The 288358-nt window shown below is 38.0% G+C and overlaps 15 protein-coding genes, 1 long non-coding RNA gene and 2 pseudogenes across 22 annotated transcripts in view; 6 read left to right on the plus strand and 12 right to left on the minus strand.

Moving 5' to 3' along the window:
* Positions 1-6157: 6157 nt before the first annotated feature.
* On the minus strand, positions 6158-7273 carry LOC121889956 (annotated as a pseudogene).
* A 14794-nt stretch (positions 7274-22067) lies between these two features.
* LOC121889957 (complement C1q tumor necrosis factor-related protein 3-like) lies at positions 22068-23077 on the minus strand. The gene is made up of 3 exons (XM_042402201.1): positions 22885-23077; positions 22610-22738; positions 22068-22348 (listed from the first exon to the last, which is right to left on the minus strand). The coding sequence occupies exons 1-3, from the start codon at positions 23075-23077 to the stop codon at positions 22068-22070; spliced, it is 603 nt and encodes a 200-aa protein (XP_042258135.1).
* Positions 23078-28652: 5575 nt separating this feature from the next.
* On the minus strand, positions 28653-29814 carry LOC121889958 (complement C1q-like protein 3). Its single transcript, XM_042402202.1, has 4 exons — positions 29745-29814; positions 29457-29492; positions 29174-29302; positions 28653-28933 (listed from the first exon to the last, which is right to left on the minus strand). The coding sequence occupies exons 1-4, from the start codon at positions 29812-29814 to the stop codon at positions 28653-28655; spliced, it is 516 nt and encodes a 171-aa protein (XP_042258136.1).
* Positions 29815-33650: 3836 nt separating this feature from the next.
* Positions 33651-34682, minus strand: LOC121889959 (complement C1q-like protein 3). The gene is made up of 4 exons (XM_042402203.1): positions 34613-34682; positions 34325-34360; positions 34044-34172; positions 33651-33931 (listed from the first exon to the last, which is right to left on the minus strand). The coding sequence occupies exons 1-4, from the start codon at positions 34680-34682 to the stop codon at positions 33651-33653; spliced, it is 516 nt and encodes a 171-aa protein (XP_042258137.1).
* A 3376-nt stretch (positions 34683-38058) lies between these two features.
* On the minus strand, positions 38059-39227 carry LOC121889960 (complement C1q-like protein 4). The gene is made up of 4 exons (XM_042402204.1): positions 39158-39227; positions 38870-38905; positions 38586-38714; positions 38059-38339 (listed from the first exon to the last, which is right to left on the minus strand). Exons 1-4 carry the CDS (start codon positions 39225-39227, stop codon positions 38059-38061), a joined length of 516 nt encoding a protein of 171 aa, XP_042258138.1.
* A 5524-nt stretch (positions 39228-44751) lies between these two features.
* On the minus strand, positions 44752-46164 carry LOC121889961 (collagen alpha-2(VIII) chain-like). The gene is made up of 3 exons (XM_042402205.1): positions 45966-46164; positions 45403-45531; positions 44752-45038 (listed from the first exon to the last, which is right to left on the minus strand). The coding sequence occupies exons 1-3, from the start codon at positions 46162-46164 to the stop codon at positions 44752-44754; spliced, it is 615 nt and encodes a 204-aa protein (XP_042258139.1).
* A 1800-nt stretch (positions 46165-47964) lies between these two features.
* On the minus strand, positions 47965-49286 carry LOC121889420 (complement C1q-like protein 3). The gene is made up of 3 exons (XM_042401367.1): positions 49037-49286; positions 48800-48928; positions 47965-48433 (listed from the first exon to the last, which is right to left on the minus strand). The coding sequence occupies exons 1-3, from the start codon at positions 49131-49133 to the stop codon at positions 48153-48155; spliced, it is 507 nt and encodes a 168-aa protein (XP_042257301.1). The 5' UTR covers positions 49134-49286; the 3' UTR covers positions 47965-48152.
* A 2694-nt stretch (positions 49287-51980) lies between these two features.
* On the minus strand, positions 51981-77762 carry casq1b (calsequestrin 1b). 2 transcript variants are annotated; one of them, XM_042401186.1, is made up of 12 exons: positions 77347-77762; positions 60744-60776; positions 57296-57389; positions 55520-55620; positions 55213-55324; positions 55023-55096; positions 54474-54604; positions 54137-54182; positions 53993-54047; positions 53802-53902; positions 53583-53657; positions 51981-52843 (listed from the first exon to the last, which is right to left on the minus strand). In XM_042401186.1, exons 1-12 carry the CDS (start codon positions 77581-77583, stop codon positions 52559-52561), a joined length of 1344 nt encoding a protein of 447 aa, XP_042257120.1. In that variant the 5' UTR covers positions 77584-77762; the 3' UTR covers positions 51981-52558. The 2 variants fall into 2 exon arrangements, with proteins under 2 accessions (XP_042257120.1, XP_042257121.1); XM_042401187.1 differs by lacking the exon at positions 60744-60776.
* An 11585-nt stretch (positions 77763-89347) lies between these two features.
* On the plus strand, positions 89348-90005 carry LOC121889468. Its single transcript, XR_006093543.1, has 2 exons — positions 89348-89534; positions 89642-90005. It is a non-coding gene; the product is annotated as an uncharacterized LOC121889468 (long non-coding RNA).
* An 11704-nt stretch (positions 90006-101709) lies between these two features.
* LOC121890080 (astrocytic phosphoprotein PEA-15) lies at positions 101710-151049 on the plus strand. The gene is made up of 4 exons (XM_042402345.1): positions 101710-102111; positions 149135-149309; positions 149462-149617; positions 150890-151049. The coding sequence occupies exons 2-4, from the start codon at positions 149138-149140 to the stop codon at positions 150952-150954; spliced, it is 393 nt and encodes a 130-aa protein (XP_042258279.1). The 5' UTR covers positions 101710-102111; positions 149135-149137; the 3' UTR covers positions 150955-151049.
* Positions 151050-174523: 23474 nt separating this feature from the next.
* On the plus strand, positions 174524-177940 carry LOC121889848 (NACHT, LRR and PYD domains-containing protein 1 homolog). The gene is made up of 7 exons (XM_042402065.1): positions 174524-174561; positions 174652-174713; positions 174907-175121; positions 175238-175491; positions 175645-175770; positions 176739-176856; positions 177034-177940. The coding sequence occupies exons 1-7, from the start codon at positions 174535-174537 to the stop codon at positions 177048-177050; spliced, it is 819 nt and encodes a 272-aa protein (XP_042257999.1). The 5' UTR covers positions 174524-174534; the 3' UTR covers positions 177051-177940.
* A 21446-nt stretch (positions 177941-199386) lies between these two features.
* Positions 199387-210954, plus strand: LOC121889844 (sterile alpha motif domain-containing protein 9-like). Its single transcript, XM_042402056.1, has 9 exons — positions 199387-199444; positions 204014-206549; positions 206934-206971; positions 207058-207119; positions 207313-207527; positions 207647-207900; positions 208026-208148; positions 209775-209892; positions 210067-210954. Exons 1-9 carry the CDS (start codon positions 199424-199426, stop codon positions 210081-210083), a joined length of 3384 nt encoding a protein of 1127 aa, XP_042257990.1. The 5' UTR covers positions 199387-199423; the 3' UTR covers positions 210084-210954.
* A 4324-nt stretch (positions 210955-215278) lies between these two features.
* On the plus strand, positions 215279-224386 carry LOC121889851 (annotated as a pseudogene).
* A 2487-nt stretch (positions 224387-226873) lies between these two features.
* Positions 226874-228401, plus strand: LOC121889850 (apoptosis-associated speck-like protein containing a CARD). Its single transcript, XM_042402067.1, has 2 exons — positions 226874-227033; positions 228062-228401. The coding sequence occupies exons 1-2, from the start codon at positions 227015-227017 to the stop codon at positions 228328-228330; spliced, it is 288 nt and encodes a 95-aa protein (XP_042258001.1). The 5' UTR covers positions 226874-227014; the 3' UTR covers positions 228331-228401.
* A 1541-nt stretch (positions 228402-229942) lies between these two features.
* Positions 229943-232412, minus strand: LOC121889849 (39S ribosomal protein L48, mitochondrial-like). Its single transcript, XM_042402066.1, has 4 exons — positions 232303-232412; positions 230983-231086; positions 230753-230841; positions 229943-230245 (listed from the first exon to the last, which is right to left on the minus strand). Exons 1-4 carry the CDS (start codon positions 232395-232397, stop codon positions 230168-230170), a joined length of 366 nt encoding a protein of 121 aa, XP_042258000.1. The 5' UTR covers positions 232398-232412; the 3' UTR covers positions 229943-230167.
* Positions 232413-253206: 20794 nt separating this feature from the next.
* On the minus strand, positions 253207-266798 carry LOC121889846 (39S ribosomal protein L48, mitochondrial-like). Of its 6 annotated transcripts, none has more exons than XM_042402059.1 (10): positions 266269-266780; positions 264173-264826; positions 263784-263889; positions 257596-257654; positions 257320-257351; positions 257053-257141; positions 256402-256580; positions 254549-254651; positions 254315-254404; positions 253207-253784 (listed from the first exon to the last, which is right to left on the minus strand). In XM_042402059.1, the coding sequence occupies exons 2-10, from the start codon at positions 264790-264792 to the stop codon at positions 253707-253709; spliced, it is 1356 nt and encodes a 451-aa protein (XP_042257993.1). In that variant the 5' UTR covers positions 264793-264826; positions 266269-266780; the 3' UTR covers positions 253207-253706. The 6 variants fall into 6 exon arrangements, with proteins under 6 accessions (XP_042257993.1, XP_042257992.1, XP_042257997.1 ...); XM_042402058.1 differs by having other exon boundaries at positions 264173-264983; XM_042402063.1 differs by lacking the exons at positions 263784-263889; positions 264173-264826; positions 266269-266780 and adding an exon at positions 258763-259294.
* A 1266-nt stretch (positions 266799-268064) lies between these two features.
* Positions 268065-280712, minus strand: zgc:92594 (uncharacterized protein LOC436996 homolog). The gene is made up of 8 exons (XM_042402057.1): positions 280331-280712; positions 276831-277725; positions 275413-275521; positions 272538-272633; positions 270954-271187; positions 270427-270449; positions 270174-270322; positions 268065-269576 (listed from the first exon to the last, which is right to left on the minus strand). The coding sequence occupies exons 2-8, from the start codon at positions 277448-277450 to the stop codon at positions 269275-269277; spliced, it is 1533 nt and encodes a 510-aa protein (XP_042257991.1). The 5' UTR covers positions 277451-277725; positions 280331-280712; the 3' UTR covers positions 268065-269274.
* Positions 280713-286540: 5828 nt separating this feature from the next.
* LOC121889413 (sterile alpha motif domain-containing protein 9-like) overlaps positions 286541-288358 on the minus strand; it is a 5285-nt gene continuing 3467 nt past the window's right edge. Inside the window, exon 5 of the mRNA XM_042401358.1 lies at positions 286541-288358. This exon is cut by the window's right edge and continues 1072 nt beyond it. Within this exon, the coding sequence (XP_042257292.1) occupies positions 287233-288358 (1126 nt within the window). The 3' untranslated portion in view covers positions 286541-287232.

A 288358-nucleotide genomic window follows, 5' to 3' on the forward strand; every position in this document is an offset into this window, starting at 1 on the left:
CCAACCTGTGTAACACTCCTTACAAGTAGCTCAAAACCAGAGCCTGCTCAGACTACCTTGCTAACAGTACCTCTTCTGACTCCTTGCATGTTTTTAAACAGAGAATACCAACTTCTGCCCTCTAATATGTGATTTAGAGTCCCTCAAAACACAACAGGCTGAATAATTTTTTGTTGCTAAACCAAGATCAGTGTTCTGCTAACTGAGATCTGAATCCAGAGAATATGATGTGATATGATGTGATACGTATGATTGTCATGGCGGTTTTTTTTTGTATGTCTATGAAAAATGTCATATGTGTAACTGTATGTTTGATCTGTAGGATGCAAAATGAATTCAAGAGTAAGCTGATAATAAAGTCTTATATCATATCAACAACAACCACCACTGAATACTGCATGCATGTACTGTAGCTGTTGTTATATTAACAGAATTTGAAATTCATACACATGTTGTCCTTTCTGTATTTGTTTTAATGACTGTTGCAGATTCTGTGCAGTACATTTGTTGAAGGGCCATGATGATGAGTGCTTCGTTCTCACTATTTTCTTGTATAAGGTCTCAGCCACAGTGACTCACACTGACATGTTCACACCTACAGTATGTCACAACAAAAGTTCACTTCTCCATTTACAGAAACAGCAGTTGGTTTGTGTCAAACACATGCACATACACTAAATTACTGGTAATCAGACTGTATATGCAGTATTTTGATTGGCTGTTAAGCTTTGTTTTGGCTGAAGATAATTGGTTGATGTGGTGGAGAGAGCAAGTTTAAAAGGGGAGAAACGTTTTAGAAGTTCTAACAGGCACTTAAACATCAATCGGTATTGTTCCTCTCCAGACTAACGCAGCAACAGAGAAAGGTAAGAAATCCTCTCTAAAATTCTCATTTTATGTCTAATTTGATTCACTTTTAATCTCAATTTATTCATTTCATTTGGTGTCTCCTCCTTTATTTAAAATATGGAGAAAACCTACAAGTTAGCCCATACAGTATGTCATGTCCAGATGAAGATGGTGGTAGGTTATTGATAGTAATATATTTATTTGGCAGATGCTTTGTTCAATGTATTGTAGTTCAAATCATACTTCCAGAGGAACAAGAGCTAGATGTCATGATGATGATTTATTTAGCAAACATTTCCATTTTGCAGTTGCTGGGTGTTAATTTTAGACCTTGCATGTACAGCTTTTGACAAATTACTTTTTGGTGTATTTATATAGTTTTTGAACAACAACATTACTATGCTCAATAAACCAAACTCTCATTCTTTCTCCACTCCAGATAAAATGAACATCATATTCCTGACTTCCATCATCTTCACTCTGGTCCTTGTTCACGGGGAGCAAGGAGGCAACAGCAAGACCAGCAACTTGGCACCCAATCGCTCAAACCCCTGTCAGGACAAAAGCGAGATGAGAGCATATGATAATTTCATGAAGAAACACATCCTTCAGCGTGACTTTGACTTAAATTCTATGAAGGCATGGAGACGGTGAGTTAAAAGGTTAAATCAATATTTTTTCTTGTGAAAGAGCCAGTAATACTAAAAATGTATGCTGAATTGTAATTTAGTGGAATTTTCTTAATCTTATATTGGTGCAATGTTTAACTTTGGATGGGATCACCCATAATTAGCCTACCTGAGTGATCTGCCAGTTAGACTACAACACAGAAAGATTTAGCTTCAAACTGAAATAGGTATGTGTTGTGTCTCATTGGAAATAAATTAGTCCCCTAAAAGTTGGTCTGCAGCAGATAAATGCAATTTGTAGGTTGCTAAAGTTTGTTCCGTGTTGTACAATCCTTTGTGCATTGATGTAGGACAATTTGATTATACTCAATGACAACTCTGCTATTTTGTCCATAAAAAAAGCCCATCAAAAAAACTGCAGTCGTGCAATTTTTCTACTAAAGCGAGGAATCTCTGTCTGTGTGTCCTCTGCGTATCTCTTGAACCGTTCATTGGATCAACTCCACACTTGGCAGGTGTATAGCTGGGGAAAAAAGGGACTGTCATGTATTTGGTGCAATTTTGACATATGACACATTTAATATTGATAAGCTTTGAATAAACAAGCAAACAGCGAGTAGCTCAGCTCTGTGTCTGAGTGCAGCGGAGACTGTTTGATATAAACACCATTACATCATAGCGGGGCGGGGCTTCTGGGCTCTGACTCGACAAGTGAAGGTGAGCTCCTCAGGTCTGTCTGAGTGCAGAGGGGCTGTTTGATACAAACACCATCACATCACAGTGCTGAGTGGGACAAAGGCACGTGCCCCACTCAATTAAACTACCTGAGAGAGAAGAACGGGCATACTCAGGGGAAAAAACAGAGGCGGAGGTACTAAAACAAGCCAATAGGAGCACGGACAACCAATTGAAGGCCATAAACGGCTTCTACTAATGGTAAAGTTTCTGTCTGGAATAAAATAATTTAATTTATTAAATTTTTATCGTTTTAATTGATACGTTTGTCAGTTGATAAATATATATATATATATATGGCTCTCAAGAAATAATAAGCAATCTGCCCATTTTGAACAGGCATGTTTTGAACGGGCACTGCACTAGTTTAGTTAACAGCAGGAACATGTGACCTTTGTTCAATATAAAAACAATTTTTTTGTGGTTAGAGCAAAAGTGCTGCAGCCACTCAGCAAGCCAAAAAAAAAAAAGTTGAACCTTAACATGATCTCATTACACAGATACTTAAGGAAATTCAAACTCTGCGGCAGAGCTCGAGTGCAGTCCTTCATCAACAAGGCTGATGAAGAAAATGTCCTGCAGATCTGTAGTGACGCTGGCCGGCGCCTGCGAGATAACTTGTGCATCAGCAGGTCAACCATGGTGGTATATCATGTCAAATCCATCAAAAAGCAATGCAAAATTAGAAATGTAAACAGAAGCAAACATCATGTGATTGTGGCATGTAATAAGATTGGAAATCAGTGCCTCCCTGTTCATTATGAGAGATACAACAAACAAAAGCCAGGCAATATAGCCTGCACCTAAACTTTCTGTCAAGCTTTGCTAAATGAATAATTTGTGTTCATGAAAATGTGAACGAATCTTGAGCTACATATATTTTGTAAATCACAAGTTATAGATAATACAGTGTGTTGTATCAAGCAAGGTGGAATGAATAGAGCTGATGTTTTGGAAGTTTTTAAAATATTTTTTTCTATTTTCTTTTTCATGGTGTTGGTAAAAAATAAAACAATGTTTGGCTTTACATTTGTTGTTGTCACTGTACTGCAGCTGCTGTTATACTCACATATTGTCCTTTCTGTATTTGTTGTAATGATTGGATAGATTGCAGATTATGTGCAGTACAGTATTTCCCTGTGTACATGGTTAATGCTTCAGTCTTTGCATTTTTTTGTATTAGGTCTCAGCCACAGTGATCCACCCTGACGGGGTCACACATACAGTTCTCTTCCTCATTTACAGATATAGCAGTTTGTTTGTACATTTACAGGTAATTATCATAGACATACCATATATAGTAAAAGATACATTTGCAGTCATATGATTGGTTGTTAAACTGTTTGTTTTGGGTGAAGATGATGATGGTTGTGATCAAATGTTCACAAGATAAGAGGAGGTTTTAAAAAGGCAGGGCCATTTTTGAAATTCTAGCAGAGACTTAAACCTCACTTGGTATTGATCACCTCTAGACTGAGGCTGACTGATCAGAGCAGGTGAGGAAATCTCCCTAACAAAAAATAATTGATTTATGTGTATGTGTGTATATTGATTTATGTTCCAAACACACAAAATATTGTCCACTCTAAATGCAATCATAAATCATGAGCAATCAAAAAAAAAAAGATTAAAACACTTTATTATGTGTTATTTTTTCTGTCCATTCCAATAGACGGAGAATCTGAAAGCCAGAAACCACCTTTAGTAAAAATGACAATTAAAAGTCTTAAGAGAACTTTTTTCAACAAAAAATGACAGTTTATATATTTTTTATGAATGACAAACTCATATCAATGAATAAAGTGATGCTTTAAAACACATTGCATATATATTTTGTATTATTTCAACAAACATTCGGATCCTATTCCAATGGGACCTTCACTGAATATTATCTGGATTTTTTGTGCAAAAACCTAAATATTTTTGTCCTATAGTATATTTATTTTTTTATGTAATTCCATCCTATTATGTATATCCTGTGTGTTCCATCATATTCCATTCTTGCTCAATAAATAATCAATGAAACTCTGCCTTTGTTCATTTATTCCTCCATCTCTTTCTCTTGCTGTCCTTCCCAAATCTGCAGGTTTTTCTGTTACGGCACCCAAATCACATTTATAGTGTTGTTTTTCATGAGTGCCTTTTGTTTTGCCAGCATTAATATCATCCTGCACCAAATTCAGGCCACAAAACAGCAACTTAAACAAAAAAAATACAAAATTCATCTTCTGTGTTAATTCGTGGTTTCTCAGTCTCCCAAACTGTGATTCATATGATCCCTCTGGCTGCGTTTATGTTCTTTTATGTATGGTGATATGTTATTTTTTTAACATCCCACCAGACAGATGTGCCTTTTTGTCTTTGCTGAAGGTTTTCATTGGAGTTCAGTTGGAAGGAAATACTTATAAGCAATCTAACTGGTAATCGTTCATTTTCATCTTCATTATTAATATAATATCATATCCTATCATTCCATGGGACAATGATAGGATAACAACATTGTGTGTGTGTGTGTGTGTGTGTGTGTGTGCGTGTGTGTGTGTGTGTGTGTGTGTGTTGATGGTACGTCCCTTTGTGGACGTACCATCAATGTGGAAGATGCCACTTGGGAGACTCCGTCGGCTCCGGAGGCTACGTCAACAAACCATGAAGCAAACAGTAGTTGTGGGATTTCACTTCTTATTCTCGTTTTTTACTCAAAATGTCAACTTCTCAAATACATCCGTACATGTCTGAGACAAAATCTGATCAGAAATATGATATGGCAACAAAGGCTATAGAACAGCCGGTTATGGGCATGTGCAACGAGCTGACAAGGCAGAAAAAAACATCTATTTATCAGTATTTACAGCAGGTAGAAGTCTTGGCTAGTTTTGGAACTTTGACCATGTTTAGCATAAACATCTGACATCATAACAGTATATACATAGCATAAAATCACAAAAAACATGATATGTCCCGCTTAAAGTTAGTAAATCACACATACAATATCAATGCATTCTCACCATTCTCACCAAAACTTTTGACTGCATGTGTTGAGTCATTTAATCCACGTATGTATTTAAATGAAAATGAAAGGCATATGACCACTTTATTACACCTGTGTTAACAGATTTATGGCTCATAAGTAATGCCTGGTACAAGCACACACACAGACCTGCATACATCGTTAAAAATGAATGTTTATTCTCATTAGCATTAAAAAAATGTTTGTCAAGCTGTTTTGTTTTAATACATAAATGAAAAGAAATAAAAGATTCAGTTTCATATCTATTATATGGTAATTCCATCCAAAAAACATGACCATGAAAACCTTTCAATGACATTATGTTGGTCTTTAAACGTTTAGAAATTGACGTAATGACAAGATTTCCTTGGACTGGGGAATAATAATATAATATCCATTAAACAAGAATACTATGCAACGGTCTATATTATTTTTTTCTTTTATTATTTTTTGGACAACATGAAAGTTGAGATAAACAATAACACAAAGCAAATTGTATACATGTTTACTGTTATATCATTTTCCATTTATAGGAGCTCACCTCAAACTTTAGGTTAATTGTCTTGCTGTAGCAGCTTTAAAAGCAAAATTTACCAACAACATTGTAAACTTTTCAGTGTATTTGTTGTGGCTGTACAGTTGAATGTCAATATCAATAGACTACAGACAGGTACATACACACTCTGCAGACTACTGATATGATTCATGTCATGCAGCAGTAAGCAATTACAGAGCATGACTGTGCATGAAATAAATCCATCCAGTGTTCAAATGTCAGAATTTGGTGACACATTTGTTCATCTTCCTTGCAACATACAGTTCATATCTGCTTTTAATCTATGCATGTAGCAAAACTGTCAGTTTAATGACTCAACACAGTAAATAAAAGAGGAATCATTACACTCATTTTCAAGTGATTTATTTCTGTGAGTGACTGCCTTCTTTTTAGTAATCTGAATTTAAATTGTAATGGTCAGGAATGTATTATTGATTCAAAGTATTGATTCTGTACCACAATAAAGTGGTAAATTATTTATCCATTCTCACATTTGAGTGACCAGAAAACCACTGAAAGTTGTATGTTGGCTATGTCTCCAAACATGTGAGTTTGCAGCCAACTGGACATACACCTGGTCACCTTGCTGCAGCTGCAGGAACACTGCGTTTCCTCCATTGTCGGCTCCGTCATGGTCTGATGGGTGATCATGGGTCATGATCATCAGCTGGAGGTTTTTGTACAATAACAGCTTTGCCTCATGATGTCCTTCAGCATGAAAGAAGATAGTAAAGTAATAAACACCTGCAACCGGTGCAGTGAAGATACCTGTGGAAACAAAAGCAGGTTGTTGGTTGTGGCCTTGAACGTTTAACAACATTTGGGCTTGATTTTTTTCTTTTTTTGAGAGAGAGAGAGAGAGAGAGAGAGTTTCAAATGAAATGTATCTATTGTTCCATTATTTTCTTGCACCTGCTACCTGCTCATCCTGTTCATGAGGGAAGGCATCCTGCTGAAATGTTGATCTTACAAATATCTTAAATCTTTAATTTGAATATATGTGTGTATGTATTTATCATATATTACCTGTGGACTGATTGTAGGCTCCACCGATGTTTGTTATCTCTGTTTCGTAGATTAAAGTTGTGTCTGTGTTGAATGGTCCGATGTGTCCACCACCATCTACTACTGCACTGAATATTACCTTGGTTCTCTCTGTATAAAGTAAAGCATCTTAAATCATTATCTTGTCAAGTATTTCCATCCTACTAATATCCTCCATCCTTATTTATTCCATTATAATGAACAAAACAATTCATTCATTCTTAATTTAAGTCTTTAAGTCAATCACAGGAAATGTTTGACTTTACTTTCATTCAGTCTGGTTTCAATAGCCTGCAGTTTTTCCTCCATGGCACTTAACTTTTTCAGAAGATGACACCTGTGAGACGTGCAGGCAGACTGTGTTTGACTATATATGTCTATGTCAGTAGCATCATCCTGGGCCAAAGTCAAGCCACAGAACAGCAACACAAAAAACAACACTGTAAACTTCATCTTCCAAGTTCATTCAAGATCTCTCAGTCTTCTAAACTCTGATTGCTATGATCCCTCTGACTGCTTTTATGTTGTTTAAACACAACCTGTTAATTTTTAACATCCCATTTGACACGTGACTTTATTCTCCTATCATAAATAATCTGTTAACTGTTTCAGTGGAAGAGCAATGAGGAAATAATAGTAACATTTTCTGGACATCAGTGTTATCCTTTGATTGTTCCTGTCTAATGCCTTTTTGTTGTTTTTTAAACATTATGAAATTAACACAATGACAAGATTTCTTTGGGTTGTGGCACAATAAAATGTATATCTATTAAGTACAGTGGACCTGAGGTGTAAAACACAACAACATTACAAGAAACTCAACATTACAGACCAGACAAAACATCTTTGGAAAACACATTTATAAAACTGAAAACATAACATTTTAAGAAATGGAGTTTTAGATAGGACGGTCAGCAATATGGCAGACTCTGTGGAAGAGCACATGTGTAGGTGTTTACCATGATATAGTATCGCTCACCCAACTTGATTTTTTTGGAACTCTGAATTGACTTCAGATTTAGATGTAAAATATGTACCTGATAGGTATTGAACCCATGAAAGAATCAGTACTTCATTTGTTCATTTTATGCCAGCAGTATGTGGGAGTCATGTAGAATCAGTTGTGGTTGTGTTAACAGTGTGAGGTATGAATCACCAATCTCAGCACATGCTGTAAAACAGCATGACTACACTAAAATTTTAAATTACAAAAATCACTTGGAGCTTCAGAATTTGCCTATTTAAAGAGACTTTAACGTCAGTGGTTTTAACTTTAACCCACAAGTAATTAACATTAGTGTTAGCTTGTTGTCCTTTGCTGTAATTAGCAGCTAAATTACTGTTGTTTTGTTTTTGGGTTTTTTTTTCAAATCACATTTACAGCACTGACATGCTGTGTTCTACAGGATGGACGTAAGTTTTTTTTTTTTTTTTTTTTTTTTTTTTTTACGTCAATAGCTAAATAGTGTCAGTAAAAACAGTAGCTACACTCAGTACAGTGCTGACTAGCTAACCAGCTAACATTACCCCTGGGTTTAAAGCCTTTTCACTAACATTTTCTTGTTCAATATTGCTAATAAAATCAATAATATTGTGTTAATAACTGGGATTCCACATAGTAGGTGAGACATTAGCAGCATGTAAATGTTCCTGGATGAGGAGGAGATGAGGAGCTGAGCAGCTGGCCAAACTGTCTCTCCCAGGCTGACTGACAGCAGAAATTTACTGAACCAAAATAATTTTCATGTAGGCTCTAGGGCAAGAAATCCACAGTGTTTGTATTTATTGATTCATAGATTTCATTTCACTGCCCACTGTTGCAGGCAAGGGGAACAGACCTGTAGTGAAACTTGCAAGCTCATAGCAGGGTGCTCAACTTCTCAACAATTACCTAACAGTTAAACAATTACCCAACAGTTACCTAACAGTATCCAAGGGTTGTTTCAAATGAGAGAAAGCAAACATGACCTGAGAGGAACTTGTATGTTCAAAAAGCACTTAGTAAGGACAAATACAACAAATCACTGTGTCACAATCAAAGGAGTTAATGTTTGGAACAACTGCGGTGAAGAAATGAAAACATGTGGAAGACCAATCAAATTTAAAAGACTTTAAAAATAATATATTTTACAGATATTGTATGGACTTGTAATGTTTTGTTTGTTTCCAACCTGATTGATTTGTTCTTGTTTTGTTTGCATGCTTGGTTTTGTTTGATTTGATTGAGATGATTCTCATGGTCACTGGTGGCGGATAGTTGAGTTCATATCAATCATAAAAAATGAATGAACATGGAATGCCTTATTTGAATTGTTTACCAGGATTTTTCTTGCTTATATATATTTTTTTCTTTGTGTCTTTTAACATGTTTGAAATAAAAATTGGAATGAGATTTTGATGCCACAGGCTTAATCACGTGTATGTGCACATGCACTTATTCACGTGCACATATTTGGGCTCGACTCACCATCTGGGTTTAAACCAGTATACGGTTTACACATGTGCAGGAGCTTAGGTCTAAGATTTAAGTATATAGCCTGACTACACCACCCAATCTTAGACATACACTAACCCAATAAAGAGCACACAGGTTTGTTCATCAATGAAAGTCAAAGTGTTGTTTCCAATATCAAAACTGTAATGTTTTTTTGAATGTTTAACAGTTAAAAAGGCAATAACAAAGGTTTACATACACACACACACACACACACACACACACACACACACACACACACACACACACTCACTCACAGCCAAATCTACACATGACCACACTCTCACACTCAGCCATATATATACAGTACTGTGCATAAGTTTTAGGCGTTCATGCAAAGTTCAGTAAACAGAAGAAACCTAAATGAAATCAATATCTTTGCCTTTAAAACCAGTTCTCTTCAACAAACTGACACACTGTTCTTCAAGGTCCTTGGCAGGTAGGTCATTCCGAGCATCTTGGAGAACTTGTCACATTTCCTCTGTGGATTTAGGCATCTCAGTTGCTTCTATCTCTTCATATAATACCAGACTGACTCAATGATGTCGAGATCAGGGCTCTTTGGGGGCCATACCATGTGTTGCAGGACTCCTTGTTCTTCTTGTTGCTGATAATAGATCTTTATGACTCAGTCTGTGTGTTTGAGATCATTGTCATGCTACAGAATTAAATTGGGACCGATTAGACACCTCCCTGATGATACTGCATTATGGATAAGAATCTAAATATCTAAAGTGCCTAAAACGTTAACACAGTACTGTACATGAACACACACTTACTCACTCAGTCAAAAACTGTATATACATCAGGATTCTACACTATTTTTTACTATTTTTTTTATGGGTGCTGCACTGGCAGGATGGAGAACCGCACTAACTATGAAGTAAATCTGCCTACTAATTTGTCATCCCATGACATACAATGCAGTTAATACAATCTGAAGTAAAAGTAGGTTTACCTTAATACGGGGATAAGCGGAGGCATACATTTCCTTGACTTTCTTCATGTTGTATTTGTAGTGTCTTGGTGCAATCCTTGTGAATTATTTTTATTGGCTGCATTATCATAATTAGGGATGGGTATCGTTAGGATTTTATTGATACTACTACTCTTATCAATATCTCTTAATGGTCTGGTGTTAGCTTAACTACCGTGCTGTTGTTCTGTAAAACAACAGTGTGGTGGTGGATGGGACACTGCAGGCAACGCAGCTGAAAATATCCCTTTTCTGCATATTGCTTGTTGAAGTGGTTTGATAAAGTACTTATCGGCTTTTTACTCGCAAAGGTTTCGTAAATCTGAATCTGTAAAAGTTTCTAAAACAGTTATAACAATACTGTTTGCCTTAATTTTAACTAAGTGCGCTTTGGAACAATAATCTCTGGAATAGTTGTAATAGCTGGAAATATATCTACAATGAACATGTAATATTTTAAATACTAGACAATTTCACATCTCTTAAGGTGCATACCTACAAGGGGTGTGCCCGAATACAAATACGTTATTCGGTAAAGCACAAATAGTGGGGGTTTTTTTAACGAATATTTGTTTCATACATTTCATTCATGTCAAACACCAGCACGCAGGTTGGTTAAATCACTATCTCAGTCTCTTTCCTCTGCTCTGCTGTTACATCTATCAGCAGATCTCAACGAGAGGAGTCACATCCACCTGATACATGACATACATTTCCTAACCTAGACATCACTCCCACAGTTGGGAGTGTTCCCCAGAGATAAAGCTGAGCTACTGACACAAGCGAAGTGCTTTCAAGGTACTCTCCATAACCTGTTGTTCCTCTTCTCCTTTCCACAATGTTAGATAGTAAAAAATCCCTACACGTTACACGGTGTGCTAGTCCCGTGCGACTACATTTGGCATCCTTTCTTCCCATTGGTGTATGTACTGACTCATTATTGGAGTCAGCCCTGCCATTGCTGAGCTCTGTGTGAAGGCCACCTGTAACTTTCACAACTTTAAGAGGCTCACAGCTATGAGGGAGGACGACCAGAAGCTCACTGTGTGCCAGAGGAGCGTGGTGCAGCTGATATACTCCGGGAAGTCAACAGGATGGGCTCCAACAATGCCACCATTCGAGGCCATTTGATTGAGAGTGACCTTCACCTCACACTTTTGCCTGGAGGGTGCTGTTCCTTGGCACAGTGACAGTGTAATTTGTGCAATATTTAACCCAAAGGCTCTTTTAACACATGTGTAACCATAAACTATATGCTCATTATTCTATATCTGGTTGTGTGTTTAAATTTATTCATCAATATATAATATTTTGTATGTTGGTGATTGTTGGCATTTCTGTGTATATTGGCAAAATTTGATAGTCTACTTACAATTTATTTTATCACTACTTTATCCACAGCAGTGAAATGCTATTATATGCAACCTCTAGGAGAGCCCTTGTGTTTTGTGTGTGCATCTGTCTCCCTCACCTGGTGGCCCTCCTCTTTGCATTTCCTAGGTATAGCTTACTTGCCTTTCCCTTCACATGATTGGTCCATGCATTGGAAACCTCATGGTCAAATCCCTGTCCACCACCTCCCAGATAAAATGCTACACCAACATGGGCTGGACACAAATCGGGAATGTTCCGGTTCATGATCAGCTTCTTAAGACAAATATCATGAATATATCAGACCATACAGTATATGTCTTTATTTAATCCATGTTACATATATGGATTAAATATTGATTAATATTTAGTTAGACACTTTAATTCACCTCTGCCTATCACTGTATAAATTCATTTTTATCACTACATCCTCTTCTCTCTAACATGTTCATCATGTGAAGAGGAAATCATGTTTCCTTTACTGTGTCCTGCAAAACTCACTATGAATACTGTAAGAGTTAAATATTTGGTACACTGGTTCAGCAGCTTATCTGTGAAACTTCAAACTACAGAATAAAATCCAATTTTGTGCAAAGATTATGAGCCAACCTGTGTAACACTCCTTTCAAGTAGCTCACAACAAGAGCCTGCCCAGACTAAGTTGCTAACAGTATCTCTTCTGACTCCTTGTACGTTTTTAAACAGAGAATACCAACTTCTGCCCTCGATTAGGTGATTTGGAGTCCCTCAATTTGCTCAATTTCCCTCAAAACACAAAAGCCTGAAGAATTCTTTTATACATCAGTCTATACTGTTGCTAAACCAAGATCAGTGATCTGCTGAGATCTGAATCCAGAGGATATGATGTGATATGTATGATTGTCATGACTGTTTAATGTTTTTTGAGCATCTATGAAAAGTGTCATATGTGTGACTGTATGTTTAATATGTGTGTAAACCTCTTAAACAGAACTGCCTAAGGATGCAAAATTAATTCAAGAGTAAGCTGACAATAAAGTCGTATCATATCATATCAACAACATCCACTACTGAATACTGCATGCATGTACTATAACTGTTGTTATACTGACAGAATGTACACATATTGTCCTTTCTGTATTTGTTTTAATGACTGTTGCAGATTCTGTGCAGTACATTTGTTTCCTGTGAACTTACAAGGGCCATGATGAGTGCTTCAGTCTTGCTATTTTCTCACATTAGGTCTCAACCACAGTGACTCATACTGACATGTTGGTGGCATTCAGACATAGGTTATATGCAGTAATTTGACTGGCTGTTAAGTTTTGTTTTGGCTGAAGATAATTGGTTGCGTCCAAGATGTGGTGGAGAGAGCAAGTTTAAAAGGGGAGAAACATTTTAGAAGTTCTAACAGGCACTTAATCATCAATCGGTGTTGTTCCTGTCCAGACTAACACAACAACAGAGAAAGGTAAGAAAAGCCTTTTTATGGCTAATTTAATTCACTTTTAACCTCAATTCATTCATTTCATTTGGTGTCTCCTCTTTTATTTAAAATATGGAGAAAACCCACAAGTTAGCCCCTACAGTATATGTCATGTCCAGATGAAGATGGTGGTAGGTCATTGATAATACATAATATATTTATTTGGCAGATGCTTTGATCAATGTATTGTAGTTTAAATCAAACTTCCAGAGGAACAAGAGCTAGATGTAATGACGATGATTTATTTAGCAAACATTTCCATTTTGCAGTTGCTGAGTGTTAATTTTAGACCTTGCATGTACAGCTTTTGAAAAATTACTTGTTGGTGTATTTATATTGTTTTTGAACAACAACATTACTCTGCTCAATAACTCAAACTCTCATTCTTTCTCCACTCCAGACAAAATGAACATCATTCTCCTGACTCCCATCATCTTGACTCTAGCCCTTGTTCACGGGGGAGGAGTGTTTTTTAAAGGCAACAACATGACCAGCAACTTGGCACCCCATCCCTCACACCCCTGTGAGGGGGAAAGCAAGAAGGACGCATTCAAAAAATTCGCCAATAATCACATCCTTCAAAGAGACTTTCACAGAAAATCTAAAAAGGCATGGGGAAAGTGAGTTAAAATATTAAACCAATTATTTTTTCTTGTGAATGTTCAAAATGTATACTGAGCTATAATTTAGTGGATCACCCATAATTAGCCTACCTGAGTGATCTGGCAGTTAGACTACGCCACAGAAATTACAAGACAAAAATCAGTCTGCAGCGGATAAATGCAATTAGTAGGTTGCTAAAGTTTTTTCTGTGTTGTGCAATCCTTTGTGCATTGATAAAGGACAATTTCTTTATACTCAATGACAACTCTGTTATTTTGTCCATTAAAGCCCATTAAAACTTGCAGTCGTGCGATTTAGTTAACAGCTTTGTTCAATATAATTTTGTGATTAGCGCAAATGTACTGCAGCCACTCAAGAAGTGAAAAAAAAAAGTTGAACCTTAACATGATCTCATTACACAGATACTTAAAGGACAAAAAACTCTGCGACAGAGTTCCTGTGCAATCCTTCATCAACAAGGCTCAAGAAAAAAATGTCCTGCAGATCTGTAGCAGCACTGGCTGGCACCTGCGAGGTAACTTGTGCATCAGCAGGTCAAGCATGACGGTTTATGATGTCAAATCCATCAAAATCAAAAACCAATGCAGAATTGAAGGAAAGGTAAAAAAATCCAAACATCCTGTGATTGTGGCATGTAATATGATTGGAAGTCACTGCCTCCCTGTCCATTATGAGAAATACAATAAGTCAAATCCAAGCAATCAACCCTGCACCTAAACTTTCTGTCAAGCTTCGCTAAATGAATAATTTGTGCTCATGAAAATATGAAAGAATGTTGAACTACATATGATTTGTAAATCACATGTTACAGATAATGCAGTGTGTTGTATCAAGCAAGGTGAAATTAATAGAGCTGATGTTTGGGAAGTTTTTAAAACATTTTCTCTGTTTTCTTTTTCATGGTGTTGGTAAAAAATAAAATGATGTTTGGCTTTACATTTGTTGTTGTCACTGTACTGCAGCTGCTGTTATACTCACATATTGTCCTTTCTGTATTTGTTTTAATGACTGGATAGATTGCAGATTATGTGCAGTACAGTATTTTCCTGTGTACGTGGTTAATGCTTCAGTGCATTTTCTTGTATTAGGTCTCAGCCACAGTGATCCACCCTGACAGGGTCACACATACAGTTCACTTCTTCATTCACAGAAATAGCAGTTGGTTTATGTCAACAAACACACGTGCATTACCCTGCTGTACACTCATTTACAGGTAATTATCATAGACATACTGTGTAAAGTAAAAGATACATTTGCAGTCATTTGATTGGTTGTGATCAAATGTTCACAGGATAAGAGGAGGTTTTAAAAAGGCAGGTTAATTTTTGAATTTCTAGCAGAGACGTAAACCTCACTTGGTATTGATCACCTCTAGACTGAGGCTGGCTGATCAGAGCAGGTGAGAAAACAAATAATTGATTTATCCTGTTCAGAACCCAATTATGTTCCAAACACACGCACACAAAATTGTAATGGTGGATTTCTACTCTAAATGCACTCATAAATCATTGGCTATAAAAAGTTAAAAAAAAAAAGATTAAAATACTATATTATGTGTTATTTTTTATGTCCATTCCAGTGGATGGAGAATCTGAAAGTGACAATCCACCTATAGTAAAAATGACAATAAAAAGTCTTAAGGGACCTTTTTTCAATAAAAAATGTGAGTTTCATCCTAGAAAAGTTTGGAATGGTCAAGGGATCTGAATGGGTTATTATATTTAGGGCCTGAGCACTAAAGTTCCAGGGACCTATTGTTTTTGAAGGGATTATTATTATTATCATTATTATTATTATTATTATTATTATTATTATTATTATTATTATTATAGTATGACATTGCATTTTTGAGGGGCTTAGGATGCTTGAAAACTCACGAAAATTGTCACACATGTCAAATTTTTTCGAATGTTGAAATTTTGAATCAACTTTGCATTTTTTTTTTGCAAAGTGAGCCATTGACAGGTGTTGTACTTTAACAAACTCCTAGCCTAACAATTTTCAAATTTTGTAGGTTACATCTAAAGACCTTTGCGATGATAAATTGTGAAGCTTTTTAGTTTTCATAAAATGCCCTTGGCGTGGCGTGCCAGTCAATTTAGCCCAAAACATGTCCTGGGCATTAAACAGGAAGTTGTTGTAACTCCACTTCAAATTGTTCAGTCTGCCCCAAATTTCTCATTCTTGATAAGAGTCCAGGCCTGAACACATCTACATGTCAATACTCAGTCATAGTCATAGCGCTACCTAGTGAGTGAAAATCTCATATGTCCAACTTTGTTGATAACACTTTTTTTTTTTCCATTGTCACATTTCACTTTGGGCAATTCAAAATTCGTAATTCGCAATTTCATCACATCAAACAGTTGTTGTGACAGTAATTCTTAACAGAAAACTCACAAGCCCATATGTACATTGAAATAGTTATTGGTCTCTGTAATTGCTCCCCCTGTTCATACTTGACATGAAATACTGCCAGACTTAAATGTAAGTGATGGGAGTCAAATACTCAGTCCCTTTCTAGTGAAAAAAATGCATTGTTAAATTCAACTTAAGCCAAAATGAAGGTTCAATAGTCTGAGGTAGACAAAATCAAGTGGGTACCCTCCACATTTGCAGCTTTTTCAATATGAAATTCCTAAAATAAAGAACTTCAAAACACAAGACAAAACAAACCTAAAATGATAGAAGGAAATATATATAACACAAGTTACCCTTCGATTATATGTTAGACATGGACTTTCAGAACTGTTTATTTGTTGTGGTTGTGGTTGGTGGAGAGAAGCTGTGGTGCCTCACTCTGAAAACTGAGTACGTGACAATGCGTGCACATTAGAATCCCAACATGCATGTTTTGTCACATAATTACCAGTAACCCGTGCATGACTAGTTCTTCTCAAACAACCTCTAGTTTTCTCTGTGGTTTAGTCAGACAGGAAGTCATACTTGACCACATGCTCTGCAAAGCTCTGAGAGACTCAGACACAAAGAAGAAATCTAGAGAAACAGAAGAAGCAATAATCAATAAAAAATAATCTACTGCAATAATCTTTATAAACATTATTACTGTATTTGTTTGAAGATTTCTTCACCCTGTCATTTTCCACTAAGTGAAGACTTACTGTATCTTTGATTTGCACAATCTTAATGGGTACAAATCTTTCTTTTCAATTTTCAGACTGCCAGGATGTTTCATCCATTGATCTTACTTCTCCTAAAACAGTCATGGGGAGGTAATTTTAATGAAACATGCTTGAGTAATACATGGATGTGTGTGCATGTGCTGGAAAGCAAAGAACACAATTCAGCTTCTGACAAAAAAAGAAAAAAAAATCCTTTTATGTAAACACAATGAATAAGATGAGACATGAAGTTAATACTAACATCAAAAATAATATTAAATTATAAAAAAAAGATCATTAATTCAACAAGGAGAGCTGGGTTAGAGTCTACAGTTAAGCAGCTCTGTGAAGCTGCACTTCACAACACAAAGTGAGGTTTCCAGTGTGAATTCAGTTGAACTTTACAACCTCTTAAAAAGGTAATGCTGGTATTTTTTCAATTACCAAAGAGATTATTGATAAAAATATTTTTGTGCACTTACCAACTGATTAAAAATTAAAATACACAGTTGCCAGTTTACTTTAACTATGGCAAGATTAGTCTGCATTAGTTAGTACAGATCAATTTTTTACACCTGTTATTGACTAATTTAATATTATACTGTTCAGTAAAATACCACCTGAATAAGTGGTACATGAATACACTACTTTTTACCAGAACTCTGGGACAGCTCAACAGAGAAAAACTAAAAGAAAAAATGTTTTGTAGTGACAAGGTGAAAGGCTCTCTTCAGTTAACTGTAATGTTTGAAAAGTTGAAAATCTAGACTCAGTCAATCGGAGCACCATGAGAGAGACAAGAGTTCATTCCTGCACTCACTTTTCAACTCTCATTTAGTTTCTCTTTCATTAGCATCTGCAGCTGCTGAAGTAGAATGTCACACTGGTTGTGGTTAGAGAAAAACAGTGAGGTCAAAGAGTGAGAAACCACACATTTAAAGTCACTGACTTCACCTTGCAGTGAGACAGCTATGACTGTCTTCAGTGTCTGCAAAGAATAATGACTGAGGACTTTTTTAATACCTGATTCAATGATGACATATTTGTTAGTTTTCTTTAAACTTTTTTGGATGGAGTTCAGGATGATTCACCTGACTGATAGACAGTCTTTCAGAGCTTTGCTTTTCCATCACACCATTATTTATTAAGGCCTGAGCACCGAGTACTGCGAAGGCCCCAAGGAATTACTATTTACTATTTTTTGTCCAAATGAATTACAATTTTTGAGGAGCTAAAGGTGCTTAAAAACTCACAATACTTTGCACATGTGTCAGAAGTGGTGGACATTTATATGTTTCATGGGTCTTGGACATGGGTGTGGCAAATTGGCTCGATAGTGCCCACCATGAAATTTCAAAGTTGAACCCTCACATGTAGGTTTCCCCTAGATGTACCAAATTTTGGTAGGCATATCATGTCCAGACTTACAAATTGCCTCTTGGAGCCATACCCTAAGCCCAACAGGAAGTCAGCCATTTTGAATAAACTTTGCATTTTTTTGGCAAAGTGAAGCCATTGACAGGCGTTGTACTTTAACAAAGTCCTAGAGATTTAGCCCAAACGTCTTCAGATTTGGTAGGTTACGTCTAAAGACATTTGCAATGATAAATTGTGAAGCTTTTTAGTTTTCATGGAACACCCTTGGCGTGGTGTGCCAGTCAATTTTGCCCAAAACATGTTTCGGGCATTAAACAGGAAGTTGTTGTAACTCCACATTACACTTTCAAATCCACCCCAAATGTCTCACGCTTGATAAGAGTCCAGGCCTGAACACATCTACATTTCAATATTAAGTCATTGTCATAGCGCCACCTACTAAGGTCAGGAAGTCAGCCAGGGCCATACTGGGAAAATCATTCAGTCCAGGAAGTATAGCGCAAAATATAGCCCCAGTCAGGCCACTTTTTAAGCAGAGGGTCTGGGGGTCCCCCACAAAGAAAATTTTAGTTAAAAAGACTTGATTTCCTGCATTCTGGTAATTTTTAGTGCATGTGAATAACAAGCTAATGACCCAACAACTGCTTAGTACAATGTTCTGTTATAAACCTCAAATAAAACCAAAGGTACATATCATTAAGGAGGGAGACACCACTACTACTACTACTACTACTTTGGCACCAATGCTACTCTCTCTGCCTTCAAAAAGGAAAAAAGTAAGAGCACGCCATATTTTTAATGTACCATTATAATACAGTTAACCACTCTCTTCACCTATTCAAAGAACAGAGCACAATACCCCACTCAGTTTACTGATATACACTAACAGTTACCCATGAAAGGTTAAAATAGCCCTTTAACCAACACAAACATTTAATAACATAGATCTTTAAGTTTCAACAACTTACAGTAGCCTGAATAGTGTGACGTTGTGTTGTCTCAATAATTTTAAATTATGAGCTCAAAGTATGAAATTTTCACCAAAACGAATGAATTTTCAAATAATATTGACAACATTAACTAGACTAGATATGCCAATTATGCCATCAATCTTCTTGAGGAAATTAGAACGGCAACTACCACTTTTATTATTGATTGTCCAGTTTCTTGGCAGCTTTAACAATGACAGGGGACGATGATGACACATCAGTAACATTAGCTATATTAGCTAGGTAGCAAACATGAGCTAGCTAGCACGTTTATTTACCTTTCTTTTTTTCTCTCTTTCCCTCTCTGCTCCACCCTTCCTCTTTTTTCCACCGTCCATCTTGCTGCTAAGTCATTTAGCCACTCTAAATGCACTTGCTGCCAAACGAAACGTGTAACTGCCAACTACTCTCTCTCTCTCGATTCGCTCTCTATTTCTACCACCTCGCTGGCACAATGCGCAGGTCAGTGTTGTGTTCAGGGTCAAAAAAGAAAAAAAAAAAATCTGCGGCCTGCAGCAGGCCTACCAGGCCAGTGAGCAGGCCAGCCCACAGGGAAATGTCCCAGTGCTCCTGATTGCCAGTCCGGGCCTGAAGTCAGCCTTATGTGACAAACATCATCCGATTTACATAAAATTTACGAGGTGTGGTCTACACAATATACAGCAACATAACGTTTAATTAGTGGGTTTTCTCTAGCGCAACATAGAAGACACAGGAGGTGATAGTCATCTCCTACAGATAATGTCCAATATTCATGAAAATGTATATCCATGTCAGTTGCCTTCTGGTAAGTGTGTTGCTGCTTTAATATTTCACTTATGTAGTATTGCCTTCGTGCAACAGGAAGTGAGGCCTAAATGACACATAGTTCATCAAATGTATATACAATTTCGAATAAGTCATCTCCAGCACCACATACTGCACACAGTATGTACACAGTACTGACAATTCAGAGCTGTGTCAACAGTCCTCGAATAGCGATAACACATAATAGAATAATAGAAGAATAATAATATCCATCAAACAAGAATATTATGCAATGTTCTGTATTTTTTACACAACATGAAAAAAAACATAAATAATCACAACTTGTGTTATAAGTCTAACACAGGAAGAAGTGCTTCAGATATTAAAAATACATTTTGATATTTTTATTATGGGAGTAAACCCACAACTACACAGCAACAACAGTCGGTGAAGGTGTGACCCTTGTTGCTGTGAGGCCACAAATGTTTTTTGCTTCAGTGTTTTTTTCATCGATGAGTAGTATTTACAACTTCCAGCTTGAACAACCAAAACTACCATACTGTAGTGGCTTTAAAAGCACAATTTATCAACAACATTGTAAACTTTTCAGTGTATTAATTTGTTGTGGCTGTACAGTAGAATATCAATATCAATGGATTATAGGCAGGTACATACACACTCTGTAGACTACTGATATGATTCATGTCATGCAGCCTTAAGCAATTACAGAGCATGACTGTGCATGAAATAAATCCATCCAGTGTTCAAATGTCAGAATTTGGTGACACATTAGGTCATCTTCCTACAAACAAACAACATTCTGGATGCAACATATAACTGTTTTAAAATATAGTTATGTAACAAAACTGTCAACTTCATGACACAATGCAGTAAATAAAAGAGAACTCATTACACTCTTTTTCAAGTGATTTATTTCTAATTATTTCATATTTACATTGTGAGTGACTGCCTTCTTTTTAGTAATCTGAATTTAAATTTTAATGGTCAGAAATGTATTATTGATTCAAAGTATTTGAATATATCTTTATATCTACGGTCAGTTCAGAGTTCAAGGTTTGGTCAGTGATACTAAACAACAACCATGGATGCAGTGATTTGCCCTGACTCTGCCAATCCTTAACATGATCATTAAAGGACCAGTGTGTAGCATTTAGTGCCATCAAGTGGTGAGGTTGCAGATTGCAACCGACTGAGCACCCCTCCGCTTTCAAGCATGTTTTTTTAGGGTTCAAAGGGACATTTTGTCACCATGATATGTTGAAAGCATAAAATCATACAGTATAAGTTATCGTTCAGCATGCTGACCATCTCCAACAACATTTATGTATCTGTATATACATCTGTACATTACGGTGTAGTTATCTGTATGTTTCTGTGTACATACTGACTGTGAAAACATAGTCTATCTATCTATCTATCTATCTATCTATCTATCTATCTATCTATCTATCTATCCATTATTTCACATCTATTATATGGTAATCCCATCCAAAAAAGATGACTAAAAGAAAACCTTGAGAAAAAAACATTGAGAAACTGACATAAAGACAAGAATTAATTGTATTGGAGAATAATAATAATATAATATCCATTAAACAAAAATATTATTCAATGTTCTATATAAGTTCATATTTAAAAATATTTTTCAACAACAGAAACGTTGCAGCTGTAAAAGCACAATTTACCAAAAATTTGTTGTGGCTGTACAGTAGAACAAGTCCATCCATCCAGTGTTCAAATGTCAAAATTTGGTGACACATTTGTTGAACCTCCTACAAACAAACAACATTCTAGGTGCACCATACGTCTACTTTGAAATATATTTATGAAACAAAACTGTCAGTTTCATGACACGACACAGTAAATAAAAGACTCATTACATTCATTTTCAAGTGATTTTTTTTCTCTGATTTACATTGTGAGTGACTGCCTTCTTTTTAGTCATCTGACTTTAAATTCTAATGGTCAGAAATGTATTATTGATTCAAAGTGTTTGAAGATATGTTTGTATTTAAGTATTGATTCTGTATCACAATAAAGTGGTAAATTATTTATCCATTCTCATATTTGACTGACCAGAAAACCACTGAAAGTTGTGTGGAAGTCATATCCCCAAACATGTGAGTTTTCAGCCAAGCGGACATACACCTCGTCACCTCGCTGCAGCTGCAGGAACACTGCGTTTCCTCCATTATCGGTGAAGTCAGAGTTTGACTTGTGATCATGGGTCGTGACAATCAGCTGGTTGTTCTTGTACACAGACAGTATTGCCCGATGCTCTCCTCCAGCATGATAGAAGATGGTAAAGTAATAAACACCTGCAACCGGTGCACTGAAGATACCTGTGGAAAAAAAACAGGTTTTTGGTTGTGGCCTTGAATGTTTAGCAACAACGTTTGTTCTTGTTTTTTTTTTTTTGTTTTGTTTTTTTGTTTTTTTTTTTGAGTCAGTCAAATGAAATATATCTATCATTTCATTATTTTCTTGCACCTGCTTCTTGCTCATCCCGTTCATGAGGACAGGCATCCTGCTGAAATGCTGATCTTACAAATATCCTAAGTCATTGAATGAATATTTGTGTGTAAGTATATATCATATATTACCTGTGTATTGACTGTAGGCTCCACCGATGTTTGTTTTCACTGCTCTGTAAATTAGAGTCTTATCTGTGTTGAATGGTCCGATGGCTCCTCTACCACCTACTGCTGCACTGAATATTACCTTGGTTCTCTCTGTATAAAGTAAAACATCCTAATCATAATCTTGTCAAGTATTTACATCCTACTAATATCCTCCATCCTTGTTTATTCCATCATAATGAACAAAACAATTCATTCATTCTTAATTAAAGGCTTTAACAGGAAATGTTTGACTTTACCTTTGTTTCGCAGATCCATGATCTGGTTTTCACTGTTCCTGAGCCGGTTATCACTGTCCTTCAGTCTGGTTTCACTGTCCTCTAGTCTGGTTTCACTGTCCTGCAGTCTGGTTTCAATAACTCGCAGTTTTTCCTCCATGGCACCAAACTTTATCAGAAGATCACACATGTCAGGCGAGCAGGCAGACTTCATTAGACTATTTATTTCTATGTCAGTAGCATTAGCATCATTCTGGGCCAAAGTCAAGCTGCAGAACAGAAAAACGAAAAATAACACTGTAAACTTCATCTTCCAAGTTCATTCAAGATCTATCAGTCTCCTAAACTCTGATTGATATGATCCCTCTGGCTGCTTTTATGTTGTTTAAAAATGACCTGTTAATTTTTAACATCCCATTTGACACGTGACTTTATCATCTTATTGTAAATGATCTGTGAACTGTTTCAGTGGAAGAGCAATGAGGAAATAATAATAACATTTTTTGGACATCAATGTTAATTTTTGATTGTTACTGTCTACTGCCTTTTTGTTGGTCTTTAAACATTGTGAAATTGACATGACAAGTTTTTTTAGGTTGTGGCACAATAAAATATATATTAAGTACAGTGGCCAACATTACAGGAAACACAACATTACAGACCATACAAAATATCTTTGGAAAACACATTTCCAAGACTGAAAACAAAACACAAGATTTCAGAAAACACATTTTATAAAATGGAAATGTTGATTTAGATTGGAAGGTCAGCAACATGGTGGACTCTGTGGAAGAGGACCTGCTCCCTATGTAGATATAAAGGGCTCATTGTCAACTAACAAAAGCACAATGCTTCTAATTTTCAGGCGATTATACACTATTTAAAACATACTTATGAATATTATATTCAATTTCGGCCAAGTCCGTTTGGCTAGATGTTGTTTGAGTGTGTGTGCATGTGTGTGTGTGCATGTGTGTGTGTCAGCTTATCCACATTGTCTAACTAACTCTAATATAAAAAGTGCTTCAGAAATTAAGAATAATCATCAGAAGGATGGTGACCAGGCCGTCTGCAATCAGGCTGACAGCCTGGAGCACGTCTTTCCATAAATCTGCCAAATTTTGCAAGCGCAAATGATATCCATGCATGTGAATGTAGAAGAGTCACATGTACAACTTAAACAGCTGCACATGCACATTATTATCATGAGTGCTTTTACAGCAGTCAGGCACAGAATATCTCTGGTTTTCTGTGAGGAGAAAACCATGCTCTGAGCCTGTGCAGAATACAAAGGAGCATGTGACTCTTAACACCAACTACTATCACTACTCTCCTGCTCACAAAACTTTCACCTGCTTGCTTGCGTGCATTTTGTCTTTTTGGCAATAACAATAATATGATATGATATAATGATATCGCCTTTATACCTGTTGTAATGTCCTTTGATCAACCATTGTGTTATCTCTCTCCGTGTGACCTATAAACCTACTGATAGAGGCAAGTTTATGTATGTGTGTGTACTCTGTCACACACACACACACACACACACACACACACACACACACACACACACAGAGGACCAATTTGAGGTTTAGATCTGTGTGTTAGTGTATTTGTGTGCGTTAGTGTTTGTGTGAGGGTGTCTATCTTTGTGAGGAGTTTTAGATCTGTGTGTGTGTGTATGAAAGAGTACACACACATAGTAAAAAAAAAAGTAAAAAAACAAACAAACATAATTTCAGTCTTAGGTCTTTGTCAGACATTTATTCATTCGTTAATCCTTTGATATTCTGTTAATTCCTTTATTTCAAAATATGTGGAAACTGCAGATTGTTTTTTGTAATCACCAGAAAGAATATATTCCTCATCTTTTATTTCACTGTGTTGTGCTACAGACCTTTTGGCAAGAATATATTTTTAGCTTCATTTATGAGCCTTATATGTTTTACTTTATATGATGCAATTGTATTTTTCCGACACAAAAACAGTTCCTTTCAGTGTATTGTCAGTCGTATATGTTTATCCACAAACCCAAATTTTCTAAATCCCCAGAAATCAAATCTTCCTTTAAGCTGTATGAAGAACCACAAAAGTGCACCACTACTGTCTCAACAATCAGACCTCACTTATGTAAAAATGTCATTTTTATTTATTTATTTTTATTTATTTAATTATTTATTGTCTTCAGTTCTCTTGTTTTTTGTGTTGTTTTGTTTTTTTAAATATGTGATTTTATTCCTGCGCTTTTTATATTTTATTATATTTATTATATTATTTGTGTGTGCTGTGTATTTCAATATTTGGCCAATAAAGTTGGAGGACTTTTTAGCAAATTACTATTAGAAGTAGCTACATCACCATCATACATACAGTAGTAATTATTGGAGGATGATGAAAACGGTGAGACTGAACCCAAATCGTTGCTTCAGTGGTCTTTTCATTGATGAGTAGCATTTACACATTTGTAGCTTGAACAATCCAAAATTCAATTTTATTGTCATGCTGTAGCAGCTGTAAGACCACAATTTACCAACAACATTGTAAACTTTTCAGTGTATTCATTTGTTGTGGCTGTACAGTAGAATACAGTAGAATCAATATCAATGGATTATGGGCAGGTACATACACACTCTGCAGACTACTGATGTGATTACAGAGCATGAAATAAATCCATTCAGTGTTCAAATGTCAGAATTTGGTGACACATTTGTTCATCTTCCTACAAACAAACAACATTCTGGATGCAACATGTAACTGTTTTAAAATATATTTATTAAAAAAAAAAAAAACTGTCAGCTTCATGACACAATGCAGTAAATAGAAGAGGACTCATTGCACTCATTTTCAGGTGTTAATTTCTCTGGATTTACAATGTGAGCGACTGCCTTCTTTTTCATAATCTGATTCTAAATTCAAATACAGAAAAATGTATTATTGATATGAAGTGTTTGAAGATATCAAAGTAATGATTCTGTAACCCATGTTACTAGGCCTTAACTATGAGACTGTAGTAAAGTAATAATTAGCAATAAATTATTATTGCCAAATTAATATTTTCAAATCAAATCAAATCAAATCAAATTTATTTATAAAGCATATTTAAAAACAACCACAGTTGACCAAAGTGCTGTACAATAAGATATCAAGAATAAATTAAAACAACATAACAAGGTAACATCAAACAAGAAACAAGAACAAATAGAAAAAAAAATAATAGTAAAACACTGGGTTTTAACGAGACTCAAAGACCCGAGCGAACAGGTGAGTCTTTAGTTTGGCCTTAAAAGTGTCTAGAGAAGGGGAACACTTAATTCCAAAAGGTAAGCTGTTCCAAAGTTTTGGGGCAGCTACAGCAAATGCACAGTCACCCTTACCCCTCAGCCGCAATCGAGGAACAGCGAGCAACAGTTGGCCAGAGGATCTAAGAGAACTGGTGTTGTGAAGGGGGCAGATGAGCTCCAAGATGTACTGGGGTGCCAGGCCATGTAGAGCCTTAAAAACAAATAAAAGTACCTTAAACTCAGTCCTATACTTGAAAGGGTAACCAATGCAGGGAGGCCAGTATAGGTGTGATGCTGTCTCTCTTCCTTGTGCCAGTTATTAGCAGCAGCATTCTGCACTAGTTGCAAGCGAGACAGGGATGACTGGCTAACACTGAAATAAAGGGCATTGCAGTAGTCCAGATGGGAATTAATTTGTTTGTCAAATTTTAGAGCCGAATCAAAAATAACACCGAGATTTCTGGCATGAGAATGAAGGTAAGGGGCCAGGGGCCCTAAGAGATTAGCTATACCTCCACTGGAGTCGAAGGGACCAAATAAAACCACTTCTGTCTTACTAGCATTTAACTGAAGATAGTTTTGTGCCATCCAATTTTGTATATCCAGGATGCAGTCAAGAAGGGACCTAACTGCATTATCACTGTTATCACCAAGTTCTAATGGGAGGTATAGCTGTGTATCATCTGCGTACCAATGATAGGAGATATTGTGCTTATTGAAGATGGAGCCAAGAGGGAGCATGTATAAGGTGAATAAGATGGAATACAATTTTTTTTATTTGAATACAAATACAAATACAAATAATTTTGCTGCCTCAACAAATAAAGATACAAGTACAAATACTGGGCCCTCTGCACATCCCTAGTTGCTAATAAACATGACAAAAACATAGTATGTGAGTTAACCTAGTTGGGTAGCTTAACCCTAAGATGAATGCTAATAGAGGATGAACTTAGATTCTAAAGGGATCCATAACTAACTGACCACTTGCCATCGTCTACTTAAGCGGTGTTTACTAGGCTGACTGACAGCAGAGATTTACTGAACCCAAATAGTTTTCATGTTGGCTCCAGGGAAAGAAGTCCACAGTGTTTGCATTTATTGGTTCACAGATTTTCTTTTTTAGCAGGTGAGGGGAATATGCCTGAAACTTGCAAGATCATCTGCAGACTTGGAGATTCTATCCGTGCCATTTATAATTATTTATTCACCATTTTTCCACACTCTTTGCCCAGGCACAGCAACCCTTCCCCCACTGTGTAGCTCCAAACCACATTGCACTGCTACAATTTTTAAAGAAATATAGAGAAATGGGAAACGAACATTAAGGAGGCATTTTACATTTGGAAAGTGATCTTCATTTGGCTGTAAGGTTTAATTTCACAGAGAGATTATTTTTAGTTAAATGGATGTTGCTGTGTTCTTAGCTATACTGAGGCTGGGGCATTGAAGCTAACTGTGGTGCTGTTTTTTCCCTGTTACTCTCATTTTCTGCCCAGCAGCTGCCCAGAAACGGCCACCCTACATGCGCATACTGGTGCATGCACACGTTACAGCGCTAGTCAAACTTTCACACAGGAGAGATCCTGATGAAAAGATAGGTTATTTAGTGCTGACTATGTGCAAGATTTCACAACCTTTTTTAATCAAATTACTAAATTAATCATTGTATCTCTGCAGCACTGTAACTTAGTAAACCATGGGTCAGGAAAGGAAACATGCTAATGGTAGTGTTACTTATGCCAATGCAGCAGGAAAAATAACAAAAGTCCAACATTATAGCAAACATCACATCTTCAGTCTTCATGTGCTACTACTTGAGGTATTATGGCACAATTTTTTTATTATTAGGCACAATTTTGTATGTTTTCAATTTCTTGCAAAAGACAGCAAACTGTCAAAAAATATAATATCAAGATCATAATTCAACTTTAATATCTCTATGGTAGAATTTGTGCAGCATAAATACATAAAACAAGTAACACACAATAATAAAATCAATACAGTGACAACAGAGATACCAGCAGTTTAAAGACTACAGGATCTTCCTCTGGTTTAGCTTTGATGCCCTTGAGGCCCATACACACTATGTAGACTACTGATATAATTCATACCGCAGTAAGAAATTACAGAACATTACTGTGCATGAAATAAATCCAACGATCCAGTGTTCAAATATTTGGATTTGGTGACACAATTGTTTAACTTCCTACCAACAAACAACATTCTGGGTGCAACATATATCTGCTTTGAAATCTATTTATGTAACAAAACTATCAGTTTCATTACACAACGCAGAAAATCAGTAAATAAAAGAGGACTCATTACACTCATTTTCAGGTGAATTATTTCTCTGATTTACATTGTGAGTGACTGCCCGTTTTTTAGTGATCTGAATTTAAATTCTAATGGTCAGAAATGTATTATTGATTCAAAATGTCTGAAGATATCTTTATATATAAGTATTGATTCTATATCATAATAAAGTGGTAAATTATTTATCCATTCTCATATTTGACTGACCAAGAAACCACTGAAAGTTGTTTTGTTGTATTGTCCCCAAACATGTGAGTTTGCAGCCAAGCGGACATACACCATGTCACCTAGCTGCAGTTGCACAAACACTGCGTTTTCTCCATTATCGGCTCCGTCAGAGTCTGACGGGTGATCACCGGTCGCCACCATCAGCTGGTTGTTCTTGAACAAGAGCAGTTTTCCCTCATGCTCTCCTCCAGCATGAAAGAAGATGGTAAAGTAATAAACACCTGCAACCGGTGCAGTGAAGATACCTGTGGAAACAAAAACAGGTTTTTGGTGTGGCCTTTAACATTTAACAACGAAGTTTGGGCTTTATTTTTTTCTCTTTTTTTTCGATAGTTTCAAATAAAATGTATTTATCATTCCATTATTTTCTTCCACCTGCTACCTGCTCATCTTCTTCAGGAGGGCAGGCATCCTGCAATGCTGATCTTACAAAAATCATAAGTCTTTAAATGAATATATGTGTGTATGTGTATATCATATATTACCTGTGTATTGACTGTAGGTTCCACCGATGTTTGTTATCACAGCTCTGTAGATTAGAGTCGTATCTGTGTTGAATGGTCCGATGTGTCCACTACCACCTACTGCTGCACTGAATATTACCTTGGTTCTCTCTGTATAAAGTAAAACATCCTAATCATTATCTTGTCAAGTATTTCCATCCTACTAATATCCTCCATCCTTGTTTATTCCATCATAATGAACAAAACAATTCATTAATTCTTAATTAAAGTCTTTAAATCAATTGCAGGAAATGTTTGACTTTACCTTTGTTTCTTAGATCCATAATCTGGTTTTCACTGTTCCTGAGCCGGTTTTCAGTGTCATTCAGTCTGGTTTCACTGTCCTTCAGCCTGGTTTCACTGTCCTTCAGCCTGGTTTCACTGTCCTTCAGCCTGGTTTCACTGTCCTGCAGTCTGGTTTCACTTTCCTCTAGTCTGGTTTCACTGTCCTTCAGCCTGGTTTCACTGTCCTTCAGTCTGGTTTCACTGTCCTTCAGTCTGGTTTCAGTGTCCTGTAGTCTGGTTTCACTGTCTTTCAGTTTGGTTTCACTCTCCTGCAGTCTGGTTTCAATAGCTCGCAGTTTTTCCTCCATGGCACCAAACTTCATCAGAAGATCACACATGTCAGGCGAGCAGGCAGACTGCATTAGACTATTTATTTCTATGTCAGTAGCATTAGCATCATTCTGGGCCAAAGTCAAGCCGCAGAACAGCAACACAAAAAATAACACTGTAAACTTCATCTTCCAAGTTCATTCAGGATCCCTCAGTCTCCTAAACTCTGATTGATATGATCCCTCTGGCTGCTTTTATGTTGTTTAAAAACAACCTGTTAATTTTTAACATCCAATTTGACATGTGATTTTATTATCTTTTCCTAAATCTAGTCCTAAATCTGTGAACTGTTTCAGTGGAAGAGCAATGGGGACATGTTGGTCTTTAAACATTGTGAAATTGACACAGTGACAAGATTTATTTGGGTTGTAGCCCAATAAAATATTTATCTATCAAGTACAGTGGACCTGAGGTGTAAAACACAACAACATTACTGGAAACTCAACATTACAGACCAGACAAAATATCTTTGGAAGACACATTTACAAAACTGAAAACATAAAACACAATATTTCAGAAAACACAACATTTTATGAAATGGAAATGTTGTTTTATATTGGAAGGTCCGCAACATGGCGGACTCTGTGGAAGAGGTCCCGCTCCCCATGTAGATATAAAGGGTTCATTGTAAACTAACAAAAACACAACAATTCTAATTTTAAGGCGATTATACACGAATTAAAACAAAACTATGAATATCATATTCCATTTCGGCCAAGTCTGTTTGGCTAGATGCCACTACATTCTACAAACTGCACCTTTAAGTTTTGTAACTGCTCAGCAGTCTCGTCTCGTCTCTGTCTTGTCGGTTTTACTTCTTTTAAGTGTGTTTTTTAAGGTTCAAAGGGGCATTTTGACACCATGATATACTGAAAGCATAAAATCATGTGAATACTCTCTTCAATCTCTTCCTCCTTCCTCTCAAACCCAGCTGAAAATTTGTGCATTGACAATACCAAGAGGTTACAAAGCGATTATCAAGAGAGTCAAGACAAAGAGGTCAAGTACAAGTATCTATTTTACAGTAAAAAAAAATGTTTTACAGTAAAACAGTTTTTGATTTCAGTGTCAATAGTTTTGCTCTCAAATCTATTTTTTGATTGCAAACCTATTCTGTTTGATTGCAAAAAAAAGACACAAAAGTAAGTAAGCTTTTATTTATATAGCACTTTTTAAAACACAGACACATACACATGCAAAATTGAAACAGATAGATTAATAAAAAGACAAACATGACACAGAGAGAAATCAACCAAATTGAAACAAAACAGGGCGTGGGAACAAGAGGGGAGGTCTATAGAAAGATTTGCTGATACAAATGGGTTTTCAGCCGATCTAAGAGATTGTGGAGGATGATTCCACAGAGTTGGGGCTATGAATGCAAATGCGTGGTCACCTTTTAATTTGCTGTTTGTGTGGGGGATAGATAGAAGGCCAAAATTTGAGGATCAAAGAGGTTGTGAAGTGGAATGGGGAACAAGGAGCTCAGAAATGTAGCTAAGGGCGAGGTCATGGAGTGCTTTATAAGTAATGAGCAGGATCTTGTAGTTTATTCTGAATTTTACCAGAAGCCAATGGAGGGACGCAAGAACAGGGGTGATGTGGGACCTACAGCTAGTTCTGGTTAGAAGTCTAGCTGCTGTATTTTGGATTAACTGTAAATGTTTTAGAGCAGACTGACAGGCAGGTGTAGAGGGAGTTACAGTAGTCTAACCGGGAGAAAATGAATGTGTGGATTAATTGTTCAAGAACAGTAGGGGGCAATACAGGTCTTATTATATTATTTCTTAACTGAACAGGACAGGACAAGCTTATTAACATGATGGTCAAATGTCATATACTGGTCAAAGATAATACCGAGATTCTTAGCAGTGGATGTAATGTTTGGGTGAAGTGGGCCAATAAACTGAGTAGCAGAAGTGACAAAGATTTCAGGACCAATTAAAAGAACTTCAGTTTTTTCAGAGTTCAGATGGAGAAAATTTCGGGTCATCCACTCTTTGGTAGCAGCTAAACACTGATGGAGGGAGGACAGTTTGTTCAAGTTATTGGGTTTGGCAGAAAAGATCTGAACTGTTGCTTTCATTTCAAATCCTGGTAGGATGGATCATTGCATTAACACTGAAGGATACATTTTATGGACTGCCTATTTTCTTTCCTTCCACTGGACTGACAAAAGGACAAAAAGGGAGAAACTGTTCATTACTTAAGTCATTGTTTATTGTGTTGAAGTTGAATTTTGAATTTTGTTGATTTGTTGATTGATATTGATATTTAGGAATTGATACTATTTCCTTTGAGAAGTATTTTTGATAAGAGGTAAAAAGGTATTTCCATATATACATTGAGGTTAAAAGGTGTGTTGCTAATATACAAAATGGGTTCATCTCATGACAGAAACATAGTGTGTGAGTTAACCTAGTTGAGTAGCCTAACCCTAAGATGGATGCTAATAGAGGATAAACTTAGATTCTAAAGGGATCCATAACTAACTGACCACTAGTCATCGTCTACTTAAGCGGTGTTTACTAGGCTGACTGACAGCAGAGATTTACTAAACCAAAATAGTTTTCATGTTGACAGTGTGCAAGATTTCACAACCTTCTTTAATCAAATTACTAAATTAATCATTGTATCTCTGCAGCACTGTATCTTAGTAAATCATGGGTCAGGAAAGGAAAACCGCTAACGGTAGTGTTGACAACGCAGCAAGAAAGATAACAAAAGTCCAACATTATAGCAAACATCACATCTTCTATCTTCATATGCTACTACTTGAGGTATTGCGGCTTAGGCGCAATTTTGTTTGTTTTCAGTTTCTTGCAGAAGACAACAAACTCTAATATCAAGATCATAATTCAACTTTAATATCTCCATCGAAGAATTTGTGCAGCATAAATACATAAAACAATTAACACACAATAATAAAATCAATACAGTTCACACAACCAAAAAGATATCAGCAGTGTAAAGACTACAGGATCTTCCTCTGGTTTAGCATTGATGTCCTCATGTCTTTTTTTTTAAAACTAATTTTCCCCCGGTATATCTTCATCCTCAGCCTATCTCTCTTGCTAAAAATACTTTTTTCTCTTGTTGGTTCTCTTTTTGATGGCTGAAAGTGAAACAGAGATGTGGTTATGGGTGAATGGATGGATGGGAATCTGAGAGTTTGCTGCTTTGGTACGTGAGAGGCTAGAAACAAACACAAATCACAACAGCAGAACAGATCTGTGTCGTTAAGAAGACATGCAGTACAATGAATTGTGGGATGTGACATAAAGGGTAACTTTGAGGCTACAGTTTTGGATAACAGCATTCCTATGAAACTTTTAGGGAAATCTAGCTTCAAAGAAACGATAACCAAAGATAAGTGAACTTGAGAATTTTATTGTTTGTTTTTGAGATTGTCAAGCTACATGACCCTGGAAATGCTATCAGCCGGAATCAATATCCGTACCATAATAGCTGATATCAATGGATTATAGGCAGGCCCATACACACTATGTAGACTACTGATATAATTCATGGCATGCAGCAGTAAGCAATTACAGAGCATTGTGCATGAATTAAATCCATTCAGTGTTCAAATGTTAGAATTTAGTGACACATTTGTTCAACTTCCTACAAACAACTAACATTCTGGGTGCAACATATATCTGCTATGAAATTTATTTATGTAACAAAACTGTCAGTTTCATGACACAATGCAGTAAATAAAAGAGGACTCATTACGCTCATTTTCAAGTGATATATTTCTCTGATTTACAAAATGTTTGAAGATATCTTTACATCTAAGTATTGATTCTGTATCACAATAAAGTGATAAATTATTTATCCATTCTCATATTTGAGTGACCAAAAAACCACTGAAAGTTGTTTTGTTGTATTTTCCCCAAATATGTGAGTTTGCAGCCAAGCGGACATACACCATGTCACCTAGCTGCAGTTGCACAAACACTGCATTTCCCCCACTATCAGCTGAGTCAGAGTCTGACTGGTGATCATGGGTCACCACCAACAGCTGGTTGTTCTTGTACACAGACAGTATTGCCTCATGCTCTCCTCCAGCATGAAAGAAGATGGTAAAGTAATAAACACCTGCAACTGGTGCAGTGAAAATACCTGTGGAAACAAAAACATGTTTTTGGTTGTGGCCTTGGACGTTTAACAACAAAATTTGGGCTTCATTTTTTAAATTTTGTGTGTGTATGTGTGTGTATATATCATATATTACCTGTGTATTGACTGTAGGCTCCACCGATGTTTGTAATCACTGCTCTGTAGATTAGAGTCGTATCTGTGTTGAATGGTCCGATGTGTCCACTACCACCTACTGCTGCACTGAATATTACCTTGGTTCTCTCTGTATAAAGTAAAACATCCTAATCATAATCTTGTCAAGTATTTCCATCCTACTAATATCCTCCATCCTTGTTTATTCCATCATAATGAACAAAACAATTCATTAATTCTTAATTAAAGTCTTTAAATCAATCGCAGGAAATGCGACTTTACCTTTGTTTCTCAGATCCATAATCTGGTTTTCACTGTTCCTGAGCCGGTTTTCAGTGTCATTCAGTCTGGTTTCACTGTCCTTCAGCCTGGTTTCACTGTCCTTCAGCCTGGTTTCACTGTCCTTCAGCCTGGTTTCACTGTCCTGCAGTCTGGTTTCACTTTCCTCTAGTCTGGTTTCACTGTCCTTCAGCCTGGTTTCACTGTCCTTCAGTCTGGTTTCACTGTCCTTCAGTCTGGTTTCAGTGTCCTGTAGTCTGGTTTCACTGTCTTTCAGTTTGGTTTCACTCTCCTGCAGTCTGGTTTCAATAGCTCGCAGTTTTTCCTCCATGGCACCAAACTTCATCAGAAGATCACACATGTCAGGCGAGCAGGCAGACTGCATTAGACTATTTATTTCTATGTCAGTAGCATTAGCATCATTCTGGGCCAAAGTCAAGCCGCAGAACAGCAACACAAAAAATAACACTGTAAACTTCATCTTCCAAGTTCATTCAGGATCCCTCAGTCTCCTAAACTCTGATTGATATGATCCCTCTGGCTGCTTTTATGTTGTTTAAAAACAACCTGTTAATTTTTAACATCCAATTTGACACGTGATTTTATTATCTTATCCTAAATCTAGTCCTAAATCTGTGAACTGTTTCAGTGGAAGAGCAATGGGGACATGTTGGTCTTTAAACATTGTGAAATTGACACAGTGACAAGATTTCTTTGGGTTGTGGCCCAATAAAATATTTATCTATCAAGTACAGTGGACCTGAGGTGTAAAACACAACAACATTACTGGAAACTCAACATTACAGACCAGACAAAATATCTTTGGAAGACACATTTACAAAACTGAAAACATAAAACACAATATTTCAGAAAACACAACATTTTATGAAATGGAAATGTTGTTTTATATTGGAAGGTCCGCAACATGGCGGACTTTTGGAAGAGGTCCCGCTCCCTATGTAGATATAAAGGGCTCATTGTAAACTAACAAAAACACAACAATTCTAATTTTAAGGCGATAATACACGAGTTAAAACAAAACTATGAATATCATATTCCATTTCGGCCAAGTCTGTTTGGCTAGATGCCACTACATTCTACAAACTGCACCTTTAAGTTTTGTAACTGCTCAGCAGTCTTGTCTCGTCTCTGCCTTGTCGGTTTTACTTCTTTTAAGTGTGTTTTTTAAGGTTCAAGGGGGCATTTTGACACCATGATATACTGAAAGCATAAATCATGTGAATACTCTCTTCAATCTCTTCCTCCTTCCTCTCAAACCCAGCTGAAAATTTGTGCATTGACAATACCAAGAGGTTACAAAGCGATTATCAAGAGAGTCAAGACAAAGAGGTACATGAGTGGCCCAGGCAGTGCCAGTCAACACATGTGTAGGTGGTTACTACGATATAGTATCGCTGACCAAACTAGATTTTCTACGAACTCTGAATTGACTTGGGTTCTGTCCAATTTAACAGCAAGTGTGTGTGTGTGTGTGTGTGTGTGTGTGTGTGTGTGTCTGACAGAATACACGCTCCAACATAAACTTGCCCCTATCAGTAGGTTCATAGGCCACACATGGAGAGAGATAAAACAATGGTTGATCAAAGGCCATAAAAACAGATATAAAGTTATTGTCAATATCATTTGAACATGAACCAAACATTTTCATTTAATAACTCATATGCTGTGAAAATGTCACACAATGCAATTAGAAACAAAACGCTGAAAACAGATGAGAAGTTTCATGAGGTAAGCCTGTGCTTGTTGAAATAATATTTCTGTTTTATCTCAGTGTATTCAAGATCTTTGCTTACACTGACATTTTACCAAAACTAACAATATAAAAATAACTACAGGATCTAAGTTAAAAAACAAATTACCAGTGTTTTATTTATCAAATTAATGTCACTGATGGAAGGAACAAAAGACAGAGTTCAGACAAACACATTCAAGTACAAGTATCTATTTTACAGTAAAAAATTTTTTACAGTAAAACAGTTTTTGATTTCAGTGTCAATAGTTTTGCTCTCAAATCTATTTTTTGATTGCAAACCTATTCTGTTTGATTGCAAAAAAAGACACAAAAGTAAGTAAGCTTTTATTTATATAGCACTTTTTAAAACACAGACACATACACATGTGTCTGCAAAATTGAAACAGATAGATTAATAAAATAGACAAACATGACACAGAGAGAAATCAACCAAATTGAAACAAAACAGGACGTGGGAACAAGAGGGGAGGTCTATAGAAAGATTTGCTGATACAAATGGGTTTTCAGCCGATCTAAGAGATTGTGGAGGATGATTCCACAGAGTTGGGGCTATGAATGCAAATGCGTGGTCACCTTTTAATTTGCTGTTTGTGTGGGCGATAGATAGAAGGGAATCAAAGAGGTTGTGAAGTGGAATGGGGAACAAGGAGCTCAGAAATGTAGCTAAGGGCGAGGTCATGGAGTGCTTTATAAGTAATGAGCAGGATCTTGTAGTTTATTCTGAATTTTACCAGAAGCCAATGGAGGGACGCAAGAACAGGGGTGATGTGGGACCTACAGCTAGTTCTGGTTAGAAGTCTAGCTGCTGTATTTTGGATTAACTGTAAATGTTTTAGAGCAGACTGACTGAGGCAGGTGTAGAGGGAGTTACAGTAGTCTAACCGGGAGAAAATGAATGTGTGGATTAATTGTTCAAGAACAGTAGGGGGCAATACAGGTCTTATTATATTATTTCTTAACTGAACAGGACAGGACAAGCTTATTAACATGATGGTCAAATGTCATATACTGGTCAAAGATAATACCGAGATTCTTAGCAGTGGATGTAATGTTTGTTTGAAGTGGGCCAATAAACTGAGTAGCAGAAGTGACAAAGATTTCAGGACCAATTAAAAGAACTTCAGTTTTTTCAGAGTTCAGATGGAGAAAATTTTGGGTCATCCACTCTTTGGTAGCAGCTAAACACTGATGGAGGGAGGACAGTTTGTTCAAGTTATTGGGTTTGGCAGAGAAATAGATCTGAGTATCATCAGCGTAACAGTGATATTACATTTCATGAAAGCGGCTGAACAACTGACCCAGAGGGAGCATGTACAATGAAAACAGGATTGGCCTAAGGACGGAACCCTGAGGGAGAGTAGTAGAGCAATCCATCCATCCAGTGTTCAAAATCAGAATTTAGTGACACATTTGTTCAACTTCCTACAAACAAACAACATTCTGGGTGCATCATATATCTGCTTTGAAATCTATTTATGTAAAAAAAAACAAAAAAACCCAAACTGTTGGCTTCATGACACAATGCAGTAAATAAAAGAGGACTAATTGCACTCATTTTCAGGTGTTAATTTCTCTGGATATACAATGTGAGCGACTGCCTTCTTTTTCATAATCTGATTCTAAATTCAAATGTAATGTATTATTGATATGAACTGTTTGAAGATATCAAAGTAATGATTCTGTAACCCATGTTACTAGGCCTTAACCATGAGACTGTAGTAAAGTAATAATTAGCAATAAATTATTTTTGCCAAATTAATATTTTCAATATGGAATCCTCTTTTTGGCCTATTCAGGCCGGGTCTTTTTCTCCGTGCTCGTGTATGTTTCGTGTTGGATTCAACGTCTGGAAAGTGAATTTCTTCTGCTGAATCTGAATTTAAATTGTAATGGTGAGAAATGTATTATTGATTCAAAGTATTGATTATGTACCACAATAAAGTGGTAAATTATTTATCCATTCTCACATTTGAGTGACCAGAAAACCACTGAAAGTTGTATGTTGGCCATGTCCCCAAACATGTGTGTTTACAGCCAACTGGACATACACCATGTCACCTTGCTGCAGCTGCAGGAACACTGCGTTTCCTCCATTGTCGGCTCCGTCAGAGTCTGATGGGTGATCATGGGTCATGATCATCAGCTGGTGGTTCTTGTACAATAACAGCTTTGCCTCATGCTCTCTTCCAGCATGAAAGAAGATGTTAAAGTAATAAACACCTGCAACCGGTGCAGTGAAGATACCTGTGGAAACAAAAGCAGGTTGTTGGTTGTGGCCTTGAATGTTTAACAACATTTGGGCTTGATTTTTTTTTTTTTTTTTTGAGAGAGAGAGTTTCAAATTAAATGTATCTTTCTTTCCATTATTTTCTTGCACCTGCTACCTGCTCATCCTGTTCATGAAGGAAGGCATCCTGCTGAAATGCTGATCTTACAAATATCTTAAATCTTTAAATGAATTTATGTGTGTATGTATTTATCATATATTACCTGTGTATTGACTGTAGGCTCCACCGATGTTTGTTATCACTCTTCTGTAGATTAAAGTTGTGTCTGTGTTGAATGGTCCGGTGTGTCCACTACCATCTACTGCTGCACTGAATATTACCTTGGTTCTCTCTGTATAAAGTAAAACATCCTAAATCATTATCTTGTCAAGTATTTCCATCCTACTAATATCCTCCATCCTTGTTTATTCCATTATAATAAACAAAACAATTCATTCATTCTTAATTAAAGTCTTTAAATCAATTACAGGAAATGTTTGACTTTACCTTTGTTTCTTAGATCCATAATCTGGTTTTCACTGTTCCTGAGCCGGTTATCAGTGTCATTCAGTCTGGTTTCACTGTCCTTCAGCCTGGTTTCACTGTCCTTCAGCCTGGTTTCACTGTCCTTCAGCCTGGTTTCACTGTCCTGCAGCCTGGTTTCACTGTCCTTCAGCCTGGTTTCACTGTCCTGCAGCCTGGTTTCACTGTCCTCTAGTCTGGTTTCACTGTCCTCTAGTCTGGTTTCACTATCCCTCAGTCTGGTTTCACTGTCCTTCAGTCTGGTTTCACTGTCCTGCAGTCTGGTTTCAATAGCTCGCAGTTTTTCCTCCATGGCACCAAACTTCATCAGAAGATCACACATGTCAGGCGAGCAGGCAGACTGCATTAGACTATTTATTTCTATGTCAGTAGCATTAGCATCATTCTGGGCCAAAGTCAAGCCGCAGAACAGCAACACAAAAAATAACACTGTAAACTTCATCTTCCAAGTTCATTCAGGATCCCTCAGTCTCCTAAACTCTGATTGATATGATCCCTCTGGCTGCTTTTATGTTGTTTAAAAACAACCTGTTAATTTTTAACATCCAATTTGACACGTGATTTTATTATCTTATCCTAAATCTGTGAACTGTTTCAGTGGAAGAGCAATGGGGACATGTTGGTCTTTAAACACTGTGAAATTGACACAGTGACAAGATTTCTTTGGGTTGTGGCCCAATAAAATATTTATCTATTAAGTACAGTGGACCTGAGGTGTAAAACACAACAACATTACTGGAAACTCAACATTACAGACCAGACAAAATATCTTTGGAAGACACATTTACAAAACTGAAAACAAAACACATTATTTCAGAAAACACAACATTTTATGAAATGGAAATGTTGTTTTATATTGGAAGGTCCGCAACATGGCGGACTCTGTGGAAGAGTTCCCGCTCCCTATGTAGATATAAAGGGCTCATTGTAAACGAACAAAAACACAACAATTCTAATTTTAAGGTGATTATACACTAAGTGTTTAAGTTTTGTAACTGCTCAGCAGTCTCGTCTCGTCTCTGTCTTGTCGGTTCTACTTCTTTTAAGTGTGTTTTTTAAGGTTCAAGGGGGCATTTTGACACCATGATATACTGAAAGCATAAATACTCTCTTCAATCTCTTCATCCTTCCTCTCAAACTCAGCTGAAAATTTGTGCATTGACAATACCAAGAGGTTACAAAGCGATTATCAAGAGAGTCAAAACAAAGAGGTACATGAGTGGCCCAGGCAGTGCCAGTCAACACATGTGTAGGTGTTTACCACGATATATTATCGCTGACCAAACTAGATTTTCTACGAACTCTGAATTGACTTGGATTCTGTCCAATTTAACAGCAAGTGTGTGTGTGTGTGTGTGTGTGTGTGTGTGTGTGTGTGTGTGTGTGTGTGTGTGTGTGTGTGTGTGTGTGACAGAATACACACTCAAACATAAACTTGCCCCTATCAGTAGGTTCATAGGCCACACATGGAGAGAGATAAAATAAATGGTTGATCAAAAGCCATAAAAACAGATATAAAGTCATTGCCAATATCATTTGAACATGAACCAAACATTTTCATGTAATAACTCATATCTTATGAAAATGTCACACAATGCAATTAGAATACTGAAAACAGATGAAAAGGTTCATGAGGTAAGCCTGTGCTTGTTGAAATAATATTTCTGTTTTATCTCATGTATTCAATATCTTTGCCTACACTGACATTTTACCAAAATTAATAAGATAAAAAATATCTACAGAATCTAAGTTAAAAAAACAACAGTGTTTTATCAAATTAATATCAATGATGGAAGAAACAAAAGATAGAGTTCAGACAAACACATTCAAGTATATTGCTCTGTGTAAGATTTTGCATATATTCAAGTTAAGTCAGTTTTATTTTCATAGCGCCAAATCACAGAAGTTTTCTCAGGCCACTTTTCAGACCTGCTCAACCAGTTATATTCAGAGATACAATGGTGACTGGGGCCTCCCACTTACTGCCAAAAAGAAAACCCTCACGAGTGAGCAGGTGAAAATTTTTCAAGCAGGAGAGCATATGTAGTTGTCAATGTTAATAGTCACATGCTCCATTGTATTCTGCATATGCTCAGATCATGGTTTTCTCCTCACAGGCTACAATATTGCTTGTGTGAGCAGAGATATTCTGCGCCTGAGTGCTGTAAAAGCACTCACAATAATAATAAGTGTGTGCAGCTGTTTAAGTTGCACATGTGACTTCTCTTCATTTGTGCTTGTGGATTTTGGCAGAGATATGCCATCACACGGTAGGAAGCCATTCTGAGCCACTAACAACTGTAAAGTGATGAGAAGTTTGCACAAATACTATTTCAAAATTTGAGAGGTGGGTAAACAGCGTTTACGTGTGTTTAGTAGTAACATGCCTGATTCTATAATATGCTTTGTGTGATGGTTTTACTGTATTCTGGTTTCCATAAAGTGTACTCCACTGAAACAACTCTCCTTAAGATCTCAACTAACATTTTAATGGCTGCAGATCCCGGAGATTGTTCTGTTTTAGTTTTATTGGACCTTAGTGCAGCGTTCGATACTGTGGACCACCACATTTTAATCCACAGGCTTAAATCACCTGGTGGGCATTTCTGGGACTGCATTGGAATGGTTCTCCTCATATCTCACCGATAGATCTTTATCAGTCTTTATAGGTGAATTTGTGTCAGACACTGAAGCTTTTCCATGTGGTGTCCCCCAGGAATCAGTCTTAGGACCCATTTTATTCTCTATATACATGCTGCCACTGGACAGATCATCAGCAGTTTCAAGAACATCTCCTACCATTTGTACACTAATGACATCCAGTTGTACTTTTCATGAGCTTCACAAACTCTCTGTACTTAACAACTGTTTAAATGCAATTAGGAATTGGATGGCAAATAATTTTCTGCAGTTAAATGCAAATGAAACTGAATCCTGATTTTTGGCCCTGATAATCTTCAGTTATCAATGAGGCAGAACCTTGGTGCCTTATCCTCATCTTCCCAGTCTTGCCTGCACAATCTTGGTGTAATTTTTTAGATCAATCTATGAGTTTTGAAGCGCATGGTAAGGCGCCAACTCGATCATGTCTCTTTCACCTGAGAAACATAGCCAAACTCCGGTCTGTAGCCTGCAAGGAGAAAACCATGCTCTGAGCATGTGCAGAATACAAAGGAGAAAGTAACTGTTAACCTCGACAACTATTATTGCTCTCCCACTCGCAAAACTTTCACCTGCTCGCTCATGTTTTTTTTTCTTTTTGGCAGTAAATGGGAAGCCCCACTCACCATTGTATCCCTGAATATAACTAGTTGAGCAGGTCTACTATCTTGGACAACTAGGTACAGCAACATCACCTGGACAAACCACATAAACTAGTTCTATATGAAAAGTGGCCTGAGATAACTTCTGTTGTGATTTGGCGCTATATAAATAAAACTGACTTAACTTGAATATATGCAAAATCTTACACAGAGCAATGTACTTGAATGTGTTTGTCTGAACTCTGTCTTTTGTTTCTTCCATCACTGATATTAATTTGATAAAACACTGGGACTTTGTTTTTTTTTAACTTAGATTCTGTGGTAATTTTTTATATTATTAATTTTGGTAAAATGTCAGTGTAGGTAAAGATATTGAATACATGAGATAAAACAGAAATATTATTTCAACAAGCACAGGCTTACCTCATGAACCTTTTCATCTGTTTTCAGCTTTTTGCTTCTAATTGTATTGTGTAACATTTTCACAGCATATGAGTTTTATTACACAAAAATGTTTTTATTATGTTCAAATGATACTGATAAAGCCTTTAAACCTAATGTAATAGCCTTTGATCAACCATTGTGTTATCTCTCTTTTTGTGTGGCCTATGAACCTATTGATAGGGGCAACTTTATTTATGTGTGTGTACTCTGTCACGCCATTACAACAGGTACTAGATCTTCCTTAGACTAGAAACTACATTTCCTCATTTTCTGTAGTGGTGCCTTCAAGGACAGTAAAATGTGGGTTTCCTAAATGACTCCCACCTACCATGTTATGCTAGTCATGGGGAAAAACAGACAGTAATATATACTACTAAATATGTTAAAATATCAGTATAAATGGAAGAAAACTTGTTTCATAATAGAAGGCTGAATATCGCATTGTGGAATCAGACATAACAGAGTCTGGAAGAGGAAGCGACCACGTTACAGCCACAGCCAAACGCAGACAAACTTCATCTGTGTTTCTCCATGTTTCTCTGTGATTCACTAACACTAACACAAACAAACAACTAGCTTCACAATAAAATGTGGGAGCAGAGATGTGTGTTACTGTGTGTTATCTGTAACTTGTGGGCTGCTGCATCCAGCTTTGACCAAATCCCGGTCGAGCTCATCGTCATCCAAAATACATAAAAGAAACAGTGTTTGCTTGCACACTGTGTCAATATATCCAGACTTGATGAGGAAAAATGGTTTTTGGAGGCTCAGTAACTGTCTTTGGTGCCAAACTGAACACCCTGTGAGTAGAGTCAGTCAGTCTGATTGGATGAGACGCATGCAATGCATTCTGGTTGTTGTAGGATTCCCATTTAAGAGCTGTATAGGGAATCTACAGTCTTTTTCTCAGTTTTCTCTAATCAAGGGCACAAATTTGCAAAATAACTAGAGATTTCTACTACATAGGTGACCCAGTTTTAATAAATCAGCATAATCATCAACCTTTAATTAGTCTTCATATTAAAAAGATGAACTGGTTGTTCCAAACAAGTTCTTTATTGTAGGGATGGTGAATGCTGTAAACCTTGGTGCTGTATTAGAAAAAAACAACAACTGTCAATCTGAATATAGAAATCAATTGCCATCTTTACATTTTTGCATTTGTAATAATAAAATAAGTTCTACAACAAACACATAATTATCTTGCTTTGAGCCGTAGTACCCTAGTCAATAAATATCGTTATTGTTATCAGCCCTGTAATTCCACATCGGTGCATCTCTAGAAAAAAGTATACATTTTCTGTGTTGGGGCATTTCATTCTTTGACATTTAATTACAGCTATCTGGGCCTCCAGAGCCCCTCTGGTGTCAAAAGCTCATGACTCTATGGATATAAGGAGAAATTCTTCTACAGTAGTTTTAAGTTATTCCACCACCAATGTGTGCAAATACGTATAGCAAATGTGTCACTTTTAGAACATTACCTCTGTCATCCTTTAAGGAGATTTTGTTTCCAGGAAACAGTTTTTTTAAATTAGTAATAATAACCACACTGAGCATCACTGATGATTGTAGTCAGAAGTATGCTGCAGTGATCACACCCTGGAGTACACTTCTAGGTCACAGGAGCAAGGTGAGAAGTTAAACCATTGGAGGTCAGCAAAAACAAGGTTTTTCAGCAGATAATATGCTCTTTAGATGATAAAAACACAGAACACCCCCCAAAAATACTGATAACATTGACAGTCCACACAGTTAAAAATAAAACACATAAATTACTGTGCAAAAATTACATTTATTTCATATATCTCGCCAAAACAGAGGTTCTAGTTATTGGTTTAGAGAAGAAAGAAAAGCAATTAAGCTCACAGTTATGGTGTTAACAATTCTAATCTTACTTTCCAGACACTTGTAAACAGCATAAATCACAGCGTATAAGACAGTTACAACTTGTATTTAATGTTGCTGCTAGAGTTTTGCACTTGCCTCCAGTTAGTTTTAGCAGCTAGTATTTATTCATTTTTTTTTAACTTTTCTTGGACTACTATCTTGTTTATATGATGCCCAAATTACTGAATGTCCAAGAAATAGCGAGCTGTTCCATCCAGGTGGGGTCAGGGTGGGGGGGTGCACTCTTTCTCACCCTTGACTAAGCAGAAAACCGCTGAAGGTGGTCATGTGTTGTTGGTGTTTTGCCCAAATATGTGTATTTGCACCCAAGCGCACGGACACCTGGTCCCCTTGCTGCAGCTGCAGGAACACTGCATTGCCTCCATTATCAGCCCCATCGTGTGATGTACTGTGATCATAGGTCATTGCCACAAACTCATTGTTCTTGTAGAGTGATAGATTTGTTGGGTTTGTTCCTCCGGCATGATAAAAGAAGATAAAGTAGTAAACGCCTGTAACAGGTGCAGTGAAAATACCTGCAGAAAGAACATTTTATTCAAACAACTGACACAGCTTTGTGGAAGTAATTGTGAATGTTTTTGAAAATGGGTGGATGAAATTGAAAGTATGCACTTCATTGCAACACGCTTTTAAGTTCACTCACAGCTCTGTGAACTTCTCTCAATCATAGCATCAATACATCAAGTCGAAAATAAAAAAGGTTAATTAAGCAATGAGTTATACCTACCTACCTTACAGTATAGTACACATCATAATGTAACTTGATCTGACCATTGTGGTCAATGACATAATTGTAAATAAATTTTCTAGTATGATTAAACATAACACTCAAGAAAACTTATCCTGTTAATGATTGTCAGTCTTATACAATGTTTTTACCTGTGAACTGATTGTAGGCACTGCCAGTGTTTATAATCACTGATCCGTAGATTAAGGTCGTGTCTGTGTTGAAGGGTCCAATGTGTCCACTTGCATCTGCCGCTGCACTGAAAACTACCTCACGTTTTTCTGTGTAACCAAAGAAATAGCAGGGAAATAGTATTTTAATTTAGTTAAATTATTACTTTATGTCATTTATGTTACAGTAAGCTCTGATTTAGTGATTTGCAGATCTGGGCCCAATTGAAATTTAGTAAAAGATAAAAGTAAAAAATCTTTTTTCTATTTCTAATCTAACTTTTTTCTCCTAGTCGCAAACATAAGAATAAAAGCTAATTATCAAATTTCTTATGACTTTAAATGACTTGAGAGGTCTCTTAAGTTTAGTCGAATTAGCCAATTTCCATAAACTTTGTATTACTCACACTCAGAAAATATTTTTTCTTTACTTCTAAGTTGGCTTTTCACAGTGTAATTCTCAGATTTTTGGTAAATATGGGCACCAGCCATCTTCTGGGATAAAATTGGTTGAAAAGTTCATCAGAAAGAAAGTTTCAATCTACCTTTGCTTTTCAGTTCTTCAATCTCTTTTTCACTTTCCTTAAGCCTGTTTTCCAAGCCTCCCATTTTTTCTTTCAAAGCACCAATTTCTCTCAGGAGATCATACACGTCAAGACGGCAGACAGATTGCATTTCAGTCTTCTCTGTGTCAGTAGTTTCAAGAGTGTCTTGGCCCAGAGTCAGCTGGCAAAACACCAACATGACTGAAAAAATGACGAGATTCATCTTCAAAGTTGATTCAAGATCTTTCTGTTTCTTATGACTTATTTGGTCTCACAGGCTCCTTTTATGCATTTGGATCAGTGATGTTAATAATTAACATTTGTCTATCTCTTATCTTGTCCGACCCTTGTCCGGGGGGCAGACACCCTCTCTACATTTAAGAGCAGGTTAAAAACTTTCCTTTTTGATAAAGCTTATAGTTAAGGCCGGCCAGGCTCGCCTTGGACCAGCCCCTAGTTATGCTGCTATAGGCCTAGACTGCAGGGGGACTTCCCATGATGCACTGAGCTCCTCTCTCCTCCTCTCCCTCAGCTAGCCAGTATAGACAACACATAATAGACAGGTTAAGGTGAACAGAATTGTGAAAATATAATGACGTTTTTCAGCTTTTTTTTATAGTTGAGACTTCCTAACAGTTTAAATGCTGTCCTAAAGTAATATGATCATTTTAATAATTTTGGTCTCCTACAAACTTTTGTTAATTTAAGTTTCAAGACAGCTTGAAGATGCAAACCGTAAATTCATCGATTCATACTATACAAGCTGTAGGAGTCATTCTAACATGTCATACACATTTCAAACTTTAAACTGAGTTGGCTTTCACAGTGAATGATTTGGCTGACATTTACAGAAATTCTTTTTTCCACTGTAGGAAATTCCCTTTTTTTTGTAATTGATCCACTGTTGTGTTGCTTTTACCTTGTGTTTGGAATTTTTGCCTTACTGAAAGATTAGTTTCGCCCCAAATGTCAGTTTGGGTCCAACAGCATCCAGCTGGGTTTACATTTCAAAAGTTGGGATTTTCCAGTATGCAGTGATTATGCAAACAGTTATTTTCTCTTGACTCTGGTCTCTTGCCAATTTCATGGCTCATCATGGCACAGACAAGTACAGACATAACCACTGTCTTTGTGGTGAAAATGATGCAGATGTTAAAGGTGGTAACTTTATATAAAGATATTCAGAGATGTTAATAATACTTCTGTAAGGGGGAAATGACATGTAGTGCCTGTAAATTGATTAAAAGGAGGAGAGAGAATGATGAAGATGGTTATTGTTGCAGAATTAACTTCTCCTCTTCCTTCTCATTGTCAGCCTCAAGTGCTGAAGAGAAAGTCCAGCTCTCATCCTTATTTTGTCATCTATCACAAAAATCAGGAATAGCAGACACATAGTAAGAAGATGCTGAAGATCAAGATATTTTTGCATGTAAGGAGACATTTGAGATTTTGTGAAATATTTGATATAATGTTTGCTTTCTTGTTTTTTTAACCCTTATTTACTGTTCATATCTGACTCTTCACAGTCATTATTCAAATCTATTTCTCATATATAAATACCATATCAGTCATTATTAAATGGGTAATCCTAAAAACATTCACAATCATACTACAATGCGGTCCTATGATACCTAAAACAGGAGAACATAACAGCCATCAGGATTTCCAGTGAATATTATTGAAAGGAGTCAACTTTAACATTGAACACACCTTGTACAAAAATGTGTGTCAGGTGAACAAAAATCTTAAAAAGCTGAAATATTTTTGTATATTTGGGGCCATAAAAAGTCATAAAAGGCTAAAAGAATGGTGTTCAGGGTGTTTTTACTGCTCTCATATGTAAAAACAGGTCAAAATTGACCTGAACAGTGTGTAAGGGTTAAACATTTGGAACTAGTTGTCTAAAACGATATGCAATGGCCAATGTGGAATTTCAACTTCATAATGCATATCGTTCAATTTCATATCTCAATGAATTAAACAAAACAGGAATTACAAATACTTTTGTCAGACAATTTATTTTTGGTATACAGTATTAAGAACAACATTTTTATTTTAAATCATTAAAAACATTGACATTTATCATTGATCAGAGGTTAATAGAAATATCTTCAGGCATGGATGAGTGCTGTATTTACCCAAATATTGATTCTGTAGCCCAACAAAGGGATACATAATTTCAATTTTTTACATTTGAGTGACCAGAAAACCGCTGAAAGTTGTATGGTGGTCGTATCCCCAAGCATGTGCGTTTGCAGCCAAGTGGACATACACCTGGTCACCTTGCTGCAGCTGCAGGAACACTGCGTTTCCTCCATTATCGGCTGTATCAGAGTCTGACCGATGATCAGGGGTCATGACCATCACCTGGTTGTTCTTGTACAAGAACAGCTTTCCCTCATGCTTTCCTCCAGCATGATAGAAGATGGTAAAGTAATAAACACCTGCAACAGGTGCAGTGAAGATACCTGTTGGGCAAAAAATAGGTTGCTGGTGTAGGTAATCTTACAAAAATCTTAAGACATTAACTGACAAATATATCACTGTCAAATGCAATTGAATGAAGCATATAAAATACACCAGAGACAGTGTTCAATTCGCATACGAATGTAAAACAGTAATACAACATATATTCAAAATAAGTAAGCCACCAAATTAATGACATCAAATTATCCAAGAAATGTGTATATACATCTAAAACTTTTACAAAACTGTAACTTCTATAAATGAAAAAGCAGTGATGATAAGAATTTAAGAGGTGTGTTTAAAGTAAATTTTATTATTGTACAGATTTATCAACTGAGTGCATATCTCATTTTAATGTGTGTCGATACCTGTTGATGGACTGTAAGCAGTGCCAACGTTTGTAATAACTTTTCTGTAGATTAAAGATGTGTCTTTGTTGAAGGGTCCAATGGTGCCACGTCCTCCCAATGCTGCACTAAATATCGTCTTTTGGTTTGCTGTGTGCATAAAACAGATGTTTTCTTGTAAAATTTGAGGTAAAACTTTACCTCACAATACATTTATTAAATCTTTAACAAAGAATTATGGCCAAATATTCAATTTACCTTGATACTTTAGTTCAGCAATCTGGCTCTCACTGTTGATCAGCCTGGTTTCACTGTCTTTCAGCATATTTTCCAAAATTTCCAATTTTTCTTTCATGGCGGCAAACTCTCTCTGAGAAACACATGAGTCAGTTTGTAACTCATCTCCAAGCTGGGCAACATTCAGACTGCAGCAGAAAAACACCAGCAGACAAAACGAAAAGAATCATCTTCTAGCTCAATTCACTGAATGTCCACAGCTGTGATTCATTGAACACTCTCACAGTGTTTTGAGATGGTTTATCAATGATTAGCTTGTGCTTTTTGTTGACTTTTCCTTCTCACATCAGACATGACCATTGGTTGTTTTCACGGTGAATCACTAGCAGAGGAGAAAGTTCAGTTGATGTAACTATTTTAGTTTAGTCTTTCATTGTACCAAAAATGTCCATTTTAAGACACACTTTGTAGATAACCTGATTGTCATTTGCTTTTTTCAATACACTTATTCTAATTTAGGGGTTAATTAAGGCACAATGGCTTCCAGCAGGCCCACAGCACAGGCCATAGTGTGGTCCCTTGTTCATTTTTTTCTCAGATTTAAGGGACATACAATGTTTTCTTTATTGTTTGAACTGCACTGAGATAACAGGTTGCAAGTCCTCCAAATTAAACAACCAAATAGGTCATTTGACCATGCACTCCCGAGCGACCCATAGGAGCCTTTTCTAATACGGCACCTCTATTGGCAGTAATCAGAAGGACGACATAATTTGTCTATGCTTTCCAAAATCGTGCCACGAGTCTGTTAAAAAATAACGATGTTTTATGGTGTGACAACGCTGCGGTCAAGGTCTGGTTAAGGTTTAGGCACAAAAACCACTTGGTTAGCGGTGGGGAAAGATCATGGTTTGGGTTAAAATTACCACTTTGTTAAGGTTTGAGAAACGTGGTATCATCATGGCAACAGTAAACACCATGGGGTTAAGGTCGTAGTTATGGTTTTTTAAAAACTGTCTCAACTCAGGAAATGAACAGTCCAAAGTCCACTTTTTGCAAGTTAGAGTTAAACCATCCACCCAATCCGCCACCTCCAAATGAAGAAATTTGTCACCTTATATAGACATCATCTGAACTGCGCCACTTCTACGGGTCATAATCACTATGGCCACTAGATGGCATCTGTTACTCAAACGTAACTATAGATTATTTAAACTGATATTACGACCTATTGTGGTGTTTTTCTTGGGAGGGCAGGCTCTTTATTGCCTTCATTTAAACTTGAAAATTCATTGAGGGTTAGCCCTGATTTACAGTGATGTCGAATACAGTTTGAAATGACTTAAAAAGGTATAAAATAATAAAAGACACAAGATAAAAGAAAACACTCAATTAAAACAAGTAATTAAGTACAGTTAATAAAAGATACAAGATATAAAAAACAAGTGAATTAAAAGAGGTGGAAATAGAAGCTGAGTGTTTTGTAATCATAGATTTAAATTAACCAAGGGTTACCAAAGTATTCATTTTTAGTGTGCTTTGTAAGTACAAACTCGAAGTACTTGCAGTGAAATCCAGTCATTAGACTTGAGTATGATGTGATCCAGAGGACCAATATAGAATAGATGTGATATAGGATGGCAATTTCCCAATAAGGGCCTTGTAGATAAACAAACACGCCTATCATGTCTCTCAGACAAAGACCACCCAACTTTTTCATACATGATGCAATCATTAGTGCTATAAACATCAGCTGTAATAAACCTAAGAGCAGAATGATGAACAGTATCCAAGGGCTTAAGAGTGGAGGCAGAGGCATGCCTATAAATCACATCACCATAATCCATGACAGAGAGAAAAATAGCTTCAACAATACTTTTCCTACAAAGCATAGGAAATATACACTACAGTATATTCATAATTCCAACAGATCAGTGCTTGAGACAATTTTATCATACAATCTTCATGCTTTTTGACCCTGAAAAGTTTGTTTCTCTTACTCTATATTCCTTGTCTTTGAAGCAGTTAGCAGTTCAGCAGATGTCAAAACCTACCAGTAGCACCCTCTTCCTGCAGCATTGAGCTTTTGAGAAATACCAGAGACCATGCAAATAAATAAAGGGATAAAGAAAATTTGATGGTATTCTGAGAAACCTTCACAACTTATGTGTGATGTACTAACACACAAGAGTTAACTATTTCAAACCAGCCAAACTGCTATTAGCATACAGGTTGGACATCAACAAAATGTCCTTTTCATTGTTGCTATATTGATAGTAAGAACACAGTAAGAAATGCACCTGGTTCATCATATTGCAATTTATTTGATAGATTGCGCTGAACACATCCACTTTAACAGGTCCAGTACTATAGCCAATGTTTCTGATGTCAAACTCTAATTCTTTTCTGTAAAATTATTTTGTAGCTACACTGGAAAAACCTTTTCTAAATGTTACTTTATGCAACCTCGCTTGTGATACAGTAGCAAGTTATCTGTGCCAGATACTCACAACAATATCATAAAGAAAATATGAAAAGAGGCCATAACTATGTTGTCTGAAAATTTGTAGTTGTATGGTCCTGAGCTTATTACATCTGTCACAGATGTTCAGAAGAAACCAAGTCAATCCAGGTGCTTAAATGGCAACTTAAGAACAAAGTGTGAAAGCCCTATTGACTACTGTGAGTAAACAAATTGCATTGGGCTGCTTGGACCCTCTCATATTTGCTTGCAAGTCTAGTTACAATTATCATTGCATTGCATCATTAAATAAATGATTAATACAAGTTATTTAAATGTATGCCTAAATAAAAGCCCTTGTATTGCCTGTAGACCACCCAGAAATTACTCCTATACTGTGAACAAACAAACACATACACACACATATACAAGTAGTCTATTTCATATAGCAATGACAACAACAAACAGAATTGGTTTTGAAATATTTTTGTCTTTCATTTTTAATATGAGAGTAGAAACAAATCATTTTGCAATCGTACTATCCAGTCTCTGAATAGTTTTCGAAGATTGTGATAATCGTAAGACTGTCCAGTGAGTTTAGGTTTATTCTCTTCAAAAATATTACAAGAAAGTGTTTTTTTGTCTCCTCTCCAGTAGAAAACATGTCATTGAAACAGGATTACATTAAATTGGAGAATATTAGAAAGAGGTGAACCACTGTCTGTGACATTAAGTACAAAATGTCAAGGAAGTTAGCCTCTATTAGCCTCTTAGCTACATTCATTGTAAACTTCAGAGGTGAGAGATGAGCAGATTTTAATTTCGTAACAAAGGACATATAACACACTACCCTTTTAAGCTGCAACCCTGTTTGTCTACAGAGATGAAAACCCTTGGCTTCATTAAAAATCTCCCTATCTGACTGACATTAAAAGCTCCCCATAGGGTCATTAAATTTGTCCCTTACAGGAAACCATACAGGAAGCAGGAACTGACACAAAAGTGTGTTTGCTAAAACTTGTACTACTTTTGGGTTTTGCCATTACTGGCTAAAGCATAGTGAACTGAATGGTAGTAAACATTTATTCATCATCATCGTCATCATCATCGTCGTCATCATCATCATCATCATCATCGTCGTCGTCGTCATCATCGTCATCATCATCATCGTCGTCGTCATCATCGTCATCATCGTCGTCGTCGTCATCGTGATCATCATCATCGTCGTCATCATCACCGTCGTCCTCCTCCTCATCATCATCATCTGGGTCAATCTTTCCAGACAGAACATCCTCAACCCACTGCTCCAGCTCGTCAGCTGTGGGCATGTCATCTTGGTCATCCATCTCCAGCCACACGCTGTCAGCCTGGAACAGAAATATTTAGTGTGAGGGCAAAATTATTTCCATTACTGTAAAATATCTAAAGGCCTCTATAACACTTTCCAGTTTTGCACTGTTTCTAAGCTCTTTATTGTCATAAAATTTAATTTAAAAGACCAAAACTAAAAATTAATTTATTCTACAAACAAGTATTGTCTATATAGCCAAAACCTGATACAGTAAAGCTCTCTGTGCCATAAAGCTCCATTGTTAAATCCACACAAATGAGCCACAAGTTTTCACTGGGTGACATGTTCTTTCATGACGCATAACACAAGCACTGTTGTTTATTTTGATTCAAGCCCACGTATACTGTCCTGCTGCTGAAATTACACATTAGAGCACCAAGTGTGTACTAATCTACTGCTTAAAGTAATCCCCAACAAATGCACTATTTACTCCTGAGTGACTTTTGCTAAAAACTACAGTGCCCAGTTGTTTTAAGGAATTAGTGAGCATTTTTCAAAAATTAACCTGTATATTTGTGACCCATTTTTAAAGATTTACATAGGAACAAATGGACTTAGGGCTGAGATCCATAGACGGGCTAGTAAACACATTGCTGGTATTTTCATGGGATTTGTTGACAATAATAAAACTACAGAACAATGCCAGCCTCATACTTTAAACAAATTTTGATTGCAGCCTAAACTGCTGGTGTTTTTTTTTTCAATCATCTTTTTATTCTTTGCCTGGGATGCTAGGGATGAGAAGGGTTGCTTACATCTTCAACATCAACCACACCAATCTGAGGAGAAGAGAGGTCAATGCGGAAGGTCTTCTCCCAGTATGGAACCAGCTGAAAATAAGATAAAATAAGGTTAGGATTAAATGTGCCATTACTATCATGGAAAAAAATATTTTAAAAGTGGAAGAAAAGTAATCTATTATTTCTAATAATTGCCCACTAGCTGATATATGGTTTTATGGGAAGTATTTGTACCAGGGGGAAATCGTCAGGGTCGATCCAGATGATGCTGAGGTTAGGGTTATCTGTGTTCTCACGTGCCACCTCCTTCAGGATTTCCAGGAACTCAAAACCATCTGGGAAAAAGTTCAAATGTCAGGTACAGTGGTAGGCTAGGTAAACTGGACTACTAGCAATTAGACTACTAGTCTATTACTATTATTTACCTGGGTCATCTTCCTCAGCAAAGGCAACGATATGCTCTCCATCAATGTCATCCTCCTGTCAACACAAAAAAGGGCAAGAAATATTAGTTTTATTGGGTAAAAATAAAAAAATATTTAACTCCAGAGAAATTTCAGACTTCTTACCCAGATCTCATACATGCTGTGAGGCTCAAGTTTCCTCAGAGTTGGCCTGAAACATTAAAAGAAATGATAATTAAACTGTAAGATGATGGAGCCATTTTGATTGTCCAGTAGTGATACTCAATAAACATAAGGCTTAAGTGAGATGTATGATGAACCTCAGTCATCATACCTCAGTGAAAAAATAGGTTGCTAATAATTATCTTCAAAAACAACTCATGATAATATGTGATTATTAGCATTAAATTATGTTAATTATATGGCCTAAAAAGGACTTATAGGTCATCATGGATGTGTTTCAGCTAATGTTATTTTAGTATAATATCTCACAGAGTCTCACCTGTCATGCTGTTCAATGTATTCAACAAGCTCAGCCTCAGTGTAGGGCTTTCCTGGAATGGTAACGGATTCCTCCATGAATGGCTCGTAGAAGTCAACTTCATTAATCTTAAGCTTCAGTTTCTTGGCGATCTGAAATAATATGAAGAGAAATAAAACCTTTGTTTGCTAGCCTTTTTCCAACTGAGAAAACAATATCCACCCAAACCACATGCACAACACTGATATTCGGAACATTTTGTGAGATTTGTACTTAAGCAAACACAGACTTACAGTATACACTACATGGTCTATTGACAAGACATTATCAGGACATCTAATATGGATTAGTAATACATTCTGCAAAATACAATCTCAACATATTCAGTTTTATTGTAGCTTACTTGAGATGACTAATGCAATCTTAACATTTCAATTAAATGTCTATGTTGTTACAAGCCCATGAAATCTCTTTGCCCTCCTCTGATATACAGCTTTCATCCAACTCGAGAACATAAGTTCACATTTTGTGTACACAATTCCGCACAAATACTGAACAAACAATTTAAACCTTGGGGTCAAATGTGGCATAGAATTTGACGAAGGGGTGGAACTCCTCAGCAGCATCATCGTACTCAATGTAGTCTGGTGGAGATAAACAAAAAAAAAGATTTTTCAGCCGATAACAGCAATTTCCTAGCATAACAAGTTCATTTTAAGAGTGATTGATTGGTCAATTTGAAGCTCTGGGGTCAACCTACGAGCAGATTTCTCGCTCTTGAAATAACCGACCAGCTTGATGACCTCATCGATGTTGTGGAAACCCTTGAGCTCACGCTCGTTGTCAATGATCTCCACGGGCTCTTCAATCACCTGACAAGATAGGAGCAAACATATGATGACTATTTCATAGAGTTATCATAATGATTGTGATGTTTCATCTAGGTGACATAATTTTCATAGTATTTTGAAGCAGACCTAAGGCAGTCTGCTTTAATTAAAACAAGTATGCTCAATACGTCTATCTTGTGTACAATTTCTACTTGCCATTGACCATAAAAGACTTACATCATAGAGGAACTCAACCAGAGTGTCAGAAGCCAGCTCTCCATCGTACTCAATGATCTCATTGTCGGCAAAGATATAGATGCTCTCTACCTCATCCAGACCTGGTGAGAGAAATGTGTTTCAACCAACAAGCTACTTAACATTTAGCTGTTGTCATTCCACTTTTATAGCAGAAAGATTGCATGAAGACAATGTCATTTTTATGCATACTGTTTGCCAAATTGCAGTGGTAGAAAAAAGCCTCTTATGTTTGAAAGCACAATTGCCACTTATGGTTGATAATAGGTCCCAAAATCACTATAATAATTATGATTTGCTGCATGCTTGCTGCACCATCTTGCAGTGTTGCATATTATCTAAGAGAAACTCTTTGGTAAAGTATTGTTAATCAGCTTACTGTAGATTTTTAAATTCACTATGGCAAATGTAAATCTAGTAAGCAATATTTGCAAGATAGATGCACGATTGGGAGTATTTTGATAGCAATTGCTATAGGTACTTTTAAATACATATATTTACTGGCTTATATAACCTGCTGCCATTATTAGCTATCACTGGTGTCTGCAAAGCAACTAGGTTTTATTTAAGTAGTTCTACGGCACTGCAACCGTGTGCATGTGTATAATTCTTTTATAAATACATCACAGGCCTGCTAAAATATCATGCACAAAAAAACCCCCAACAATATCCCCCCCCAAAAAACACTGAAATATCTTGATAAAAAAATCATATATAAGCATCCAGACTTACACGTTAATAAGTTAATAAGTAAATATTTGCAAAAATAAATCTAGAGTCACAGAGCTTTCTATTTCGGTGTCTGCCTAGAAAAACTACTGTAAGTGTATAATAAAAAATGAACTGGAGTATAAGCATAAATATGTCCATGCTGTAAAGTGTGTGTTATGTGTGTGTGTGTGTGTGTGTTTGTGTGTGTGTGTGTGTGTGTGTTTTGTTTTGGGGGTTTTTTTTGTTTTTTTTTTTACCCACAATGAGTACTGACATGTTTGTTCATGTCCACACTCACAATCTTGTTGTCCATTTGACTTTAACTTATGCGTTTTGGTTTTTCCACATTTAGTTTATAGCAGCTGTGATATCTTTGCTGAACACTTGAGGGCAGAATTGTCTCATGTATTCTCTGTACTCAGCCATGCTTTACTACAGTTTGAATCCCATATTTACACAGACATTTTTGTAATTTATTGTTATTTACCAGATTTTTTCACCTAATTATTGCATTATAATTATGTCCATCTTTTGTTCTGTCAATTAGTTATTAATTCATTCATTAGTGACCATGGAGTAACACTGGACAGGTGTAGGCATAAGTTCAACTGTATTAAAAAAGTCTCTCTGAATCAAGTCCCACCGCACAAATGCTACTCTAAATTAGCAGATTAAATTCCTATTTTTTGTCTTTGCTGACTAAATGGCTAAATGAAATGCAAACCTGATCAATAAATCATCAGGTGCCAAACACAAAACTTTAAAAATTGCAAAGAAGAATGGACCCATAACCCCTGTTCTCCATGTTGATGATATGAGTTAAAACAGTCATGGTTTATTAATGTCCATGTTAATAACTGGAATAAAGATTACTTGTAAAACCTGCAGAATTTACTGAATGAGTTATGAGATTTGTCGCACTTCATCAGCTAAATTTAGTAGAAACATGAGGAAAGAGACCACTTACTCAACCAAAGATTTTTTTTTTTGCTGATGTTATCATTGACAATTAGGCCAATGTTTTCACCAGCAAGGTCTCAAGCTTACCAAGCTTCTTGGCAACAGCACTGTCCTTCTTTTCGTCCACCAGGCCAAATCCAATGTCCTCATCATCAAGATCATCAAGAACTTGGGCTGCAAGCTGGACAGAGAGAGAGGTGAGGGAGTTGTTGCAAGAGGGGGAAGAGAGGAAGATGGAGAGAAAGTTGTATTTAGCGTCATATGAGAGCTGATTCTATCTCTGACTGATCTTAGCGATTCACTTCTATAATAGACATTTCCTAATCTCTGAGCTCCATTAAAAACATACATCCAGTTAAATTTACATGAGTAAACCCATGGCATTCCATCTCAATTTCAAGGCCTTAAAAGCAAAAGCTTTGGATTGCTGCCTTGCACTTTCTAAATCTGAGTGAAACCGAAACCAACAATTGACAGCCCTCATGGCTGGCGTGAGAGGAGCATGGGCAGCAGAGTTTCCAGAAGAACAAGAGGGGCAGAACTTGAGCCAACTATGTCGAGGGGAAGAGATGCCGCAACAGGTGTGGCGGAAAGGAGAGGAGCTCACAATTTGCGAAAGTAAAGCTGCTGCATACATACACAAACTCATACTGTAAATATACAGAGTTAAGCATACATTTGTGTTCTTATATCTCTCTTTCTGTCAACACAGTAATAAATTGTATTTCTCACAGTTGTATACAAATCCCCATTATACAATTTTTTAATGTTATATGCTTATTTGTACTCCATTTTATCACTCTGTCACTCAATTTAGCACTTGCAGAGTCTGAAAGCATTATTGCCCCGTTAAACTTGAGGTTGCTCTCAGTCCAGAGTAAGTTAAAAATGTTATGTAGCAGCTTGCAAAGCAGCATTGCAAAATTGATGACATTCATAAGCTGCTAAATGCCCCAAAGCACCAGCACAAATAGCTTATACATGTCCTATGTTGCTCTTCACAGGCAATGTTTAATGCCATCCATTGTTCCGGCCTTCAGAGTCCAGACACATTACCTCATGATTGGACCCAGGGCCAATTTTTCTCTAATCTGGTTAGGAACATTGCCTAAATCAACTAAATCAAGATAATTGCCATGTAACAGCTAATGGGAAGGGTTCCACTCAGGCTGAGGTTTATTTTATTTAAAAAGATCAGTTCACCAAAATTACAAAAATAAAGAAAGAAAAAAAGGTTGCACTTTATTTAATGGTGCACGAACAAGACATAATAAGTTGTACTTTGTATCAAATTAGACAAAAACTAGAAATAATATGTTCTTTATTAGGCAGTAAACAAGCACAGTTGTGCCCTAATTAAACACCATACACCTAAATTATGCTATACTTAGAAATCACATATAATGCTGTATTAGACCCAAAATCTACTATATTTAGACACTATTATACCACATAATACTCTAATTGGAAACCAAATAGGAGATCCTAATACACTATTTTACAAGGTCAAAGTCTAATTAGAAATCAGATACAATGTCATATTAGATCTAAAATATCACAGCAAACACTGTTTGGACGACGACGTCGTGTCTCCGGCCAAAAACAGTTCCAGTTGGACGCCAAAAACAGCAACATGCACATGTATCACAAATCATGAAACTCAAGTCAAATTGATTTTTAGCGGATGTCTGCACATATTTGGAATACAGATATGCATGTGTAAATGTCAAATTCTCCCTCTAATGAATATCAGGTCTGGTCCAATTTTGCTTTAAAAACTGATGTGAGCAGACGGTCACAGAGTGACCAGAGTTTCACTGTGCAACACATCTATGGGTGTTTTGTTTTCATATTTTGCATACAAAAACTTTGTTTTATTCATAATTGGTCGAGAGCAGATTGTCCTATAGGACAGACCTCTCCCCATAGAATCAATGTCATTGGGCATTATACGTTTTTATAAGCCTCATATTATCCTCAGATAAACTCATCACTTACATTGAAAGCACATTTGGAGGGGATCTTCTAATAGCCAGTATGAACAGGAGGAAAGATTACAGCGAGCAAAATCTGTTTCATTGTTCATTTGGGAAGCTGACCATTGTTTTAAGATAGACTTCAAAAAATTGTGAATCTATCCTTTAAAGGCATACTATGCAGGATTTTCCTTTCCTTCCCTAGACTCCCCTCTAAGTCATCACTTATGACCCACTAGAAGGATGTGGCAGTGTATGTGTCTACAGAAACTCTGCCTTCTGTCTTTATTTTCTTATTTTCTTATTATTTTGCTGTGTTCAGGATGTTTCTAGGCATCAACCTTTGAGGTCAGGGCTCTATAAAAATGTAACAATCACATTACGTCGCTGTGTTTTTTAATGTGTTTCAGTGTCTCCCCTGCTTCTCCGTCTCTCTCCTCTGCTGTGTACAGAGTGCTGCTGTGTGCTGCTCCTTTGCTGTCTGTGTTTGTTTGACTGAGGGCGGGGCTGAGCTCCACACACACACAAATGCAGAGCAGAGAGGCCACAGTGGACAGGATGAAGCATGCACTTCAACTGCATTCACACAAAATCCGGCAATGTGGCACCTTCCTGCAGGGTTGTGCGGAGGAGCGGGTTTCTGAGTCACTTTGTTCCCGCAACCACTGTTTCATTTTCTAGCTTGCTCGACTATCACTGCTCTCTCTCTCTCTCTCTCTGTCTTTCTCTCTCGCTCATTGAGCTGGGAAGGAGGGGCCAACTTTGAGTGCTGTGTTTACAAACAGCAAACAACAAATCGTACATAGTATGCCTTTAAGATATCGGTTTCATGTGACTTCTAGTTGCACCCCAATACAGCAGAAGTGACATAAATTTATCCCACTGACCTTGCTGTTCACTGTTTTCATTGGGACTATTTAACAAGTTGAGAGCAGTTCCAATTAAAATGGTTCTTCATTGGGTTTTTCAAATTTAGTCTTTCAGCACAAATTTGAGCAGCACAAATAAAATGCAATTCACTTTCATTGAATTGGGTGATGGCAGAAATTGCAGAGACAGATACCTCAAAACCTTAGCACTAAAAACAAAAACCAAGGCACCACTAGTAGCAAGTCAGTTTTTTGGTGATTTTGAGTGAAGCGACCCTTTGTGATGTTTAACGATTAAATGGATGATTGGGTGGAAGGATGGACAGATGGATAGACATGTTAATGTTTGATTAATAGATTAGATGGAAGCATTTTTTAAAGAATTTTCCTTACTGTTCTCTCTCACAAGTAATCTCAACTAAAATCAGCTTGCTATGGCACAAAAAAGTACAGTTGAGAAATAAAGTAAAACTGGCACAGCCCAAGCTGCTGCTGCTGCTGCTGCTGCTGGACTTTGAAAGCAGTCCAGTCTCCGGTGGTCTGTTGTTTCTTCATGTAATTTCATCTTTTTTTAAACTAAATCGCAGTCAAGGAGAGGAAGAGAACAATCAGCAGATACTGCAGCAGCGGAAGAAATCTGAGTTTTTGCAGCCCAGCTTTAGAGAAACAACAGGCAGACCCGAAACATACCTGTACAAAAATTGCTGCTTGACTTGTGATCAACTGCAAGAAGAGGTAACGCTTTAGGGCATAGCACAATAGTCACAGCCTCCAGGTTTACAACAAATCGGAGTGGCCTTCACAGGAGAAAGAATAGGTGCAAACTTAAACACTGAGATTGTACTTGACTGATTAATTAAAGCCCCATTCATACGCAGGACTATCATTACCTCAGGACCTCATATGAATTGTAACAACTGCAGCTGGTTGGCTGTGATCTTAATCTCAAGCAAATCTGCCATATCCTTAACTTGGAAATTAAGAATTCCACCACAGAGTACCCACCATCTTTGACAAGCACAAAGGTCATCTGACAAAATTTTAGATGACCTCAATAATCTGGGGTCTTTTTTATGATTATCAAATAGGTATCCTTGTTTTTTCTACATGTATTCCCATCCTCCACACTTCTTTTTCTTTGAACAGAGATAATAGAAAGGTCTTGGGGGCACTAATACTTTATATTTCATTTCCATTGTATCTAAATTCAGTAACACAGTACTGGAGATCAATTTCTACAACACATGAGGTCCTGAGGTAATGCTAGATGAGTGTGAATGGGTCTTAACACATGAAATCAAACAATGAATGAATCATTTTGATTGTAGTGTGCACAAGTGATTGCATAATTAGATGCCTATGATTTTTTTTCTCAACCACTGCCACCTGGAAGCAGAGGAACACAATCTTTGAAAAACCTTTAATTAATGGATTGAGTAAAATTATAAACTTTATTGTTTACCATCACTACAGATTTTCAAGTCAGAGCTTTTTTTGATTGATAAGATTGATTGATAAGTTAACATTTTCTCTCATAGATCTATCACACCAAGTCCAAAACAATTCCCCAAAGCTCATCCTATATCCCCCTCTCCGTTACCATAGGCCATGGCCATATTAGTAACTCTGGGGTATTTTTAAGAGAGGTGAAGTTGTTGGGTGAGAAGCGAGGCAGGGAGTCCCAAAGCTATAAAAGGGCTTGTAAGAAAGTATGCTGAGGAGCAGAAAAGAAGGCTGAGATCCGTTACATATAGAAATGGGTGTGGAAAGGGGAGGAGAAGAGGCAAGCAGTGGCTGCTGATGAATGGACAAACACCTGACACGCATGTTAAGACTTATGCACATCCATCATCTCCTCCAATCGTTTTTCAGCATTTTAAATCTGTTCTGGTTGTCCTTCTCATGATCGCCTCCTTTTTTTTCCCTCTCTTTGCATCAATCTGGGTATATTGTCACAACCTAGTCTCCTGACACTCCTCATCTGTTCCCTTGCCATCACCCGACCCATCCAGCAGTCCGAGTGCATGAGTGTATGCAAGAGGAGAGGAGAGGTCAGCGGCGTAATCGCTTGGCTCCGTCTCCCCGATGCCCAGTCACTGTCAGCTTGTCAGGTGACACAAGATGAGGGCAGAGTGCCACGGTGAGTTGTCAAAAACGTGCTCTGGGTTCCCGCTGCACTTGGCCGAGGCACCAAATGATGAGCTAGGGGAGGGCGGCAGGTTCGCTTGGCAGCAGGGGGTCACATTTCTTGTAATAAAGCTGCCCACATGCTTACTCTACACTGCTCTATGCAAGTCAGCCCATATTTTAGTTACTTTGGATTAAGTGGACTTGAGTGACAGGTGTTGTTGCTACAGAGTAGACACATTTGTATAAAAGGCATTAAGAGTGCATATATTTTTAATAGGCAATGTCTGTGTCTGATTAGTCTTGTCTTTCCTGGATAGGATGGAGGCTGGAACTGACTCTGTCTTAAAGTAACACTTCACTGAAAACCAATGTTTTGAGCATCAAGCACTCAACCCTGTTAGCTTGAATATCTCAAAAATGTGTAGCTTGATCCTTTGCGTAGGATATTTATCTTTCAAAACCTTTACAATGGCTTTCAATGGTAACCCACTTAATACACAGCTACCATTTGCCACCAGCATGTTTATTCGTTCACATCTGTTGTTTGTGACCAATGTAAGGGTGCATAGTTGTTCACATTCAAAGCCATATTGTAGTTGGTGAAGTATTCTGCACTGCTCCATAGCATAATAGGACAATTTTACATTTGGTAGCATTTTATTGGGTTGTTGATTGATAATGATTCTCTAACTCTTTCATTAGGTGTGGAGATTTCTAGTTTTCAAAAGTCACTAAATGGCCCAATTTCAAGATGTTTTCCTTCTCCTCCCAAACAATTTGGCAACTGCACAACAATGTGCAATACCGGAAATCAGATGGCTTTGCAAGGCAATTCAGATATTTAAAAAATGACTTACAAATGAAATATAAATGTCAAAGCAGGCCTGTATTCTCAGAAATATCTACCTGCCATCCAGCCATTCATGCAGAAAATCCATCCACACATTCATCCATCATCTATGTATTTTCTATACCTGTTAACCCTGACTCCTGCTGGAGTTTAGCATGTATGGAAAGCAGGGTACACTTCACTCTGGGCAGGTTATAAGCTCATCACAGTTTTAACAGTAATCAATAGATTACCTCTTCAAGACATGATTCTGTTGGGTCACTGCGGAGGTTACATAAGAGGATGTAACCTTTGGACATTAAGCTGATTGCAAATAGAAGTGGATGCAAATCAGACACTTCTTGTCATTTAAAATTACCTCTGATAGAGTAATTTTCCAACTCACCACCAACAGCCTCAAATCTTGCTGCTTTTATGTTAAAGAGAAACACTGAGGTTATTCATTTGACTTCAATATGTCGGTATTTGCAGTCTTTGAAATTATTTTAGTATGTTTGCATCAGTGCCAGCAGATCTGGTAGTATTTGTGTTTTTCCTCTCTATATAAACCTTATTCCAAGAGAGACAGCACACTACTTGACAGGAGCCTTCATTTATCCATCCACTCAACAGTTTCCATCAGTCTATTTCTTTCCCTTCGCTTTCATTGCTCTACACCTGAGCCTCTGACTCAGACTGGATCTCTTTGTTTGGTTGCTCCTAAGTAGGCCGTGTGTGTTTCTTAAGTGAACGACTGAGCAGTCGATGAGTCACGCGTTTCTATGTGTGTGTCACCTTATGATGAAAGTCACTCAGTGAGAACTCAAGGGGATACAAACACATACACTCAACATGTATTCTAGCTGCCAGCTGCAGAGAAACAGCTAGCTTAGTTGTCGGCTTGGTTGTTATCTCTTAAAAGGGGTATTAATATTTGTGTCTAAAAATTCAGAGCTGAGAAGGAGAGTGCATGTACATTTATGTGCTTAAAGATACTGCATAAAGTATGTATATGCAAGCCAGTATCCTAGGAATTGCATCTATATTGGACGATTGACCCTTGACTTGTCTCCAGTCACAGACCTGCAATAAACAATCAAGTTTCTATTAACTGTAACTACAACCTTTTCCTAACCCTTAACCAAGTGCTGGAGTTGCCTAACCCTAGAGTAACATTGAGTAATGTTCTTACTAATGTCAAAATGCAGTATTTTACATTATTGTTAAGGCTTATAATTTCTGGTCTTTAAGATCAGTAGATCAGTTTAAACCAATTTTCACCCTAATTTTATGGGAAGAGAAAGATTTACACTTGGATTTTTGTATAATTGATTTCTTTTTTTTAATTGATTTACATCCATTTTTAACAATCAGAAACATAAATTTCTGCCTTTTTTAACACAAACACAAAGAACCTTAATAATTGTCAATTATTTTCCCAAAACAGAATGTGATGTTCCAGACATCCATTTATATCTGCACATATGGCATAAAGATTAACTTGCAGAGATTTGAAGCCTGTTTGAGTTGTATGTAACTTTGTTATTTGGTTATTAGATAGCCTATACTGTTGTATGGTAACAGAATTAAGTGCAGATTCTGAACCGTATTACCATTTAACAATAAAGGGATTTTGGCAAAATATATAATATATAGTAAGAAGACACAATGTTCATTGTGATGGATCAGAGTATCTGACTGAGCAACTGATTTTTATACTGAAATTAACATAGTAGAAACAAATGGCTTCATGGAAGGAAAAGCTTTTAAAAATATAAAACCCTGCAGTTAGATTTGGAGTGGGTTCACCAGTAAAATGGGCTACAACAAACAAAAACGCTATTATGGTACTTTAACTCGTAGCCCATGCACAAACTATTACTCAACAAAAAAAGCAGCAAAATCACATAATCATATTTCTCAAATTATCTCAAACATCTGGTCTGGTACACCCCCCCAAAAATGCTGAGTCTGTAAAATGAAGGAACACTAAGAGGTTTTCAAAGCAGCAAGATTTCCCGTCTTCCTGTATAAGCTGGTGTCCTGGGATCTGTGCAAAATTAGAAGTTCAGCTTGCTTTTCCCCCCCAGCCAGATAGTAAATTAGTAATGGCTGCTGTAACACATCAGGACGTTCTACATCAGGCTGTTACATAACACTGCGCTGGGGTGGTCATGAAAGATTCAGATACAACAGCGTATAAAAAAACATACACTGACTTGCCACCAGCTAGTGTAACTGTATAGTTTGGAAGGAGCCGATCCCGGATTTTGTACAGAAATAAAAAACGCTCCAATGTGTTTTTAGAGGCCGTAAATCTAAAGGAAATCTCATCCTCTGATTCTTTTAACAAAGTTTACTATTTTCACTTTTTTTAATAGCACAACATGGTCTCATGGGAAATATGATGAAACAATACAAGGCTTTTAGAAATCTCACAGGCACACAAGCTGATTCACTACAACAAATTGTAAGGGCATAAGTGTTTGGGACCATCTGTGAATGACTCACTTCAACAGCAATGAGCCGCATTACAAACATGTCACATAACAATCTTAGCTAATAAACTAAGAATCCTTCCTGCATTTGTCAAGCTTGTTTTGGTGAGTTACATAAAAGCCTGCAGGTGTTTAATACAGCAAACTTTTTAGATGGCGTTATTTAGATTTGACCTGCCAATCTTAAAGTCTCCTGAATGTTTTCCATTTTGTGATGTTTGATCTTCACTGTGCAGACTGATATATGTGCAGAGTTTGACACTAGATGACTGTTTTCACATTCAGTTGCTGAAAGTTTCTTTGTGCTCGCCGAAAATCTGAGTTTAAGGGGTGAGCCTATGGGCGTGATTTTTGACATCACAGCAAGTTTAAAGCCAGTCGTGGTCCAGTGTGCAACTTACACAAGTGTGACGTGGAAACTTGAAGCCTGCAGCACACAAAGTCTGAGAATGGACTTCAGTGAAGTCAGAGACACCTTTTTCCAGCAGTTAAACTTATGAAATTAACAGCATTACTTATGAAATTAACAGCATTTTAGCATATTAATCAATTTTGGATTTTTTTTTTTTTAATGCGGGAGAAGCAGTAGATGTAATTTGAAGGATTTTAATTTGCCATATGAGACACATCTTGTTTTTATTTATAGTAGTATTTTTATATATGTTACACCATGATCTTTAAGAGCATATTCACAGATGAATTAAATTTAAATGGGATACTTAATGTTCTAATCAAAAATAGACTTTTTCACAACAGACATTTCTACTAGCTGTATCAAAACAATCACAGGTGCAAGTAATAACATTAATTAACAGCCATCATTAATGTTATTAATTCCACTTTTGCCTTTTCTTCCATGAGATGTGAAAATATCTGCCAGGTTTGTTTTCATTTACATTTGTCAAAATAGCTGCTATGACCGCTAAAATATATATTTAGTGTTTAGCTCCACCAAGTTGTAACTTGACTAATTAATTAATTCTCCTCCTCCTTGGGCATTTTAAATTATATCTGCATTGGACGTATTGAGCAGTGTCATCAGGTAACCTAGAATAAAAATCATAATGCTCAAATTCTCAAGCTGTACATGCCAACCATTATAGATATTATCATTGCAATAAATGGGAAGAAAATGGGATCACTACTGTACATTACTATAAATAACATGATGAAATAATGTACCAAGAAGCAGATGTGCTCACTCGCGCATGGTGATGTAAAATACTTATGCTGTCTATTCTCAGCACTATCTTCAGGTCCAGCACTTTGTGGAATGAAGATGTAAGTCAGGGTTTCAACGTAAAAAAAAAAAAAAAAATCCATGTTTAAATTTTTCATGATGTACCTTGATCCCCTGCATTTCCTTGACATTTTTCTCTCATGAATTAGTGATATAGTACATTCCCTGATACATATAATGGAGAAGGGGGAAAATCTGCAGAGAACATTCAGGGGAAAAAAGCAAAAAAAAAATTTATGTATATGTAATGATCCTTTCCATTTCCATTTTGCAACTTTATCACCACCTTAAATAAGTGATTCAAACAGCAGCCAGTTTCAAGTTTTTACATCTGCTTAATTTCCATCTCTATTTATGCATTGCATAATGCCGCTGTCAGTAACGACATCTTCCCCACTCCAGAGGGAGGGACACATTCATTGAAGAGTTAACTCACTTCTACATTCAAAAAGTGGAGACAGGGTGGATTAATGGATCAGAGGCAGAGCTACATGACTTATACTGGCGCTTCAACAGGGCTTTTGGGATTTGGGAAGAATCTTTTTGGGCTCCTCCCAAGAAAAAAAAAAAGAGTGAATAAGCTGATTTCTGCCTGTATTCTCAAATGCAATATGAAATTATGTTTGCAGTTCGTTTTTTGGATGTTACTGTCGTCCCTCAGGGGTTCTAACGTAAAGACACTTAGTCAGGATTGAGGTTGGAGGGGTGGCGGTAAGGGGTTAAATTTAGCATGACAGAAACAGCGTGCACGCTGTTCGCCATGCACCATGCGGAATATTTTGTCCAGTTGCTGGGAGCTGCTGACAGGTCCCTCACTGAGCTGCAAAGTCTATGGACACATAAAACCTCACATTAGCTCATATAGCAAAAATATGGATAATCTGTGTAGCAGAAACACTCTGTTTTGCAGGTCTTAATGTTGTGTCTTGTCATTAATACTATATAATTTCCTGAGTATTTCTATTTGACAATCAATTTTCATGTTTAAGTCCAAGAATTTTGCTTTGCTCTAATATGATTTATTCTTATTTATATTATATGTTGCATTGACACTGTATATCCTATTATCTCTTCCTGCATGGCTCAATTTCCCTAGGGTTATAATAAAAGTTTTACATAATTGGATCTAGTTTTCAAGAGCTTAAAGGGCTAAAAAAAAAAAAAAAGGTTAAATAACATGCAATAAAAATAACACAATTAAATGTAATTATAAGGAGGGTAGATGTTCACAGGCCTGGCTCAGGAAAGTGAGCAGTACAGCTACAGTGACTATAAAAAGTTGGACGTTTCCATGATTTATTATCTTGCAAGACTGAACTAAAATAGATTTAATGTGGCTTGTTTGACACAAATGAGCAGAAAAAGATCATTTAATGTCAAACTACAAAGTGATCTAAATTCATTACGGAAATAAAATTGGCAGGAAATACAAAGTTGAGTCTGTGGTATCTAAATATTCCCTATAGGGGGTGAAATGTATGCATTTAATTTGGTAAAATAGAGTTAGTTACAGTAATATTGTACACTCCTCTATTGCAGCAACACTTAACATTCAGTGCAGTCGACAGCTGCTCGATGGAGCACGAGCGATGATAAAGCCATTAAGTGTTTTTACCAAACTAGATTGCAGATGTGCAGATGTGCTCTGTGGAGGCTGCATGAAAATTCAGAGAGCAGTTTGCTTCCACTATCATTATATTCTCAAATAAATGTTACAGAATCGTACAAAATATGCCTCAGAAAAGATAGAGAGAGGATGGTAGAAACTCGTGGTAGAGTTTCGGCACAATAAATCAGCCTGAGAACTGCACCTCATCATATTCACTCTGCACAAAAGACCTCTCCTGAATAGGCAAAAAACACAATATCCATGTATCATATTATACTGTATATCCTCAGGTCATATACATTACTTACCACACAAATGCACAGTCATGTCTGTGACTGATGAGATACTGTATGTATTTCTGTTTAGAAAGGCAGAGAGGGAAGGAAGGTAAATGTAGAAAACAACATTTGAGATAGTTTAGCGCCATCTAATAAAGCATTTAACACTTCTCGGATGATCTAGAGATACAGTTTCAACAACAGCTAAGACCATTGAAATCAATCGGCAAAAGCTCCTATTATTAATCCTCTACAAACAACAGGTGGGTTTTGACATGGAAGAAACTTAACGACCCAGAAAGCCAATCTGGTCGGTAAACAAACATCTTCATTCCCATCAACGCTGATGAGATGTCATCAGAGAATTACACCAAGGACACTTTATCTAAACATAACTCCTGTCACATTTAATGGCATCACATCTCCTCTTTCACACTGTTAATTGTAGGATCGTGCGAGGAAGGTAAGAAGAGCTCCCTCAAGACACGATGTTGCTCTCATACAACTTGACAGCGGTGTCACTTAACGGAGGGAAATGTTAAGTATGTGCTACTTGAATGAAGAAATGTGACTTTTTATCAAATAATGTAGTTGTAAATTTGAACCATCTGTGAAAATGGCTCAGATGTTGTCAAATTAGCTAAAAGCCCTCATATAGAGGGCGAATTGAGCCTCTCACTGCTCAACATAGTGGTTTGGATACTAGACCCTGAGACCATCATTGGAGTATCAGCAACTTAACACCAGTAATCCCCTTCTTGATGCTTAGGTGCTCAACTGAGGAGGATGAGGAGCTCTTTAAGATATTGGACAAACTCAAAGTATATCCTGGAAGAAATGAAAAGGCTTGAAGCTAATCTTAGGTTCATGAGGTAAAAGGGCCATTGAGACTAGTCCGGTCTGAGATAACTTGAGGTAATGAGATCCAACCTTACTTATACATTCTGGATGTGGGGTGTCAATGTCTATCGCTTAGTATCAGTGTCAGCAATACTTATATGGCTGCGTGTCAAGTTCACAGGTCGTTGCTTGTCAGGTTCACGGACACACTTGGAAAAACGGGAGTTCATACTGACCCCAATTTAGCGGAATTACGCTTCACACTGTAACCTTCATATCACACTGTCCGCTGAGAATTGCAAAGCCTGGTTATTTTGTTCTCGGTTTACAGTAGCAGAGTGAAGCCTGTGAAGAGCCTGACAGTTACAGCAGCTGCTTACATAAGCCAACTGACCATTCGTTAAAACCCACCACCCTTACTCGCAGCTCTTAGATACTTCTGAAACAACTGGTCCTTGATTTCAGAAAGAGGTGGACAAAAGCAGGTTTCTCATTTCTAGATGGTGATTGTTGACTTTGTTGGCTGAAATGACAACTGCAAACTGGGTTTAGCAATATATCAATTTTAAATCCTTCACCAAGCATCTGTCCTGCATTGGCAAAGGGTCAGTAAGTCATGGATACAAATCGCTGGATCAAACAAAATGTACAAAATTTGTAAATTTGGGTCAATATAGGTCCAACAGAATACTAGGTTAGTGTTACCACCCAAGACAAGGGGTTGTTTTTACCCAGTGTCAGTGTGATTTTCTATATTACTGTTGGGTTATTTGCCTTAAATGAAATATGGTATGGTTGCAAACTGCTATAATTGACTTTGGCTGTTTTTAAACTTATACGTCACCATTTGTTACTGATTGTTTTGATTGTATATTATTGTGCTTTTCAATTGTATATTCAAATATGTGACCATTTAGAGCTATACTTTTAGCTTATTGTGTCTAACACTTGGTCACATAACCGTATTCTAGTTGTGGGAAAGAACCTAACAGTAATATAAAAAATAATACTAATACAAGATCAAAACAATAGATTGATGCTGGGTAACCCCAGTATTGTATGACAGTGATTTTTTGTGTGTACACACAGAGCACCAGAGTACCATTCTGAACTGAAATATTCAATATTTGAAATTAATATAAAGGTACTGGTATCTTAAGCCGGTCACTTATACAATGAGTGATATTTTAGGGCAATATTTTTGAGGGAGGTATCACATTTCTAAATATTGTGCATGAGCAATCAACAGTTTAGGGCAAGAAGCGTCTTTATCTTTGTATATCTTTTTGAGAAAAGTTCAATTACTATTACATTTTTAACAAAATCCACAAGTATTTTTAGTTTCTGTTGTCAAAAAACTTGTAAGCAAAGGTACAATGATAGTGTACAACTTTAACTCTAACCCAAAATTAAGAATCTTTCTTTTTTTAAGAACTATAGAAAAAAATATTCTATGTTGCATACCGGTTTTTAATTCTGGACTCAAGATTTAACTACATTTAAGTTCAGTGTTTTGATTTTATTTATGCTAGAAGAACATTAAACAGTGGTCAAAGCATTGAGAGATTGAGGTGATTCAACAGGCTAAAATAGCACATTCAGTATGAGTCCCCTTCTTTCTTTGTCCCCATCAATACCGTCCACTACCATTAAAAATGTAAGCATGAATTTATTATGCCAGTGAAAGGAGGAGGGCTCGAACAGTCGGTTTGGATAACGGTTACCACAGCAACAGTCTGACCTTTTCCCAGATCGCTCAGTAGATGGAAGGAGATTAGACGAGACAAAGCAGAAGGCTCCTTCAAACTATGAAGAGTCTTCATTATGATACATATTAGACATTATGAGACACATTATGAGTGTTGCCTTGCTATGTGTGCAACTATGTCACCTTTCTCAGTTATTTACCATTATGTTATTTTATCTTGAAACAGACCAGTCAGCTCAGCAGTCTTTTTCTTTTGCTCTTTTCTTACAAGAATACTTTCAGGACCCTGTAATTCTAATCACTCTCTCTCTACCAGGGAGCCTTTGTCGCAATATAATGACCAAGAAAATAAAGCTTTTTCCTCTTATTTTACTGTTCTGTAAATGTCTGTAATCACAGAATATTCTCTTTTATATTGCTTTGGATATGTTCAATAGAAATCGAATTTTAGAATTTGACACATGAATTTGACACATGAAGCTAACTGTGTGTTCAGACAGAGCTCAAAATGAATTTTAGACGTGATGCAAAGACACAAGTAAACACACATACGTCAGATCTAAAATTTGCTTCGTAGTCCGTCTGAACACACATTAAGAGTCTACAGCTTTGTTAGCAGCTCTTTAGGCTGAGGCAGAGAGTGGTGCTTTGAGAAATGCTAACATCAGCATGATATCATGCTGAAAGACAAATTGGCTACCATGTTACCATTTTAGTTTGTTAACATGCTAACATTTGCTAATTAGCATTAAATGCAGAGTGCAGCCCAGGCTGATTAGTTTGGTCATAAATTATTGGACCAATTATTATTGTGAATTATGATTTTGTTAAAGTCATTATTATTATTTAATTTTGTTAAAGTTATTAACATGAATGTCTGTACAAAATTTCACAGCAATCCATCTGATATTTATTCAGGTATTCAGTCTGGAGCAAAGTGGTGGACCAGATCAACCAACAGTCTAACCCTAACCCATAGTGCATTCCTAAGAATCATGCATGTTTTCAGCTTTTCAGCCATGTTCTCCACTATATTCACAGCTACCAAATCGTACAGCATATCTCCAAACTGCCAGTCTACAAGCAGTCTACAAAGGCGTTGACATAGAGATGAAACGATGCAGTGTTGGTAAATGGCTTTTTTGATTTAAAGCAGAAGTCATCTAGACAATTGTGTGAATCATCATTGAACTGCAGTGAGGTGATGTGATTGTTTTTTAGTTTGTTTCATCTTATTATAGAGCTTTTAACTGCATTTGAAAGCTAACGATTTGGCTAAATCTGGCACCTTTACATCATAATCACATTAATTAACATGCATCGTCCTGATAAATCCTGAAAAAAGGGTGAAGTAGAAGCTGTAACCTGAACATCAGTTTGTATAAATTGTGTTTCTTGTGTTTATGGGAGTTGCAGAGAGAGGAGAATGGTATCAAGGAAAGGATGAATAAGGTGTGGTTACTGCTTTCTGTCCATACAGTTTACTGAATGGCACACAGGGTGCCATAGCAACAGTGTGTGTGTATAGGGGGGGAGAAAGGGGTGGTGTGTTGGTAAAAAAGGGTGGCAAAAAAAAGATCACTGCAATCTGAGCTGTGTGGAGTGCAGTGATTGATGAGTATGGGCATTTGCAGTATGCCAAAGGCCAGAGTTCAAAAAGAGAGGGAGAGAATATGCAGACAAGCCAGAAAGAGACTAATCAGTAATAACATTCTTAAAATTAGATGGGGACCTACATTTTTCAAATGTAGCCCTTATTAGTTTAGTCACAGCCTCTAGCTGAGTCGTTGGTAATTTTACACCTTGCCCGTTAGTCTCTAATCATATCTTTGGATGACTTCTGCTTCATAATATTTAGTCTGAGTCATAATAATGAGAGATATTTGGCAGAGATGCTGCGGGTTAGGTGGGCTTTGACTGAATCATTAGGACTGTCAGATCTATCTTGTGCATCCTCAATTTGTTTCCAGTTCATTTAACAGTTTGCTGTTGTCACATTAGACTCCTGAGATTACTCTCACAGATATTAAATGGGACTGAATAATTGCATGTGACAACTACTGTATGTTAGACCCTGTTGCTAAGCTATATCTGAAAACCTTCATGCAATTATCACTTTGTCACCTTCAAATCAACAAATGTTATGAGAATTTAGGTACAAGACACCTCATATCTACATTAAAAACACTAAGAAAGTTTTTCTATTCATACAACATGTGCTTCTTCAAGGTTCAACCTACTATTATAAGTTTCTATTTGCAAAGACAGAGTTGACCTGGAGGGAGATATGATCTGACTGAAATGAAATAAACTACAGTTGGTGAAGCCAAAAACAAAATCCCAACATGTCTGTTGAGATTATGTAACTTAGAAAACCGAAAAAGGAGTGTGGTATAGTTGTAGCATGGTGCAGTTGTAAACATTTTATTCATTTATGAGTTGCCTTTTTCAATATGCGTTAGTCCAGAGCATCATCACTGGCTGATTCATTCATGCGTCACAATCCTTGGCTCCTTCACCAGCTTTGTGGCTATCAGCTGACTAGTAACATCCAATCATCTTCGTTCAGGTGTACAGCACAGCCATTATGACCTGACACCTCTCACTGTTACTCTGTCGATGTGCTCAATGCTGTTTGCCGCTGCAGCCGCCTCCACCTCCCAAACTTTTTCCAACAAATCTAACTTTATAGACACTTAAATGTTCAATTCTTTGACCAAGTGTCTCTGACTGAAATTAGATTATTCATTCTTCCAGAAAACTTCACCTGCTTTTCATACAAACTCACACTCAAAAAAATTCAAAATATTGTAGTTCTCCATGTGAACTAACTTTATTTTGGCCAGCATGCAAAGCAGTGCCTCATTTACATTATAAATACAGGCTTTGTCACAATATTTCATTTCCAGTTTTGCAAAAATAAACCAATTTGTCAAACTTTTGGGGGGTCAAAGATAAACTTGGGCTGTCATAGCTATGAGGATACACTGGATCTTATTTCTCACAGACTAAGATGACCCCAGCTGGGGTCAAAGGTGACATTTTGGACATATATGCACACCACATGTCAGCATAAGCTATAGCAGCACATTGAAAACACTACCGGACTTCATGCCATAACATAACGTAGTATGTTACTGCTATCATCATATCTCCATAATGTCACCTTCTCAGAAACAAGGAAAAACCTAGCTTGTAGCTTGTCTTACAAAGTTTTGTAAATCCAACAGGTTTGTCTGTCAAAACTGGACCATGAAATACTTTATTGAAGTAAAAACATAACATCCCACAGCACAACAGTTACAAGTTCATTTGATAGCAACAATCTGCTATTTGACAGATGTTTTCATGCATTAAGTGCACATTTACTCCGTGTGGCCCAAAAGGGAAGTGTACTCCTAAATCTGGTATGGTTAGTGTCATGCACCAGGAAATACTTTTGCAAGACATGTATTTGCAAGATATTAAACATGTGATGATCCTGTGGCACTTATCCCACCATATAATATGTATATTAAGGCTGTAAAATGCAAAAACAAAAAATGAAATAATTCTTGATCACTCTCTTATCTACTTGTTGAAACACCTACAGCAATATTCTGTAGCCTAATTTGCTAAATTGAACTCATTCTGTTTCTATTCATGTGCTGGGTATCAAAGAGAAAGCTAATAATGTAATTAATTAATGTAAAAAAATGTAATTTATTGTCTTGTCTGTCTGATAGTATCAGTGAAAATTGAGAGGAAAAAGTTGCAGGGAAAATATCTTCAAATTGTCAATCTTAGTGTGTCATGAGAAATACTGTATGTATTTAGTTTAGTCACATAACCTGGAACCAAGAGACGATCCTACTGAATTAAGATACAGCTAAATCATTGTCCCTGACATTATAGTTTTATGTAATATAAAGTAACAAAAATTTACAGTTAGTTGACTCAAAGAAGATGCTATACATAATATACATAAGTGATGCATCCTCTCATACAGGTATGGTCTGAGCTTTAAAAAAAGGCAATGAGGATTTTATTCCCTGAGCTCTGCACTTTAATAATTCATACTTCCTGATACATAGGTGGTAATGACCAGCTATTTTAAGCCTCCCCTCTAAGCATCTCTAGTCCTCTCTCTTGATTGGCTGAATGGTCATAATTGGCAGGAGGTCTGTAACAGTGTAGCAGTCCAGCAGGAACCTGCAAGCATCTCTTTCTCAAGCCAAGAAGCAAAACTTGGCAACACTGTTAGGAAATTGATCAGATCCAATGACGTGTGTGTAAATGATGGTTTAGGACTTCAGCCTGGTGTGTAGTAATACAACAGTACTGTGTGTGTGTGTGTGTCTGTGTGTGTGTGTGTGTGTTGCAGATGAAGCCTGAGAGAGCTGACAGAGCAGTGGAAGCAGTAGTTGAGGTGAGATATGGCCCTAAACTCTTTGTCCATCCCAGGAGGGCTTTTAGCCTCTTGCTAGGCATGCAGCACTGTCTCGGGCTATTTACAGAGGTGACTTACAGTATGCAGGCCAGTGTAAGGTACACTGTGCCACTGTAAGAAGACACTGCTGCTCTGGCAGGCAGAGGATCGCTGTGGTGAATACACTGGCTGACAGTGGGGAACCAGGTGCATCGTCTGTGGGCTGGCTGATAAAGAGTCCTTTAGATTTGTTTATCCAGTAAGAGTTTCCAGAACATGCATACTCCTTTTCTACTGTTCACTGATTAGCAGCACTGCTGGGGCAATTTAAGAGTAAGTGGCTCAAAGGCACTTCAGCAAGGATGAAGGAGGAAATACTAATTTATTTTTCCCAGTCTAATTTGCAAGTCTACTTGTCACAAGGCTCCCCTCTATTTACTACTGCTTCTGGTTAACTGGCAGTTAAATTGCTCTGTAAATGATGCAACAATACAACACTGAGGAAGTAAACAATATTAAAGATTGTCTTGGTCTATGACAAAGTATGGCAGCATATTATTGGGTAATAATGGGTCAAGAACTGGATCATTTGAAAATGTTCTGTTCAGTCCATGTGGTCTCTAATTTATTAGCGTACATGGTCATTTGGTCTAATAGGTCATTTGGTCTCTTGTCCACAATAGCCTGATGAATGAGGGCGACTGTGTTTATTGGGTTTGTGTGACATACTGTAGGCCTTGATTCAACTGTCAACTATCAACGAATTACTGATGAAGTAAACTCTGAGGAGTTAGAGTTAGCTAGACGTAGAAGAGAGATTTAACCAATGGAAAGCCAATCTTAGAAATGCACTCTTGCATGGTATTGGTGAGCAATTTCAAACATATTTGTCCAAAATACATTATTGTTTTGGTCTGGTCTGAACCTCCACTGACATGCTGCTTGAATGCCATGGGGTTGAGGATTTGCACAATATTCACACATACAAAAAGTGATGCAGACTTAAATGGGTTAGCATGTTTGGTGTAGATGTATGCAAAGACACATCATTTGACTTGGGCTTAACTTTTTGTCTTATTTACTGGGAAACAATAAAGCTCCAAAACAGAGGATTTAAATGCCATGGGAAGGCCCATTGTGCTCTGGCTTTGCATTGGCATTCATAAAATAGATATTACTGTTACATGTGTTGGGCTAAGCTAGCTAGCATTGTGTTGCTAACAGACAACAACCAAAACTACCAAAACTTCTCAGGTGGAACTCACAGATGTGCCAAGACTTCAGTTATTTGGTGAATACGGCACATTGAAATACTAGTCCTGTAGCAAACAGTTTGGTACAAATATTTGTTAATATACCTATACATGCTAAACATTTAGCCATGTCTAGCCATGGTCCAGTTGGTCCAATCAATCACACTAAAAATCCCTTAATTTGTCAGACAATAAGTAGATTGTGTTCTTTAGGTCCATTGGGTCAAAACCAGCTAATCCAATCACAACATAATTTAAAACCAGTTACTTTAAAGTTCCCATCATCACATGTACTGTTTGCCTTCCTCCGCACCTGTCAACAGCTGTAATCCTGCTCATCTGAAACTCTAAGTGCAAAAGCCATGACTGTATCCAGGAATCCCCAACTGGACCCCAATTCTCCATCTGAAACCCTTCCCTTCCTTCCCATCTTCCCACTGTGACCCTTCCTCTACATTGGCCACAGATTCATCCAGTGTCATGCTTTGGCGGAGACCCACCTCCAACGCCAGCTCTTCTATCTGAAACTGCTTCATGGCATTGCGGTTTCCATCCACATTTTTGTGGTAGTAGATCACCATCACGTCGTACTTCTTCATGATGGACTTGTAGTTCTTGGCGTTGAGGGCATGAACGCGGTCTCTGCCATCATACTCGGGGATTTCCAAGCCCTTCTCCCCCCAGGACAGGGCCCCCAAGGAGAGGAAGACCCCCAAAAACACCCAGCCCCACTTCATGGCTATTGTCACCTGGTGGTCACGAGAACGCCTCTTCTCAGAGCCTTAACTGTTGACGGTGGGGTAAAAGGGGAAAAAATACACGAGTTTTAACGTTGTCCCTAACGGATATTGGTGTTAAGCAGGGAGAGTTAGGAACAAAGTCCGCTTCCTGTCCCCACCGGCTAGAGAAGAGCAGGTCTGACAGTGATGCCCTGCCTTTAAAAAGAGCTACACGTGGTTTTGCTGATGCCACTGGCTGCAGAAAGGGGGCGGAGCCCTTTTTGGGGACGCAAATCAGTATGTGAGTAGGCGTAACACTGATCCCACTCCTCAAAGAGCCGTGTGCAAGCCAGAGGGGCTGCCAAAAAAGTAGGAGTGAGAGTGAAAGGGAAGGGGAGGGGACTCCTGATCACAGGCCAGAAAAATAGCAAATGGGTGGTACCATGGGAGGAGCCATGCTTAGGTCATACAGCCACCTGTTTGAAGCTGTGGCTATGAAAAGGGACAGTGTTTGTCTTGGGTGTTTTGAGAACTAGAGATACCAGCTCAGTGTCTTGAAGGACTGGAGGTATGGATGGATGTATGATCAGAGCAGGAGGAAAGAGGAGCTCTAAGATGCCATTCCCATATTAAGTTTTGCAGAGGAGCCAGACTCTGGCTAAAAATAAAGCCTCTGCAGGACAACAGTGTGGAGAAGATGGCGTCCACACTGAGGGTCAGAGTGTAGCTCTATAGGCACAGATGGATGGAGAGAAATGGAGACACAGAGTTAAGCACACACTTGTTTGTCCTCTGACACCCATCCAAAGCAAATCCCAGCATGATGTTTGTCTTGGGAAAGTCACAGTGGAATACAAAATCGTTTTTCAGTTTATTAGCTGGTTTTCCTTGCAATAATCGTAAAGTTCAGAATGAAATTACATTCATTTTTTCTCTTAGGTGGACTATAGTTTCTCTAGCCATAAATATGGCTAGACAAGAGCACCCCATAATGGTTAATAGTCCAGATAGTAAAATATTTTATTTAATTTTTGTGTGAACTGTGCCTCTAACAACAAAAATGACAAACAAATATTTAGGATGTTGCAACTTTATTGTGTTTTTAATACATTCCCGTTGCATTTACTTCTTTAAAAATGGTTACCTTATTCTATACCAGTAAGTGTTGATAAAACTTCCAGAACAATAAAACCAATTTTGAGCTTAAATGTTTCAGGCATCCCATGAAGTTTTCTTGGACACAAGCAAAAGTTCTGTTTACATTAAACACATTGTGCGTATTCTTGGGGCCTAATGAAAGTGCTGAATTTATTTCCTTCCCCATACACCATTTGCAAAGCCTTTATTAAACATTGTAAAATCTTCCTGCATCGTCTACATTCATTTTTGCTGGCTGCTGTTTTACTGCAGTTGTCATTGCATTGTGTTGGCATGTTACTGCCACCAAATCAATCAGCAGAATAACGTGAATCATGCCACTAACGTGCACGATACTAACAAAGCGGTGACCCATTTGTAAAATCATCGCTCCATAACCCTACGAGTGGTCAAAGACTCCACAATGTACCTTTAAAGTGCTGGAATTGTGGAAAACAAGAAAAATTAGCTTCTTAACCAAAATAGCTGCGTAACTCAAGATCCACCTACTGTATTCATCTCGTGAACTTCAACAGCAGATTAAGTTGTCATGGAGATGATTAACTTGTCACTCAATTATGAAAAGAATTATTAATTAATGTAAATTCTGGGTGGAAAATCCCTTACCTCATCTCACATTCACGTAATTTTTTGTATACTTTTGAATATCTGTTTTACACTTTTGACTTAAATACATTAAATCACAACCACAGATCATATCAATCGCTGTTCACTGTGATTTTTACCTATATATCAGCCATTGCAGTCCCTCGTTAACTGGGAATATTTGGGACGTTTGACTTTTGCTTTTAGGAAAATGATCAAAACATGGTTTAAAGAAGTAAGCTGTAATCTGAGTGACGGCTTTTAATTCAAATACACATTATATCAACCTGAGGCATCAATCATCATCATCTTTCAACCCAACACAGGCTTCAGGAAACTGCTAGTTCAATACAAAAACTGATACTTGGGCAATACTGCCAAATAATTATAATTGCTTTGATCTAAGTATTTCTGGTATCTCATCAGTAAATTATTAAGATTGATGATAATTTTCTGCGTTTGGTGGAAGAGAGGGAGGTAATAAAGTACATGTGTTTAAGTCGACCACGGCTGTCATGTGGAATGGCTGACACACCGGTGTCATATATGTCATATGTCAGCACGCTCGACAGGCATGCATGCATGTGAAATGTATATATTGGAAGACCTCATCTGAGTAGAGAGGGGAGAAAAAAGAGAGATGGAAACATGTAATGAGAGAGAAAGAAAAATGTAAGGAGGAGTGTCACAGAGAGGCTCAGAGACAGAGTGAGATCATATCATAGTTATTAGTTTACAATGGGAAAGTGGAGAGGGTGTCTATTAATAACTGTGTAACATGGCCTCCTCCCCCTCTGCCAGCATGGTGGGTGAGATAGTATGTGTGTCTATTTAGATGCCAGTGAGTAATGGGGGGGGGGGGGGGGTTGAATACTGCACTGGTTGAGGGGGCTCCAATACAAGGAGAGATCATCATGATAGTGTGAGCTTTCATATGTAAACATATTTGGCTTCCTTGGAGTCTGTAAAATATTGGATTCAACCCAAGAAGTTTGTAAATTGAGAATTGGCATCAATATTTTTGAACCTCTTTACTTAGATTAGAAAGAGTCTATAATATTTTGTTTATATTACTTCTATAAATAATGGTCCTATTTATGCACATTAAAGGGGCACTTCAGCAATTTAGTATTGCACTTCCAAAAAGTCCATAAGGTTAAGAGAATTACAAGAGACACATAAATACAGTTGTGAAAATTTGTGCAGCAGCAGAGGCCGAGATATGTTGACTTTTAGTGTGTAATATGAGTCAAGCACCAACAACACTGGATCCTACATCTTACATGTGTGTCACATGTTTGCATTAACTGACATGTATACGAGTGCTGAATGGCAATTTTGTTGCATTCATAAACTGGAAAAATACATAAGAGTTTGGCATCTTCTTTGTGTCAAATCTTTGAATCTTGCTTGGAAATCTTTGATACTATATCTCAGTACAGATTGAAAATAAGAAGACCAGGATCACAAATTATGAATACTTATCATGGAAAATATTGTGTATCGTTGTTTACAAAAGATTAAATGTGACAAAAAACACTCAGAAACCTTCTAGCTTCCCTGAGAGTGAGGTTGAAAACAAATCAACTCAAAAGGGGGCCTTACAAGCAAAACAAGCCCGTATTTTGAGATGCTTCAACAACACTAATGTACAAAATTACCATATCCAGACTCTGTAGTGATCTCACATTGTACTTAATGCTTATTTCATTAGTGCTGCATGGCTGCATTCCTCAAAAATACTGTATATTTCTTCTCTTTTTCAGCAAGAAAAAAGTGCAAGACTGATCTGATGACAAGCTGACTGAAAGGCTTTGAGTTACACTTATTAACTGTATATCAAATATTTTGAGAAGTAGCAGACAAGAGTCGGGTGATGTTGCAGTGATGGCAGACATCAGCGGGAGATGACATTTACAAGAACTCACCAAATTACATGCTGACAGGGACACGGACAGACTACACATATTCCTGTCCTGTATTCAGCATTTATCAGGGAGGATAGTTTAAAATAATGACATCTTCTTGCAAATTTCCATTTATCAAACCCCTACTGCCACTAAGAGCAGACATTTCCCTTCATATATCAGCAGATGTGTGACGCCTAGCAATAACTGATTCATTAATTTAATTAGCCCCTGTACATCTCTCAGTGTGCATATAGATGCTTGTATGTGTCTTTTTATTTGTAAGGATTCCCATTAGCTGTGCCCTAAAGCACAGCTAGTCTTCCTGGGGTCCACGTTAACTGTGACCCCCTAACTGTTGTGCCTCTGAGGTAAACAGCACCCTCCTCTGGCAGTTGCACAAACAAACCTCATAGCTTTTGCATTTTTCACAAGTTCATCTTCTCCCCCTCATCCCTCCTTTACCTTCTTTGCAAATGGACTCAAGCAAGATGAGCAATAACAAGCGTCCATACGGTTTGTGCCAAGGTCATTTGACTCTATGTGTGAGTGTGTGTGTGTGTGTGCGCGCTGTTGCTACGGCGACTGGAAAGTTGACTCAAACAGCTTGCTTTGTCAAATGAGAAGGCACAATGCTCACAGCTGCAAATATGTCTCCTGTCGAGGATGATGAGGATGAGGCAATATTGAGAAGCAAATAAAATCCCTGGTGATGTATCTTTATTCAGTGAAAACAGCCTCAAAATTTGGTGAAAAAGGCATGTTTTTCCTCAGAAAATGTACAATTAAAAACGTACAGGCCAGTTTTTACTACTCTATCAGTATTTTTTAAAGACCTTACTTCATTAGTAATGGGTTCACATTGATATTGCACAAGCTTTATTGCTTAGTCCATTTACTGTACTGATTGAATTGGCTCTGCTTTGAGATCGGCAACCTGCAGCGCATCTCCACATGGCGATGAAAGGCCTCCATGCTGCTCGTCACCTCCTCCACCATGGCAGAGGGTGAGAATGTGACTTGTCTGAGTTAGGGCACTAACGAGATCTAAAGGCTCTATCACGGGGAGATGGAGTGGGAGAGGCGGGCGGGGGGACGCAAGGTGTAAAGGGAAAAGATAAAATTAGGTGAGAGTGCAAGAGATTGAGAAGAGAAGGAAATGAAGGAACAATGATGAAGATGAGAAGATAAATTAAATAAAAGAGTAGAAAACAGGGAAAGAGGCCTAATAACTTGGCAGTAATTTATATGTATAATAAGTGAAGGGTAATTATGCTCTGTGGAGATGATGTGGCCGAGCTCTAAGACTCAACAGTACAGTGCACACATATCTGTGACACTCAAACACACATACAGCTGTATAAAACGCAGAAGGCAAAATGAATAAAGCACAATATTTAATTTGCAATTTCTCAATTCTGCCCTCACTTTAAAGATTTCAAAAACATGACATTTGTTCTTTCTATAAGAAATGTGATTTAAAACACAGTGTTTGATTGTGGAAAATAATGTCTGATGGCAAACTGCTAAAAAAAAAAAAAGTCCCTGGTTGGCATAATTCAGCATCTCCTCAGCTCCAAAAGCCAAATAAGAAGAAATGATTTGAAAACTGAACTTCTAGTCATGTTTTATTTTTAGAGTAGATGTGAGACAGACATAGACTATATATATTTCTATATATATATGTAAAGCATATGAACTGATATTAACTCTGTCACTTTAGCAGAACCTACAGAAAAATTAAACAAAAGGAATCAATAAAATTCAACTCCAGTTGGAGACTGATTGCGCCATTTAACATCGTTTTCTGAGGTCAGCATTTAGATGTCAAACGCATCATTTGACACGCGTCATTGACACCTGTAATACAAACCAGATGCTTTATCCAAACAGGGAGGTGCTGACATGGGGAACAAATTCAGTTTTTTTCTGGAGAATTGATGCATACTGAAAAATTGGACAGTAACAGGAAATCCTGACAAGTCAACCACATCAAGATGCTGCTGGTGTGTGGGCTTTCATCCCACTTTGTGCATGATCTCACCTTGTTGTCCGCTGCTGTGTGCTGATGTGATTCAGAAAAGCTGTTGTTAGAGAGAGTACACCAACAACAACAAAATTAAAACTGTAACTTGAATACTTGCGGCCTGATTAAACTTTCAGCGTGAGAAGATAAAGCGCATCAAATACTTTACTTGTTGCATGATTGCAATGTTTTTTTGGCTGACTGACATCAATATACAGCAGCAGACCAGATTTAAGTTGTAAAAAGTTTGATAAAAGATTTGTGTGACTAGTAGTTTATCAAATCTGAATAATCCAGACCCAAGTTGCAACCCTGCATGCATACTGCCACCTCCCACCAGGACCGGTCTGGCCCTGGTGCCCGCTCCCTCTCTGTCCCACACCCACGGTCCATATGCTGGCATAAATGTTGCTAAGCGTCTCCCCACAAAGCCAACACTCTCTCCTACTCACACACACACGCATTACCATGCCTAAAGTGTTTGTTTTTTTATCACAGAAAAGCAGAGTGCCCAAAATAAGTTTTAAAAAAAAACACACGGAAGCACAAAACAAATATTCAGATGAGCGTATAAACACGAAAGCACACAAACAGACACACACATATCGCTCTTGGTAAAGTGGAGAGTTGGCACACAATGTGTGAAACACAGGTCAGCCTCTCAGTACTGGTGTCCAAGCAACTAGAGAGGGCAGAAAAGGGTGCACACACACACACACACACACACACACACACACACACAGAAACTCAGTCAGAACAGCAATATGCAGCGTGTATTTGACATGCAATTTTATATTATTAGCTGTTGAGGCCTTGACATTTCCAGAAGAATGGGGGAACAGACCGTGTGTGCAGCTGGTGTGAGTGAGCCAAATATTTTACAGATCAGAAGTCCCGGTCTTTGAGGTGAGACACTTTGAATGGCTGTCAGACTTCACCTGTCTTCCAGGATGGCACTCAGCTGTGAATAATAGGGCAGCGCAGTTTGGCTTTATGCAAGATTCAATACTGCACTGTAGTATCAAATACGACTCAAGGCCTAAATATGATAGCGATATATGGCATGCAGCAGGTAAGAAGTAATGTTTTTTTGCAATATTATTGCAGGTATTCCTCAAAATTCTTGCTTAATTTCCCTTTTTTCAAATTTTATATTCACCTCTTTAGTTTTTAAAGGAAATCAAGTTTTTGTATTATTACCTAAATTTTCCATAAGTGGGTCAAAAATTGCCCGTAAGCGTTTCCTATCATCATTCCCTCTTTATCAGTTATAGTTATATATTTATATCTATATTTTCTGTGGACCACATCACAACTGTCATTCACATCACTACTCACCATGTGATACATGTGAACAATGCTATCTATAATTTTCGCTTTAGAAAAAAACATATCACCAAGTTGATAGTTATTTTAGATAATATTTATACTTTGATTACAATTATGTGAAACAATATCTACTATTATAATAAAGTTATCCTAATTTAGCTGGCTTTAGCTAACATTAGCTTGCAAACTAACATTACTGTAGTTGAATTGTTGCCATAATTAGCTCAGCTAGCTTATCGCTAAGTAGCATAATAGAGTACTATTTTCTGATTTGGTTATTTGATGATGAAAATGACAGAATTTGAATATCAAGAGTAAATCATTTAATGCCACAAAAGTGGCAGGTCATTCCTTGAAATGATGGTGATTGTATTAGCAGGAAATAAACTGAATTAAAAGGTTCCGGTAACTTCCATAATGCCAAAAGTGGCAAGTCTTTGAAATGATGAAATGATGGTGATTCTACAACATAGCTATCATTTTATAAGGTTGTGTTAATAGGTTGCACATCACCTGTGTTTGCCCACAGGGGACATCAATTGAATTCACTATGACTTTGGCAAGTCAATATATAAAATGTAAACATAGTGAAATGTAAGGAAAAATTTACCTCCAATCAGGAGCCTTTATTGCTCATTTTATGAACATTTGAGGGCATCTGTGCCTCGAGCAGAAGTTAATTTCTGACTATGTGTAATAATGTGAGACCATTTAGTCTCTGTCAAGAAATGTCAATATCAAGACACACTTTGACAGTTGGTTGATTACTGGAGGATGAGAGGTTGCTTAGTAACCAAAAATCTGACAGATTGACTGATCAAGCTTCAGACCGAACAGTTGGTGTGTGTGTAGAATGTGAATACGTGCTGTAGTAAGCGTGCATGTTGTGTGTGTTTGTGTGTGTAAACGGGAAGCAGGGATGTGGAGACAGTGAGAGAAAATGAAAATGTTTGAGGCAGGGTCAAGGGGTTTAACCTGTTTACAATCAGGATTCACACAATTAAGAGTCTGAAGCAGATGGTCGTTCAATCAGAGAGTCTTTTACCTCCCTTTAGAATAGATGTATTTGTGTCACCAGTGACATCTAAACACAATATAAGGAAAATGATGGTAAGTGAAACATTGTGATCATGAGTTATGATATTGTTTGAGTAAATAATTAAAAACATAAACCCAGTCTCATTGACTGTCTTGGTGGATTTGCTTTATTGTCCGATATCAACATTTTGTCTGGTGCAAGAGTTGGACATGCATATCAGATAAACTGTAAACTCTAAATTGCATGAAAACATCAATAATTTGTCCAAATGTTTTATACAATTTATGTTTTTCTGACAAGTGACCTTTTGTGGTCATGTGAATAATAACTGTCCTCTCACAAAAGCAAAGGTGGAAGTACGTACAATAGTGTGACTTTGTTACAGTGTCCCAAAACTCTTGGGAGGATATCAGGGGCAGATGGTTGGGTGAACAAACACCTTGACAGTGATGTTGCTGTCTTTTAACATTTAATAATTTAGCTAGGCTATCTGAATGGCTTTAGGATTGCAGTCTGTCAGTTGGTTTGCCCATCCACCACTTGGATCCACGTTGAAATATCTCAACAACTACTGGAAGAGCCAACCCTAACCCCAAGGTTGACATTTGTGGTTTGGAGTGAAACATCTAAACAAATGTGAAAACGGATAACCATGCAATTTGGTGCAAATATTTATGTTTTTTGTAAACTTTGGTGATCCATGATCCAGTCAAAATTTTACTTGTACTGGCTTACTGTGTCAAACTGTTTGGTTTTCTTTACAAGGAGCATTGCAGCCTCACAGAGCTGCTAGTGTTCGGTGTTCACGCAGAATGTGACGCAAATTTTAGATACGGCACGATAGCAAACAAAGTCAATTGAAAGAAGTGCAGGAGCAGTTAGATCTATATTCATGCAGGAAAGCGTGAAGTATGGTAAAGACATGTTCGTGCATGTTGTAAATGTTTCAACTTGAGCAAAAATTTGATCTCGTGGCTTCATGAATCTACCTCATAAACGTATAGAGACAAAAGGAAAAAGGACTGAGACTGGAAGAAAATAATTCAGAAGAGTGTCATCTGAGTTTTGAGGTCAGTCAGAGGCTGAGCCACCACACAAACATATACACAGCTAGTTATGCTAACATCTGTCCAGTCAGTAAATAAACATGCATAAACACAGACAGCAGTCAAATTAGCACAAATGACGTAATGCGAAAAATTTGTTACACTTTCTGTCTGAATATATCTTAAGAGTTGTTTTAACTATGATTTCAATATTCCCCTAACCTTAACCAAGTTCTTCTAGTTGCCAAACCTTGAAAAACAGGTGGGAGATAATAAAACACTTGACACGGTGGGGGTCCTGATATAGGGCTCTGGCAAAAAAATGCAGGGTTGTCTGGCAAAAAAAGTCAGCTTTTCCTGAAACGCAATGGGACGTAATGCAGCAAGACACTATAGGTTGGCCAATTGCAAGCACACAATCCTGATAGATTACTCTGTTATGTGAATGCAGTAGTTTAAAGAATTTCTTCTTTCCCTGATTGCATGCTGGGATGAGCTCAAGCCTAAACAGTGCCAAGCTAGAACTCTGTTGCAACAGAGTGACTGCTATTCCCAATCTGTTTTGTGCCCTTTGCACCTCTAAATGTCTGTGTTGTGTGCACATATTGAGAAAGTGAAATTTCACAATTGTTTTCATTTTTTTCTGTGTATTGGCTTTACCCCTCTCAAGACCCTGATCAGGAATCAGCATATGAACATGTTTGGAAATTATCATGTTTTCAAAAGGCAAATATGCTTTGAATTCAAGTGCATTTGCGAGATTTAATTTCAGTCATTTTGTTGCCTTGATCTTCTTCTTCTTCTTCTCTCGGCTGCTCCCGTTAGGGGACACCACAGTAGATCATCCATTTCCATCTCTTCCTGTTCTCTGCATCTTCCTCTGTTGCACCAACCACCTGCATGTCTTCCCTCACCATATCCATAAACCTCACTCTTTGGTCTTGCTCTTTTCCTCTTGCCTGGCAGCTTCATCTTCAACATCCTTCTCCCAGTATAACCAGCATCTCTCCTCCACACATCCAAACCATCCCAATCCTTCCTTTCTTGCTTTGTCTCCAAACCTTCCAACCTGATCCCTGTGTCCCTCTAATATACTCCTAATCCTGTCCATCCTCGTCACTCCCAAAGAAAATCTTCAACATCTTCAACTCTGCCACCTCCTGTTCTGCCTCCCGTCTTTTTGTCAGCGCCACTGCCTACGAACAATACACCACAGCTGGTCTCACTACCCTCTTGTAAACCTTCCCTATCACTCTGGCAGGTACCCCTCTGTCGCAGATCACTCCCGACACTCTTTTCTACCCATCCCACCCTGCCTGCACTCTCTTCTTCACCTCTCTTCTGCACTCACCAGTACTTTGAACAGGTGACCCCAAGTATTTAAACTCATCCACAATTGCCATCTCTATTCCTTGCATCCTTGCCATTCAGCTGTCCGCCCTCCCATTCGTGCACATGTATTACATCTTGCTCCTACTGACTTTCATTCCTCTTCTCTCTGGTGCATACCACCACCTCACCAAGCTTTCCCCCACATCCTTACTCCCACTGCAGATCACAATGTCATCTGCAAACATCATAGTCCACGGAGACTCCCACCTGACATTGTCCGTCAACCTGTCCATCACCATTGCAATCATGAAAGGGCTCAGAGCTGATCCTTGATGTAATCCCACCTCCACCTTGAACCCATCCGTCACTCCAACTGCACACCTCACCGCTGTCACACTGCCCTCATCCATATCCTGCACCACTCTTATATACTTCTCTAACACTCCCGACTTTTGTTGTTGACTCTTTTGTTACCTTGATCATTTTTAGGTAATTTTCACCCTAAATGAAGCGTGCCTTTGCTTTGCGTTCTAGATTTGCAACAATCTTCCTCGTGATCTCAGAGGAACATTGAGACTCTTTTCCCCATCTAAACCACCTCTAATCATATACAGCTTGCCCAACTGATCACACTGAAACAGTGTGTCTGTCTGGCCGGTCATCATGCGCTTCATGTTGAAAAAATACATGTACCTCTTTCAAGCCTTTAGTCTTTTCAAGAACAAATTGAATAAATGCACATATATTCTCTAACTGTAACATTTCACCCGTTTTCCACACACAGTTACAAAATGAAGCAGACATTTTGTGTTGTGATTAATGAGCTATAATCAATACCTCTGCAGGTTTCAGAGCAACACCTAATGTGACAACCCTTTTAGGCCATAATTGAAAATTGTAATTGCGCCCTGGCTAACAGGCCTTGCGGGGTTGGTATAATTAAGAAACTGCTGGTAATGGAGGAAAGTTATCATTGTATGGATGTCTGACCCTGACCTGGCCTAATGCAGCTGTGTCTGTCAGCAGGGAACTAAACACACTGATTCTATAAATCATAAATCCAGAGATGACCAAGGGCAAATTGAAAGTGTTGAGACAAGTGATGTGAATCTGCACTGTGGGAAGAATTCATAAAATCGGATTTTCATTGTCTTTCTCTTTGTATAATCATGTCTAAATAAATTTGCCTTTGTATATTCTTAGGCTATCTGGGACATATTTGACATAATATATAATATCTAACAGCTTGAGCGCAGTTCAAAGACAAAAGAGATTTTAATATGTGCCTAAAATGTGTACAGTAATGTTAGGAGATCAGGTCTCTGTGTTTTCCCATGGTTCTCCCTTCCTAGTGTTTCATGTTTGTCCCCAGTCTGTCTCTCTCTGTGTTTGTGTTTGGGCGTATGCTGGGCGTGGCCTCCTGGTTTCACTCTCCCATTCAACCTGAGTACTTGCAGCTGATCTACTAATCAACTCTATAAGCCACAGCAGTATAAAGCCCTGGTTCATCTCTCTCGACTTTGCCAGATCATTCAGTCACCAATGCGGTACAGTTGCTACAGCTAAGCTTCTTGTAAGCTACTTGTGTGTTTCTCTGACCTCCTGAACGCTGCTAACTCTGTTCTTTGCCTGTGCCTCGGGTTCACCACCCCAGCTCCCAGTACACCTGCTACGTCAGCCTCATCCTCATCTGCTGTTTGCCTCATCTGCTGTTTGCCAGTTTGGATTGGGGATCTCATGTTCGCTCTGCCCTGACTTGAGCCCCTCAGCCTGCTTCAGTCCTTCGCCCTGCACCGCTGCCATTCCCAGCCCCTTTGTCGTATCCAAAACCAAATAATTTGTCAGCTAAGCCATCAGATCCATCTTCAACTCAAGCTACAATGAACTGTCCTTAACCATCCCTGTGTCTCCTGGTCTGTGGGTGCATTTGGGTCCTAAATTGAACTATTATAACAAGTAATGTCTTTCTTGATGAACCCAGTTTGTGACATGGTAGAAAAATAAATCTTTTTCATTTATTCCGTAATTACTCATCGCAGCACCAGGCAGCATCACCAGGATGCAAATAAAAATCACACAAAGGAGCCACGGCTGTCTGAAACACTGGGACACATTTAGACGAGGCTGGTGTACTTCAAGAGAGGGCAAACAAAGTCCTACATGAGTCAAATCACCCAGAGGAGATATGGACCATAAAATTTTTTTTGAAGCTGTACAAACAAGATTTTTATCTCAAAAACATACTCATCTAATAAGGCCTCAGTTAACTGTTAATGAAAGTCTTATATTGAAGCCATATGTTGGATTTTTTTCATCATGGTAATCTAAAACTGGTGTCACCAAAAAGAAAAGAGTTGAACTGTGTGTCTTTCAATATATCAATGCTGACTGTTATTTAAGACACTGTGATGACACCTTTCTTTTCTTTTTTTGAGGTGTACTGTATGCTTGTTCATTTGGAGTTGTTTTAGTGTCCAGATTTAGATGAATGTAAGTCCAATGGTCACTCCTTTTAGCTCTGGTTTGGTCTCCACCAGCTCCTGAGTCAAATATCTGACTCTGTAGCTGCTAAATGCACCAATATGTTCACCAGTCCCAAGCTGAATGTTCACACCTGTTGTGTTGGAGTTGTGAACTGTAATTGCAACTATTCAAAAGAGCATAACAATAATTATGGTTTTATTATTGTTCATAGTAGTAATAGAAGTGCTTTTAGCATTATTATTTAATGACAGAGGCAAGCACAGCTGAAAGCATTAAATGGTGTCATGGTTTAACAAGGGAGGGCAGGGTAGTCTCTGTTATCAACATGGATGCTTTGTGCAGTTTGTCATCACCACTCTGAGCCGACAGCGTCTGTGTTTATAATGGGGTCTGACGCCCTGAGCTGCTGGCCTGCACTTATTGCTGCTGTCAGAGATTAGAGCTCAGCCTTTAATTTCTGCTGCACAGTCAGTGTCATCCTGTGGAAGGGCGAGAAGAGGGGAAGTGAAAGCAGAACAGAAAAGATGCTGAACAAAGATTACACGAAAATACGGGTATAAGAACCTTCCAAGTTTAGGTGTGTAAAAGGGAAAAATGTCTATAAGGGAGAACAGACAGGCGGTGAGTGATGACTGCAGGCATGTGAGATGACAGAATGATAAATGACAAAAGACACGAGCTGGAAGACAAAGAAGAAGATGAAGCCGACTGAGAGAGCTGCGCCTCTGTACTGTGCTATGAATCCAAACGTTAGAATACTGATGGTGTTTCATGTTTAAGCTCATTAATGGCACGTCATGTTTACTTTATGTTACTGGTGTCCATTTTCTAAAGCATAGCATCTGTTTTCCAGCTAATGTCCAACCTTACAAGCAGCCAGTCATTCTAGTTCATATCAGTACAATAAGAAAATCAACTTGCATAGCATGAAACCAACATTTGGATATATCTGATCCGTGACGACTAAGCAAACTCCATCCACAAATGAGGACCGTATAAAACGTTTGAATGATTGAATTCAAAGTAAAATTTCCAAGATGAAGAATGAACATTCAAGCCTAAAATTTATTCTGTTCTATTTTTCATCATATTTGCGGTGTGAGCAGGAGAGTCTCCAAAGATTAGAAATTTAGTTCATGGGTTCTGAATCCCGCTGCTATAGATAATAACTACTTTTCTCTGGCTTGCTTAGAAAAAAAATATTATAGTTATAAAGTTACAAAAAGTCTTATTTTCTTGTAATAATGCTACTAAAACTGTATGCATGGAGGCAATGGCGATGGTGTTACTTTTAATATACTAATCATATAATGCATCTGTGATTATCGCTTTCCAAAAAGATACATGTAAGAACCAACACATCCTCATAATTAAATACAAGACAGTATAGTTCTAAAATTTAGCTGGCAAAAAACAACCTGTAGTTATGTTTATGCCATCGATCGGCCATTTTAATGCTCTCCAGAACGACCCATAGGACCATAATATGCTGCTTTCCAAAACACTGTTAAAAAAAAAAAGATGTTTTATGGTGTGACAACACTGTGGTTAAAAAACACTGTTAAAAAATAATGATTTTTTATGGTGTGACAACACTGTGGTTAAGGTCTGGTTAGGTTTAGGCACAAAAACCACTTGTTTTGTGTCAAGGAAAGATCATGGTTTGGGTTAAAATGATCACTTGAAACATGGTTTATGCTTATTTAAAGTTACGCAACCTTCATCGTCATGGCAACAGAAAACACCATAACGTTACGGTTTTTACAAAAAAAAATGTCCCGACTCGCGGTTGGAAACATGGCACTTGCATTTGGAACTGTGGTCTCCTGCAGCAAAGTCCACTTTTTGCCATCTAACTACCTAACCATCTACCCAACCCGCCTCCTCCCAATAAGGGAAGGGTCTATCTGCAGTTTTGCAGACCTACGTGACACGCCCACTTCACTACACGACCCCTCCAACCCCCCCACGACACACACCCCTGACCCCTAACCCTAACCATCTCACTGCTCATGCCTGAACCTAACCAAGTGGGCGTGTCATGTGGTAAAGTTGGTGTGTCGTGTAGATACTCCAAGTCCACAGATAGACCTACTTGCCTAATAAGGCAAAATCATCTCATCAGGTCACCTTATATACACCTTATACACGATCTGAACTGCGTGTCTTCCCAGGGTCATAATTACTACGGCTGCTAGATGGCGTAAAGTAAATGTTTTGTTTTTGCTGGCTTGAATTTTAGACCTATACTGTTGTTTTTCTTGTGAGGACGGGCTGGTATAAACATATAGAGCATATAGTTTGACACACTGGAGCTGATGTCTAAAATATTAAGTGATATAGTGACTGATCATTATCTGCTGTCATCTATCACTTTCTTTTACCCGCAAGTCTGGTGTACCTGCATGCATGTCTTTACTGTGGCAGTGTTTGATATATTTTATGTACTGTATGTTCTTCTTGTGTCTGTGCTTCTGCTTTTTATATTTCAGTTAGTGTCTATCAATGCAGCACAATGTTGTTTTATTCAGTCCCCGTTTTTATTGACATTAATATTCCCTATTTCATTGCTTTGCATGTATTTTGCATGTCTTGTATTATGTGTTTCTGTGTTGCATGTTTCCAATAGTACGTGTCAGTGTAGTACAATGCCCTGTATGATTTGTTTTACTAACATTAATATTCTTTTATCATTTTATCATTGCTCTGCATGCTTATAAATGTTCTCAATAATTTTGTAATTTTAAATCTTCTAATATTCTTTTTTAGGGTGACTTTGTAACATCTGTCCAGGGACCACAAATGAGGAATAGCCTCTTGGCTAACTCTGGTGCATTTACAGTAATGTTTATTAATATGCATTGTCCCTGTTAAATAAACCAGTAATTAGAAATAGAAATTTCCTGTCAGACTATTACCACAACTGATTAAGAATCAACAGAACGTGAGGACATGACCTCAATGTCCTGACTGGTAGCAGCAGCTCTGGCTAGCATTAAGTCATAACTGTCTAAAGCGACTTCACAGAGAAAATAGAGATATAATCCAATACAGGAAGCATACAGGTCATACACTGTACGTCACCTGAGTCAGATAAGAAATAGGACAATATGACTCATTGCAACTTTTTAACTTATTAACAAACACCTCGACCCTCAAAATGTGAGGATAAAAACCAGAATTCAGAACATTTCAGCTGCAAAGTGAATAACAAGCTAGAGAAAGTAAGAGCAGCAGAATGAGAGATTTGAATGAAAGAGGTGCAGTGACTCTGCATTTCCATTGTTTCTCTTTCCACTGACTCATCCCTCTCAATAAGCACATTCACACACAGTGACACAACAGTCCCTCTCCAGCTCGCTCTCTCTGTTGATCGTTGCTCCATCCTTCCATTTCTCCCTTTCTCTCTCTCTCTCTCCCCTCCCTTTGTCTGACATTTGTGGTTTCTTCTTTTCATCTCTCTGACTCTCTTCCTTCCCTCCCTCCTTCCTTTCTCCACCAGCTGAATCCTCAGAGATGTTTTGTTTGGGAGAAGTTCCTCTCTGTACGCCTTTTTTTTTTTTTTTTCTCCTCTCTGAGCTGGTCTTGTGATGGGAAACAAGAACTTCCCTATTATAGTCTGTTCCGGGGAAAACACACTCACACCAGTGCACACGCACAGGGTATACTCTGCAGACAGACAGACAAATTCACAGATTCACAAGTTCATACAAATATATATATGTGCTTTTGAATTAAAATGTGGTTTAACCTAGACTCAGATTAATGTGTGTGTATGAGAGAAAGAGAGAGAGTTTGGCTTTGTGTTGTAGCAGGATCCTGTTTGTCAGTAGGACATCCACTGCCACATCCCCAGGATGCAAACACGAACTTACACTCACACACAGATGCATGCACGCACTCTTGCATTAACACACACAGGCGCACACACATATACATACAATAGACTGTATATAAAGATGGTTTCCACTGGAGCCACTTGGGCTAACATTAGCTACTTTAGCTAAATTGTACTAATAGGGCAGGTTTTCAAGTAAAATTAAATTTACTGAAATATTGTGAGAATAGTCCGACTCCGAGTGTGAGTCCCGGAGCCGGGGAGAGCAACTGGTGAGCCAAAACAGCTGTCAATCAACGCCCACATGGCATCTTATTAATGAAGCAATAATTTCCAAAATCACTACTAGCACATTTATTGGAAGGCCTGAAATTATTGACTTTGTATTTCTAGAGAGAAGTTGACACTTATCCAGGGATTTTTTTGGAGCCAGCATTAAGCAATCATCGTTGGCACTTTAAGGCACTTCCACACAGGCTTCAGCCTCAAGCCGTGGTAGTTACCGCTTGATATATATATATATATAAATATATAGGAGGGAAATTTGAAATGTGGTGAGAAAAGGGGTAAATGTTGACTGCGGAAACCGAAAACAGATGTCTGAACAGACCCAAAAATAGCACAACTAAGGAGCTGAAAATAAAATGTGCTTGTAAATATAGATACAGTCTACGCTTTATGTATTCAAACCGAAGATTTTACAGCCACATGATGCCATCAAATGGAAATATTCTACTTGTCTTGTGGATCATTTTATACAAATGTGTGGCTGCACAGTGAGAGTTTATACTGACTGGCCCAGAGTTGCTGAGGTTAAGGGGTTAAAAAAGCAATAAAAGATGTTTATTTGGTCCTTGAAACTAGAATCATGTCCTGAAATTCTTATAGACCAGCTAATGGATTGCTGTAATGCTCCTGCTGTGACAGTGTTTTCTTCTCTGAGGCTGCACTGTAAGGTGCCCTTTTCCACTTCATTTTCAACTCCTTGTGAAAGCCTTTTGTTACAGGCCTGAATAATTACTAGCGGGAACATATTCTCTTATACTTGTTGAACATTTTCAGACAATATATAAACTCTGCGACCAACTCTTGCAGAACATGACGGACAAGAACCGTTTCACATCTTTTTGAGACATTTTTGAGACAATTAAATTAATTGAGGAAATGGTCTAATTGAGAATTCCTGATGCAGATTATTACGACTACTTAGAATTGATTGTTCTCGGTGACAAGACAAAGTCGGTGAGCTGTTATCTGTCTGTCATGTCGAGAGCATTTGCATAAATCCCATCATGCTAATCAACATATGGCCTCCCAGGCAACCAAAGATCATCAACTGACTCATACATCACCCACTGAGAGCTATTTGAATAACTGACATGTGAAGCATGAGTTAGAAAAATATGTTGTTGTTGTTTTTGTTGTTTTCATTTTTCTGTTCGTGGGTACTCATGTGCTCAGTTTTGCATCAGCCAAATGTCTGCTTTGTCAGCTGAAATGTGGATATTTTACACACATAGAGACAAGAGAAACTATTACATTAAAGCCATAAAGAAAGTAAAACAATGCTTTGCGTCCAGTTCTTATTCAACAACTGTCACTGTGAGTCCAAAGAGCATTTTCTGTGGCTCCAATGCAAATGCGTGTGAGCTTATTTGCATGCATTAACAACAATACGCCTTTTGTTTCAGTGAAACCAGTCGGTGAGATGACTCCATTTCATGTAACTGGTCACAGGTAGATGAAATTCAGACCTTGTTGAACAGCTGCCATTTTATTCACTGTGTTCAGCAACAGTTCCAACATGTTATCACACGCTTTGCTAAATTCTTATCTTCTACTAAACCTCTAAAAAAAAAAAAAAGCTGCAGTGTTGTGAAAAAGTTCAAAACGCTGATTCAAACATTGGTTTTCAAATGTCTCTGTTTATCTATAAAATGTGTTGCTTTGCATGTTTTAATATCTTAGCAGTGGCAGCCCCTTGTTATAAACTTCAAGTCGCCCTTTGTTCATTGTTACTTGACTGTGCTCACCTTGAATCTCAGTTTAAAGCGTTAATGAGGATGATTCGCGACATCACAACTAGTTTGGAATAGACTTTTCTACTTTTCTAGACTTCTTGTTAAGATCCTTGAAATTGCGTCTACTCCCTCTCCCTCATTAAAAATCCTGAATCTATGAATATGCAAATATATTTCACTTCAGAAGTTTGACTGCTGGACACAAGATGTCTCCTACTTCACTGTAAAGTCCATTATCGGTGTTTCTACACCGGAGGCTTCACGTTTCTACATCACACTTGTGTAAGTCAAGCATGCTGGACCACGATTGGCTACCAAACTATTTCTGATGTTATAAATCATGCTTTTATAGGCCCACTCCTAAAAAATTGGATTTTAAATGAGTATTTGAATGTGAAAACAGCCTACTAGTGTCAAACTCTGCATATACATCATTCATCATTCTGCACAGTGAAGCTCAAACATCCAACTGTAGGAACAAGAGGAAAAACATATTTTTAAGAAAGAAAATCAAGCATTAGAGGCCTCTTGTGCATCCTTTACCTTTCTTTGGAATGAAACCTAAAGGAAAAACTATCCTATGAGTGTGTATAAACTATGTTTTGTTGGGATTAAATGCAGTATCTTTACTACAAGTGCAGTTTAGGGCTTATCTCAGTTTTACCTAGATTTACCATTGGCGTATTCATTTGCTAACCCTAACTACTTGTGCAAAGTATACATGATGTGTCACTTCATGTGAGTCAGGGTCCTGAAGTTCATCTACATCCTGAAATCTGGTCTACTGGTGTTGAGTCACTGTCTTGAGCACTTTGTTTCCTTTTCAACTGAAGTGGTGTCATAAATAAAAACCAAAAAAGTGAAAACAATTTGATACTTTCTTAAGGGCAGTGTGTGTGTCTTTGTGCATTCTTGTGTGTTTGTGTTAAAAAGGAGAAGTTTAACCTTGCCTCAGGGTCACAGATTTCACAAGAGTCTAATTCATGTCCAAAGATCCAAAGATCTTCCTTAAGAAAGTCACAACTCTGTTTCTGATGAGGTCTGAAGCACAGTTTGAAAGACTGAAGGTCATGAGATGCACAACAAAGTTTAGGAAATATTCAGACCGCAAAATAGCGCTCAGAGTGACTCATTTTAAAAACGTGCAGTTCTGCACAACCCCACTTAAAATAAAAGGAAAAATGGATAGGTATTTTTTTATCAGAATAACTACACTTTATGTACTTTAAAATACACTTTTTTAGAATTGTATACATTATTATGAATCTTCTGACCTTACTGACAAAGGGAAAACACACACCTGAGGTATGTGAAACCATTAGAAGTCCATTTCTTTCAGTGGCTTCATGTGCGGATGTGGCCCCTTTAGTCTTAAACACCTGTGAATGTCCGGGGTTTAAGTTACACTTGAAGACTATTCAGAGGAGCTAAAGCAGCTGTGCACTTTACGCCCACATACAGAACAGTGCATTTTTGAAGACTTTTTAAAAAATACAATCATAGGAGAAACTGGCAGTTCAAAGAAAAATCTACCCCCAAAAAATGTTGTTTTGGTGATGTAACCTGTGGGCTGTATCGTGTGTCCTAAAGCCAGAAAACATACAGATTTTCCAGCGTACAAAACAATATGACAGTTTTCAGTTGTCTGTCACCGACTCTTTGACTGCCTGACCTTGAAACGGGCTTGTTTGCCAAACATCCATTTACTTAGAATGTCATGGGCTATGTCAAAAGTTCAAGGAAAAAAAATGGTAAGTGAACCTTGAGTTAATAGTGTTTTAAACACGGATATTTTGGTTCGTAAGGTCAAGATTGAATCTCTACGCTCAAATGAATGGTAAACATTGGATTTCAGTGTCGATAATGCTCTTTCTGTCGCTATTGCCATCATATCTGTACACCTCTCTGGACATTAGGATGAGGCATTCTGGGAAATGTAGGAACATACTAGTCTAAATGAAACATCGGCCCAGCACCTATAGGAATTATGCTCATATTTTAGATGATTCTGCGGCACCTTACAGTTTACGTCCAATACCAACGTTCAGTTCGAGTCCCTGTATCTCATAAAAAAAAGTTTAAAGCTATATGAAAATATAGACAGGAAGTATAATTTACACAAGACTATTTCTGACTGCAGTCTGCATGTTGTCGACTGTACCTCTTAAACAGTCATATATCTTAAACTCGAAAGATGTATAGTCTTGTTTTTCCCTCTTGTATCCATTTTAATTGCACCACAGGACAACTTTTCTTTCAGGAGGACAGAGAGGAGAAACTGATGGATGATTTCACTTCATTTGAGGGATCAGCACCCAGCAGTCCGGCTCCTGTTGGCTCACTGTCACTTTTAAAAGAATGGAGTTGGGGTTTGGAGGGAGGGAGGGCTGGCGTTTTTTGGATTGTGTTGTGATGGAGAGAAAGAAACAGGAGGAGGGATTTGCAGACCGGATAGCGCGGTGACATCAGCTTTGAAAAATGTGTGTGTGTGTGCGTGTGTGGGAGTGCGTGTGTGTGCATGCATGTGTGTGTGTGTGTGTGTGTGTGTGTGAGAGAGAGAGAGAGAGAGAGAGAGAGAGAGAGAGAGAGAGAGAGAGAGAGAGAGAGAGAGAGAGTGCCAGTGTCTAAGAATCAGAGGAATCAGAGGGTCGCTGAACAGCGAGAGCTCTCACTCTGTTCTTTTTTCTGAGGACCAATTGGCAGCCAAATAGGACAGGAAACAAAAAAAACATTGTTCTCTATTACAAGATTACTGTCTCCCAGACCAGGTGTTGCAATCTTTTAACAGCGTTGGATAAAATGTATAAGGCCTACATTTTTGAGGGCCAGTATGTGTGCACATTTCTGAAATGAACGGTTCAGGACTTTTCCCCACTGTCCTCCCGATGCATGCTGGGATAGGCTCCAACACCCTTCACTCTGAATATATAGTATAAAAGCTGATCAAAGAAATGCACAAAGGCATAAACTTAATACTTAATTTTACTTAATTTTAGTAGCGTGTTCAAACTGGAAAATGACAAAATAAAGTATACTAAAAATAGGCTACTAAATAGAATTTTTTAATGTCATAATGATGTACTGTTAATACTATATAGTAAAGTACATTGATTTTTTTGTATACTAAATGGAAAATACTTCAAAGATCAGTATTGCACATACTAGGCTATATATATGGAATTGTAGTTCTGCCAAGATACACGTAAACATCTCTGTGAACTCAAATCTCAAATATAGAAGTTGTGCGAATATGTAGCCTACAAGTATGAAAGAAACAGTCCTGCAAACGTCCGAGGCAGGGAACTGAGAACAGAACACATTAATTTCATTTTTAAAATACATTTTGTTGTGTCAATCATCTCGTGTGCATTAGAGGTCTTCACACACTGGTTCCTGACCTGGGCAAGACTGTACTCAGTCTAATCGGGTCAGGTAGCCTCCCATTCAATTGCTGATAGATCGGGTTGAGTTGGGTCTGACAAATCTCAGGTCTAGTTTCACAAGACATCAGGAAAAATTTCAGACAGTCTTGAATTATGAGCAGTTGTCCCGTATCCCGAATCCTGTCCTGTTTGTCCCGAAAGTTAGACTAATCCAGAGTTTTTATTAGTTATATTCGAATAAAACATTAAATACTGATCATTGCCCACAGACGGGGACTGTTATGTCTGTAGTCTACATGAATTATGGCTGCTGTAGTTTTTTTTAGCCCTGTACGGTAGTGCCGTGAATTGATAAACAACTAGATGTGATAAGCACCGCATTGATGAAATGTATAAAATATAATTAATTTTATGTAACGGATAATTATTTACACACTGTTATATACAACACAGTCATTGTGTTTCTTTTTCCTAATGACAGACAGTTGACTTCATAAACAAAAATAATATATTTTAGTATTGAGTTTTTGACTTTCAGGTGTTTTACTGTTTGTTGACACTGAATGTAATGTACTGGAGGCCACGCCCACTACAGCCACGTGACCACGCCCACCCCCACCTCCCCCATCCCGAATTTCACCCGTTCCTCATCTAGTCTATTTGGATTAGTGTCTATTATATAGCATCTATTTTTCTATCCCTTTTCTTTATTTTTTTCTTTTCTTTTTTTGTTTTATTGTTGCTTTTTTGTTGTTGTTGTTTTTAAATTTGGTCTACTTTAAATAGGGTTTGGGTAGTTTTCCCATGGGTCAGCTATGGGTTAGTCCAAATTTTTTTTTTTACCTGTGAAGACTTCTAGGCTAATGTGAACGCTGATTCATACATGCAAAAAATATATTTAACTGCTAAATTTTACTGCCCCAAAATGTTATTAATTTAGGTTTATTCAATGAGCAATTCCTTGAGGGGCTGAATGAGATTGTTTCCAATAGATGATTTCTGTACAAATCAAAAGTGAAATTTATTTTGAAAAATTAATTTATAGCTAAATTCTAAACTGCCCAAATATCTTACCTTACAAAGCAGCTGGATTCACAAGATCATGCGAGAATCTATCTTGTCAGGCTTCAAGTTATGCGCTTGTGTTCGAACCATGGACGTATAAAGAGAACTGGATACGGTGTCGGAGACGGGGTCCCATTCATTCCTATGAAAGTTGCTCAGTGGCGCATGAAGCCAAAAAAAGCCACGTCTTGCTGTAAAGACATTACCTGGATGAAAACATACCCTCTATGGGCCCAATACACCCATGGAGCATGCTCACTAGAGCCTTCCACCGGCTGAGGCAGCTAACTTCCAGTTTAGCTCTCCGGCTAACTTGAATGGGGGTAATAAATAATTCAATTATGCGGCTCTTCTAAACTTTTGAAATGTGATCAGGCCAAATGGATCAAATTCTGATAGTGAAAAGAGTCATTTTGCGAAGGTTCTGACGCTAAAAAAAAATGTATCTGCTGATTTACAGACGTCTCTTTCACAATGTTAAGTCTATGGGGAGAAGTCTTTTTGGGCCCAATAGGATCACGTGACGTTGTAATTACACGGTTTGGTCGCTTTGTCAAATTAGTTTCAAAGCCTGGCGTAGTTTCTGGGGACTTGGTCTGAACCAGGAGTGATTTGAAACAATCAGCGTCTTATGATGTAGAGAATCCAGCTTCCTCAAGATAAGACATTGACAGACAAGTGGTTCATCCAATCATATCTCAAGTACTTTCGGTTCTGTGTAACAAACCATCTGGCGCGTCTGATTACAAATATTCATTCATTCATTTATTTCTTGAATAGTCTTGCTGAAAGAGTGAGCCATCGTTTCAAATAGACGATCTCTGGACGAATCAGACAGTGTGCTTAACCGTGACCGAGAGAGAGAGAGAGAGAGAGAGAGAGAGAGAGAGAGAGAGAGAGAGAGAGAGAGAGAGAGAGAGAGAGAGGAAAAGGCGTTTCCACGTTTCAGCAGCCGGTTACAGAGCAGCGGACAGCAACGCAGAAGGACCCAGAGAGGAGGAATCACGACCATCCTAAACCCGGCGTTATCTGTTTTATTACTGACAAACACTGACTTGACAGCCCCACCTCACCCGTGTCCCCCTTCACGGTTTCCCACGCTGATGACACACAGACTCCAATCCATCAATTGAAACCACAAAAGTGAGCCGAGGCTGACGGAGTGGACTTTTTTTTTTCTTTCTTCCTGTCCCTGCAGCACGTCTGTCCTCTCTAAGGGCCGACATTGAAAAAAAAAATCCCACAGAGGTGTCGTCTGTGAGATCCAGAGGAGATTATCTTCCCCGCATCTCTCTCTCTCCGTCTGTAGCTGTCTCATTTTGCTGCGTCCGGGGTGAGTAGTAAATCTCTGTATAACTCTTCTCTTTAAACAGCCTTTCTGCATTTCTTATATACAAACTGCTTCCTCTTATTTTTTGGAGGCTATTTCTTTAAGACTCAAATGGTTGTAGTTCATTAACTGGACTGTGCTGTGAGTCAGTCAGTTTCCTCCATTCATAGATATATTATGGGTCATTTCTCTTCCTTGCATACCGTTACATGATGACTATGTGAGACACCCGCCTACTTCACCGCCTGCCTGTAAAATGTAGTTTTTGGCTTCTTTTTTTTGGCAACAAATCGGTCAGTCACACACAGAGAGTGAAGAAGAAATGGGGCCATGAGGTTTAAAGGGCGAAAAATATTGTTTTTGTGAGGATGAAATTCATTAAAGTAAAAATTTGGGACGGTGGAATGACATTTTCTTCCTGTGAACAACATAAGATTTGACTAAAAATGTCAAAAAAAAACACCTAATCCAGGTGAAATGTGCAATACCTTGCTGACTTGACACAACTCAGTCATGAACTTGATTGCTTAAGTCGCGAGTTGGTGAATTTCCCACTCTCAAGAGGGCATTTAACACACCACTGATTAAACTAATTGGATTGGATTTAGTGTCGCTGTGGACTTTCACGTATCCAGTGTCCTTTTCATTACCTCTCAGCCAAATACTCCCATAATACTCCTATCTTCTTACACGATCTCATAGTATGTTTTTATATTGTGTCATTTAAGTTCAGATACTTGATATATTATTAAGATTTAAGGGATGCGGGTGATGTTTTTTTATCTGTTAAAGGATCACTGCAGCTTTTTTTGCTCACACGACCCAGATGACATTATCTAGAATGTTCTGCCTCGAAACCAACACAAAATTCAATTCACTGTCTGAGGAAAGAGGCGATAACAAACCACCGGCGACCACCTGTGACCGTCCCGGATGACTGTGTGTGTGTGTGTGTGTGTGTGTATGTGTGTGTGTGTGTGTGTGTGTGTGTCTGTGTGTGTGAGCGGATGGGGAAGGGGTGGATCTTTTATGAATGGAAGTGTCTGGCCGGCCAACTCTCAGTGTGTTTATGTGTGTGTGTTGGGAGGGGTTGGGATGACTACTTCTTTTCCTCACCGTTAGCTGACGTCCTGTATATCATCTAATACCCCTGTGTTGTTGTTTTTTTTTTTAATCCTCTAATAGTGTAATGAAAGTATCCTTGTTCTCTTCTTGTTGAATATTTTGTAGGACAAGATATAAAAGAAACAGAATATGCCTGTTTTGTTAAGACAGAAGTTTAGATGTGTTAATGGTGAAGTTTAATAACATCTCAACCTGATATGAGTACAAACTCTTCATAGGAACCCACATTCATACACTAAATAGATATTTTTTTAATATTAAATAGAATATTTTGTGATACAGAGCTCTATTTAGTTTCTGTTTTCATCTAATTTTTAATAGTAGTGCAACTAACAGTTATTTTCATTATCAGCTAATTTACTTATTTTTCTCATTTGGCCTATAAAATGTTAGAAAATAGTGAAAAAGTGGCCCGTCACAATTTCCCAGAGCCAAAAGTGATGTCATGAAATTGCTTGTTTTGTCTGAAAAGCAACAGATCTTCACAATTGGGAGGCTTCACAATGAGAGAACGTTTTGGCACTTAGCTTTTACTTTTCGGTCGGTTTTCCTGTACATAAACAGTTTTCCATGTCGGTCTGGAGCCTAAATGAACATTTAAATTGGTTTTGCTTGCTGTAATCATTCCTCTTGCTCATACCGACCGTTAAAAGATCCCCTTCAAAAGTGCTTACAATGTAAGTGAAGGGGGACAAAATCCACAGTCCTCGATTTGTGCACAAGCGTTTTTTTTAAAAGTTCCCTCTTTCTGTTTCCCCTGACAGTTTTTTTTCCCACAGAGCTATGGTGGAAGGACAGAAATGAGGGAATTGAAAGATATCCACTTGATTTGACCAATTCAGATTGCTGAAGCTTCATATTAGCTTCACATAAACTTTTAAATACATTTTTACACAGAAAGAGGGCTGTGGGTTTTGCATTATGAATGGATCTCTTAATGAAGCATGTTCATTTGGGTACCTGACTATTGTTTTAGGACATACTTGAAAATTTGTGAACTCATCCTTTAAGTCTTTCTTTTGCAGCCTGATCCCCTGTGACACACATATATATCTGTACTGTACACAAATACTTCAGAGTGTGGGACACTTGCACAGCATGACAGCTGTCAGCCCATTTCCTGTGAGGCTGCATTCCAGTCATATTACCCATATACAGAGTGCAGACTTTACAAGCTGTTAAACATTCCCAGTCAGCTTTATTTTACTGAAACCATTACTGCAGGCATCGTCAAGTTTCAGAAAGTGTCCGTGATGCACGACCATCCCTGTAATCCATGCAGAAGAGATGAGTTTAGAGATGGTTTTAGGTTAATGTTAGGGTAAGAGTTATGTATTGTCCTCACAAGTTTAGAAGTACAAACAAGTGTGTGTGTGTGTGTGTTTGTGTGCCTTGACTCAGCTTTTTGGGAGCCAGTCTCCTCTCCTCTGTGATACATATCGATCCATCTTCTCGGACAGAGAGAGAGAGAGAGAGAGAAGGAAAAAACTGGGCAGCGCAGCAGAATTGTGCTTCCTCTCTCGGGTTCACTTCCTCTCTGCGTGTCGGTGGTGTCAGTTGTTCCCCCACCACCGCCGCCGCTGCCGCCACCAGGGGAATGTTTGTGGTTGACTGTTTGCAGGCACTGAGTCAAACACAGTTTTCGGGAAGATCAGTGTTAAACTGTTGGAAATTGAAACAATCAAAACAAAAGAAAAAACATGTCAGTTTTTTTTCTGCATGGAGACTTCTGAACCAACGTTCACGGCTCCCTCGTCAGCAAGCTGTTCGTTGTCACGCATTTTTGAATAGACTTCATCACTTAAAAATAACCGTAAGAAACTAATTGCAGCTGCTGCGCCCCGCCTAACAACCGAAACGTTATTTTTAGTACAAGAGGAAGAGCATCTCTTCACTGCAAAGTGAAACCTGCAGTTTACCAAAAATGATTCTGGTGTTGAGTTTTGTCATTTCTGCAACCACAGGAAATGAGGAATTAATACTTCAGAGCAAAATCTGTGATGAATGAGTCTACTTTCGTCCGGACAAAAGTAGACTTTCGTCCGGACAAAAGTAGACTCATCAACATATGATCTGTTTCCCTTTGCTTTTCATTTTGTACATTACATCATACATTGGCCAGGGTGCAAAAGTAAGGCTAAGTGATATGGCTCACCCTAAAAAAAATATGATTGTTTTTTATTTCAAGCTTGGAAGCTTAGGGACGAGTCACAAATTTAACTAAATTTAATTAAATTTTTCCACATCAGATAGAAGCAAAACTAAAATATGATTGAAACATTATACTTTTTAGGCCTACATGTGCAAACAGTTGCAGGGTTTCTGCCTGGTGGCCAAGTGTCTTTTTTCCTTGGGTGGATGGGGGGCTGAGCAAAACTCCAAGTCCCAACTTCTGGTCCACTTTAAGTGAGTCTGGGCCGAAGTTGTCGCTAACTTCGGGGCTAACCTCCTTCACTTCAGCTAGGTGGCTAGTAAGACAGGAACTTGTCTTGGGTCTTGAGGAGTTGTAGCATTTATTCACCGACAAATGGCCTCAACTGTACACACAGTGCACTGCTACGTTCAACGCTACACTGTTAACCTCATCCTCTCTGCTCCGGTCATCAGCTTCACCGTCATACACCTGCTTGCTCTCTCTCTCTCACTCTCTGCACACTCGCTACGCACTGAACCATACTTTAAAGGAGCCATGCTACTTCTATAACACATTTTAGTTCGAAAAACATCTTAAAAATACATTAAAAATGTATGCTTAGGCCTGGCGGGGAGTCAACATAGGAAACCTGGAGTTGAGCAGGTATAGTAAAAGACCTGCACCACTCACAAGGCTGGCATTGTTCAGCTTTCTCACAAAATACAGGTTATTTCATACAGCTGAGATGCATTTTTATGTATTCTCCAAAAATACTGGTTAAAAAATAAAAAATTCATACAGCTATGATGTGTGTGTCACCTACTGTATGCTTCAACTAAGTGGAGCGCTGACATTATCTTTTAATAGTCAGTTTTCATCACAAACAGAGTCGACAGTTAAAAAGTTAACCTCCATTAGCTTGTTAAAAAAAATAGTGTATGTGTCAAAACACTTTGAATGCCCTGATGCTTTTAGCACAAAGTTTCCAAGCACTGAAAGCTTTTTAAACCTTTAGTATGAAAAGAGCTTTTGATTTAGATGTTTTGTTTTGTTTTACCAGACTCCACTTTGAATTGAATAGTTTGACTTTTGCTTCCAAATATGCAACTCTTTATTCAGTTTTTAGTGCTAGCAATTAGTTGCTCAAGTTGCTAATATTCTGTTTTTTTAAAAAATCTGTTTTTATAAGTGTTATGATTTAGCATTTGCATCGTTGCTGGTGTATAAAAGTCTCTGAAAAAGCCTTAAGACAGACAGACTAACCTCCTTCCTGTCAGTTGTGGACGACACAGACAGGCCGACATCTGATATATGATAAAGCACAGATCTGCCAACAGTGCATGCCAACACAGCACACTGGGTGATTAAGATCACATCATGCTGAAAACCAACACAAATGTAAGTGGTCTGGACTTGGATATCACAAAAACAACCCTTGTTTTTCAGCAGAGCAGCCTCGCTGTCACTCTGTAAAGAACACTTCCTGTAGCAGTGGATCCTCAGACAGGCCTCCTGGTACATAGAGGGAAGAGATATGTCACTGTCAGACTAACCCTGCCTTTTGTTTCCCATCTCTTCCCCCTGCTGAGCGTTTGTTTACTTTCACCATGTGTGCAGCGGGCTCTCAGGAAGCTATGAGTTACAGAGGGTCAGTGTCATTACGCCGCGTTACATCACTGCTTGTAATCCGCGCTACGGCTGCTCGCTTCCATCGTCCTCCGCTGCCGCCCACTTCTCTCAGCTCTGTCCTAGGTATCCATTTACAGCTTAAAGCACTGGCACAGATGCCACTTTCTAACTCAACAGGAAAATGTTTCTTACAGTGAAAAATCAACACATTCTCAACATGCAGCGAGCAAAAGAACTTGAGGTTAGAACAGATGCAATAGGCAGTAAGTACACGAAGCCTTGAAACAGCCCTTTTAAACTGATCTATTAAATTCTGTAAACCACCCTGCATATAAAAAGGTTAAAGACATTTAGTTTTATTGACTAATTGTCTCAAAAGCTTTAATTCCAATTGACCCTCACTGGATTTAAATTGGCTCATTTTTCTCTTGTGTTTTTCTAGTGAAGGAGTGTGGTGGATAATTGTCTTAAATGTCATTTCTTTGGATCCCAGCAAGAGTAGAAGCCACCATGGCGATAATAGCTAATGGGAAACCAAAGGAAGAAATAGAAACAAATTATTTTGAGGGCTTAAGCCAAAGTGATGTCCTGAAATGTCTTGTTTTGTCCACAATACCCAAATATAAACCAGAAACCAGAAAATATTCACATTTGAGAAGCTGGAAGCTGGATGATTGGACATTTTTTTTCCTTAAAAATTACTCCAAACAATTAATCGATAATCAAAATAGATTAAGTCAGTAGTTGGCAACTAATTTATTAATCGACTAACCATTGCAGCTCTAAATAATTTGGAAAATAGACAAATCCTTATAAGATTAAGAGTCTACAGCCATGCTAGCAGCTCTGTGAGGTGAGCTAAATGCTAACGTCAGTATGCCAACATGTGTACAGTGACTATCTTAACATGCTGGTGTTTATGGGTGCATGTTCATCATCTTAATTTAGTTTGGTAGCATCTGTTCCAAATTTCTGACCGACATTGCCATCCCTTGCCACAATGCTAGCACGGTGAGGTGTGGAAGACCTTGACTGGCCTTTGCAGAGACCTGACCTCAACCCCATTGAACGCCATCAGTCACTAATGGTTTAATGAACGAATGGGAGAAAATCCCTGCAGCCAATTTCCAAAATCTTGTGGAAAGCCTTCCCAGAAGAGTAGAGGCTAATATAGGTTAGGGATAATGCCCAACGAGTTGTCCATTATCAGGAATTAATGGACGACAGGGAGGCGGTGTAGTTTTCAAAGTTTGAGGCCATTTGTTTTAGTGCAAGGAAGTCTCTCAATGTATTAACTGCCCATTTTGTTGTTTTGTGTGTATGTGTTGATCTCATCTTTTTCATCTCTTTAATTCTCCCGGTGTTAACTCCTTGTGCTGTTTTTCCCCGTTTTCTTTTCAATTTCTGTTTCTTCAGCTGCATCCCGGTCATCAGATTTGTCTTATTCTCCAAATAGGTTAAAAGAAATGTTGAAGTCACCCATTCTTGTAATTAGATGTTAGCTAGCTTGTTAACATGTTGCAAAAAATTGTAAACTGAGGCTTTGACTGCATCCCTGTTGCTATGGTTACTCATTTTAGCCAGCACATTCATTTAGAACAGTGAACTGAGAGTTTCACTACTTAGTAGGTTTCCATTATCAGGAGTTAATCGACACCCTGCAGCAAGTCAGAATTGAGTATTCACCCAGACAAACCAGACAGACGCCCAGGTAAAACAGCACATTAATGCCCATGGTTTTGGGATGAAGTGTCCTGTTGTCCAAATACATTTGGCCATATAGTGTAATAGGATGCTTAAACACTCTTTTGTTCCTGTCTCCTCTCCTTTATACTCACCATATCAGGTTTTAACTGCATAGCAAACCTTAGTCTGATGTCTCAGTCATTGAGGTCACAGGAAGTGATACTGCAAATAGGACTGGGCCAAGAGTGAAACCAGCACCCAGCGCCAAGTTTGCCGCCCCCACTGATTTAAAAATGTCTGCGTGTTGTGTTATACGCAGCCAATGCACTAGACCTCCTGCTCATTGGCAAACAGGAAGTGATGCCTTAAAGAGGAAGTCCGCATTTCCAGTTACATCACTGTTTATGATCTGTTTTGTTTTTTTTATTCCCTTGCCCAGATATCTTGTTTTCTAGACACATTTCTGATTATCCTATTAGCTGGGTTTTGTTATCCAGATCCACCCACCACCCTACAGTACATGAATATGTACTGTTTCATTTCCAGGTTGATGTATTTGGCAAGCTGATTATGTTGCTTTTTGCTTGGAAATTAGTATGATGAGCTATACCTAAGAGGAAATAAGCAGCTAGACAGACGCAATAGCAGCAATTTAGTCATATAGTGTGTATATATAAGTCTCAATGCCACAAAGGTTAAACCCTTCCCCCTCAGGCTGCAGCCACATGGACACATAAACACAAAAAAATACAACACAGATTTTTATCCCTCCAGCAACTGCTTTGTTGCGTGGTCGGGCGGTTGCTGTGCTACAAGTGACGCCTACACCAGCAAAAAAGCTACTTTTTTCAACGCCTGCTTCCACTTTTGATGCTGCTTATCTGTATCATCAACACTGCTCTGGCTTGTAACTGCATCTATGCAAATACAACATGCTGCTCTTTTAGGGTGGGGTCACGATGTTTCATTGGGGTAGCGAGGATGTAAAAAGGTGGGACTTGAGTGCGGTTATGTTAAAAACTGGAGTGATTTTGTCGATTTGATGGATAGAGGGAGAAAACAGAGGGGTGTTGCCTGTTTTAACACAGCTGTGGAAGCGTTTCATAAGCCCAATCTGTCCGACTGGCAGCGTTTCAGAGTGGCTAGAATAGTGGATGTAATGACACACACACATACAGTACACCTAAGCCTACACAGACGAGCAGAGGCACACAAACAGCAACAGTGCAGATGGACGAACACATGCACGAACACGTGGATGTGCACACGTACTAACGCTCACTTTCTCTCTGTTTTGCATGCGCACACGCACACACACGTGTACACACTTTGATTCAGGCCATACCCCTTCGTCCATGTGCATAATCTACTCTGCCGCTCGACTCCAAATGAAACGCCTCAGTGGGTCTGATTGGATTTGATAAGACTTGATTCGATTGGAGCAGGAGGGAAGGGAGGTGAATACAGGGCTGCATTGTGTTTGTGTGTGTGTATTTGTGTGTGTGTGTGTCTTTCAGGTGTTATGGGATATTCTGTCAAAGGTCACCTCAAAGCGTTGACTCTGATTCTGTGTGCCTGTCTCTCCCTCTCACATCAGTTCTAATCATCAAATTGACCGTGAAAAGGTCCCTTCCTGTTTTTCACCCTCGTCTTCCAGCGTGTACATTAGTGTAAATGTGTGTTTGATCTCATCAAACTCTCTGCCGCCTCCACAGCGCCATCACACAGTTTGATCAGAGTTGGAGCGGAGTAGAAAACATCATAAGACTCCATGTACTGTCGTCATCTGTTCAGCAACACCTCTCAAGTCCCTCTCAGTGCTCCCAGGCTGATGGATTTCACATTGTATTGTCATCGACATCTACAAAGGTCCTCATACTCTACGCACTCAGATCCACAAGTCACAATTATTTGTACCATTTACTGTAGGTCGATTTCCATTTACAGCATCTTCCAGGCAGCCATTGGTTTCCAATAATTTAACCGTGAAAAGTAAATGAATCTGCGGACATTTGAAACTCGCCTGAGATACAAATAATCCATCACAATAAACAAGTAGCATCCTTATTGTACTCAAGTGCTTGTGGAAAAAAAATCTAATTTCTGAGATTCAAAGAGTTTGTTCACAAAAATGATTTTAAAAAGTAGGTATTTTGTAATTTACTTCTAGTGGTATCAGTACAATGAAGGTGAAAGAAATGACCTTACTTTCAAGACTATTTTTTCTATAGAAAGTAGTTCCATTGTGCAGTCGTGCAGCAGACTGGCATTCAGAAGTATCACATCAAAAAAGTAAGAGAAAAAACATGAAAACTTCATAAAAGCAACATCATGAATTTGCTGTGAATGCTATAGTTTCTTGAGTTGAGACATTTGATGTTTGGCAAACCAACACAGATGTCACAGATTTTGTATTTTCCTGCAAGCACTTAAAGGAATAGTTTGACAAATTTGGGAAATACGCTCATTAACTTTCTTGCCAAACATTAGATGATATGATTGATGCCACTCTCGTGTCTGTCTGTACAATATCAAGCTACAGCCAGGAGATGTTAGCGTAGCTTAGCATAAAGACTGGAAACAGTGGGAACAGCCAGCCTGGGTCTGGATCATTTTTTTACACTTCAGTTTTTGTAAAGATTAAAACATTAAACAATCAAGATAAAACTTGCTAATTAGTGAACTTTAGAGGTGTTGGTAGGCAGACACTTTTACCTTTGGACAGAGCGCAGCTAGCTGTTTCCACCTGTTTCTAGCCTTTAATTGCTCAAGTCATTAGTGCACAGACATGTAAAAGTGTCAAAGTTAATAAGGGCATTACCTAAGATGTCAAACTATTTCTTTAGAGATAAGATTTTAGTCCTTGCTAGCTTTGCAAAATGTCGATTCATTATTAGAAATACCTAAAAAACAATACCTTAACCTGACATATACATTAAAAATCATTAAAAGAACAATTAACTAGATAATAAACATGGTGTGTGTGTGTGTGTGTGTGTGTGTGTGTGTGTGTTTTTATGTATGTGTGACACACAGTTAACTTTTTGGCCAGTTTTTTATTTTGTCATGCGACAGACGAGGACTCAGCCTGTGGCGCCCCGGGAGAAGCTGGCAGTGCCCGTCGGGGGGTCTGGTGTGTTTGCGCTTCTTCATCTGCTCTTTGGATGATGATCTTTGTGTGTGTGTGTGTGTGTGTGTGTGTGTGATGAAGAAGCTTGTGGCGTGGGTGGAAAGTACGGGTCTCTAACAGTTGCTCTGATGAGCCACGAGTGTCCTGATGAGACACTTTGTGTTGCTGATGTGATTCAGAGCCGCGTTTTTTTTTTTATGCCGCCTGAATTAGATATGAACATGAAGACCAAATATTCTCATGTGCTTCATAAATGACTGTTTGAACATGTTTCAAAAGAGATTTTTGGTGACTTTTTGGTTTGCTTTTAAAGCTAAAGTCTTTCGTCTGTGCTTTTCCTGCTTTTTTCTTTTTTTTCATCTGTCTCAACTATGAGCATCCATCCATGTCATCCAGAAGTGTCTTGGAAAGGAGGTTCGCTTCCTGAACTCATCAGTTAAATCCCAAAACGTGCTTTCGCCTGCCTTAATGTTATTACCTCCATCACCTCCTCTGCTTTATGTGTGTGCTCCGGATTGTGTGTGTGTGTGTATGTTCATGTACTGTTTGTGTGGTTGAAAAAGCCTCAGGAATCAGGTTAACCTCTTTGCCACAGAGATGAAAAATTCACAAAGTACATGCGCGCACAACAAACACACACATGTACCCTCTCTTGCGCTTCGACTCAAACTAATAAAATGCGATGCAGGTGTCAAACTTGTTATGCGTATGTTGTTTATGTAACCCTCTGGGGACCTGTGTACCCACCTATCGCTGGAGGTATTGCAGCTTGCATTAATGCATTGTACCGTTACACAAAGGCACGACTAGAAGCTTTTATGTAATACCTTTTCACAGAGTTTTTGAAGAAACTAAACCTGAGGTCGGCAACAAGCAGCCCACAAGCAACATCTGCCCTTGTCGTGTTTTTTATTCCACTCTGGTCCTGAATCTGTTTCTTTCTCTTGCAACGCTTAGTGTTACACATTTTAGGAAGATCTTCTCATTGATGAGTCGATACTTAAAAACAGCCTCCTCCTTTTTAAATGACGTCTCTGCTTTGTGAGTGAAATGGGCTTTAAAGGCTGAAATCATTAAAGACCTGTTTAGGCCTTTTCATTAAAACAGAGTGTTTCTCTTTGTGTATATTTGCAATAATGAACACTCATATATATCAACTTCCATTAAACAACCCCCGTAGCTTTATTACATATGCAACCTAATTAGTATTACAGTCTTTTGGCAATAATGTTCTGTTGAAGAACAGCAGTGAGTTATGTAACAGTTATGTTGTATGTTTCCAGGTTTATCAGAGCTGAAACAAATTAGTGATCCAGGTTGAATATGTTTGCAGAGGTTAAAGTCAGCATTACTAATTGTATGTACTTTTTAAAATCATTCATCTAAAGTTTTAAGGCAACACTCATCAATTTAGAAATGTAAAAACTATGCACTTGTCTGGCTCTGTGTGCAGATATTGGCTATAATAGTTTTAACACCACAAGGAAAAGAGACACCAGTAAAGGATTGTTTATTAAAGTTGTAAGTAAATTAAATCATCTGATTATGTTAAGTCAAAAAAGTTGTGTATATTTTAAAATTAAGGTGACTCTGGTACTTTCCTTGTTACTCCTTCAACCCCAATAGATGATGTTAAAGCTGCTATGTGTAGAATTTGTTGTTGTCTTATTTGATTCTGCCACTAGGGGGTGCTCAAGTCTGGGATTTTCAATTTCAACACACAGTGGTTTTAATTTACCCAAGAAACAAACATAAAAAGTGAACTTACACCATCTACATGTCACAAGTTTTTTATGCATTAGCATATGCCAAGATGACACTTGTGTGTGATTTAGAGCTGCAAGGATTAGTTGATGAATCGATTAGTCAATCGAGAGAAAAATAATCAATAAAAAACTGTTGTTTTAGTCATTTATTAAGCAAACATCAGCTGATCGCAGCTTCTCAGATATGATGATTTGAAGTTTTTCCGTATCGTACGTGATCGTCAGCTGAATTTCCTTGGATTGTTGACTGTTGATCAGACCAAACAAGACATTTTAAGATGTCACCTTGGACTTTCTGTAATAATAATTGGCATTTATTACAATTGTTGTACATTTTACTGACAAAATTAGCATCAATTAATCAAGAAAACAATCATCTGATCAACTGATAATGAAAATAATCATTAGTTGCAGTTCTAGTGTGACTATATTGCCCATGATAGCTGGTTAGCTGACCAATTTCTTACCTGTTATTAGCTAGATAAGACAGCATTATATATGATATAATGCCGGATGTATGAATGAACTTTTCCAGTTTATTGTTCGCAGCTGTTTCCTTGCAGCTGACCTCCAATATTGCACTGAAGGTTGCATTAGGTATGGTGAAAGCCTCTTTCTGTCTATTTAATGCAATTCAATATTTGAGTAGACTGACTCACTGTACTATATGTGCACTCCATTATTGCCAAAATCCTCTTAGTCATCGCAACGCTGCACTGTTGCACATATCGCACATAGTCTCTAGGTGGTGTTTCACATTGGAGTTTGGACAGATGGGGAGATATCGAGCAGGAAAGTCAATTTCACTTCAGCACTAACAGGAAAGGCAAAGCACGATGTGGTTCAGTGTGAAAGAAAGCATTGACCAGAATGAGAAAATGAGACGGAAACAATAAATAACCTCGTCATGTTCCCTTAAAAGACCTCACACATTAGGAGGACAACAAGATGTGTAATTGAGCAAATGGATGTTTATTGGTTATATTATATTGGCACCAATAGATTCAAAGCAATTTTAGTGATGAGAGTTACATTTCAACCATACTGATAATAACCATAAAGAGACAGAGCTGTGAGCTTTATTGGTTGCCAAGGCAGGTCGTTTGGTAACCAGGAGCTAATTAGCAATCTTTCATGATGATATACTACTATTACTACTTCTCGTAAATGATTCCTAGTCTGTTCACATGTGTTGGTAATGATATGGTGAGAAAGCAGCAATATCCTTGACGTTCTTCACTGTAATTGTGGGTACTTAAATGGCTGTGTAACTGCTCTTTATGTAACATTACTATCCACCACATATCACATAATGATGAGTTATTTTCAGGAAATTAATCCCAACTATCGTATGGATTGCCATGAAATTTGATACGGACATTCATGGTGCCCAGATGATGAATCCTAATGATCCTGATCCCCTAAGTTTTCTAGCACCACCAGCACAAGGTCAAAGTTTTCATTTATCTAATGAAATATTTCAACATCTACTTCATGGATTGGTACATAATTTGGGACAGACATTCTCAGAATCCCAACATGTGGTTGATATTCGTGATATTAAGTGAAATGTTTCTAAAATCTACTGGATGGATTGTCATGAAATTTGCGATAGACATTCTTTTCCCCCCTCAGGATGAATTGTAATAAATTTGTTGACCCCTTCCATATAGCATCATCATCTTCTCCCAATTTTAATTTGTTTGTGACCAAAATACCCACAATCTCAGCTTTACTGCAATTCGTTTGAGCAGGTCTGAACACAGCAGTCGTACTTGGGTGCAGACCAATACAACTGTACTGAGACCCTTGAGAGGATGTGGTCTTGGTTCCAACCCAAACAAACTCTGGAGTGGTTCTTTTGTGGTGGGAACGTGATCCGTGATGCGGGTGAGTGAAGTCAACAGTGGCTATCAAATAGCCAGAGAATTACCTGAGGTCTGACCATTGAGTAGCGCAAAGAAGAACGTTGTATTTGGCCAGAGGACCCTCTTCAGGACCTTCTTCCTGTGTTTATGTTCTTGCCCCCACATTCTCATGAGGCTTTTGGTTCGCTTGAATTTTTCTCTGTGTGGAAAAAAAAACAAACCAAGGGGAAAACACGCCAAGTTTACCAACTCATCTTCTGATTCAGACCAGAGCAAACAAACTGTAGGTTTGAAAACACCCTTAGTCTCATTCAGCAAATTGAGGAGCAACTCTTGCCATTGCATTCATGTCATTTAACAGATAGCAAATAAAACATGGCCATAAATATCCCCATAGTCCTACTTTGCCAACGGTAACACTCATTTCTCCTCCATATCAATAATGTGGAGGAGAAATAGCAGTGCAGCACACGGAGTCCTACTGTCGTGTTATTATAGAAATCCATAGAGCCATAATGTGAAGAGGCGATGAAAGCAGGCATCCCCATGATGCAAGGTGATGGACTGAGTTTAATTTTGTCTGAATTGCACCCGTCTTCCTCCCTGGTAACCAGTGCGCTTAATACACTAATGGAAATATAGAAAGTACTGAGTGATAGAAGAGGGGGAGGAAGCAGACAAGCAGGCAGAGTAATCTGAAATTTTGAGTCACGCCTGGAGTCTGAAACATAGACTGAACAACTTGTTTAATCTCTAATGGACTGTTTGGAGACTTTGGCCCATTTATATGTGTGTGTGTGTGTGTTAGAAGGGGGTCAGTGGCTCCAATATAGACAGCCATTCCCCACAGTCCCTGACCATTTGACTCCATGTCCCCTATTAGTGAAAGAGAAGGGGAAGCTGCTATTAAAGATCACCTCTCCTCCATGTGTGCGTTGTCTCTTCTCCCCCCTCGGCTCAGATGATGGCTGTAACTGACGATGACTCAGACTACGACCTGCCCCTCCTTCCTCCTCTCCTTCCTCTCCTTTTTTTTCCACCTCTTCCTCTCTTTTCTCTCACGTCCTTCCTCTCCCCCCTTTCCTCTCCCTCCTCCCCTTGGTTTCTGAGATATAGATCGGCAATCGCTCTCGTGTTTCTAGTGGCAGTTGTAGATTAACGGTCAGGGTTGTATCTTTTCTAAAATGCTGACAATTCAACATCAAGAGTAATTTTAAATTTCTTAGTTCAACATATTTTATATGATATTGCAAGACCCCTTTCATTGAGATGTTTTTATTAACCGGTCCTCTTCTTTTTTGAGAAACAAGAACATCCAGCAATTAAGTATTTAACTTGTCTCTTTACGACCATAAAATGGTCCATCAAATGAATCACTTTCCTTATTTCAGACCTGTTAATATTGATATTTAAAAGCTCATATTGGCTGAAGCTGTACGTTTATATTCAAATATATTTCTCAGTCATGTTAGCAGGTGTGTCGACTGTGCGGAAGTGTCATATCCTTTTAGATAAGAGGGTTGTTACAGCAGATAAAAGGCAGAATGCGAGTAACACTGTCTGAAAATGTAAGATATCCCTCAGCTTGTGACTTTCCTGCAGAAAATGAGACGAACAAAGAGGCATAGAATTGTTATTACGTAACCCAAGGTCCCAGATGTGTGTTTTTGTGTCTGTCTTTGAGTGTGTGTTTATGAGTAGACAATCAAACCACAAAAAAATCACATGAATATAAAACGAAAAGAAAAAAAAAAACAAGAACAAAAGAGTTAAGTCGAGGTCACACATATAGTGGATCGACTGTATATTTTCAGCAGTATTTGGGAAAATCTCTACCAAGGAATTGAATATTTAGGAAGAAGAATTAAATAGTTGATTATTTTTTTAGATAAATGGATTAAAGGCAGTTCAAGATCACAACTCTAGACCAGTGCTTCTTGGACATATTTAATGGACATTTCACATTATATTCAATGTATAACAATAACAGACCAGAGCACTTAATAAGTGTCCAATGAAACTGAATCATGAACTCAATACCTGCAAGGATTGCAAATGATTTCTTTTGAATATTGCAAAGCAAATTTTGCATATTTTTACAAACTTTTTATACAATTCTATGCCTGTATTACTTTTTTAGCTATCATAAATACCTAATAGGCTTCTTTTTGACAAATTAAGTGTTCTCCTCTCCTTGATGCTCGGCCATTGTTCCATTAGCTCTTTGGTTGTTTTAACTGAGTACTTTTGTAATGCAGCGCTGGCTATTTAGCTAGCTATACCATACCCTCATTCTCACAAGATTTTTTTAAGTTTATGTCTTTTTTTTGTCTCATTTTTCTAAATAAATAACAATATAAACTCCCCTTAAAATCAAGAGGGCCTCGCGACCCTCCGTGAAGCTTCGGCGATCCCTAGTGGGATTGGGACCCTCAGTTTGGAAACCAGTGCTCTAGACTATGGTTTTGATCTCAAAAAGGCCACTTTTATCATAGAAATGTAAAGCAAACTTAACACAGCAAAGTTTGGTTTCTTAAAACATCAAGGTAATGTGTAATTGCAGGTAAATTGGAGTCCAAAAAAATTTGCCCTAGAGGCTGTTGTGAGTTTCTGTATCTCAGAGATACTAAGTTACATAAGAAGATTTCTCTACATGTAAAAAACGTATTTTATCCACCTGAAAAACTTGCCAGAAATGATGCTTTTTAAATGTGTTGTTCCTGTCTTAATATCCAGTTTCATGTAAACCAAAGCTCAGTTGCATGTTTTCACTCAGCAGTAGAGCAGAAGCCACTTTTTTTAGAAATTGCACTGACATCAGTGAAACAGCTGAAAGACGAACCCGAATAACAACACTGTAATTAAAACAAGTCACTAATTACAGATCGGAAAAATTGAAAAACTAACACTGTGTCGTGCAGATCTTCCTGTGTGAGGACCTCAGACTAGCTGAGGAAGTAAACCAGCTCTGGTGCAGAAGTGCAAAGAGGAAGCTTTTTGGCTCTGATTGTCTTAATGGGGCAAAATAACATTATTACTTCTCAGCGACAAATCCTCTCACAGATCGTGACTCTTGTGCTCAGAAACTCCTCTCACTCCTCCACCGCTGCTGCAACCACCTTTACTTTCTGCTCTTGTCAGATACTGGAGCTGCATGATTACAGCTCTTCATGAAGTGTACTTTTACAGAAGGGTGTGTGTCAACGTGTGATGTCAGTGTGTGCTGAAGCCACTTTTTGTTATGTTTCTTTAATGGTGAATGTAATGTAGCAGCTTCTAAGTGTTCATGTACGTGTTGAGCATGGCCGTGTTTCATGAAAACATGTACAGTAGATATGGAGAGAGTGTCTGTTTTTCTGTAAATGCAAGCATTCATGTGGGTTGATGCAGGCGTGGGTGCTGTGGCTTGCTTATCCGTGTGTGTGCGTCTGCAGCTGTGGCTCTTGTCCACTGTGTGAGGCGAGGTTATGGCATCCTGTTCCTTTTCCTCGCTGCCTCTCCATCTGGAGCGGAGCCAGCCTCAGTAAACTGTGCATTACAGTGGGATACAGCCCCATTATCACTGTGGAGAATGCCGGCATCCGGACCAAGGCCTGCTGTGTAACTGTGTGTGTGTGTGTGTGTGTGTGTTTACATGGTTGTGTGTAAGTTTGTTCAATGTTTCTTCATTTAAAAAAAATGTATTTTTGCTCAAATTCCCCAAATTTCTCAGTGGTTTATGTGCCTATTTTTTGTTTGTGGGAATGATTGCTTATGTCAGCAGTGTGTATGTGTTTGTGTGTGTGTGTTTATACTCTTGTATTTCTGTGTTTGTAAGGATCAAATATCCGGACATGCATGAACAGACTGCAGAATTCCTCCAAAGTGAGAACATTTGTGAGTTCTCTGTTTTCAAGGACTTGGGTTTGATGTTAAAGTTTTAAAGTTATGCTTCATCCAGAGTTTACATTTAGAGTTTTAAATACTTATTGACCTGAAGGTGGCAATAATAAGTTTGTAGTTTCCTCATTGACAGAAGAGGTCAATGAGGAATGTGATCAATGGTGACTAGAGCTGTAACGATTAGTTAGTTATTGATTTGTCAATCGACAGAAAAGGAATTTGAAACAACTTTGAGAAACATAATCGTTTGAGTCAAAGTAAAAAAAAGCCAAACAATCTTTGGTTCCAGCTTCACATATCGAAAATATTTTTTCAGACTATTGGTTGGACATAAGAAGAAAATTGAAAAAATGCGCAAATTCTCTTGTTCAAGCTTCTCAAATGTGAATATTTTCTGGATTCTTTAGTCCTTTGCAATAATAAAATGAATATCTTTGAGTTGTGGACTGTTGGTTGGGACAAAAGAAGACATTTGAGGATGCAACTCAACATTTTTCACCATTTTCTGACATTTTATAGACCAAACAACTAATTAATTAATCGAGAAAATAGTCAACAGAAGAATCAATAATGAAAATAACTTGCAAAAATTATTTGCAGCCTGAATAGTCCCACGTTGAAGTAGTATATTTATTTATTTTGAACACTTCAAACGTGTTGATGGACAGTAAAGTGGTTGAGAAGTTTATATAAATGTTAATAAAAGCTTTTCACAATTAGACTTCATTATACCTGACTGAGTTCGGCCTGACCACAGCTACAGGTGGTGCCCAAATACAGATTTTGGGTTGAGTATGACTTTAATCTCAAGGTGCTGGGGTCAATGAAAACTCCTCATAAGAATAGTAAACGTGTGCGTGTGTTTGGGCCCATATCTTCATCCCCTTCGTGCAGCTGTTTTGCATCTCCACCCTGAAGCAGCAGCTGCAGTAAAGGCAGTGACAGGCAGGCCGAGCGAACCTCGAGTGGCGGGCTAACACTCCTGCATGTGCTTCACGCTCATAAATACCACAGGCCAACAATAGCGGTGAGAAAAACGTTGTCGAAGGCACAATGTTCACACGTTGATAACAGCTTGGAAAAAGGTGAGAATCTGGGTTTGTGCAGGTGTCGGTCAAATACAGACGCGGTACTGGAAAACATACAAATACACCCACACAATGCCACAATATGCAGCGGATGAAGTGAGGGATGTTATCTGGAGAATGTCCTTCTTGTGTCTTACATGGAAGATGTGCTATTTTTATGTGTCCGCAAGCAGAGAAAACTACAGGTTGTTGACATGACATGCAAACAAGTAAGCAAGAAATTTCTTTCTTCCCTTTTGTCCAAATGCTCCAGCAGCATTTTTCCATCTAGCCATTTCTCCATCTGGGACCAGGCAGGAGCCAAACAGGAACTGATTTTTTTTTTTTTCTTCTTCTTCTTTTTTTTGTTCAGTCAGCCGCTTGAAGTTATTTATGCAAAGGTGCTGTGTGCAAAGTGAGTGGGAAATGCACCCTGCACCATCAAAGTCAGAGTGGGCCTTTTATTATCATTACTTTGCATGTCTGCGTAAGAGATTTTGACCCAGTGTGTGCGTGTGTGTGTGTGTGTGTCACTTGGCCCCTGTGCTTGTTTCGCTGCCTTTGTTTGCATATTGCCAAAAGAGAAAGAGAGATGGAGTATACTGTACGTGCGGTGGAGGTGTTGGTGTTGTTTTCAGGGTAGAAAAGCCACGTCATGGCCCAGGCTGTACATTACTCTCCTTGATCTGCTTCAGTTGAAATGTTTCCTACTGCTGTAAAAACCTTTCAACGTGGGAATAATAAAGTAAGTTGAAGGAGAGTAGTTATATGCACCTCACGTAGGTGCAAGGCTGTTAGAAAGCGATATCAATGAAAGAAGGTGACGCCTGCACACTTACTCCAAGCCACAAAATTTAATGAAGACAATGTTTCAATCCTACTCGGATCCTCGTCAAGTCAAAGGAAGACCAATAATAAAGTGAGGTCATGCAGGATTCAGTCTTTAACCCATATTTTGCTTAAATATGTCAAAGTTATTTTCTCAGTAGATGTAGATGGATGTTCCTGCTTCTTGAGGATTCAAGACACGCAGCCCTCAAAGCTAAATTTATCTTGACAGGACAGTTGACATTATACTGTCACATAATTGACACAGTGATGAATTTAAAGAAAAGGTCACGGCTCCCGGCTAAGAAAGTCAAAAACACATAAAAACCCCTGTAAAATCATACTGTATGTCATTTTTACACTTTGTACAGATTAAACAAACAAGATATAACGTGTTGACATTTGCACAGAGCCAAGCTCGCTGTTTTTCCCCCCCGTCTCCAGTTTTTATGCTAAGCTATGTTAGCTAGCTGCTAGCTTTAGCCTTATATTTACCTGACAGACATTAAGGGTCTTTAACCTAATCTAACTCTCAGCAAGAAAGCAAATAAGCATCGTTCCCAACATGTTGAACTATAACTTTAAGAAAAAAAAAAGAGATAAACTGCAACTGTGAAGTTTTAAATCAGCATTGCATGTTTGGGATTAACTGTAGAAAATCTGCTTTATTTGTGATTAGTGAGGTTTAGGGATTTTAGTTCCCTGGGTGAAGTCTCTCAGGTAGTACATCAGCTCACATAAGCCCATTGAAAAGTCAGATTGTTCAGGTTATAGATGTCAAAGATCCAGATTAGGGTTAGCGATGATATACCAATACCCATTCTGATACCTGAAGTCAGGGTATTTGCTGATATCGAGTGCCAGTGTATCATACAAGTGCTCTCCCAAATTTAAAATAGTATACTTCACACTGTGTGGAAATCACTGAGATGATTTTTATTTATTAGGTACCATAAAGCCAGCTGTGCCACAAAAATGAGTCAGCAGCCCATGTGACTTAATGGCTATAACTGAGAGCGGATGCACTGGATGTTACATAGATAAAGGAAGTGTATTTAATGAGGATAGTCATATCAAACTGATAATCAATCTGCCTAATGAGCTTAGTTTCATCCCCAATACCAATCAGTTGGAGATCCCAGTGATTGAGGGCAGTTTTCATGACGGTTAACATAAGTCACGCATGGAAAAAAATGGCTCAAATTTGCCTTGAATTGAAAATGTAAAGGTCCAGTCAAAAAGAGGTTAAAGGCAAAGATAACAAGATCAAGAGGGCAGAAAATCGGGTTCACATACGACAGACTGTAAGATGTTGGAAGTCTCAGGTGGGGAGAAGAAGCGGGGAGAAAAATAGAACGTGTGAGGTTATGTGAGCTGCGGAAAAAGAGAAATGTGACGATAGAGTGAATAAGAGGGGAAGGGTGGAGGTGGTGGAGACGTCACACGGGGGGTGAATGGAGGAAGCAAAGCAATAAGATGAAAGGGGGCTTGGATAGTGAAGAAAAGGTGTTGGAAACTGTGAGGATGTGCGAAGAGAAAATGAGAGGTGTTTTTTTTTTTTGTCAGCACTCACTTGGGCTGACGTCACATGAAGTGCTGCATGTGTTTTTCACCTCAAAGAAAGAAGACGAATAAAAAAACACTTCTTTCCTGATCTTATTTCATTTATTAAAAAAGGAAACAGCTAATCTAACTCTATCTAAATATAACAAAATAGTGCCTGCCAGGAAGCTGAAGCTAACTAATAAACATATTATATCTTGTTTGTTTAATTAGGGCTGGTCAGTATATCAATATTACATCAATATTGTGATATAAGATATCGTCTTAGATTTTGGATATCATAATATCATGATATGGCATAAGTGTTGACTTTTCCTGGCTTTTAAAGGCTGCATTACAGTAAAGTGATGTAATTTTCTGAACTTACCAGACTATTCTAGCTGTTCTGTTATTTGCCTTTAACCACTCAGTCATCATTTCAACATTACTGAGGATTACATTTCAAAAATCTCATTGTGTAAATGTTTTGTGAAAGCACCACTAGTCATCCCTACAACATTGTTGCAATATCAATATCGAGGTATTTGGCCAAAAATATTGTGATACTGGATTTTGTTCATATCATCCAGCCCAGTAAAAGTGACATTTGAGTTTTAAGGATGTTTATGTGGTGGACTATTTCTTAGGTAAGCACAGTAAACTCTCGGCATCCTGTATTCACCTTATTTAGCCTTACTGAGCCAGGCTTGCTGTTTCCCCCTGTACCCAGTCTTAATGCCAGGCTAAGCTAACTAGCTGGCTGTGGCTTCATAGACAGATATATGAGTGTGGTAGCAATCATCTAATCTAACTCTTGTGTATTTCCCAAACTGTCCAACTATTCCTTTAAAGTAATGGAGATGCATCTTTGTACAGAAAAATACTGTGCTGCAAAATAAAACAAGTTACGCAATGTTTTTGTGTCACCCTCTAAAATATATGAATGTGTGTGTTCTAGTTTTCTACAACCACAGAAGTACAGAGTATAAAAGTACTGCACCTATTCAAATCCGATAACAGAAAATTAGTCAGTATGTGAAAAGAAGAAGAAAGACCTTTTGTGGACAGAAGATTTTGGAGATAACAGAAATGTAAACTCTGAACCACATATTGAACCTCAAACAGCAGCTGCACAACTTTTCCGCCTCTTGGCGCCTGTTTTAGCAGGAAACAGGCCTATTTTCCCTTATACTTACAATGCACAATCATTAGGAAATGTAAAAGAAGTTATTGTACATGATAAACAGTTATAAGTTAGGTATTTGTTCTGTTGCCTTCAGCAGCCTCTTCCAGTCTTTTTGACCAGCAGTACAGCAGCAGCCGTACAGTAAACAGGCTCCTTGTAAACTTGTATTTACAACTTCTGAAGTTGCAACTAGGACTCGGCGTGTGTTGACATGTTCCAGCCGGAAGTAAACAAGATGGACAGAGTTGTCGCTGTTGCTGTTGAGCTTTAGCAGCAGTTTAGAGAAGAGCCGCTGCATTAGCGTAATCAAATAAGTAACTTCACCGAAAACCACCGAGAAAAGGAAGAAAGCTGCAGAAGAATCTGCTCTAAAATCCCTTTACAAGTATCAAATACTTTAATACGTGTCACTCGGTGTATTTACTGAGAGATTAAGTGTTGTAATTTACCAGTTTCCTTCACCTTGTCTGCTTCTGCTTCAGTTCGGCTGCTCTGCTGTGGTTAAATTTAGCACCGAAGGAGCCTTTAAAACTTCATAATCGGCTTTTTAGGTGAAAATTAATTTCCCGGCTCTGCCGCCTGTCCACAGAGTATTCGTTTTTCTTCACCTCTTTCTTCTTCAAATGATGAATTTGTTCTGCGAACTTTAACCCCTCGAGGAAATGAGATGCCATTAGAGTGACTGTTCTGCCATCTGGCTCTCATCTTCTCATCAGGAGGCGAGCTGTAAACGTGTCTCAAAGTGTAACTTACAACAGGGTGCACGAGTTAAACATCTCAACACCCGCCTCATCGCTCGCTCCCTCCTCTTCCTCCTCCTCCTCCTCCTCCTCCTCCTCCTCCTCCCTCAGGCCTTCTTTCTCTGCTTGTCTTTTAAACACATGCGCTCACAGCCATGTCATCAGCTGATCATAAGAAACCAGCCAGACTCCTGCCTGATTTTTCCTCGTTTGTTGGACAACCGATCAAAACATCTGACAGTGTTTCCCTGCAGGCTGACTGTTGCTGAATGTTTGGCTCTTAATTAGTTTTCCCGCTTGACTACCTGGCCACCTGTCTGTCTGGCTTTCTGCTCGCTCGTTTTTTGAAGCGGGGCGTCGTGTTTAAGGCAAAATTTAAAATCCTGATTATGTTGTTAAATATTGATGGTGGATTGGTGTGAATTTTAAGATGTTTTATTAAAATATCTGGAGCTTTAACAACCCTTCTGGTGGTTTATTATGTTGTAGCCCATTAGCTTCAACTAGAAATATTTAATATTGCTGCTGATCATTTGTAAAACACTCACTTTTTTGGTTTTAGACTGATTTCCTACCTACTATGCTATGAAAATCAACACGGAAAGACATGAAACTTGTGGAAAAATATGAGACGTCAGGGGTTTTTTTATGTAAACTGGGTTACTTTCCATATTTGCACAGTTGCATTTCCATGAAAACCCATGTTTCCTTGTGTTTCTTATGGGTTTGATTTCCAAAAAACTGGTGAATGTGATGCATTTTTTGTTGAATTTGTGTTGGTTACACGGTGCATCACTTTGTCCCATCCTGTTAACATTTGTTGCCACATGCATTATTAAGTTTAGGGCCGCGACTAACGATTATTATCATTATCAGTTAATCTGTCGATTATGTTCTCAATTAATCGATTAATTGTTTGGTCCATAAAATGTCACAAAACGATCACAATTTCCCACAGCCCAAGATGACGTCCTCTAATGTCATGTTTAAGTTTGTCATAGAAGAAAATATTCACAATTGAGTAGCTGGAATCAGAGAATTTGAATATTTTCCTCTTAAAAATGACTCAAAACGATTAATCAATTATCAAAAGAGTTACTTTAGTTTGGTGTTGCTGAGGTTTTGTTTGTATCTGAATTTTAGTCCTTTCTTCAGTTGTCCGATGTTGAAATAATACCATCTCGAGCCTTTCTGGCCGTTTCTTTCTAACATTCAGCTCAACTGCCCATTTTAGACAAGACAGCCAGTTGTTAAAAAGCTTTTACTACACTGTAACTTTTCCACAGGTCACAGCGAAACGCATGGATTTGAAATTAGTGCAATTTGGTGAAATGCTGCTCAATTTAGTCTTTCATTAATTGTCGGAACAGGTCAGAAAGGTGCGTCAGTCTTACAGTGTGCTGTTATTCGTGGGGAAAATCCTCTTGAATAAGACTGAAAAGCAGAGAGAGTAGAGATGACCGTGTGTTTAGAGCTGCAACGATTAGTTGACTGACGAAGAATTAATCGGCGACAATTGTTATAACTGAACGATCATTTCAGTCAAATTTCAAGCAAAAATGCCTGTTTAAAATTTGCTGGTTGCAGCTTCTCATTTGGGCTTTTTTTTAAGTTTGGTTTCAGATGGTTGAATGTTGAAAATTTCATTTGTTTTGGAAGACATTATCCTTTCTCCTGCTTTTTCCAGCTACTGGTTGTTTATTGCGTTTTGGTCACCGACTGGACACACTGTTGCACAAATGCTGGTTTGATGGAGGAGAATCTTCGTTAGAGGAAGACGTGAGGAAGAGCGCTGCGGACTGAAGGAGGCAGAGATGAGGATGAGGAGAAGAGATATTTTTGACTTCACAGCAAGATGTCTGGAGAGCCTGACGTCAGCTCGTGTTTTGCACCTTTTGTCACATTTTGCCTGGAAGTTTTGCTCAAAAAACGATGTCGCTGTTGCAATCTCGCTCGTGCACAAACAGACCAGAAACACACACACACACACACACACACACATTTGCAGCGAAAAAAAAAAAAAAGAAGAAACTCTTGCATCCTCATTTCGTCTCTACATATACACACACTCATGCACGAACACTCAGCCCCTCCCCTCCTCATCCTCTCTCCTCCCAGAGGCACAAAGATATTTTTATCTTCCATAAAGCCCAAACGCTAATGAAGCACTGACGACACAAATACATTTCCATGAGTTTTCATATCTGGCTCCTACCACCACTGCTGTGACACACCACAGCATTTCTGTCTGCTGTTGTGAACATAAACTGTCACCGTGCATGAGAATCAGCATGATTCAGAGTCGTGTCTGATGCATTTCAATGATTATTTTCACATTTAAAACGGCCATTTAGTCATGTATTCAATCTTAAAATCTCATTAGGTGAGAGAGGCAGCGAGATGAGATGATTCCGCTTATTTCCAGTCCATTTACTTGTTTCGTGCAGTTTCATGAAACAGTTGACATAAACTGTGTCATGAAATAAGACCCACAGCTCTTCCAAACACAATATGACACTTACGTCATGATAAATAGATGTGTTTGCTTTGGAAATGAGTGAAAGTAACCAACACAAACGCCAGATTTTGTCTTGTTTTTGGAAAACAAAACATAAAAACTGAAGATAAAATCGTGTGACTGACAATCAGGAATAATCTCCTTTTAGTGCCGTATCATAAAATTCAAATATGCAAACACAATCTCAACGATGTCGGTATCATGTTATCGTTTTCAAGGGTTTTCAGTCTGCATGATGCAACAGATTGTCATCAAGCCTAATGTTTGGAGGTTTTAACTCGTCAGCGCATGGCTAAACCATTTAGTTTCCATATAAGGCCACAGACTACATCCTGGTAGCACATGATATTATTCCTCTATGCTATCAGATTAGTGCTGAGAGGATGTGATACACCTGCTCTGTGACTATTTATCATTAGGATTTATGTCAGATAATCCTGTGCAAACGTAGAGTATGTAAGATGCAACGCTTCGTGGCTGAATATTGTTGTGCTGGAGCTCTTTCTTGTGGTTTTGCTGTATGTTCATCAGCGTGCTTGTGTTGTTTGTGACAGTCAGTTGATGAATGACGAGTGTTTGCTTCACTGCATCTTGTGCGGAATCTGACAAATGCAGATGTGCTGTATCGGTCACAAACTGTGAACACTATGAGATGTGTTCATTATGTACAGTTTCCAGAAGTGAAATGTAATTTACTCAAATAATTATAGTCAGGCACAGTGTTATACTTACTTATTCCAATTATGTGAGACGTACCACTTATTAGGGCTGAAACAATTAGTCAATTAATCAATTTGTCAAGCCACAGAAAATTAATCATTAATTTACTGCAAATAATTTTATACTTTTTACCTGAGTAAACGTTTGAACGCAGGACTTTCACTTTTAATGGAGTATGGCTCCATTGTGGCTGTAATACTTATGAAGTGAATACTTTAGAGCTGCAATGGTTAGTTGATTAATCGATTAATCGATAGACAGAAAATTAATCGGCAACTGTTTTAATAATCAAATAATTGTTTCATTCATTTATCAAGCAAAAATACTCAAAATTTGCTGGTTGCAGCTTCTCAAATGTGATGATTTGAAGCTTTTCTGTATCATATGTGGAGGATTTCTTTGGATTTTTGACTGTTTGATTGGACAAAAAAGACGTCACAATGAGCTCTAACATTAAATTATAACATTTTATTTACAATTTTTGACATTTTATAGAAAGATTGATCGAGAAAGTACTCGTCAGATTAATTGATAATGAGAATAAGAGTTAGTTGCAGCCATAAAATACCTTTTTCTATCCATCACTGAGAGCTTCTACTTGGTTAATCAGTGAACAGTGTGGAAAAGTCATCATAACAAAATGGCCTTTCATGATCACACCTGTAGCACAGAATAGATAATAATCCATTTGCATATTTTGATATGTAGCTGAAGCTGATAGAGGCCGGTGTTACCTGGATAAAGAGCCTGATGGCTATTATGTGAGTCATTATGTTAATGATTTTCAAATGATAATGTCTGTCACGTCCGCAGATCGATAAAAGTTGTTCCATAGAGCCGCAGTGGTTTGTTACCGTTGGTGATCAATACTCACTTGTTCCTTTAGTAGGTGCTGAGCTTTCTGGTCACCGGCTGTATGGGACATTTTGTTCTCAAACCAGTGACAAAATGGACCAAAAAGCAGGATTATTTGTATTGTAATGTATAAGACCGCCATTACACTATTATTATGACCACTCTCATGTCTGGACAGTAACAATAAAGCTACAACCAGCTGCCAGTTAGCTTTGCTTGAATAGTCCGACACAGAACCCCCTAAAACCAGAACTTGTTGTTGTTACTCTGTTGGAATTAAACTAGCAAAATATAATTTGTTAATTAATGAGTTTTAGAGGTGATGATAGGCAGATTTTATTAATTTTTCCCCTAGTTTCCCCTAGTTTCCAGTCTAGCAGCTGGCCATAGCTTCATATTTAACAGACAGACGTAAGAGTGGAATAAATCTTCTCATCTAACTCTCAGCAAAAAAAGCAAATCATGTCCCGAAATGCCACATTTTTGATTGATGGAAAAATTTGACTCAACCACTTAATAGCTTTTTTTTGGAGCTTTCAACTGCATCCTGTGGTCCTCTTCATTAGGTGGGGAGAACTCATTAACAACAGAGCAAACTCCATCCACTGAGAAAGATAACAAGATGTGGTCAAAAGCACTGGAAAAAGCTAGTAAATGGACCTTGAGTCCAGTTTGTCAAACTGATGTAGATGTTTCTTTGGTCTCTGATTGATCAAAGGCAATTTTTTCCCCATTTAATGCTAAAAATCTGTTTTGGTGCATTAGAGTTAATAAGGTAAATAACATATGATTTAGTTCAGGTGCACTCTGTTGAGAAAAATGTCTCTTAATGTCACCTACATCATTGAAAAAAAAGGAAATGACAATACTAATAGCAACAGCAGCAGCTTAAAACTACATAATGAAACACAAAGAGCTCATAATGACCGTTGACTGTGTCGAATTATCAGGTGCTGAAGGTTACTGACTCGCTTACGGTAAGTTAGATGCATGGAAGCAGGATTTTAATGGATGAGTGAATTAAACCTGACCGTTCTTCAGCATCGTGGCGGTGCATTGCGTGACTGCACGATGTCGTCGTCTCGTTTGGCCTGACTTCTGTCGCTGCTGGGTCACCGAGTCGGAAGGTTTGTCCTGGAATAAACAGGGCATTGCTTTGATTAGAGGAAGTACAAAGGGCTGTGTGTGCATGTGTATGTGTGTGTGTGTGTGTGTGTGTGTGTGTGTGTGTGTGTGTGTGTGTGTGTGTGTGTGTGTGTGTGTGTGTGTGTTTTCACATGTATGGACTCAATAACTAACTCCTGGTATTTCTGCTCATGCACTAACCCATTTACCTTCATCTCCTCCTTGTCAGTCTTCTTTATTTTCTCTTCCTTTCATGCGGCCAGTATCTCTTCCTGCATGTCTACACACCACATCTGGTATCTCGTTCTCTCTCTCTCTCTCTCTCTCTCTCCCTCTGTCTCTCTGGTTTTACTCGTGGCCATCTGGTCTTTTCCTGCAGCCACGATGAAGCGTTTGCCATTTAGAATTTATATTAAGCTGAGGGCAGCTCCAGTGACAGGGGATGGAGTAACTCACTCTCTCCCCTCTCTCTTTCTCTCACTCACACCAGAGCTCTCCTCCACATGTGTGCAGCACATGCGGCCATACGTATTCATACAGCTATTCATGCATACAGCGTGCAGACCGTGAGCGTTTCATACAAGCTGCTGAGGTACTCACGACATCAGCTGCTATACAAAAAAGGCTACAAAAGGAATCAATAGTTCATATTTTTATCATACTGCATCGTAAATGACCAGTGTTCATCAAACTTTTCTCAACGAAATTGAGTCCTGATAACTTACAATATTTATCTGTGATTCATCACAAAGTGAGTAAGTAAGTTCTGTTAAGTTGTGAGCATGAGTTGACTTAAAGGGGACGTATCATGCTTTGTGTGATTTTCTGTTATTTTATACTGTTATGATGTCAGATGTCCATGTTCAATATGGTAAAAGTTCCAAAACTTGAAGTGAACATATGAAGAAATGCTCCCTGAAAGTCAAAAGTCAGGGCTTCCACCTGCTCTGAATGCTTCATTTGCAATGTTACCAAAATTTCCTCATCATGATAACGTCAGATTGTTCATGCATGCCCGCAAACGGCCATCTTTTCCATAGCCTTTGTTGCTAAGGTTGTTCCCGGGGTTGATTTGGGTTCAAACACGTACAGATGTATTTGAGAAGTTAACATTTTGAATAAAGAACAAGAAAAAGAAGTGAAACCCTCCTACTATTGTTTGTTTACGTAGCCTCTGGAGCCAGAGGAAGCTTCCAGAAGCTAACCAATCAGAACAACGTGGGCTTATCGGAAGTAGGGCCCTGTTCATATCACTAATGGACAAAGTGTTTAATAGGTTGCTCGTAGTTTTAGCATTAAAGCTCTGATAAAACCACAGACAGAGCTAACAACTAGCTAGTGAACATTGTGGAGCTTTTAGCATCTAAAAAGCCAGATATGTGCCTCAGGAATTGGTGAAATGGAGCAAAAAGGAGTGTGTATATGGGACTTACATTCGCCAGGTGGTCAGAATCACCACTCAAAATAAATTCTACTGTTGTTCTTAGTGTCTGTTGAATGTGTAAATTAGGCAACTGCTGGCTAACACATTAGCCACAACAACCTTTAGGTGATAATACAGCTAATTGTGCTGTCCCCAAGCAACCAAAAGTTATCAGTCATTCTCCTTGTTTCTACCTACAGTGAGACCTGAAATACAAACTCTTATGTATATTTAATGTATATACATAACCTTTATGTTATCAGTCCGTTAACGTGTTCCCGTGGATATGTTTGAAGCATCTTCCACACACATTTTTGAGAACTTGGTTTGACAAACGAGAACCATTGTCTGCAAAACGTGTCTCCATAAAGCCGAGCCCTGAGGGGGAGAGTTAGAGAGCGAGGAGGAAGAGGGTAGTGAACAAAGCAGAAGGGATTAGCTCCAGTTTTAATTCCGATGGTGAGTCCAGCTGCTGTTTTTTTTTTTTTTTTTTCTTCCTTCTCTTCTTCCCTCCATCCTTTTTGCTCTCCCGGTTTCTCTTTCTTTCTCTCTCTCTCTCTTTCTCCTTTTCTGTTTGTCTCTTTCCTTTGGCAACTGCTGTTTTTTCCGCTGCCCTTAAACCCGGGGCCAGGAAGTGTGTCCATGGAGACGGCAGGAAGTAAAGCTTGGCTGGTCAGTCACAGCCAGGTCTCCATGGAACGCAACACACTGTCTGCAGCTCTTTACAATATCTTGTTTTCTCCTTCATCCGAACCCTTAGATGGTCTTCATTGTTGCATTTCAGATCTGTTTTTTGTTTATTTTGGATTATAAATTCCAGTATAGTAATAATTTCATCCCATTTTTCTTATTTTGTTATGGATCACAGAGGAAAGACTAGGGGAAGATGCACTCGTGTGTTTCGTTCGCTCACTCAGGTTTTACTGGGTGTCATGATGCTTTATGCGTGCATGAATTTGCTCATATGTTAGCGCACATGTGTATGAGAAAGACAGCATCTGCTTTTACTAATGAATCATTCACCGTCTGTGCAGAGCACCATGTTTTGCTCAACCTTTCCACTTCTGAGCACCAAATCCAAGGCTCTTTTCATTCTTTAACATGCATTCACACTCACATTTTCTCTTTTTTTTTTTTTGCATTCATTCCTGTGTTCACGCAGTTCACTTCGATTTAGTTGCTGAAAATCTCCTGTGGTCTTTTCTCTCTCTCTCTCTGTGTCTCTCTCTCTCTGTGTCTCTCTCTCTCTCTCTTTCGTTGACCTTTACCCTCTGGCTTCACGCAAGCTTGTGCCAAAAAATGAGCGGTATCTGTATGCAGGACACATCTACACGGTGCCCACAGTGTATGTGTGTGTGTATGTGTTGTGTGGTTTTTTGTTGGTTTTTTTTTTGTTTGTGTGTCACTTGGGAGGATTGATTGTTTCGGCTGCCTACACAAACTCCTCACCAATGTTGTTCCTCTATAGCCGGGAGAGAAAATGAGAGGGAGGAAAATACATACATGTGAACAGATAAATACACACATGTAGTCGTAATGGCATATGTGGTTACATTGAGTAAACAAATACAAATATTATTATGCAAAACTGCATAGTTTAATGAGCTCATAAACTACCGGAAATGAACTTGTATGCAACAATAAATCAGCCTCATTAAAAAGTACATCATGTAAAATTTACAAGTAAATTTGATGATTTCTGTGATGGAAGCTAGAACCTTAAAGGGTCAGTTCACCCAAATTTTTCAATGATGTGAACATGATGAATTATCTCAAAACCTGGGCAAATATAACCAAAATGTGGGTAGATACCACTATAAATAAATTTGGGTTTTTTTGGGTGAAATGATCCTTTATACACTTGTAAACTCCCAACTAAATCCACTTCTGTCACAATCCTGCTATACCTTAAGAGCAGGAAAACAAATCCAAAAATGCTCTCCATAGAAAAATCTGTGAAATAGTCCTTGTTGCATACTTTTTTCAAAGAACGAATTAAACAAAAATCTTTCAGTTTTCAACATTAACCCTCCTCAGAGAGCACAAAGCTTCAATCACTTCTCCGTTCAGCATATAATGATGTTTCATTCAGAGTGAAGATGGGATTGTTTGACCGAAGCCGATGGAATGGAAAGATTTATTCTTTGAAGAATGTCCTAGATTCAATTTATTTGCCTTATTGTGTATAAAAATGTTGGCTTTTACACAACACTTTGAAGCATTATTGACTGAGAGGAGAGACCACTTGCATAGTAACAGTAACTGCCAAGGATTTAAAAGACAAGGCTGGCATTATTCTATATTTCTCTTGACAAAAACAATCTCATCTGAAGGTCCTCGTGGAAATGCGTGTTCAAATTCACTTTCAGTTCATTCTTTCGGTAAGAATAGTGTTCTGCCTATTTGAGATTGAAAATTTCTTACTGTCAATGAAAGGCTATTTACGTGTTAGTCTGTCTCTCAGTGCTTTTATGCAGTTCCTTAAATGCAGTCATTCATCTTTATCTGTGGCTAAAGTTGGAGTTTCTTCCTCTTTTTGTTCTCTCTTCTACTTTTAAACCAAAGGTTTACAAACAAAAGTCACTACTCTTGCTGTCACATTCAAAAAAACACATTTCTTTTGTTTATTTTACAACCAAACTGGCAGGTGTGAAATGCATCAGATTTTTTTCTTGAGAAAGCTCTACCTGACAACAACTGTTTAAATTTGCAAAGATAAAAGTTTATTAGAAAGAAACGAGCAAAACTGACATTTATTTATATGAAAATGACACAGATATTGGCTGAAATATCAAGTTTGGTAAAAGCATTCATTAACATGCACAGAAGACAAATCAAAAAAATATGAGAGAAAGGGGCGGTTAAAAAATGAAAGAGAAAACTGATGGATTGTTTAAAAAAAAAAGATGAAGATATTTGAATTAACAGCACTATTTTTACACACAGCAAATCTTCTTTTCTCCTCAATGAAAAATGGGCCAGTGGCCTATATTCTCCGGCGCTTCACTGCTTCTCCCGCAGATTAGCGCTTCCTCCTTTCCTCCGTTTCTCTCTCTCTCTCTCCCGCTCTCTCTCGCTCTGGGCTTTTGAACTGATAAGTGCTGGCAGTACTCGCTGCCTCATTGGACACAAGGCCGTCTGTAAGGACGAGGACCGAGCCTCCTTCTCTCTGTCCCTCTCTGCGCCGTCATCTATCCCCCTCTCATCCCTCTTTTTTTCCCCCCTCCAATCCCATAATCCCATGCACTGTATCAGTCCCCCCCCCCCCCCCTCTCTTCGCTGTCCAGGCCTGCGGTGTGATCGGGAAGGGAGCGATGAGGCAACATGACCGACCGGACGAGGGTTAATCCTGTGGTAATGTGCAGGGAATCTCTCCCAAATGCTAAAACAAACAGGGAAGAAAGAGAGAAAACAAACAGATACCGAAATAGGGTGAGGAGGAGAGAGCAAGCGAGCAAATCAGTTGAAAGAGGGGAAAGACAGGAGGGATGGTGTTACACAAAGTGTTTTATTTGGCGAGTGTGCATGGACAGTTCTCCGCAAGAGAGACATCAAAGTAAGATTAACGGTCAGAAATCAATTCTAATGTTTCCTGGCAGCAAGACGCTCCTGTGACGATGACGACTTCAAAGCCTGCCCTGTGTATGCGCCATAAAAGAGCTTGAAAGAGTAGTTATGAAGAATGAAAGTGAAAAGCGGCATCACTGTGGTGATGATGAAGAGAGAAACCGAGACAAAGAGGGGAGGAAGGAGCGGCGTTACTCGAGAATGATGTGGATGTCAAGAGGGGGCGGATGGCACAACCTTGGAGCATTGCGTTTGACCTTTTCCATGACAGGATTGTATTTTAATTTGCCTGTGAATGCGTGTACCAGATGGCAGTGCTACACGCACTTAGCAGCGAGAAATGACATGCTGTACAAGCGACATAAATGTCATCTTCATTTAAAATCCACATCGCTTGCATTTTGCAAAACGTAACATCTGCTGTTGATGGCCAAAAGTCTCCCAGAGTGCTTCACCATTAGCAGACTGACTTAACTGGGAGCTCATCATGGATATGACACAAACATAGCAGTGCTTAATCCATCATTATGTTGATGTAGTCCACCTTGGTGCTTTTTTTTTTTATTGCACTTGGTTCATTTATTCAGTAGTGGCGGGATAATCTTTAGACAGAAGGTCTGCAACACCTAGAAACGAAACAGGAACCAAAATAAGCACAAATAGAGAATCTAAACTGAAACGGCTCCCAACCGCCTCAGTAAAAACGAAAAAGGAGGCACAGTTGCATGCTAGCAGCGTGGTGTCATTCTGTAGCCCAGCAGGATGCCGCAGTGTAGCAGCGGTGGATAAGAGCTGAGTTACACGGCGATGTGCAGCGAGGGCTAGTCGGTTCCCGCCGCGACTGGCCGCCGTCTGCGGGGGGCATCTGTTTGTTGTTTTTCTATCGGACAGACACCTGCAGAGAGGCAGCTTGGCTCGCTTCAGAGCCTGTGGCATTGAGCGCTGATCAATGTCTGACTGGTGCTTGGGAGGCGGTCAGATTATGCAGTGGTTTACACATGCTGTGGCATACAGAGTACTGTATGTGATTTGCATTGTTTTGTTGTTACATTTTGTGTATTGACTGCAATAGTTTACCCTAATCCATATAAGAGTGAAAAAATACCACAAGACAATACCCAAAACAGTTCAACAGCACCTCAAACTACAGCCTCCAAAATGACCACCTCTCAACAACAGATTAAATAAAAACTGAGCATTATAACCGACATGAAGGTTGAATTTATTGCTTTTGTATTATAGTGAATTATCTACATTATGTGGACCTAATAAACTGGCAAGTGAGTGCATTATTATCTTCTATGTTGATTTATTTGTGAAGCGTTCCCTTTTGCACATCCATCAGACACGGAGCAACATTAGCATGTATTTGTAGTCGTGTTTCAGGCCACATGATGAATGCAAGTCCCATATTCACTCTGCTTTTAGCTCTGTTTTGGTTTCCACCATCTACTGAGAAACGTATGTGGCTCTTTAGCCGCTACATGCTCCACTATGCTCACCAGCTTGTCGCTACGTCTGTCTGCCTGCCATTTGGTGCTCGACAGGTACTGTAGAAAGCCTCTTCTCTGAAAGCTGGAAACAACGCCACGAGAGCGGTGAGAGTGAACCAAAACATTAAAGTTGCGTCAAGCTCTGTAGAGCTGAGGAGAAAATGCAGAATCGGGAGCCAATTCTCTGTGCACACTAGGAACAACCACTTTCACATACAAGTAGCCATGTGATCAATTGTAGATATAAAAATATTGACTATAGCAGCTTTAAGACAAAAAGATGAAACATATTTAATGGCACAGTATGAACAGAAAGATCCTTTTTAAAATGTGAAGTTATAGAGGTTATAGTTAAGTTATAGATGATGATATATATGTGCAATGTCTGCTGCATATATGGCATTATGATTGCTGTGCATGTATTAAAGTAGAGGGGAACACTAGCACTCATGGAAAGAATACTTAAGAATTACAAATTTCAGAAATAAACAGCTGATAGTTTGTACTGTAAACTGTCAGCTTTAACATATTAACAGTCTTTTCTTGGCCGCACAGACTTGATAAATGTAATACATGCATTAAAAGTGTGAATGCTGCTATCTCTGTATGCCTTTGCCATTACTTATTGTCACTAAAACTCTGCTGCATTAGGCAACAGTCCAATAGTAACAGAAGGATGGGGGACAAATATGTACATAAATTTAAACTCAACTTAGCATCAGTAACAGCTACTGAGTTTCTTTCTAGATTGTTCAGAGTTGTTTTAACCAAATTCCTTTGCTTTTAAATATTTTTTACATTGGGTTTTATATTGATTTTAGTAGAAATCTGCAAACAAAAACCAAACAAAGCAGAGCATGTGGGATGAAGACAGTCCTTGAAAGAAAAAGGTAATTAGTTACACACTCAGAGATGCAAAATTATATCTGTGGTTGGGTAGGAGAGACTTCTGACCTGAGATTTTGGAGGCGGACATTTGCTTCGACCCGCAACTGTGAGCTCTTCTGCCTCCCACTCTCTGATCCCTCACCTCCTGCTGCTCCTGCAAGACTGCAGATATATTCTCAGAGACTGTATACTGCAGTTGGAGAGTTAGAGATATAGTATAGAGAAAGAGGGAAACACAGTATGAGAGAAGGAGATTTAAGATCACTCAAAAAAACTGAAAAAGCATGGTATGTTTTAAAGTAACATTGCCTGAAATATTGAAAGATGACATCAGGTAATTACATAATTTTTTCGCTTGTTTTTTTTTTTTTGTATTTTTGGAATAAGAGCTATGCTGATTGAGAATAGACATTGCCATACATGGAGAGCCGAGCAGATTTTTGTAAAGTCGAGGTGAGATTCATGAGAGATTTTAAGATGGAGAGTGGGCAGGACTCCTACTCTCTGCCTCTCAGCCCATCTGAGTGAAACAGAAAAATACACTGAGAGAGAGAGAGAGAGAAAGAGAGGAGGGAGGTTCTGAAAGGTCAGAGTATATTTAATGAGAGATTTAATGAAGGAGATGGAGACTAACTGCTTGTACTCTCTGCTTGCTGGAGTAAAACATGAAGGAACAGGACAGAAGCAGACAAAGAATGAGGAGAAAGAATTAAGAGTATTTAATGATGCGACGTAAAGCATTTTAACATACTAGAGTAGTTTTGACTCTTCGGTGCAGTGTTGTATTCTCTGTTGTGCGTATCAGGGTTTGAGATTAATTTGCTGGATTGTTTTATAGCACAAAACAAGAAGAGGAAACTCTTCTGTAGCTCAAACATACCCAGAGTTATGCCAGCAAAAGGAAAGGAAGCAACTGGTTTTATGGGAAATTGGCAGTGACTAGTTGTTTATTTAATTAGTAAAATGACAGAAAATTCATCTTAAACAATTTTAATGATCTCTGTTTTGAAACTTCTCCAATGTTTTTCTGTTTAATATCATTGCTTCTGGAATATCTTTGATTCAATATTTTAATAATAATTATAATTAATCATTTGAAGATGTGCCATTAGACTAAATTGTGATTTTTTTCAGTGTTTTATGGTATTTTATGGACTACACAATCAATTAATTAATTAAAAATGAATCGATAATGATAATCCTCAGTTGTTGCAATCCTATATTTTACTTTTCTTACAGTAACTAAGGAGTCCTCATCAGCTTGTCAAAAATATGTTAACACTTGCTACACTGGAACCTTGAAACAATATTATTTAGATTTCATCATGTTTTATTAAATGTTTTTAATGTTTTATATGTGCTTTAGTCCACAAACAGTCCACAGCAAAAGCATGAATTAGTCACAGTGTGGCAACGTCATCCCCAACATATGTAATATATAATGACTACCGACTGAATAAACTACAGTAAGAAACAACCATCATAGCAAAATGTTACTTTAAAGTTATTTCTTCTCAAAACATTATTAATTATGTAATTAATGTACTCTGAAAAGATTATTATTATTATTTTAATGAAAGTTAGTTATTTTTCATAATGTGTAAAATGAAAATATATACTTTACTTTAATGCAAATTGCAGCTTTTATCCTAAGTACAATCCTTCCAAAAAGCTTTCAAAATGGCTGACAAAGTGCCCCTACCCCCCCGATAGTGTGTGATACTTTAAATTAGGACCCATGGCAAACATGAACTCAATAAATAGTTAAATCTATTAAAACTTCTTAGGCAGAATTGGGTGCTTTTGACTGGGGTCCCCCAGGACCCTATTTTTAAAAAGCACTAATTAAAACAAACAGAAAACAATGAGATGAAGTCATGAGGAACAAATTGATTGACAAAGCCATAAAAAATTGGAATGATAGAATAAAGCACCTGTGAGATATGACAAAAGTAAACCTCTGGGGTCTGCGGGTACCCCCAGTTGGTAGGATTAAGGTTAAACCAATCCAACAACGTCAAATGTCAACAGTGTAGTTGTTACTGAATTTAAACACATGCAAAACTCTTCTCCAGTGCACCATGCTTTATTCATCAAAGGTTTTCAGTGATCTTGCATTCATCATGGTTGTGGTTGAAGCTTTAAGTTTGTAAGATATCAATGAGCCTCCTATTAGCTTCAGCTGAACTTTAGACTGTATTTTTACACAGAAGGAGGACTAATAACTGTTGGGTATGTGAGTATTATGTTATGATAGACTTAAAAAAATGTGAACCTATTCTTTGAGTATTTTTTACCTTAATGTGCAGTATAATCACAAAGAGTATGTATGAATAAAAGCTGAGTTAGAAGAGCAGGAGAAAGACTTATGAAAACCAAAGGACGATATCTGTGGGGACGGAGGGATGGAGTGGAAGTTAGAGAGGAAAAAAAGAAGAGAGCTGTCATAGGAAAACCAGACGCACAAAGTCTGGATGTATTATATGGAAAACAACACAACAGAGTCTGTTCCTCTTTCCAGATCTCTGACAGAGAGATTTTTGAGCTGCTATCCCGGTGGTTTGGTTGCCATGGTGAAATCTAAAGGCTTGTCTTCATGCTGAAGTCCAGCATAGTGTGTGTGTGTGTGTGTGTGTGTGTGTGTGTGTGTGTGTGTGTGTGTGTGTGTGTGTGTGTGTGTGGTCCAGGTATTCCTCATGTTGTGGGGACTTGCTGCCCTTATGGGGACAAAAAGCAAGTCCCCTTAATGTAAATCATTCATTTTAGGATGAAAACTGGGTTTAAAGTTAAGGTTAGTTAAGGGTTATGTTATGGTTAGGGTTATATTAAGGTTAGTTTAGGTTTATGTTAAAGTTAGGGTAAGGGTTTGGGTTAAGCATGTAGTGGTTATGGTTAAGGTTAGGATAAGTCTCCAGGAAATGAATGCAAGTCAAAGTAACGTCCTCTGAAGTGATGGAAACATGACTGTGTGTGTGTGTGTACGTGTGTGTGTGTGTGTGTGTGTGTGTGTGTGTGTGTGTGTGTGTGTGTCTTTGATAAAAAAGAAAGACAGAGGAGAAAGAGTTGCGTAGTGTGCGAGCAGCGTCTATTGATCATATGACTGTCACAATGTGGCAGTCAAGAGATCAGCACCCTCATATAGTCTCTTTGTACTCACTCATGTATTTGTGTGTGTGTGTGTGTGTGTGTGTGTGTGTGTGTGTGTTGCACTGTGTGAACCACAGAAGATGTTGTTAATAACAAAATGAAATGTTTCAGTATAGCAAATAGACAAAAATTCTGTGATAATTATGTGTAGAAAATAAAGTCTCCACATGTGTCGTTTGTGTGCGTCAGTCATCCTAGTGGGGGCTTTTATTCTGAAAGGGGGAGCAGGGGGGGTGCGAATTGAGGTGAGGAAGGGAGGGGGGGGTCTCTGCCCTGTCGCTAGGTAACAGTCTCCAGGCCTAAAGGCAAAGCCAGGCCTGGTCTCCATGGCAACGTCATCGGTGTGGAGGGTGAATGGAGTTTTGGTGGTTGTGGTATGTATGTACATGTATGAATATGTATGTGTGTGTGTGTGTGTGTGTTTATGTGCGTGCGTGCGTGTGTGTGTGTGTGTGTGTGTGCGTGTGTGTGTGTGTGTGTGTGTGTGTGTGTGTGTTTATGTGCGCGTGTGTGTGTGTATGCCCTCAACAAAGAGAAACACTTAGCAGGTTGAGTATCTGTGCAATTGAAATGGGACTGAGAATGATGAAAGTGTTATGAAATATGAGGGGTGTAATGGAAAATAAAATAATAGATTTGATCTCTGTAAAGTGCACGAGGAATCAGTAGATATCGTCACAGCTTTCAGACGAAGGTAACTGACATTATTTTTATTTGCACACACTCTGCCTCAGGACTGCTTTCGTGTATTTGACAGAATATATGGATCGACTGCTGCTGTGTCTACTCAGCATACAAGTGTGGCTGTATGTGCCTTCATTCTGTGTGCACATGCTCTTGCACGTTTATAAAAACCCCTTCCAATCAGACATGGAGATAAAGAATGGCATGAGTGAAAGGACTGAACCGAAAAAAAAAAAAAAGATGAGAGGAGTAAAAATGAAGAAGGAAGGGGGAGAAAAAGAGCAACTGAGGGAGAACAGGGGGTCTTGTTTGGATGGATAATGGCCTGACTGCACAATGTAAAGTAGACTATGGTGGAGATGGTGGTGGTGGGGGTTAACAGTTTAGTCACGGAGTAGAAGTAGAGCTGCTCAGGCCAGCGTTGGCATCCATTAATGCCATGCAAACTGTGGAAGTTAATTAATGACAAAACTACTAACACTGTTCAACTCTAGACCAGGAAGAGAGAGCAGGGAATCATTGGCTTGCTCGTTTCAATTTTACTGGGGATATATCGCTTATATACGCTTCATTTGTGATGTTTCCTCTACTTCCTTCTCATGATGACATCAGATTGTTTGTACATGACCACAAACGGCCATCCTTTCTATAGTCTTTGTTGCTAAGGTTGTTTCACAGGTTGTTTGCGTTGTCCACTCTCATATCTACAGATAGTAGATAGTTAAGAAGTTTCCATTTTGAGTAAAGAACAAGAAAAAATTGTAAAATCATGCTACTGTAGTTTGTTTACTTAACCTACAGAGCCACCGGAAGTCAGCTGAGATGCAGCTTTCGCGAGCTAACCTATCAGAACAGAGTGGGCTCATCAGGAGGGGGGCCTTAAAGAGACAGGAGCTGAAACGACCTGTTACAGCCAGAGGCTGAACTGCATAAAGATGTATAACTGTATAAGATAAATATGGAGTTTTTTGAATTGTGACTCATGCAAAGATATTCCAGTAAAGTATAAACCCTTTCATCAGTACAGCTGTCTACACAGGTTGCATAACAGGTTGCATTTTACTTTGCACATAACCGCAGTGAAAACAGGTGACCTACTCAGTGCGGTGCCTGAACACATCCTGTGTAGACACTGATGGAAGGCTGAAGCTGATGTTGTGAATCTGATGTGCAAGCAAAATGCAAACTGCAAGTCAAAGCCTCAATCTTTAATTGGCTCTCATTTGAAATGTGCTTTTTTTTAAAAAAAAAAAGAACTTGCACAGGCTTTGCTATGTGAAACTCAGCTCCTTTGACTTATGTTTCTGCTTGCAACTGGAAAACAAAACTGTTGGCTTATTTTTTTTTCTTCTGTACTGCAATGCAGCAGTGCAAGCTAGCCAATCACAGCTCATACTGAAACAAAAACGGGGCAGGGTTATTGAAGTGTAGCATAACTAGGTTTGATTGAGCAGCAGGGATTCTTGTGCACACAGGTTTCAAAGTTGCACAGTTTGGAGCATTGCTCACATGCAATACAAAAATACTTGAAAAGATTTGAACTGCAAAAAACACAAAATACAAAAATACTCACAGTCGCCCAATATGTAAAGAGAAACCCATAAGAGCAAAGAGATTTCCAACTGAGCACACACAAACAAAATTTAGATTTTGCACCTAAAACTTCAAACATATTGACTGCAACTTGAATTTATTTACTACTCAACCAAATGTTTTGTCACTATAAAACTTCCATATGTAACCAAACACACAGTATTAATGGTACATACTCAGAGGCTAGTTAAAAACATTAATAATCATGGAGTGTGATTCAATCAGGCATTTATTAAACAGATTACATTTGGATGATTGAAAGCATCAGCAATACAGTAGCATGCATCTCTCTATCTTAGCTTCTCCGGTTATTGAGTAGTTTTTTTCCAGTGTGTGTGTGTGTGTGTGTGTCTCCCTTGTTCATTTTCTGCTTTGTTCTTGTCCCAGAAACCTGTTTTTTTTTCTTTGTCTCAGTTATTTTTTATTGTTGAAATTCCTTGAACAATTTTAATATAAAGCTAAATTTGATTTTGTTATTAGAATTTCAGTGGCAAATCTCTCTCTCTCCCTATCTCTCTCTCTCTCACACACACATACACACACACACACACACACACACACACACACCGAAAGAGAGAGGCAGCAGAGACAGAGGAACAAGCAGACAAAAGCATGTTTGTGTTCATGAGAATGTGATGCACAGTGGGTCTCTATGTATGGAAGCAGTGTCAGGCTCGTCCCAGAGAGAGAGAGAGCAGGGAGCGGGAGGAGGCAGAGGGGGTGGAGGGTGACGGGAGGGGGGGGGCAGTAGGGTGAGGGGATTTCACAGACTCTTTTACTTACAGCAGGACTACACAATCTCAGATAAATTCAAAAATACATCTTTCTGTTCCTGTTTTGGCCTTATTTTGAAGAAGCAAACTAACTTTCTTTAGCCTCTGACTCACAATATGTGCATTTTTTTACCATTACAGTTGATGCCGCAAGTCAGGTGGTTTCATTCATTGTCATATTTTTTCTGTGTCTGTTGTCAGGTGACTGCACAAATACACTTAAAGTGATTTGGCAGAGAGTTTAATACAGCTGCTAAGGAATTACTGTTTGCCTTGGTCAAAGGGAATGACTCATTTATGATCCACAGACACTCTATTCTGAGAAGTAATACTCACTTAGGTTTTCATCTAATAGCAGCAACAAAGATACGTGTCATTGAGAAAACTTGTGCTGTGTATGGAGGCCCATTTCAGCAAAAAACAAACCAAAAAAAAAAAGGATTTCCTAACAAAACATATAATAAACAAAAACACTTGCTTCTATATATTTATCTGACAACAGCAACAGAAAGACCTGTCAGTGAAGACACCTGCATTGTGTATGGAAGCCGATTTCTGCAAAAAAAAAACAAAAAAAAAGATTAAAGAAATCCTCATTTAGTTTTCCCTACAATTGGAGATACTAAGTTATAATTATGACTTATATTATTAAGTTTCTATATTACAAGTTTTATATATATTTCTTAATTATTTAATTAATGATTAAGTTATATTTTTAAAAAAAAGATTAGTTTGAGTTAAAAAAAAAAAAAATAGCATGGATAACAGTGACGTAAACAGTTAAGAGTCTTTGCATACCTGTCACAATTTAGGGGACTATCCCAGCCTCACATGGCTAGAAGCTAACTGAGACTGAAAATGACTTTATGCACTAATCTGAGGTCTTGATTTGTGTTATTTGACAACATATCTCTGGTTGAAATAGCAATGGGAGTCCACTGATCTAGTATTTGGATTCTACTTTGTTCAGTCTGTTCCAGCTATGTAACTGGGTAGTTAATGATAACTAGCAGACTGTTTGCACATAAGAAACACAAGGAACAGTGAGAGGTAGTTGAATGAATGAGCTAACCTTGAATCTCTACGCTGTTGTTCTAGTTCAACTATTTCCACATGTACGCCTGAAAAGTATATTTTAATGTTTTAATCGTGTTTTAGTTTTACTGTATTTTGCAGGTAAAATAATCAACAAAAATTGTAAATCATCCTCAAGGTTTTATTTCTATGGAAACTCCATCAAAACAAAACAAAAAAGTGTGGCATACGGCCAAGACTGACTATTTTAACAGAACCAGCTTTATTTGGTGGATGAGAAAGAGTTAAAGGTGGCAGGGAGAGGGAGCGTTGTGAGGGAGGTGGTGGGAGAGAAACACTAAATGTAGCCACTCTATCCATTGTTGTTTTTTTCCCCCCTTCTCTCCTAAAAGTACACAAAAGTAGCGCCAGTCCATTGTGGTGCAAAACAGAGAGCAGGCAGGGCGACCTGGGTCGAGAGAGGAGGCACAGGGACCAACACACACACACACACATTCATTCTTTCAGTCTGCCTCCCTCTGGCACACACACACACACACACACACACACGAAGCGTACAAACACACATTCACTTGAGTGCACACAAATACATGCAAACTTGCACACTCACAATTCACAAACTAGCAGTTGGAGACGTGCGCGCACGCACACACACACACACACACACACACACACACACACACACACACACACACACAGTATTCAGACCCTCGTTGTGTTCATTCGCGTTAAGGTGCATATCCCTGCTCTCTCCCACGCAGCGCTTTGTGTTGATTGAGCAAGTTGCTCTGGTTAGAGAGGAGATGAATGTGACATTTAAGACTGAAATAACACACACACACTCTCACTCTCTCTCTCTCTCTCTCACACACACACACACACACACACACACACACACGCACAGTAAAAGCGCTCCGTCATCATTGTACTCTGAGACTCTGAGGCTGAGATCGTGGATCAGACAAAACCAAACCAAATGCTACCATTAGCCATTAGAGAAGAGGTAAACAAATATAACCTTAAACCAGCATCTGGGACAGTTACATTAGCTCTCTATCTGCTCCTGTATGCTGCATCGTCCCATATGTCACATGCTGATTTGTCATTGTTTGTCAGTACAGCATCTAGACTTATTTATTTGTGTCATTTAAAGGAAATGTAAAGAAATGGAGCCGGTTAACAGCTCAAAAAGCTTATTTTGCTTTCTGATGGATTCAGAAAGTCTTATTTTTTTCCATTATTAAAGATACTAGTCTGTCATATTTTATTTTAGGTAGAAATTATGACAAATTAAAGCTGCTGCTCAGATATAAAGTATCATCTCCTATCCATATGCTCCCAAGAGCAGGCTGAAGATGATTAAGCCAAGACAGTGCCTCTACACCACGAGACGCTCATGCTTTAATAAGCGTAGCTAATGCTCCATAGCGAATGGGGGCCCTCTGGTGGTAGCTGCAGGTAATGGCAGCTATGTTATATAGGTCACCACACTCATCACAGAGCTCTTCTGGGCTTTCTGTACGGCGTGTTTATCTGTGATGAGACTGAAGGGATCAGAAGCAGACAGAGCCTCGTGCCAGTGCCCATGATGCACTGCACTGAGCGGCAGCCTCTCGCCAGCTGCATGGATGCCAGGGATTGGGGGCTGGGGCTGCTGTGTGTGACACAGAAAGAGATAAACAAAAAAACAACAGTACAGCGTTAAGATGCACGTTTGCTGTTATAGTAAGCTTATGTTTCGTGGTGTACAGGCAAACAGGGAGACCATCCTGCAACTTGTATCCCTCCTCAAAGTTACTGAAAGAGCAGGACACCGGACTCTGTTCAATGCAGATTTTCAGGTGACCTCAATCATTTCCACATAAACTGCTGTCTCACTAAACTCACTGAGGACTGCGTAAAATCTGGGAAATCCAGAGGCAGCCATTTGATTGGCTGTGAGGTTGAAAATGCTGGAAACAGCACCTACAGTTGGTTTTTGGTTTGGTTTGCTCTGTCGCCCTTTTCTAGACAACTTTTATCCTTTAATTTCTTGAGACCTTCATCATCTTGCTACCCACGGTTACACGTGAAGCTGACCTCTGACCTCTCTTTTGGGAGGCAGCAAATAATATCATTTTCTATAATCTTGACAGTAATATTCATTAGCTCCTGTCTTTCAAGAACAAGGAATCTAAATATACAGTTAATAGATTATAGCATGTGCTTATCTTTTTATGAATTTTTGGCTTTGGCAGTACGTTCAGCATCTGCTACCATGACAATATTCTGAATATATCATCACCAGTACCAGTAAAAACAAAATAATGAATGTGCCAAAACAACAAAGTTATTAAGTGAGGATTTTAAAAATATCAGCTGCACTTCTTTTCATGCTTCCCATTGTGGAAATCCACATGTATAAATGCATATTAGTGATAATCTGGATATGAAAACATATGAACAACTCGACCCAGATTATGTTAATAACCGAGATAAGCCGCAATCTGAAACACCGTGTGCATGAACTGTAAACGCCTGTGTTTGCCTCTCGATGTATTTTCTTAGCTGCTTCTAAACTGACACAGCTGAACAGAGCAGACGGCCTCACAACATGTCTGAATCACTCTGTCTGTTTTTCTGTCTCTCTTTCACTGTGGTTTCTTCAGTTTCTCACTGGCTGCCTGCTTCTGAACAACAACTCGCATGCCAACACACGTACTCCTACACACACACACACACACACACACACGTACACACACAGAAAGACAAATACCCAGTCTTTGTGAGGAGAACCTAAACCCTGCGATCTTAACAAAACTCATTCCTTAATGCTAGCCCGATCCTCAACCGCTACATGCCCCTACGGTGAATCGTCCAACCACTTTTCCCATTCCAGCTTGAAATGTGACCTTGAAGTATCTCTTTGAAGAAGTAAAAGCCAATTAAAATGACTTCTGTGGCAAAAATGTTCCTCCAAAAGTCGGTAATTCAAACAGGTAAAATGACGCACTGGCACCACAAAACATTTCTTTTCAGTTAGTTGTTGGACTCACTGGTGTCGTTAAGAGTTATGACGCTTTTACGTATTTCGTATTTGAATATCTTACATACGGAGCTGTTATCTTTTTCATAAAAGAACTCAATATACAATGCAGGATTGCACAAGAAATTGAGTTGTAGCCCCTTTGCACGTTACACACACAATGTGCTTACAAATATTAAGATATTTTAATTAGAATAGAATAAAACAATCAATTTGGCAATAAAACATCAAGTATATTAAGTAAAACTAAAGGAAGAAATTAAAAAGGAAAAACTATTAATTATACAAGGAATATACAGTTATACAAATTGTGTGTGTGTGTCTATATATATATATATATATATATTTACCCACAAGTTTTTACAATATGTGTAAAATAAATGTAATATTTAAGCTATAGTGCAAAAATTTTTACAGTTATATGTAGACATGTAAACGTGACTATCCTCCATCACACAAAATAAACTATGACTTTTTTTTCTTCAGTTAGTCCACTAGAGGGAGGCAGAGAGCTACATAAGTTTCCATTATAGCTTGAGCTGATTTGATGAAAAGCAACTTCCCAGAACTTGTGTTTTTTTCCCCCCCTCTCTTCCCTTTCATTTCTTCCTCTCTCACCCACTTATAATGCCAGGTCATACAACTTCCAAGCCCACTGGACATACACCAGACATACATCTTTGAAAACAAGTCAAATACAGACAAATCTTTCATTCTTTTAAAAAAGGCTCAGTAATTTCCTGAAACAGCTGAACACTGTAGGTTTTAGCAAATGTTACTCAAGCAGGAGTAAAAGGGGCGTTTGTTGGGGACTATTTTCAGGCGTGGATTAATACACATTTAGTGCTCTAGAGAGTATCTACAAAACAAATGTAACAATATGGCTCACTGATATGTTTTTAATAGTTTTTTGGCAACATTGCCTGTCTATGACACAGTTAACTAAGTCAATACTTTTTTTTTGTTTTGATGTTTTCATTTGTTGACAATAAGAAAAATATAGAATATCGCCAGCAGTATCCTTGAATTGAAGATCTGCCGACCCTTGTCAACACACACTTGCATGAATAATTCACATGCAAACTCAAGGAATAACCTGCCACACATTGAGATTTTTCATAAAATTAAGAAATGAGTTGTACATTTTGTTTTCCCCTCTAGTAAAAAAAGGCAGTGGATAATAAATAACATGTTTTTCCATGTTTCCATGCTGATTGCTGAGTCCTTCTCTGAGTGCATAGATCCCCCCTGTGGGACGTTCTTAATTAAGGTGCAATAAATTGTTTTGTCCTGTCCTGTCTTACAACTTTCTACGAAAATCAAAAAAAGAAAAGGACTAACCTGTTTAAATATTCTGTTCTTAGTGTCTTTTCCATCCCACTCTGACAGTATGCTATTGTCATTAGCTAAAATTTCCTGTTTTCCACTCTAGAGTCTGGGAAGTAGGTGGGCTGTTTGCACACTGAGCAATTTAAGATCTCATGGATATTTTGTTCTGTTTTGTTCTTTTTCTGTTGCCTGGCTCTGACGTCCTCTTTATTTTAGTCAGTGTATCTTACTGTTTTCCCTTTTCTCCTCTCTCTCTGCCTCTGACCAGACCATGGCGGAGTACAGCTCTCTGCTCAGCGATCTGTCTGAAAACATCACCAACGAGGACTTGGAGCAGCTCAAGTCAGCCTGCAAGGAGGACATCCCTGAGGACCAGAGCAACAACATCACCTCCTCCAAGGAGTGGTTCAGCTACCTGGAGAAGAACGACAAGCTGGCTCAGGGTGAGAGACATGGAGAAACAGATTTATTCTCATTTCCTCACCCATAATTCAACCTCTAAAGCACTTAAAAAACAGATGATTAAACAGCATGTAATGATATGAACTTGAGGCTTTTTCAGCGAACAGATCCTCTAACAAAACCTCCCATGCAGATAATCTGTCGTACATCGAGCACATCTTCGAGATTTCACGGCGACCGGACCTGCTGACGAGGGTGATCGAGTACCGCACCACCGTGCTCAAGATCTCTGAGGATGACGAGATCGACACCAAGCTCACACGCATCCCTTCTGCCAAGAAATACAAAGGTAACACACTCGAGGTGTTTAATCTCTAGGGCATGTTGGGGTAGAGTTAGATTGATATATATCAGTTTCTTAAAATATCAGGGTAATATTAGCCCTATTTGGACAATACTGTGTGACTTTTCTCACTTTTATGAAGGAGGTTGGTCTGCCAGGCTGCCAAGTTCTGCCATCTAGTGGCTAAACATAAAACTACCTTAATGTTCTCTAAGTCACTGCCTGTTGTTCCTATATTTCTCTATCTTTCTAGTTTCATTATTATTATAATGGCTAATATTGTCAATTCCAACATTTTCTATCTTTTTCTTCTATATCCTTACACACACAACACTCACACATCTACAAATGTACATAGTACAATAAGATAATTTAAATATATCTGTCCAATTTTTTGTTGTTTCTCCATTTTTTTGCCTTGAATAAGAAACCTGTGGCAGGACTGTCTAGTGCTCAAAAACTCCACAGGATGCTTTTTAAAGGGGACATATCATGCTTGTCATTTTCTGTTGTTTGTATACTGCTATGATGTCAGATATCTATGTTAAACAGGATCAAAGCTCCAAAACTTGAGCTGAACGTATGTAAAAATGCTCCCTGCAAGTCAAAAGCAAGCCCCTGAACGCTTTGCTCAAAGTTACCTCTATTTCCTCCTTATGATGACATCACATTGTTCACACATGCCCAGAAACAGGCGTCCATTCCGTAGCCTTTCTTGCTAAGGTTGTTGCATGTGTTGTTTAAATGTACAGAAGTCTGCTGAGGGGCAGCTGCCGGGACCTGGCCAATCAGAACAAAGTGGGCTAAAAGAGACAGGAGCTAAAACAGCCTGTTTCAGACAGAGACTGAACTGAGGGGCTGCATAAAGAGCCACTATAAGATAAATAAGGAGTTTTTTGAACTGTAAATATATTCCAGCAGAGCCCCAGAATATAAATATAGACCTGGAAATGTGCATGATATGTCCCCTTTAAGTTGCACGTCGGATATTTATGGGCTGACTATTCCACAGCTTTGGTCCATAATAAGCGCTGCGTTTCTTTGTCTTCACCACTGGAACTTTTAACACTTAATCCTTGAGCTTAAGCCTTGTGAACTAGTAATAAGATTTTAAAATTTATTCTAAGAGACAAAGGTCAAAGAGGATATCATGCGTAGGGTGTGCTCTCTTTTACATGTTTTGGCTACAACTTTCTTTGTTGAAAGTATAGGTTTCTTATGATCTCTCTCTTTCTCTTTCTCTTTCCCACTCTCTTCTCCTCCCCACCCCTTTAAAAGACATCATCCGCCAGCCCTCTGAAGATGAGATCATCAAGTTGGCTCCTCCCCCTAAAAAAGTGTGAGGTCGCGACCCTGAGCCCTGATCTTTGCACCTTGATTTCTTCACGACTGGCACTCCAATCAACCACCGACCAACCGTTTCTGACCAACCCCAACACTCCCCCGCCTCACCCCCATCCCCTTACACACACACATTATACACATGCACACACACACACACATACACACACACACAGACACACATCCTCCTCCTCCCCCCTACCCATCCTGCACTAACACTTGCTGTGACACACAACCGCACAGGCAGCCACCGACCGAGCAACCAATCAGATCGTAGCGATGCAACCTTATCCGCCTTTTACGGAGCTGATGGCAGACGGGAAGAAAAAGGACATTAGAAGAAGAAATCTGGAGACGGACCGACAGTGTGTGTGTGTATGTGTGTCTGTGTGTTTGTGAGGAGAAGAGCGAGAAAGAGAGAGAGCGCCAAAGTTTACCCTCGATTCAAACACTGAGTGGGTCAGTTCAGAATGTGTCTTATCTGTAACACTGTTGAATCTGTGATGCTGTGTTTATGCAAGTGTCCGTTTGTGTGTGTGTGTGTGTGTCAGACAAGGTTGTTATTGTTAAAACAAAGACTAAAATCCACCCATGAGGAATATTAAGTTTTAAACTACAAACCCTGCCTCCAAAACTAAACAACAAAATGAAATGGCAAAGATTTCATTTTTTCAGAAATTCTGAAAATGTCAAAATGAAAGCTGACAGGTAACCATAGAAACAATTAAGCTGTGTGTGTGGTGTATACACAGTAGCTTAACTTTGTCTTTTTCTTCACCTCAGATGTGCAAAATGGCCAAATAACCAAAACTGACAGACTGAAAACTACTATCCGGTAATAAAGTGAAACTAAAACCTGTAAAAACATAGTTTACCTGAACAAAAACAAAACAGAAACTGAAGTTTAAACTTAGTGAAAAGAAATCAAAACTAATCTAAACCTCACACCTAAGACTCTGGTTTTTGTTTTAACGTATAGCTGCATATTTGTTCATGTGTATTCCTGATGTTAAAGCCCATATAGTTCATTAGACAATGACACACGTTGCCATGAGGTCCCTGTGTTCAAAAAACAAATCTTTAAGTCAAACTTAAAGGGCAGGACAGTCACTGTTCCTCAGGTAGAGGCACTGTATGCATTCCCTTTACTCAGATAATTATATCATGTTCCAAGAGCAAAAAAAAAAAAAAAAAAAGCCTAATATGCTAGAAAGATATTTAAAGTTGATTTTCATAGGATAAGCCAACAATTGCCTTTAGCTTATAATCTTAACAAAAGTTATTTAGAGAAAATATTTAGATGGGAAAGTTATGGATGTTTGTTGTCCATAGGAGTCTTTTCATCAAGGGGAGCAGTTAGCGGGAAAGTCTGTTGAATGAGCTGGTGAGAGATGTAAATATACAAATAATATATTACAAGACATATAGCAGAAATAATATATTGACCCACAGTGTGTGTGTTCCATAAAGGACACTCACAATTCAACTGTATGTTCAATTACATAGTACGATTTTCACCCTAATTTCGTCTAATCTGAAATTTTTCATCCATTCGCAGCTTGTGTTTCCCTACTAAGAAATGAAATATACTCGTACATGTACTTAGGAGTACATTACAGAATATAAAATATATTTTCAGAGAGTATATTGGCTATTATATTTACTGTGTGAAAATGTCATGTAGTGTAATACATAAAGAGACAAACACTAAACTTTCTTTCACCCATTCGTTGCCATTTCATTTGTTGCGCAAAAAAAAAAAAACAACAAAAAACTGACCAGTCTGTGATTTCTCACTGTATGAAAGAGGACAAACGACGAAGGCCTCCAGATAAATAAAAGACGAAGAAAAATTGCAGATCAAAGTGCAAGAAGGGTGAAAATATCACGGCATGTGATAATAAAACATGCCCTTTAATAAACTGTACATAAGGTAGATTGTGACATGAATCTCTAATGCACACAAAACGCTCATAACCCGCTTGACTATGCCATTCCCGCCATACACAAACACAATAGCTAGCAAGACTGTTGAAACTTAACTATAATAACCGCTCTTTTGAACACTGTGTCTCTTTTTTCCCCGCGATGAAGCCTTAGCACACTTTGTGTTTACCCCGAAATTTTTTCTGAACTGTGAGAGATTGTGCGTGTGAGGCGGTGACGGGCGCTGGCACACGTGTCGAGTTAATCAAAAACGGCTCTCACTTTTAAAGAGAGTAATGCTATTTTTTTTTTTTTTCTGAAATTTGCTAAGGACTTCAGTGTAGGTGTGTACAGAATGTCTGTGGGTCTATTTCTGCCCCCCCCATCTTTGTCGTCCTCAAAGCTGTAGGATCCAAAAATGAACCGACACAATAAATCTATCAGTGTATGACTAGTCATTTCTCCCAGTCCCACCACCTCCCTCCCTCCTTTCCCTCGCCACCACGCTCCACTCCAACCCTAGTGCCAATGACTAAGATTTTTATTTTATTTTTTTTGTAATGCTCGCTGTATATTGTAGTGTTGGACTGATTTGTATCCTATGCATTTACGTCTGTAGGAAAACTCTGCATTGTAACGTATCCTCCCATCAGATCACTTTATCTAAAGAACTGAACTCTTTAAATGTGACGAATCAGGGTGTTTGACAAGATCCTGATATTCTTCTTTTTTTTTCTTTTTTTTTTGCATTTGCATGACGGTTGTGGTGGGCGTGGGAGTGGCACTTGATAAGAGGAATTAACAGTGTTGCGTCATGTTCATTGTTTAAAATTGGAACAAAAAAAAAGAATTTGACCAACTAAACTGTATAACTCACAATGCACTCTTTTGCAAGCATAGTCTTAATAACTAAAATATTCAATAGTTCTTTAATGCCAGCAATTGTACGGCAAGGTTTGATACGGTAGTTTTCAAACAGTGGACATTTCTTCTTTGCATGAAACATTTACTTAATCTAGGCCAGGTCAAGTTTATATAGTATTATAAAGGGAACAGTCCACCCTGAAATACTTAAACATTGAATTTCTGGGGCGATTTGCTAGTCAGTTTTTAGCCACACCAGCGGCTCTAGTAACAGCTTGACAGTGTCTGATTGTCAGTCAGTCAACAACCTTTGGTAGATTGCTATGAACTTTGGTACAGATATCCCTGGTTGACAGACGATATATCCTAATGACTTTGAGCTGTGCTTTGTCCTTTTTTTTAGTGTTGATGAGCAAACGTTAGCTTACAAGCTACATCAAGATGGTTAACATCGTGAACATTAGCCTATACCTGCTTAATATCAGCATGTTAGCATTGTCTTGCTAGTTTGTTAGCATGCTGACATTGGAATTTAGCTCAAATGTGTGAAGCCACATCAGAGTTTATGTTTTTTATTCTTGTGCCAGTCCCTTAAAAGAGAAAGGGCACCTTTCACACTCCATATTTGTGCACCAACTTTCAACAGTCATACAGGGAGAAATGAAAATGCAAATCAGCCACAAGGCACGCTTGGTGTGAAAGGCACAACTCTGACTTTTTCCTCAAGTGAAAAAGAAACCCTTTATTGTTCTCTCTACCAGCAGCAATCTTCCCAACTAAAACTGGTTTGTCTGGGTGTTTTCAGAAGTCATCCTGGGAAATGTTGAAAATCACCAACTGAGGTAGAAGCAGAAGAGGAAGCTCAAGGAAAAGGTGATGCATTAAAAAGGTAGCTTGCAATAGATGATATAGTAACAGTGTCAGAGTATTTCTGGGTGGATGTTTCCCTTTAGCATCCACACTAGCCCTCGTCAGGCCAGACCCCAAGTGAAGCGGTGGCTGCCCTCCTATAGCTTTACCTAAGTGAACACAATGTGGGACCGCTGTCACAGAGCTGAACCAAGAGCATTTTGTCAGGCAAATGGAGGCAGTTATACTTACTGCTATGACCTGTGGGTGAAGGCCTTTCCCAGTGTTAAAGTGGATGTGATTATTGGCCATAAATGTTGGATTGCCACCTGCCAATTCCAATGGAGCGCTTTGGTAATTTCACAAACCAAAAGGCAGGATTTTCTTTCCAGATCCTTAGCATGAGTTTCCACTGTTGTACGAGATATCAGCAAAGGAGGATTTGGGCCAATGAATTTTATTTTTCTCTCTCTTTTATTTGCTTTTTGAATAGCGACTCGTGAATTTAGATGTATGTGACCAAGTGACTTTTTTTTTTCTCTCTCTCTCTCTGAGAATTTCAGTAGGCAATGGACTCATGTTAGCAGTCGTGTGGTAGTTTGTCAGTAGTTTGACAGTAGGATTGTCCATGCAATATCCATAAACATCAAAAAAAGGAAATCATAAATCCAACTGCCTGGTCCTCTAGATGCTCCTGGTTAAAACTTAACAGTTCATTAAACACCGGAGTGTTTAAAATTCCTGTCAGCATCAAAATGTGGCTGTGCTGCACCCTTTCCCTATTTTTTTTGTTTTTGTTTTTGTTTTTTTAGTTTTTACACCCACTTCCTGATTCCTGCTCCCCTAAAGACAACCCCCATCACTATCACCATGGTAACCATGGCACAGCCCCTCTGACTTCATCACCAGGCAGGTTATATGTTTGGCATTGCTGAGCGTTTTCCTCTGTAGCCGTCGGCACATAAAAATATCAACATATCAGTCACAAATGATGTCAAATTTGGATTTCCATGTACCAAGTACATATCAACTTAGTAAATGCTGCAAAAGTATACACCTACTAAAACATACATGTGTTCACGGTGAATACCTGATAATAACCAACACATAAATATAGATGAAGTATGACAGGAAGAGGCAGATACTGTGTGAAGGTATTCAGCATGTAATGCCATAACAGTCATTTAAAATTCATTCAAAACAAGGGTATCTTTTTCGCTTAGCATAAGACTGTGTTCTTTTTTGTTATTGTTGTCATTTTTTCCTTATTAGTTTGTAAATATGTATTTTGAATATATATCACTGTGTTTGTTTTGAAATTGATTAATTTATTTAATGCCTATATATTGTTGTTTTTACCTGAGTTTGTTTTACTAACTGCAAACAAATCAAGGGGATATTGCTCATCTAATGTTTAAGCAGACCGTGCATCAACACTTTTATAATTCACGTTATTCTATTCATTTACGTTTTGCTGTTTCGGCTTTGGGTGATGATTTTGCAACAAAAGAAAAATAGAGGAAAAAAAAGTGATATTCATTTCATCGTATTTACTTATATGTAACATATTACGTTCTACTGTGTCGTATTTGATCAGATGTGTCGTGGTCACTGCTTGTAAAATGATTTTATTCAGAGAGTTTCCAAATCATGACAAAAGAGAAGAGCAGTCACAAAGTCATAATCTGCCATATTGTTTGTACGCGACATGTTGTCACTTGAACATAGCACCGAGAGCAGGGAATTTAAAGAGGATAGAGTCTTAAAATGTTGGGCATAAAAACTAATATTAAAAGCCAGGCAATTGACAACTCTTATGTGAGCAATAAGCAGTCACTGTAGTTTTATTTGCTATTTTTATTTTTAAAGTAAGGTGTCAGTGAACGGTCAAAGGGGATACTTTCAGTATCAGTGCTGGGTAGAGTAGTGTAAGTAGTGAAGAAAAGGTTTAGGTGTGAGTAGAGAGAGGTGGAAAACATCCGATGTCATGCCTCTGCATCTAGTTAGTATCATTTTGAATGTGGCAGGTCTTGCACAAGAATGCTGTACAATGGTGAGATGATAATAAGTTGTGTTAATGTCGAGATGCTTGATGTTTGTCGGATGAAGTTGCGCAATTTTATTTGTTTTATTTTCCTTTACACCTTCTAACTGTCACAGGTAGTGCGAGTCATATTAATTTGAGCGTTTCTGAATATTGTGCACACGCTTTTTAACCATACACACATATAGCAAAATATGTGATGTTTCTCTTTTCCCTTTTGAGGAATAAAGTTTACATTTTATGCACAAAAAAGCAAGCTTTCACATCAGAGGTAAAAGTGCCAACTTGATTCAGTTGCAAACTGCTGGGGTGGATGGATTTGAAATCATGACATGCTTGACATTTAGCAATTCCTCGTGATGTTTGTATTGAACAATCTTAACTTCAGATGGTCACAGGGATGTTTGTGGATAGGTTCAGAGGTTTTCTGAAGTGCGTGCGTTTTGCAGTAGTAGACAATAGAGGCTATTTTGAAGTGTTGTGTTTTCAACGCTTATCTGATCATTGCAACTGGAGTGGTGTGATCTGTCACTGTGGGTGGAGGTTTAACGTAAGGCTGAAAAACATTCCTGTGGTGTGATTTAGGTTTTTATAGGAATCTAACTTGACGTGAAAGGAGTTCTAGATTAGAGGAAGTTTCTGCACAGGTGTCAGACAGCACTTGAAAAGTCTAAATATGTGTTAGTATTATACAAATCATCAAAAAAAGTTTTGGTTTTTGAGGGTGGACACATCTGTGGTTTTGAAACACTAACCTTCAAGTAGCAGAGATTTTTAAAAAATGCATTTGCGGTGATTTGAATTGAAAGTTTCAGCTGCTTATGTGACTTTTGACAGTTTTGTTCCATTAGTGCAGATGGGCAGCATTCAGAGCAACCTGGAAGTATTTCAAATATAAATTTAAAAATTAATTCACACAAGAAATGTTCCTGTAAGTAACATTGCTGAGTTTAACTCTTAGGCACTGAGAGTTGTCCTGTATGTCACTGCCTTGAGAGTCAGCCAGTGGGATGTTTTCTCTCGTATCCTGTTATTGTGTAAAGTGCTTTGTTCTCAAAGGGTTTAGCAAATAACATGTGGTTGTTTTCACAGAGTCAGTCCAGTCCATCATGTCAGTCAAGATTTATTGCTCTTACACAAATGTGATGATTTAGATTTACTGTACACCGATTAGATGATGTGCACACGGAAGAATTTGGTTTGAGACAATGAAGTGTTCCAGTTCTGTCCCAGTGATTAAAAAGGTGACATGGAGGTTGTGACACTGTGCTTAACAATGCAGTGAAAAGCAACATTACATCCATTTTACATTTTCACATACTGTACAGCTCACAACATAAAACCCTGTTGGATGCCATGGGCTCAATGCTGTTAGAAACTTTTGCTAAGGTTTTCCTCTCATGGGGCAAGAAGTACTTCAGGATTTATTTTGCAATGACTGCAACAAAATATGATATGAGGTATTATTCAAACAAATATAAAAGTGTGGCTTTTTGTCATGATTTAAATGAGACTGAACTGTAATTATGCCATTTTGTCATTGTGCTAAAATGAATATAAATATTATATATTAAAATATATTTGCTAACCTATACTGTGTTGCCTGCAGTTGCTTTATTTCAAATATGGTGGAGAGGTTACAAAATCCAAAAATGACATATTAGGAAGGAAAAAAATAAGATGCTGTTTATATGTAAACTGATATCTGGACACCATCAATAAATGTCCAGTACAACTGTTGTCACCATAACTCAGTGTACAAAGCTCAGCTCAAGTGTTTATGCAACCTCCAGTGCCAGTTGCAGTGATTAAATCTAACTCTAGTGAAACCTGATGAACAGGTTTAAATAACCACAGGAGCAAAGTGTTGTTGGAAAGAACTGAAGTAATGCATTAAGTTTCCCCCTGAGAATTAAAGATGCATTACAATAACCCTAAAACTGTCATTTGTTTTATTTTATCATGAGGAATATATGGTTTTTGACTGTTTTCTCTCTTTTTCTTTTCTTTCATTTTTTGTTTATAGCTGAGATGATTAAAAGATTAAATTCTTTGCATGTCTTCATGTCACCAACATTTCATAGATCAGAGATAAACTCACCCCACCCTGAAATGTAAATCCTTGCAAAGCATTTCCAGTGAAACGATACTGATGCAACAATACCGAAAGGTAAATTATACCCTCCATTTCATCATCTTCAATGCCAAGATTTCACTCTTTAAAGTTTTCATGAACAGTACCTGATTTTGTTTTAATATCATTATGTTCGATATTTTTGAATAATAGTTTGATTATTTTTTTTGTGTCTTGCAGTGAAGTGTAAACATATGTATCTCTGATATAATTAACAAAGCAAACATCAATACATTTGCAACACCTGACTTACTTTCTGTTTAAATATTCTGAATAAAACATACTTTTGGATTTTGAGAAGACAAACTGAAATTGTAACCAGAACATCAGTTAACTTTTACAGATTGTTTTCAAATGTTTACTTTTCTTTCTTACAGTTTGTTCATAACATAGTAATTATTACTTGGTATTCCCAGTCTACATCCGTACATGTCTGTTTGTAATTACGCTGACCTACCTTGGGTGTGGCGTGTTATTATATAAAGTCCAATGACCTTCAGGGCACAGTACACAGGTACCAGTCTACAGATAATGAATACATGACATGTCCACAAGACTTCAGAGATCTCATATGGAAAAAGGTAAGAAATAAATCTCTATTAAATGTAGTCCCAGCTACACTGTTAAGTGAAAGTTTAATAAGCAAAATTCTAATTAAAGTTTAATTTAAGCACTTCTGTTTTTTATTTATTTATTTGATTTCAACTGTTCAAATTATGCAAAATGTGACACAAAGTACTTTACATAAAAGTGAATGATTAAAATAATAATAATCTTGACATTTACAATAAAATGAGGATAAAAACAGTACAATATGATAGAATAATAAATCTAAACTAAGAAAATGAGGAATGTTTCAGATCAGAATAATTGGGGATTAAAAAACATTTTAATGTAAAAACTGCGTCCTATGATTTTGTTTAAAAATGTCTACAGATTTAGGGCCATATTTTCATGAGGTTTAGATCGCAATCAAGTGCAATGCCAAGCGCACTTTTGCTATTTCCATGCACACTTTGTACAGGCAATAAGGGCTTGGTCATGACGCACTGATAGTTTGGAAATCCTGCAGTTTTCTTCAGAGGAAACTTGTTGCTCTGCCAATAAAGAGTCTCAGAATATATTACAGCAGCTCAAATATGTTGTCAAGAGCAGATGATGGCTCTTTATAAGTTGAATTCACTTCTTTCGACACATTTATAATCCAGTAATGTTAAATCTGTTGGATTTTACAGTTATAATTGCTGACAGTTATGAAAGGAAATAAGTGCTTGTTTAATCTTAATGTTGTGACCCTGGTCATGATTGTTTGTTTGTTTTTGTTTGTTTGTTGATGTTTTTTAATAAGACGATTTTGTGTAAAATTTAATCTAAAAAATCCTGTTGCTAATCGCAGTATGTATTAGTACTGTATTGTAAATAAATAACACAAAAAGTAAGGAAATTTGTGTTTAGTAGATTATTTTTGTTGTAACAATGCTTCTTGGCAATAAATCTTACACAGTTGGAAAGCCTGTTTATTTCCCTTTTAAATGGTGCCACATTTGTAAGGAACATGCATTTGTGGGATGAGCAGCAGAGCTGAGTATGTGGGTTGTGCCCATGAAAAATATGCCAAATTTTCTCTGCCAATGCCAAACAGCTTATTTTGCTGTTGCTGTTGACTCTTGTTTTGAGCTTCTGGTATCCCCAGGTGCTGCCAATCAGGTGCCTGATTGGCACTTGATTGGCAGCACCTGTGATCATGGGCCCTGCTACAGTGGTCAATAGGTGTCTGCTCCAAGAATCGGCATGCCACGTTTGACTGATCTGGATAAGGCCCGTGCGATAGGGCAACTTCAAGCTGGTGTTCCGCAAAATCAAGTTGCAGAATTATTTGGAGTGAGCCCTAATACCATCTCCAAAGTGAAGGCCAAGTTCCATATAACGGGGGATGTCAGAGACAGGCCGTGAAGTGGGCGTCCCAAGAAGACAACACCCCAAGAAGACTGTTTCCTCACCCTGTCAGCACTTAGGTACTGTAGGCTGTTTTCTACAGATTTGCAGTCAAGGTTTGCAGGACGTTATGGCTGACGGCTCACTGCCCAGACAATCCGGAACAGACTGCACGCAGCTAATCTCTTGTCTCATAGGGCTGCCAGGAGGCCTGCCATGACTGCCCTTCACCGTCAGGCCCATTTGCGCTGGTGTCGGCAATGCATGCACTGGAACCTGAACACGTGGAGGAATGTTATGTTCAGCGATGAGTCCAGATTCTGCCTATGGCAGTTGGATCGTAGGGTCAATGTGTGGAGAAGACGCGGAGAACTCTATCCTCCAAGATGACAACACTCGCCCCCACAGAGCAGGATTTATCAGAGACTACCTCCAGAATTTGGGAGTGGAGAGGATGGAGTGGCCTGCTAGCAGTCCTGACCTCAACCCCATTGAACACTTGTGGGATCAGCTTGGGCGTGCTGTTCATGCCAGAGTGACCAACACAACCACATTGGCTGGAGATGCCAGGCTGTTATGGCTGTGTATAATTCTTCCACAAACTACTGAGGCTCCTGTTTGTTAAAAGAATAAATCGTTAAATTGCCAATATGTTTTGTTTCTTCAAACTTCAATCATCTAATCCACCAAACACCAAACAAGAGTCAATGGCAGAATAAGCTGTTTGGCACTGGCAGAGAAGATTTGGCATTTTCCATGGGCGCAACCCACATACTCAGCTCTACTGCTCATCCCATAAATGCATGTTCCTTACAAATGTGGCACCATTTAAAAAGGAAATAAACAGGCTTTCCAACAGCATAAGATTTATTGCCAAGAAGCATTGTTACAACAAAGAAATAATCTACCAAACACAAATTTCCTTACTTTTTGTGCTATGTTTATTAATGTGGAGCACCAGGCAACACTTTGTCCAGATCAGTGATTTGCATTAAACATGTTTTTACAATAATCAATATTAACCAATAAGTTTGATGTACACATAGGCACGGGGTCTTCTGTGGTTCTTTTGCAACAGTCTACTGCTGGTTGCACAAAGTTTAACCAGCATATCTGGCGTGCGTAATTGTGCCTTGATAATGTACATCATAATTCCAATTAGAGACTGCAGATGAAACAGATACCTACTGCCTTCAGAATGCTACTGCACCACAGTAGAGTAAAGCTGTCAGTATATGATGCTAGCTGTTGTGGATGACAGATGCTGGAAAGAATTACTCATTAATCTTTATTCAGTCTCGCTGGGATTAATGCCATACCAGGAAAAAATATCTGGAAAGTTTATTGACGAGCTAAACACAAAAAAAGAGGTTTGTGTGATTTCAGAGAGGTTTATATGGATGTGCCTTCAACAAATAAAGTGACAAAATATTGTTACTTTTTTAATATTGCTAATATATTAACACTTTCGACTTGCTCTGAGGAGGAGAGCAGCGGATTTATTCTTGACACCCAGACTGCAGTGCGCTGCTGGATTGGCGTCACTGCACCATCTACTGCGCCTCTCCTTCCACATTCACAGGGCGAGTCAACAAGATAACAAACCGGCGCGGTAATGGATAACAGCTCGATGGTGCACCACTGCGCTTCATGCCCTGCACCAGCACGAAAATAGGGCCCTTACACTCCTGTAAAAGTTTCACATGCAAAATATCACTTGAAGTATCAAAAATGAATTTACTCATCAGACAAAGTGGTCCCTGTCAGTGTTATATTATTGAATTACTGAGTCATGAACTGGTCAAGGTGAAGCTAATTTTATCTACTGTATATACTATTATATACTATGTATATATATTTTATGAATATTGCATGTCATTTTTTTCTTTTTTTTCTTCTTCTTTTTGACATTCATTAAGGAACAAGGAACTGAAAGTCCAAGATGGCGAGTGAACAAGCGCTGTCCACAGCTAGAAGTGGGGAAATTTACATGGGAAGTGAAATGACAGATTCCTTCTCACTGTTGGATGTTGTCTGTGCGGATCAGTTTGAACGAGAGTCTTTAGTTCCAAAAGTAGTAATCGCAAAGACGGAGGAGACCTTTTACAGAGGTGCCCCTCCCAAATGGTTAAACTTTCACATTAGTGAACAGGCCGAGTCAGGCGGCCCTGGAACTTCTTTCATTAAAAGAGATGGATATGATACACTTAAGCAACAAATTCAGAATAAAAGAAAACCTGGAATATCAACTGTTAAACTGTTCCACCAACCAGGATGTGGAGGAACCACACTAGCCATGCAGGTTTTGTGGGACTTGAGGAAAACCTTCAGCTGTGCTGTTTTAACAGGCTCAACCTCAGACATCACAAATGTTGCAACGGAGGTGGTCCATCTTTTCACAGCAGGGAGTCGAGGCAACCAGAACACCGTGTTGCTGCTACTGAATGATGAACACATTCTGGAAAATCTCCAAGACAGCATTATGGAAAAGATGGCTGAACAGAAGATAATTACGCCAAAAGATAGGCCTGTGGTGATTTTGCTCTGCTGTGTGAGAAAGGATGAAGTTCAACAGAGTGACCATGTTGTCCTACAAAAAGCACTCTCTGACACAGAGAAACAAAAGTTTAATGAGAAAAAGAAAGAGCTGAGCAGAAGGTACAAGGATAAATGTGGACAATTTCATGGCTTTAACATAATGCAAACTAATTTCTCTAAAGAGTATGTCAAACAAGCATGCACAAAATTCAGCACAGTCCAAAGAGTAAATATACCACTGAAGACTCAGCTTGCTACCTTCCTATCCCTGCTGAATGCCTATGTACCAGGCTCATATCTCCTGGAGTCTCAGTGCCTGGAATTCCTTAAACATGAAGACTCCATCAATGGACACCTTTCACTGGAGGACAGAATGGAGCCCTTTAGTGATCTTATCATCACCTTCCAACACAATGTAAGATCTGAAAAAAAAGTGTGCATGGCTCACCCAATGATAGCACAGTGTTGTACTGAATTGATGGGTGAGGCAGGTGTGACCAGAATTGACACAGCAAGAAGCTTCTTGAACTCTCTGTGTAGAGATGAGATTCCTCCAAGTTTCCTTGGTTTCGTCAAAGACATGCTGACCAAAAGAGAGAGGAAAACAGAGGAGAACCAAAAGAAAAGAATCAATAGTGATGAGAATAATAAGAAATATTTTACTAATCCCAAACGAAATTTAACGGTCACGACAGCACTACCAGGACACATCACACACAACAAGGTTGAAAGGTTAGAAAGGTTTTCTAGACTGATTCTCGATATTCAAAGGAAGGAGCGGAAGTCCAAAGCCGAGATTGCATCTGTTTTAAATATGGCATCAATGATATTTGTACAAAATCCTTTTTTCCCACAAGCACTTGCTCGTTTTTATTACATCGAACTAAACGACTACGATCAGGCAGAAAGGTGGGCAAAAGAAGCAAAGAAGAGAGATCCCAAAAATTCATTTGTTGCTGATACACTGGGCCAAGTCTATAAGAACCAACTGAAGAACAAAAAGTTTCCTACCGAACCAATAGAAATTCTACAACTTGCCAAAAAGGCCATTGAAGCTTTCAAAGTTGAGGAACAACTTGCTGAAAATGAACATGGCACAGACATGAAAAAAAATGGCAATACCAGAGGCTCACAGTTTTTTAACACCACAGGGCAGGTTGGCTACCTGCAGGTTTGCAACCTTGTGTACGACCAACTTGTTGCTCGGAACAAAACCTGGAAAAAAGTTCTCACCAAGAATGTGTCCATGGGCTCTGTCCTGGGGTCATTAGGAGACAACAAACTCCGCAGATTTGAAGGTCTAATAAGCAGCCTCAGAGACGATGTCGAGAAAAAATGCAACTTTTTAAATGCTTATCTGACTTACTCAAAGCCTGGCATTCAAAAAGATGATCCATCATACATTCCAAGTGATGTGTCATCATGCTACTGTAAATATACTGAGCATCAACTACCTGACCTGATTTTAGATATGATGAATACATTTGAAGATACTGTTGAAGAGAATGTGTCACCAAATGATGCAGACACCCCTGAACCTCACATTGTTGCTCTTCTCAAAGAGTGGCCGAAGGACGACAGCAATTCCTCTGACCTAATGCTGTTCACTGAAAAAATTAACCACTCCTATGACAGTGCATATGCAAAGTACTTTCGATCAAGGTACCTTCGGCCCTTATTTTACCTTCATAAAGATGAGGCTCTGAGCAGAATTGTTCCAACAAACCAACAGGAAAAACTCATATTTCATGGAGAAGTCCAAAACTACAAATTGCTTGCAACTTTAGGGGGCATGAAGATCATGGTGAATGCAAACATGCGAGACAGCCTCTGGGTTCAACGTGATGTTTCCTTTTACCTTGGATTCAACATCAGAGGTCTGGTAGCCTTTGACATCCAGACAAAGAACACCAAACAGGGTAGGAAAGTCATTAGAACTAAGAACATAAGAGTTGATGAGTTCAGTCTACGGCTGTAGTCAACCAAAGAAAATTTTGGTCGACTGAAATCGTACATAATCTTCAACTAATCGATTAGTCGCGGGGATGGGGGCATTAAAAAATAAAAAATATTAATTATAATTATAATTATTTTTGGCCTGGCAGGGGTTCTCGTTGTTATAATTCTAGGATAAACACTGAGTCAGTAAATGTTCAGTAAATGCTCAGTAAACATTGAGTACATTAATTAATTACTTAATTAATAACGTTTTCTTGATCTGATTCACCAGATTTCTCACTACCAGCGCTCCCTCTCTTCGTTCACTCTCTAGCTCGCTCGACCACAGATGCTCTTTCTCTTGCTGGTGCTCTCTCTCTTTTTCTCTCGTCTTTTTTTAAAGTGAGTCAGGAAGCCGACAGCACAGACTACTTTACTTTTAACATTATCAAACGAAGTGTCCTCCCCTCGTCCTAGTAACGTCTTTGTCTTCCATCATGGTAGAGTTTACAACTCTGATCAGTCTGATCTGCGGCTGTGATTGGCCACCAAAGACGAGAGAAAAAGAGAGAGAGAGCTGAGAGCACCAGCGAGAAAGAGAGCAGCTGTGGTTCGAGCGAGCTAGAGAGTGAATGAAGAGAGGGAACGCTGGTAGCGAGAAAGCCGATGAATCAAATCAATAAAATGTTATTTTCTAATTGTTCCACAGCGGTTACGTTTTAAAGCAAAAACACACCAACAACTCCGCTCGACCCTGCGGCTATATGCCACACCGCCTGATTTGGTCTGAATATGGCCTTAGACCCATCAGTCTCCATTAGGTTGGGCGAGTTCAAAGTTGTGAAAACAACTTTGAATACACCCAAGTTGTTTATTCAAACATTGTGTTTTGAATACACCCCTGTTTTCACAGGTAATTTGTTAGTCTGTCCTTCCCGCCGCAGAAAATAATGGATTAATCCTGGAAAACTATTGATATAGCACTTCTCTCCTTATAAAAGCAACACGCGATTATTCGACCAATGAGAATTTAGTCGGACGAGAGCATATCGACCAATTAATCGACCAGTCGACTAGGTGACTACAGCCCTACTTCAGTCATTCAGAATTTTAAAAAACATAGCTGTAGATTGGAATATGAGCAGGTTTAATTATTTCGTTCTGTGACCTATTACACCCTATACTTTAACAAGATAATCAGATAAAGGGCACAAGGGCATTGTTAACACATGCATTATGAGAAACCTGTGATTCAAATTTATACTTACAATTTCTCTATCCAAATCTTGCCATGCTCATTCAAAGTAATTTATTCAAATATGTATGTAATATGTATATAGGATGGTACTTTTGGGAATGCTTTATTTTATAGGACCCTTTGTTTCTTAGCATTCCCCAGAAAGGAATTCATAAGTAATAAAGAAACTGTTGCTTTAAACTATTATAAGATTCCTGAAAAGGACCGTTTAACTACTAAATATAGGAAAAGTGTTAAATTTGTACTTTTTCTATAATAGATATCTGCCAATCTATTCTGTCCCATGTGCATGGCTTTACACGAAGTGACAGATAGCTAAACAGATGTACTAGGCACTGAAAGGTTTAAATGATGACTCAGACATGGAAGTAAAGTTGAGGTCTGTTTACATGTATATCTTCGTCAACTTGCTTTTTTACAATGCTTCTCCAGAAACTCTGTGAAACTGAAAGTAAATACTCAAGAAAACATTCTTAATGTAAGTAAAAAGAGTGTAGAAATGTAAATACTTGATACTACATAATTAGACAGATGTTTGCACTATATGTTTCCAAAAAAGGGATTTAGGTAATTATCTATAAATCTCCCCAAATATGAAATAAAACAACAAAATATGCATCAATCCTTATCCATAAAGACAAAACATGTAACATAAACTTACAAACAAAGCTTCCTCAAGGTTTAACACAGGTGGATGCAAAGGATTAAACAGAGTTCTGGAGCACCTTGCTGCGCAAAATCTAAATTCAAAATGGCTTGTCTTAAACTATGACCTTACCCATGTGATCACAAATAACCAATAAAGAACAAGTACAATCAGCTGACAGCAATCTTCAAAGTAACCACTAGGAAATGCTAAAATGCTCTTCGTCTACATGTAACATAACACAATCTATTTGATTTTTTCAAACAATAAATTTCATAGTTGCTGCAACATTCTGAATACTGACTGCAATACATTTAGTAATCCAATTAAATATAAATTTTATTAAATGTTTTCCTCTATTTGTTGAATTGTATGCTTAATGTATTAATAATTTACATCTGCACTGGATAACACATTATTTTTTCACATCACCTTTTGACATTAAAACAGGTTCATTGAAAATACAGACAGTGACGTCAAGCTCACACTAGAAGATGAAGAGAAGCACACTGTATGGACCTGTGCAATTTCCAAAGGTTAGTGGTTTTTAAATAATTAACAACAACTATCTTTACTACCTTAAATGTATTAAAGAAAACATTATTTGTTAGTGCAGCAGAAATCTTGTGTTTTCTGAATATATTTCAAGCAAAACATATAGAAGCACTAACTACCAAATGAACATTTAATTCTGCATTTTATTCCAGATGAGTACCAAAACTAAAACAGTGGAGACAAACACCATGAAGACGTAACAAAAGGAGGAGCATTCTGAAGAATTACATCGCACTGAAATTGTAAGAGAAGAGTCACAAAATGACAGAACATCTGTATTTATTATTTATCTGTATCTATTCTGACTTAAGTCTTCGCAAAGAATCTATTCTGTGATTTTTTTTTATATATCCGAGGTTCCAGATTTTAGCATTTTCTTTTATGAATTTATGAGATTTATGAAACTATAAGAGGCAACATGCAAATAACAAAAATATATATTCTCACTGTAAAATAATTGTAACATTGGGCTTTTCATTCTTATCTTTCCTTTCTTCAATGTAAATATTCATTGTTTTGCAAGATGTGTCAAGAAAACCCAATTAAATGGTGAAGGACACACTTTGGTGCATTTTAAAAGGCACAGATTATGTTATTTACATTTTTTTCATATTGTATCGGACAGTTTTTAAGAAAATGTTAGTATGTAAGGAATAACATGTGACTTTTGAGGTTTTGCTGCAATGTGCTTGACAAAGAAAACAATAACTATAGATTAGTGTGATTAAGGAGGAGATTGAAGGTTTGTTCTGTTTGATCAGTACAATCAAAAACCCAACAGAATGTCATCAGCTAAATGGTTTGACCAGAATAATGTGACATGGAGTACAAAAACTTTAATATAAAATGGATGAATTATTTTAATCCTGTGTCATTGATTTTTTTTCCCATGTTACCTCTGTCCTTTTCTAATCTTGTCTCTGTGACAAAATAAGTATAGACCACAGTCTATACAGTCAGACTTTTTACTATTTTTTTAAGATTTTTTTTTATTTTTTTTTTTTTTTACATTTTTTACATTAAAGTTTTACTATAAAATAACAGAAACTTGCCTTAATTTTACATTCAGCAATAGGATGTGTATTTTCTGTATTTAAGATAACATATTTGGGAGGAAAAATAAGACTCTGTTTATATGCAAAATGACATCTGGACACCATCAATAAATGTCCAGTACTACTGTTGTCACCATAACTCAATGTACAAAGCTCAGCTCAAGTTATGAAGTGTTTATACAACCACCAGTGCCAGTTGCAGTAATTAAATCCAAATCTAGTGAAACCTGATGAACAGGTTTAAATAACCACAGCAACAAACTGTTGATGGAAAAAACTGAAGGGATGCATTGTTAAGTTTCCTCATGAGAATTAAAGATGCATTACAATAAACCACTAAAACTGTCATTTGTTTTATTTTATCACAAGGAATATATGGTTTTTGACTCTGTTTTCTCTCTTTTTCTCTTCTTTCATTTTTTGTTTATAGCTGAGATGATTAAGAGATTAAATTCTTTGCATGTCTTCATGTCACCAACATTTCATAGATCAGAGATAAACTCACCCCACCCTGAAATGTAAATCCTTGCAAAGCATTTCCAGTGAAACGATACTGATGCAACAATACCGAAAGGTATATTATACCCTCCATTTCATCATCTTCAATGCCAAGATTTCACTCTTTAAAGTTTTCATGAACAGTACCTGATTTTGTTTTAATATCATTATGTTCGATATTTTTGAATAATAGTTTGATTATTTTTTTGTGTCTTGCAGTGAGTACAAGTGTAAACATATGTATCTCTAATATAATTAACAAAGCAAACATCAATACATTTACAACACCTGACTTACTTTCTGTTTAAATATTCTGAATAAAACATACTTTGGGATTTTGAGAAGACAAACTGAAATTGTAACCAGAACATCAGTTAACTTTCACAGATTGTTTTCAAATGTTTACTTTTCTTTTTTCTTTTTTCTCAAGAAGGCAGCAAATATTACCCTGAATGAATCCTACAAACAGTTTGATCATAACATAGTAATTATTAATTGGTATTTGCAGTCTATTATCTGTACATTTCTGTGGTTACACCCACCTACCTTGGGTGTGGCGTGTTGCGATATAAAGTTCAACCAACTTCAGGGCAAAGTACACAGGTACCAGTCTACAGATACTGAATACATGACATGTTCACAAGACATCAGAGATCTCATATGGAAAAAGGTAAGAAATAAATCTCTATTAAATGTAGTTGCAGCTAGACTGTTAAGTGAAAGTTTAATAAGCAAAACTCTAATTAAGGTTTAATTTAAGCACTTCTATTGTTTATTTATATATTTGATTTAAACTGTACATAAAAGTGAATGATTAAAATAATAATAGTTGTGAAATTTACAATGAAATTAGGATAAAAGCAGAACAATGTGATTGAATAATAAATCTAAACTAAGAGAATGAGGAATGTTTCAGATCAGAATAATTGGGGATTAGAAGAGTTGAATGTAAAAACTGTGTCCTATGATTTTGCTTAAAAATGTCTACAGATTTAGGGCCATATTTCTGTGAGGTTTAGATTACAGTCAAGTGCGCCCTGTGCGGGGTGCTGGGGCTGTGCCCAGCATACTTTTGCTATTTCTATGCACACTTGTTACAGGCAATAAAGGCTGGGTCAGGGCGTACTGACTGTTTGGGAATCCTGCAGAGGTTTCCTCAGAGGAAACTTGTTCCTCTCTGGGTAAAAAGTTTCAGATATGATTACAGCAGCTCAAGTATGCTGCCAAGAGAAGATGATGACTCTTTATAAGTTGAATTCACTTCTTTGGACACATTTATGATCATGTTTTCTGTGCATAATTGTTTGTGATTTTACCTGATATCACAATGATCCATACAATAACCATCTGCAGTTAAATATCCCTCCGTAGTGCCATATTTAAAATGAAAGGGAAATTTAAAATGTGGTGAAGTAATTTGTATGTTAAACGTTAAATCTGTTTGATTTTACAGTTATAACTGCTGACAGTTAGGAAAGGAAAGAAGTGCTTGTTTAATCTTAATGTTGCAACATACATGTGATCCTGGTCATGATTGTTTTTTGTTTATTTGTTGTTTCTTTAAATGATACACTTTTGTATCAAATTTAATTTAAAAAATCCTGTTGCTAATTGCAGTATGTATTAGTACTGTATTGTAAATATAAATGTGGAGCACCTGGCGGCACTTTGTCCAGATCAGTGATTTGAATTAAAAACTGTTTTAAATAATCAGTTATAACCGATAAGTTTGATGTACACATAAGCACAGAGTTTTCTTTGGTTATTTTGCAATATTCTGCTGCTGGTTGCACAAAGTTTAACCAGCGCATCTGGCATGCGTAATTGTGCCTTGATAATGTACAACATCATTCCAATTAGAGACTGCAGCTGAAACAGATACCAGCCGCCTTCAGATGGCTTTACAGAGAGTCACCACAGTAGAGTAAAGCTGTCAGTATATGATGCTAGCTGTTGTGGATGAAAGATGCTGGAAAGAATCACTCGGGGAAGTTTAAAGACGAGCTAAACACGAAAAAAGCGGTTTGTGTTATTTCAGAGAGGCTTATATCTGTGTACCTTCACCAGACTGCAGTGCGCTGCTGGATGCGCCACACCCTCTCCTGCGCCTCTCCTCCCACTGTGGCGAACGCGAGTCACCAAGATACCAAACCGGCGCAGCAAATGATAACAGCTCGATGGTGCACCACTGCGATTTGTGTCCTGCGCCAGCACGAAAATAGAGCCCTTAAACTCCTGTAAAAGTTTTACATGCAAAATATCACTTGAAGTATTGGCAGCAAAATGCACTAAGTGCCAAAAGTGAATTTACTCATTAGGTAGAGTTGGGGTCCCTCTCAGTGTTATATTATTGAATTACTGAGTTATGTATTGGTCGAGGTGAAGCTCATTTTACCTACTGTATATACTATTGGATATTTTAAATTGTGCATCATTATATAAATGTTGCATGTAATTTTTTTCTTTTTTTTTTCTTCTCCTTTTTGACATTGATTAAGGAACAAGACACTGAGTCCAAGATGGCAAGTGAACTAGCCCTGTCCACTGCTAGAAGCAGGGAAATTTATGTGGGAAGTGAAATGACAGATTACTTCTCATTGTTGGATGTCCTCTATGCAAATCAATTCAAAGGAGAGTCTTTAGATCCAGAAGTTGTTGAGCAGACAGAGGAGACCTTTTACAGAGGTGCCCCTCCTGAATGGTTAAACTTTCACATTAGTGAACAGGCCGAGTCAGACGGCACTGGAACTTCCTTTATTAAACGAGATGGATACGATTCACTTAAGCTACAAATTCAGAACAAAAGAAAACTTCCAGGAATATCAACTGTTAAACTGTTCCACCAACCAGGATGTGGGGGAACCACACTGGCCATGCAGGTTTTGTGGGACATGAGGAAGTCCTTCAGGTGTGCTGTTTTAACAGGCTCAACCTCAGACATCACAAATGTTGCAACCGAGGTGGTCCATCTTTTCACAGCAGGGAGTCGCGGCCACCAGAACACCGTGTTGCTGCTACTGAATGATGAGCACATTCTGGAAAATCTCCAAAACAGCATTATGGAAAAGATTGATGAACAGAAGATAGTTACCTGTATGCCCGTAGCAATTTTGCTCTGCTGTGTGAGAAAGGATGAAGTTCTACAGAGTGACCATGTTGTCCTACAAAAAGTACTCTCTGACACAGAGGAACAAAAGTTTAATGAGAAAAAGGAAGAGCTGAGCAGAAGGTACAGGGATAAATGTGAACATTTTCATGGCTTTAACATAATGGAACGTAATTTCTCTGAAGAGTATGTCGAACAAGCATGCACAGTATTCAGTACAGTCCAAAGAGCAAATAAACCACTGAAGACCCAGCTTGCTACCTTCCTATCCCTGCTGAATGCCTATGTACCAGGCTCATATCTCCTGGAATCTCAGTGCCTGAAATTCCTCAAACATGAAGACTCCATCCATGGACACCTTTCACTGGAGGACAGAATGGAGCCCTTTAGTCATCTCATCATCACCTTCCAACATGATGTACGATCTGAAAAAAAAGTGTGCATGGCTCACCCAATGATAGCACAGTGTTGTACTGAATTGATGAGTGAGGCAGGTGTGACCAGAAGTGACACAGCAAGAAACTTCTTGAACTCTCTGTGTAGAGATGAGATTCCTCCATGTTTGCTTGGTTTCGTCAAAGACATGCTGACCAAAAGAGAGCTTAAAGAGGACCAAGAAAGGTTTTCTAGACTGATTCTCGATATTCAAAGGGAGGAGAGCGAAGTCCAGCGTGCATCAGTAGTCCAGAGTGCATCAGTTTTAAAGGTGGCGTCAAAGATATTTGTACAAAATCCTTTTTTCCCACAAGCACTTGCTCGTATTTATTACATCGAACTAAGAGACTACAATCAGGCAGAAAGGTGGGCAAAAGAAGCAAAGAAAAGAGATCCCAAAAATTCATTTGTTGCTGATACACTGGGCCAAGTCTATAAGAACCATCTGAAGAACAGAGACTTCTCTGCTAAACCGAGAGAAATTCTTCAACTTGCCAAAAAGGCCATTGAAGCTTTCAAAGATGAAGAACAACTTGCTGAAAATGAACATGGTGCAGACATGAAAGAAGATGGCAATACCAAAGTCCCGCATATTTTCAACACCAGAGGGCAGTTTGGTTACCTGCAGGTTTGCAACATTGTGTACGACAAACTTCAGAACGAAACCTGGAAAAAAGTTCTCACCAAGACTGTGTCCATGGGCTCTGTCCTGGGATCATTAAGAGACAACAAACTCTACAGATTTAATGGTCTAATAAGCAGCCTCAAAGACGAGGTCGAGAAAAAATGCAACTTTTTTAATGCCTATCTTACTTTCTCAAAGCCTGGCATTCAAAAAGATGATCCATCATACATTCAGAGTGATGTGTCATCATGCTACCGTAAATATACTGAGCATCCACTACCTGACCTGATTTTAGATATGATGAAAACATTTGAAGATACTGTTGAAGAGAACATGTCACCAAATGATGCAGACACACCTGAACCTCACATTGTTGCTCTCCTCAAAGAGTGGCCGGAGGACAACAACAATTCCTCTGACCTAATGCTGTTCATTCAAAAAATTAACCGCTCCTATGACTGTGCATATGCAAAGTACTTTCGATCAAGGTACCTTCGTCCCTTATTTTACCTTCATAAAGATGAGGCTCTGAGCAGAATTGCTCCAACAGACGATGTTCAATTCTTGCTGGAGAATGAGGATGCAACAGAAGACTTCATCAACTACATGACATACAACGATAAGATTTTTAAAGATCTGAGGGTTCAAAAACACCTCTTGAAATTTCATGGAGTAGTCCAAAACTACAAGTTGTTTGCAACTATAGGGGGCAGGAAGATCATGGTGAATGCCAAAATGCGAGACAGCCTCTGGATTCAACGTGATGTTTCCTTTTACCTTGGATTCACCATCAGAGGTCTGGAAGCCTTTGGCATCCAGACAGAGAACAACAAACAGGGTAGGAAAGTCATTAGAACATAAGAGAACATAAGAGTTGTGGACTTCAGTAGTCCAATTGAATATTTTTTCCTCTGTTTGTTGAATTGTATGCTTACTTTATGTACAATTTACATCCACACTGTTTTGTTTCACATCAGCTGTTGACATTACAACAGGTCAGCATAACAGTCTCTTGATTATATCTTTCACTATTTCCCAACAGTATCAACAAAGACAGTGAACTGCTTGCTTGTAAATTTTCTTTCCATGAAGCTTCCAGACTATATGAATATTTTACGATGAATATAATGTTATGTGTTTGTATCTGCCTATGTTTCATAATAAGGGCCTCTGAGAATGTGTGCCTCTTGTGGCGGTGTCATGGTAAGAAAATTTTTTGTGTTGTTTTTTAAATCCAAAATGGTTGATTCAACATAAACAACAACCTCAAAAGTGTATGGTCTTCTAAACTAGGACTCCAACTGGACAGCAGCCACACCTGAACGCAGAACAGGGAATGCTCTCCCGACCTACAGGTAAGAAAAACATCTTCATTACAATGTCACAGCACATGGAAAAAATAATATACAAAGATATGAATCTTGATATCATTTTTAACCACAAAAGTAAAAACATGATCCATCGCATATTGTTTCATCAATGCTGTATTTGATACCGTTGCATTACATGGCAAAGAAGAACATCATGTTTTCCTTGTCATAACCTTAGGATGCAGTCTGAGGCAGGACACTTCAAATGCAGTGTGTCTGGGCTGCGCTGGGTTTGTAAGAAAAAAGTCAATTTCACATACCAGTTTAGATCTTGGGAGGAACACAGACAGAAGCTGAATATGGTGCATTGCAAACCAGGAGGTCCCCTGATGTATATCACTGTCACTGACGGAGAGCTTGATGAAGTGCATCTCCCACACTGGGTCTGTGTAGGTGAGTGAACATGTTAATAACAACTACAGAATTGACTCAGGTTCTTCAGCATGTGTATAATTATTATGACACTCTTTTTTCCTGCTAAATGTCTTTTCTTCTTGCATCATGTTCAGATGGCTTCCCTAAAGTTTCAGACAAGTTTGCAGTTCTACACAAAGGACAATCTGGAAACTTTCTAGAAGAAGTGTCTGAGGTCACATCCTCACATGTCAGATTACTCCAGCCCAGCAGCTTCTCTACAAATGGAGTCCTGGTAACAGCTGAATCTCCAGTGAAAGCCCACTGTAACGTGTTGATTTATCAGACGAACCAGAAGAAACTCACACTACACATTCATCTGATTGCTCATGATCCTGCTCGACAACAGGTCAGTTCAGTTGTCACAATAATCACTAAATACTGTGTGAATTATCAGGAAAATTAAATTTGTTGTTGAAGCTGTGATACATCAAAACACAGGCAAAAACATTGTCTACTGTGACCATGAAGCACATTTAAGAATGAGATATTTCTTTTACAGGAATTGGAGCAAATGGAAAGGGCCCGTGGATCCAGAATGATTCAAAAGCCAAACCCAGAGAAGTCACTAAAAATGCTGGCTTCATACATCCTCACAACTGATGCAGACGCTGCAAAAATTTCTCCTGTACAGTTTAAATTTTTTTACACTAATACACATGTCTGCTTAGCTTACTAGCTACTATATACCATGGGCTACTACAGTATCACACCATAACCTGTTTTGAGCTACAAGATATAAAAGTGATTTATTGCTATACTCTCTATTGCTACTAAGAGCTACTGAAAATAAAATTAAAACAGATCAGTGATCAGAAGACTGTTCTGTTTATTATTGGTATCATGGTTGATTCCTCCAGGGTCAACCCGATCTCCCAGAAATTACACTTATATACTAAATTGTTTTCCAGTTCCGTTGCTCTAACAAACATAATTGCTGCCAGTTTCCATTTCGAACAAGGAATGAGAAAAAGTAGTGAAATCCTACAACTATAGTTTGTTTCATGATTTGTTAACGTCGCCTCCTGAGTGGCTGGAAGTCTGCCATGATGCAGCTTCAGGAAGCTAACCAATCAGAACAGAGTCGGCTCATTGGGTGGGGGGCCTTGAAGAGAAAGGAGATAAAACAGCCTGTTTCACACAGAGGCTGAACTGAGGGGCTGCATAAATGATCAGTATAAGATAAAGTTTTAGATAGTTTTTTAAAAGTAAATCATGCAAAGATATTCCAGTAGAGCCCCAGATTGAAAATGTAGACCCCTTGCATAATATGTCCCCTTTAACATTTTGTCATTACAGTATGACAAAATGTATGTGCTGTTGCAATTTAGTCATTTGTAAACATAACAACACTAGTCATTTCCCTTAAAGTTAGTCTTGTTGAAGAAAAAATATGTTGATGTTGAAGATTCTTTGTGAGGAGCATGTCTGCTTGTCTACTCTCAGTTCTAATGAAGAAAACACTTGTATTTACTGACATCCTACCTGGACATTAATATGAAAAATTTGCAAATATATAACATATCTAATTAATAAAAGTCATGTCACAGGCTTTTCTCTAATATCTCTGCTTTTCTCATAATATTTTTTCCACAGGTGGTACTCGGTACACCAAATTTCTTTAAGGTGTTCATTAAAAATGCAGACAGTGACTTCAAGCTCACACTACAAGATGAAAAGAAGCACATTGTATGGACCTGTGCAATTTCAAAAGGTTAGTGGTTATTAAATATTAAAGATTTCCAACACTACTATTTATACAACCTTAAATGTATTAAAGAAAATATTATTTTTTAGTGAAGGAGAAGTCTTGTGTTCTGACTATATTTCAAGCAAAACATATAGAAGCACCAACTACCAAATTAACACCTAATTCTGCATTTTATTCCAGATGAGTACCAAAACTAAAACAGTGGAGACAAACACCATGAGGAGGTAACAAAAGGAGGAGCATTCTGAAGAATTACATCACACTGAAATTGTAAGAGAAGAGTCACAAAATGACTGAACATCTGTATATTCTGACTTAAGTCTTCGCAAAGAATCTATTCTGTGATTTATTTTATATCTTAGGTTCCAGATTTTAGCTTTTTTTTTTTTAAATGATTTTAAATTTAATTTGAATTTCTGAGATTCATGAAACTATAAGAAGCAACACACAAACAAAGAAAACAAAGAAAAAATATATTCTTACTGTAAAATAATTGCAATATTGGGCTTTTCAATGTTATCTTTCCTTTCTTCAATATAAATATTCATTGTTTTGCAAGACATGTCAAGAAAACCCAATTAAATGGTGAAGGACACACTTTGGTGCATTTTTTAAAGGCACAGATTATGTTGTTTTAAATGTGTTTCATATTGCATTGCACAGTTTTTAAGAAAACATGTATGGAAAAACGTGACTTGAGGTTTTGCTGCAGTGTGTTTGACTAACGACTAAGAAAACAATAACTATATATTAATGTTATTAATGAAAAGATTGAAGGTTTGTTCTGTTTGATTAGTACAACCAAAAAACCCAACGAAATGTCATCAGCTAAATGGTTAGACCAGAATAATGACATGACAAGTGTTTTAATATAAGATGGGTCAATTACTTTAATCCTGTGTCATTGATTTTTTTTTCCCCATGTTACCTCTGTCCTTTTTTAATTTTATCTCTATAACAAAATAAGTATAGTCTGTATCTCATCTGTTTTCATTTTCTCATGAGTCAAAAAAAAAGAAAATCAAAATAGATCAGTAATTGATGATTGTAAACATCTACAACTGAGACATTTTCTTACTTTCTTAAATAGTTACCAGTAAAAGTTTTATTTCTGCAAAAATAAATCTACTCCTTTTAAAGACAAATGTGTGGTATTGTATTGGTTGTATTTGCACATTCATGCACATTAAGAATTTCAGGTGAAATTGATTAAATATATAGAGCATGAATTATTACTAATAACCAGACACAACAATGTATACCTCTTCTATGTGGCGTATACAGTTGACCTGCTATCTCCCCCTTAACATCCCCTGTCCCCCTTTGAAAAAGACAAAAATAGGTCTGTTGTGGGTCTCAAGGATTAAATAAATAAAAAAGTTTCATGTAATTTTTGTAGGTTACGTTTATACTATGATATTTTGATTTCAGGAAGTGCTTAAAAGTGGATCCTAGGTTCCAGAATTTTCTTTCTTACATGATTATTATTCTTTTCATAGACAAATATTGTATGTTCATCAAAATATACGACTCATTTTTTAAGGGCGATAAGAAAACCTGCACAACCAATGTACATTTTACAGCATATACCATTTATAAAGTTCTTTTTCATATGGGTGTTGACACACATATTGCGTCATCCCCACAGCAACCCCAACTTGAAACATGATCCCACAGCTCTGAGTTGCGGTTTTTGACTATTTGACATACTGTATAAAATCACATGTGGGAGTGTAATACAAACTGATATCTGTTATAACCACTTTTTATACTTACTTGATACTATCAATTGTTTTTACATTTTTTCAAATGAGTCTGACAGATTAGTGCTGTTCAAGGACACCACAGTATTTGATGTAAGTAGGTTTGGGACAATGAGGGGATTGTTTTGGCTGAAACGAAACTGAAGTTAATAGAAAGGAGGAGAAACGGAAATGAAAGACAGATCACAGAGGATGAGAGTAAGGGGGGTGAGGTAAGCTGATTTTTGATGTTATTTTTTTACTATAAAGCACTTTATTGGTAGTTGCTAGAATTATGAGGCAATATAACGCACAAATTCTGACACAGATGTGTAAAGTTCCTGTTTGGCAAAAATATAATAACCAGTTGAAGAGGGAATAAAAAAAAAACAATTTAAGCATTTGAAAGAAAATAGTCTGCTGATGGTGGCACAAAGTTGAACTGGCGTATCTGGCGTGTGTAATTGTGCCTCAGTAATGCACATCATCACTCCAATTAGAGACTGCAGATGAAACAGATACCAGCCGCCTTCAGATGGCTTTACAGAGAGTCACCACAGTAGAGTAAAGGCTGCCAGTATATGATGCTAGCTGTTGTGGATGACAGATGCTGGAAAGAATCACTCGTTAATCTTCATTCAGTATGGCTGGGATTAATGCCATACTAAAAGAAAAATCTGGAAAGCTAGAACTAAACATGAAAAAAAGAGGTTTGTGTGATATCAGAGAGGTTTATATGTGTGTGCCTTCAACAAATACAGTGACATAATATAATGGAAAATAAATGCACAGAGCTCTCGACCTGCTCTGAGGAGAACAGCAGATTTATTCTTGACACCCAGATTGCAGTGCCCTGCTGGATTGGCATCTCCACACCCTTTAATGTGCCTTTCCTCCCACTGTGGTGCACCGGGATTTATTTTGCAATGACTGCAACAAAATATGATATGAGGTATTAGTCAAACAAATATAAAGGTGTGGGTTTTTGTCACGATTTAAATGAGACTGAACTGTAATTATGCTATTCTGTCATTGTGCTAAAATGAATATAAATATTATATATTAAAATATATTTGCTAACCTATACTGTGTTGCCTGCAGTTGCTTTATTTCAAATATGGTGGAGAGGTTACAAAATACAAAAACATATTTGGGAGAGAAAAATAAGACTTTGTTTATATGCAAACTGACATATGGACACCATCAATAAATGTCGAGTACAACTGTTGTCGCCATAACTCAACAGATTATGTTGTTTTAAATGTGTTTTATATATATATTATCAGACAGTTTTTAAGAAAATGTTTGACTTGACTTAAGACTAAGAAAACAATAATAATAATAGATTAGTGTGATTAACCCTTTCATGCATAGTGGTCAGTGGACAGCTATTCAAAAGCCGTTTTCTTATATATGCATGGGTTTTAATGGTATAGCTGTACATCAGCCAACACAGTGGATTCTAGTGGATTCATTGGCCAGCCTTTGTAAGTGCAACACAAATTTCTCAAAACCAAGATGGCCGCCGGCAAGCCGGAAACACTCAGCAGCTCAGGAATATCTTGCTAATCCTTCTATGATAGTAGACCTTTGCCGGTGAATAAAATTTTCTAACATCAAGTAACAACTAAGGAGTGATACAATTGTTAAAATTTCCAAGTATTGATTGGATGTTGGGAGAAAATGATGATTAATCTTCTGTCCACTAAGTTGGACATCATGCATCGCTGGCTGTATTTCACATACAATTATACTATTACTGCAACTTTGTAGTTCTTGAAAATACTTCATCTGAAATAACTTTTTTGGCTGTAAATCAATTGATTTATGTTATTAGAATGTAACTTGTAGTTTTGAGGGGGATAAGGATACTGAGCTGAGCTGAAGATGCTGAGGTTGCTGGGGGGGCTGAGGATGCTGAGGCGGCTGAGTGGGTTAAGGATCCTGAGGATGCTGAGGGGGATAAGGATGTTGAGGGAGCTGAGGATGCTGAGGGAATGCCTGGCACCTCAAAAGAATGTCTGGATTAGAAAAGAAGGGACAGAGGGAAGAGTCAGGAACAAGTTCAACGTTTTTGCATTGCATTGAACAGTATTAGAATATGTTGAAATATGTTAAAACATTAGTTTAACAGCTTTGAAAATATATATTATTTTATAGCCTTTGTTTTGTCTCCTGTCCCGGACATTTGGCAGTGTGTTGAAGCATCCTGGAAGGAGCCACTGAAAACAAAGTCACCAGTCGCGGGACTGATTTCCTTCCTGAGAGTGCAGGGCCACACGGAGACAGGCTTCCCTGGTGTCAGTCTGTCTTGATTACTTTGCGTACTTCCTGATTCCCAAGAAGACGGGAGATTTCAGACCCATTTTGTATCTCCGCATCCTGAACCAGTGCATCTTCCGAAAGAAGTTCCACTGGGGCGCATAAGCCCGCGTTTGGATCCCAAGAGGCATAAGCAACACATGGTAAATGTTCCCCCACAAGTGCAGGAGGACTTGCGTTATACGGTGTCCCCAAGGCATCTGTCGATGGGGACACCGCTGGGGCAAGTGACCTCCTACATAGTGGTGTTCACAGATGCATCCCTGACGGGATGGGGGAGGCACCTGCCTGGGGAGCACAACAGGTGGTGTGTGGCCTTCAAGGGAAAACCGACACATCAACCTCCTCGGACCTCAGGCAGTGCTGTTGGTTCTCCAATACTTCCTGACTCTGGTTCAGAGAAGACATGTTGTTCATCATCAGAGTGAGAATTTCATGGATCACCATCGGACAGCTCTGATTAACAGGGTGAGCAATACAGGAGCCATCCTGTACGAGCTCAAGGACAGGGGGTTGATCTCAAATGACAACTATGACACTATGAGAGCTTTAAAAACCACACAAAACCGCCGGGGAGGAAGGGCCAACTTTGAATGCTGTGTGTTTACAAACATCAACCGACAAATCCTGCATAGTATACCTTTAATGGAATACTTTGATTAAAAAGGCTGTAAGTCCTGAATCACACTTTAAACACAGTAGTCTTTATTTATCTCTATGGAAAGGTCGTGTTCATATCAGAAAAGCAGCAGGAGTTGGGGACCCTGAAAATGACTGTCTACCTGAAATAATTATAATTAATACTTTTGAATCTTGATAGCTGTGGATTTGTCTCAACTGGTCAGTGACACAATGAGGTTAAATACCCAATAAAAGCAGATGTATTACTATTAAATAATAGCACCTTGTATTATTCCAGGAAGAGGAGGCTCTCATAAAATGACAAATATAATTGTGAGAATAGAAGTCTATGCATTTTATATTTTCATATATGTATAATATATAGATATGTATTACATCATCTGAAATTGTTAATGTGTATAAACATGCAAATACAACCAATAGAATAACACAGCTTTGTATTAAAATGGAGTAGATTTATTTTTGCAGAAATTGAACTTATTGAGCTGTTTCAAGAAAACTATTTACAAGAGACCTCCATGAGAATCTACTGTCATAAATTAATTATCAATTTTTAGATATTTTTACATTTTTCCTTTTTTTGGCTCATCAAATGCTGAAAATAATAAAGATGAAGGCAACATTTTGTCGTGTCAATATAGAGACAAGATAATATGAAGGGCGAAGTAACGGAAAAAAAATAATGACATTAAAATAATTCACCCCTTTTATACTAAAACTCAATGCGTTTTATTATTCTGGTCTAAACATTTAGCTGAAGAGACCCTTGGTTTCTTTTGTTTTTTGTTTTTTTGGTCATTTGCTTTTACTGTGCACATAAAACAAAGCAAAGATACAAAACCTGTCTCTTCACTTATCATACGATTCTATAGACATCATTTTCTTAAGTCTTTAGTCAAGCACATCACAACAAAACATCAAAAGTCACATGTTCTTCATTGCATACTTACATCTTCAATACCCTAGGTGGAGCTCTGCTCAGGTTCTGGCAAGATGAAGAAATGAATCTACTCTGTGACACATAAGCTTTAGAACTGCCCTATACAATATAAACAACATTTATACAACATAGTCTGTGCCTTTAAAAATGCACCAAAGTGTGTCCTGCACAATTTCACTGGGTTTGCTTAACCCATCTTGCTTTATGTAAAACACTGAATATTTACATCGAAGAAAGAAATTTAACATTAAAAGGCTAGTATTACAAAAAAAATGTATAAAAATATTTTTAAAATTCAATTATTTTCCACTGAGAACATACTGTGTCGCTTAGTCTTTAATGTTAAGAGGTTTCATATTTTCGTAGGTTTCATAAAGCTATAATACAAAATGTTTTATTTCCTCAAGATCATGTTCAGGTTGGCTATGGCTTTCTTTTAATCTGAGGTGTCTGATATAGATGACATGTAGCACTTTTTTGAAGAGCAGAGATGAGTCCATTACTAAAAGTATTTTGCTGGCACAGTATATTATGGGATGTAAAACATTTTGATGGATAACATTTTGTCCAGCATCTGCCTCTCTACTACCAACTCTTAACAGGTCCAGAGAGCAATCAAAATATCCAAAAAAAAGTCCAATGAACAATCCAGTAGAATAAGTACAATAATGAGTTCCGTGCAGGTGTCCACATTGTTTTAAGTCCAATGACCAGGGAGGTTTAGTTCCCAGCAGAGTCAGCCTTTCTGATCAGTATATTCAGTTGTTGCCAGTTTGGATGCTACTGCAGCAGCAGATGAAGGAAACAGACATCATGTTGTTTACACTGAATAGTCTCTTCACAATCCTTTGATTGAGTCCTTCTTCTCCTCAATTTCAAACTATCTCCTGCACAATTGCAGTTGAGTCATACTGGAAGTCAGTGGTAATGAAATGAAGGATGAAGAATATACAGTAGGCTTCCTGATCTCCTCTGCAATGTTGGCACTAAATTTCACATGCACTTTGGTTTTGTCACCTCAGTGACAAAATGTCCTCTTGGCATCCAAAGGTATAGCACTTCTTAGTTTTGTTCCTTTATTCAGATCCCTCAAGCTCAGAAATAAGAGGCCTCAGATGCTTCATCTCTGTCAGGATGCCATAGAGAGTGTCCTTGGCTGTTCTGCCAGCTGAACTCACAATCCTAAGAATGTCCCTCATCTGTTCATATGTGTTTTTCTTTCTTAGACCCTCATACATCTCATTTGAGATCAACTCTGCATCCATGAGCTCATCCAGGATGGCTTTTGTATCATTCACTCTTTTAATCAGAGCTGTCCGATGGCGATCCACAAAATGCTGGTCTGAGGAATTCATGGAAGATAAAAGCAAAGCAAACAAAACAACAGTGAATACTTTAAGCTGTAATGGTCATGTTTAAAATTCTAAAATAAGGAACTGAACAAATGTTTAAGCAGAGGGTAGCAATTGTGTTTAGAGCTACTTATCTTATCACTTCTCAATCCTCAATTTTTGTTTTTGCATATTAAATGTCTTTTCTTACCTTGTTCATGATCAGTGTTTTGAGTTTGGTAGTCCCCTGAAATAAAGGCCACAATGCTGATTAGTTAATGGACATATGTTTTTTGCATTATATTCACCATTCACAAGGCATCTGCTTTGCTTAACGGTACACATTTAGCTAAACAGAATAAAAATGTTACATAGCTCGTATACTTTTATTAGTTCAAAATTATTTAAAAAACACCAACCTTTCCGAATAGTACAGGTCCAGACAGTGTCCTTACTACTGTTTCTCTTTTGCTTACTTTCAAGTCTTAGGCTGAAGTCACTTTCTGCATTTCTGATGAAAACCTCAAAGAAATTTCTCCTCTCATACCTTAGCTTTAATTTCTGTTAAAGAAATATTATGTTAGAATGACATCATTTTCATACATCTACCCATAAATACAAGCTACATCACAAACGTTATTTGAATGCAAATTCAAATACCATTAAACTTTATTTTGTTCCTAAAATACTATATGTTACTATATATAACATGTTAATATCCTTTTTTAAATTTTGTTTCTTAGTGTTAGAACTTTTGCAAAACTATTTATGTGGGTGTTTATTTAACCTGGTAAACAACAACTTAGCATATGTAACTTCAGGATTCAGGGTTCAAGATCACTTATACTCTGACTTTTTGGCTGTAAAAAATAGGGAGGCCTGTTAAGAGGTTAAATCACATGATGAGTTGATGGACTGTATAAAGGGAAACTGGGGAAAAAAAAACTCAAACACCCTGATGAAGGCAAGATAGCTCAAAACATTTGGTGAATAAAGCATGGTTTACTGAAGGAGAGTTGTGTATCGTGTTTTGATTTTGATGGACTTTTGTTTGACTATTGATGCATGTGTGTTTGTCTCAAAGTTAAAAAATTAATGGTCAGACCTATTATTGTCTTCCATTTTAATTTTAAATAACTCGTTCTGATCTTTGATATTTGAATACTGTGCCTCATAATTAAAACTGTTAAAACCATACATCAGGATCAATTTCAGCAGTGCCCGTGTCCGTTGTGAGGAAGAAATGATCCATCATTTGAAGAGACTTGTCTGGGCTTGGTTTTGGGATTATTTTTGATCCATAAGATGTCTCCTTTTTCTCCACTCTCTATGAAAAAATAGAAGCCATAAACTCACAATAGACAATATTGATATTTGAAGTACAATCACAAGAGTTTTAGTATTGTTTTTTTCCAATTTTCCATAATTTTCAGGTGCATATTTGTTACATTCTGCAATGGTTTGTATTCATTACTATGACAAAATTAAATATAAACCTGCTGGATATCACGATCGGGTGGGACCAGGTAAACATGCAGGGTGAGGAATTCTTTATTTGTCTTGTATATTAAGACGTCATAAAAAACTTTTACTGGTAAGCCCAGTTTCATCCGGATCATGACCCCTCTTGGAGAGAAAACTGGCTGGAGTAACTTGACGTGGGATGATGTCACTTCAGACACTTTTTCCACAAAATCTCCACAGTCATCTACATGCAGAACTGCAAACATGTCTGAAGGTGTAGAGTTGTGATCTGTGGGAGAAAAAAAAACCCTACTGTATTTAGTTAGGACAAAGGGATTGCATTAATTTATTTATTCATACATATAATTAAACAATTTTCATAATACCTGTATGTCCACTCACCTATCCAGTGTGGCAGATGCACCTCCTCTAACTTTCCAGCTGTGACTGTGATGTCCAAGAGGGGTCCTGCTGGTATGTAATCCATGCATGAAGGCCTCTCCCTGTGTTCCTCCCAAGAGCAAAATTTGTATTTGAAGCTGACCTTCTCCTTACAAACCCAGTGCAGGGCAGATACACTGCATTCAAAGCGACCTCCTTCAGACTGTAGGCTAAGGAGTGAAAGGGAAAACATGGTTTTGGTTCTACATCGGACTGATTTTCTGAAATGAAGAGCAACTCAACACTAAATTTTACAAGTAGCCCATGTAAAGCATTGCTGCACTGACCTCTATGGGTTGAAAGTGTGTGGCACATCAAACATCAGAATTCATGGTGGTTGCACTTGTACCACATCAAACTGTGTAGCTTTGTGCAATCATGCTTTGTGAAGTATTGTACTGCACAGGGTGTTAAAGTTGTGGAGTGCACAGCTAGTACTGCTGTTTTAAGTTGTTTATCTTGGGTGTAGTTACTCATTAAAGGGCATACAAGAGTTAAGTACAAACAAATGACACAAAATCTCTCTTTTGACAAAAAGCCATCACCATAACAACTTATCAAACTCCATCCAGTGTTTTTTGGTGTCCAAGGTCAAGAATAAACTTTCACATTAAAAACCTGACTCATTTTTATAGGTATAAAGAGCACAATTGCCAGTGTTCAATACAGCCTTATATATATATATAAGCCTTTTATTTTAAAATTTGTGTGATTCCTCGTGGTGTGACTGATTTCTTGCTTTTTTGTATGTTGTATTGTGCCTTGTAAAGCACTTTGTGACCAATGTCTATGAAAAGCACTACACAAATAAAATTTACTTACTTTACTTACTTACATATTAGGTAATTCTTACCTATAGGTTGGAACCCCATCCCTTCTGTTGACTTCCGGTTTGAGTTTAGACCAATCACTGGAGTCCTGTTCCAGAGGGCAATACATATTAAAATAGTTGTAATTTTTGGATCAGTGGTTTTTGCAAAACAAACAAACAAACAAATACCAGCAAGCAAACAAAGAAAAGACTTACCCTAACATCACCACAAACTCCTAGCTCCAGCTTTCCTAAAGGCCGTTGTTAAGAGACATTGGTGAACATAGAAGGATTCATTCACATTTTTTCAAGTCTATCATAAAATAAGACTCACATGTACATGTACACTGAAATGGTTTTTGCTTGGTGTAATCATTCTTATGGTTCATATTGGCCATTAAAAGATCAGATAAACTTTGGAATACAATTTGAATATTTTACTCAGAACAAGGTCTGTGGATTTTGGCCTCCATAACTTACACTGGAAATGCATTAGAAGGTGATCTCTTATTGGCTAGTATGAGCAAGAGGAATGATAACAGCAAAGTCATGAAATTTATATAACTGGTAGAATGTTAATGGCCACCTCCCCCAGCCCCTCACTCATTTTCAAATATATGCTGACAGCCAAATATAACTGGCAGTTCTGCAGCGGACAGGTTCAGGTGACAGATCCGCTGCGGGAGCAGCTCCGCCGGAACCTGCCTGCTGTGGAGCAGAGCTGTGGTCAGACAGGTTCAGTAACAGCTCTGGTTACACCGTGATTTAACATTTAAAAAAAACATTTTACCAGCTGATAACTGCAGGAACACACAGCCGGACAGTTAAAGAGCTACAGGACGAAATGCAAAATGACTTCTGGCCTGTTTAGAAGTCGTTGCACCATTTGTCTTCCTTAGCATTTTTCAAAATTATGCAGTGGGTGGAGCTTGGTTCCAACCTGGGTGTGCAGTTACGCTTTAAGTTCTTGTGTTCAATCAGGTATTTTCATACAATCTGGCAATCAATTTTCAAACTTTATATTAGTAAGTATGTAATGATTGTTTATTGGTAATAAGATGATAGTTAACTCTCTTACCTTCTGTGGTAGTTTTTGTCTGGATTCCAAAGGCTACAGGACCTCTGATGGTAAAGCCAAGGTAAAAAGAAACTTGCCCTGATTTCCAGAGGCTGTCTCGTAGGTTGGCATCCACTTCAATCTCTGTGCCTCCAAAAGTTGCATACAATCTGTAGTTTCGCACCACTCCTTCCACTTTGAGAAGACGTTCTTGGATCATGGAATCTTTAAAAATTTTCTCATTCCTCCAGTTAGTGTTTGAGTCTCGAAGAACGTCCTTGTGCCATAACTTCTCAATGACCCTTCTGTGAACAATTCTGCTCAGATCTTTACCTTTTCCAATAAAAAACAGGGGGCGAAGATACCTTGATCGAAACAGCATCTTATATTCTTGTTCATAAGAGTGCTGAACTTGCATGATCAATTGATTGAGGTCAGAGACAAATTTGTCTTCATCATCTATAGGCCAACACACAAGCAGGGCTAGCATGTGAAACTCAGGTGCATCTCTTGAGCCTTGTGGCATTTTCTGTCTAAATGCATTTTGATAGTCAAAATGGGATGGATTTGCATTCATATTTTTCAGCATTATATTAGCAAGGATGTAGTTGGCTAAAGCATGCCTACTGGAATCTTTGCTTAGACATATTTCTTCCCACCATGTAGCAATCTGTTCAACCTCTGATACTGTGCATTTTCTGTCAAGACATGAGAGTACTCCAGCGGAAGTGACAGCCAGTTTTTGTTTAAGCTTCTGGATGGTTTCATCACATTTCTGCTCGTGTTTGGGTGCCAAGTCTCCAACATACTTCTTGTAGCATTGTGAGGTCTCTCTAGAAATGTATGATGCCTCCTCTTTTTTCATGACAGCCTCTGAGTAAGTTAGATAGATGTCAAAAAATTCAAAAATGTTCTCCACATCATCTCTGAGGCTGTTAATTAGACCATTAAATCTGAGGAGTTTGTTGTCTTCAAGTGATTCCAGGACAGAGCCCATGGACACATTTTTTGTGAGAACTCCTTTCCACTTTTCATTTTGACTGACAAGTCGGTCATAGACGAGGTGGCAAACCTGCAGGTAACCAAACTGCCCTCTGGTGTTAATACTATGCAAGACTTTTGTCTTGCCATCCTCTTTGGTGTATTTCTCTTGTTCATCTTTAGCAAGTCGTTCTTCATCTTTGAAAGCTTCAATGGCTTTTGTAGCAAGTTGCAAAATTTCTCTCGGTTTGGCAGAGAACTCTTTGTTCTTCAGATGGTACTTATGGACTTGGCCCAGTGTATCGGCAAGGAATGATTTTTTGGGATCTCTTTCCTTTGCCACCTTTGCCCACATCTCAGCCTTGTTGTAATCTGTTAGTTCTATGTAATAGAAACGAGCAAGTGCTTGAGGAAAGAAAGAATTCTGAGCAAATTTCTTTGATGCTGTTTTTAAAATGGATGCACACTGTTTTTTGTCCTCCATCTCCTCAATATGTAGAATGAGTCTTGAAAATCTCTCTTGGTCCTCTTCTCTTCTCTTAGGTCCCCAATGACGCTTTTCTACAGTTTTCACCCTTTCCTCTTTTTTCATTTCTCTTTTGGTCAGCATGTCTTTGACAAAACCAAGCAAACATGGAGGAATCTCATCTCTACACAGACAGTCCAAGAAGTTTCTTGCTGTGTCACTTCTGGTCACACCTGCCTCACTCATCAATTCAGTACAACACTGTGCTATCATTGGGTGAGCCATGCACACTTTTTTTTCAGATCTTACATCGTGTTGGAAGGTGATGATAAGATCACTAAAGGGCTCCATTCTGTCCTCCAGTGAAAGGTGACCATGGATGGAGTCTTCATGTTTGAGGAATTTCAGGCACTGAGACTCCAGGAGATATGAGCCTGGTACATATGCATTCAGCAGGGATAGGAAGGTAGCAAGTTGGGTCTTCAGTGGTTTATTTGCTCTTTGGATTGTACTGAATACTGTGCATGCCTCTCGGATGTAAGCCTGAGAGAAATTAGCTTGTAATATGTTAAAGCCATGAAACAGTTTGCATTTATCACTGTATCTTCTACTGAGCTCTTTCTTTTTCTCATTGAATTTTTGTTTCTCCATGTCAGAGAGTTCTTTTTTGAGTAAGACATGTTTTCTGTTGTTCCTCTTAAATTTTTGTTTCACTACATCAGAATATTCTTTTTTGAGGATGACATGGTCACTCGCTCTCACACAGTTAAGTAAAATGACCACATGCTTATGAATGTCTATCTCCTGTTCAGCAATCTTTTCCATAATGCTGTCTTGGAGATTGTCCAAAATTAACTCATCGTTCAGTAGCAGCAGCACAGTGTTCTGGTTGCCTTGACTGCCTGCTGTGAAAAGATGGACCACCTCATTCACAACATTTGTGATGTTTGAGGTTGAGCCTGTTAAAACAGCACACCTGAAGGTTTTCCTCAAGTCCCACAAAACCTGCATGGCCAGTGTGGTTCCTCCACATCCTGGTTGGTGGAACAGTTTAATTGCTGATGTTCCAGGACCTTTTCTCCTTCTGCAAATTTGTTGCTTAAGTGTATCATATCCATCTCGTTTAATAAAAGGAGTTCCAGTGCCATTTGACTCGGCTTGTTCACTAATGTGAAAGTTTAACCATTCAGGAGGGGCACCTCTGTAAAAGGTCTCCTCTGTCTGCTCAACAACATCTTGATCTAAAGACTCTCCTTCAAACTGATTTGCATAGACAACATCCAACAGTGAGAGTGAATCACTGAAGTCACTTCCCACATAAACTTTTCCCCTTGTGGCAGTGGACAGGGCTAGTCCCTTGGCCATTTCAGACTTTCAGTGCTATGAACCCCTGAATGTAAAAAATGTGAAATGAAGCAATTGGTTATATTATGCAGTGGAAGTAACACATTACAAAACAGCACAACAGCAGACATTCCTTCAGTTTCTTTCATCAAAATGGCTTGAAGTTAGTTAAAATTTTATTCATGAAGTACACAGAAATATACTGTATGTTCAACTTGCAATTAAATATGTGCGAGCATGCATCTTTGACAGGGGATGAACTGATAAAAACACATATGGACAGAAAATCCCCTTTTCTAATCTAAACAGACTGGAGTCGCACAGGCACAGGCACAAGCACAGGCACAGGCAACACTAACATATCAGTCTTCCACAAGCAGGCAAAACCTGTCCGAGTGGTTTTGGCAGTTGGCTCAGATTCAATCATCTGTGTTGATATGTTTCAGCATGGCTTTGAGCTCCCTTTTTTCTGACTGCTGAGCTCCTGGAAAACTCCTGAGTTGGAAAAAGTGTTGGGTTACTATGACAACTCACAATAGTGAGCTGTCAGCTGTGAGTACCTGCATTTTAATATAGGCTAGGCGTAGTGATTTTCATGTTTATTGCTTATTTATTCTATTTTGATATGTTCAAAAACATAACATATAGTGTAGTTAATATAAATGTTGCCAATTTTTTTAATGTGGTGAAACATTACTAATAATAACTATGACACCCCTGGCCCGTCTTCAGGGCACTCACTTTGGGAACCACTGCTCTAGACCCTATACTGTACGTGCCTCTCCTGTTTGAAAGGAGCATATAAGCTGTGTGGTTTTCCTCCATTATTTTGAGAAACTGAACAGTCTTAGAGTATATTAGGCTATTAAACATTGTGCTATTTACCTGTACATTCATATTACAATACAGCAAATGCAAGCCATTTCCCTACAAGAACCAAAAGGTACAGCAATGCCTTTCTGTGGTAGTACACCTTTCACTCATAAACAGTGGTTTGAGTGATACTTCTGTTAACTAAAACTTTAATACAATACTTAAATAAGTGTTGTTAAATTTTAAAAAAAGATGTATCTGAAACTTTTTTCCAGATCCACGCAAAGATTTTTAATTTTTCTTACCTTTTTCTCATATGATGCAAACATTTCTGAAGAGTCACCTGTCATGTTCTGTATCTGTGCCAATGTTTGTCAATGTAACCTGGAAGCTGCTGGAATTAATATTGTGACACACCACACCCAAAGTAGGTGGGTACAATTGCCGTAAGACAGCTTCATAAAGTATTTTGTATTTTGTAGTCAAATTGATTAAACTGGCATGCCAACACCATTGCTAAATTTCCAAATGACGACTTTTTAAAAGGACATTCAGGAATTTTAATGTTGATAGATTTGCAATGTTGTATTCTATGAAGCTTTTAATCGTTACCCCTCAGGTGATCATACGTCATGCCCAGAATGAGATAATACCTCTTTTGTATTGACCACATTTGCCAAACAAATTTCAACATGCATTGGTACTTTCCGTCTGAGGTAGACAATCTGTCACAACATGAAGTAGGTGGACCCAAATGCAGAGACTGCAAGCTGATCAAGGCTGAACTTCTTTGTTTAATGTTCATGCAGGCAAAAAACAAAAACTTGCTGAGCTGAGCAGAAAGCAGGACACAACAGTGCAAACTCACAAAACAGAGCAGAACAGACAACTCGACAAAGACTGAACTGAAAACCGCACTTAAATACACAAGGAATGACTAAAAACTAAACACAAGTGAGTGAAATAAGACACAGATGAAACACATGAGGTAATCAACAAAGGCAGGAAACACAAGAGGTAAAAGGTAACAAAACACAAGGAGAAATTGTTTCAAAATAAAACAGGAACTAAACAAAAAATCCAAACACATACAGAAAGTCCGGGCAGGATGTCAAACAATTCTATTTTGTTGATGCCAACATTTAGTTACTTAGTTGTCAAGTATTTTAAATACTTATACGGATATTTTTCTCTCATTGAGCAGTATGGCCACTAAGAACTTTTGGTGTGTCTACAGTTACATCAAGTCAGGTCTTGGTTTCAGTAGAGAGGAAGAACATTTTACCACATACATTTCTTTTCCTCCTGTCACGACCCCCCACTGTACATTGTAAGAAACTTACCATAACTAACTGGCAGCAATTTATAAGTAATTTACTGTAAAATAAATTACAATAAGTTTACAGTTTACAGTAGCAATATTGTAAGGAAATCATAACTGTAAAATGAAACACAGTAATCTAATGATACTATATCTACAGTTACAGTAGCTGTACACAACTGTAAAATAAAATACAGTAATTTTATGTTACTGTGTACTGGATTACAGCACTAGACATTTTGCAGTAAATTAGATTACAGTTATTCATGTAATGCTGTAAACTTTCAAACCACACTTTTAAATTTCAATAAATGAGTACTGAGCCAACTCATTAAATGACAATTATTTATTGTTAACTGTTGAACAGGAACAAACATATTTACTTACTACTTTATTGTCCGCAGGGATTGTGTATACCATGACTAGAGAAATCGAATGGCCTTCTTTCATATGGCAGAAATACCCATGCTGAATAATAAACTACTGCAATTTTATCTATGATGCACAGTGCAAATGGTTTTTCCTCAGACAGAACAATAGAACAAAATAAGTTGTTTACCTTAGTGACATATTAGATGTGCACTGTAGGGGTGTGCCCAATACAAATATGTTATTCGGCAAAGCACAAATAATGGGATTTTTTAAAAAATATTTGTTTCATACAAATATTTTAAAAATGATTTGTGTTTGGGAAGAAAAAAAACATCAAATACTAGCGCACAGGTCGGTTACATCACTATCTCAATTTCTGTCCTCTGCTCTGCTGTTACATCTATCAGCAGGTCTCAACGTCACATCCACCTGCTACATGACACACAATTCCTTATTTGGACATCACTCCTGGAGTTGGGGGTGTTCCCCAGAGATAAAGCTGAGCTACTGACAGACGCGAAGTGCTCCCAAAGGACTCTCCATAACCTGCTGTTCACCTTCTCCTTTCCACAAAGTTAGGTTGTAAGAAATAGGCAATAAATGAAAAGTGCAGGGCAAGAATCACCTTTGAAGTTCTTTCCTACATGTTATATGGTGTACTGTCTCTGTGTTATGGGTGTATAGATAGGTAAAGGTCTGTCTGCAATGAGGCGATGAGTAAAGTTTTAGCTCAGTAGTCAGTGCAGTCATCTATGATCTGGGAAACTCCAGAGACCCAGTGTGGGGACCTCCTTCATAAGGTAGTTTATTCATGAACATTTATTGTAACACTTAAAATTAAAAGCGTAATAAAAACAAAAACAGGATTTCTACTTTTATTGGAATACAAATACAAAGAATTTTGCTGCCTCAACAAATACAGATACAGATACAAATACAAATACTGGGCCCTCTGCACATCCCTAGTGCACTGGTTTGTGCAAACTTTAGTGAAAGAGCCTGTTGCTTGCTGCTCTTCATCTACCAGCTCACTGTGGCCGTTTCCTCTTTAATCAATCCTCCTTTGCAATATATAAATCTGATCTGCTTACCAAACAGCACAAAATGTTTTGCTGTGTAGACCAATATTTATTGACCAATAGCACCAGTGCAGTCAGTTTTGCATTTCCTCTACATGCTTCACATAATAAAAGCCACACAGTGGTACAGTACCATGTTGCATCTAGCCATAAAAGAAGCTGGCACCATGTGCAACTTTCTGTCCTCTAAAATCATTCTGTAACTCACAAGGTCAACAAAGTTTTCAAATGTAAATATTACAAACATTAGCAAATGTTACAAAGACAACATTAAAAATCTAATATATAAAAAGTTTGTTTAAAAAATTACTGAATTCATTTCTTAAGCCTACTACAAGTAAAAAAAAAAGAAAATTCAAATCACTGAAGTTGACAGTATACTAGACATCCCTAGAGTCTTTAAAATTGTGTTTGTGAATGCGTACTTGTCTGTAAAGAGTCCAACAGCCCACCTCAGTCCACTTTGCAACACTTTGCAAAGTCTGCCGGTCCAAAAGCCTTTGGATCCTTGTAGGTCAGGAGTCGGCTGTTTTCTCTTTGATCCTCCACCGCTGCTTCGTGTTTTTTTAGCAAATTGAATGAACACCTACTGTAGATGACAGAAAAATGTTATGTAATGTTAATGTAAAAATGTTTTACCATTACTGTCTGTCTAATAGCTATGATCAAAACACACATTTTTAAGACAGTCAAACATAGAAGTGAGCTTTTGTAGAATAGGTCACAGGTAATAAGAGTTTAATTAGCTACGTTAAAAACCTCTAAAAACATCTTAAAAGCAATCTTAACATTCATAGGGAAAATGCAAGTAAAAAGAATGTAGAGGCAATAGGATGTGATGTAAAATGTTGATAAGCAATACCTTTTGAACAGACTCCAGTGATGTCGTTGTTTCCTCCTGATATACAACTGTGAACGTATAGTAAAATGTGAGGAGGACAGCCAGGGTGGTGGTGAGGTCAGGTCTTCATCAACAGCATCCATTTGGTCACACACAGGATCTCAAGTTCAGGTACTCCTGATGACTAATTATCAAACACTGAATTGACAACGATTCTATTACATTAAAGTACTGTTTTCTCTGTGAAAACTAAGAAATTTACACAACAGAGACATTGCTTGTGTTAGTTAGTACAAGTGCAGATCATAAAAATAAGCAGATGACTGCTGAGGTGTTTGTGTTTAAGCCAAAATAACCATAAAATATAAGTATAACATGTCTAAAAACAGGCACATTTTATATATTATAACAAGCACAACTGCCAAAAGAGCTAACTAACTTGGCTTTGTCTATACATTTTAAATCTTCTTTAAAGCCAAAGCCATGCAGGACTTTGGAAAACATTATTTATGTAATAAATAAATATATATATATATATATATATATATATATATATATATATATATATATATATATATAATGCACTTTCTTTACAGTTTTTGAGAGCCCACAGCTTGGACAAAGTGCATCGAGTGCTTGATTTCTCCACTAGTGCACAGCTGCAATACAATTTGTTTAAACATCCAGCTGTGGAGCCTCCTGTGAGACACTTATTTAAGTACATTAATCCACCTGTATACACTTTCAAGTTCATAATTATGTAATCACTTGGTCCAACTTTCACTGAGTGCTTCCGCCCTTTAGGTGGACCAACTGGTCAGGGGGCCACCAATGACCACAGTTCAGGGAACAGTAGTACGACCAAAGGTGGAAGAAAAAGAAAGCGGGGCTCAAAAACTATTAAAGGTACTAGACCTCTAATAATACAGTATCTTGTTTTTGTTGGTCATTTTGGAAATTATTGTTCCGTTAATAAGATTTGAAGACTTATAGTAGCTTTGACATCTGCTGTGTGGGTGTTGATTGACAGCTGTGATTGACAGTATGCTCACATGCTGCTCTCCCTCACTCTGGGACTTACACTGAGACGGACAATTGTCGCAATATTTCAGTAAGTTTAATTTTACTTGATTATGATACCGGCCCTGTTAGTACAGTTTAGCTAAAATAGCTAACATTAGCCAACATGTCTGAGGTAGCGAGCCTTGTTCCCAGAGTGTGAAAGGAAACACCCCACACTCCTTACGTGGAACGTCCCGGCTCCAAACAGAGGAGATGGCGCCGACCTATAAGCTACAACTCTGGGCTTCAAACTAGCCCCAGTGCAAACCAATGCACCGAGGATCCGAGGATCTGACATTGTGCTTCTGCTGTACTTTCCAAACTACTGCTGACAATACAGATTAAGATTCGCAGGTTAGAGATATCGTCAGTTCTCTGAATTTTTCCACTTGTTTTGTATTTTACATTGTGATATTTCCCACATACAGGTTTCTGCTCTAGCAAGCCTGGATGAATTTAGAGATTGGAAAAATCTAACTGTTTTCATTTCATTCTCATTTGGTACCCTGAGAACTACAACTTCAGCCACGATGAAGCAAATTCAGAGGGTGAATTTATAGCCGCAAAATTTTAGACGAAAATTAATTTATTTTAATTTTTTTTTATTTATTTGTTTGTTTATTTAACAGGGACAGTGCACATTAATAAACATTGCTGTAAATGCGCCAGAGTTAGCCAAGAGGCTATTTTTCATCTGTAGTCCCTGGACTGATGTCACAGACTCACCCTAAAAACAGAATATGAAAATGAGATTGAAATTACAAAGTTACTGAGGTCATTTATAAGCATGCGGAACAATTAATAAAATGAAGAAAGAAGAACATATATAATATTAATAAAAAAACATCATTCAGGACATCCTTAAAACATGCAACACAGAGACTCATGATACAAGATATGTAACACAATAAAAACATGAAGATATTAATGTTAATAGAAAAGTAGATTGAATAAGACCACATTGAGCTGCATTGTTGGACACTAACTAGAACATGCAAAGCAGAAGCACAGATACAAAAAGCATGCACAGTATGTAAAATACATAAATCAGTCTGACACAATAAAAGCAAAACCACAATAAGACATGCATGCAGGTACATGAAGGCAGACTGGCAGTAGCAAGACAGCAAGATAGCAACAGGTGACAGTAGACAGCAAGGGAAGTTCAGCACAGACAGACTGAGGACAGATTTCAATGGAATCACTTTGATTCGCTTGCAAAAGTAAATCTGCTCTATGTGAGCTTTCACATAGAATTTCATTTCGATATTTACAAAACATATAATTGTAAAATAATGAATCAACAGTTCAAATAAATTACATTTCTTGAATAATCTGTGTTAACCAATTGTCCAGTTAGCAACTAAACAAATAAACTGCTAGTTAGCTAACTGGTACCTAGCCACAGTAGCTCACCAACTTGCCTCATAATTAGTTACTACTCTGATGCTTATTTTGCAAGGAATTTTGCTGTGCCTCTTTCTGTTGTGAATGAACTATTTTGAAGAAAGAGAGCTAGTTGTCTTCCAAACAGTATATGTTCTTCTGTGCAGTGAAATTTTTAATATTGGTGTGTTTATGAGGTAATATTCCATCATTTCAACTGTGAAACACCAGTAATTATGTACAGCATGTTATCACTAGGGATGTGCAGACAGCCAAGTAGTTGTATTTGTAACTATATTTGTTGAGGCAGCAAAATAAATTAAAAAAAAACTAGAAACCCTCTGAGACCCATGGGGCCGTATACAAGGCTGTAGCAGGCTCAGTTGTAAAGCTAGTTAAGATTCAGGTATCGTCTGAAACTACATAACCTAGGACATCCATTGGTACGTACCATGTCATTCTAGTTTGTCAGGAAAGGTGCTAAATAATGCTCCAAAGCTGGGCTAAATTTTGGCAAGGGAAAAACTATCATGGCCATTTTCAAAGGGGTCACTTGACCTCTCATCTCAAGATATCTGAATGAAAAAAGGGTTCTATGGGTACCCACGAGTCTACCCTTTACAGACATGTCTACTGTATGCCAATCCCATGCAGTTTTGGGCAAAAACCATGCAGTTTTTTGGATGTAGTATAAATATATTATTTTCACCTATTCTAAAAATGTGTATTTGAATATTTCTGCGTACTGGGGTCCCTAAACAGTCTTGCATAAATTTGGTATGACTGGAAAGGTGAGACTCCTGTGAATTCAATGAGCCCAACTGTATTCATGTGTGATGATGTTAGTCCCCATAGCAGCCATTTCATTGTAGTGAGACCATTTTTTGAAACTTGACCTCACTGTATAAAATTACCTATTGTGACCTCTAGGATAATCACAGCCTCATGAAACTTTACATCCACAAACTAGAGACCGAGGGCATTCAGAGGATATATTGGCATATGAGGTGGGGTTTTCCGAGCAATTTCCAGAAGAGAAGTGCTTGCCATCCTATGGTTGAAAAATTCAATTCTTTCAGTAATCTCCAAATGTCAAATGTTTTTGATACCAAATTACACCATGGATTTTTTAATGGTGTTCCTCAAGCTGTTGGTGTCTTAATGTGGTATTTTGGAGGGATTTTTGACCGCTTTTATCAATTCAATAAAATTTTGCACCACATCTGTGTAACAAATGGTATCAACCCAAAAATTGCTGCAACAACTTATGAGACATAATTGAGCATGGGAATGACCATCATAAACTTCTATCATAATGTTCTAAGCCCTTATACACTCTAAACTTTCAAAATTTGAATAGGCGCCTAACTAAAACAGATTTATGACTAGAAAAACTTGATACACAGTGCTGAGCTGCATCTCAAATTAATCTTCGGATTCCCAGCTTTCAGATGATGTATACCAGTTCTATGTGGCATATACTGTTGTCCTGCTACCCCTTGAAAAAGACAAAAAAAATTGGTCTATTATGGATCTCAAGGATTAAATAAAGAAATAAATTTTTTAAAAGTTTCATTTAATTTTTGTTGGTTACGTTCATATTCCAATGATATTTTGATTTCAGGAAGTGGTTAAAAGTGGATCTTAGGTTCCAAATTTTCTTTCTTACATTATTATTCCTTTCATAGAAAATATTGCATCTTCATTAAAATATATAACTTATTTTTAAGGGCAATAAGAAAACCTGCACAACCAATGTACATTTTACAGCATATATCATTTATAAAGTTCTTTTTCATATGGGTGTTGACACACATATTGCGTCATCCTCACAGCAACCCCAACTTGAAACATGATCCCACAGTTATGGGTTGTGGTGTTTGACTATTTGACATACTGTACAAAATCACATGTGGGAGTGTAATACAAACTGATATCTGTTATAACCACTTTTTATACTTACTTGATACTATCAATTGTTTTTACATTTTTTCAAATGAGTCTGACAGATTAGTGCTGTTCAAGGACACCACAGTATTTGATGTAAGTAGGTTTGAGACAATGAGGGGATTGTTTTGGCTGAAACGAAACTGAAACTCTTTAGAGTTAATAGAAAGGAGGAGAAACGGGAAACGAAAGACAGATCACACAGAGGATGAGAGTAAAGTGGGCTGAGGTAAGCCGCTTCTGATATTGTTTTTTTTTTTTTACTTTAAAGCACTTTATTGGTAGTCGCTAGAATTATGAGGCAATATAACGCACAAATTCTGACACAGATTAGATGTGTAGTATTCCTGTTTGGCAAAAATATAATTGAATCTTAAAAACCAATTTAAGCATTTGAAAGATAATTTTGATTTTCATAACTACATATAAGTACAGAGGTTTCTGTGGTTATTTTGCAACAGTCTGCTGCTGGTGGCACAAAGTTGAACGAGCGTATCTGGCGCGCGTAATTGTGCCTTGATAATGCGCATTATCACTCCAATTAGAGACTGCAGATGAAACAGATACCAGCCGCCTTCAGATGGTTTTACAGAGAGTCACCACAGCAGAGTAAAGGCTGACAGTATACGATGCTAGCTGTTGTGGATGATAGATGCTGGAAAGAATCCTCATTCATCTTCATTCAGTATCGCTGGGATTTATGCCATACCAGAAAAAATATCTGGAAAGTTTATTGATGAGCTGAACCCGAAAAAAGAGGTTTGTGTGATTTCAGAGAGGTTTATATGTGTGTGCCTTCACCAAATAAAGTGACAAAATATTAGGGAACATAAGTGCGTCGAGCTTTCAACCTGCTCTGACGAGGAGAGCAGCGGATTTATTCTCGACACCCAGATTGCAGTGCGCTGCTGGATTGGCATCGCCACACCCTTTAATGCGCCTTTCCTCCCACTGTGGCGCACCGCGAGACACCAACCGGCGTAGTCCCAGAGCGTCAAACATCGATGTTTTATCACGCCCCTCGGCGTCTGATACCGACGCACCGACGCACAAGGCATCCGTTATAGCGTCTGTCGAGACGCACCAGACCTCCAACAAACTCCAATGCAAAGCCATCCGCGTCATTATTATACGCTCAGAGCAACTGCTCTGGTGTCATGCCGAGTTCCGCTTACCGAGAACTGCATGCACCTCGCGGGAGCGCGCACAGCTAAAAGGAAACTTGCATACCAGACATTGTGATGATGTTTTATGGCAAAGTAACGTTACTGTTTAAAAACAGTATTATCTTCGTTGTCAGGTTCATCTGAAATCAATGTTTTATTAGATTCAGTGTTAGTAGTATTTCCTCAATATGATTAGTCTGAAATTTACAAGGTTTCCTTGATTAATCTCTCAATATTTAGGGCAAACTCTTTGGTGTTCTTTGATGATGTGTTTTTAAGCATAGGATTTCAGATAATTACACTCAAATGAGGTTTTTAAATGCAGAAAAAATAATCTGGGGTGTCAAATTCACTCTGTCATAGTCGATCAAATAAAGTATGTGATGAAAAAATGTGATTCTATCAATTTTGATTTAAAGTGTCATTACTGAGTGTTAAGGGGTGTGTGCATTATTCAGCAGAACTGATTGTTGCTGCCGGCGTAATGCATCCCCTGTTATTTCAGCTTAGGTCATTATTAAATTTTTGAAATTCACACTATGGAGCCAAAACAGCCATAAGTATGTGCTGGTAAATCATTTGGTTCATAGATCTTCAGAAATAAAGTTATTGTGAGGATGCATTATTCAGCAGGTGTATTCTATTACCTGCTGAGAATTACATCCCCTCCTTACTCAGACAAAGTGAGTGTTACATGTATGAAATTAACATTGTCGAACCAAAACGGCCTAAAATATGAGTTGGTAACAGTGTTTTCCAAACCAGCTCGTAATACCATAATGTAAGATGGACTCTGTAATAGCGCTATAAGCTCACTATCAATGTGGACCCCTAAATATTTGTAAGAAGTGACCTCTCTGATGTCATGGCCATGTATGGCAACAGAGCTCTAGTCTCCAACTGATCTGAGATCCAACATAATTTCTTCAGTTTTGTGTACATTAATGTGCAAGTGATGCTCATCACACCAGTCCACAAACCTGTCCACTTCAGCTTCATAGCTGGCAATGTTGGAGTTACTTGTAAGTAAACTTAGGGTAACAGTGAGAAAAATTGATTAGGCTGAGAGCTGACACAGTCATTTGTATACAGAGTTGCTTACTACTGTATCAGAAAATGCTGAATTAAATTTCGCTTGTTGTGGCCTATTTGATCAAAAAAGGATTAACCTTCAACTGAACTAATTTTTTAAGCAGGGTGTGTGGATGAATAGTATTAAAAGCAGAGCCAAAATCAATAAAAATCAGTCTGGCATATGCAACAGGATTTTCTAAGTGCTTCAAGACAAGGTGCAGTATTGTGGAGATGGCATCATTTGTGCTGCAATTTCTTATATAGGCAAATTGGTACTGATCTAGGGATGGCTCCACATCCTCATGTTGTTTCTCTGTTATGATCCTCCATTGATTTCATAACAATGGAAATTAAGGTCACTGGCCTGTAATCATTATATTCCTGGGGACAAGACTTTTTGGGAGCTGGAATTATAATGGTCAAATAAGAATAAAAAAACAATGACTGTCCAGCTTACTTTAAATGGAAGTCTATGGTGTAGAGGGGCAGTCGAAAAACCATCCAAGGCACTCTGATAGTGGGTTAAAAATCCTTAATACATGGACATACTAATGCATTTCGACTCAGGGAGTCTTCATCAGGATATTAAGTGCAATGAAGACTGCTCCTCTACACCATCGACCTCTGTTTAAAGTAAGCTGGATAGTCATTGTTTTTTTATTCTTATTTGACTACTTGCCCTATTTCTGAAGAGCACTTGATTTATTTTACTTCAACATTAGCAACAATAGTTTCCCAACCCAGTGCAGCACTCCTTATTTTTTTCCTTCATCATAAGTGACTTGGAATTATAATGGATTTTTTTCTAATGCTCTGGCACTGTGTGTGTATCTATAGAGAGCTGAAAGAGTTGATGCCAGGCTGATGTGGGTTCCTCAGCAAAATGTTAAAAGCAGACATGCCATCTGGCCCCATTGCTTTGTTAGTGTGCATAGTTTTAAAAGCCTTGGTAATTGTACATGGATCTATTAACATTCTGTCATCACAAACATTACAAGTTACTTTAGCTAAAACTTAACAGCATTCCTGAAAAGTATCAGTTTTAAATCGCATATAAAAATGATTCAGTTCAGTTTTGCTGTAAGCAAACAAGGGCTTCCTTCTGGAATCCATACTGGTCATTTCTCGAATTGAGTCCCAGAGTTTCTTTGTGTCAGATTTGTACAAATCTTGTTTTGCCTATTCCTTGCGCTGTATCTGTGCTGCCCTCAATTGCCGTTTGAGGCCCTCTTGTACAGCCTTCAGTCCTTTAGTGTCTCCTGATCTGTAGGCCATTTTCTTCCTATTAATACATTTCTTAATTCCTTTTGTGATATAGGTTTATTATTTGGATATCTCTTAATAGTTTTCTGAGATATGGCAGTGATTGATTCTGTGACTATGTCAATATCTGCATCCTGCAAGAAAATGTCCCAGTTTGTGCAGAAAAAGCATCTTCTTAGCTCCTCTGTATTGTCACTAGATCACACCTTTACAGTCTTAATTACTGGATAACTGGACTTGAAGACTGACCGATAGGTGGTAAGCAGCTGGATAACATAATGATCAAAACTGCCAAGAGGAGGCCTAGCTCTCTCTGAGGCTGTGTAGGCATCTTTAATATAACCATACGACTTGTCAAAAATGTTGTTCCTCATGCTGCACTTAACATATTTGTGAAAGCCTGGCAGGGATTTCTCTAATCTGCAATGGTTAAAATCACCTAGGATCAACATGGGTTCGTCAGGCTTATTTTATAGATGCTGGTGGACACAGTCTGTAATTTGACTACTGGTAGGTAATATGTTCACAGGGTGTCTCTAATTGCAAAGTTATGGCACCAGCTATCTTTAACGTAATCACAAACCCCTCCCCTCTTGTTTTACCAGAGTTCATCTCTATCAGAGTGTATGTGGGAAAATCAGTCGATTTGTATATAATTGTCCAGCACGTCATTGCATCATCTGTCCATAAAAACCAGCAAGCTAGACTCACGATACTCGAAGCAGGTTCTGACCTGTGCGCGCAGTTCATCCAACTTGTTTTTCAAGGAGCAAGGGTCACAGAGTCGCCTAGGCCCCACTTGTTTCACTTCCTGGCACGGCAAGAGGCCAGTCTGAACTGCCGTAGTAGCGTGGGTATGTCAAGGAGCTACAGCTTGCATCTCAGAGATGCTAAAGGGTGCCTTGTGCGTCGCTCTCAGATGCTGAGGGATGTAACAAAGCATCAGTATTTGACATCCTGGGAATGAGAACAGGTTGGCTTGATGGTGCACCACTGTGCTTCGTGCCATGCGCCAGCATAAAAATAAGGCCCTTAAACTCCTGTAAAAGTGTCACATGCAAAATATCACTTAAAGTATTAGCAGCAATATGCACTAAGTATCAAAAGTGAATTTACTCATTAGTTAGAGTGGTCCCTGTCAGTGTTATATTGTTGAATTAGTCATGAACTTGTTGAAGTGAAGCTAATTTTACCTATTGTATATACTGTTGGATATTTTAAATTGTGCATCATTATATAAATGTTGCATGTAATTTTTTTCTTTTTTTTTCTTCTCCTTTTTGACATTGATTAAGGAACAAGACACTGAGTCCAAGATGGCAAGTGAACTAGCCCTGTCCACTGCTAGAAGTGGAGAAATTTGCGTGGGAAGAGAAATGAGAGATTCCTTCTCACTGTTGGATGTTCTCTATGCAAATCAGTTCAAAGGAGAGTCTTTAGATCCAAAAGTTGTTGTGCAGACGGAAGAAACCTTTTACAGGGGTGCCCCTCCCGAATGGTTAAACTTTCACATTAGTGAACAGGCCGAGTCAGACGGCACTGGAACTTCCTTTATTAAACGAGATGGATACGATTCACTTAAACAACAAATTCAGAACAAAAGAAAACTTCCAGGAATATCAACTGTTAAACTGTTCCACCAACCAGGATGTGGGGGAACCACACTGGCCATGCAGGTGTTGTGGGACTTGAGGAGGTCCTTCAGGTGTGCTGTTTTAACAGGCTCAACCTCAGACATCATGAATGTTGCAACAGAGGTGGTCCATCTTTTCACAGCAGGCAGTCGAGGCAACCAGAACACTGTGCTGCTGCTACTGAATGATGAACACATTCTGGAAAATCTCCAAGACAGCATTATGGAAAAGATGGTTCAACAGAGGATAGTTACCAATATCCCTGTGGTAATTTTCTTCACCTGTGTGAGAAAGGAAGTTCTACAGAGTGACCACGTTATCCTACAAAAAGCACTCTCTGACACAGAGAAACAGAAGTTTGATGAGAAAAAGAAAGAGCTGAGCAGAAAGTACAGGGATAAATGTGGACAATTTCATGGCTTTAACATAATGCAAACTAATTTCTCTCAAGCGTATGTCAAACAAGCATGCACAGTATTCAGTACAGTCCAAAGAGCAAATAAACCACTGAAGACCCAGCTTGCTACCTTCCTATCCCTGCTGAATGCCTATGTACCAGGCTCATATCTCCTGGAGTCTCAGTGCCTGGAATTCCTCAAACATGAAGACTCCATCCATGGACACCTTTCACTGGAGGACAGAATGGAGCCCTTTAGTCATCTCATCATCACCTTCCAGCATGATGTCAGATCTGGAAAAAAAGTGTGCATGGCTCACCCAATGATAGCACAGTGTTGTACTGAATTAATGGGTGAGGCAGATGTGACCAGAAGTGACACAGCAAGAAGCTTCTTGAACTCTCTGTGTAGAGATGAGATTCCTCCACGTTTGCTTAGTTTCGTCAAAGACATGCTGACCAAAAGAGAGATGAAAGTAGAAGAGAACCCAAAGAAAAGAATCAATGGTAATGAGATTAAAGAAGACCGAGAAAGGTTTTCTAGACTGATTCTCGATATTCAAAGGAAGGAGAGCGAAGTCCAGAGTGCATCAGTTTTAAAGATGGCGTCAATGATATTTTTACAAAATCCTTTTTTCCCACAAGCACTTGCTCGTTTTTATTACATCGAACTAAAAGACTACAATCAGGCAGAAAGGTGGGCAAAAGAAGCAAAGGAAAGAGATCCCAAAAATTCATTTGTTGCTGATACACTGGGCCAAGTCTATAAGAACCATCTGAAGAACAAAGACTTCTCTGCTAAACCGAGAGAAAGTTTGAAACTTGCCAAAAAGGCCATTCAAGCTTTCAAAGATGAAGACCAACTTGCTGAAAATGAACATGGTGCAGACATGAAAGAAGATGGCAATACCAAAGTCTCACATATTTTTAACATCAGAGGGCAGTTTGGTTACCTGCAGGTTTGCAACATTGTTTACGACCAACTTGTTACTCAGAACGAAACCTGGAAAAAAGTTCTCACCAAGAATGTGTCCATGGGCTCTGTCCTGGGATCGTTAGGAGACAACAAACTCTACAGATTTAATGGTCTAATAAGCAGCCTCAGAGACGAGGTCGAGAAAAAATGCAACTTTTTAAATGCCTATCTAACTTTCTCAAAGCCTGGCATTCAAAAAGATGATCCATCATACATTCAGAAGGATGTGTCATCATGCTACTGTAAATATACTGAGCATCCACTACCTGACCTGATTAGAGATGTCATGAATACATTTGGAGATAATGTGGAAGAGAACATGTCACCAAGTGATGCAGACACCCCTGAACCTCCCATTGTTGGTCTCCTCAAAGAGTGGCCTGGGGACAACAACAGTCCCTCTGACCTAATGCTGTTCGTTCAAAAAATTAATCACTCCTATGACTCTGCATATGCAAAGTACTTTCAATCAAGGTACCTTTGTCCCTTATTTTACCTTGGTGAAGATGAGGCTCTGAGCAGAATTGCTCCAACAAACAATAGTCAGTTTTTGCTGGAGAATGATGATGCAACAACAGACTTCATCAACTACATGATGAACAATGATAAGATTTTTAAAGATCTTAGGGTCAACAAAAAACTCTTGAAATTTCATGGAGTAGTCCAAAACTACAAATTGTTTGCAGCTATAGGGGGCATGAAGGTCATGGTGAATGCAAACATGCGAGACAGCCTCTGGATTCAACGTGATGTTTCCTTTTACCTTGGATTCACCATCAGAGGTCTGGTAGCCTTTGGCATCCAGACAGAGAACAACAAACTGGGTAGGAAAGTCATTAGAACTAAGACCATAAGAGTTGATGACTTCAATAGTCCAATTAAATATGATTTCTTCCTCTATTTGTTGAATTGTATGCTTACTTCATTTACATCCACACTGGATGACAAACTATTTTGTTTCACATCAGCTGTCAGCAGAACAGTCTCTTGATTATATCTTTCACTATTTACCAACAGTAAACTTTCTTTCCATGAAGCTTCCAGTTAAATATTAGATAACAGGAAATAATCAGGAAACTGACTATGTGTCCATGCTTTACACTGTATCAGCAAAATAGCAAACTATATAGTGTAAAAATTAATATTTTACAATGAACAAATGTTAATATAATGTTATGTGTTTCTATCTGCTTATGTGTCATATTAAGGGCCTACAAGAAGCTGTGACTCTTGTGGCAGTGTCAAGGTAAGAAAGATTTTTGTCGTTTTTTTAAATCCAAAATGGTTGATTCAACAACAACAACCTCAAAAGTGTATGGTCTTCCAAAATAGGACTCCAACTGGACAGCAGCCACACCTGAGCGCAGAACAGAGAATGCTCTCCCGATCTACAGGTAAGAAAAACATCTTCATTACAATACCACAACAAATGGAAAGTATGAAAAAAAAATCAAAACTGTGAATCTTTATAACATTTTTTACCTGTAAAAATGGGATCCACCAGATATCCTTCCACCAATGTTGTATTTGATTCCATTGCATTTGATGGCAAAGAAGAACAACACATTTTCCTTGTCACAACCTTAGGATGCAGTCTGAAGCAGGACGCTTCAAATGCAGTGTGTCTGGGCTGCGCTGGGTTTGTAAGAAAAAAGTCAGCTTCACATACCAGTTTAAATCTTGGGAGGAACACTGGCAGAAGCTGAACATGGTGCATTGCAAACCAGGAGGTCCCCTGATGGATATCACCGTCACTGACGGAGAGCTTGATGAAGTGCATCTCCCACACTGGGTCTGTATGGGTGAGTGAACATGATGATAACAACTACAGAATTGACTCAGGTTCTTCAGCATGTGTATAATTATTATGACACTTCTCTTTTTTCCTGCTAAATGTCTTTCCTTCTTGTATCATGACCAGATGGCTTAGCTAAAGTTTCAGGCAAGTTTGCAGTTCTACACAAAGGACAATCTGGAAACTTTCTAGAAGAAGTGTCTGAGGTCACATCTTCACATGTCAGATTATTCCAGCCCAGCAGCTTCTCTACAAATGCAGTCCTGATAAAAGCTGGATTTCCAATGAAAGCCCACTGTAACGTGTTGATTTATCGGACCAACCAGAAGCAACTCACATTACACATTTATGTGATCGTTTGTGATCCTGCTCGACAACAGGTCAGTTCAGTTGTCACAATGATCATTACATACTGTGTGATGTATTATCAGCAAAGGATACATTTGTTCTTTAAGGTTCAAGGTGACCTTGAGGTACATTTAAGAATGAGATATTTCTTTTACAGGAAGTGGAGCAAGTGGAAAGGGCCAGGGGATCTAGAATGATCCAAAAGCCAAACCCAGAGAAATCCCTTGAAACACTGGAGTCATTCATCCTCACAACTGATGCAGACTCTGCAGAAATTTCGGTTTGACATTCTTTTAAACTAATACACAGGTTTACTGAGTTTACTAGCCACTATATACCATGGGTGCTTACAGTATCACACCATAACCTGTTTTGAGCTACAAGATATAAAAGTTATTTATTGTTATACTCCCTATTGCTACCAAAAGCTACTGAGGATAAAATTAAATCAGTGATCAGAAGATTGTTCTGTTTATTATTGGTATAATGGTTGATTCATCCAGGGTCAACCCTATCTCCTAGAAATTACGCTTATATACTGCTAAATTGTTTTTCCAATTATGTGCTGTAACAAACATATTCGCTGCCAGAATTTTTTTTTTAAATGAACAAAGCGCTTCATTTGTGTACTGCACTTCGGACATACAAGATACAGGATGTGGACACCAGAGACAAGGGTTTCCATCCTGAGTCCTGTGTGTTGTTAGGTTTAGGCAACAAATGCACTTTGGTTAGGTTTAGAAAAAAATTATAGTTCCGATTAAATGTTAATAAACACATTGTGTCTCATCATCCACTGCAGACTTTTTTCTGTATTACACTAAGACCATGATCTTTCCCTACATTAACCAAGTACTGCCAGCGTCTAAACATAACCATAACACAGTTGAGTATTGCTGTTGTCGCTATCAGCAGATATTGTTGTGCAAGATTATATATTTTGGCAAAAAAGTTGGCACTGCACATTTTACTCATACCTTCAGTATCAACATTTTAGCAACTTGCCAAATACATTAAAGGGGACATATTTTGCTTTTTCTGGTTTTCTGTCATTTATATACTGTTATGATGTCAGATGTCTATGTCAAACCTTCAAAATTTAAAAACTTGAGGTTAACGTATGTAGAAATGTTCCCTGCAAGTCAAAAGCCAGGGCTTCAACCTGCTCTGAACACTTTGTTCGCAGTATTCTTTTCTACTTTGCCGACAAGCTGACGTTGGATCGTCCCACATGCTGATAAATAGCCGTCCATTCCGTAGCCTTGATTACTAAGGCTGTTACTAACGGGTTTTTTTGTGTTGTTTGCATTGTCTGCTATCATATTTCGGATCAGATTTGGGCTCGAACATGTACGGATGTATTAGAGAAGTTTCCATTTCAAATAAAGAACAAGAAAAGTAGAGAAATCCCACGACTATAGTTTGTTTCATGACTTAACATCCTGAAAGTCTTCTGTGACGCAGCTTCAGGAAGCTAACCAATCAGAGCAGAGTGGGCTCATCGAAGGGGGGCCTTAAAGAGCAAGGAGCTAAAACAGCCTTTTTCAGACATAGGCTGAACTGAGTGGCTGCATAAATAAGGAGTTTTTTGAACTGTAAATCATGCAAAGATATTCCAGTGGGGCCCCAGAGGAAAAATGTGCACAATATGTCCCCTTTAATATTTTGTCATTACAGTATGATAAAATGTATTTGCTATTGCAATTTAGTCGTATATAAACATAATAACAGTCTGTATTTCAGACAAAAGATGGTAATTTCCCTTGAAGTTAGCCTTGTTGAAGAAAATGTATGTGGAGAAAATTAAAGTCTTAGTTAAAGCTGGTTTATTCTTTGTGAGGAGCATGTCTGCATGTCTACTCTAATTTCTTAAAGCCCTGTTTTTCTCTTAATATTTTTTCCACAGGTGGTACACAGTACACCAAATTTCTTTGAGGTGTTCATTAAAAATGCAGAGAGTAACGTCAAACTCAAACTAGAAGATGAAGAGAAGCATATTGTGTGGACCTGTGCAATATCAAAAGGTTAGTGGTTATTAAATATTAAAGATTTCCAACACCACTATTTATACCACCTTAAATGTATTAAAAAAATATTATTTTTTAGTGAAGCAGAAACCTTGTGTTCTGAATATATTTCAAGCAAAACATAAAAGCACCAACTACAAAATTAACACTTTATTCTGCATTCTATTCCAGATGAGTACCAAAACTAAAACAGTGGAGATAAACACCATGAGGAGGTAACAAAAGGAGGTGCATTCTGAAGAATTACATCGCACTGAAATTGTATTGTGTCATTTTGTGAGGAGTCACAAAATGACTGAACATCTGCGTATTCTGACTTTAGTTTTTGCAAAGAATCTATTCTGTGATTTATTTTATATCTTAGGTTCCAGATTTTAGCATTTTCTTTAATGAATTATGAGATTTATAAGAGGCGACATGCAAATAAATGAAACAAAGAAAAAATATATTCTTACTGTAAAATAATTGCAATATTTGGCTTTTAAATGTTATTTTTCCTTTCTTCAATGTAAATATTCATTGTTTTGCAAGATTTGTCAAGAAAACCCAATTAAATGGTGAAGGACACACTTTGGTGCATTTTTAAAGGCACAGATTATGTTTTTTAAGTGTGTTTTATATTGTGTGGCACAGTTTTAAGAAAATGTTCATATGTAAGGAATAACTCAATGACTTGTGATTTTGCTGCAATGTGCTTGACTAAAGACTAAGAAAATAATAACTATGTATTAGTGTGATGAAAGAAGAGATTGAAGCTGTGTTCTGTTTTATTAGTACAACTAAAAACCCAACAAAATGTCATCAGCTAAATGGTTAGACCAGATTAATGTGACATGACAAGTGTTTTGATATAAGATGGGTCAATTACTTTAATCCTTTGTCATTGATTTATTTCCCCCATGTTACCTCTGTCCTTTTTTAATTTTGTCTCTATAACCAAGTAAGTATAGTGTGAATCTATGTATGTATTGATTATTTTCATTTTCTCATGATGTTGATATCTACAAATGAGACATTTTCTTACTTGAAATAGTTAGTAACAAAAGTTTTATTTCTGTAAAAATAAATCTACTCCTTTTAAAAGCAAAAGTGTGGTATTGTATTGGTTGTATTTGCACATTCACACACATCAAGAATTTCAGGTGAAATTGATTATAGAAGAGTAGTCTATACATTATACATATATATCAATATAAAATGCATAGACTTATATTCTCACAGTAATATCCATCATTTTATTCAAGTCTCTTCTTCCTGTCCTGGAATAATACAAAGTACTGTTATTTAATGTTAATACATCTGCTTTTATTGGGTATTCAGCCTCACCGTGTTACTGACCAGTTGACACAAATCCACAGTTATCAAGATTCAAAATTATTTTTATTGAGGTAGAGAGTCATTTTTTAAAGTGTCCATCAACTCCTGCTGCTTTTCTGACACAATGAACAATCATCTTTATGGGAACATAACTTTTCCACAGAGTTAAATAAAATCCCTATGTTTATAGTGTAGCTCAGGAGTTATAACCATTTTAATGTATTATATAAATATTCCATTAAGCCAGAAAGAAAAATATTTATTATAATAGTTGTTATAGCTTATTTAGACAAGGCAAGGCAAGTTTATTTGTATAGCACATTTCAACAATGAGGCAATTCAAAGTGCTTTACATAAAATATAAAAGGCATCAAAAGAGAATGTAAAAATAATACAAGATCATATAAAATTTAAATACAATTAAAAAGTGTTAAATTGGAAATAAAAATAAGCCAAAATAGAATAAACAGCTAAAACAGGAGAATAAAAGTTACAGTGCAGGGCAAGATATTAATCAAAAGACTGAAATTTGTTTAAGCCTTGATTTAAAAGAGCTAAGAGATCCAGCAGACCTGCAGTTTTCCGGGAGTTTGTTCCAGATATGTGGAGCATAAAAACTGAACGCTGCTTCTCCATGTTTAATTTTGACTCTGAGAACAGAAAGCAGACCTGTCCCAGATGACCTGAGAGGTCTGACTGGTTCATAGCATAGCAGCAGATCAGAAATGTATTTTGGCCCCAAACCATTCAGTGCTTTATAAACTAACAGCAATATTTTGAAATCAATTCTTTGACAGACAGGAAGCCAGTGTAAAGATCTGAGAACTGGAGTAATGTGATCCACTTTCTTGGTCTTGGTGTGGAATCGAGCAGCAGCATTCTGAATTAGCTGCAGCTGCCTGATTGATGTTTTAGGGAGACCTGTAAAGACACCTTTACGGTGGTAAAGGCCTACTGAAGATAAACGCATGGACAAGTTTTTCCAAATCCTGCAGATACATAAGTCCTTCAATCCTTGATATATTCTTCAGGTGATAGTAGGCTGACTTTGCAATTCTCTTAATGTGGCTGTTGAAATTCAGGCTTGAGTCCATGACTACACCAAGATTGCTGGCTTGATTTGTGGTTTTTAACATTACCGATTGAAGCTTAGCACTGACTTTTAATTTATTCTTCCTTGGCTCCAAAAACAATTACTTCACTTTTATCTTATATTAATTGAAGAAAATTCTGGTACATCCAAGCGTTGATTTGTTCAACGCACTTACTCAGTGCTTGTATTGGACCAAAGTCCCCTGGTAATACAATTATGTGAATTTGTGTGTCCTCTGCATAATTATGGTAATATATTTGGTTGTTTTCCATAAACTGAGCAAATGGGAGCATGTAGATGTTGAACAGAAGAGACCCCAGAATGGAGCCTTGGGGAACTCTACATGTCATTTTTGTCCACTCAGATGTTTTATTATCTATAGACACAAAGTAGTCCCTGTCCTTTAAGTAGGATTCAAACCCATTTAGAACTGTGGAGAAAGTGCCACCCAGTTTTCCAGTCAGTCTGGTAATATGTTGTGGTTGAACGTGTCAAATGCAGCACTGGCATTTACAAACTGTGCTTCTTGACTTATTTCTCTCTCTGGTCTAGAAAAAAACTGTTGCTAACTGTAACATCATGCACTGTAACATCATGTTTTGCGAATTGGAGGAAGTGCACTCTGACTCATAACAGGAAAAAGACTGAAAGTGCGAGTTTGCGAAAGTCACACAACTCTGTGGAAAAAGCAGATGTCAGCCCAGAGACACAGCTAAGGTCTGTTGATATATATTTTATAGTTTATATAGTTTTACCTTAAGTTATTTTAACTATATGATTGTGGTAAATTCTTAAAGATACCCCAGAAAATAGCTAGAGACATCCTTGTCACATTTGGGACCTGCTGTCCAGGCAGTCTTTGATTATTCCTTTTAGTTTAAGGAAGCAATTGTTTGCTGCTTTTTATTGGAAGTGGGAAAGTTAACAGAAATATTTTGCCAAGCATTGGTTTGACCTTGAAGCATCTCTCATATTAAACTGGCACAAAGGCCTATTGACAGAAAATACCTCCACTAAACTCTTACCTCATTTAAACCCATTATGAAATCTATGATTGATGAAAAATAAACACTTGATTTATTTAATTTGTTGTGTTTTGGTCACTGGTTAATGCAGTCAAACAACGTGAACATTAGCAAGCAGTAAACAGCAATGCCCTATAAAAGACCAAGATGTCAGGTAAAGACACAAACAAGACACTTTTGTCTACATCAAAAAATTTAAATTTCACTAAGAACTTGGTGGAAATGTCAAGGCAGGAGATATGCATTTACAGTGTATGCTAACCCCAATGCTGAGTTCACCCCTCTCCCAGACTTAACTCAGTGTACTCCTGTTACAAAAAGGGACAAAACTGAACCTTCACAGTCTAAGTTACAAGATGATGTTGTGAGGTTTGGGGCTGAAAAAATCAAAGAAAATGTTAACACTCTCACAGCACTGATAAAGAAAAAATATTGATACCACTGAAGCTTAAAGGGAAATATCAGCTGTTCTTTTCAATGAGATCCAAGATATAAAAACAGAAAATGGTCAAACAAGTAAATGATTACCATCAGAAAAGAATAACGCTGATGAAAGAAGGTGAATGAGATGTAACTCTATTACAGGTAATATGTTGTGGTTGACCATGTGTCGAATGCAGCACTGGCATTTACTGCAATCACAGACTGTGTAATTGCCTTATAACTTACTTCTCTTTCTGGTCTGGAAAAAAAAGTGTTGTTTTGCAAGCTGCAGGAAGTGCACTCTGACAAGCCAGATCAGGGCAGGGTCCCATGACTCATAACAGGAAAAAGACCTTGAAAGTGTGAGTTTGGGGAAGTCACACAACTCTGTGGAAGAAGATGTCGGCCCAAAGATACATCTAAGGTCTGTTGATATATATTCTAAAGTTTATATTTTATAGTTTTCAATGAGATCCAATATATAAAAACAGGGGGGGGGGGGGGGGGGGGGGGGGGTCAAACAAGCAAGTAATTACCATCAGAAAAGAATAACACTGATGAAAGAAGGTAAATGAGATGTAACTCTATGACAGGAGATGGAAATCCTTAGACTGTAGAGTTTATCAGATCAGGACCAACGAGTTGTTGACATCTGTAAATCCATCATCCCAAATACTGGAAGGACTCAATTACCAAAGACAAGGAGACATACAACAAACTGTGGCCCCTGATTGAAGCTGAACTATATAAAATGTGAGCTTCAATTTAGAAAGTATGAAAACCTATTGTTTAGGACAGAGGGTTGTATTTTCAGTTCTGAATCCAGTCCCATAAGAAGGTTCAGTACTTATGGTAAAGGGTAGAAGTGGGCCTCTACAGGTTAGACTGGACTGACTAACTAATGTAAGTTAAGTTTGAAGGTGAAGTATTGTAGAGGATGCTATTACAGATTAAATATAGATACTGTATTACATATGCTGAAAACTAATGTTGAAAAATCAGCTATATTTCTCTCTCAATTTTTTTCTCTACAGATGAAATATACTCTCTCTTGATCTGGGTGATGTGGTTCACCAGGTAAGCATTTGCAAAAATTAAGCAAAGTAAATTAAATTAAGTAAGTGGGCTAACTGCATACTATGATTTTATACTAGGCTTGTAAAAGTTATGGTAAAATAAAATTGTAAATAGGCAACTGCTCCTTGCAGATTAAGCTGCAAACATTTTCTGATTCAAAGGTTAAACATGCCATTTTAGGCTGTAATCTTCATTAATTACAGTATTAATCCTTTCTGTATACAGTTTACATTATTGTTACATTCATACATTTTGTTCATGGCTTAATAAACAATAATACTGCACTTATATGAATATTACTGAATATAAGAACCAAGAGATACTGAAACTGCAAATATGTAAATATAACAACACTATTTATAGAGTACATACTGTGAATGGGAAAGTGGTCTGTCTCAGACTTTACATACATACATACATACATACATACATACATACATACGTGTGTGTGTGTAGTTTTCTGTTGTTTTGTAATTTCATGTGATAATCATACTTTATTCCTCATATTCAGAAGTATAAAGTATAAATGTTGGTCTGTGACATATTAGTTTTTACCAACAGTAATCATAAAACACACTATATCAACTCACACAAAGTGTTGGATTTGTTGAAAGGTACTATACGTCTGTCTAGGAAGAATATGGAGAGAGTAACTCCCTCTAAAACCAAGATGTCTGTGAAACTCAAAAGGTAACATGAAAATAAATTCTAACAGAGTCAATTAACCTAGTGGTGCTGTTATTGTATTTGGGAGTTCTGTCATTTGAGGAGTAAAATACGATACAAAGACTTGTATTTTTTCAGAAGAGGGCAGAGTCTCAACTCCCATCTATCCTATGCATCTGGGAACAAACCACTTTATTACAGTGACGAAGAAAGAGTTGTCGGTGCGTCAATACTGCCAAGGTCTGTTGATATATATTTTTATGAGTTTTAACTCAAGTTACTTTAATTGTATGACTTTCTTAAATTCTTAAAGATACCCAAGAAAATAGCTAAAGACATCCTTGTCACATTTGGGACTGGCTCATCCACTGCTTTTTATTGGAAGTGGGAAAGTTTACCATAAATACTTTGTCAAGCATTGGTTTGACCTTGAAACATTTCTCATTAAACTGACACATAAGCCTATTGTTGGAAAAAAAAAACTTCCACTAAACACTGACCTCATTCAAACCCATTATGAAATCTATGATTGATGGAAACTTAACATTTATTTTATTTCATTTGTTGCATTTGGTCACTGGTTAATGCAGTCAAACAAGGTGAACATTAGCAAGCATGGTTGCTAGACAGTAACCAGCAATGCCCTATAAAACACTAAGATGTCAGATAGAGGTACAAACAAGACGCTTTTGTCTACCTCTTGTCTACCAGAGATGCATCCGGGAACAAACCACTTCATTACAAAGATAGACCCCACTCAATTGAGCAAACACATGAGAATTTGAAATAACTGATGGTCATTTTTGTTTTTTAGTAGGAAAAAAATACAAACATTATCATCACATTAAGATGTTGATGCATGTGTGGCATATAAATTGACCTTGTGGTCTCCACAGGGGCCTCCATGAGAGTTCCAAAAAGGTATCCAGTAGTCAGTCTGCCTTGCCTCTAAAAACAGACCTGGAATCCATATTTACGGTATGTAAATATATTTATATAAATATTTTTCTTCAGCTATCAATCTAAAAAAAATACTGTCTGTAGATGTTGCTATGCTGGTCCCATTCATGATTAAGGATTAAGTGACCTTGAATAACATTAAGGTCATCTTTATCTGGAAATAAAGGCAACATGAGCACTCATGAGTGCTGCTCATAAAACTGCGTACACAACAACTGACTGACATGGGCATGGCTAATACATCCATGCCATGATAGCACTAAAAACATAGCACTATTTTAATCGACCATTTCTAAGATGTGGCAACCCTTAGTTACTGCTGTTACACCTGTCAAGTTTCTCTTCTTGCAGGGCACATAATGCAGTTCACAGTAATAACCATGGCAGTTTTACCACTTGGAAAATGTGTCTGATGTCAAACAGAGGTAGACAAAGACACATACCTGCAGGGAAACAGAGCTTCCACACAGTGGGAAAATACTAAATAGTTTAACCTAACATGTAAGTCCACAAAATAATGTAGTTGGGCGGCTGTGGCTCAGGAGGTAGAGCGGGTCGTCCACTAATCGGAAGATCAGCGGTTCGATTCCTGGCTCCTCCAGTCCACATGCTGATGTGTCCTTGGGCAAGATACTTAACCCCAAAATTGCTCCTGATGGCTGTGCCATCAATGTGTGAATGGTTAGTGTCCTCTGATGGGCAGGTTGGGACCTTGCACGGTAGCCCCTGTACCCATTCAGCGTATGAATGTGTGTGATTGGGTGAATGTGATTTGTAGTGTAAAAGCGCTTTGAGTGGTCAGAAGACTAGAAAGGCGCTTTACAAGTACAGTCCATTTACCATTTGGTTAGGTGCTCCTTGGCCCTGGAAATAGCACTCGGTTACTACTGTATAGGTGGAAAACTAGTTGGCCAGGCATGCTAGCAGTTGTGCTTTTTTGGGAAATTCTGGCGTTTCAACCAAAATAAACTGGGAAGGAACCTCAGGTTCTTTGTAGGTATGGAGTTGTCAGAATAACTCTTGACTAACTTGACTCTACCATATACAATTTAAAAGGGGGTTTTAATCCTATACACAGACACATATGCACAAGTGTTGTTATTCACATTTATAAAGAACAGAGCCAAGCAAGGTCATGTATTGAATATATGATGAATTTGATAATTTGATGATGCCTGCTATTTTAATATTATATTTATTACATTAATTTATTTTGTTTCAGCGGCTTGAGCAGATCATTGGCACTTTTGTGAAGCACCAATTGGCAAGGTTTCAGAGGGCACTTAGTACAGATCAACCAGAATGGTTAGAAAGTGAGGATAAAGAGGTTGTGTATGGTGAGAGTGAAGAGCACAAAGAGGCCTTTCTAAGGATCACACAGCATTTCTTGAGAAGTATGAATCAGGACAATCTGGCTGACTGTCTGCAAAAAAGTAAGAGGCTTTTATTTCAAATATCAACATGATGTAAATAAATGGACATTGAATTGGTTTACATTTCAAACGTATAGTAGAACATGTAGACCTTTTTTGTGGGGGAACGGTAGTACATCTACTACTTACCCATAATGAGGAAAACTTCTTCTGCTTTACTATCCATTAGGAATCGCCACATGCAAGCGTCATCTCAAATATAGACTGTGGAAAAAAACTCAGCATTTGTTTGAGGGGACTGATGACGAAAGTAACCCAACACGTCTCGATCAGATCTACACAGAGGTCCTCATCACAGAAGAAGGAAATAGACAGATTGAAACAGAATCCATGAGACAAACAAGACCAGAAACAAGAATCAGATGTGAGGACATCTTTAAATCCTCCCCTGGAAGAGATCAACCAGTTCGAACAGTGATGACTTACGGAGTGTCTGGCATTGGAAAAACAATTTCAACTCATAAGTTCATTTGGGACTGGGTTGTAGGCAGAGCCAACCAGGACATAGATTTAACATTTCCGTTCACTTTCCAAGAGCTGAATTTGGTAAGAAAAAAAAAGTACAGCTTGGTGAGACTTCTTCATGACTTCTTTGGCGAAACCAAGGAAGCAGGAATCTACAGATTTGACAATTTCCAGGTTCTCTTCATCTTTGACGGTCTGGATGAATGTCTACTTCCTTTGGACTTCCACAACAATGAGATTGTGACCGATGCAACAGAGTTGACCTCAGTGGACATGCTGCTGACAAACCTGATCAGAGGGAAACTGCTTCCCTCCGCTCGCCTCTGGATAACTGCCCGACCTTCAGCAGCCAGTCAGATCCCACCAGAGTTTGTTGACAAGATGACAGAGGTCAGAGGGTTCACTGACCCACAAAAGAAGGAGTACTTCAGGAAGAGGTTCAGACAGACAACCATGGCCTCAAAAATAATCTCACACGTCAAGACCTCACAAATGCTTAACATCATGTGTCATATCCCAGCCTTCTGCAAGATCGCTGCTTCAGTTTTTGAGAATATGTTGACAACTGATGAAAGCCAAGAGCTGCCAAAGTCTCTAACTGTGTTTTACATCAGTTTCCTGTTGATTCAGTCCAAACTGCACTTCAGATATTACAGGAAAGATGATGATAACCCAGTCTGGAACACAAAGACAAGAAAGATGATTCTGTCTCTGGGAAAACTTGCTTTTGAGCAGCTGGTGAAAGGCAACCCCTTCTTCTATGAAGAAGACCTGAGAGAGTGTGGCATCGATATCAGAGCAGCTTCAGTGTATTCAGGATTGTTTACACCGATCTTTCATGAGAAGTCTAGGCGCAAGGTGTTCAGCTTTGTCCATTTGAGCATTCAGGAGTTTCTAGCTGCTCTTTATGTACACCTGAGATTCAACAACTCTGGTGTCAATCTTTTGTCAGACACACAAACAACCTCTCGGTGGCTTGTGACACTCAGACATAAACCTGCAGCAAAAGACCTCTACCAGAGTGCTGTGAACAAGGCCCTAGAATGTCCACATGGACACCTGGACTTGTTTCTCCGCTTCCTCCTTGGGCTTTCACTGGAAACCAATCAGAATCCCCTTCAAGGTCTGATTAAACCAATGGGAAATAGCTCAGGGACCATTCAGGAAACAGTCCAGTACATCAAGGAGAAAATGAAGGAGAATCTCACCCCAGAGAAAAGCATCAATCTGCTTCACTGCTTGAGTGAGATCAATGACCATTCTTTAGTGAAGATCAGACGGTCTCCCCACAGACCAGCTCTCTCCTGCTCAGTGGTCAGTGCTGGTCTTCATCTTACTGTCATCAAAAAATGATCTGGATGTTTTTGACCTGAAGAAATACTCTGCTTCAGAGGAGGGTCTGCTAAGGCTGCTGCCAGTGATCAAAGTCTCCTATATATCTCTGTAAGTGGATAGATAAGTGGATATATCAACAATCAGATGCTTTTTTTACAAAGGACCTTAGGTGTAAGAGTTCTTTAATTGTATGTCTGCTTCATTGATTGTTTAAGGCTAGTGGTTGAGAACCAATCACATTAAACATTGGTAAGTCGTGTTTTTGCATGTATATCTCTTTGAAGGTTGAATACGTGTAAGCTGACAGAGAGAAGCTGTGAAGTTTTGGCCTCAGTTCTCAGCTCCCCATCTTGCAATCTGAGAGAGCTTGATCTGAGTAACAACAACCTTGGGGATTCCGGAGTGGAGCTGCTATCTGCTGGACTGAAGAGTCCAAGCTGTAGACTCAAAACTCTCAGGTCAGGATAACTGTAAAAGGTGAACCCACACATTTAACACTGAGTTTTATGGCTTATTTTACTTTTATAGCAGATACCAAGTGACTATTTTGCAAGGCACAAGCAATCTCATGTTTGAAGTAGTCTGAAGTCTTGGCTCCCAAGCCCTAAACTTTGGTTCAAATGGACATAAATCAATAATGCTTCATAAAATTAGGGTTTATTCATTCTCAGTATATATTTCACCTACTCTCTGTGGATATAAATGGGGTGGATAAAATATTAGAAACACCTCTAAGTATAACAAAATACAGTTCATCAGCACCACAAACTGCAGCCTCTTCAAACCAGTTTCAACAAAAACTAAACACTATAACCTTCATGGGGGTAGGATTTATGGCAGGGCTGCTGTATAACTACGTGAGTTTTTAAACTGTCAACTGATTCAGTGTTTCCACACACACACAAATTGCTACTATAATTTTTTAATTTTGTCAGATATTGAAACTTAATATTCTCAAGCACTTCAATGAAAGAAGACCCTAAACTTCACCACATGTACTAATCACAATAAACATTAGTTACTATTTTCATACTTTTATGGCAATTCATTCATTATTTGAAACATCCACAAAAATGTTCAGTATATTTTCATGTCTTTGCAATTGTTTTTTGTTGTTGTTGTTTGTTTTTTATGTACCCGGTGATGAACACACACACATTTCTGAGATTTCCTGTATTGTTACTTTCGATCTTTGAACTGATGGACCTGAGGGTTTTAACCAATTCGTAGTTATTTGCTTCAGGGCTGCGATTCTGAGTATTCTTAATAGGTACTGGTCCATTACCTGCATTAGCTCTGGTGGTGATTTTCCAAGAATATGTATTGGGTTAACTGTTTTTCTTTTCATATTGAGAACACCCATGATACTCGCCATGACTAAATGCCAAAATGATTTTAAAATAGGACAGAAAAAGAAATGTGGGAGTGGTTTGCCTTTGTCCCACCGCATTTTCTCCAACAGTCTGATTTCATTGATGTGTTAATCTTAGAAAGTACATTTGGAGTAAAAATTTGTTTTATGAATTTCTCTGCACACTTGCTTCCATTCTTCTTCATTTAGCTGATCTCCCATTTCAGAAATCCATTTTTGTTGAAAACTGTTATTGGTGTTCATATTGTTTTCGAGAGTGTTTTTGATTACTTTGTGATTTTTAATCAGAAAGTTAATTAAAAGGTGCATTTCTTTAATAGTTTGGTTTTTAAATATTTTGACAGATAGGTCCTTACTTGCAGATATTTACAAAAAAAACAAAAACATTTTGTACCAATTTAAATCTAGAGACTAATAACTGAAATGAGTTTACGATATTGTTTATCAGCATTTGTGAATATGTTCTTAATCCTTTTGATGCCCATACTTTCAGTATTTTATCTAGTTAATTGTATATACATAACTGTATACAGTAAACTGTATATTATCTCTTTAAAGGTTGAAGGGCTGTAAGCTGAGGGAGAGAAGCTGTAATGCACTGGCCTCAGCACTCAGCTCTCTGTCATGTAGTCTGAGAGAGCTGGATCTAACTAACAATGACCTGGAGGATTCAGGAGTGAAGCAGCTTGCTGCTGGAGTAGAGAGTCCTAACTGTGCACTAGGAACTCTCAGGTAGCACAATGTCTTTTTATTATGTATTGTAATATGTATTTTTTTCAACTGAGTTCAATTGGGAAGCCATTTTACATTTTCATGTGTTTTGTGTTTCACCAGAAAATACTCAGAGCAGTCATCCACACTGGGCATAAAAAGTTAGAATTCCTGTTAACATAATTTTCAAAGAAAATATAGCACAAAAATGTTGGTTGAGTCAATCAGAAAAGGAAACAACTTTTGACATGGAGCAACTGAAAACTCTAAGCAGATTGTTAAAGTAGTAGGTCAACATTTTGGAAAATATGTTTATTTTCTTTCTTGCCAAGATTGATACAATTCATGTTTTTTCATTCAATATGAAGATAGAACCAGTAGCTTAGCAGTAACACTGGAAATAGGGGGAATCAGTGGGCCTGGCAAAAATCCACCACCCAGCAACTCTTATTTTGAATAATAAACACATATCTTATTTGTTTAATCTATACAAAAACCAAAGTGAAAGAAAAACAAGTTGTGATTTTTACAGGGGGTTATGTGTACAACTATTCCTTGGCTGGTCACTGTGACCCTGGATTGTCACTGTGCCTGACCACTTATGGGTCTAGGTTTATGTATGGAGTAAATAAACAGGATATAATGTGTTAATTAATAAGCTTTAGAAGTGCTGGAAGGTGGATTTTGTTACCTTTGGACAGAGCCAGGCTAGCTATTTCTCCATTTCAAGTCTTAATGCTAAGATAACCAGCTGCTGGCTCTTATATTAATCTTACAGTTATGGTGTTATCAATCTTCTCCTCTCCTTTAATTTAATTCTTACCTAAACAAATTGTTCAGAACTGTTAGAAGACTGTGTTTTGTGTGCACACAGACTTTCCGGCTGTCTGGTCACAGAGGAAGGTTGTTTTGCTCTGGCCTCTGCCCTGAGCTCCAACCCCTCCCATCTGAGAGAGCTGGATTTGAGCTACAATCATCCAGGAGATTCAGGAGTGAGACTTCTCACTGCTGGACTGAAGGATCCTGACTGGAGGCTGGAAACTCTCAGGTAAAGAGACACCTCCTTAAACAAGGCTGAGAGTTGATTAACGTTAACGTTATTAAGAATAATTTGAGAAATACTGTTTCACTTCTGTAGTGGTCGTGTCTAATAGGTAGTCAAACTTGTCAAATGCTTGTTTTTATTTTAAAGAATGTGTTGTTCTGACTATATTCTCTCAGGGTTGACCATGGTGGAGAGAAGAGGTTGACATTCGGACTGAGAAAGTGTAAGTGTGTGTTTTGTGCATCCTCTATAGACTTTCACAATCAAACTAATCATTTCCACACTTACAGAAACTAGAAACCAAACACTAATCTGTATAAGTGGTTTCTGTCATTTATGGTTAAATACATATTATTATAGCCATACTAGTGGTATGCCAATACGAATAGCAATTTTGGTCAGTCTGTCCACCACTTCAGTCCAGGGTGAAATATCTCAACATCTATTGCATGGATTTCCATGAGATTTGGTAAAGAAATTCATGATTGCCTATGAATCTTAATCATCCCCGGGGGTTTTCTGTAGTACCACCAGCAGGTCAAAGTTTTTACATAACCAGTTAATTATCTCAACCGTCTGTGAAATGGCTAATGCATTAAAGTTTATTGTCATGAGATTTCATTCATTTTAATTTACCTGCTGAACTCATGATGTTCCCATCCAGCCTCATCTGTACTGTATAATCTTAAGATAGATAACATAGTAATAACTACCACTAAAACATATTTAGAATTTCATGTTTCATTATTTTTTTATTAAAATTCAGATATCTTTACTACGCACTAGTATTACAGCAGTACATGTGTTTTAAACATCTGAGATGGTATATTGTATATATAGTACTTACATAGTACTTACAATTGTTCAGCAACCATATGACAGCTTAAAACGCGTGCATGAATTTTCATGATTTTATAATGTCTTACTTTAATTCATCATTGTCAAAGGGCCTTCTGGAAAGTTGAAGCTTGAAGCGTCTGGCAGTGTTATGGTAAGTTTTTTATTGTTCTTTTTTAATATAAATGTTTCTTACAGACATACGTGTGATATTTTAATGTCTACAAATAGTTACAACCCCTGCTCATTAAAAATGTACTGCCTTCTGAAATAGGACTTCAGTGACTGGACTGAGCTGAAACCTGTAGTCAACACGGTGGATGAAGTTCAAACCTATAGGTAGAAAGAAACAAAGCAACAAAGCAATAATTTTAGAAAAATTCAGTATTTCATTGTGTAGTAAATCAACAACTTGTTTTCACTTGCTCTTGGGAGGAACACAGGGAGAGGCCTTCATGCATGGATTACATACCAGCAGGACCCCTACTGGACATCACATTCACAGCTGGAATGTTAGAGGAGGTGCATCTCCCACACTGGATATGTACAGGCATGATAACCTTATTTATCATTTTACAACAGGCAAATACATACATTGATCTATCACATTTCTCATTACTCAAGTTGTGCAATTTTTTTGCAGATCACAACTCCACAATTTCAAACATTTTTGCAGTTCTGCATGTAGATAACTGTGGAGATTTTGTGGAAAAAGTGTCTGAAGTGACATCATCCCACGTCAAGCTACTCCAACCACATTTCTCTCCAAGAGGGGTCATGATCCGGAAGAAACTGGGCTTCCCAGTGAAAGTTTTCTATGACGTGTTAATATACCAGACAAACAAAGCATCCCTCACCCTGCATGTTTACCTGGTGCCACCTGATCCAGTCCTACAACAGGTTATTTGATTCTGTCACAGTAATGATATGAACTATTACAAAATGTAGCAGCAATGTTTTTACTACATGGCTACATGGAAACAGCCAATTTAAGCAATTTTATAGCAAAAATTAAATGTAAATATTTTCCCTCACAGGCAGTGGAGAGAGAGGAAAAATCTGATGCATCCAAAAGAATCCGAAAGCCAAGCCCCGACAAGCCCCTTCAGATGGAGAATCATTTCCTCCTCACAACAGACACAGACGTTGCAGAAATCTGCCCCAATGTATGGCTCAATTGTTAAAGCTGTTACTACTTTTCTGTATGTATTACATTTTTGGTAATTATAAATATCTATAGCCTTAAGTCTAAAGCCTTTTTCAATATTTCCTCTACAGAAACTGAAGCTCACATGTGAGAGGAGAAACCCCAATTTCTTTGAAGTGTTTATAAGAAACGCAGAAAGAGACTTCAGCCTAAAACTTGAAAGTGAAGAAAAGAGAAGTAAGGAAAAGGACACAGTCTGGACCTGCATTATTCGGAAAGGTCAGTGGCTTGTAAATTAAAATGACATACAATTCATGTTTAATCCACACATACCACCTTTGTCCTGTTGAGCTTAAAGGGGATATATCATTCACATTTACAGGTCTGTATTTTTAATCTGGATGATACTACTACCTGATGATTTTGACTGCAAGACTTACAGCTCAAGAAACTCCTTATTTATCATATACTCGCCCTTTAGGCCATTTTCAGACCAAATCCGGCAATGTGTGAAAAAGCAGCCCTCCCAGGGGTGGAGACCACATAGAGCTCAGCAAAAAAACACAGCGGTCATCCAGCAAGAAGTTGAACTAGACCACTTTTGCCAGAACACAAACTGACGTCACGCTGCGTTGGCCGGTCACATACATGCAACCACACATGCCTAGTAGATTACTTTGTAACGTGAATGCCGTATTTGATTGTTTATCTCACAACTATCGAGATGAAAGATAAAACATTTTCCACCGTGATAACTTTCCAGAGTTGTAAAATCCTGTCTGTGAGTATTACATTGCTTTGCAGTGTTTTGGCTTCTGATAAGTCCTTAAATGCATCAATCTGTAACTCCAACTCTACTTCCTGGATTGTATTTCTTTGTCTCATCAGCACCTCAAATAACATGCCCACACCACCGTAGCCCCCTGTACCAAATTGCCGGATTTGGTCTGAATGCAGCCTTATGCAGCCCCTCAGTTCAGCCTCAGTCTGAAACAGGCCGTTTTAGCTCCTGTCTCCTTAAGGCCCCCCTCCTGAAGAGCCCATGTGGTTCCGGAGACCTATTACAAATTATTGTAATAGGATTTTACTTTTTTTTTCAATCTTTACAAAAAATGCTAACTTCTCAAATACACGTATGAGCTTCAATTGCATCTGAAATATGAGTGGACAACGAAAAATAACACATGGAAAAACCTTAATGACAAAGCTACAGATGGCTGTTCATGGGCTTGCTTGACGAGCCGACGTCACCCCGTCAACAAAGTAGAGAAAAACATTGGAAATGGAGCATCCAGAGCAGGCTGAAACCCTGGCTTTTGATTTGCAGGGAGCATTTCTTCATACATTAACATGAAGTTTTGGAACTCTGATCATGTTAAACATAGACATCCGATGTCATGACAGAATGTAAACAGCAGAAAATCACAAAAGGCATACTATGTCCTCTTTATTATGTTTTAAAACACTAATTAAGGGAAATAATATCCATTAACTAATGAGCAGTTTAATCTCCAATTTATTTCAGATGACTACCAAAAAAGAAGCAGTTATCATGAACAAGGTAAGATATTTAATATAATTCATGAGAAAAATGTAAATTTCAAGAGACATAATGCTTTTTATATCTGTAATACATTGACCTTTGTCAGCTGACAATCCCATTTACATATACATTGTTTACATATTTCTTACGCTGCTATTAACTTCTAGTAAGTGTTGCCCCCTGGTCTGGTGGGTGGCAGGAGGGGTAAATGGTAAATGGTAAATGGACTGTACTTGTATAGCGCCTTTCTAGTCTTCTGACCACTCAAAGCGCTTTTACACTATGAATCAAATTCACCCATTCACACACATTCATACGCTGAATGGGTACAGGGGCTACCATGCAAGGTCCCAACCTGCCCATCAGAGGAAATCTAATCATTCACACATTCACACACTGATGGCACAGCCATCAGGAGCTATTTCGGGTTAAGTATCTTGCCCAAGGATACATCGACATGCAGACTGGAGGAGCTGGAAATCAAACCGCCTTTCTTCCAATTAGTGCACAAACCGCTCTACCTCCTGTTGAGGTGTTCATACACCCTGCAGCTTTATGTAAAAACAAAGAGACAGAAAACTTTAGCTTGCGTTCAGCTCGTCTGCAGGATTTATTCTGCTTCTTCAACATCAGAATATTCAACACTTGACTCCCTGAGGTGATCAACTAAATGCTCATTGTAGCATCAGGTAAGTTACTGTATCCTCAAATACAAGATATCCACAATATCTTCAAAAAATACATACGTAATCATAGTATAGGTAATTACATTGAAAACTGAAGCACTGTGAAATAACCAAAATGAATGGCCTTAAGTGTCCTTGTTCTTCAGTTGTGCTTGAATTACATATTAATCAACAGAACACAAAAAAACTTTTTGTTCTTATTTTGTCACTGCAACTAACAATTTCCCAAGTTCAACACTTTCATCCCCATGCACATAAAACAATAAGTGTACAACCTCACAGTGAGTAACTATTAAATTTACACCTCATATTACTCCTACTCCATTGTCAAACATTCACCTCCTCCAAACAGACTGTGGAAACATGCACTAGCACTTTATGTATCCTCAGATTGATTAACAAGCCAAAACAAACCCCTTTTACGTGTCTTATTAGCATTTCAATTGTACTCTGTATTCTAACTTACTCATTAGCAACAGGTCCGCTAGCCTAGCATCACGGTGTATAGCTAAACATCTCCATTTCAACACATTACTGCAAAACCACTCAACTCTAACGTTGCACGTCATCACAAATGATTCACAACACTCTTATCCCTTATACTGGAGGGAAAACAGAGGCAGAAAACTTTAGCTTGCATTCAGCTTGACTGCAGGATTTATTCTGCAGTGCTTGCCTCAACGGGTTTTCAATTCCTCCCAAGCGCTAAGCACCCTCTAGCAACCTGTTTAAGCATCGCATTGACACGGTAACAAGAAGAGTACAATGGAATTTGGAATTTAATCACTATTAAACACAATAAAATAAAAAATACAGGGGTGTCTATTTTTAAACACATTTAACTTATTATTTTTGCAATGAACTGTACCAAAGTCCTGATGACTTTTTAACATCTTTTTATTCCATTTTTAATTCCTGCAGATACATTTTTAACCCTTTACACTCTGCATATTTATGTCTGGTATACACAACATTTTTAACAAGCTCTGTTGTGTTTTTTCCAATGCTTTTATCTTCCCTGACTGCCTCAGGTCAGCATTTCGTGGATCGCCATCGGACAGCTCTGATTAACAGGGTGAAAGATACAGAAGCCATCCTGGACGAGCTCAAGGACAGGGGGTTGATCTCAAATGAGAACTATGACACTGTGAGAGCTTTGACAACCACACAAAATCAGATGAGGGAAATTTTCAGGTTTCTGAACTCAGCTGGCAGAAGAGGCAAAGACGCTTTCTATGAAATCATGAGAGGGATGAAACATCTGAGGCCTCTCATTTCTGAACTTGAAGGATCTGGGTAAAGGGACGAAACTGAGGAGAAGCTTCAGACTTCAGCAAGTGGATGTTTGTCTTTAAAAGCTCATGGAAAATTTTCTAAATCAATATGTGGAGACCTATTGTATATATTCACCTGAGGCCATGGGACATTCTGCACAGTAAATATGTTCTGAATGAGTAATAAAAGCTCAGAAGAAATATTTCTTTTTGAAACATGTCTTTTTTCATACATATTTTTAACATTTAATCTAATAAGTGAGTGAGTGCACAGGAGCACAAAACAGTGTCCATATTCACAGAGAATTAACCAACTCTGTATTCTATTAAGATTTTTAGCCTCTTTTAGATCATGATTTCACCATTTTTTAAGCATATTTAGAAGCTGTTTGCCAACACAACTCATTGCTAACAATTTAAGACATATAGGTGTAACAAGCAGCTTGAGTTGTTTTTTCTGCCCTCTAGCGGTCAAAAAAAGTATCGATAAATGCAACCTTAAAGTGGCTATAATCAATATTTTTCATATTTTTATTTTTATTTTTTTACATTATCTACAGTGTATCAAGTGACAATGTGTGATTTTATAGATGTCTCTCATAGTGATGAACCTACAGAGAATTATCAGCGACAGTGCAGCTCCCCTCTGCTTTTCGGAGCTTTATAGCGAGTGTCAGCTCATTATTTAGCTGGCCAGCTGCAACTTTACTGTTTTGGTTCACTCTCACAGCATAGTTTTTGGCCACAGCGGGCAGCTGTTTACAGAGAAAAAGCCATGAAAACCCAATGTACATGACCTGCTCAGCACCAAACATCTAACATAGTTAGTGATGAGCTAGTGAACATAGTGGAGCATTTAGAAGCTGAAGAACCAGATATTTCCATTGAGAGTTGGTAGAGACCAAAAACAGAGCTAAAAGAGGGTGAATATTGGACTTATATTCACCAGGTGGACAGAAACACAGTTACAAATGAAAGATGATGTTGCTCCAAACTGTTTAAAAAAGTAACTGTTTGTTATATTTTATATTACTTATGATTACTTGATTTTTGTGTATATTTTGACTGTTGTGCATCACAACACCAAGGCAAACTTCTATGTGCAAACCTACTTGGTGATAAACCCGTTTCTGATTCTGATGACTACTATAGATTATGATGGTCAACAAAGTTTTGAAATAAAAATGGTGAATTATTTTCATCCTGCGTCACTGATTTTTTTCCTTGTGAAATTTCTGTCCTCCAGTTTATCTTGTCACCGATGCATCAAAGTCAATTTGCAAGAATTCTGTACATTTGTGAACTAACTGTCTCTAGAGAGCAATCACAGAGTAATCACATATACAAATAACAGTGCAAAGATTGAGATGTAAATAAGCACTTTAGATGTACATGTACTTCAGATTTTTGGTCTCAGCTTTGCAGGATAATCATTTTGATCCTTATCCTTCAAATTTTGAGTCAAAAGACTGTATACACATATAACTCAGAGCCTTTTTGGTAGGCAGCAGGTCACCTAAACTGTACAATGAATACATGTTTAATATGAAGCAGTATAAGCATGTATACATAATTGTTGCACATACCATTTACTATAAAGTAAAAAAATTTCTGATACCCAAGCATTAAATAAAACAGTTTCTTAGTTTGGAAAAAACTACTGGGTTTTATTTTTGCAGAGGTCACAAAAGAATGTATGAATGTATACAGTTACTTCAATGCAAATGATCCATCACTTGAAGCACAGGAATGCCAGAAAATAAATAATAGATGACAAGAAAAATAGGTATTCCTTGCTAACAAGGTGTAAAATCCGTGTCACATACAGTTTTGAATATCAGTAATGTCAGAATGTCACAGGTCCTACTGGCTTATCTGAGCCATAAGCCCCTCCAGCTCTGGACGTGCCTTGAAACGTGCTTGGAAATCAGCCTCGGTGTGCTGAGGAGGAAAAACAGAAAGAGAAAGAGACAATGTATTATTAAAATGTTATGCCAACAGTGTCTGACCTGTTTAGATTTTCCACATCTTTTAAAAATTGTTGAGATTTTAAAAATCACAACACATCTGAGGAAAGGAGAGGAGAAGAGAAGCATCCAGGATCATGCTGTCGATGAACAGAAAATTAATCGCCAACTATGTTGATCGATGAATCGTTTTTAGTCAAAATTTTCTGGTTCCAGCTTCTCAAATATAATATAAGAGAACATATTTTCAGTTTTTTTGGGGGGTGGGGTTTCAGTCTTCAATTTATAGTAAATTGACTATGGTTGGATTGTTGACTGGGACAAAATGAGGCAATTAGGGATTTGGGAAACAGTGATCATCATTTTTCACCATTTTTGGACATTTTATAAACCAAACGACAGATTAATCGAGTGAAAATAATAGTTAGTTGCACCCTCAGCTTCAGTGTAATATGGCAACGCTGTTTTCATGCGAACTCACCTCCTTCACAGAAAATTGAACTCCCTCAGGTTGATGCTTTAAAAGAACTTCCATGAAGACGGGACACAATGCAGCGTTCAGACTGCTCAGTTTATAAAATTAAGACAAACGGATAAATACAACACACAATAACAACCAAGTTGAAAACTAACTCAGTATGCATGCTGAGTGTCCAAACTGTGGTAAAAAGGGATTCAAATCAGATAAAACACAAACAAATCTCAGTTTTACCTGAACAACACGTTTATGAGTCTTTAGGACGGCGTCAACGTACATCTTGGTTCCTTGCTCTCGCATTAGCATGACCTCTGTGGTTTTAGTTGGCAAAGCATAGCTGCATGTGAAGAACAGTGATTAAAAAAAAACAGACATTACTTACTCATCACATCAAAGCCTTTAAATAAAACAATCCTTGCATCTAGTTCTATTGTGTTGCTAAGATTATGACAAGGAATCATCTTGACTGCAGCTTGGAAGTACAAGTCACTACATTTTTGTCAGAGTTATTTTGTTATTACATGGCAATACAGTGGAGAGCAGGGACTGTTTTAAACTCCTCTGCGGTGCATTCAAGTGACTGTTGAAGGCTTCAAAATGAAATTCAAGAGTCGGCTGCCAGACAGCAAACTTTAAGGATACAGTGATTTTCTATATTTTTCTTATGATCAACAAATCTCATGTGCAGAGCCAAACCAACAATGAATCGATCTACTTACATATATTGTGTTTGTATCCAAAGCCTGATATATCTTATTCCTCTGTGCCATAGAGCTCCATTATTGTCCTCAGTGAGCCACACCGCAGCACTGGGTGACATGTTCCTTCACCACAACGATTATGGCCACTTTAGTTTGTTTAGAAATGGCTCCAAAGACTAATAACAGCGATCAAATTTTTGGGCTCAGGAGAGTAGTTCTTTGTACGGCAGATGCCACTGTACACATGTGGGAACACAATTCTGTTTACAGAGCTTCACTAGCTCGCTGTGCTATATATCACAACCTCTTGACTTTGTACCACATTGTAAATTTCTCAAAGAAAATCAGTTGTCAAGAGGTTATGATATGTAGCACAAAAATATAGCAAAGCACTGTAAAAGGGAACAGTGCATTCTCAGTTTATCTGCCGTACACAGAACTACTCTCCACAGACTGAAAATGTGATTGGTGGTATTAGTCTTTGGAGAGGTTTAAAACTTACTACTGTCACAATAACCTAAAGGTTGAAGGAACATGTCACCGGGTGCAACAGCGTGGCTCATTGAGGTGTTTTTAATAGTTTTTGAACAACTATGGTACAGAAGAATAAGAAATATCAGGCTTTGGATACACACATAATACTTGTAAGAAGGATAAATTCATTGTTGGTTTGGCTCGGCAAATGAGATTTGTTGGAAAAAAAAAAAAAGTATAGAAAGTCGCCAGCTACATCCTTTAATGTACCTTACCAGTGTGTTGAGGATGTGTCTAGCTGTGATGAAGGTCACTGATGTTTCTTTCATTTTACATTGATTTCCTGTCTGTCTTTTCAGTGTTTGTAAATATTCTCACCCGTCGGCCACTTTGAGACTGAGTCGGTTGCAGAGGTTGTTGATATACTGGGAGTAATGCTCCACCACTGTCATGTGATAACCCATAAGTCCCATATGCTGTATCCTTCGCTGGTTAGATGTGTTTTATTGGCGTGATTTGACGTTTGTCTCTCCTTTACTTTGGCTAAATAAACAAAAAAAAAAAAACAATAACAAAAAATGAGACGCTTTACAACTCTGTAGATCCATTCATGTTTCCTCACCAGATGTTTTTAAAATACCCACCAAAACAGCCTTTTTATATACGGTTTTCACAACAAAAAAATTAATAATTACCGCTTCTTTGGGTAAATGATTATGTCATTTCCCAGTCCTGTGGATTGGCATGCTTTTGTATTGTCATTCGTTTACAGCAGACATGCCTCCTGTAGGGAACAACTGTCTAGTCAACAAAACTTACACTACATATACTGTGTACACATGACACACAACTGGGTATTTTAAGGCAAGAGTTTGTCTTGCAACTTTATCTGTTTTAGCCATTTCACAAAGTAGACAGCGGTAACACAAATATTTAACATGCAAATGACAAGTGTGCTCCTCTTAGTCCTGTTTAGATCTACTATTCATACCAGATAACAATATACTATTAATTCATATTAAATTTTAAATACTTAGCCCAAACACTCCTCTTAGCTCAATCACTCCCCCCTTAAAATCACATGTGAGGGTGTAATACAAACTGATATCTGTTATAACAGATATCAGATTGACATATCAGATGACAGATTAGTGCTGCTCAAGGACGCCACAGTATTTGTTAAGTAGGCTTGGGACAATGAAAGGAGTGTTCTGGCTGAAACGAAACTGTTCAGAGTTAATAGAAAGGAGGAGAAACGGGAAACGAAAGACAGATCACACAGAGGATGAGAGTAAGGTGGGCTGAGGTAAGCCGCTTTTGATATTGTTTTTTTTGTTTGTTTTTTTTTACTTTAAAGCACTTTGTTGGTATTTTCTAGAATTATGAGGCAACATAACGCATACACAGATTAGATGTGTAGTGTTTCTGTTTGGCAAAAATATAACAACCAGTTGAAGAGGGAATCTTAAAAAACAATTTAAGCATTTGAAAGAAATAATTTGGATTTTTATGACTGCATGTAAGTACTGAGTACTGTGTCAGTATATGGTGCTAGCTGTTGTGGATGACAGATGCTGGAAAGAATCACTCATTAATCTTTATTCAGTATCGCTGGGATGTATGTCATAGCCTACTGGAAAAAAAACTAACTGGAAAGATGAGCTAAACACGAAAAAAGCAGTTTGTGTGATTTCAGAGAGGTTTATATGTGTGTGCCTTCACCAAATGAAGTGACAAAATATTAGGGAACATAAGTGCGCCGAGCTTTCGACCTGCTCTGAGAAGGAGAGCAGTGGATTTATTCTTGACACCCAGATTGCATCGCCACACCCTTTAATGCGCCTTTCCTCAGACTGTGACGCACTGTGAGTCAACAAGGCCCAATCCCAATGCCCCCCATAAACCCTGAACCTTGAACCCTCACGGACTTAATTGACTTCACCTGGTAGGCCTAAGTGCTTGAGTGCAAGAGGCTGCGACGGCTCGAAATGGTTTAAATAGGATTGGTATCGTACTTTATGACAAATCACGTTACCTGACACCAAAACATGTTACATATGATTGTGGGTTTGGGACTTATTATTCAATACTTTATTGCCATATCAACATGATTGATTGGAATTTGTCTTAGTGAGCTCACTTAAACAAAAATAGAGAAAGACAAAAATAGTAAAATCACTCACTCATCAAGCACATAATACAATAAACAAAATATAAAACAGATAAGTAATATCCAATCCATAAAATAATCATGTGCACGACAGTCAAGTAAGGGACTGACTGCCTGATTTGAACATCTTCCAGGCTCTTGCCTTGCAGAGTGGATGAGAGGTTATTGTCAAATAATCAATTTACTCGTTTTTGTCAAAACAGCATCATTAAGCAAAAATTAACAGAAATGGTTGATGAATAAACTAGGTGTGTAATACAACCTCTGCTTGCATTCCTCAGATGTCATGTGTTTTTATGTATCTTAAATCTTTGTTAATGTAATGTTTCTTTGTACATTTAGGCATACCAGTCCACCCACTGTGCCAGGCTGAACACCCATATGCCAGTATGTTTACTGTTGGTTTTTTTTTGTTGTTATTGGGTTTTTTTGTTAACACTTCCGGGCTTTCCATGGTAACCCTGTATTTAACGCTGATTTAATGTCATAATGTGGTGAACTGTGAGTAATTCCCTCAGGCAAATTCTGCAGAGATGCGGACTTACAGAATGTGTGGATAAATGGCTCAAAATGTCTGCCAGAGAGCCCTCATGCACTTGTTGATTTGACAGAGGGACAGCCCTAAGCCCTTGTGGATTCAGCTGGAATGCGCCTCAAATTCTGTGACTCCCTGAGTTTTGACATTGGGATTGGGCCCAAGATACCGTCAAATACCAATGCTTTGTCATGCCCCAACACACAAGGCATCCTTTAGCATATATATGAGACACACCAGGCCTTCAACTAACGTCAATGTAAACCCATCCATGTCATTATTAGATACTCAGAGCAACTGCTCCGGTGTTATGCCAAGTTCTTCCTGACCACCGAGAACACCATGCACCTCACGGGAGCGCGCACAGCAGTTTAAAAATAATATAATCTTCTTTGTCAGGTTGATCAATGATGACAAATTATGTGAAGTGGGTAGTTTTTGAATGTTTAAAGGTCATCAGTGCTTTATCAGACTCAGTAGTAGTAGCATTTCCTCAATACAACTGGTCTGAAATTTAATCAAGTTTCCTTGATTAATTTCTCAGTATTTCTTAGAGCGAAATCTTTGGTGTTCTTTGTTAATGTGTTTTTAAGCATGGGATTTCAGATATTTTGGCTGTATTTCCTGTTTTGGCTCGAGAGTGTAAATTTCATATGTTTAATAATGACCTAAGCTGAGATAATAGGGGTGCATTACTTGGCAGCAACAATCAGTTCTTCCAAATAACGCATGCACCCTTCAAATCTCAGTAATGTCACTTCAAATCAAAGTTTGACAGGAATCAAATGGTTTTATCAGCACATACTTTATTTGAACGATTTTGACAGTGAATTTGACACCCCACAATCATTTTTCCATACTTAAAAACCTAATTTTAGTATAACTATCTGAAATCCTGTGCTTAAAAAAACACAGTCACAGAACACCGAAGAGTTCCCCCTAAGAAATATTGAGAAATTAATCAAGGAAACCTTGTAGATATCAGACCATTTGTATCGAGGAAATGGTACTACAACCAAGTCTCGTAAAACATTGATGACCCTAAATGTTCAAAAGCTATAGTCCTCAGATCATTTGTCATCATTGAGGCTAGTTTCCCTTTAGCTGTGTGTGCTCCCGTGAGGTGCATGGTGTTCTCGGTGAGCAGGAAGAACTTGGCATAACACTGGAGCAGTTGCTCTGAGTGTCTAATAATAACATGGATGGGTTTACATTGGAGCTAGTTAAAGGCCTGGAGTGTCTCATATATATGCTAAAGAGTGCCTTGCGCATCAAGGTGTGTCAAAGCATTGGTCTTTGACGCCCTGGGAATACATCTGCTTGTATCTTGGGCCCAGTCCCAATGTCAAAACTCAGGGACTCACGGACTTTGAGGCACATTTCAGCTAAATCCACAAGGGTTTAGGGCTGTCCCACTGTCAAATCATCAAGTGCATGAGGGCTCTCTGGCATACATTTTGAGCCCTTGTAATCATTGATCAACCTGACAAAGAAGATTATACTGTTTTAAACAGTACTTTGCCTTAAAAAAACATTACAATGTTTTCACTTTAGCTGTGCACACTCCCGCAAGGTTCATGCACTTCTTGGTGGGCAGGCAGAACACTGGCCGTCCATTTATTCCAATATTAACCCGCCCACAGTGCTACAATGGTGCAGACACATACCAGACGTACTGCGAGTTGGGCGGTATTTGTTTTTTCTCTACCATTTTCAACATGGCAGCCGAGTCACAAACTTTCTCATTTTACAGCTGAACAGTACACTGTAGTATGTTTTTGAAAATATTTGAGCAGTAAAATAGGCAATGCAGTAACAGAATCTGGATTCATATTTGATTAGCATTGCCTAGTTTGATAATTTGATGTGAGTTTCATGAGCTGGCCGCATTGCGCTGGACAGAACTCATTTGCATAAAGTTGAGGTCGAGTCGTGGTTGTGCAAATTCAGATACGGTGGTTGGTCCGTCAACTCGCAGTGCCGTATCCATCATGCACTGTGTGACCAGATCTCCTGTTCCCCATAGAAAATGATTGGGATCCGTCAACTTGACATCTGTCAATGGATTTGGTGTGTCTCAAACGGGTAGCTCCTGGTCTGAAAAGTGAAGCCAATGCGGAAGTGCCTTAAACCAGCATTCTTTCTAATGGCCAGCAGGGAGCGACTCCACCGGTTTCAAAGAAAAGTCTTAAATTGTATGGAAGTCTATGAGAAAATGACCCTACATCTCACTTGATTTATTACCTCAGTAAACACTTTCCTAATGAGTTTATGGTCTCAATCACTAGTTTCAAGTCTCCTTTGCTTTAGAACGGGGCTACCTTGTGATTGACAAGTCGGTGCCACGGCAACAACATTAATTGTGTTATGTAACGTAATCATGGCGTAACCCCAATTTGACACAGATGAAAGAGACATCTGTAAATCAGCAAGTACATTTTTTGAGCATCACAATCCCTGCGAAATGACTCGTTTCACTATCTATAACTACAATTGTTTTATTCCCATTCAAGTTAGCCAGAGGGCTAAACTGGAAGTTAGTCATCTTGGCTGGTGGAAGTTTCTAGTGAGCATGTTCCATGGGCACATTGGACCCATAAAAGCTATGCAGTATGTTTTCAGGAAGTAGCTTTTTTGGCTTCATGCACCACTGAGCAATTTTCATAGGAATGAACGGGGCCCCACCTGTGACGCTGTATCCAGTTCTCTTTATACATCTATGCTTCTGACTCCAAAAATCAAAGATGGTGACGATCAAATCACCAAACTTGAAGCTTCACAACAGCAGTCCACAAACCCATGGGTGATGTTACAGTGACTACACCCTTATTTTTTTACAGTCTATGGCAGTCACATCTTGCATCAGTAATATGGTGCCAGTGCCAAACAAGAAGCATTCTTATTAATTGTTCCAATGGAAAACAAGAGCAGCCTACCAATGAAGAAGTCTGAGGCTACTGGGAAAGAAGCAGAAGGATATGTATCCATAGCCAAGGTGTTCAATAAAATACTGTTGGCATTTTTTGTTGTTCTACGCCATTTTGCTGACACGATATGATTGTTGTTGTTTTACGATGCTATCCAGTTTATTAAATAATCGGACCTGCAGCGGTCGAAAGGCTGTGGCCACTAGCCAGCTGTAGGGACGGGTATGGTTAAAATTTTATCTTTATCTTATCCACAAAAAATGTATTTGTCCCGTTTTGCAAATATCACAGAGATACAGCAGACTGCATGAATGCCATCTGAGCATTTTTTATTTCCTTGTTGGAAAAGGCACATATCAGACTCTATGATTCAGCTGATAAAGATTTATACTCTCTGTTAATATTTGAACTTTGTTCCGGGTTTTTCAATCCAAAGTTCAGAGCTGCTGTTGACCCAGCATAGTTTCCCCATGTGTCTACACAGGAGGCATTCAAGTACAGTGTTGAGCGTAGATCACCCACGTATTCGAAGTGCTCAGAGCCCAATGCACAAATTTGTATGTAGTTACACGTGTAAAATGGAGGAAATCAGACTTGACAGCGCTGTGAAAAAATATAGGAAAACCCTGAAGTCTAATGATGAAATTGAATTTCATGAAATTGTGAAATGTGCATTCGAATATAGGACTAAACTGGCATTAAAAACAGACACACATAAATGCCCCCCAAGAACACCTCAATGCCCCCCTTTCAAAAATATTGCTTCCAGCGCCCCCCAGTGTGCTCTAAATGCCCCCTGGGGGCAGTACCGCCTTCTTGAGAGACATTACATTATGTAATCAACGTTGTCGCCATGGTAGCAACTTGTCAACCGCAAGGTAGCCACGCCCTAAAGCATACCCTGTTCCAGTTGTATGGAAATCTATGGGAAAATGACCCCACTTCACACTTAATTTATTACCTCAGTAAACACTTTCCTAATGAGTTTATGGTCTCAATCATTAGTTTCAAGTCTCCTTCAATACATCATGATGTTCATTTTGTAAATGATCGTCCCATTTAGAGTAAAATACACGATAAAGCAGTGTATGCTTTATAGCTACCTTGTGATGGACAAGTCGGTGCCACGGCAACAATGTTGATTACGAAACATAACTAGGTTGAACCCCAGATTCGCAAAGTATAGGTGTAGCTGCCTCTATTTCACAGTGTGTTTTCAGTTCATGAAAGTTAATTGTAACATTTTGGTCTTCTAAAAAGTCTTGTTCAGGGTTTTGTTGTGATATAAAGACCCTCTAAGGAGTTGGCTGTTCAGTTTTTTTGGAAAGCACATTTTGTTTTAAGGGTTTTAAGCATGTTTTTCGCTAGCAAAGACAAAGAAAAACCATCTGATTGGATAACATTCTAAAATTACAAATATTCAACCAATTGGCATAAGGTCATGAGATGCTACATGACCTGATCATGTGTTCACCTATATCTATATCCATATATGGAGTTTTACTTTCTTAAGACATAGGACACCAGGGAGTCCCAAACCAAATATGGCTCTTGACTTTTTTTGCTAAGATAAAGCCCAGCACATTACCTTTTTTGGGCAGTTAATGATAAAAACAATACTACTAGGTATTTGACTTATTCTGTTTCCACAGTGATGGTCAAATCCAAGATGGCGATGGTCAAATCACCAAACTTGAGGCTTCAGAATGGCAGGCCACAAACCCATGGGTGATGTCACGGTGACTATGTCCATATTTTTTTTACAGTCTATAGCAGTGGTTCTCAACCTTTTTTATGCCAGCACCCCCCTATCCATTATCCAGGTCTCTTACCACCCCAATCAATTAAAATGTAGGTTAATAGTCTCCCCTGAATATTAATGTTGATTATTATTTTGTGTTATATCATTAAAATAGCATGTCACTGAATGCCAAATAACAGATTTGATTTAACCGGACAGTTGGAATATCCCCCAAGAAAATTTGATGTTATATATATGTTACTATTATCATTATAACATTTATTTTAAAAATATGCACTATGTGCCATAAAACAGGCAAAAACAGGCTTATAGTGAATGGATTTGAACTGCAATTTTTTCATCCTCCCATAGTCAGGCTGTAGCCACTAGCCAGCTGTAGGGACAGGTATGGTTCAAATTTTATCTTTAACTTATCCACAAACAATCTATTTGTCCCCTTTTGCACATATCAAAGAGATACAACAGACTGCATGAATGCCATCTGAGCACATTTTATTTCCTTGTTGGAATAAAAGGCACACACCTGACTTTATGATTTAGCTGGTAAATATTTATACTGTCTGTTAATATTTGAATTTTTCTCCGGGTTTTCCATCCAAAGTTCAGAGCTGCTGTTCTGTGATCAGATTTCCTTAAAGAACACTTCAGGTTAAAGATGAATACAGAGATGACAGAATGCAACTGTTAAAAACATAGATTTGAGGGCATATTTCTCAGAACATACACATCTTAGTACATAAATTAAAAGCAATAACACATCACACTTTGCATTCTTACAAGCACACAAGCAATTGGTGGAACCTGCAGTTATCTTTGGGACTCCCCACTGTTCTGTCTGTTCCCTCAGAGTTTCCCATTAATACGTTTAACTGAAAGAGGGATGAATGAATGTTTATAATGGTTGTGCTTACACAAAGGGACCCTGTGCCTCCTTCCAGATTTCATTATCACATACTCAGAGTTCAACACATGGAAAGGGCTAGATAAAATCCTTTTGGCTTGCCAAATAGTGGACTGCTCAAAAATGTCTTGGGGAGTGAGGGGTGTGGGCGTTTCCGTAATCTTTCCTGCCATTTTAACCAGACTAAATATTTCAGCTTTAAACTTGATGGTTACGTTTCCAAACCAGCTGGTAATACCATAACGTAAGATGGACTGTAGTAGCTATAAAAAAATTAACATAATATTCCTGCAGACACCAAAAACTGAGTCTCCTATGAAAATTGAGGCGCTGATGGATTATCGCAAAGCCACTTGCCACATGTGGGCCAGTTAAGATCACTATCAGTGTGGACCCCTAAATATTTGTAAGAAGTGACCTGTCTGATGTCATGGCCATGTATGGCAACAGAGCTCTGGTCTCTAATGAATCTGTGATTTAAGATAATTTCTTCAGTTTTGCTTACATTAATGTGCAAGTGATTCTCATCACGCCAGTCCACGAACCTGTCCACTCAGCTTTATGGCTGGCAATGTAGGAGTTACTTTTGAGTAAACTGAGGGTAACACTACAAAGTGATTAGGCTGGGGGCTGACACAGTCATTTGTTTACAGAGTAAATAAAAAGGGTGAACTAACACATCCTTGGGGGGGCCCTGCTTACTACTATATCAGAAAGTGCTGAATTAAATTTCACTTGTTGTGGCCTATTTGATCAAAAAAGGATTAACCTTCAACTGAGCTAGTTTTTTAAACAGAGTGTGTGGATGAATAGTGTTAAAAGCAGAGCTACCATCAATAAAAAGCAGTCTGGCATATGCAACAGGATTTTCTAAGTGCTTCAAGACAAGGTGCAGTATTATGGAGATGGCGTCATTTGTGCTGCAATTTCTTATATAGGCAAATTGGTACTGATCTAAGGATGGCCCCACCTCCCTACGTAGTTCCTCTGTTATGATCCTTTCCAATGATTTCATAACATTGGAGGTTAAGACCACTGGCCTGTAATCATTATTTTTCTGGGAACAAGACTTTTTGGGAACTGGAATTATAATAGATTTTTTTCAGAGCTCTGGCACTGTGTGTGTATCTTTAGAGAGCTGAAGGATGCCAGGCCGGTGTGAGTTCCTCAGCAAATGTACTTAAAAGTATAAATGAATAAAATAATAAATGAATGGATGAATATCACTTTAAGTATAAGCAGCAAAATGCATCAAAGTATCAAAAGTAAATTTACTCATTAGGCAGAGTGGTCCCTGTCAGTGTTATATTGTTGACTTACTGAATCATAAACTATACCTACTGTATATACTGTTGTAATTTTTTTTCTTCTTTTTGTTCTTCTTCTTTTTGACATTGATTAAGGAACAAGACACTGAAAGTCCAAGATGGCAAGTGAACTAGCCCTGTCCACTGCTACAAGTGAGGAAATTTGCGTGGGAAGTGAAATGACAGATTCCTTCTCATTGTTGGATGTTCTCTATGCAAATCAGTTCGAAGGAGAGACTTTAGATCCAGAAGTTGTTGAGCAGACAGAGGAGACCTTTTACAGAGGTGCCCCTCCTGAATGGTTAAACTTTCACATTAGTGAACAGGCCGAGTCAGATGGCACTGGAACTTCTTTTATTAAACGAGATGAATACAATACACTTAAGCAACAAATTCAGAACAAAAGAAAACTTCCAGGAATATCAACTGTTAAACTGTTCCACCAACCAGGATGTGGGGGAACCACACTGGCCATGCAGGTGTTGTGGGACTTGAGGAGGTCCTTCAGGTGTGCTGTTTTAACAGGCTCAACCTCAAACATCACAAATGTTGCAACAGAGGTGGTCCATCTTTTCACAGCAGGCAGTCAAGGCCACCAGAACACCGTGCTGCTGGTACTGAATGATGAACACATTCTGGGAAATCTCCAAGACAGCATTATGGACAAGATTGATGAACAGAAGATAGCTACCTATAGGCCTGTGGTAATTTTGCTCTGCTGTGTGAGAAAGGATGAAGTTCTACAGAGTGACCATGTTGTCCTACAAAAAGCACTCTCTGACAGAGAGAAAGAAAAGTTTAATGACAAAAAGAAAGAGCTGAGCAGAAAGTATAGGGATAAATGTGAACAATTTCATGGCTTTAACATAATGCAAACTAATTTCTCTCAAGCGTATGTCAAACAAGCATGCACAGTATTCAGTACTGTCCAAAGAGCAAATAAACCACTGAAGACCCGGCTTGCGACCTTCCTATCCCTGCTGAATGCATATGTACCAGGCTCATATCTCCTGGAGTCTCAGTGCCTGGAATTCCTCAAACATAAAGACTCCATCCATGGACACCTTTCACTGGAGGACAGAATGGAGCCCTTTAGTGATCTTATCATCACCTTCCAGCACGATGTAAGATCTGAAAAAAAAGTGTGCATGGCTCACCCAATGATAGCACAGTGTTGTACTGAGTTGATGAGTGAGGCAGGTGTGACCAGAAGTGACACAGCAAGAAGCTTCTTGAACTCTCTGTGTAGAGATGAGATTCCTCCATGTTTGCTTGGTTTCGTCAAAGACATGCTGACCAGAAGAGAGACGAAAAAAGAAGAGAACCCAAAGAAAAGAATCAATGTTGATGAGAATAAAGAGGAGCAAGAAAGGTTTTCTAGACTGATTCTCGATATTCAAAGGAAGGAGTGCCCAGCCCAGGGTGCATCAGTTTTAAAAGTGGGGTCAAAGATATTTGTACAAAATCCTTTTTTACCACAAGCACTTGCTCGTTTTTATTACATCGAACTAAAAGACTACAATCAGGCAGAAAGGTGGGCAAAAGAAGCAAAGGAAAGAGATCCCAAAAATTCATTTGTTGCTGATACACTGGGCCAAGTCTATAAGAACCATCTGAAGAACAAAGACTTCTCTGCTAAACCGAGAGAAAGTTTGAAACTTGCCAAAAAGGCCATTCAAGCTTTCAAAGATGAAGACCAACTTGCTGAAAATGAACATGGTGCAGACAATCAGGCAGAAAGGTGGGCAAAAGAAGCAAAGAAAAGAGATCCCCAAAGTTCATTTGTTGCTGATACACTGGGCCAGGTCTATAAGAACCATCTGAAGAGCAAAGAGTTTCCTACCAAAGAATTTCTACAACTTGCCACAAAGGCCATTGAAGCTTTCAAAGATGAAGAACGACTTGCTGAAAATGAACATGACACAGACATGAAAGACCATGGTAATACTAAAGTCTCGCATATTTTTAACATCAGAGGGCAGTTTGGTTACCTGCAGGTTTGCAACATTGTGTATGACCAACTAGTTGCTCAGAACGAAACCTGGAAAAGAGTTCTCGCCAAGAATGTATCCATGGGCTCTGTCCTGGGATCATTAGGAGACAACAAACTCTACAGATTTAATGGTCTAATAAGCAGCCTCAGAGACGAGGTCGAGAAAAAATGTGCATTTTTCGATAAATATCTGACTTACTCAAAGCCTGACATGAGGAAAGATGATGCCCCATACATTTCAAGGGACACCTCAGAATGCTACAGGAAGTATGTTGGACATTCACCTCCCAAACACTTGAAAGAAAAATGTGATGATATCATCCAGAAACTTAAAGAAAAACTGTCAGTCACCTCTGCTGGAGTACTCTCATGTCTTGACAGAAAATACACTGAATCAGAGCTTAAAGAAATAACTACATGGTGGAGAGAAATCCATTTAAGCAAAGATACATTAACATCTCTTGTCAACTACATCTTTGCTCATATCATGTTAATTAATATGGGAGAGATGTTTGCCTCTGATCCCAAGTTTTCGACTGCATTCAGACAAATAATGCCCCCAAGCCCAAAAAATGCACCTGAGCTCAACATGTTAGCCCTTCTCTTGAATTGGCCAACAGACAGTGAAGACAAATGTGTCTTTGACCTCAGTCAATCAATTCAGGATATGTACTGTTCTTATGCGCAAGCATATAAGACACACTTTCGATCAAGGTACCTTCGCCCCCTGTTTTTTATTGGAAAAGGTCAGAATCTGAACAGAATTGTTCACAGACGGGTCCTTGAGAACTTATTTCTTAAACAGAATGAGGCTGCAATGCAAGAAGTACAAAACTTCAACAGCTACTGGGGCAATGAGAAGATTTTCCAAGATCCCGTGGTCCAGTTACGCCTTCTCCAATTTGAAGGACAGGTACGAAACTACAGATTGTATACAACTATTGGTGGCAGAGAGATTGAGGTGGAAGCCAACCTGCGAAACAGCCTCTGGAAACCACGTCAAGTTTCCTTCTACCTGGGATTTACCATCAGAGGTCCTGTAGCCTTTGGCATCCAGAGAAAAACTGCAGAAAGGGGTAAGACAGGTAACATACTATAACTTAAGCATAATTAAATGGTTATTTGGCAGATTTTTTTTTTTTTAAATGTTTTAAAAAATGTATGTTTATTGTGTATGTTTTGAGTACAATGCATAACTGGGTAACTGTTACATAAATGTTGTACACTTGGTCACACCATAGCTACTTCCTGTCCCTCTTGTTTTGATGTTTCAATTATCTTGAAAAAACATTGTTCCTTTCTGTTGTCCTGTAATTGTGGGTCAGAGGTTTGCCATCTAAGTTTTTGGGACATGGTTCATTACGGCATGGGACATGACAAAATTGCAAAATACCCATGAAATCTTAAAATATCAGACAGATCCACCATTCACTTTAATTGCTATTGATGTTAATTAATGATACATCAATATCCTTGTGGTAACACAATACTCTATGTATCACTAGCTGATTATTTTGCTTGTCCCTGTAACCTACTGACATTCTCATAGTGAAACAGTGATACAATGTGTTGTACTATACCAGCTGAACTTTAAATATTGCATTTTAAACACTCTGACATTAAAAAGTAGTTCCAATTAAGCTGTTCACAGAAAGGTTTGTGGATTATCCAGAGTAAGGGGCATTGTCTTTGAAAACATTGCTGAGACACTTTGCTGTTCATTTTTTTATCTATTATTTTGCAATGCTGTTTGCACCACTAATGAAATTCTTTTCACCTCCTCTGTACTGCGTGGCAGTAGAAATCTTAGCGATGGATATATCAAAAGCTGGGAAAATAACACCTATTCTGTCTGCTTGGCCAGATATAACTAGAGGTACAGTGCCGTAAAAAAGTTTGATGCCTTCCTGATTTCTTCTATTTTTGTATATATCTCATGCTAAACTGTTTCAGATATTCAAACAAAATTTAACAACCTGAGTAAACAGAAAATACAGTTTTCAACCACCAACTTGGCCTCTGTGAAAAAGTATTTCCCCTTGTAGTTACTAAGTCCACTAATGAGCCACTCCTGGTACAGGGTCTTGTAATCCGCTCCCCACATATACTGTACGTTCAAACCTCTACAGATGATCCAGAATGTGGTAGCACAACTGGTCTTCAATCAGCCCAAAACAGCACGTCACCCTGCTGTTCATATCCCTCCACTGGCTCCTACCTGAACTCCCTCATTCAGGTCTACACTCCCTCCTGCTCACTACGCTCTGCCTGGGCACCACCACCACCACCACCACAACAGGGCCCTAAGTCGCTAGCTAGACTCCTCTCTTCTGTAGTTCCCCAGTGATGGAACTAGTTACAAAACTCTGTTTGATCTGAAGAGTCCCTCTCAATCTTAAAGAAAAGACCCAGCTCTTTCATGAACACCTCTGCACTTGATGGACTGAAGGAAGAGAAAAAACAAAAACAAAAAATCTGCTATGCAATCTATGCACTCTATGTGTTGCCTCTGTGCACCACCTGTTGGTATCTATGTCCTATTGGACTCAAACTTAGCTTTATAGCACTTACTCATGTTGTTCTCTCCTGACTAGATCCCTGCTTGTGTTGTATCAGCTCTCAGATGTATGTTGCTTTGGATAAAAGTGTCTGCTAAATGAAATTGGTAGATTACAATTCTTACACACAGTGATAATTGGGTTCAACTGGACTAAGCACACACTGGCCTGATTACTGTAAACCCTGTTAAATCTACACATCACTTAAATAGAACTTTTTCAGCAATGTGAAATTGGCTAAAAGATCTAAACAAGCAAAACATTATGCCACCATCAAAGAAAATAAAACAAGAAGCGATGGGGAAGAAGGTGATTGAAGTACATCAGTTTAGGAAGAGTTACAAAGCCATTTCTAATCCTCTGGGATTCCAAAGAACCACAAGGAGAGCTACTATGGACAGATGAAATGAACATGGACTGGGCAACTTGCCATACTTTAAGGAAACATGAAATCTTTCAGAAATTCCTGAAGGAGAATGTGCGGTCATAAATCACTGACTTGAAGTTCAAGTGCAACTGGGTCATGCAGAAAACAATGATCCAAAGCACAAGACCAAGTCAACCTCTGAATGACTCAAAAGAAACAAAAATAAGGTTTTGGAGTATCCTAGTCAAAGTCCTCACTTTAACCCCATGGAAATGTTGTGGCAGGGCCTTAAACGGGCAGTCCATGCTTGAAAACTGCCCAATGTGGCTGAATTAAAGTAGTTCTGCAAAGAAGAGTGGGCCAAGAATCCCTCACAGCAATGTGAGAGAGCGATCTCCAGTTATCGGAAGCTTGGCTGAGGTTGTTGCAGTTAAATGTGGTTCAACCAGCTATTAAGTTTACTGGGGCAATTACTTTTTTTTTTTTTTTTTTTTGTCTTGGATAACCTTCTTGCTTCAATAAATAAAATTATCATTTAAAAACAAAATAATAAAATAATAAAAATAATTTCTCACAGCACTGTAAGTACAGTAAAAAATGTTTTTTGTAATTCGGATGTACCAGCTCTAATGTTTACCAATGTTCTTTAACAAGGGCCCGCAGGGAAGGTGAAAATTGGAGCATGTGGTGGTGTAACGGTAAGTTTTTTTGTTTCTGTAATTTGTTGTAGTTTATATTTTGGAAATATAACTGACTCAATAATCACAGCTGCTTAAATGTATTGAAAACTATATTACCTCTGAAACAGGACTCAAGTGATTGGACTAAACTTAAACCTGAAGTCAATAGAGTGGCTTTTGTCCAGACCTACAGGTAAAGATTACATCTTCAGTCACAAAATATAGAGTGATGGCTAATTTTAGTGCAATTAGTCAAGTGCTTTATACCAATAATTGTGCAGTAGCATATTGTGTTAGTTAAAAATGACTCTTATATGTTCCTTAATGCAGTCATTTGTTTCCCCTTTCACAAAATTAGCTTACGTTCTGAAGCAGGTCACTTTGAATGCAGTGTGTCTGCCCTGCGCTGGGTGTGTAAGGAGAGGGTCAGCTTCAAATACCAGTTTAGATCTTGGGAGGAACACAGGGAGAGGCCTTCATGCACGGATTACATACCAGCAGGACCCCTACTGGACATCAGAGTTGCAGCTGGAAAGTTAGAGGAGGTGCATCTCCCACACTGGATATGTACAGGTAAGATAACCTTATTTATCATTTTACAGCATGCAAATACATACATTCATCTATTGCTCTTCTCATCACTCAAGTTGTGCAATTTTTTTTGCAGATCACAACCCCACAATTTCAGGCATTTTTGCAGTTCTCCATGTAGATATCAGTGGAGATTTTGTAGAAAAAGTGTCTGAAGTGACATCATCCCATGTCAAGCTACTCCAGCCACTTTTCTCTCCAAGAGGGGTCATGATCCTGAAGAAACTGGGCTTCCCAGTGAAAGTTTTCTATGACGTGTTAATATACAAGACAAACAAAGCATCCCTCACCCTGCATGTTTACCTGGTGCCACCTGATCCAGTCCTACAACAGGTTATTTGATTCTGTCACAGTAATAATATGAACTATTACAAAATGTAGCAGCAATGTTTTTACTACATGGCTACATGGAAACAGCCAAGCAATTTTATAGCAAAAGTTAAATGTAACATTTTCCCTCACAGGCAGTGGAGAGAGAGGAAAAATATGATGCATCCAAAAGAATCCGAAAGCCAAGCCCCGACAAGCCCCTTCAGATGGCGAATAATTTCTTCCTCACAACAGACTCAGACGTTGCAGAAATCTGCCCCAATGTATGGCTCAATTGTTAAAGCTGTTACTACTTTTCTGTATTAATAACGTTTTTGGTAATTATAAATGTCTATAGCCTTAAGTCTAAAGCCTTTTTCAATATTTCCTCTACAGAAACTGAAGCTCACATGTGAGAGGAGAAACCCCAATTTCTTTGAAGTGTTCATAAGAAATGCAGAAAGAGACTTCAGCCTAAAACTTGAAGGTGAACAAAAGAGGAGTAAGGAAAAGGACACAGTCTGGACCTGCATTATTCGGAAAGGTCAGTGGCTTGTAAATTAAAATGACATACAATTCATGTTTAATCCACACATACTACCTTTGTCCTGTTGAGCTTAAAGGGGATATATCATTCACATTTACAGGTCTGTATTTTTAATCTGGATGATACTACTACCTGATGATTTTGACTGCAAGATTTACAGCTCAAGAAACTCCTTATTTATCATATACTCGCCCTTTAGGCCATTTTCAGACCAAATCCGGCAATGTGTGAAAAAGCAGTCCTCCCAGGGGTGGAGACCACATAGAGCTCAGCAAAAAAACACAGCGGTCATCCAGCAAGAAGTTGAACTAGACCACTTTTGCCAGAACACAAACTGACGTCACGCTGCGTTGGCCGGTCACATACATGCAACCACACATTGCTAGTAGATTACTTTGTAATGTGAATGCCATATTTGACTGTTTATCTCACAACTATCGAGATGAAAGATAAAACATTTTCCACCGTGATAACTTTCCAGAGTTGTACAATCCTGTCTGTGAGTATTACAAACTGCTTTGCAGTGTTTTGGCTTCTGATAAGTCCTTAAATGCATCAATCTGTAACTCCAACTCTACTTCCTGGATTGTATTTCTTTGTCTCACCAGCACCTCAAATAACATGCCCACACCACCGTAGCCCCCTGTACCAAATTGCCGGATTTGGTCTGAATGCAGCCTTATGCAGCCCCTCAGTTCAGCCTCAGTCTGAAACAGGCCGTTTTAGCTCCTGTCTCTTTAAGGCCCCCCTCCTGAAGAGCCCATGTGGTTCCAGAGACCTATTACAAATTATTGTAATAGGATTTTACTTTTTTTTTCATTCTTTACACAAAATGCCAACTTCTCAAATACATGTATGAGCTTCAATTGCATCCGAAATATGAGTGGACAACGAAAAACAACACATGGAAAAACCTTAATAACAAAGCTACAGATGGCTGTTTATGGGCTTGCTTGACGAGCCGACGTCACCCCGTCAACAAAGTAGAGAAAAACATTGGAAATGGAGCATCCAGAGCAGGCTGAAACCCTGGCTTTTGATTTGCAGGGAGCATTTCTTCATACGTTAACATGAAGTTTTGGAACTCTGATCATGTTAAACATAGACATCCGATGTCATGACGGAATGTAAATAGCAGAAAATCACAAAAGGCATACTATGTCCTCTTTATTATGTTTTAAAACACTAATTAAGGGAAATAATATCCATTAACTAATGAGCAGTTTAATCTCCAATTTATTTCAGATGACTACCAAAAAAGAAGCAGTTATCATGAACAAGGTAAGGTATTTAATATAATTCATGAGAAAAATGTAAATTTCAAGAGACATGCTTTTTATATCTGTGATACATTGACCTTTGTCAGCTGACAAATTTGTTTACATATTTCTTATGCTGCTATTAACTTCTAGTAAGTGTTGCCCCCTGGCCTCGTGGGTGGCAGGAGGGGTAAATGGTAAATGGTAAATGGACTGTACTTGTATAGCGCCTTTCTAGTCTTCTGACCACTCAAAGCGCTTTTACACTATGAATCAAATTCACCCATTCACACACATTCATACGCTGAATGGGTACAGGGGCTACCATGCAAGGTCCCAACCTGCCCATCAGAGGAAATCTAATCATTCACACACATTCACACACTGATGGTACAGCCATCAGGAGCTATTTCGGGTTAAGTATCTTGCCCAAGGATACATCGACATGCAGACTGGAGGAGCTGGAAATCAAACCGCCTATCTTCAAATTAGTGCACAAACCGCTCTACCTCCTGAGCCACCTGAGGTGTTCATACACCCTGCAGCTTTATGTAAAAACAAAGAGACAGAAAACTTTAGCTTGCGTTCAGCTCGTCTGCAGGATTTATTCTGCTTCTTCAACATCAGAATACTTAACACTTGACTCCGTGAGGTGATCAACTAAATACTCATTGTAGCATCAGGTAAGTTACTGTATCCTCAAATACAAGATATCCACAATATCTTCAAAAAATACATACGTAATCATAGTATAGGTAATTACATTGAAAACTGAAGCACTGTGAAATAACCAAAATGAATGGCCTTAAGTGTCCTTGTTCTTCAGTTGTGCTTGAATTACATATTAATAAACAGAACACAAAAAAACTTTTTGTTCTTATTTTGTCACTGCAACTAACATTTTCCCAAGTTCGACACTTTCATCCCCATGCACATAAAACAATAAGTGTACAACCTCACAGTGAGTAACTATTAAATTTACACCTCATATTACTCCTACTCCATTGTCAAACATTCACCTCCTTTAAAGTCAGTAACAACCACAAATATACAGGAAAACAGACTGTGGATACATGCACTAGCACTTTATGTATCCTCAGATTGATTAACAAGCCAAAACAAACCCCTTTTACGTGTCTCATTAGCATTTCCATTGTACTCTGTATTCTACCTTACTCATTAGCAACAGGTCCGCTAGCCTAGCATCACAGTGTATAGCTAAACATCTCTATTTCAACACATTACTGCAAAACCACTCAACTCTGACCTGTTTAAGCATCGCATTGACACGGTAACAAGAAGAGTACAATGGAATTTGGAATTTAATCACTATTAAACACAATAAAATAAAAAATATAGGGGTGCCTATTTTTAAACACATTTAACTTATTATTTTTGCAATGAACTGTACCAAAGTCCTGATGACTTTTTAACATCTTTTTATGCCATTTTTAATTCCTGTAGATACATTTTTAACCCTTTACACTCTGCATATTTATGTCTGGTATACACAACATTTTTAACCCTTTACATAAGCTCTGTTGTGTTTTTTCCAATGCTTTTATCTTCCCTGACTGCCTCAGGTCAGCATTTCGTGGATCGCCATCGGACAGCTCTGATTAATGGGGTGAAAGATACAGAAGCCATCCTGGACGAGCTCAAGGACAGGGGGTTGATCTCAAATGAGAACTATGACACTGTGAGAGCTTTGACAACCACACAAAATCAGATGAGGGCAATTTTCAGTTTTCTGAACTCGGCTGGCAGAAGAGGCAAAGACGCTTTCTATGAAATCATGAGAGGGATGAAACATCTGAGGCCTCTCATTTCTGAACTTGAAGGATCTGGGTAAAGGGACGAAACTGAGGAGAAGCCTCAGACTTCAGCAAGTGGATGTTTGTCTTTAAAAGCTCATGGAAAATTTTCTAACACAATGTGTGGAGACCTATTGTATATATTCACGTGAGGCCATGGGACATTCTGCACAGTATATATGTTCTGAATGAGTAATACAAGCTCAGAAGAAATATTTCTTTTTGAAACATGTCTTTTTTCATACATATTTTTAACATTTAATCTAATAAGTGAGTGAGTGCACAGGAGCACAAAACAGTGTCCATATTCACAGAGAATTAACCAACTCTGTATTCTATTAAGATTTTTAGCCTCTTTTAAATCATAATTTCACCATTTTTTAAGCATATTTAGAAGCTGTTTGCCAACACAACTCATTGCTAACAATTTAAGACATATAGGTGTAACAAGCAGCTTGAGTTGTTTTTTCTGCCCTCTAGCGGTCAAAAAAGTATCGATAAATGCAACTTTAAAGTGGCTATAATCAATATTTTTCATATTTTTATAATTTTTTTACGTTATCTACAGTGTATCAAGTGACAATGTGTGATTTTATAGATGTCTCTATACCTACAGATAATTATCAGCGACAGTGCAGCTCCCCTCTGCTTTTCGGAGCTTTATAGCGAGTGTCAGCTCATTATTTAGCTGGCCAGCTGCAACTTTACTGTTTTGGTTCACTCTCACAGCGTAGTTTTTGGCCACAGCAGGCAGCTGTTTAAAGAGAAAAAGCCATGAAAACCCAATGTACATGACCTGCTCAGCACCAAACATCTAACACAGTTAGTGATGAGCTAGTGAACATAGTGGAGCATTTAGAGGCTGAAGAACCAGATATTTCCATTGAGAGTTGGTAGAGACCAAAAACAGAGCTAAAAGAGGGTGAATATTGGACTTATATTCACCAGGTGGACAGAAACACAGTTACAAATGAAAGATGATGTTGTTCCAAACTGTTTAAAAAAGTAACTGTTTGCTAACAAGTTCAACATATCAATTCAAAAGGTTGTGTTCACAACTTGTTTCTGCTGCCCCAAAGTGGTTTAAATATCAGGTGATGCTATTTTAAAAACGTCTGTTGTGAGATCTTTTTCATAACAGAAGAATCAATTTCTTTTTAACTTACAAGAATGATGCAGCTCTTTTTTCTTAAAATATATTTTACATATTTTATTGTACATTTCTATTTTATATTACTTATGATTACTTGATTTTTGTGTATATTTTGACTATTATGCATCACAACACCAAGGCAAACTTCTATGTGCAAACCTACTTGGTGATAAACCCGTTTCTGATTCTGATGACTACTATAGATTATGATGGTCAACAAAGTTTTGAAATAAAAATGGTGAATTATTTTAATCCTGCGTCACTGATTTTTTTCCTTGTGAAATTTCTGTCCTCCAGTTTATCTTGTCACCGATGCATCAAAGACAGTTTGCAAGAATTCTGTACATTTGTGAACTGTCTCAAGAGAGCAATCACAGAGTAATCACATATAAAAATAACAGTGCAAAGATTGAGATGTAAATAAGCACTTTAGATGTACATGTACTTCAGATTTTTGGTCTCAGCTTTGCAGGATAATCATTTTGATCCTTATCCTTCAAATTTTGAGTCAAAAGACTGTATACACATATAACTCAGAGCCTTTTTGGTAGGCAGCAGGTTACCTAAACTGTACAATGAATACATGTTTAATATGAAGCAGTATAAGCGTGTATACATAATTGTTGCACATACCATTTACTATAAAGTAACAGAATTTCTGATACCCAAGCATTACATAAAACAGTTTCTTAGTTTGGAAAAAACTACTGGGTTTTATTTTTGCAGAGGTCACAAAAGAATGTATGAATGTATACAGTTACTTCAATGCAAATGATCCATCACCTGAAGCACAGGAATGCCAGAAAATAAATAATAGATGACAAGAAAACAGGTATTCCTTGCTAACAAGGTGTAAAATCCGTGTCACATACAGTTTTGAATATCAGTAATGTCAGAATGTCACAGGTCCTACTGGCTTATCTGAGCCATAAGCCCCTCCAGCTCTGGACGTGCCTTGAAACGTCCTTGGAAATCAGCCTCGGTGTGCTGAGGAGGAAAAACAGAAAGAGAAAGAGACAATGTATTATTAAAATGTTATGCCAACAGTGTCTGACCTGTTTAGATTTTCCACATTTTTTAAAAATTGTTGAGATTTTAAAAATCAAAACACATCTGAGGAAAGGAGAGGAGAAGAGAAGCATCCAGGATCATGCTGTCGATCAACAGAAAATTAATCGCCAACTATGTTGATCATCGATAAATTGTTTTTAGTCACTTTTTAAGAAAAAAAAAAAGCCAAAATTCTTTGGTTCCAGCTTCTCAAATATTATATAATAGAACATATTATCAGTTTGGTTTTTTTTCCAGTCTTCATTAATAATAAATTGACTGTTTGGATTGTTGACTGGGACAAAACGAGGCAATTAGGGATTGGGCTTTGGGAAAGAGTGATCGACATTTTTCGCCATTTTTGGACATTTTATAAACCAAACGACAGATTAATCGAGTGAAAATAATAGTTAGTTGCACCCCCAGCTTCAGTATAATATGGCAGAGCTGTTTTCATGCGAACTCACCTCCTTCACAGAAAGTTGAACTCCCTCAGGTTGATGCTTCAAAAGAACTTCCATGAAGACAGGACACAATGCAGCGTTCAGACTGCTCAGCTTTAATTAAAACAAACAGATAAATAAAACATACAATAACAACCAAGTTCCCCAGACAACTAACTCAGTATGCATGCTGAGTGTCCAAACTGTGGTAAAAAAGGGACTAAAATCAGATAAAACACAAACAAATCTCAGTTTTACCTGAACGACACGTTTATGAGTCTTTAGGACGGCGTCAACGTACATCTTGGTTCCTTGCTCTTGCATTAGCATGACCTCTGTGGTTTTAGTTGGCAAAGCATAGCTGCATGTGAAGAAAAGTGATTTTTAAAAAAAGACATTATTTTCTCGTCAGATCAAAGCCTTTAAATAAAACTATGATTGTGTCTAATTCTATTGTGTTGCTAAGATTACGAGACGGAATCATCTTGACTGCAGCTTTAGAGTACAAGTCACTACATTTTTGTTAAAGTTTTTTTGTTATTACATGGCAATACAGTGGAGAGCAGGGACTTTTAACTTCTCTACGGTGCGTTCAAGTGACTGTTGAAGGCTTCAAAATGAAATTCAAGAGTCGGCTGCCAGACAGCAAACTTTAAGGATACAGTGATTTTCTGTATTTTTCTTATGATCAACAAATCTCATGTGCAGAGTCAAACCAACAATGAATTAATCTACTTACATGTATTGTTATTGTATCCAAAGCCTGATATATCCTATTCCTCTGTGCTGTAGAGCCACACCGCTGCACTGGGTGACATGTTCCTTCACCACAACGATTACGGCCACTTTAATTTGTTTAGAAATGGCTCCAAAGACTAATAACAGCGATCACATTTTCAGTCTCAGGAGAGTAGTTCTGTGTACGGCAGACGCCACTGCACACATGCAGGAACGCAATTCTGTTTACAGAGCTTTACTAGCTTGTTGTGCTACATATCACAGCCTCTTGACTTTGTGCCACTAGCAGAGCACTGTAAAGGGAACTGCGTATTCTCAGTGGCATCTGCCATACACAAAACTACTCTCCAGAGACTGAAAATGTGATTTCTGGTATTAGTCTTTGGAGCCGTTTCAAAACAAATTTCTGTCACCATAATCTTCAGGTGGAAGGAACATGTCCACCAGTGCAACAGTGTGGCTCATGAAGGTGTTTCATGTTTCATGTAAGTGAATGGAAAATGCTAAAACGATTAGCGCCATACTCCGGGAGGTATGGTTAAATAAAAACACAGTTTCAGGTGGTCTCACTTAGTTTGTTAGTTAGTGGATTATTCAAGCTTTCAACTAAGTAGGGTCCATTCGATAGATTTGGTAGTTAATAGCAAAACGTTTAAGCTATGCTAACTGTTTCATGTATGTGAATGCAGAATGCTAAAACAATTAGCGTCATACTCCGGGAGGTAAAACAAATAAAAACACAGATTTGGGCAGTCAAACCTGTTATCCTAGTTAATCGATTAGTCAAGCTTTCTAACCAAGTAGGATCCATTTGATAGATTTGGTAGTTTATTTCAGATCAGCAAAATGTTTTAGTGAATGAATAGAAAATAAAATGGTACTTGAGCTGAAAGTGAGCTGTCAATCACATGTGATCTGGACACACCCGCACAGTCCTGAGAAATGGTTTGAGCAGCCAAATGAGCTGTTTTTGAGCTAAGTTTTCTAATAGTTATGAATGTTTATTTTCATTCAGATTTTTGTGGACGCTTAATGAGACACTGAACTTTGATATCATATATGCATTTGTATGATTTCAAGCCACATTTCCAGAGGCTTTAATAGTTTTTGAACAACTACGGCGCAGAGGAATAAGATATATCAGGCTTTGGATACACATACAATACTTGTAAGAAGGATCAATTCATTGTTGGCTTGGCTCGGCAAATGAGATTTGTTGAAAAAAAAAAAAAATATAAAGTCGCCAGCTATATCCTTTAATGTACCTCACCGGTGTGTTGAGGATGTGTCTAGCTGTTATGAAGGTCACTGATGTTTCTTACATTTTACAACAATTTCCTATCTGCCTTTTCAGTCTTTCTAAATATCCTCACCTGTCGGCCACTTTGACTCCAAGCCGGTTGCAGAGGTTGTGGATGTATTGGGAGTAATGCTCCACCACTGTCATGTCATAACCCGACACTGTCACATTCAGAGTCCCATACGCTGTATCCGTCGCAGATAAGATCTGTTTTATTGGTGTGATCTGACGTTTGTCTCTCCTTTTCTTTGGCTAAAAACAACAAACAAAAAAAACAACAACAAAAAATGAGACACTTTACAATTCTGTAGATCCATTCATGTTTCCTCACCACAGATGTTTCTAAAATATCCACCAACAAAGCCCTTTTCATAACAAAAAAGTAAAAAATACATCACAATTACTGTAGTCTCGAATCTTAAAAATAGGAGTTTGAGTGGGCATTTGTTAGTTTTGTTGTTTTTAAGTATGATTTTATTTTCTGGGTATTCATTCTCTCTGCTTTTTTAATCAGTGTTGGTTGTGAGCACAGTAATTTCAATGTTTTTATGGATGAATAAACTAAACCTTGACGCCTGAACATCAACATGGCCAATGTTATCCTCAGGAAAAACAGCAACCAACTATCTTAAGTTGCATTCTTTAAAAATATTCTACATTACAGCTCATTAAATATGCAGTACCAACACTTTTCCAAAGATGTAATCTCGTTTCAGAGTCTTACCGCTTCTTTGGGTAAAAGATGCCGCCACCTCCCAATCCCATGGGTTGGCATGCTTTTGTATTGTCGTTCATTTACAGCAGACATGCCTCCTGAAAGGAACAACCATCTAGTCAACAATTTCAATTTAACCATTTCAACAAGTACACAGCAGTAACACAAATATTTAACATGCATAGGACAAGTGTGCTCCTCTTAGTCCTATTTAGATCTACTATTCATACTAGATAACAGCATATAATTAATTCATATTAAACTTTAAATACTTACCCCAAACAGGACGCTGGATGGACGGTGTGGTCCTACATACAACAGCATAAGTATTAGACTCAAACATACATGGAGAAGGTAAGAATAAGAATATTCTTGCATTGCAACTGTCCAGTTAATCAATCTTTACTTAAAGTACACAACTGCTGATTGCACACCTGCAACTACATTAAAAAACAGAACTTGAGATTCTATAGTTTTTTGTTATGAAGGGCTGCAACTGCTTCCTTAACTTGTGCCAACATGACGTATAAAGATTAAAAAGCAAAGACTTACCGGCATGATGAAAGCACTTGATTCAAGACAAATGACTGTTGTGTGAAAGTCACCTGCAACTGTGCAAAATAGGATAACATCAGCTTTCATACAACGTGGACTTCTTAAAGGACGGGTTCACAATTTTTCCAAGTCTGTCTTAAAACAACAGACAGGTGCCCAAATCATTCCTCCTATTCGTACCGTTCAATCCAGTCCTCCTTCTGTGCAAAAATGTATTTAAAATTTTATCTGAAGCTAATATGAAGCTTCAGCCATCCAAATGAGTCTAATTAAGTAGATATCTTTCAATGTTACAGTATTTTTAGTGCTTAGTCCTTCTTTTTGTTACTATACTTCCACCACAGCTCAACAGGGAAACACAAAAAGGGAATTTGATGCAAAAAGACGTAAATGTGTCAGATATCCACTTGATATGTAACTAACTCAGACTGCTGAAGCCTCATATAAGCTTCAGATCAACTTTTAAATGCATTTTTCACAAAATGTGGATTTTCTCCCTTCCATCACTTTTGAAGGGGATCTTTTAATAACCCGTATGAGCAGGAGGAATAATTACAGCAAGGAAAACCTCTTTCAGTGCTCATTTGGGCATTGGCTGTTTAAGACAGACCTGAAAACTTCTTTAATGTTCTGGACTGAGTGAAACACATTACTTATGAATACAATAAAGCTTATCTGCTTGCTATTTACGGGGTGCAACTCGTGCTAGGTATATTTTAAACCACATTTTTAGCAGGGCAGCGCACAGTTGAAATAGGCTGATTTCACATTTCAATACTGGAAATGGTAAAGTTTTCTCATCAACAGCCACATACTTAGACAGTCTGTGAAACTTGCTTAGAAACTTTATTTACTTTGAACATGAAAATATCAACATCATTTCCAAAAACCATCAGAAAAAGACAGTTGAGCTGGGAACTACTTTCTGCCGAAGTAAACCTGCCGACTTCTGGCAGAGCCTCGATCTGTCGGTTTTTTGTTTTTCATTTGAACGTTGAACAATGACATGATATAAAGCATAATAACGTCTGACTTTAGCTGAAACTGACCCTACCCTTAGAGTAAACGTATAACTACAAAACAGTCCGTGTAGTTGACATAATTGCAGTATGACCTCTGAGAATATGTCACACATTTGGCGAAGATAAACAAAAATGGCGTTACCTTTCGAAAGACAGGATTCATAGTCCAACTTCTATTTGTCTGCACTTCTACACAGAAATCGCATACACTTTAAATTGGTGAATTATCTACATGTAACTAGAATTACTGACATCCAAAACACACGCTACGATTGCTGCAAACTCCGGAAACGCTCACGGGAAAACGGTACGTCTATATTTATGTCCGTCGCTTGAACACGCTAGTACAAACGTTCCGGGACGACTTTTACCTTATTTACGTTACAGTTTAAAGGATGGGTTCACTATTTTTCTAATCTGTCTTATAGCAACAGTCAGGCGTCCATATTAACTCTGAACGAGGTTTTCTTCACTGTAATTATTTCTCCTGTTCATACTGGCTGTTAAAAGATCCCCAAAATGCACTTTCAATGTAAGTGATTGGGGCCAAAATCCAGTGAGTCCACACAGTCCTCTGAAGTTCATGTGAGGCTTCAGAAGTCTGAGTTAGTCATATCAAGTGGATATCTGCCACATTTAGTATCTTAAGCATCAAATTCCCTCTTTGTGTTTCCTCAGACAGTATTACTGTTGCTGTGGTGGAAGTATAGTAAGAAAAAAAGGGACTTTGGCACTAAAAAGACTGAAACGTTCAAAGATTTCTACTTGATTTGACTTATTTGGACGGCTGAAGCTTCATATTAGTTTCAGATCAACTCCTAAACACATTTTTGCACAGGAGGAGCACTGTGGAGTTTGGCCCCCATCATTTATGTTGTAAATGAGGAATAGGAGGAATGATTACAGCAAGAAAATGTTCAATGTTCATTTGGGCACCTGACTGTTGTTTTAAGACAGACGTGAAAAATGTGAACCCGTCCTTTAAACTTGAGTGTTCTTGTCTTAAAATGTAATGAATGTGAGGCAACAAAAAGTGAAAATTAATACAGTTTAAGGCTGCTATTGGCCCAGTCACAACATCCTGTTATCAGTCCCTTTGGCAAAATAAAATAAATGTTTTTTTTAATGAAATAACATTTTAATTTTCAAAAGCTTTTCTTCTCCATCCTTGTCCTCCTCATCAATGTCCATGTCAACATCTTCCTCCTCCTCACTCATTCTTCCTCACTGCTGTCATCGAAGTCCTCCTTATAAAGACCTGAAAGATGACAGACAGGTGACATGAAAAAAAAAAAAGATATCTTTAACCACTGAAACTCTGACATTTAACAGACTTTACTTGTATTACATGTATTTTGATATCTTGAAACTGCGCTCATAGATACATATATTCATATAATAAGTGATTAAACTACTGTGTTTTATGTGAAAGGCGTTGCTCACAGTGACAAACCTAGAAACCTGCAGCCCCCTTTTAGCTCTACGGAATATATTAGCATCTTTCAGCTCATTGTTTTGGTATTCTGGCCCACAAATTTGGTTCAGTCTCATTGTGACAAAGCTCTGATAAACTCACTGTACAACACCAACCCAGCAACAAAAAGCAGACAGACACAGTAGGTGACTAGTTGGTGGACATAGTGGAGCATTTAGAAGCTAAAGAGACTGATATTTCTCTCAGGAGTTGGTGGAGACCAAAACAGAATATCTGACATTCATCAGATGGACAGAAAACCAGATTTCAAATAAATGCTAATGTATCTCTGTGTCTGCTGGATGTGTAAATAGGCAACTGTGTGCTAACAAGTTCATCATAACAACTTTATATGGTGATAATATGATAATGTTGTCTTTTCAGCTTGTTGTGGCTAAAAGAAAAAAAAAAAATCAAGGAATGCTGCTTGATAACTCAAAGTTCCTTACATAGAAAATTAATGGCAGCGACAATGATTGAACTAAGTTCCTCATCAAGGAATGTTCTCATTTCTTCTTCCATCATCTCGTCATTTTCAGTGTACATGTTGATGTATTCTGGGTAGAACATGTTTTTTCTTAACTGCCTGCGGCACCTAAAACACAGACACACACACACACCATGGACGAGGGTTATTAGGGATTGGGCTTTTTTTTCCATCTATAAACATCTTAATAAATATGAAAGCAGTACTTACTGTCTTCCTGTTGTCTTGTATGCCTGAAAAAGGGACAAAAGATTATTTGGACACATATATTTTAATCTATAAGGTTTGAGGAAAACTGTTTCTCAGCAACAAATTTGATAAACTTACTTGTGTTTTATCCTGTTAACTACAAATCACAAGCAAGTTCCAGCACTGCCAACCAACGTTATGGCCTTTAGATACACATTGGAAAGTGGTTGGCAGTCAAATGTAATTTATGCTGAATGGAACAAAACATACAAACACTGACAGCTTCGAGTGATGCGTCTCACCTCGATGAAGCGGAAAGGGTCGTTTTCCTGCATGAGGCTTTCGAGGCCACAGCGGACCTCCTGGAGGCGGTCCTGATCCTGGCAGATCCTGGAGATGTTCTTCTGAATCGCTGGCCCGTTGGTGTCACAGTGAGTGCGTGTGCATTCTCGCAGCCGATTGATGAAGCGGAGAACTTTGGCCTTCATCTCTTCACCCAGCCTGTTCAAGTACTGCTCAGAGTCATCCTTAAACTTCTAGACGAGGAAAGTGATGAAGATGAAAAGACAAAGAATATAGGATGTCATTTGTATTGGGGGAAAGTAAACTCTATGTTAAGTTATGTAAAGCTCTACTAACCTCCACCACCATCTGCAACCTATAATTTATGGCCACTGTGCAGCTGTTCAGAGCATCTTAATGTTGCTGTCCATGGTGCTGAACAAGGTTGATGAAATGACTATAAACCATTTTATAAATTAGGAATACAGCAAATAAAAAAGATCAAAACATCCCCACAAATGTCCTTACAGATGTTTTGAATGTCTTATTAAGAACCAAAGTAGTACATGGATACTAAAAAATGTGACACAATAGAATCTTTTTTTTTGTCAAACACAATCTTACAAGTTGAAAGTTAAATAGAGTATATTTAAGAACAGCACTACTGGTAGCAAACTACAAAAGAGCCTCAAACCTAGCAGTGACAGTATTTATAGCTTTCCACAATGAGAGCGATGTTCATGAGAATGTCAGTTTATCATCAAATTTACATTAGAGCTGCAACGATTAGTCGCTGTTGACTTGATTAGTCAGTCAAGTCTAGTTATTTTTCAAGCAAAATGTCAAACATTCACTGCTTCAAGGATCTCAAATGTAAAAACTTGCAGCTTTTTTATGCCTTACATTACTGTAAATTGAATATTTGGGGGTTTTGAATTGTTGGTTGGAAAAAACAAGACATCAGCTCGGGCTCTACGCAACTGTGACGGGAATTTCTGATGTTTTATAGAGCAATTAATTAATCAGTTACTTGAGAAAATAATCTGAAGATTAATCAATTTGATCAAAATAAGTAGCATTTCAGCCAGATGAGACACTTGAGCTGCGTCCTGTTTCGTTTCTTTGTCACTGAAAGGTATTTTTTAAGTGTTCACTGAGAAGCTCAAGACGTCTCATCAGGTCAAATTTCAAACTACCAACACTGTAACCAGATTGTGATCACAAAAACATTAAAACCTAAAAGATGAGCTGTAAGAGTCTCAGGTGAAATTACAAATATTCAACTGTTTTCTGGGGGGTTTTTTGGTAGCCCTCTTGGATTTTAAATTTGTACCATCTTACCTTATTCTGTCTCTCCTTCTCCTTCTGCTCCCGGAGTTTTTCCTCCGCCATGCTGTATTTCCTTCCAACCTTGCACAGTTGCTTATCCAGCGTTCTCTGGTCAACGTGAAGATGCAAGTGCTCCATGAAAATGACATCACAGCAGATTGCAAGAGTTGAAATATTTCAAAACAGTGCAGGGGTTGAAAAAAAAAGCACAACTAACCACTACTGTACCACTGACAAATACTGGTCAAGTGCTGCTTAATAGTATCTTCTTAAACTCACGTTGACTTCCAACCAAAATATCCTGTGTTATATTTAGAGTTAGGGATTATGTTTTTGTGACATTTTATGCCTTTTATTGACTCACCAATAGTAGAGAGTTGACAGTAAATGAGGAAATGAATTTTTGACACTTTAACCCACACATTTCACCTGCCCACATCTGATAATAATGATATGAGCAAAATTACCTTTCAGCTTCTATGACCAACAAGTCGTTAGTTTGCATGGATACAAAACTGCAATTTCTCTTCAGTTTGAGCTCAACTCTGATTTGTTTCTTAATCATTTCTCTGACAATGTCACAAATATGAAGTGACTTAATAAAACCCACAACAGAGCACCATATCCTGTACCACAGTTGTGAATGCTGTTGCTCTAGAGATAAAACCGGGTTTAAATACTTATGACCCAAAGAATAATGAATAGGTAAGAAATAAGCGCCCTTCTTCCATAGATTCTTGCTGGAGGACCTGATGACACTTGTTGCCACGGCGGATACCGACACATCAGTGGGTTGAACGGAGGTGATGTACGGGTGGTGGTGGTGGACTGGCAGTTGAATAAAATCATGTGTACTTTGTTGATTTAGCAAAAGCACCCACTATGGTTGGCTGATGTAGGCTCGTCGTGGGCTGGAGAGCCTTCTGGCTGGGGTACTCTTTGACGATGGCTTCGCTTCTGCAGCAGCTAATGGGTGATTTGCTTTGAGGTGTGAATGGAGGTTTGATGCGTTACCCTCTTTAGCCACAACTTTCTTGAGGTAAATAATGCACACAGCTTCCTCCGTGTTAGCAGGCTTACCTTTTATCATCTGGACTAAACCCAAAATACTCCCAAACAGGGGCACAGGCATTTTTCTTTTTTACTTATCCTGTAATGTTATCCCCACCACTCGCAGTTGCCATCAGCTGAGCTGCCTGTCCCATCAGTAGAGACTGACCTCTGGTGGCGTGTGCTGTGCTCTATAATACATCACCTCACTACAGGATCTCCGTATCAGTTTCATAGAAAGAGGAGCATCTGTATTTTTGACAGTATTGAAAAATCATACGTTCGAGATTTCTAAATAACCCTGGTATACCTCAATACCTTGATACTGCCCAAGCCTTTATGAAAATGGCACCTTCAGATCTTTCATCGTGTTTCTCAGGGTCTTGATTGTGTGTCCAGAGTGTCCTTCTATAGTACAGGCGTTGCACACACACATCTTGTCGTCCATGCAGTAGTATCTGGAGTTGCAGATCAAATAAAAAAACGAATTCAGATTAACTTTATAAATGACAGATCTGTATATATTATATTAATGAAGTGGTGCTGCTGTGTGGAAAAAAATACTATCATTAAAGATGAAACAATTTGGACAGACAATAAATCAGCAACAACTTTGGTGCTCGATTAATCATTTCCATAGAAAGGAAATCAGACTTTTTAAAATTCGGAAATCAGAATCAGCCAAGAAAATTGCAATCAGTGCATCTCTACATATAACACTGCAAAATACATGCTTCTTACCTGTATATCTCGTCATGATCCGGGCACTTCCTCTTCCAGAAGTCATTCATTGGTTCCGTCAGCGGATGCTCGCGAAACGCCGGCAGCTCCAGATGTGGCTTTAAGTGCTCCTGGCACATCGACACCTCACACTTCAGGCATGTCTTGACTGCAAACACTGACGCAGCAGCAGCAGCTTCCTTCTTGTCACCCCCTTCCTGAGAAACAGAAGGCCCGTCTGCGGAGGTGCCTGATGCCTCTGCGGTGACTGAAGGGCAGTAGTCACATGGAACAGCAAACACACTCTTGGCCTGCTGTGTTGGCAGAGAAGAAGTCAGCGACTCTCTGGATTTCAAAGCTGTAGCAGCTGCAGTGGTGGCTCTGCGGTGGTGACGGTAGTCATCAGCAATATTGGCTAGTTTGAAGTTTTTCTGAAAGTTGGTGCCACACCGGTGGCTATCGCGGCACTCTGGGCAGCGGAGGCGACCTCGGTTCGCTTGCCACTTTAGACGGTACAGGCAGGTCCTGCAGAAGTTGTGGCCGCAAGGTAGCAAGTGGGGGTCGCGGTACAAGTCCAGGCACACCGGGCAGGTGAGCTCCTGTTGCAGGAAGCTGGACTGCTCTGATTGGGCCGACGCCATGTCAGTATTCAGACAGTGAAGCCGGAGAGGTGAGCTGGAGGCGGGTGGATGGAGAGAGGGGAACGGAGGCTGAAAGTTTCCAGATGTTGAAGTTTGCTCTCTTTACATTATCTGGACCAGTTACAGGTTGCTGAAGCATTAGCATTAGCCTGCGTCAGCGCCTCACTGGAAACACAATCTATGGATGGAAACTGAAGAAAAATACATCAAATTGAATTAAAAGAGTTAAGAATTCAAATTGTTAGATTTTCTACGAGAGGCTGTACTTTTGATGATCATATTTTTCTGTGTTGTTTATCCAAATAAAATACTGTTGCACGTCAGTATGTACTCAGTGTGTTACTGTAAAAATGATGCATATGTCTTGTATTAAGATACTTGGTTATCAACTACCAATAAAAAGGCACTTAAATTATTTATTTAAATACATTTTGCAACCTAGGCAATTTATTATTTCAAACTTCATAGGTTTACTACAATTTACTATATGTTGCTGGTAGTAGGTAGATAATGATGATAATGACTCCTCATTATCATGAGACACTGCACCACAGAACACACTTGTGGTACTGACCTGGTCAATACTGGGTGCAGAGTAGGAGCATAAAATAGCCACTAATACAATCTTGAAAGGAAATAGCGCTGTCTAGATTAATGGCACCTTTAAGCAAAGTCAGTATGCATCATTATGCGTGGCCAGGGCACAACATTAGCACAGTCGCTTCGCCACAGAAGGAAGCTACACAGTACACGTATGCAGATAGAGATATAGGCTAATTTGCTGCTCTACTGTTTGGTTTACGTTTTAAAATGTGTGTGATAAACCCGACGGAACCGGTACAGTAGACAGACGCTGCAGTCTGACGTGAAGGCTTGTGATCTAGACATCAGCGTCCTCTGCTGAATCTAACGATGTAAGGGGTCGAAGCAATGTGACCCTATTTTTAAGCTACGACATTAGGAAGCCGGTTTTGGTGGCAGCAGCCCCGACAGTCCCCATAGCGTCGGTCCCAATGGCGCCAACAGTGACGAGTGACCTATAGCCTTGTGTTCAAAGGCCGACAGCTACAAGTTGTACAAACCGTTTTAGCCAAAAGCTTCACATCCTATCAACATCACATCACCGGAATTTGCTTGTGTTTGCGCTTCTCCAAATGCGGCAAAATGCCTGCTGCTACTTTTCTTTTTTTAATATTTCTTTTTTTTTCTCTTTTAATCTATAATGATAATCTAAATGAATACCGTTACCTGATGTCATCTAAACTTCATTGCAAAACAGCTTAGCCCAAATTAGCATCCTCCCATTTACTGCATTTTAATATAACGATTAACAGTTAGCTAGCTAACCTTAGATTATAGCTTGTTAGCCCCATCATTAACATTAAAGCCAGACTCCCGACAGAACGCTGTCTTTGTGAGCTAAGAAAAAACTGAAAAACTTGTAAACTAAAAAGTAAATGAATGTTTCTCACTTACCACTTCTTTGCTGGATATTCCCAGTGTATTGCTGCGCAACTCTCAGTCTACCGTCCGTGACCGTGAGCAGACTCGACATTGGCGGGATTCTCGTTCCGGTGACGTTGCAGTCAAATGTGGATTAGGTAGCCAACATTGAGTGGATACCTTGATAATTTTATTTTTTTTAAGGAGGATACCTTGGTGGGCTGGATAAGAGATTTCACTGTCACATGACATTAAATACGGTAGCAGTTACAATCGTGAGTGCAAATATAGGCCGCTGTTGCCGTTCTGCTTATGCTAATTCAGTTGGCACTATTAACCTTTTCATTCTTTGACAAAATTTCGCACAAAATGTCAATTACAGTCGATCTGCAACCTCTTTTGAAAGCTTAGCATGTCCGCTAGAAGATTCCGGTGTTCGATTTCACATCAGAACAATATTATTTGTGTAATATGTCCTGTTTCGACCAGAACGTGTATCAAAGCTAAAGCTAAAGAGGATACAAAGGCTAAGGAAGTGACCTTTGACCTCTCGTAGTAAACGTGATTTTGATCGACGTCTCCAACGTTGTTGACAGGTTACGGAAGTAAATTTCCCATTAATTTCCATGGATGTATTATAAATTTCTCCCTTACACCTTTCAAAAGGTCAGCATTTCAAAACGGCTTGAAGGCGCCAATTCCCTAAAATGAGTCTCGAAAAAGAAATATTCGAAAAACGTTTGAACTTTTTTTTTTTTTTTTTAAGGCAAGGTACAAGACTGTGTACATATCGTATTTTAGGAGAGAAAAAAATACTTAGAAAATATGTTTTTTTTATTATTTGTTTTTTGTTTCTTTACAAAACAAGTTAGGGAAGAAAAAAATACATTTTTTGACAATATAAGTGAACAAAAAGTACAACAATATGGAAAGATTAATAAATCTGTATGTAAATGATAAAAAAAATAATAAAGTCCAATGATGTAAATTCATTGCATGAAACTCTTCCTTAATTTATATCATCATGGTCATGGTTATGTGATGTAAAACAAAAAAGTTATCAAGCTTCAAACACAACCATTAAAGAAACAGGCGCGAATAGGCCAAGCATTTCTTGTCCATGAAATGAGACCATCAAACAATTAAAAGTGACAGTGTTTCATACTTAAAACTTTTATTTGAGGCAGGTACTTTGGATAATCCCTTTATCTTGCATTTTATTTGATGCAACATTTATTGTTGGATGGATTAGCTTTTAAGCATTAAAAACATGAAGGAAGGAAGGAGGAACAGCTGTGTATGAAAATATTGGCACGTGACTCAAAAATATCTGAAATTACATTTTAACTGCAAGACAGGACCGGCCATACACATGTGGCCCACAGTTCTAATTTAACATCTGGGCCAATACTACACTCAACAACTGGCCCATATCTTGTTTGCTGCCTTACAGATGGTGCCGCCGCTGTCGCACCTGAGCCATGACTGGTTCATATGACTCATGCCAGTGCCGACTGAATGCCAGCTGTGCCAGTAATGAATGTGAGGCAACAAACAGTAAAAAATGAATTCAGTTTAAGGCTGCTATCAGCCCAGTGATATCTAGTTATTAGTCCCTCCAGCAAAATGATATAAAGGTATTTTTTAAATGAAATTTCAAAACTTTTCATATAGCTGTCCATTTTATTATTCCAATTCTAATAGGATGTATCTGTTTTTATTCAATTCTTTTAATCTCACTTTCTCATTTAAATCCAGTTTAACGTCCCCTCTCTGCCCCCCATATCTCACCGAGTCTGACTGACTGAAAGGACCACTAGACAACTGTGCACATTTCAGCAGGCTTTATTATTATTATTATTATTATATTATTATTATGTATTAATTATTTCAGTTTGGCCCCTCACAGAAATCACTCGTATCAAAATAAAAAGTAAACTTTAACATTCAAATATTTTAGGCCTAACATAGCATTTTATTGTAGTAAAGTGCAAAATTCCACATCACCTGAAACTGATATATTAAGAATAATGTATGAACAGTGCATAGGAACATTAGACATTTTCTTTTAAAACAATGCATTAAATGCTTTTAAAGCACAATAATGAAAAGCAAAGTCATACTGTAGCCTATGTAAACTCTTATTTTACACATTGCATTTCTTTTTCTAGGGTCATGCCGAGCAAACGATCTTTTCAAAACAAGTATCCGCGTGTGCACACACACACACACACATCCTCACTCTTTGGCTTGCAGTATTCAACTCTAGCATGAATCTAACTATCACGACAATCCATAAACACAGAGACTCATTCAAGTAGATTGTTAATCACCGTGTGTGTTTGATTTACTTCATCTCGTTCAGGAAATATATATATGTAATATATATATATATTCAAAACAAGGATACCGGTCAAAAGGCTTTCTATGGTAATGGAAAACTGGGAAACTCAACTATGCCTGGAAATTTTTGAACAAACCAGATCAAATCTGTCAATACTGTATAGGCAAATTTCCCACATTTTGTGAAATTTCTAGCAAAGTGGTAAAAAAAAAAAAAAAAAAAAAAATCAGGCATCACAGACAAACAGAGGGTTTGCCAATTTAAGTATTTGAGTCCGTCCAGTCACATTCTTTCATTATTCACATTCATGTGTGTTTACAGCAAAGTCTTCTGATATAAAGCACCTTAATTAAGTTTAGAAGTATGCAACACAGGTTTAGCAGGAGACTCACACTGGCAGATTCTCAGTGCACAAGTTGTTTTTTTTTTGTTTTGTTTTTTTAAACACAGCTGAGTCAAAGCTCAGTCGCTGTATCATCCAGTGTGTCATCTCAATATTGTCAGAGGTGTTGAGGCAAAATGTGGCAGCTGCTCCGAGTACTTTCTTGTACAAGGGACATTCGAAGAGAAGATGGATGCAACTTCAGGGTGACGACACTAGAACTGATGTCAAAACCTCAAAATCTGTTGCATTCACCCACAGTCAAAGTGCTTTTAATTGGTGTAAAAAATATACAAATCCTGTCTTCCGTTTGTTAAACCCCTCTCTCTTCGTCGTCCTCCTCATCTCCGTCGTCGTCCTCCTCGTCTTCCTCCTCTTCACCGTCTTCCTCCTCTTCCTCCTCCTCCTCCCCAGGGCTGTAAAGATCATCGACCAGCTCGTTCAGGTCGTGTCCTTCTTCCTCCTCTTCCTCCTCATCTTCCTCCTCCTCCCCCTCGCTCCTCATTTCTTCTTCGCTGCTGTCATCGAGGTCGTCGTCGTCCTCCTCCTCCTCCTCCACGGCCTCTTCCTCATTGTCCTCCTGCTCTTCCTCTTCCTCAAGATCTGAAAGATGACCTGATGGGTGAAAAAAAAAAAAGATTCTTTTAACCACTGAAACTCTTTTCATTTAACTGACTTTACTTTAGCGTGTATTTAGATACCTTGAAACTGTGCTAATAAATATTATATATACTTAATATATGTGGCAAGTGATTAAACTACTGTGTTTTATGTGAAAGGCATTGCTGACAGGGACAAACCTACAGAGATTTATCACCAACTCTGTAGTCCCCCTTTAGCATCTTTCAGCTCATTGTTTTGGTATTCTGGCCGACAAATTTACCATTTGGTTCAGTCTCATTGCAAAAAACTCTGATAAATTCACTGTACAACACCAGTCCAGCAAAAAACAGCAGACAGACACAGTTAATGACTAAAGAGCCAGATATTTCTCTCAGGAGTTGGTGGAGACCAAAACAGAATATTTGACATTCATCAGATGGACAGAAAACAAGATTTCAAATAAATGCTAATGTAGCTCTGTGCTTGCTAACATGTTAGCAAATCATAACTTTATATGTGATAATGTTGTCTTTTCAGTTTGTTCTGCTGTCTCTAAGTGGCTAAAAATAAGTAAATAAAAAAAAAAAGAAATGAATGAAAATTCCTTACAAAGAGAATTAATGGCAGCAACAATGTGACATGGAAGTTCCTCATCAAGGAATTTTCTCATTTCATCTTCCATCATCACTCCGAGAACCTCCGTCTCCATGTCGATGTACTCTGGGTAGAACATGTTTTTTCTTAACTGCCTGCGGCACCTAAAACACACAAACACAGACACACACACCATGGGCGAGGGTTGTTAGGGATTGGACTTTTTTTCATCTAAAAACATCTTAATAAATATGAAAGCAGTACTTACTGTCTTCCTGTTGTCTTGTATGCCTGAAAAAGGGACAAAAACTGATTATTTGGACACAAAAAATACACAAAAATTTCCAAAAACAGCAAAATTACAGCTATTAAAAATGGTGGCAACCTAATCACAGGGTTTTTGAAATAAATTATTCAGACAAATCTGAGGGACACTATTAAAAATGTCAACTTCATTTTATATTTTATATGTATTACAAAAACTTAGCTGTCATAGTTTTTGTCACTGTTTGATCTATAGCTGCGGACATTCCTCCTCACTGTATTACAGGACAAACATCTATTTTAATCTATAAGGTTTGAGGAAAAGTGTTTCTCAGTAACACATTTGATAAACTTACTTGTGTTTTATCCTGTTAACTACAAATCACAAGCAAGTTCCAGCACTGCCAACCATTTTAAACGTTATGGCCTTTAGATACACATTGGAAAGTGATTGGTAGTTAAGTGTGATTTGATTTATGCTGAATGGAACAAAACATACAAACACTGACAGCTTCGAGTGATGCTTCTCACCTCGATGAAGCGGAAAGGGTCGTTTTCCTGCATGAGGCTTTCGAGGCCACAGCGGACCTCCTGGAGACGGGCCTGGTCCTGGCAGATCCTGGAGATGTTCTTCTGAATCGCTGGCCCGTTGGTGTCACAGTGAGTACGCGTGCATTCTCGCAGTCGGGTGATGAAGCGGAGAACTTTGGCCTTCATCTCGTCACCCAGCCTGTTCAAACACTGCTCAGAGTCGTCCATAAACTTCTAGATGAGGGAAGCGATGGAGATGAAAAGACAAATAAGACAGGATGTCATTTGTATTGGGGGAAAGTACAGGTTGGATAAAAGTAGAGGTTAAAAGTGATTGCTAGGAGTGTAAAGATTCTCCAAATCTAATTTTTTTGAATAGTAGCCCTTTCACACATGTACCACACAGCAAGAGATCATCCATGTGACAGACATAAAACAGCTTTTATTTCATGAGATTCACAGGAAGTCCTCTGTCCCATTAGCGCTAGCTTCACAGTGGAGCGTTCAGGCCCAGTCAAAACAATGCAGCTTAGCTGGCCTGCTACGTTTATCCAGCGCCGGCCGCACATGTAAAATAACAGCTGTGGATGAAAGGGTGAGCTGACTGCTGGAAGTCAAAGACGTCGTATTTAAATTTATGTTCTGCTTGTTCAAGAGTTGTTTGATAAATCATACCATCTTTCTTACTGCCGGATTTTGTTGCACTTACAGTAGCGAGCAGTTGTAGTCCACTCACTCACTGTGAATTCTCCAGAGAATTCACGTCTGTATTCACACATGGGCTCAATCTGACATTAGACTGACTTTGTAATAGTGAGCTGGCAGCGTAAAGTCCATTTAATGTCCGGTCTGACTGGCTCAGATATTTGCGTTCACACATACAGCTCCTCCGCGTAATGTCCAGAAAATTTAAAATAGGATCCACGCTGAAAAATACCCAAGTTTCCATAGTCAACAGAAAATTTACTGGCAACCGTTTTGATAACTGATTAGTCATGCAAGTTATTTTTCAAGCAAAATGTCAAACATTCACTGGCTCTCAAATGTAAGAATTTGCAGCTTTTCTCTGCTTTACATTACTGTAAATTGAATATTTTGGGGTTTTGATTTGTTGGTTGGACAAAACAAGACATCACCTCGGGCTCTAGGATATTGTTACAGGCATTTTTCTTTGTTTTCTGATGTTTTATGGATCAAGTAATTAATCAGTTACTTGAGAAAATAATCGGCAGATTAATTGATAATGAAAATAGTTGTTAGTTGCAGCCATAATTCACATTCATATGTTGAACATAGCATCTATGTAGAACAGGAAAAACTAAAAGAATAAAATAATTAATACACTTGAATAACTAGTGCTGTCAATTAAAAACAAAGACACTCAAGGTGCATCCCGTCTTTTTTCTTTGCCATTGAAAGGTATCGTTAAAGTCACTGAGAAGCTGCCAAGACTGTAACCAGATTGTGATCACAAAAACATTAAAAACTAAAAGATAAACTGTGGGAGTTTCAGATGATATTAAAAATATTGTTTTCTGGAGGGTTTTGGTAGCCCTGTTGGACTTTAAATTTGTACCATCTTACCTTATTCTGTCTCTCCTTCTCCTTCTGCTCCTGGAGTTTTTTCTCCGCCATGCTGTATTTCCTTTCAACCCTGTACAGCTGCTTATCCAGCGTTCCCTGGTGAACGTAAAGTAGCATTTGCTCAATGAAAATGATGTCACAACAGATTCCCAGAGTTGAAATATTTCAAAACATGAATGCATCAGTGCAGGGGTTGAAAAAAAAAGCACGATTAACTACTACTGTACAGGCATGTTATTGGCAAAGGACAAAAAAAAAAAAAGAGTGTAATGAGTAAACTGTTTCCCTTCATTTGTTTTATTACAAACTGTAAGACCTGGAAGATTTTGATTATGAATTATCATGTTTAACCACTGTATTTAATGACACATGTTCAGTTAATGGCATATAATAAAATTTAATGATGCTGAACATGTGCCAAGGCAGAGAGCTGCTCGCAGATACTGAGATGGGATTATGATTTTGCTGTTGTGAGAGGGTCACTCATAAAAAAAACTGAGCTGAGAAATAATTGCCTACTTTGAGAGTAATAAGTGCTTTCAGAGTGATCCTTTAATTGGCCTTTGATCTACACATGCCTCAGATAACTGTGAGCGGCTTTGAACACGTCTGTCCAATCTGATCATCGTTGCATAGTTAGTGAGTGGAGAATGTGAGGAAGATTATAAAAGGTTATTGATGAGGAGAGCAGGAAAGAGTCTCACAGTCATCTTGCACTGATTACAGTAGATGATTGCATGCAGTTCATGAAAATACACATGACCAAAATAAAAGTCATTCAGTGTCTGCCTGAGGCCAATTTCTTCATGTGTTGCCTTCACGATGTCTCATATCTTTTACTGGCTTTAACTGGAACTAGTATCTATAATGGTAACGATAGTGAATTTGATGAGTACTGTATGTACATCATTGGTGATGTGTCTCATAGAACTAAGGAGAACGTCATAGGTTCAATTCCCACTGTTACTACATGTAGCCTGCAGAGAGTACATGGAAATAGCACACACACACACACACCATCTCGTCCTGTGAAAACCATGTTTCTTCAAAACATCAACCTTTCATGAGTTAATACAAACAAGTCTGTTTTCAGTTTTGTGAATTTTCATCAGTTTGTCTGAAAATCGTTGAAGTTACCAAATTTGGAGATACATGTTTTTCATTGGATAGCAATGACATGCAGATAAGTCATCTTTCTGCAATTTATTTTAAAATAAATCATGAGTAGGACATTAGCTGGCTACTTAAGCTAACCTGGTGACCAGTATCATTCATCTGTGGCCATCTAGTATTTCATCCATAAGGCTACAGCCCAAGAAATCTTCCTGAAAAGCGTAAACATGTTGCTATAAGCATAGATGCACTTGTGGACACCTGTGTGGTGTAATTTGCAAACAAGGCGCCCATCAAAACCTGCTCATGCTTCTTTCCCCTGGCAGCACAACTGTGTCGTTAGCTGGCAGCTAACAGCTGCTCTTACTGTGAAAGCCGTGCGTGACAAATAAACACAAGCATGGTCACTTCGTCTTGTAAAATACACCAAACAACGCGCACACAGTTCCGCTGCAAACTCCACTTACCGGCAGTTCCCCCTTTTTTTAGAGTGAAAGCCCAATGATTATGTTATTTCTCCCAGCGAGTTCTCCCCCTGTTGAACTCATTAAAACAGCCAAGATGGCGCCAGTCGCATTCCTCCCGCTCACCGCTGTCCTTTTTCAAAATCGGCAGGTTGAGCTCGAGCTGAACGCAAACAAACATCCTCGTGGATACTTGGAAAGGGAAAAAAAAGTCTTCACGCACTTCAGTCTACAGATTTCCTCAAATCCTCTCCGTTTCACTCAGGCAGCTCAACTCTATATTTTATAGATGATTCATGTGGGTCACATTTTCAGATCGGAAAATCCGGAATTCCAGTTTAATCTGGAAAAAAAATCACATCCCTGACTGTATCACTGACAAATACTGGTGAAGTGCTGCTCAATAATATCTTTTCAAATCCAATATTTTATCCTAAATATCCTTCATTCTTCTTTATTTCTCCTTTTCATCTTCAATACTACTACTAAAATCCCTGTGAAAAAAATACTAATAACTTGATCTTTCTTAAGTGTACAGCCTTCAAATGAGTTGATCAAAGCAGAAAATTACAATAAGCCATCAGCCAAACACTTGAAACTTGGCCTGTGGTTGAGGTTTGTCTAATCCACCAGAAACATTTGAGGGGAATCAACCATCGTGCGGAGGATCTTTCATTATACTGTGAGTCCATCTGGCTACCAACACAGTGTAAAAACAGCTACACAAAGACTTTTGCTAGCTTACTTCCTCACTGTTGAAATAGGAAAACCTAATATTGTGCAATCATTTCGGCTGAGAAGGACACTAGTTGTAAGTTAGACGATGCTTATGCAACATGTTGAACTCAACGGGTTGTGAACTGAATGTGAACGGCACTGAACTGGAAGCCTCTCAACTTCACACTCGGGAAGAATGGAAGCACAGGAAGTGGATTTAACTACACTATAGAAAGACCACATGTGAGTCATGTGACGCTTTCACTCGTTCACCGACAGCATTCATTCATCAGGATTCCAGACTCATCACAGGACTTTGTGTAAGTCAGACAATGAAAAGGAGGTTAAAGCGTGTGGACTGTGGAGGCCACACACATTTCTTTTGTTCAAAATCTTTAAAATTCAAACTGTAAACTTTAACCTAAGTATCCAAATTTAGGTCAACATGGACGAGGCGTTCAAAACCTTGAACCCTGCCTTTACATTTAACGCTTTCTGAGCGATTCCAAAACCTCTTTTTCCATAATAATACCGACTTTCCCAACCTGTGTAGAAACAACTGATGATCATGAAAAGTGTACCTTCAGATCTTTCATTGTGTTTTTCAGGGTCTTGATTGTGTGTCCCGAGTGTCCTCCTTCTATAGTGCAGGCGTTGCACACGCACATCTTGTCGTCCATGCAGTAGTATCTGGAGTTGCAGATCAAATTAAAAAAAAACAAATTCAGTTATAAATGCCAGATCTTCGTGAGATACTGCACACATTAATGAAGCGGTGCTACTACAGAAAATACAAGGTGGAAAGTTTTAGCCTGGTTTTGTACAAGTTATAAAAACAGAAACAAGTGTAATTAGAAGAGCAACAATCATATAGAAACCACACAGAAGAACCACAATCACCTTGCTTCATAAAATATGGCTATTTTGATGACAGAATATATATCTTAAAAAGGAAAATCAACCTTTAAATACAACTGTTATTATTATTATTCCCTTGAGCTTTGCCAAATTCCATAAACATACATTTCTCCCAAAGCTAAAACAGAGGCAGAACTGCACAAAGCATGTTTCTTTCTACTTAACTGATTTCTAGTTTTATTGTTTGGCAGACAGTTTTTTTTTCATTAATAAAATTCTTTCCATTCTTTTCCAAAAGTTGATATCAGTTACGTTCATTCAGTCACAGCAAGCTGACGACTCAGTTTTTAGCGCCACAGCAATCATCAATCATGTTACTTTATAAAAATAATAACATAAATAGAACTGAGGTTATCTGGACAGAAAATAAATCAGCAACAATTCTGGTAATCAATTAATTTCAGTCATTTTTTTTTAAATAAAATGTCACCATACAAATGGTTACAGCAGCTCAGATGCTGTTGCTGTTTTTTTACCATATATGGTAAATATTCAGGGGTTTTGGATTGATGGTTTGATGAAACAAGACATTTAAAAGACGTCACCTTGGGCTCTGTGAAATCATAATGGCCATTTTTCACTATTTTCTGAGATCTTTAGACAAAACAATCAATCGCCAATTCAAGATAATAATTGGCAAAATAATCCACAATGAAAATAATCCTTTGTTGCAGCCCTAAACATAAACATGATACTGTATAAGTAGTACCAGCCAAAAGTTTGGACACACCTTCCCATTCCCTTGAATAAGAAAGAGTCCCAACGTTTGACTGGTACTGTATATATAATATAATCATAAATATTAACCCAAAACAGTCAATGCAGCGTGCTGTACAGATTTAAAATTTGGGGAAAAAGAGAGTAGGTACCCTGAGCTGACAATCAATATTAGGGGAGAAAAAGTGGTTTATATTAGACCTTAGAAATAAGCTGACAGTCACTGAACTTGCCAAACGAGTGGTTGATTGATCTAGTTACCCTCGATCAAAAACTTGTGACAACGAGAAAAACATTCAATCCAAGATGAACCCACCTTTTTAAAATGTTAACATTTCAATATACGGGTGCATGTGTACCGTACCTGTATATCTCGTCATGATCCGGGCACTTCCTCTTCCAGAAGTCATTCATCGGTTCCGTCAGCGGATGCTCGCGAAACGCCGGCAGCTCCAGATGTGGCTTTACATGCTCCTGGCACATCGACACCTCACACTTCAGGCATGTCTTCACTGCAAACACTGACGCAGCAGCAGCAGCTTCCTTCTTGTCACCCCCTTCCTGAGAAACAGAAGGCCCGTCTGCGGAGGTGCCTGATGCCTCTGCGGCGACTGAAGGGCAGTAGTCACATGGAACAGCAAACACACTCTTGGCCTGCTGTGTTGGCAGAGAAGAAGTCAGCGACTCTCTGGATTTCAAAGCTGTAGCAGCTGCAGTGGTGGCTCTGCGGCGGTGACGGTAGTCATCAGCAATATTGGCTAGTTTGAAGTTTTTCTGAAAGTTGGTGCCACACCGGTGGCTGTCACGGCACTCTGGGCAGCGGAAGCGACCTCGGTCTGCTTGCCGCTTTAGACGGTCCAGGCAGGTCTTGCAGAAGTTGTGGCCGCAAGGTAACAAGTGGGGGTCGCGGTACAAGTCCAGGCACACCGGGCAGGTGAGCTCCTCTTGCAGGACGCTGGACTGCTCTGATTGGGCCGACGCCATGTCAGTATTCAGACTGTGAAGCCGGAGAGGTGAGCTGGAGGCGGGTGGATGTGCTGAGATGAGGTGATGAGACCGATGAGGAAGGAGATGAGGAGGTGGAGGGGAGAGGACTCAAGGGAAGGTGAAAAGAGGGGGACGGGGAAGAAGAGCAAAGGTCGGAGAGGTAGAGAGGCAGAGAAGGGTGGAGGGGGAGAGGAGGAAGGGAGGCTGAAGGTTTCCAGATGTTGAACTTTACTCTCTGTAGATTATCTGGATCTATTACAGGTTGCTGAAGCCTTCAGGAATAAACAAGAAATGCTTGTTAAAGTTGCTCATAGTGCAGAAATGATAAAGACAGTTAACATAAGATAAAATCATCCAAGTCATTCACTGCTTCCAATTTATCAAATGTGAGCATTTGCTGCTTTTTTAATTGCTGTTTTAACTAAATGCCTTTGAGTCTTGGATATGTTTCCTTATTTTCTTCTATATCTTAAACATCTTATAAAAATGTAAACAATTTATTGATTTAATGAAAAATGAGCTGAATAATGATTATTTTCATTATCAATTAAACTGATGTTTGTTTTTTCAGCTAATTAATTAATTATTTAGACTGTTACATGTCACAAAATTTGAGAAAAAATGCCCGTTGTATTTTCCCAAAACACAAGGTGATGCTTTCAAATTGCATTTTCTGTCTGACTAACAGACCAAAAAACAAAGATATTCAACTTAGAATGACATAAAACTGAGAAAAAACCCCAGAAATTCTAACATATAAGAAGCTTGTTCTTGAACTTAAATATTTGGTGATTAATTTTCTGAACGAAATCATAACTTGCAGCCCTCTACATGTATATGAATACAGCTGAAACGTGAGTCAATTAATTCATTAGACAATCGACAGAATTTTTTGCTGGTAACTGCTTTCAATTAATTGGGCAACTCTTTCAGTCTTTTTTTTTCTGTAAAAATGTCACATTCACTGGTCAAAGGCCTCTTAAATGTGAAGATTTGCTGCTTTTCTCTTTAATACATAATATTTTTGAGTTTTGGATTAGAGCTGTAATTATTTTCATCATCGATTAATGTGGTGAATATTCTCTCGATTAGTCGTTTTTTAACATTCTTTCAAGTCAGAAAATGGTGAAAAATGTATATAACAGTTTCCCAAAGTCTAAGATGCCACCGTAAATGTGTTGTTTTGTTCTGACTAACGACCCACTACCCAGAGATATTCAGTTTACTTAAGAAACCAGAAAATATTCCCATTTAAGGAGCTGGAACAGAGAATTTTAGCGTTTCAATTAATTGATTATCAAAATAGTTGGTGATTAAATTTCTGTCAATCTACTAATCATTGCAGCTCTATTTTGGACTGATGGTTGGATAAAAAGCAAGCAATTTGAATAAATTAACTTAGGCTTTTGGGAATTACAGTGTAATGGGTATTATTCAGAATAGTCTTAGACATTTTCAGACAAAATTATTCAGGAAAAATAATCTGCAAATTAGTTCATTATGAAAATAACTGTCAGTTGCAGCTCTGCAGTTGCAGTGGTGGAGAGTAAGTAATTACATTTAGGCTACTTAAGTACTGTACTTAAGTGCAATTTTGAGGTACTTGTACTTTACTTGAGCATTTCCATTTGATGCTACTTTATACTTCCACTCCACTACATTTCAGATGGAAATATTGTACTTTCTACTCCTCTACATTTATTTGACATTTATTTGACACTTGATTTTGGCTTTTAATGTCTTACAAAAAGCAGTGTGTAGTCGGGTCACATTTCAGATGTCTATGAGTTGTTAACAGCTCCACCAAATAGTGATTTTTCCCTCTAAACTTCTCACATGGTTTCATTTCAATAAATGTTCAAATGACCCAATATTTCACCAAAAATCAACAGATTTGTGTATCAGAACTTTGTTTTTTCTTCTTTCCTCTCCCGTTAATCATCTCACAACTCCTCAGATTTATCTGGTGACCCTTTGAAGGGGCCCGACCCCTAGGTTGTCAACCACTGGACTAAACTAACTATCTATATATATATAGTAGTTCAAACTAGCTCCACTTCCAGCAGCTACAACAGTAACATGCTGCTCTATCACTGATGCTTCAGTATTAATAATCTAATGATGTCATATATAATAATATATCAGTCAGAGGGACCAAACCAATACTTTAGCTACATCAAGCTCATAATACTTATGTACTTTTACTTAAGTAGGATTTTTCATGCTGGACTTTTACTTGTAATGGAGTATTTTTACATTGCTGTTTAGGAACAGCTATGTAACAATACTTAAGTAAATGATCTGAGTACTTCTTCCACCACTGTCTAAATGTGATTAGGCCTTCAGGAACAAAGTAATCTTTGACTTATTTTAACCATTTTGTGAGAACATGTGAAACTGATGTAACGACCACCAAAGTATAATTATCACTTCCTTCTTCCTGTTCATGCAGCCATTTAAAAATGAAAGTAAAACATAACATTTAGGCCTTCCAAAAGAAGGTCATTTATTCTGCTGTTTGGTTAAACTTGTGGAGAAGTCTCTACTGGGATTCAAAGGTTATGACCTCAAGATAACCTGGAAACCTGCCAACCTTCAGCTGTTTACATGAGACAAGAGGTGCAGCAGTCATCTACCTGTCAAGCCTGCACACTGTAGGCCTACATGAGCTGCTCTAAACGGATACCCCTTCTACATAAAAGCATGTTTTTCCCTCACTGTTACCGGTACAATAACTATAAATCAAGGTGTCAACCAACAATTAGCTGTCCTGCCTCCCTGTTAGCTTCACTAATCTCCCCGATGGCTGAGTTGCAGTGATGAGCTAAAGCAAAAACCTACAGACAGACAGACAGACAGGATGTTAACGCTACTTACCTTGACAAAATGTGTATTTATAGGGTCTCTATTCGTAAAAACAGAGATGTACAAGCTTGTTTGTAGCATAAACGATGAGGCTAACCGTCTAAAATCTCGAAGCTGCGGTGCACCTGTCGTGCTCGGGCCAACATGATAACCTTACGACCGGTTAGCTCCGCTTTTTCTTGTTGTTGTTGTTCCCACAGTGTCCTGTCCTGTTTTTTTAGGAGTCCGAGGAAATATTCCAGTCATCGGGCGTTTAGTTTGTCATCTGGAGTTTTCGGCATTTGACACAAAAGGACGAGTCGACACAGACACACACAAACACCTGTGCGGCAGACAAACAAGCGGTTGGCTAACTGAAAGTGTACAGGGTGATGCGGGGAAAATGCTACCTTCACGGTGCCTCGGAAATCCCGGCGTTGCACTGACGTATATATTCTGTATCGCCGTTATTCTGTGACCACAGTAATGTTTGACCGCGGAGGGCGCTGTTATACATTGCTGTGGTTAAAGTCCCCCTTCACCCATCAAAAATGTGTTTTGCTTAATGTCACTTCACTTGGATTTTTTTTTTAAATAAACAGCTTTATTGAAACAGGTTTACAGCACCTTGTGTCTTCAAACGCACCAGGAGGACTAAAGGCTGTAATAAAATATAGCTACATAAATATCTTGTAAAGCTTAAAATAATTTTACATTTTAACAGCTTTTTTGTTTGTACATTCAGATATTGAAGAAATGTATTGTTTGATATGGACAGTCAGCTCTGAAAAGTTTGGCTTTTTGCTTAAAAATCCCTGCCAGACATGTTTTAAGATGTATATAAAATACTTTGAATAATAATGTGTCTGATATGTTTTTTTCCACACAAAAAAATGTTAAATTATGTTGTTAAAATCCTTAAAATGGCATCTACTTGTCCACCCCTCACTAAAAATTCCAGGATCTATAAATATGCAAATATTTTTCATTTCAAAAGTTTTCGTGCTGTACATAAGTCTCATAAATGTTCCACATAATAATAATAATAATAATAATAATAATAATAATAATAATAATAATAATAATAATAATAATAATAATAATAATAAACTTTATTTATATAGCATCTGTCAAAACACAGTTACAAAGTGCTTACAATAAAAACAAAACACATTTAAAACACCGAAATTAAAATGAACTAAAAGCCATAAAAAATAAACATATTATATTATTATATTTATAAAAAAATAATAAACATGAAATTAAAAACAAATAAAGTCAAGTAAAAATAAGCAGGCAGCTAGGTTAAAATCAGGAAATACTTTCTGATAAAAGTACATTTTAAGAAGAAACTATCTTCTTAAAATCTATCTTCTTCTAAGTTAAATATTGAACCAGGATTGGTTTCTAAACTAGTTGTGATGTCACAAATCCTGCTCGTAGGCAAAAGGTTCAATTTACATCAATGTCTTTCTTGAGCTCTTACTTCACGTGGATGTTTGAGCTTCACTGTGCAGAATGATGTATGTGCAGAGTGACACTAGAAAGCTGATTTCATATTTCTTTCCAGGAGGGGGCGCAGTTTCTCTGTGTTCACCTTAATTCTTATTTTCCTCAAAAAAGTTCATCACTCACAACAAAGCAGTACAACAATTGTCATACAAAAACAAGTCAGGAGTCCATTAAAGGACGGGTTTACAGTTTTTCAAGTCTGTCTTAAAACAACAGTCAGGTGCCCTGCCCATGGCAACACCACCTGGACAAACCACATAGAGCAGTTCTATATGAAAAGTACCCTGAGATAACTTCTGTTGTGATTTGGCGCTATATAAATAGAAATGACTTAACTTGAATATATGCAAAATCTTACACAGAGCAATGTACTTGAATGTGTTTGTCTGAACTCTGTCTTTTGTTTCTTCCATCAGTGACATTCATTTGATAAAACACTGGTAATTTGTTTTTTAACTTAGATCCTGTAGTTATTTATTATTATTATTATTATTATTATTAGTTATATTGTTAATTTTGGTAAAATGTCAGTGTAGGCAAAGATATTGAATACATGAGATAAAAACAGAAATATTATTTCAACAAGCGCAGGCTTACCTCATGAAACTTTTCATCTGTTTTCAGCATTTTGTTTCTAATTGTATTGTAACATTTTCACAGCATATGAGTTATTACATGAAAATGTTTGGCTCATGTTCAAATGATACTGACAATAACTTTATATCTGTTGTAATAGTCTTTGATCAACCATTGTTTTATCTCTCTCCATGTGTGGCCTATGAACCTACTGATAGGGGCAAGTTATTGTTTGAGCGTGTATTCTGTCAGACACACACACGCACACACACACACACACACACACACACACACACACACAGGTCTAATACTCAAATTGGTCCTCTCTGTGCGTGTGTGTGTGTGTGTGTGTGTATTCTGTGAAAGCGCTCACAAAAATAATACACATGCACAGCTGTTAAAGTTGTGCACGTGACTCCTCTACATCCACGTGCATTGTCCACAATTACTGTTATTAACACCATAAAAGTTAAAGTTCTGCTTTATGCTCACTCAGATTTTTAAACAAACGCTTTTTATATTTTCAGAGTGAGTGAAGGAATCAGGAGAGAGGAGACAGAAGCAAGGAAGAATTCCAGGACGTAATGAAACCCTTACAAACAGGGAGAAAGTAAAGAAGTGATTCAAGATTTAAAGAAAAATTTAAGGAGGAAAGAGAAACAATTAAAGGCAGCCCAGCCATCAAGTTATGGAGAGACAACAAAAAACACATTAACAAATGAAAGAGCAACATTTTATAAAACAGAACAGGTGGGGACAATTCTTGTTGTTCTTGCTGTTAGATTGGACAGAACCCAAGTCAATTCAAAGTTCGTAGAAAATCTAGTTTGGTCAGCGATAATATATCGTGGTAAACACCTACACGTGTTGACTGGCACTGCCTGGGCCACTCATGTACCCCTTTGAACCCTAAAAAACACACTTAAATTAGAATTTAGTGGCATCGACTTGGCCGAAATTGAATATAATATTCATAAGTATATTTTAAGTAGTGTATAATCACCTGAAAATAAGAATCGTATTTCCATTTTGTAAAATTTTGTGTTTTCTGAAATTTTCTTTGTTTTCAGTTTTGGAAATGTGTTTTCCAAAGACATTTTGTCTGGTCTGTAATGTTGTGTTACCTGTAATGTTGTGTTTTACACCTCAGATATTTTATTGTGCCACAACCCAAAGAAATCTTGTCATTGTTTCAATTTCACAATATTTAAAAAAACAACAAAAAGACAGTGAGACAATCAAAGGTTAACAATGATGGTGTCCAGATAATGTTAATATTATTTCTTCATTGCTCTTCCACTGAAACACTTAACAGATCATTTACAATGAGATGATAAAGTCACATGTCAAGTGGGATGCTCTGTAATTGCTTCCTGCTGCATGACATGAATCATATCAGTAATCTGCAGAGTGTAACAACACAACAAATGAATACACTAAAAAGTTTACAATGTTGTTGGTAAATTGCATTCTTACAACCACTACAGCAAGACAATAAACATGAAGTTTGGGTTGTTCAAGCTGGAAGTTGTAAATACTACTCATCAATGAAAAAAACACTGAAGCAAAAAACATTTGTGTCCCCACAGCAACAAGGGTCACACCTACACCAACTGTTGTTGCTGTGTGGTGTTTCACCCTGTGCAGGTGTGGGTTTACTCCCATAATAAATATCAAAATGTATTTTTAATGTCTGAAGCTTCCTGTGTTAGACTTATAAAATAGACAAAGGGGATTAGCTAACACACACTCAAGCAAGTTGTAATTATTTACATGTTGGTTTGTTTTTTAAAATGCTGTTTCACAGTATGAAGAAAATATTGGTCCAAAAAAATACTAAACCCTTTAAAGGACTGGTCCTGAACCACAATACATTCCGAATAAAATGTGTCTGTGGCACAAAGTGTAATTATTATTTAATTATTATTAACGATTAGGGAGGGGTGCCATAAAAGAAAAAAACTGCAGATTTGGAAACCAGGTTGAGGGACAGCAAAAACCAGACAGAGGAATGTAATGTAGTTATGTTATATATACTGTATGTGATTGTCCATCATCCAATAGTTTGATCAAGGTTTTAGAGGCCGATGCAATTCCAGATCAATTTTGGCAATATTCTCAGAAAAAACATTTTTGAAAGATGTTTTCTTGAAACAAAATTTCTATAAAATATTACAGAGACAAAACTAAGACAACGCTGGAGGCACTGCTGTCTATGCCGTATTTACAATGTTCATCTATAAAGTCAGCATATTTTTTTGGCTTTCCTGCTTAAAAGTTGCTAATTAAAGCAATCATGCTCCTACAGAGTCATATCTCAGCTGAATATGTAACTTTGAAAGCCAAGTAAGCTGTATCTATTAGTTATTTTGTCATTTCCAAGGTTGTTCAGGTTGATAAAGTTGATAAACCGGAGAGATAAAAGCCTCTGAAAACCAATCAATGGTGAACATTAATGACTGCCAGTAAAAGTATTGTTTCCTCATTGCTCTTCCACTGAATAGTTAACAGATAACTTACAATCAGATGGTAAATTCACATGTCAAATAGGATGTTAAAAATTAACTGGTCATTTTTAAATGACATAAAAGCAGTCAGAGGGATTGTATCAATCAGAGTTTAGGAGACTGACTTGCTTACAGCTGCATGACATGAATCATATCAGTAGTCTGCAGAGTGTGTATGTACCTGCCTATAATCCATTGATATTGATATTCTACTGTACAGCCACAACAAATGAATACACTGAAAAGTTTACAATGTTGTTGATAAATTGTGCTTTTAAAGCACAATTTATATTATTATTCCCCAGTCCAAAGAAATCTTGTCATAACGTTAACTTCTAAATGTTTAAACCAACAAAATGGCTTTAAAAGGTTTTCATTTTGGATGGGATTACCATATAATAGATATGAAACTGAATCTTTTATTTCTTTTCATTTATGTATTAAAACAAAACAGCTTAACGAACATGTTTTTAATGCTAATGAGAATAAACATTCATTTTTAAAGATGTGTGCAGGTCTGAATGATAACTTTATACTGTATACTACTTACTTGAAATCAGTAGGAATAAATGGACTTTCCATTGATTAGTTAAGTCATAAAAGAAAAGAAAAAACAGATTCTATTAAAGCTACAAGCAGCGATGAACGGGCCCTCGCACCTTGTGTATGTTGGAGAGAATGGCAGCTGTGTTATCGCTATTCGAGGACTGTTGACACAGCTCTGAATTGTCAGGATTATTGGACACTGTGTGAATGGGTAAAATATTATTTCTTGTGTGCAGTGTGTGGCGCTGGAGATGACTTATTCTAAATTGTGTATACTTTTGATGAACTATGTGTCATTTAGGCCTCACTTCCTGTCAGAAAGGAGGCAACTTACATAGATATACATTTTAATGTCTGAAGCACTTCTTCTTAAATTAGAGTTGTAAGAAGTGGATTATCTGACCTCGACACACACACACACACACACATACACAATAAATAATTTTATAATACTTAGAAAGACCAGTGTGTTTTAATGGCATTTTAAGAAAATCACTAAAATCTTGTTAAGAATTAGTCTTTTCATAAACTCACATTTGTGCACAAAAACAGCATCTTTACTTAACAAGCTATTGTTCAAAAACAATTTCTAAAGGTCAAAGAATATAAATATTGCAGAATATGATTGCTTTATAGATATTATATATACTATTTCACCACAATCCAAAGATATCTTATCATTATGTAAAGTTAACAATTTTTAAAGAACAAGGGTTTTATTTTGATCTCTGAATGTGTTTTGGATGGGATGCAATGTAAATGAGCTCCAATGGCCATTATCATACAATAGATGTGAAATTGAATATTTTATTTCTGTTCATTTATATATTAAAACAGCAATGCTTTACAAATGAATGTTTAAGAGTGTGTGCATTTGTTGCATTTTGTAAAACATCTCTTTTTATGATAAATAGGTGAAACTGCTTAAATGCTGTCTGCCAGACTCCTCATAAAATAGCCCACCAGAACATTACATCCAGACTAATTCCCAATTTACCATGACAGCAAACATTACTACACCATCATCATCATTTCAGCTGTAGTTAACCTCCTCAAAAACTCACACAGAAAGAGAATAATCCCATTAAATCCCATTTTATTGTCAAAACAACTGCATGAAAGACCACCCATGATTATTTTCAGTGCCATTTTCAAAATATATGCCTTTAAAAATAGTTAGTTATGTTAGAATACACATACATAACACATCTAGGTAACCAGCAGCACATAAAATATAATAAAACACTGCAAAAATCCAATGCAATACAACAATTTTACATCCTATATATGTTTATACGCAAGTAGGATAGACAGACAGACAATATATTAGAAAACATCTTAGGGAAAAAATAATGCCTTTCAGATTCAGACTGTCACTACCAGCATTTTTCAGATGAATATGTCTTCAATATCCAAACATTAACTTAAGTATGATTACAATATGCTTTTATTTTAAAGCACCTGGTTAAGATACTGCCATTGTCCAACATGATGATTATTTTAAAGTCTAATGTCAACAACAAATGTTTTTTACATTTATCAACCCTCACAAAAGTCGATCATTCAGAATGGTTAAATGAACATAATAACACCACCACCAATCAGCTGATTCATCATAGATGATTCATCTGAACACAGCTGAACATTTACCCCTTATGGTTACTTTTTCATGCTTTCATGTCTTTTCTGTCCCAAAAGCAATCATTTTTAGGCTCCTTAGTATTTCCCCTTTACAACACTTTGCAAGGTTGTAGGTGCTAATGCTTGTTGCATTCTTATTATAGTCCCAAAGTATTAGTAGTGAGGAATTCCCACTTTGAAGACAACAGGACCTTGAATGGTGAAGCCAAGATAGAAAAGCATGGTACTCCCTGCTGGAGCATCAGGTTGAACCACTATTGTAGCCTTTATTTTCTTCCCTTCAGCACAAACAAACACTTCCTGTTTGTTATTCTCCAGTGGTATTGTGGGAGATTGACAAGGCTCAACCTGGACCGGAAGAAGGATATCTTGGATCTCCGGGAATTGCCAAACATCCCCATTGCTCCACATTGTATTGATCCGCTCCCATTTCTCCTTACTTCTTTCACCTGGACCATTAGCTAGCTCAGCATCTACCTTTTCTTCCACCACTGCATCCAACCTTGACTTGTGAACCCATTTGCACAATCCGCAGCCCTTTCCCAAAAAAAACAGAGGCAAAAGGTAACGTCCTCGAAGGTACTTGGCGTACTTGGCTCTCTCAAAAGCGTCTTCCATGAATGTGACATATTGTTGCAGATCAAGGCCAAGTATGAGATCAAGTGGCAATTGTGCAGGTTCTACTGCTGTTTCTTGTTCTCCATCATTGTTCTCATCTTCCCATGTTTTTCCTTCTGACCCATCATCCTCTGTGGCCTGTTCTTCTTCTTCATCTTCCTCTTCTTGCACCTCCTGAGGATGTTCCTCAGGCCAAAACAACAGCAGAACCAAAAGGTAATACTCAGGGCTTCTGCGACCCACTTCTGTGTCCATGAATCTTTGTAATACTATTTTGAGCTCTCTCACCTGGGTGAGCTGAGGAGAATTAGGCATCTTGTTGCTCAAGATGATGTTGGAGAGGATGTACCTTTTAGCTGCTTTGACATCATCAATGTTTGCCTCATAAGTAGTTTTTAAAACATCTCGGGTTGCCTCTAAATCAGAAACTGTTTCCACATCCTCCTCAAACCCAGCACGTCTTCCCTTCGATGTGAAAAGGCCATGATTCAGACGATCTAAAAGGCCTGGAAAGCTGGTGGATTCAGCTGCTTTTTTGTGTGTATAGTATTCATAACAAAGTACAACATCCTTCCAGAAGTAAGATGGCTCTAAGGTTGTCATGTCAGGCTTGGAGTAGGTTAGGTACCACTCAAAAAAGTCAAACTTGTCCTCAACTTCC

The sequence above is a fragment of the Thunnus maccoyii genome, chromosome 22 (assembly GCF_910596095.1).
Source record: "Thunnus maccoyii chromosome 22, fThuMac1.1, whole genome shotgun sequence".
Taxonomy (NCBI): Eukaryota; Metazoa; Chordata; class Actinopteri; order Scombriformes; family Scombridae; genus Thunnus; species Thunnus maccoyii.

Bases quoted from the DNA above. Each gene is read 5' to 3' on its own strand.
- LOC121889844 (XM_042402056.1), top strand. From the start codon at position 199,424: ATGAGAGTAAAGTGGGCTGAG. The intron at 206,972-207,057 runs GTAAGAAAGATT...CTTCCAAAATAG, and splicing joins ACTCTTGTGGCAGTGTCAAG to GACTCCAACTGGACAGCAGC. The intron at 207,901-208,025 runs GTCAGTTCAGTT...TTTCTTTTACAG, and splicing joins GTGATCCTGCTCGACAACAG to GAAGTGGAGCAAGTGGAAAG.
- casq1b (XM_042401186.1), bottom strand. From the start codon at position 77,583: ATGAAGTGGGGCTGGGTGTTTTTGGGGGTCTTCCTCTCCTTGGGGGCC. The intron at 54,048-54,136 runs GTAAGAAGTCTG...TTGTGTTGACAG, and splicing joins ACAGCATGTATGAGATCTGG to GAGGATGACATTGATGGAGA. The intron at 53,658-53,801 runs GTACAAATACTT...TCTTATTTTCAG, and splicing joins ACCCTGACGATTTCCCCCTG to CTGGTTCCATACTGGGAGAA.
- LOC121889961 (XM_042402205.1), bottom strand. From the start codon at position 46,164: ATGTTGGTGTTTTGCCAGCTGACTCTGGGCCAAGACACTCTTGAAACT. The intron at 45,532-45,965 runs GTAGATTGAAAC...TTGGTTACACAG, and splicing joins TGAAGAACTGAAAAGCAAAG to AAAAACGTGAGGTAGTTTTC. The intron at 45,039-45,402 runs GTAAAAACATTG...TTCTTTCTGCAG, and splicing joins TGCCTACAATCAGTTCACAG to GTATTTTCACTGCACCTGTT.
- LOC121889960 (XM_042402204.1), bottom strand. From the start codon at position 39,227: ATGTGTGATCTTCTGATGAAGTTTGGTGCCATGGAGGAAAAACTGCGA. The intron at 38,906-39,157 runs ACAGTGAAACCA...ACCGGCTCAGGA, and splicing joins TATTGAAACCAGACTGCAGG to ACAGTGAAAACCAGATTATG. The intron at 38,340-38,585 runs GTAATATATGAT...TTGTTTCCACAG, and splicing joins AGCCTACAGTCAATACACAG to GTATCTTCACTGCACCGGTT.
- zgc:92594 (XM_042402057.1), bottom strand. From the start codon at position 277,450: ATGGCGTCGGCCCAATCAGAGCAGTCCAGCGTCCTGCAAGAGGAGCTC. The intron at 271,188-272,537 runs GTAAGATGGTAC...TCCCTCATCTAG, and splicing joins AGAAGGAGAGACAGAATAAG to AAGTTTATGGACGACTCTGA. The intron at 269,577-270,173 runs GTAAGGAATTTT...TTCACCCATCAG, and splicing joins TGCTGCCATTAATTCTCTTT to GTCATCTTTCAGATCTTGAG.
- LOC121889959 (XM_042402203.1), bottom strand. From the start codon at position 34,682: ATGTGTGATCTTCTGATGAAGTTTGGTGCCATGGAGGAAAAACTGCGA. The intron at 34,361-34,612 runs AGAGTGAAACCA...ACCGGCTCAGGA, and splicing joins TATTGAAACCAGACTGCAGG to ACAGTGAAAACCAGATTATG. The intron at 34,173-34,324 runs GTAAAGTCGCAT...TACTTTATACAG, and splicing joins TATGGATCTGAGAAACAAAG to AGAGAACCAAGGTAATATTC.
- LOC121889848 (XM_042402065.1), top strand. From the start codon at position 174,535: ATGTGTGCCTCTTGTGGCGGTGTCATG. The intron at 174,562-174,651 runs GTAAGAAAATTT...CTTCTAAACTAG, and splicing joins CCTCTTGTGGCGGTGTCATG to GACTCCAACTGGACAGCAGC. The intron at 174,714-174,906 runs GTAAGAAAAACA...TCATAACCTTAG, and splicing joins AATGCTCTCCCGACCTACAG to GATGCAGTCTGAGGCAGGAC.
- LOC121890080 (XM_042402345.1), top strand. From the start codon at position 149,138: ATGGCGGAGTACAGCTCTCTGCTCAGCGATCTGTCTGAAAACATCACC. The intron at 149,310-149,461 runs GTGAGAGACATG...CCTCCCATGCAG, and splicing joins GAACGACAAGCTGGCTCAGG to ATAATCTGTCGTACATCGAG. The intron at 149,618-150,889 runs GTAACACACTCG...CCCCTTTAAAAG, and splicing joins TTCTGCCAAGAAATACAAAG to ACATCATCCGCCAGCCCTCT.
- LOC121889957 (XM_042402201.1), bottom strand. From the start codon at position 23,077: ATGAAGTCTGCCTGCTCGCCTGACATGTGTGATCTTCTGATAAAGTTT. The intron at 22,739-22,884 runs GTAAAGTCAAAC...TACTTTATACAG, and splicing joins CATGGATCTGCGAAACAAAG to AGAGAACCAAGGTAATATTC. The intron at 22,349-22,609 runs GTAATATATGAT...TTTTTTCCACAG, and splicing joins AGCCTACAGTCAATACACAG to GTATCTTCAGTGCACCGGTT.
- LOC121889846 (XM_042402059.1), bottom strand. From the start codon at position 264,792: ATGGCGTCGGCCCAATCAGAGCAGTCCAGCTTCCTGCAACAGGAGCTC. The intron at 256,581-257,052 runs GTAAGACTCTGA...TGTTGTTTTTAG, and splicing joins ATCTTTTACCCAAAGAAGCG to CCAAAGAAAAGGAGAGACAA. The intron at 254,652-256,401 runs GTGAGGATATTT...CTTCACATGCAG, and splicing joins GGAGTCAAAGTGGCCGACAG to CTATGCTTTGCCAACTAAAA.
- LOC121889849 (XM_042402066.1), bottom strand. From the start codon at position 232,397: ATGGGACTTATGGGTTATCACATGACAGTGGTGGAGCATTACTCCCAG. The intron at 231,087-232,302 runs GTGAGAATATTT...CTTCACATGCAG, and splicing joins AGTCTCAAAGTGGCCGACGG to CTATGCTTTGCCAACTAAAA. The intron at 230,246-230,752 runs GTGAGTTCGCAT...TTTCCTCCTCAG, and splicing joins TTCAATTTTCTGTGAAGGAG to CACACCGAGGCTGATTTCCA.
- LOC121889958 (XM_042402202.1), bottom strand. From the start codon at position 29,814: ATGTGTGATCTTCTGATGAAGTTTGGTGCCATGGAGGAAAAACTGCGA. The intron at 29,493-29,744 runs AGAGTGAAACCA...ACCGGCTCAGGA, and splicing joins TATTGAAACCAGACTGCAGG to ACAGTGAAAACCAGATTATG. The intron at 28,934-29,173 runs GTAATATATGAT...TTGTTTCCACAG, and splicing joins AACCTACAGTCAATACACAG to GTATCTTCACTGCACCGGTT.
- LOC121889420 (XM_042401367.1), bottom strand. From the start codon at position 49,133: ATGAAAGAAAAATTGGAAATTTTGGAAAATATGCTGAAAGACAGTGAA. The intron at 48,929-49,036 runs GTAAATTGAATA...TTATGCACACAG, and splicing joins TGCTGAACTAAAGTATCAAG to CAAACCAAAAGACGATATTT. The intron at 48,434-48,799 runs GTATCGACACAC...TTTGCCCAACAG, and splicing joins TGCTTACAGTCCATCAACAG to GTATCTTCACTGCACCTGTT.